Source organism: Lampris incognitus, chromosome 17, assembly GCF_029633865.1.
Source record: "Lampris incognitus isolate fLamInc1 chromosome 17, fLamInc1.hap2, whole genome shotgun sequence".
Lineage (NCBI taxonomy): Eukaryota > Metazoa > Chordata > Actinopteri > Lampriformes > Lampridae > Lampris > Lampris incognitus.
Window position 1 is genome coordinate 37,254,275 of NC_079227.1, and position 226,946 is coordinate 37,481,220.

The 226,946-nt window shown below is 45.8% G+C and overlaps 1 protein-coding gene across 2 annotated transcripts; it reads right to left on the bottom strand.

The window, feature by feature from the left end:
* Positions 1–18,634: 18,634 nt before the first annotated feature.
* On the bottom strand, positions 18,635–188,443 carry atrnl1b (attractin-like 1b). 2 transcript variants are annotated; one of them, XM_056296653.1, is made up of 29 exons: positions 188,166–188,443; positions 181,750–181,833; positions 181,505–181,618; positions 179,253–179,381; positions 173,057–173,265; positions 171,569–171,743; positions 163,219–163,306; positions 160,635–160,896; positions 158,130–158,313; positions 157,868–158,022; positions 157,307–157,391; positions 155,724–155,926; positions 152,643–152,761; positions 150,761–150,893; positions 150,139–150,326; positions 145,986–146,199; positions 144,425–144,616; positions 135,132–135,365; positions 131,830–131,967; positions 125,843–125,936; positions 119,608–119,660; positions 117,114–117,208; positions 116,842–116,920; positions 111,750–111,907; positions 92,236–92,297; positions 77,820–77,898; positions 49,856–49,963; positions 35,081–35,195; positions 18,635–20,916 (listed from the first exon to the last, which is right to left on the bottom strand). In XM_056296653.1, the coding sequence occupies exons 1-29, from the start codon at positions 188,399–188,401 to the stop codon at positions 20,792–20,794; spliced, it is 4,110 nt and encodes a 1,369-aa protein (XP_056152628.1). In that variant the 5' UTR covers positions 188,402–188,443; the 3' UTR covers positions 18,635–20,791. The 2 variants fall into 2 exon arrangements, with proteins under 2 accessions (XP_056152628.1, XP_056152629.1); XM_056296654.1 differs by lacking the exons at positions 18,635–20,916; positions 35,081–35,195; positions 49,856–49,963; ... (7 more) ...; positions 131,830–131,967; positions 145,986–146,199 and having other exon boundaries at positions 135,138–135,365.
* Between the last annotated feature and the right edge of the window lie 38,503 nt (positions 188,444–226,946).

A 226,946-nucleotide genomic window follows, 5' to 3' on the forward strand; every position in this document is an offset into this window, starting at 1 on the left:
TTCCATTTACGAATGATGGAGACCACTGTGCTCTTCGGGACCTTTAAAGCTGTAGAAATGTTTTTGTACCCTTCCCCAGATCTGTGCCTCGATACAATCCTGTCTCGGAGGTCCACCGACAATTCCTTTGACTTCATGGTTTGGTTTCTGCTCTGACATGCACTGTCAACAGTGGGACCTTATATAGACAGGTGTGTGCCTTTCCAAATCATGTCCGATCAAGTGAATTTACTACAGGTGGACTCCAATCAAGATGTAGAAACATCTCAAGGATGATCAGTGGAAACAGGATGAACCTGAGCTCAATTTTGAGTGTCATAGCAAAGGGTGTGAATACTTATGTACATGCAATATTTCAGTTTTTTATTTTTAATAAATTTGCAAAAACTTCTACAAAACCTTTTTCACTTTGTCGTTATGGGTATTGTGTGTAGATTGATGAGAAAAAAAGTAATTTAATCCATTTTGGAATAAGGCTGTAAGATAACAACATGTGGGGAAAGTGAAGGGGTGTGAATACTTTCCGGATGCACTGTAGATAGAGAGATAAACAGACAGATAGATAGATAGATAGATAGATAGATAGATAGATAGATAGATAGATAGATAGATAGATAGATAGATAGATAGATAGATAGATAGATAGATAGATAGATAGATAGATAGATAGATAGATAGATAGATAGACAGTGTAATGTCCACAAATATACGGGGCGACTGTGTGAAGGAATAACTGGGGCTTTACTTGACCACTCTCGTTCTGTCCTTCATACATCCATGCTGTGTCCCGTATACCTGCTCGTTCTCCCTCCTACTTCCGGACTCGCCCCATAACCCCTTGCTTCTCTTAAAGGGATATCCTCTATTAAAGTCTGAACATCACATCCCTCCAACATTCCCAAACAGAACGACAAAGCGTACTTGGCCAAATGGGAAGATATCAAAATAAACAAACATTTTTCTTTGACTACAAACAGCGTTTCTTTCTTTTTTTTCTGTTAGTATGCAACAGCAGAAACAAACGTTTTTCTGTGACTACAAACTGGGTTTTTTTTTAACTTAGTATAAAGTCTTTAAGGTACTCTGGCCTCTTCTGAACTACCCTCCGTGGGTAGCGAGGGATGCCAGGGGTCTCCGGGCCCGATGGTGCCATCGGGGGCGCCCTGTCCGTGTCGGTGTGGGCAGACCCGCTAGGACCACCTATGGGTTCAGTCTGTTGAGGCGTGATGCTGTCGTGTTCTAGCAGCAGGCGTAGGTCGAGCTAGTGAGGGGGGGGGGGGGGCACTTGCTTGATGTGTGATGCGTTCCTTGTCACCACTCGCTGCTCACGTTGTGCGGTGACCATTGGTCCTTTCACTCCAATGACGTGGAACGGATCAGGATGGAAAGGGGATTGGAACTTGCTGTCTGGTCGCAGTCTTTTGACCAACACATGGTCTCCCACTTTCAGAGCAGAGGAGGGACGACAGAAGCGTTTGTCGTGGTGCCCTTTCATCTTCTTTCGCTTGTGTGTCTTTGGCCATCATGAGCTCGTCCGGGACTGTGGACTGGACACTGGGCAGTGTTGTGTACACTTGCCTACCGAGCATTGCTGTGGCAGGGGCCGTCCCAGTGGAGCAGTGCGGTGTTGTTCTGTATGCTCGCAGGAAGCGATTCAGTTCTTGTTGAGAGCTTTGTGCCTCCAGTGTTGCAATCCTGGGTGGGGGTTTTTTCAGGGTCTTCATGAATCTTTCCACTTCGCCATTTGCTTGGGGCCAGTATGGAGTTATCTTTCTGTGGTGGAATCCCGGGTACGTAGCAAACCTGGAGAACTCTTCAGAGTTGAACGGTGGACCATTGTCGCTCTTGACGACCCCTGGAATGCCATATGCTGAGAAGATTTTGTCTAGCTTTGGGATTACAGCTTTGATGGATGTGGTGGATACTGTCTCCACCTCAGGGAACCTTGAGTAATCATCCATCACTATAAGTAGGTACTCTCCATTTGGCAAGGAGCAAAACGTCAATACTCACTTCAGTCCAAGGTGCAGCTGGCAGAGGAGTCACCTGAAGTGGTGCGTGAGACCATGTACTGTTTGTTACTGCCTGGCAGGCAAGGCAGGTTTGATGCAGTCCTCTGCCTTTCGGTCGATTCCAGGGAACCACGCTTTCTCCCTGAGTAGTTTCTTTGTTTTCACCACCCCCTGGTGGCTTTCATGGGCAATGTCTATCACCCGGTTGTGCAGTGAGGAAGGTATTACAAGTTTATTCCCCCTCAGCAGGACGTCGTATGCAGACACCATTAGCTCTGATTTCTTTGCGTGAAAACACCGGAGAACTGATTGCTTGGCTGGAGACATGTCCGCTGTCCGTTCCAGAAGAGTGTGCCACTGTCCAGACCTGAAAGCAGTCATAACCCTTTGGAGGCATGGCTCAGATTGTGTGGCAGGACGAATCTCCTGTAGTGTCATGGCACGAGGCACATTGTGGTAGACGATGAAGTGCACATGGGCTTCAGCCAGCTCAGTCGCATGTGTGTCCTTGGACTCAGGTGTGGAAACAGGGTGCCTGGAGAAATAGTCCGCTGGGTTATTGGCACCTGCCCTGTAGACCACAGAGAAGCTGAAGTTTTGCAGTTTCAGCAACCAGCGTTCGATTCTGGGAGGAGGGGAGGGCGGTGGCTTGTTGAACATGGGCACGAGCGGCTTGTGGTCTGTAACAACTGTGAAAGTGCATCCATGTAGATAGAGTTGGAAGTGAAGGCAACCCCAAATCATAGCTAGGGCCTCCCTCTCATTCTGTGAGTATCTCTGTTCCACAGGTGACAACGTTTTGCTGGCGTAGGCGAGTGTGTGTGGTCTACCATCAGAGTCAGTTTGGATTAGAACAGCCCCAAGGCCTATAAGGCTTGCGTCCACGACAACCTCTGTGTGTTTTGATTGGTCACTGGCTGCTCAGGGTACTTTTGAGTGTGTCGAATGCGGCCTGGTGTGCGGGGGACCAGTCCCACCGTTGGTCCTTCTTTGTGAGCTCTCTGAGGGGCTGTGTCAGGGTAGCTAGATCTGGAATGAAGCGACCACAGTATGTGACAAGGCCCAGGAAACTGCGGACCTCTCCAGGATTCTGTGGGGCTGTGGTCTCCTTGACTGCTGCAGCTTTCTTGGGGTCCACTGAAATGCCTTGGTCTGAGAACACATAGCCAAAGAACTCCAGCTTGGTTTTGTTGAATTCACACTTGTCAGCATTTAGTGCCAGGTTGCAGTCTCTGAGGCATTTGAGGACCTTCTCCAGGTTCTCATCGTGCTCCTGTTGGCTGGCACTGTACACCAGCATGTTGTCACTGACATTCAAAACACCTGGGATGCCAGATAGTGCCTCTCTGATGGTGTTTTGGAAAATCTCTGCAGTTGAGGATATCCTGAAGTTGAGATGCTTGTAGCATTGCAGGCCCACGTGTGTAGTGAAGGTCGTTATGTAGCAGGAGTCAGGGTGGAGTTCAAGTTGGTGGTAGCCAGCCATTAGATCGGGTTTGCAGAACACTTTTAGGTCTGCTAGGATATCATCCACAGTGGGAGTGAGGTGTCTTTCATGCTTGATGGCCTCACTTGGGCGTCTCATGTCGCCACACAGTCTGATTTTTCCTGGTTGTTTAGGCTTAGGGGCCACTACCACACGTGAGACCCAGGGTGTCGGGCCCTCAACACGTTCAATGATGTCCATCGCCTCTAGTTTCTCCAACTCTTGTTCGACTAGCTTCCTCATGTGGAACGGGATGAGTCTGTGTGGCTGAGCTACTGGTTGTACAGTCGTGTCGATGTGGATCTTGACCTGGTGGTTCTTTAGTTCCCCAATGCCTTGGAAAACTTCAGCGTACCTCTCCTGAGGCTTTAGTGGCATGTCTACACCGTTGACCAGGCGGACTAGGTCGAGGGCAATCGCAGTCTGACAACTCAAAACAGGAATCGCTGACTTGTCAACCACATAGAATGTCTCTGAGATCACCCCGTCTCGGAAGCTGAGCTGTGGGCGGAACTGCCCCCCGCACTGGCAAAGGCGTGTGTGAGCCATATGCAAAAATCCTGACTGACGTGCTCTGCAATACGGGAGGGTTTGGTAGTGACTGGGAAGTGCTAAATCCTATTACATTGACAGAGGCTCCAGTATCCACTAGCACCTCAAGTGCGGACCCATTTACCTGAATGGTCCGTTTTGGCGCTGTTTGGTGCCCCAGTGTGAAGAGGTAAGCGGAGGAGGAGCCTGCCCCGTCTTCACTGGGATGAGGTGAGTAGGCAGAGTTTGAGGGGCCATCCGACAAGAGAGAGTTCACATTTTGTCTCGGTTGTGACCGGCACCCGTTGAAAAGGTGATTTCTTTTACCACAGTTGCGACACGCATGTCCATATGCTGGGCACTCTTCCTGGTGAGGGATTGGTCCACCGCAACTGAAACCCTCGCGTGCATTCCGGGCTGTTGATGCCGGTTGCCGGGCTCGCTGCTGGCTCTTCCGCTCTTGGTGGCGCAATGCTAAAGCACCATCTAAACCAGTGTCGATTTGTTTTTCCATTTCAAGTGCTTGTTGTTCAGATGCTTCCTTCAGCCTGGCTGTTTCAAGGAGTCCCGTCAGTGTCACTGTGGGGTGGGTGAGAGCTTGCCTTCCCAGCTGGTGTGATCTGCAGCTTTGCACGCTGTGACGTCGGATCTCTGCATCAGCAGCAGGGAGCTCACAGGGATGCAGCCAGTGTGCTTAGGCGAACGTAGTATTCCCCAACTGTTGCATTTCCGGATTGAGCAGACTGTCTGAATTTGTAAACTTCGAAGTCCACATTTTCTTCAGTGAGAAATAAGCAGCAAGAGCCTCTATCAGGAAGTGTGACAGAAATGTCGTGTACCTGTTCACCAGCATAGTGACGTAATACGGCACGTTTACGAGCGTCCCCCTTGAGGTCCATGGCGCGCAGGACATTTTCAAACCGAGCCCTCCATCTCTCCCATCTTGATCCTGATGATCCCGGTGCTCCACCGTGGACCTCAAAAACGGAGAGTGAATCAGCTGTAGCAGAGAGCATGCTGGCGATGGTTAGATGCGGTGTAGTCCACGTCCTGGTCTGGGCTGTGAGCTAATCCGTTTCCGCGCCGGGATAGTAAACATTAGTTAGCAGCTATCACTGATCACTATTAGGCTACTCAACAACCCTTTCGATCCGGGGCAAGGTGGCTCCTTCTAATCCACAAAACCCTCGTCGCCATTGTAACGTCCACAAATACACTGTGTGAAGGAACAACTGGGGCTTTATTTGATCCCTCTCGTTCCGTCCTTCATACATCCATGCGGTGTCCCGCATACCTGCTCGTTCCCCTTCCTACTTCCGCACTCGCCCCATAACCCCTTGCTCCTCTTAAAGAGGTATCCTCTATTAAAGTCTGAACATCAAAGATAGATAGATAGATAGATAGATAGATAGATAGATAGATAGATAGATAGATAGATAGATAGATAGATAGATAGATAGATAGATAGATAGATAGATAGATAGATAGATAGATAGATAGATAGATAGATAGATAGATAGATAGATAGATAGACAGTCATGTCCACATCTTCCTGAACGTGCCATGCCGTCATGCTCCATGTGATGTGCACATGGCGGCGGTGAGTTGTCCGCTACATCGTGTCTAGCGTGCAGCTCACATAGGGGATGACTGATCCATAAGGCAGGAAGAGATGATATCTGTATGACAGATCCTGCTGCTCCTCCGACATTGGCACGATTCCTCATTGTTTTGTCCTCGCGCCCTGGGGGCTGTTGGGAATCTCCAGACCCCTGGAGATTCCCCACAGGAGCACCACAGGTTTCTGTTTTTTTTTTTGTTTTTTTTTTAATCCAGCTGTTCTCTCGAGGCATAGATGCAAGCACACCGATGAGAATGTCCCATCATAGTAGCCGGGCCGTGTAGGGGTCACATCTAACTCCTGCAGCTTTGGCTCCTCCCTCGGCGTCACCAGTGCGCCTTGACAGCACTCAGGAGTTCAGCCTTTCCCATGAGCTGCGATGCGGCAGCCATTTCAGGGTTATACCCCCCCCCCCTCTTTTGTGTTACTGTGGCCGCCAAGTGTTCAGGTCGGCCCTTCCTCCTCGCACTAAACACTCCGCAGCGTTCCCTCTTCTGAGATGCCTCCGCTTATCTCCTCCTCCTCCGGAGGAGTGCAGGGACTCCGATAAGAGATAACGATGCTGTTTCCAGATTGAGTAGGCGAAGGCAAAGCCCCGAGTTGCAGCCTAGCTGAGAACATGAAAGACTATAAACTTTAATTTCTGGACCCTAACAGAAAGCCAAACAGCTGTGTGAAGCAGTGAGGTGAATATCAACGGGTGGTGAGGTGGAGATCCATAACCCGGTAGGGAATCTAGACTAGATTATATGACTGAAAGGCAGGATAGGCCGGTCCTAATCCTTAATGACATGCAAATCCATATACTGCAAGTCCACACCTGCACTGCTCGCCGTCACCCTCGTGGTATTGTTGCCAACGCAAGCCCCTACACAAGGCACGTGAGCTGAAAGCAGAAGAGGGTCCCAAGCGGGAGGGAACATCCACTTCCGGTTCCCGACTCATCGGGTTCTCAGTTCTCGTCAGGTCAGTTTTATTTGTACGTCCCAGCATCACACGTGACACAGGTTCCTGTCCCGAGACCCTCGCATCGGATGAGGAACAACTCCCTAAAGACCCTTTAACCGGGAGAACCAACAGGGAGAACCAACAGGGAGAAGCCTCAGGGAGAACCAACAGGGGGAGCAGCAGAGGAGGAGCCTCAGGGAGAACCAACAGGGAGAAGCCTCAGGGAGAACCAACAGGGAGAACCAACAGGGAGAAGCCTCAGGGGGAGCAGTGGAGGAGGAGCCTCAGGGAGAACCAACAGGGAGAACCAACAGGGAGAACCAACAGGGAGAAGCCTCAGGGGGAGCAGCAGAGGAGGAGCCTCAGGGAGAACCAACAGGGAGAAGCCCCAGGGGGAACCAACAGGGAGAACCAACAGGGAGAACCAACAGGGAGAAGCCTCAGGGGGAGCAGCAGAGGAGGAGCCTCAGGGAGAACCAACAGGGAGAAGCCCCAGGGGGAACCAACAGGGAGAACCAACAGGGAGAACCAACAGGGAGAAGCCTCAGGGGGAGCAGCAGAGGAGGAGCCTCAGGGGGAGCAGCAGAGGAGGAGCCTCAGGGGGAGCAGCAGAGGAGGAGCCTCAGGGGGAGCAGCAGAGGAGGAGCCTCAGGGGGAGCAGCAGAGGAGGAGCTCTCCCCCGACACGCACAACGCGCAGTGATGTTGTGCTTACACCATTTACACAACACAACACTGAAAGAGGACAACACAATTATAATGGACTTATACAACATGAAGACTGTGATGGGGAGGATGCCAAGCAGTGTCCACACGCCAGGACCCGAGCCACGTGTCCACCAGCACCAATCACCATGTAAGACACAACACAACACAACACAACACAACACAACACAACACAACACATTAGTCACACACCTGAGCGAGGGAAGGATACAACATTGAAACAGGATACAATTATATGGATTCATAAGATATAGTATAAAAACAATATGATGAGGGGGATGCCAAGCAGTGTCCAGCGGGCGACCACCGTCACCATGGAGACCTGGGAGGAGGACAGACTGCACGTGCACACAGGGAGACGCATCACACCATTCACGCACACAGAAGAAGAGGAAGGAGAAGACATCATTCAGAGAGAAGAAGAGAGGAGAGAACAGTGTGTGTGTGTGCGTGTGTGTGTGTGTGTGTGTGTGGTGTGTGTGTGTGTGTGTCATCATTTGATTCTCATGCTGTCACACACAAACCAGCACCAAGTACTGACCCATGACTACTCTGCCCTGTGACACAAACCGCAAGTGTCAGTTAACCAGTAATTAAGTATTTAATTAGTAATTAACCAGTAATTCGTGCATTCGTAATTAATTTGCAATTAGTTAATTAGTAATTAGATAATCTGTCATTAGTCATTAGTAGTAGTTAATAACTGTTAGTGTTTGCTAGTGTTAGTTAATTAGTGTTAATTAAACCCAAACTTAAAACTCATCTTATTGCCTCAACCTACAATTGGTTGTCTTTAAGTAGAGCACTTCACAACCTGGACTGCATGGCGGGTCGGTTTCTGTCTCACTGAATTTGCCAACCACTGTTCTGCCCACCAGATTATAGATTATAGATTATTGTGTGCAGTCTGTCCTCCTCCCAGGTCTCCATGGTGACGGTGGTCGCCACCTGGACACTGCTGGGCATCCTCCTCATCATATTCTTCATGTATTTTATGTCCATTATAATTGTGTTATCCTCTTTCAATGCTGTGTTGTGTACATGGTGTAAACACAACATCATTGCACGTTGTGCGTCTTGGGAGAGAGATCCTCCTCTGGTTTTTCTCCCTGGGGTTTCCTCCTCTGGTTTTTCTCCCCGAGGTTTCCTCCTGGTTTTTCTCCCCGAGGTTTCCTCCTGGTTTTTCTCCCCGAGGTTTCCTCCTGGTTTTTCTCCCTGGTAAAGCTTTTCTAGGGAGTTGTTCCTTATCTGGTGTGAGGGTCTCAGGACCGGATGTTGTGTTGCTGTAAAGCCCCCTGAGGCTAATTGGGCATTTGTGATAATTGGCTATACGAATAAAATGGACTTGGCGTGATTCGTGTGTGTGATGGAGCAGTAAGTGTGTTGCATGGGGGGGGGGTCTGAAAGGCTTCCTCACAGGGTCACATTATTTATAGCAACAAGTGAAGTGTCAGCAGGGCGGCCATGGAGGGGAAAGCTGCAGCTGTGCAGGAGTGATGTAGGTAACAGAACGGAAACCGGAGAGGCGGAGGTGAAGCGGATGTGGAGCTGGTGCTGCTTCTGACCTCTCGGGGTTGCGCTCGTATGTAGACGACATGACGGCATTTCTCTGAAGTCAGGTGTGATAGTGAGGACATGAGTGAAGGATATAGGATGGGATGTGCGGCTGCACTGCTAGAGTCTCCCACTTGCCCTCCAAGGGTCAAAATAAATAACACAGCTGAAGTAAAATGGCTTGCCTTGAAATATGCTCTTGCTAGTCTAATGCAACACGCCTCCACCTCTGCTGCCTGACACCAACAGCAGCAGCTGCTGCGGCTCTCGCTGAGTGATGTAGTCCTCGTCTGTTTGTCAGTCCTCTCCTTACACCCCCCACATTACCTGCAAAACGCTCCCGCTAATATGCCCCTGATGCTGGTCTGGGAGGCTGGTGTAGGGCAGCTCTGCCAGCCCAGGGGTGCCAGGGACCGTGGAAAGCAGCCCTCGCATTCCTGGCGGCGGAGGGAGATTCAAGCTGGAATTGCATTCAAAGGTTTGGCAGACCTGTCTGCTGCCTCCACCCCCGTCAGCACCACTGACGCTGGGGGTGTATATGTCATGAGCTCTGCGAGAACATGTAAGACCAATACACGGATCATCCTCAATCCTGAGAAAATGAGGGCATTCAGGAGGATTTCAGTCTGCCCTACATGATTTCACACCTCACCACTGTCACGCTGCCCTCATACATGTCCTGCACCACCCCTACATACTTCTCTGCACCTCCCGACTTCCTCATACAATACCACACCTCCTCTCTCGGCACCCTGTCGTATGCTTTCTCTAAATCCACAAAGACACAAGGTAACTCCTTCTGGCCTCCTCTATACTTCTCCATCAACATTCTCAAAGCAAACATCACATCTGTGGTGCTCTTTCCTGGCATGAAACCATACTGCTGCTCGCTGATCATCACCTCTCCTCCTCTTAACCTAGCTTCTATTACTCTTTCCTATACCTCACCACCTCTCCTCTTAACCTAGCTTCTATTGCTCTTTCCCAGAACTCACCACCTCTCCTCTTAACCTAGCTTCTATTACTCTTTCCCAGAACTCACCACCTCTCCTCTTAACCTAGCTTCTATTGCTCTTTCCCAGAACTCACCACCTCTCCTCTTAACCTAGCTTCTATTACTCTTTCCCATACCTCACCACCTCTCCTCTTAACCTAGCTTCTATTGCTCTTTCCCATACCTCACCACCTCTCCTCTTAACCTAGCTTCTATTACTCTTTCCCAGAACTCACCACCTCTCCTCTTAACCTAGCTTCTATTACTCTTTCCCATAACTCGTCACCTCTCCTCTTAACCTAGCTTCTATTACTCTTTCCCATAACTCGTCACCTCTCCTCTTAACCTAGCTTCTATTACTCTTTCCCATTACTCACCACCTCTCCTCTTAACCTAGCTTCTATTGCTCTTTCCCAGAACTCACCACCTCTCCTCTTAACCTAGCTTCTATTGCTCTTTCCCAGAACTCACCACCTCTCCTCTTAACCTAGCTTCTATTACTCTTTCCCAGAACTCACCACCTCTCCTCTTAACCTAGCTTCTATTGCTCTTTCCCAGAACACACCACCTCTCCTCTTAACCTAGCTTCCATTACTCTTTCCCATAACTCGTCACCTCTCCTCTTAACCTAGCTTCTATTACTCTTTCCCATAACTCGTCACCTCTCCTCTTAACCTAGCTTCTATTACTCTTTCCCATAACTCACCACTTCTCCTCTTAACCTAGCTTCCATTACTCTTTCCCATAACTCGTCACCTCTCCTCTTAACCTGGCTTCTATTGCTCTTTCCCATAACTCACCACCTCTCCTCTTAACCTAGCTTCTATTGCTCTTTCCCATAACTCACCACTTCTCCTCTTAACCTAGCTTCTATTGCTCTTTCCCAGAACTCACCACCTCTCCTCTTAACCTAGCTTCTATTACTCTTTCCTATAACTCACCACCTCTCCTCTTAACCTGGCTTCTATTGCTCTTTCCCATAACTCACCACTTCTCCTCTTAACCTAGCTTCTATTTCTCTTTCCCATACCTCACCACCTCTCCTCTTAACCTAGCTTCTATTGCTCTTTCCCAGAACTCACCACCTCTCCTCTTAACCTAGCTTCTATTACTCTTTCCCATAACTCACCACCTCTCCTCTTAACCTAGCTTCTATTGCTCTTTCCCAGAACTCACCACCTCTCCTCTTAACCTAGCTTCTATTGCTCTTTCCCATAACTCACCACCTCTCCTCTTAACCTAGCTTCTATTACTCTTTCCCAGAACTCACCACCTCTCCTCTTAACCTAGCTTCTATTGCTCTTTCCCAGAACACACCACCTCTCCTCTTAACCTAGCTTCTATTACTCTTTCCCATAACTCGTCACCTCTCCTCTTAACCTAGCTTCTATTACTCTTTCCCATAACACACCACTTCTCCTCTTAACCTAGCTTCCATTACTCTTTCCCATAACTCGTCACCTCTCCTCTTAACCTGGCTTCTATTGCTCTTTCCCATAACTCACCACCTCTCCTCTTAACCTAGCTTCTATTGCTCTTTCCCATAACTCACCACTTCTCCTCTTAACCTAGCTTCTATTGCTCTTTCCCAGAACTCACCACCTCTCCTCTTAACCTAGCTTCTATTACTCTTTCCTATAACTCACCACCTCTCCTCTTAACCTGGCTTCTATTGCTCTTTCCCATAACTCACCACTTCTCCTCTTAACCTAGCTTCTATTTCTCTTTCCCATACCTCACCACCTCTCCTCTTAACGCAGCTTCTATTACTCTTTCCCAGAACTCACCACCTCTCCTCTTAACCTGGCTTCTATTGCTCTTTCCCATAACTCACCACTTCTCCTCTTAACCTAGCTTCTATTGCTCTTTCCCAGAACTCACCACCTCTCCTCTTAACCTAGCTTCTATTACTCTTTCCTATAACTCACCACCTCTCCTCTTAACCTGGCTTCTATTGCTCTTTCCCATAACTCACCACTTCTCCTCTTAACCTAGCTTCCATTACTCTTTCCCATAACTCACCACTTCTCCTCTTAACCTGGCTTCTATTGCTCTTTCCATTAACTCACCACCTCTCCTCTTAACCTGGCTTCTATTGCTCTTTCCCATAACTCACCACTTCTCCTCTTAACCTAGCTTCTATTGCTCTTTCCCATAACTCACCACTTCTCCTCTTAACCTAGCTTCTATTACTCTTTCCCATAACTCACCACTTCTCCTCTTAACCTGGCTTCTATTGCTATTTCCCATAACTCACCACCTCTCCTCTTAACCTGGCTTCTATTGCTCTTTCCTATAACTCACCACTTCTCCTCTTAACCTAGCTTCTATTGCTCTTTCCCAGAACTCACCACCTCTCCTCTTAACCTAGCTTCTATTACTCTTTCCTATAACTCACCACCTCTCCTCTTAACCTGGCTTCTATTGCTCTTTCCCATAACTCACCACTTCTCCTCTTAACCTAGCTTCTATTGCTCTTTCCCATAACTCACCACTTCTCCTCTTAACCTAGCTTCTATTACTCTTTCCTATAATTCACCACCTCTCCTCCTAACCTAGCTTCTATTACTCTTTCCCATACCTCACCACCTCTCCTCTTAACCTAGCTTCTATTGCTCTTTCCCAGAACTCACCACCTCTCCTCTTAACCTAGCTTCTATTACTCTTTCCCATAACTCGTCACCTCTCCTCTTAACCTAGCTTCTATTACTCTTTCCCATAACTCACCACCTCTCCTCTTAACCTAGCTTCTATTGCTCTTTCCCATAACTCACCACCTCTCCTCTTAACCTAGCTTCTATTGCTCTTTCCCAGAACTCACCACCTCTCTTCTTAACCTAGCTTCTATTGCTCTTTCCCATAACTCACCACCTCTCCTCTTAACCTAGCTTCTATTACACTTTCCCATAACTCACCACCTCTCCTCTTAACCTAGCTTCTATTGCTCTTTCCCATAACTCACCACCTCTCCTCTTAACCTAGCTTCTATTGCTCTTTCCCATAACTCACCACATCTCCTCTTAACCTAGCTTCTATTGCTCTTTCCCATAACTCACCACCTCTCCTCTTAACCTAGCTTCTATTGCTCTTTCCCATAACTCACCACCTCTCCTCTTAACCTAGCTTCTATTGCTCTTTCCCATAACTCATCTCCTCTTAACCTAGCTTCTATTGCTCTTTCCCATAACTCACCATCTCTCCTCTTAACCTAGCCTCCACCACTCTTTCCCAGATCTTCATGCTGCGGCTGATAAACTTTATACCTCTGTAGTTGCTACAGTTCTGCACACCACCCTTATTCTTGGAAATCGGTACCAGTATGCTTCTTCTCCACTCCTCAGGCATCCTCTCACTATCCAAGATTGTGTTAAACAATCTAGTTGAAAACTCCACTGCCATCTCTCCTAAACAACCCCATGCCTCCACATGTATGTCATCAGGACCAGCTGCCTTTCCCCTCTTCATTCTCTTCATAGCTGCCCTCACTTCCTCCTTGCTAATCCACTGAACTTCCTGATTCACTATCCCCACAGCATCCAACCTTCTCTCTCTCATTTTCTTCCTTCATCAGCCCCTCAAAGTACTCCTTCCACCTTCTCAACACACTTTCCTCGCTTGTCAGCACATTTCCATCTCTATCCTTGATCACCCTGACCTGCTGTACATCCTTACCAGCTCGGTCCCTCTGTTTAGCCAATCGGTACAAGTCCTTTTCTCCTTCCTTAGTGTCTAACCTGTCATACGACTCACCATATGCCTTTTCCTTTGTCTTTGCCACCTCTCTCTTCACTTTACGCTGCATCTCCTTGTACTCCTGTCTACTTTCTTCATCTCTCTTACTATCCCACTTCTTCTTTGCCAACCTCGTCCTCTGCATATTTTATTGTACTTCCTCATTCCACCACCAAGTCTCCTTGTCTTCCTTCCTCTGTCCTGATGACACACCAAGTACCTTCCTAGCTGTCTCCCTCACTATTTCTGCAGTGGTTTTCCAGCCATCTGGCAACTCTTCACTACCAGCCAGCGCCTGTCTTAACTCCTCCCTGAACACCACACAACAGTCTTCCTTCTTCAACTTCCACCATTTGATCCTTGGCTCTGCCTTCACTCTCTTCCTCCTCTTGGTCTCTAAAGTCATCCTACAGACCACCATCCGATACTGCCTAGCTACGTTCTCCCCTGTCACCACCTTGCAGCATCCAATCCCTTTCAGATCACCCCTCCTACATATAGTCCCCCTGTGTGCACTTTCCTCCACTCTTGTACATCACCCCGTGTTCCTCCCTCTTCTTGAAATATGTATTCACCACAGCCATTTCCATCCTTTTCACAAAATCCACCACCATCTGTCCTTCCACATTCCTCTCCTTGACACCATACCTGCCCATCACCTCTGTTCCCTTCACCAACATGTCCATTGAAGTCTGCTCCAATCACCACTCTCTCCTCCTTGGGTACCCTCTCCACCACGTCGTCCAACTCACTCCAGAATTCTTCTTTCTCTTCCATCTCACACCCAACTTGTGGGGCATATGCGCTGATAACATTCAGCACTACACCTTCGATATACAGCTTCATACTCATCACTCTGTCCGACACTCTCTTCACCTCCAACACACTCTTGACATACTCTTCCTTCAGAATTACCCCTACCCTATTGGCATGGATACAACTGGGGAGAAAAAAATGAGAGGGGGGGGGTTATTTCGTTTCTTTACTAAGAAATCAGAGATCATTCAGACACATCCCTCTTTTCTTAAATTCTTCAAACGGAACCTCTTGCCACCAGCTGGCTTGTTAGAGCCAGTTGCATGTTGCAGACAGAACAGATTGGGTTTCATGCACAAGGCGTGTAAACACCAGACTGTATCTGGCCTGTGTGTGTTACAGTGCAGCTCACATTAAAAATAAGGAGGGCAAAGTGAAGGTAAGATGAATGGCTAAAGAACTGTGGCACACAGCAAGAGTTTGGTGCCACAAATAACATGAACATTGTGTAGAATGTGAGAAGCATGGACATGTCTGCTGTCTCTTCGTGGTGCAAGACAACAGAATTATTAATCTCCCCGGTGTCTTGTGTCACGTGCTAGACTCGGGTGAATTTCCGGCTTCCTTTAAGATACAGTACAATAGGCCGCTCTGGTGGCCGAGCGGACTAAACCTCCGTTCTTGCAACCCGCTCGTCACGTGGCTGGGAGGTTCGTATCCCAGACTCGGCGTAACCGGTCACGGCCAGAGCGTCCACGGGGTAAGGCCTTCATTAGGCCACCCTTATCCGAGGGATAGTGGGTGTAGATTGGTGTAGTGTTCGGGGACTCGTCGTTCTCCAGCGACCCCTCTGGCCCATCCGGGCGCCTGCAGCCAAGCAACCGAAAGCATTCTCCCTACGTCTCCTTCGAGGCCTGAAGGTGACGCAATCCATGCGAGGAGGCTTCAGCGTGTAAACTAGCGAGAGCAGCCGACACGAGTTTGAAGGAAGCTGGTGTTACGCCAATCTCCTTCCTGTGGAAACGTGAGCCAGGGGAGTTGTTCCACAAGAGTTCCGGCCATATGCCATTGGGTTAATCGGGTGGGATAAGGGGGGAAACTAGAAATGCATTTATAAAATAAAAAAGATACAATACAGTAAATGAGAAATGAAAGCATTGTTTCATGAAGCTTCCCCTTCGTGTTACAGAGGACCAGGTGATGAGGTTGAAACGTCACTGATGAAGACTTTGCCTCTTCCCATCGACGGCACGCGTCTTCAAACAATCATTACAAAACAACATGCAGTTATAATCAGCTTCACCTGAGCTGGACAAAGGAAGGGGGGGGGCATCTCTGACAATGAAAACCCCCAAATCTGAACTCTTTTAACCTTTAAAAAAGTTGTTTCCAAAAATCACATGAAAAATCTTTGGATGTTTTACCCTCTAACCATTTAAACCTCACAATAAATAAATAAATCAGTGTCAAAGGAAGGGTTTTTTTGTGCTGTTTGAACTCCATTTTTTTCTCTCCCTTTTTCTCCCCAATTGTATCCGGCCAATTACCCCACTCTTCCGAGCCGTCCCGGTCTCTGCTCCACCCCCTCTGCTGATCCGGGGAGGGCTGCAGACTACCGCATGCCTCCTCCCATACATGTGGAGTCACCAGCCGCTTCCTTTCACCTGACAGTGAGGAGTTTCACCAGGGGGACGTAGCGGGTGGGAGGATCACGCTATTCCCCCCAGTTCCTCTGAACAGGCGCCCCGACCGACCAGAGGAGGCGCTAGTGCAGCGACCATGACACATACCCACATCTGGCTTCCCACCCGCAGACACGGCCAATGGTGTCTGCAGGGACGCCCCACCAAGCCGGAGGTAACACTGGGATCCGAACCAGCGATCCCCGTGTTGGTAGGCAACGGAATAGACTGTTACGCTACCCAGACGCCCCCCTTTGGAACCCATTTCTACTGAATATTTTGCATTCTACTATTGAATTCTTAGTTTTTATTTTGAAATGGCAGCTTAAATCAGTGTCTGTCAGCTTTATGTTGCTGTGAACACAGTGAGAAGACAGTGAGAACACGTGAACACAGTGAGAAAACAATGAGAACACGTGAACACAGTGAGAACAGTGTGAACACAGTGTGAACACACTGAGAATACAGTGAGAATACAGTGTGAATAGTGTGAACACAGTGTGAACACAGTGTGAACACAGTGAGAATACAGTGTGAACAGTGAGAACACAGTGTGAATAGTGTGAACACTGTGAACACAGTGTGAATAGTGTGAACACAGTGAGAATACAGTGTGAACAGTGAGAACACAGTGTGAATAGTGTGAACACTGTGAATAGTGTGAACACAGTGAGAATACAGTGTGAACAGTGAGAACAGTGTGAATAGTGTGAACACAGTGAGAATACAGTGTGAACAGTGAGAACAGTGTGAATAGTGTGAACACAGTGAGAATGCAGTGTGAACAGTGAGAACACAGTGTGAATAGTGTGAACACAGTGAGAATGCAGTGTGAACAGTGAGAACACAGTGTGAATAGTGTGAACACAGTGAGAATACAGTGTGAACAGTGAGAACACAGTGTGAATAGTGTGAACACAGTGAGAATGCAGTGTGAACAGTGAGAACACAGTGTGAATAGTGTGAACACAGTGAGAATGCAGTGTGAACAGTGAGAACACAGTGTGAACAGTGAGAACGCAGTGAGAACACAGTGTGAATAGTGTGAATACAGTGAGAACACAGTGAGAAGACAGTGAGAATACAGTGTGAATACAGTGTGAATACAGTGAGAACACAGTGAGAAGACAGTGAGAATACAGTGTGAACACAGTGTGAACACAGTGTGAATAGTGTGAACACAGTGAGAATGCAGTGTGAACAGTGAGAACACAGTGTGAATAGTGTGAACACAGTGAGAATGCAGTGTGAACAGTGAGAACACAGTGTGAACAGTGAGAACGCAGTGAGAACACAGTGTGAATAGTGTGAATACAGTGAGAACACAGTGAGAAGACAGTGAGAATACAGTGAGAATACAGTGTGAATACAGTGTGAATACAGTGAGAACACAGTGAGAAGACAGTGAGAATACAGTGTGAACACAGTGAGAAGACAGTGAGAATACAGTGTGAATACAGTGTGAACACAGTGAGAAGACAGTGTGACTACAGTGTGAACCCAGTGAGAAGACAGTGAGAATACAGTGTGAACACAGTGAGAACACAGTGTGAATACAGTGTGAATACAGTGTGAACACAGTGTGAATACAGTGAGAACACAGTGAGAAGACAGTGAGAATACAGTGTGAACACAGTGAGAAGACAGTGAGAATACAGTGTGAACACAGTGAGAACACAGTGAGAACACAGTGTGAAGACAGTGTGAATAGTGTGAAGTGAGAACACAGTGAGAAAATAGTGTGAACACATTGAGAACACAGTGTGAACACAGTGAGAAGACAGTGTGAACACAGTGAGAACACAGTGAGAACACAGTGAGAACATAGTGTGAATATAGTGTGAACACAGTGAGAATACATGTGAACACAGTGCCTCATCATCACTCTGGCCACAACAGGGTTGACTTTTCCATCTGGCGCTCCATAATGTGACAATGTGAGGTTGGAAATGAATCACTGATGTCTTTCATTAAACCCACTGGCCAAAGGATATAAAGGACACAAAAACGTAGCAAGTTTTTTTTTTTTAGAAAGAAGCACAACAAACACAACTACTGACAACTGCTTGGAGCCTTATGGTGGATTGAGAGGTTGCATCAGGTGTGCGACACATCATGAACTAAATGGAATATAGCTGTCCCACACCTCATCCGGATGTGGGCCACTTCAGGCCATGATGCGGCACTCATGGCCTTCTTCTGGCCCTGACAAAATGGATGTGAGCCTAAAGTGGCCCACATGTATAATAGCAAATATGGCCCAAATATGCCAAATCAAATGTGGGCCTGTTTTGGCAAAGACGGGTGCTCTGGGCAACATGTGGTCTGGATGTGACCCTGAAGTGGCCCGTGTGGTAAATGGTGAATATGGCCCAAATATCACAAAACAAACCTTTGGCAAAAAATGTGGCACATGCGGCATTGCTATGGCTTGGTTCTGGCCCAGATCTGGCAAACAGGAGCGGACCGCCCAAGTGCCCTCATTCCATGCGGTACGTGGGCCGGATGAAGTGCCGGGTGTGGGACGGGTCCGGGCCTCAGCAGCTTGGCTCTCTGGGGTGTGAAATAAGTCAGGCGAGCACAGTATACTGAAGTGTTTTTCTCTTTATTATGCTTTCCTGGCATGTTCTCCATCTTTAAAGTACACCGAGGATTACCGAGATGCAGTTTGTATTCTCTTCTTTTTCCACGTTACAGTGAGACTGTGATTCCTGTGTAACGTCACCGTTACTGACACACAAAATAAAACCACACCTGCTGGCAAACTGTCCTTGCAGAACACACCGTAACGACTACTTTGCCCAAATTAAAAACAAGACAATGCCCATAAAGTCCTTAAAGACTCACAACAATGCAAAAAAAAATAAAAATAAAAATAAAAAAATAAAATAGTTGACGTTGGAACATTTCATTCATTAGTTAACAGTAATATCCAGTTTAGTGTGTCATTGCACAGGAATCTATTCAACAACAAAACAAAATAAGAGAGATGCTCTTTTTACAAGTGTAGTAAAAGACTTGCACTTTATCGTCATAGATATGTGGCGGAGGTGACGAAGCAGAATCATGATCAGCTCTTCTGCCATTTTATAATAAAAAAAAAAAACAGCTGAAATCATAAACTCAGCAGAGATAAGAGTGACGAAGAGGCTCACGTTTGTTCCAGCAGCACGTGGTACCCCGTTCCCTGCAGAGTGGGGGGGCAGATTCTACGGACCACCATGGCCCCTGCACCGGACTCCTATTAATGGGACGCGGAGGCACTAAAAAAGATGTGATGATCCTTTGTGCTCAAAAGCGGAAACCAAACAGTGACTCTTAAGTAGCAGAAGTGGGAGGAGAGAGTCCCGTGTGACCACATGTGCAGGGCCGGTAAACGCACAGCAGGCCAGATGTGGAGGATGTTGTTGTGACCATCCCTATGTAGAAGTCTCTGTGGAGGATTTCATCCACCCCCGCCCCCCAAATCAAGACTGAATTCGACACTTGTGTTTATATTAGATTGTTATGTAAAAAAAGAAAAGAAAAAGAAGACAAACCCAACGGCTGCTCCTCTACCGTCTCGTCCTTCTGGGTTTGGTAACTTGGTTTTTAGTCGGAGAGATACTGCAAAGTCTGGACCATCAAACAATCAAAATAACCAGTTTTGTAAAAAAAATAATAATAATAATAATATTCAAGTGCGGAAAACGTCCATGCTTTAGGTTAAATGACTTTATTTATTTACTTATTTTCATTTTTAACCGTCCCCACTATGCGGTCCTCACCCATGCAGCATCCCACCGCTAGCTGGGTGCAGCGTCTTGTCCCAGCAGCCTTCACGTGGGCGTTCCACAGGAGATACAGACTTTAGCCTCAGCTGGGTGGGTCATACAGATGTGCAGCAGATGCTTGGAGAGATCACTAGCGGGATGCCGTAGGATGAGGAAAACTACTTAAAACACTTTCAGATGTTGCTGGGTGTAAAGAGACGTGTCCTACTGAACACGAAGCTCTCCCTGCGAAAAGGCCGAATGAACCGGGCGTACAAACACAGCTGACTGAAGACTCAGGCTTGTCACAGAAGCTGAAGCCTTTTAGCACCAAAGAACACCAAAGGTTGTCGAGCAAATACAAGTTGGAACTCCCACAGGCGGTACGTCCTTCATGTCTACCAGCCGTCTTCACCGTTTTGTTGGATTTTCAACACAAAGATCCGTGTGATGGAAATTGCTTGCGTGCCATTTCACTTTGTTCAGAACTTTCATGTAGGGGCATCGGGTGCCTTTGCTTTTCCCTTACGCTGGACGAATAAATAGCCAGCGCGGCTGTCACCAGATATGTACGAATGAAGGTTCACCAGGTGCAAACAAATCTTTCTAAATCATCTGTCTCTGATGTCACTAGCTATGAATGTTCATCCCAAGTATGGAGGGTTGGCCTGGTCATGAAGACTGGCCAAGCTAAAGGGAAGAGCTTCTGGACCAATAGGTGGAGGACAAAATGGCACTGGCTGAATAAATATTAATGACAAGACAACAGCCAACTGGTCGAATGGCGGGATGGTCGAGAAGGTCAGGGGACAATAACTTGTGCTCTTGGGATGAGGAAAGTTTCAGTGAGCGTTGAAAACATGGATGGTAGTGGCCAAAGCGGTTTTTTTCTTTCCCGAGTTTGCTCTTCTGACTGGGACCAAATACAAATTGCAAAAAAAAAAGAAACACCCCCAAAAAGTACAAAAAGGGATCCAAAAGACAAAGAGGTTGAGGACTCAGATGCAGGTGCCTTGGTGGGCTGGAGGTGGAGCCTTCCGATTCTTAAAACCCTGAGACTTCTCCTTGAAGTCCGCTGCTTTCTGCTGTGAAATGTCTATCAGCGCACTGGCCACCGTGAGTCCTGAGGAAAAACAAATAAAAATAAAAGGGTTAAAATAGAGAGCAAGACAGTTATAAGAAAATGTTAGGTTGCATTAAATAGACATTAAGATAAATGGACATTAAGATATGGGTGCTTATCTAAACCACAAACATACTTAAATCAAAGCAGCAGCACACAGAAACGAGCCACCATACTTAACCCATTCTGTACACATACAGCATTCATTTAGGCTACATTGGAGGGTCTCACATAGAACATCCAAGTCTTATAAAGGATTGGGGAGAAGACACAGCTAGCCAGTTCTTTGTGAATGGGGAGAAGACATAGCCCAGTCCTCTGTGAATGGGGAGAAGACACATCCCAGTCCTCTGTGAATGGGGAGAAGACATAGCCCAGTCCTCTGTGAATAGGGGGGAAGACATAGCCCAGTCCTCTGTGAATGGGGAGAAGACACATCCCAGTCCTCTGTGAATGGGGAGAAGACACATCCCAGTCCTCTGTGAATGGGGAGAAGACATAGCCCAGTCATCTGTGAATGGGGAGAAGACACATCCCAGTCCTCTGTGAATGGGGAGAAGACACATCCCAGTCCTCTGTGAATGGGGAGAAGACATAGCCCAGTCCTCTGTGAATGGGGGGGACATAGCCCAGTCCTCTGTGAATGGGGAGAAGACATAGCCCAGTCTTCTGTGAATGGGGGGAAGACATAGCCCAGTCCTCTGTGAATGGGGAGAAGACATAGCCCAGTCCTCTGTGAATGGGGAGAAGACATAGCCCAGTCCTCTGTGAATGGGGGGAAGACATAGCCCAGTCCTCTGTGAATGGGGGGGAAGACATAGCCCAGTCCTCTGTGAATGGGGGGAAGACATAGCCCAGTCCTCTGTGAATGGGGGGGAAGACATAGCCCAGTCCTCTGTGAATGGGGAGAAGACACATCCCAGTCCTCTGTGAATGAGGAGAAGACACATCCCAGTCCTCTGTGAATGGGGAGAAGACATAGCCCAGTCCTCTGTAAATGGGGGGAAGACATAGCCCAGTCCTCTGTGAATGGGGAGAAGACACATCCCAGTCCTGTGTGAATGGGGAGACGACATAGCCCAGTCCTGTGTGAATGGTACACGTGGCCAGTGTCATGTGAAACCGATTGCCGGTTTTGGTCGTTCTGTAGCTGTAGAGTTCACAAGGTTATGGACAAGTGCAGTCAGCTGAGACTTACGAAGTCCCTCAGATGAGTAATGAAACATTTCCGCCACCGTGCCCAGATGAACGGATTCAACTTTCTGGGATTTCTTTCCCTGGATTACTGACTATTGCAAACTGTTCTCTTCTCTCACATATCTTTTCTCTCGCTCGGATGTGTGACTAATGTTTTTCTTGTCTCTTCTCCCGTGTATGTGAATGGTGTGATGTGAGTCACCCCTGTGTCCATGTGCAGTCTGTCCTCCTGTGGCTGAGCTCGTCTCCAAAATCCAACACAATGAGGCAGGTATCTAAAATACTGTAACGATCATGAATGACTAGACTCGCTAGCGGCTTGCCGGTTGGCTAACAGGTCGGACCCTTTAGTTGATTGGTTAGCACAGTCGCCCGTGGTGTGGGAGACCCGGGTTCGCTTTCTGGCTGCCGTCAGAAGCAAGTGTGCCCAGAGGTGTGAGGGAGCTGGTATGCTGAAGTGCGGGGACGCACTTCCCGAATGAGGGGGTGTAGTGTAACGATCATGAACAGGTATTGGGCTATACAAATAAAACTGGGTTCGCATCCCAGCCGCAGTGGATTCCCAGCTGCCCCCTGAATTCGCCACAATACTATAACAATATGAATGGAATGATAGGGTAGGCATTTTCCTTTAAATGAGGCAAAGGCATACAATTGTGTATTAAAACTCTATCATTCTATTCTACTTTCCGGCCTAGTGCATACAAGGATTTGTTGGCTGCAGCAAACAATCCACCTTTCTGTAGAAATGTGACCTCTCTACTAGCTAGCATTAACAGACAAGGTTAGGAGCCCCGAGCATAAGTCAACTCTCATCGCTCCCTCTGTGTGCCCTGACTGAAAACGAAGTCAATGGATGGGAAACCCCAGTGCTCACCGAGCACTGTCTGGGGCATAAGCCATAGCTAGGAAAAAACATGTATTTCTTACAAAGATGCCAATCACAAATTGTAGGTTAAAAAGATGAGCTGGGTGGTGGTGGCAGGACTGTGATGAAAAAAATCTGGCACCACCCCTCCCATTTCTATACAAACACACAACGAGCTGAGGGTTCGATTCTTAATTGGGGACAGAGTGTGTGGTGTTTGGATGCTGGGGACAGAGTACGAACAACACAGAAACAAGCGGAGGTGGGGAGAGGGTTCGGAGAACAGAGAGCAGCATGTCAGGCTGTGTCTGCCAGAGATAAAACCATCAGGGCAAACAATGAGACGGAGAAGGAAAGAAGGAGGAGGAGGACGGAGAAGGAAGAGAAGGAAAGACAGAAGGAAAAATGGAGAAGGAAAAGAAAGAGAAGAAAAACAGAGAAGGAAAGAGAAGGAGGAGGAGGACAGAGAAGGAAAGACAGACGGAAAGAGAAGGAAAGACAGAGAAGAAAAGGGAAGGAAAGACACAAAAGGAAAGAGAAGGAAAGACAGAGAAGGAAAGACAGAGAGAAGGAAAGATAAGGAAAGACAGAGAAGAAAAGGGAAGGAAAGACACAAAAGGAAAGAGAAGGAAAGACAGAGAGAAGGAAAGATAAGGATAGAGAGAAGGAATGACACAAAGAGAAAGACAGAAGGAAAGGCAGAGAAGGAACGATAGAAGGAAAGAGAAGGAAAGACACAAGAGAAGGAAAGATAAGGAAAGAGAGAAGGAATGACACAAAGAGAAAGACAGAAGGAAAGGCAGAGAAGGAACGATAGAAGGAAAGAGAAGGAAAGACACAAGAGAAGGAAAAACAGAGAAGGAAAGACAAGGAAAAACAGAAGGAAAGACAGAAAAAGAAGAGAAGAAATACAGAGAAGGAAAGAGAAGGAGGAGGAGGACAGAGAAGTAGAGAAGGAAAGACAGAAGGAAAGAGAAGGAAAGACAGAGAAGAAAAGACAGAAGGAAAGAAGTAAAGACAGAGAAGCAAAGACTGAGAAGGAAAGACAGAAACTAATTTGACCCGGAAAAGGGTACAAGGATAAGATGGCTGTGCCATTCCTAAATGGAAACACACACACACACACACACACACACACACACACACACACACACACACACACACACACACACACACACAGGCTACAATTGAGAGAGGGACCAGTCCAGTAGTGTGACAGTTGAGAGAGACCAGTCCAGTAGTGTGACAGCTGACAGAGACCAGTACAGTAGACTGACAGCTGACAGAGACCAGTACAGTAGACTGACAGCTGACAGAGACCAGTACAGTAAAGTGACAGTTGACAGAGACCAGTACAGTAGTGTGACAGTTGACAGAGACCAGTCCCATAGAGTGACAGCTGACAGAGACCAGTCCAGTAGTGTGACAGTTGACAGAGGCCAGTCAAGTACAGTGACAGCTGACAGAGACCAGTACAGTAGACTGACAGCTGACAGAGACCAGTACAGTAAAGTGACAGTTGACAGAGACCAGTACAGTAGACTGACAGCTGACAGAGACCAGTACAGTAGACTGACAGCTGACAGAGACCAGTACAGTAAAGTGACAGTTGACAGAGACCAGTACAGTAGTGTGACAGTTGACAGAGACCAGTCCCATAGAGTGACAGCTGACAGAGACCAGTCCAGTAGTGTGACAGTTGACAGAGACCAGTCCCATAGAGTGACAGCTGACAGAGACCAGTACAGTAGTGTGACAGCTGACAGAGACCAGTCCAGTAGAGTGACAGCTGACAGAGACCAATACAGTAGAGTGACAGCTGACAGAGACCAGTCCAGTAGTGTGACAGTTGACAGAGACCAGTCCCATAGAGTGACAGCTGACAGAGACCAATACAGTAGAGTGACAGCTGACAGAGACCAATACAGTAGAGTGACAGCTGACAGAGACCAGTCCAGTAGTGTGACACCTGACAGAGACCAGTCCAGTAGTGCGACAGTTGACAGAGACCAGTCCGGTAGCGTGACAGCTGACAGAGACCAGTAGAGTAAAGTGACAGTTGACAGAGACCAGTCCAGTAGTGTGACAGCTGACAGAGACCAGTACAGTAAAGTGACAGTTGACAGAGACCAGTCCAGTAGTGTGACAGCTGACAGAGACCAGTACATTAGTGTGACAGCTGACAGAGACCAGTCCGGTAGCGTGACAGCTGACAGAGACCAGTACAGTAAAAGTGACAGCTGACAGAGGCCAGTCAAGTAGAGTGACAGCTGACAGAGACCGGTTCAGTAAAGTGACAGTTGACAGAGACCAGTCCAGTAGTGTGACAGCTGACAGAGACCAGTACAGTAAAGTGACAGTTGACAGAGACCAGTCCAGTAGTGTGACAGCTGACAGAGACCAGTACAGTAGTGTGACAGCTGACAGAAGCCAGTCAAGTAGAGTGACAGCTGACAGAGACCAGTACAGTAAAAGTGACAGCTGACAGAGGCCAGTCAAGTAGAGTGACAGCTGACAGAGACCAGTTCAGTAAAGTGACAGTTGACAGAGACCAGTCCAGTAGAGTGACAGCTGACAGAGACCAGTACAGTAAAGTGACAGTTGACAGAGACCAGTCCAGTAGTGTGACAGCTGACAGAGGCCAGTCAAGTAGAGTGACAGCTGACAGAGACCAGTTCAGTAAAGTGACAGTTGACAGAGACCAGTCCAGTAGTGTGACAGCTGACAGAGACCAGTACAGTAAAGTGACAGTTGACAGAGACCAGTCCAGTAGTGTGACAGCTGACAGAGACCAGTACAGTAGTGTGACAGCTGACAGAGGCCAGTCAAGTAGAGTGACAGCTGACAGAGACCAGTACAGTAAAAGTGACAGCTGACAGAGGCCAGTCAAGTAGAGTGACAGCTGACAGAGACCAGTTCAGTAAAGTGACAGTTGACAGAGACCAGTCCAGTAGAGTGACAGCTGACAGAGACCAGTACAGTAAAGTGACAGTTGACAGAGACCAGTCCAGTAGTGTGACAGCTGACAGAGACCAGTACAGTAGTGTGACAGTTGACAGAGACCAGTCCCATAGAGTGACAGCTGACAGAGACCAATACAGTAGAGTGACAGCTGACAGAGACCAGTCCAGTAGTGTGACACCTGACAGAGACCAGTCCAGTAGTGTGACAGCTGACAGAGACCAGTTCAGTAAAGTGACAGTTGACAGAGACCGGTCCCATAGAGTGACAGCTGACAGAGACCAGTCCAGTAGAGTGACAGCTGACAGAGACCAGTCCAGTAGTGTGACAGCTGACAGAGACCAGTACAGTAGTGTGACAGTTGACAGAGACCAGTCCCATGGAGTGACAGCTGACAGAGACCAGTACAGTAGTGTGACAGCTGACAGAGACCAGTCCAGTAGTGTGACAGCTGACAGAGACCAGTACAGTAAAGTGACAGTTGACAGAGACCAGTCCAGTAGTGTGACAGCTGACAGAGACCAGTCCCATAGAGTGACAGCTGACAGAGACCAGTACAGTAGTGTGACAGCTGACAGAGACCAGTCCAGTAGTGTGACACCTGACAGAGACCAGTCCAGTAGTGTGACAGCTGACAGAGACCAGTCCGGTAGCGTGACAGCTGACAGAGACCAGTCCAGCAGTGTGACACCTGACAGAGACCAGTCCGGTAGAGTGACAGCTGACAGAGACCAGTACAGTAGTGTGACAGCTGACAGAGACCAGTCCGGTAGAGTGACAGCTGACAGAGACCAGTACAGTAAAAGTGACAGCTGACAGAGACCAGTCCAGTAAAGTGACAGTTGACATAGACGAGTCCAGTAGAGTGACAGCTGACAGAGACCGATACAGTAGAGTGACAGTTGATAGAGGCAAGTAGAGTAGAGTGACAGCTGACAGAGACCAGTCCAGTAGTGTGACAGCTGACAGAGACCGATACAGTAGAGTGACAGTTGATAGAGGCAAGTACAGTAGAGTGACAGCTGACAGAGACCCGTCCAGTAGTGTGACAGCTGACAGAGACCAGTCCAGTAGTGTGACAGCTGACAGAGACCAGTCCAGTAGTGTGACAGCTGACAGAGACCAGTACAGTAGAGTGACAGCTGACAGAGTCCAGTCCAGTAGTGTGACAGCTGACAGAGACCAGTACAGTAGAGTGACAGCTGACAGAGTCCAGTCCAGTAGTGTGACAGCTGACAGAGACCAGTCCAATAGTGTGACAGCTGACAGAGACCAGTACAGTAGAGTGACAGCTGACAGAGACCAGTCCAGTAGTGTGACAGCTGACAGAGATCAGTCCAATAGTGTGACAGCTGACAGAGACCAGTACAGTAGAGTGACAGCTGACAGAGTCCAGTCCAGTAGTGCGACAGCTGACAGAGACCAGTCCAGTAGTGTGACAGCTGACAGAGACCAGTCCAGTAGTGCGACAGCTGACAGAGACCAGTCCAGTAGTGTGACAGCTGACAGAGACCAGTTCAGTAAAGTGACAGTTGACAGAGACCAGTCCAGTAGTGTGACAGCTGACAGAGACCAGTACAGTAGAGTGACAGCTGAGAGAGTCCAGTCCAGTAGTGTGACAGCTGACAGAGACCAGTCCAATAGTGTGACAGCTGACAGAGACCAGTACAGTAGAGTGACAGCTGACAGAGACCAGTCCAGTAGTGTGACAGCTGACAGAGATCAGTCCAATAGTGTGACAGCTGACAGAGACCAGTACAGTAGAGTGACAGCTGACAGAGTCCAGTCCAGTAGTGCGACAGCTGACAGAGACCAGTCCAGTAGTGTGACAGCTGACAGAGACCAGTCCAGTAGTGCGACAGCTGACAGAGACCAGTCCAGTAGTGTGACAGCTGACAGAGACCAGTTCAGTAAAGTGACAGTTGACAGAGACCAGTCCAGTAGTGTGACAGCTGACAGAGACCAGTACAGTAAAGTGACAGTTGACAGAGACCAGTCCAGTAGTGTGACAGCTGACAGAGACCAGTACAGTAGTGTGACAGTTGACAGAGACCAGTCCCATGGAGTGACAGCTGACAGAGACCAGTACAGTAGTGTGACAGCTGACAGAGACCAGTCCAGTAGTGTGACAGCTGACAGAGACCAGTACAGTAAAGTGACAGTTGACAGAGACCAGTCCAGTAGTGTGACAGCTGACAGAGACCAGTCCCATAGAGTGACAGCTGACAGAGACCAGTACAGTAGTGTGACAGCTGACAGAGACCAGTCCAGTAGTGTGACACCTGACAGAGACCAGTCCAGTAGTGTGACAGCTGACAGAGACCAGTCCGGTAGCGTGACAGCTGACAGAGACCAGTCCAGTAGTGTGACACCTGACAGAGACCAGTCCGGTAGAGTGACAGCTGACAGAGACCAGTACAGTAGTGTGACAGCTGACAGAGACCAGTCCGGTAGAGTGACAGCTGACAGAGACCAGTACAGTAAAAGTGACAGCTGACAGAGACCAGTCCAGTAAAGTGACAGTTGACATAGACCAGTCCAGTAGAGTGACAGCTGACAGAGACCGATACAGTAGAGTGACAGTTGATAGAGGCAAGTAGAGTAGAGTGACAGCTGACAGAGACCAGTCCAGTAGTGTGACAGCTGACAGAGACCGATACAGTAGAGTGACAGTTGATAGAGGCAAGTACAGTAGAGTGACAGCTGACAGAGACCCGTCCAGTAGTGTGACAGCTGACAGAGACCAGTCCAGTAGTGTGACAGCTGACAGAGACCAGTCCAATAGTGTGACAGCTGACAGAGACCAGTACAGTAGAGTGACAGCTGACAGAGTCCAGTCCAGTAGTGTGACAGCTGACAGAGACCAGTACAGTAGAGTGACAGCTGACAGAGTCCAGTCCGGTAGTGTGACAGCTGACAGAGACCAGTCCAATAGTGTGACAGCTGACAGAGACCAGTACAGTAGAGTGACAGCTGACAGAGACCAGTCCAGTAGTGTGACAGCTGACAGAGATCAGTCCAATAGTGTGACAGCTGACAGAGACCAGTACAGTAGAGTGACAGCTGACAGAGTCCAGTCCAGTAGTGCGACAGCTGACAGAGACCAGTCCAGTAGTGTGACAGCTGACAGAGACCAGTCCAGTAGTGCGACAGCTGACAGAGTCCAGTCCAGTAGTGTGACAGCTGACAGAGATCAGTCCAGTAGTGTGACAGCTGATAGAGACCAGTCCAGTAGTGTGACAGCTGACAGAGATCAGTCCAGTAGTGTGACAGCTGATAGAGATCAGTACAGTAGTGTGACAGCTGATAGAGACCAGTACAGTAGTGTGACAGCTGACAGAGACCAGTCCAGTAGTGTGATAGCTGACAAGAGACCAGTCCAGTAGTGCGACAGCTGACAGAGACCAGTCCAGTAGTGCGACAGCTGACAAGAGACCAGTCCAGTAGTGCGACAGCTGACAGAGACCAGTCCAGTAGTGCGACAGCTGACAGAGACCAGTCCAGTAGTGCGACAGCTGACAGAGACCAGTCCAGTAGTGTGACAGCTGACAGAGACCAGTCCAGTAGTGCGACAGCTGACAGAGACCAGTCCAGTAGTGTGACAGCTGACAGAGACCAGTTCAGTAAAGTGACAGTTGACAGAGACCAGTCCAGTAGTGTGACAGCTGACAGAGACCAGTACAGTAAAGTGACAGTTGACAGAGACCAGTCCAGTAGTGTGACAGCTGACAGAGACCAGTACAGTAGTGTGACAGTTGACAGAGACCAGTCCCATGGAGTGACAGCTGACAGAGACCAGTACAGTAGTGTGACAGCTGACAGAGACCAGTCCAGTAGTGTGACAGCTGACAGAGACCAGTACAGTAAAGTGACAGAGACCAGTCCAGTAGTGTGACAGCTGACAGAGACCAGTCCCATAGAGTGACAGCTGACAGAGACCAGTACAGTAGTGTGACAGCTGACAGAGTACAGTCCAGTAGTGTGACACCTGACAGAGACCAGTCCAGTAGTGTGACAGCTGACAGAGACCAGTCCGGTAGCGTGACAGCTGACAGAGACCAGTCCAGTAGTGTGACACCTGACAGAGACCAGTCCGGTAGAGTGACAGCTGACAGAGACCAGTACAGTAGTGTGACAGCTGACAGAGACCAGTCCGGTAGAGTGACAGCTGACAGAGACCAGTACAGTAAAAGTGACAGCTGACAGAGACCAGTCCAGTAAAGTGACAGTTGACATAGACCAGTCCAGTAGAGTGACAGCTGACAGAGACCGATACAGTAGAGTGACAGTTGATAGAGGCAAGTAGAGTAGAGTGACAGCTGACAGAGACCAGTCCAGTAGTGTGACAGCTGACAGAGACCGATACAGTAGAGTGACAGTTGATAGAGGCAAGTACAGTAGAGTGACAGCTGACAGAGACCCGTCCAGTAGTGTGACAGCTGACAGAGACCAGTCCAGTAGTGTGACAGCTGACAGAGACCAGTCCAATAGTGTGACAGCTGACAGAGACCAGTACAGTAGAGTGACAGCTGACAGAGTCCAGTCCAGTAGTGTGACAGCTGACAGAGACCAGTACAGTAGAGTGACAGCTGACAGAGTCCAGTCCGGTAGTGTGACAGCTGACAGAGACCAGTCCAATAGTGTGACAGCTGACAGAGACCAGTACAGTAGAGTGACAGCTGACAGAGACCAGTCCAGTAGTGTGACAGCTGACAGAGATCAGTCCAATAGTGTGACAGCTGACAGAGACCAGTACAGTAGAGTGACAGCTGACAGAGTCCAGTCCAGTAGTGCGACAGCTGACAGAGACCAGTCCAGTAGTGTGACAGCTGACAGAGACCAGTCCAGTAGTGCGACAGCTGACAGAGTCCAGTCCAGTAGTGTGACAGCTGACAGAGATCAGTCCAGTAGTGTGACAGCTGATAGAGACCAGTCCAGTAGTGTGACAGCTGACAGAGATCAGTCCAGTAGTGTGACAGCTGATAGAGACCAGTCCAGTAGTGTGATAGCTGACAAGAGACCAGTCCAGTAGTGCGACAGCTGACAGAGACCAGTCCAGTAGTGCGACAGCTGACAAGAGACCAGTCCAGTAGTGCGACAGCTGACAGAGACCAGTCCAGTAGTGCGACAGCTGACAGAGACCAGTCCAGTAGTGCGACAGCTGACAGAGACCAGTCCAGTAGTGTGACAGCTGACAGAGACCAGTACAGTAGAGTGACAGTTGACAGAGACCAGTCCAGTAGTGTGACAGCTGACAGAGACCAGTCCAGTAGTGCGACAGCTGACAGAGACCAGTCCAGTAGAGTAACAGCTGACAGTTCAGTAGAGTGACAGCTGGCATCTTGCTATCAAGAGTCTATTTAAACTCAGTGACTCGTGCTGTGAAGGCGGCACCACAAATTATTTCAACTTTCATTTCCCGCTTAGATCAACAGAGCAGAATGAGGTGAGCTTGTTCTTGCGTGGGCAGTGCATCTTCTCACACACACACACACACACACACACACACACACACACACACACACACACACACACACACACACACACACACAAAATCAGTGTGTATTCTCTTGCTTCTGAGGACACCAGGGTAGCAAACCACGGTTTGGTAGCATCTTGTTTCCAATTTTCAAGCTACACTTCACAACCAGTAAGATGAAATGCTGAAAACCAGTTTCCATTTACATACATTCACTTGTTGTCATGGTGACTGAAGGCATTCTGTTTAAAGTGCCGGTGATCATTAGCTACAGCATATGGCCTACATGTCTTATTAGCTACAGCATATGTCCTATATGTCTTGTTAGCTACAGCATATGTCCTATATGTCTTATTAGCTACAGCATATGTCCTACATGTCTTATTAGAGGATTAGATTTTACAGCCTGATAAGTGTGCAGGTCAGTTTTTACCGTACTACACCTCATGTGACACAGTCAGACAGACAGTCAGTCAGATAGTCAGACAGACAGACAAAGATAGAGAGACAGACACACAGTCAGACAGACAGATAGGCACAGTCAGAAATACAGACAGACAGTCAGACAGACAGATTGACAGACAGACAGCAAGTCAGAAAGACACACAGACAGACAGTCAGACATACAGACAGTAAGACACAGAGATAGACACACAGTTAAACAGACAGATTGACAGACACAGGCAGACAGAGAGACAGAGAGTCAGACAGACAGACAGTGAGTCAGAAAGACACACAGAAAGACAAAGAGACAGACACACAGTCAGACAGACAGGTTGACAGACAGACAGACAGAGCCAGCACTAAAATGTTCAACAGTACTGTCAGTGCTGGTTCTTTGGTAGAGCTAGATCCAACAGATCCATTATGAATGTTAATGTGCAGCTGTGTTTATCCTGCTATGCTAATATCAAAAATTACCAGGACCAGCCTGCCACACATAGTTTACATAGTTTCACCTGGTTTTATCTGGAGGTATCAGAAAACTCAATAAAATGGTCTAGGGTTTAGTAAATGTCTAATATTTGGGGGGGGGGGCCTATATAATATATATATATATATATATTTAAAATTTGTTTGGAGTTCTCCCCGGGGAATGAGAGGGTCACCTCTAAATCAAATCAAATCAAATCAATTTTATTTGTATAGCCCAATATCACAAATTACAAATTTGCCTCAGTGGGCTTAACAGCAACACAACATCCTGTCCTTAGACCCTCTCATCGGATAAGGAACAACTCCCTAAAAAACCCCTTTAACAGGGAGAAAAAATAGGAAGAAACCTCAGGGAGAGCAACAGAGGAGGGATCTCTCTCCCAAGACGGACAGCGTGCAATGGATTTTGAGACTGCGAGTCGCTGGGGGGAAGGCTCTGACTGTTGTGTGTTTATGCACCAAATAGTAGTTTGGAGTATCTGGCCTTCTTGGAATCTCTGGGTGGTGTTCTGGAAGCCCTGCTTGCCTTTCCTGAGTTGCCGGATGGTTTCCCAGAACTTCCTTGAGGCCAACTGAAAGTCCTCCTCCATAGCCTCGCCGAACTCCTCCCACACCCGAGTTTTTGCTTCCGTGACCGCCAAAGCCACAGCCCGGCGTCCCGGTACCTGTCTGCTGCTTCAGGAGGCCCCTGGGCCAACCAAGCCTGAATGCCTCCTTCTTCAGCCTGATGGCTTCCCTCACTGCTGGTGTCCACCAGCGGATTCTTAGGTTGCCGCCTCCACAGGCACCAATGACCTTATGACCACAGGTCCTGCTTACCGCATCTGCAATAGAGGCTTTGAATATGGCCAACTCAGACTCCATGTCCCCAGCCTCCCTCAGGATACACGAGAACTTCTTCCAGAGGTGTGAGTTTAAAACCTCATGGACAGAAGCCGCCGCCATACGTTTCCAGTTCACCCTCATTACACATTTGGGTTTGCCAGGTCTGTCTGGCAGCCTTCCCTGCCATCTGATCCAACTCACCACCAGGTGGTGATCAGTTGACAGCTCTGCTCCTCTCTTCACCCGAGTGTCCAAAACATACAGCCGCAGATCTGATGATATGACCACAAAGTCTATCATCAATCTTTGGCCTAAGGTGTTCTGGTACCAAGTACACTTATGAACTACCTTATGTTCGAACATGGTGTTTGTTATGGTCAATCCATGACTCGCACTGAAGTCCAATAACAAGGCACCACTCGGGTTCAGATCGGGGAGTGTGTTCCTCCTAATCACGCCCCTCCAGTTTTCTCCATCGTTGCCCACGTGAGCATTGAAGTCCCCCAGGAGAACTATAGAGTGCCGAGGCGGCGCCCTATCCAGGACACCACCCAGAGACTCCAAGAAGGCTGGATACTCCAAACTGTTATTCGGGGGAATGTTGAACTCCAACACGGCGGCACTCAACTGGGGACTTGTAAGTATCCCCACACCTGCCCAGCACCTGTCACCTTGGTCATTTCTGGAAAAGTAATGAGTCCAGCCCCTCTAGGAATTAGGTACCAGAGTCCATGCTATGTGTGGAGGTGAGCCCAACTTTATCTAGTTGGTACCGCTCCACCTCCTGCACCAGCTCAGGCTCCTTCCCTGCCAGAGAGGTGACATTCCACATCCCGAGAACCTATCTGCGATGCCAGAAGTGGGCACGCCCCGGTCCCCTATTTTGCCTGCTGCCCGGCCTGCATTGCACCCTACCCAAATGCTCATCCCCATGTGTGGTGGGTCCACAGGGTGCTGGACTATTTTAATTTTTTATGGATTACCCCCACCCCCTTTTTCTCCCCAATTGTACTTGGCCAATTACCCAACTCTCTGAGCCATCCAAGTCGCTGCGCCACCACCTCTGCCGATCCGAGGAGGGCTGCAGACTACCCCATGTCTCCTCTGATACATGTAGAGTCGCCAGCCGCTTCTTTTCACCTGACAGTGAAGAGTTTCACCAGGGGGACGTAGTGCGTGGTAGGATCATGCTATTTCCCCCAGTTCCCCCTCCCCCCCGAACAGGTGCCCCGACCAACCAGAGGAGGCGCTAGTGCAGCGACCAGGACACATACCCACATCCGGCTTCCCACCTGCAGACACAGCCAATCGTGTCTGTAGGGACGCTCGACCAAGCCGGAGGCAACACAGGGATTCAAACGGGCAATCCCCGTGTTGGTAGGCAACAGAATAGACCGCTACGCCACCTGGATGCCCTTCAAATACACAAATTGAATAAAAAGATTCTCCACGCGATTTCTTTGTAGTTTTAACTTGCATCTCGTATCTGCGTACTTTGACGAAGAACTGCATAGTTGGTATACAATATGCGTGCAGGTTGGAAGGTACGCAGGTCCATCATCATCCCACAGCAAAAGCACATTTATGTTAGGCAAAATAGAGACTCCTAAAGGCCTATCGGTATAAATGGTGTGTGAGTGATTGTATGAATTAGCTCCTCTGACTGACTGGCAACCTGTTCAGTGTGTAACTCTTCAATGCGCCACAAGCCAGCTAAGATCCCCATTTGATCACATAACCAAACTTTTTTCTTTCCACAAAACCTGCAACATTTTCTTTATGTAGCTGTAGATTTTCAGAGAGCATCCATTGCAAACTGGGTTAATGACCTCAAGGTCAAGTGCTGTGATACTGTAGAATTTATTCCTAACGAATACATGTTTGTGTATGTTCCTTACCGGACTGGCCTGGGGGTGGTAAGCCTGAAGGCCCCGAGGGTAGGCACATGAGGACAGTCAACACGGCAGCTTTCCCCCCTGAACACGGTTCCATTGCAATTGGTTTTGGTGGACCCTAAAAAGATAACAAAAAACTTTTTACAAACCCCATTTCTACCAAGATATATGATAAAAGGATACAAGAACAAAAGCAACAAAATTACCACAGAACTTTGAACACAAAAAGACAGGAGGTGGAGCTGGAGGTGGCAGAGTTGAAGATCATACGATTTTCACTGGGAGTAATGAAGAAGGACAGGATTAAGAATGAGTATATTAGAGGGACAGCTCAGGTTGGACGGTTTGGAGACAAAGCAAGAGAGGCAAGATTGAGATGGTTTGGACATGTGTGGAGGAGAGATGCTGGGTATATTGGGAGAATGATGCTGAAGTTGGAGCACCCAGGAAAGTAGTGAAGAGGAAGGCCAAATGACAGGGGTCATTATGGACACGCTGACCGGTCTGTTGCTATGCAGCAAGCTGCGATGCACTCTGTTCTGACACCTGTCTATCATAGCCAGAATTAACTTCTTCAGCAATCTGAGCTACAGTAGCTCTTCTGTGGGATCGGACCAGATGGGCTAGCCTTCGCTCCCCATTCGCATCAATGACCCTTGGTTGCCCATGAGCCTGTCGATGGTTCACCAGTTGTCCTTCCTTGGACCACTTTTGGTAGGTACTGATCACTGCATACCTGGAACACCCCGACAAGACCTGCCGTTTTAGGAATGCTCTGACCTTGTCTTCTAGCCATCACAATTAGGCCCTTGTCAAAGTTGCTCAGATCCTTATGCTTGCCCATTTTTTCCTGCTTCCAACACATCAATATATCCCACCCCTTATTAGGTGCCATTTTAATAGATAGTCAATGTTATTCGCTTCCCCTGTCAGTGGTTTTCATGTTTTCGCTGATCGGTGTGTGTATATATCATACACATACATACATACATTCACACACAATTTGTAAACTAAACACATGGTATCCATGAGCAGAGAAAAACAGCAGGGACCGAGGAGCACAGCAATATGAGGCAACAAATCCTGAACAGCGAAAAGTAAAGGTCTCCCTCCTCCTGAGATCATCAGTTAGATTGGGCACATCTCTGCTGGTGTGGGTCCTTGTCAGACGGTCTGCGTGTTGAGGTGGTGACCTATCCTCAGAGTTAATGGCTATGAATGCTTGTCTTAGGTGTGAAATACGTCATCCCGATAATGAAAGCCAAGGGTTTGAAAACATGTTTTGGGGTAAGACATAGAAATTGGGGGAATAATCTGAATTTAACTGACCGTTTCTGTGTCTCCCAGTGAATTTCAAACAGAGGTGGTTTGAGAAAGACAGGAGGAATGTCGGAGGACAATGGAGACTTGCAAGGCATAAACAAGTGAGAGAGAAGAAAGACGAGAAACATACGACTTTGTCCTAATAAGTGACTTGGAAGGGGAAACACTGCGGAGCTTGAGCCATATTTTACCATCTGATTTGAGCTTGTTATGGTCCAATATGTAATTATATTAAATGCAATAGGTCTTACCTGCAAATACACAAACAATAATTAAGTCAAGTCAGTTCAAGTCAATTTTATTTGTATAGCCCATTACCACAAATTACAAATTTGCCTCAGTGGGCTTTACAGCAACACAACATCCTGTCCTTAGACCCTCGCATCAGATAAGGAACAACTCCCTAAAACAAAAACAAAAAACCCTTTATCAGGGAGAAAAAAATAGGAAGAAACCTCAGGGAGAGCAACAGAGGAGGGATCACTCTCCCAATATGGACAACGTGCAATGAATGTTGTGTGTAGAGAATAAAACACATTTTACACAATACAAAATTGAAAGAGAATAACAGAATTATAATGGAATTATAGAATATATGAAGAATATGATGAGGAGGATGCCAAGCAGTGTCCAGATGCCACTGGAAGAGCCCAGGACCTGAGCCACGTGACCACCATCACTATGTAAATATGGCAGGAGAGACTAAACATGCACAGAGGGGAGACTCACATCACACCATTCACATAAACAGGAGAAGAGACAAGAGAAGACATCATTCGGAGAGAGAGAACAGACATGTGAGAGAAGAGAACAGTTTGCAAGTGTCAATAATCTATACTCTATAATCTACTCTATAGTCTACACTATATAATCTTTTCTGCAGAACAGTGGTTGATAAATTAATTGAGACAGAAACTGACCTGCCATGCAGTACAGGTTAGGAAGTACTTCATTTAAAGGCAACTACTTGTAGGTTAAGGCAAAAAAGATTAGTTTCAAGTTTGGATTTAAAGACTCAACAGACTCTGATGGTCTGACGGCAGCAGGCAGGTTATTCCACAAGAACGGAGGCCGATAGGAAAAGGCCCTGCCACCAGCTGACTTCTTTTTAACTTTGGGTACACACAGGAGCCCTGTATTTTGAGAGCGAAGAGCTCGAGATGGAATGTACGGTTTAAGGAGATCAGACAGGTGTGATGGGGCAAGCCCATTTAGGATTTTATAAGTCAGTAGAAGCACCTTGAAGTCTGATCTAACATGGATAGGAAGCCAATGAAGGGAGACAAGAATTGGTGTAATATGGTCAAATTTCCTAGTTGTAGTTAGGATTCTAGCAGCAGCATTCTGAGCCATCTGAAGACTTTAAGTGCTAGCATGTGGCAGACCTGAAAACACAACATTCCAATAATCAAGTCTGGATGAAAAAAATGCATGTATTAGAGTCTCTGCATCAGCCATGGAGAGAAAAGACCGACTTTTAGTTATGTTATGTAAGTGAAAAAAGGCAGTCTTGGTGATTTCTTTAATGTGCTTATCAAAGGAAAGGCTGGGATCAAACGTAACACCAAGATTTTTGGCTGCCACACTGTGAAATCACAAAGTTGTCGATTGTTATTTTTACTTGATCAAATTGATGTCTGTGTCTAGCAGGGCCAATGACCAGCATCTCGGTTTTATCTGAATTTAAAAGCTGGAAATTTAGTGACATCCAATTTTTCACACCAGCCAAGCAGGCCTCGGAATTCGTAATTTGAGTATGACCATCAGCCCTTATAGGCCCATACAGCTGAGTATCATCAGCATAGCAATGGAAACTTATTCCATGACTGTGTTTAAATTGTCCAAGAGGTGAAATATAAAGAGGGAAATGTAGAGGGCCAAGAACCGAGCCCTGAGGTATGCCATATTTAATATCAGGGAATTTTGATGTAATTTTGTTATAACAGACACACTTCATTCTTCCAGATACGTAGGACTTAGGCCAAGAGAGAGCTAAGCTAGAGACACCAAAATTACAACTTATTCAGTCTAAGCAACCCCCGGGGAAACAGGGAAAAAGCCAAAACAAGACGAAGAAGTATACAGTGATCAAGGTGCCAAAGGCTACACTGAGGTCCAGTAGTAGAAGCACAGAGGTTGAATCAGAGTCCATAATGACATATTGATATACACTGTGCTATGTTTATCTGCACTAAAATATATCGATTCATCATACAGGTCAACTATATTATTAGTCTGAGAATTGTATTTATCTCATCAGAAATCACCATTAACACTACAGCTTCCATAGACATCTACACATGGCATACTTGAACAATTGACCTGGAGTGTTTTGGATGTCAATAACACTGGAAAGAAGGCAATCAATTCCATGCAAAACACCTACTATCAGAGTAACACATCAAAGAAAAAACAAAACAGATAAAAAAAAGAAAAAAAAGAATAAGCATTCAGCACGTCTCTCAGAGATAATGGCTTTTGCAAGACCCTCGGATAAAAGACACGTCAATGTCACTAGATTTTGCTGTTTGTGTTAGATTCTTGAGAAGAAGGTGGAACAGTGATGGGGTAGGTTGGTGGATGGAGGTACGCAGAGTGCAAACCTGAGTTACCTTGGACAGGGACTTCGAGCTGCCTTGCTTTTATACCAGTAATGTCTCTCTCGGGGGTGTCCGAGTAGATAAACGGTCCATTCTGTTGTCTACCAACATGGGGATCGCCGATTCAAATCCCTGTGTTACATTCGGCTTGGTCGGGCATCCCTAAAGACACAATTGGCCGTGTCTGTGGGTGGGAAGCAAGATGTGGGTGTGTGTCCTGGTCGCTGCACTAGCGCCTCCTCTGGTCAGTCAGAGCCCCTGTTCGGGGGGAGGGGGAACTGGGGGGAATAGTGTGATCCTCCCACGCGCTACATCCCCCTGGTGAAACTTCTCACTGTCAGGTCAGGTGAAAAGAAGCGGTTGGTGACTCCACATGTATCGGAGGAGGCATGTGGTAGTCTGCAGCCCTCCCCGGATTGGCAGAGGGGGTGGAGCAGCGATCAGGACAGTTTGGAAAATAGGGTTATTGGCCAAGTACAACTGGGGAGGAAAAAAAGGGGGGGGGCAAGTAATGTCTCTCTTTCTGAGAAGGCATGTGCAGCAGCTTATTTTTTTTTAATTTCCCCCCAATTGTACTTGGCCAATTACCCCACTCTTCTGAGCTGTCCTGGTCGCTGCTCCACCCCGCTGCCGATCCAGGGAGGGCTGCAGACTACCAAATGCCTCCTCCGATACATGTGGAGTTGCCAGCCGCCTCTTTTCACCTGACAGTGAGGAGTTTCACCAAGAGGACGTGGCGCGTGGGAGGCTAACGCTATTCCCCCAGTCCCCTCCCCCCGTACAGGTGCCTCAACTGACCAGAGGAGGCGCTAGTGCAGAGACCAGACACATACCCACATCCGGGTTCCCACCCGCAGACATGGCCAATTGTTGTCTGTAGGGACGCCCGACCAAGCTGGAGGTAACACGGGGATTCGAACCGGAGATCCCCATGTTGGTAGGCAACCCAGACGCTATCTGCAGCAGCTTTTAAAATGTTTGCAGCCATTGGTGTGTGTTTGTGTCGGGGGTGGGGGGTGGGGTGACAAAGCAAGACAAGTGAAGGCTGGAGTAGAAGGGCTTTTCAAGGGTGTCCTTGCATGTTTGTCCTCTCTGCAACACTCCCCTAGTGCGGGGAGTGTAACGTGTATGCAGCGATTCAGGATGTGTACATACTGAAACATAGTATGTGGTTCAAAAAACAATGCTATTCGGAAGGACCGTGTGGCACCATATTAACCGTGAGAAAGCAGACAAAAACAAGTGTGGGCTCAGAACAGCAAGGGAACTGACTGCCACATCTGTGAATTTGTGCAGAGTTCTGCACATCTTGAACACTTAATAAACATCTTTGCCCCCTACCCTACATTATGCGGAGCCCTTCAATCAAAAGTGTGTGCAATCTGATTTGCTTAAAAGGCACGGCATGTCATTTTCCACGTGCTCGCCAGTTAAGTTGACCATCTGAAATGCCATAGCTCACAACTATGTTTCCTACTCTCGCAGTGACATTGAAAGGGTTGCTGCGTGCGTCATGTTCCGCTGTGTAATTGGGGGTGGGCGTGCTGAGAGAGCACTGAGAATGTCACTCACAGCAGGCGTCATCCTCACCATCATCTTCACCACGCACAGCGATTAGCAAGAGATGCATTAAGTGAAAAAAGAAAAATATCAGATAAGTTGAGATCCTGTGGGGCGTCTGGGTAGTGTAGCGGTCTATTCCATTGCCTACCAACACGGGGATCGCCGGTTCAGATCCCTGTGTTGCCTCCAGCTTGGCCGGTGATCCCTATAGACACAATTGGCTGTGGGTGGGAACCCAGATGTGTGTGTGTGTGTCCTGGTCGCTGCACTAGTGCCTCCTCTGGTCGGCCGGGGCACCTGTTCTGGGGGGGGGGGGACTAGGGGGAATAGCGTGATCCTCCCACATGCTACGTCCCCCTGGTGAAACTCCTCACTGTCAGGTAAAAATAAGTGGCTGGTGACTCCACATGTATGGGAGGAGGCATGTGATAGTCTGCAGCCCTCCCCGGATCAGCAGAGGTGGTGGAGCAGCGACCGGGATGGCTCGTAAGAGTGGGGTAATTGGCCAAGTTACAATTGACAATTGGGGAGAAAAAGGGGGTAAAATCCCAAAAAAGAAAAAGAAGAAGCTGTATGTGTCAACAAGGAAAACAACTACCAGTGGTGGACAAATCATTCTGACACTCTTAAAGAATGTGTGTTTGACAGTGGTTTTATACTGCTGCTGGTCCGAGGTTTTCCAAAGAAAAAGTAGCCAGATCAGTCGGTTGGCTTCATCAGGGATCAATTTACAATGCTGCTTGCTGACTAGCTAGCTTCAGGAACAAAACAAAAAAGGTGAGTGCACAGTTATGAGAGACGACGTCATTTTCATGATGCTTTTTTTGCTCCCCTCATTTCTCCTCACATGTTTCTCCTCACCCTGCCACGCTCTTCTGAGGTCATTTAAAGTGTGAGGATGACCGGCCTGTCACATAACGCCGACTGTTAAAATCTAGAGCTGGCAGGGTTTGTTCTCCTTCCAGGGTCCTCTTCAAGAAACACAACGAACATCATCAGGGATGCCGCGAGCACCGGCCCTGCTAGCTTCTCATTGACTATTACTGCTGCTCAGCTGGAACTAATGACACAAGAGAGAGAGAGGTTTTCAGAAGAGTGCAAAAAAAAATAAAATAGGGAAAGGTAGGGAAGGGAACAAACAGGAGAGTCAGGGAATATGAAAACAGACGCATCTGCTGTGATTGGTAATCAACGTTGTTAAAGAGTTCACTTGCAGGGTCGCCCATTATTTTTCTAATTTCCACAAGAGCTCCAGAAATTAATGAGTGCACACATCACTGGCTCTGCCTCAAAACCCTGCCCGCTCCTTCGCCATGCACGTTCCCCATTAAAACAGTTCCCCTGGATCCGTGCTCTTCGTGTAACTAGTATTTGACTCATCTTTCCGATGCATGCAACCACTAATTTACCACAAGAGCAACATGGTACATGCTCATGTGCCCTGAAGCACAGGGGGACAAGCACACAACATATCAGGAGTCAGGATCAGGAGCACTTTGTCATTTCACCTCCTGCACTTGCGTACATGAAATGAAACAAAATGCCGTTTCCCCCAGTGCACAGCAGTACAACACAAAGACCGAAACACATTCGAAAACTACAAGAACACACATATCCAAACTAAAGAAAGAATCCCTGTCCAAGGGAACGAATGCCAGCCAGGATGACTGAGTACTGCTGGTCTGCATGGGCTAACAGTTAGCCTAGCCTGCCCCGCTTCCGCGTCCTGTCAGACCACCTTCGGAGTTTCCTCCTCGGGCGCAGCTCCAAGCAGTGGCTGTGGTCCGTGGGCCCACCAGATGAAGCAGACCAAACTCTCTCAGCAAGAGACCCTCGACACACCTCCCCGCACTCCACACGATGCCATCAAAAACACTACGGTTAACCCCAGGTGAGGCCACTGCAGACCACCCTTAGTGTTGTCAGAACTGCCGGTCTGCATGGGCTAGCAGTTAGCTTAGCCTGCCCCACTTCCGCGTCCTGTCAGACCGCCTGCCGTGCTGCCTCCTTGGGCGCAACTCCAGGCAGGGCCGTGGTCCCTGGGCCCACAGGAGGCAGCAGACCAAGCTCTCCCAGCTGATCCAGCGCCAGCTCTTGCGGCTATCAAACAAAGACAAAACTTAAACGCAGACATGGACAAAGACACTGCATGGACGGAACTGGGCAAGGCTACCGCAAACTTGAATTCGCGCTGCCATCTTCCCACCCATATCACATCTCCTTCCCACCAATGGCTACCATTAATCAATGGTAGCCATTCTGTTAAGTGGTACTTACTGACATTATGACACATGACTAGAATCCAAACAACATAAAAATTAATCTGCTCTTTTCCTGATACAAGTCATAGTTGGTCTCTCGGTTGAGACGGGTGGACAACAAAAAATGGTGCTAATACACTGCATGAATGAAACTCAGACTCATGTATAGAACAGGATCGATTTCTGACTCTGTTTGTTAACAAACTAGTAGGAATGTTTTTATTTTTGACAAGTTTGAGGGGAAAAAAACAATAGCATGACTTTTTCATGCTACTGTCACCTATGTCACCTTCTCTCTGTCACCCTCACCTCCCCTCTTGCTCTCGCTCTCTCCCCCTCATGGTGCTTATGTCCGTCTGATGGGACAATTCTATTCCATTTCCGAGAAAAGCAAACGGGGAAAAGGAGCCTTTATAAATCATTTCATTCAATTTCAATCAAAATGTAATCTTTTTATCAAGGCACTTGAGTGCTGGAAATTGGTGTGTCCATTTACATATTTCAAGAAGACTGATGCCCTGCATCCCTACTGTGCATCCATCAGCTGTGGGCACTATTTCATATAAAACCATCCAACATCCCAAGTGTGCTCACTCTCTATCTTCGTCATCTAACACACACACACACACACACACACACACACACACACACACACACACATGCACACACACACACACACACACACACACACACAGGGAGAGCTAGACCGCACAAGAGAAAGAGAGAGCATGAGAGAAGGTGTGTGTGTGTGTGGGGGAGACATAGAGAGAGAGAAAGAGAGAGCGAGCAAGACAGAGAGACAGAGAGAGAGAGTGACATAGCGAGACAAAGCGAGAGTGAGACAGAGGTAGAGACAGAGAGACAGAGAGAGCGAGAGAAAGACAGCAAGAGTGAGAGAGAGAGAGAGAGAGAGAGAGAGAGAGAGAGAGAGAGAGAGAGAGAGAGAGGTAGAGACAGAGAGACAGAGAGAGCGAGAGAAAGACAGCAAGAGTGAGAGAGAGAGAGAGAGAGAGAGACAGAGAGAGAGAGTGACAGAGCGAGACAAAGCGAGAGTGAGACAGAGGTAGAGACAGAGAGACAGAGACAGCGAGAGAAAGACAGCAAGAGTGAGACAGAGCGAGAGTGAGTGACAGCGAGACAGAGAGAGAGAGAGAGAGAGAGAGAGAGAGAGAGAGAGAGAGAGAGAGAGAGAGAGAGAGAGAGAGAGAGAGAGAGAGAGAGAGAGAGAGAGAGGGAGTACAGCTTCTTTCCCTTCTACTAGTGACAGGTGTTATCCATCATACTAGCTGTGTGTTAGTGGCTCCATATGTCTGGTGACAGACATCTGTGTCGGTGCAGCCCGGCACAGCGGTCCTGATCCAACAGCTGGCGTCCTCCTGGTCAAAAACAGTAATGCCCGAGGGGCTTTAAATCACCAAGAATCAAGCAAAACGGCCATTACGACTCTACTGATGTGTTTTTTTTAAATGCTTAAACAGCTGAAGGTGTTTTTCCTGTGATGTGGCAGTGAGCAGGTACCTCCTGATGCATTCTGGGTCAGATGAGGCCAGATGGCACAGTGAACAGATAATACGCTGCACTCTTTTACAGTGTCTCTCAATGTTCTTTATCTTTATCTACAAATGTGTTATGGTTAATGCTAGGGGCTGTTTTGTAGGATTATCTCCATCACTTTGTATTTTATCATTAAATATGCAGATGACACCACACTGATTGGACTAATAAGCCGCAGTGATGAGAGGGCCTATAGAAGGGAAGTGGAAAGTGTAACCATTATGGTGCCATGATAACAACCTGTATCTACATGTCAATAAGACAAAATAAATCACTGTTGACTTTAGAGAGATCAGAGAACATCACATTCCTATGTCCATCAGTGGGTCATCATCTGCTGGACTTGTGGACAGTTTTAGATTTCTAGGTTCACACATCACAGACACCCTCACATGGTGTCTCAACACCAACTGCATCCTGAAGAAGACAAATCAGTCTGTATTTTCTGAGGCATCTCAGTTTTGGTATGAGCACTACAACTCTTATGAACTGTTATGGCAGCAGCATGTGCCATAAAAGTTCATAGTGTGTTGACAGGCTGTATCACAGTGTACTGTTCTCCCTCTTTCCATCTAAAACCACTGCTGGAGCATCAAACACACACCACCCGTCTCAGTAGTTGTTTCCTTAACAAGTGGTCAGGCTGCAGAACAGCTGATGCACCCATATGCACCTTACATGGTTGTTATTGTGTACTTTTCTATACTGTGTATGTAATGTATGAATTCTGTGTCCATAGTCTATGTAGGTCTGTAGTGTATGCCCCCCCCCCCCCCGAGATGGCGTGTCCTGTGTCCTTGTGTGCTATGTACTAAGGCAGGGCGAGCCAGAGCATTTCATTGTATTCAAAGGTTTCATTGTATTCAAATTGTATTAATTGTTATTTTCATTACTTTATTTTTTATTTGTTTAGTATTTATTTGTATTATCTATTATATTATTTTGCTTTTATATTCATATATTGTGAACAAATTGTGTTCAGAGCATGTCATTGTATTCAAATAAACATGACAATAAAGTTGAACTGGAATTTCTGGTGTGATCTGCAGAGTCCGAACACATGTTGTATGAACATGTGTTGTATGAACGAACATATGTTGTATGAACATGTGTTGTAGGTCTGTATGGTTGGAAATGGAACACAACTGTGATATGGTTGTTTTTGTGACCGGGCCTGATACAATTCAGTGACCGCCAGTGACTGCCCCTCCCTCCAAACTCTAAGAAGTGGAAATGGACATCCATCACAAACTATAATCCATTCTCAAACTTGAAATATCGGCGGTTACCTGATGAGTAATAACTGCTGAGTGACAGAGATGTGATGCTCGCCCAGCCTCAGCATCCTCTCTGCTCTCTGTTATGACAAATATTCTGAAATGCTCAGTGATGCCAGACGCTGACCAATTAACCTTTATAAATGGGAATTAGGTTTATTTCATATGATTCACCTTCAGCTGGTGACAGGGTACCAACACAGCTGTACACGCTGCAACATGTGCATCTGGAGTTAAGGGTGTCCATTTCCTTTTTTTCTCTTAGTTTTACAGAGTCTGCAAAATTGGATTTATTTGCAAACCCCAGAACATTGCTCAATATTACGATGCACTGCATCACACCACATTAGTGAATCATATCTACATTTGTAGACTTTGCTGTGATAAAACATTGTATTACTGGGATTACAACTTGTGAGCCAGTTACTTTACTATATGTTGACACATTAAAAGCTGTCAATCAAAAACCTGATCACAACAACCATGGTCAGAGGATCACTGCCCTCTAACACTCATCCAACCATCACCCCCCCACATACAAACATAAAATCATCAGCGTTATAATGTTCGATCATCAGCTTATTATTATGACAGCGACTTTAAGCAGCACATGAGGATTTTCCAACTAATTCTACATTCTGAGTGATGCTTTTAGTGTTCAGCGGCAGCACAGACGACAGCTAATTTTAATCAACAGGGTCACGTTAACAGTGGACTGAAGAGACTGCAGATTGCTGGTTTACAAGTATAATGCTCAAGGGCTTGCAGGTGGGTAAGGGGCATGGTTTTTCTGCTCCTCTATGCTGAACGTTGCCCTTCAGAATGCCATAATGCATGTCGAGTACCACTCCGCACCCCACTAATAGCTGATGTAGTGCCTTTTCCCTGCTTACCACGGTGACTTCATTTCACCACGCTGCGGGTGAGATAAAGCCTCGAGAGGGAATGCTGTTGGCTCCCGATGTCAGTTTGAGGCAAACTTACCTTATGTAGCGTATTAGTATTTACAGCGCGAGTATGTTTCCTTACAACACGGCAGAGCCTCGACTTAAACCTTTTCTCGGTTGTAAACTTTACCACTCGCTATCTGGATTGAAAAGAGTTATTTACATAATAGAAAAAAAGGGTGACGGGGCATCCGGGTAGTGTAGCAGGTAGTGTAGCAGTCTATTCCGTTGCCTACCAACACAAGGATCGCTGGTTCAAATCCCTGTTTTACCGGGGACTAGCATGATCCTATCACATGCTATGTTCCCCTGGTGAGACTCCTCACTGTCAGGTGAAAAGAAGTGGCTGGTGACTCCACATGTATGGGAGGAGGCATGTGGTAGTCTGCAGCCCTCCCCGGATCGGCAGAGGGGGTGGCGCAGTGACCGGGATGGCTCAGAAGAGTGGGGTAATTGGCCAAGTACAATTGGGGAGAAAAACCAAAAACCAAAAAAAAAGAAAAAAAAAAGAAAAAAGGGTGAGAGCTGAGAACAGTGAAGGAGGTACATACCACAGATGTTCATCCTTGGAATGAGGACCAGAAACTAAACCAAATCCCCACAGCATGGCTTGAGAGGGACATTCTCACAACACGCTGTTCCAAACTGCATCATGAAAACAAATATGGTTGGGGCAGTTGGCAGTTGAGCTGAAACTGTGTAGCTTGCTGCTGACGTTCAGAAAGTCTTTAAAGTGTGAAATAATTAAAGATTACAACTTAGTATAAATTATTTTCTTCCTTCTGTAACTCTGATATTCTAGGGTGACTTCAGGACTGTATATGATAAGCAACAATAAGCCTTGGGCTTCAGCCTATTCCTTTTTCGGTCATTGATTGATTGACTTTTGTTGTATGAAATGGAGTGATGTAAATATGTACCATGATGTTTTTCTGTCTGTCGCATATGAACACAAATGTATGACCAAAATGGATCACTCATTCACTCACTCATTCATGCATTCATTCATTCATTCATGCCAACATGTCGGTCAGCAGGGCTGGAAGCTGCTCACATGTTGTGTACACAAAGGCAGCTTGTCACGTCAAGTCATTTGTCCTTACTGGGCATAGGCTGCAATGGGACAAACAACATCCCTACACCACCCAGTGTGGTAAGTGATGGGCATTGACCCATGCTGTCTGGAAATGCAGTGTGGGGAATGAAGTGGACATTAGCCATGCAGCCAAATCCCACTGCTTAGCTAATAATGTCGGTCTGAGAAGGTCAGGAGCTACACACTATGAATTCTATCAAAGGTTATTTGTTGGGAACAACAAAGAGGATGAGACCAAATGAACCAACAAACAGACAAAAAGTAGGCGACAAACCCCCAACCTGAGCGTGGTCTCATTTATAAAGGCATGCTGGATATGGAAGCTACAGAATATTTTACTGTTTTGTTACAATTGCAGTTTCCCCATTTTAATTTCGGAGATTTAAATTTACTTTGTTTTTAATACCATGTAGTTGATCTGAGCAGATTCTGCTTTGAGCTATTCAAAGCTTGCCAGCATGGACACAAGCATTTCTTTCAGACAACCAGCACAGTGCAGCAGAAATGCCGCAATCAGCCTGCTATTCAAACCAGGGCTGCACCATGAAGACAAAACAATTCATTCAATTATTGGCTTAGACGACTTTAGACAAACAAGACCAGGCAGGAGTCTCCATGGACTATGATCTTTGCGGATCACACTGTGATCTATAGTGAGAGTAGGGTGCAGGTTGAGGAGAGCCTGGAGAGGTGGAGGTATGCACTGGAGAGAAGAGGAATGAAAGTCAGTAGGAGCAAGATGGAATACATATGCGTGAATGAGAGGGAGGACAGCGGAATGGTGAGGATGCAAGGAGTAGAGGTGAGGAAGGTGGATGAGTTTAAATAGTTGGGTTCAACTGTTCAAAGTGACGGGGAGTGCAGAAGAGAGGTGAAGAAGAGAGTGCAGGCAGGGTGGAGTGGGTGGAGAAGAGTGTCAAGAGTGATTTGTGACAGAAGGGTACCAGCAAGAGTTAAAGGGAAGGTTTACAAGATGGTAGTGAGACCAGCTATGTCGTATGGTGTGGAGACAGTGGCACTGACGAAAGGACAGGAGGTGCAGCTGGAGGTGGCAGAGTTGAAGATCCTAAGATTTTCATTGGGAGTGACGAAGAAAGACAGGATGTTGTGTTGCTGTTAAGCCCACTGAGGCAAATTTGTAATTTGTGATATTGGGCTATACAAATAAAATTGATTTGATTTGATTTGATTAGGAACGAGTATATTAGAGGGACAGCTCAGGTTTGACGGTTTGGAGACAAAGCAAGAGAGGCAAGATTGAAATGGTTTGGACATGTGTGGAGGAGAGATGCTGGGTATATTGGGAGAAGGATGCTGAATATGGAGCTGCCAGGGAAGAGGAAAAGAGGAAGGCCAAAGAGGGGGTTCATGGATGTTGTGAGGGAGGACATGCAGGTGGCTGGTGTGACAGAGGAAGATGCAGAGGACAGCAAGAGATGGAGAGCTCCTCACCCTATCTCTAAGGCTGAGCCCAGACATCCTACGGAGGTAACTCATTTCAGCCACTTCTATCGACGATCTCACCCTTTCGGTCACTACGCAAAGCTCATGACCATAGGTGAGGGTTGGAACGAAGATTGACTGGTAAATTAAGACCTTTGCCTTCCGGCTCAGCTCCCTCTTCACCACAACGGCCCAGTACAACGTCCGCATTACTGCTGATGCTGCACCGATCCACCTGTCAATCTTCCGCTCCATCCTACCCTCACTTGGGAACACGACCCCGAGATACTTGAACTCCTTCACTTGAGGCAACAACTCATCCCCAACCCGGAGGGACCAATCCACCATTTTCCAGTACAGAACGACGGCCTCAGACTTGGAGGTACTGACTCTCATCCTGGCCATTTCACAAACCGCCCCAGTGCACACTGGATGTCGCATTCTGACGAAGCTAACAAAACCACATCATCTGCAAAGAGCAGAAATGCAATTCAGAGGTTTCCAAAATGGACACACTCCTCATCTTGGCTGTGCCTTGAGATCCTGTCCATGAATATCACCAACAGAACTGGAGACAAGGGACAACCTTGGCGGAGTCCGACACCCACCGAAAACGTGTTTGACTTGTTGAAATGTTTATGAAAACACAAGGAAGCGGCATAAAAATACAAGTATTTGGACGAGTACAATTATACAAGCAAACATGGAACTCACATCGACTGTAGGCTGCAGCAGCTCTGTCTGCTTCTCCTTCACATCAAGGCTCACAGCAATGGAGGCAAAAGGACGGCTGGCCATCTGCTGACGCTCTCTCATCAGCTGCTGTAATGTCAAACACAGATTAGGTAAGAGACAACAAGTGTGCAAAAATATATGGAGAGCAAACAAGCGAAAATATTGAGAAAAAAAGTTTACCAAGCCACACTCAAACACTCAAAGTCACAAAGTGAATATTACTGGGTTTTTCTCCCTGTTTAAGGATTTTTTTAGGGAGTTGTTCCTTATCCGATGCGAGGGTCTAAAGACAGGATGTTGTGTTGCTGTAAAGCTCACTGAGGCAAATTTGTAATTTGTGTTAATGGGCCATACAAATATAATTGACCTGACTTCACTTGACTGGCAAATTCTCAGCAAAACTAGAACTAGATTAATGGACTCCCATCACAATTTTGGGACAAACATTCTGGATGCACATTCTTTCATTCCTGTTGCTAAAATTAAAGTGTTGCTTCGATTTCGCACGGCGAATATTACATATGGAAAGCGGGATATGCTCTAATGACAGGTAAAATGTTAGGATTCATTTGAAGCGCTCTAGTAGTTTCTTTGCTTTTATCTTGTCCATTTTTTCAAAGCTTCAAAAAGACGGCTTCAATTTTTCTAAAGAAATGGATAAGAGTTGAAATCAAGTCCGAGATCAGCAAAAACATCTTTGTAGTACCTCTGTAGTATCAAGTACCTGGGTATTCCACAGGCAAATGGAAACCACGAGGAGGCAGCAAGGAAGTCAGCTACAGCCAAATACCTCCAGAGAGTGAGGCAGATCCCAAGGAGCCAGCTCAATGGGAAGAATAAGATCCAAGCCATCAACACATATGCCCTACCAGTCATCAGATATGCTGGGTATCTGACAACAACAAAAAAGAGCGTGGCACAGTGGCCCAGTGGTTAGTGCTGTTGCCTCACAGCAAGAAGGTCCTGGGTTCGAACCCCGGGGTTGTCCAACCTTGGGGCTCATCCCAGGTCGTCCTCTGTGGGGAGTTTGCATGCTCTCCCCGTGTCTGCGGTGGGTTTTCTCCGGGTGCTTCAGTTTCCCCCACCGTCAAAAAGACATGCATGTTAGGGTTAATACTCCAGTCTGTGCCCCTGACTGAGGCATGGCAAGATGAACTGGAGTTGGTCCCCGGGCGATGCACGGCGGCTGCCCACTGCTACTAGCTATACAGGTAGGATGGGTTAAATGCAGAGAAAGAATTTCCCCACAAGGATTAATAAAGTAGTAAAAAAAAAAAGAAAAGCTGGCCAAAGAAGGAGATAAAGGCCACAGATATCAGGATACGGAGACGCCTCACAATGAATTCCACCCAAAGTCCAGCAGCCTGAGCCTGTATGATAAGTGAGAAGATAGGGGCCAAGGGTTAGTGAGTGTCAGGGCCACTATCCAGGATGAAACAAGGAACATTCATTAGGACATCAGAAAGAGGATCCCCCAGGATGAACTGCTGAGCGAGTCCCTCAGGCAGCAGAAGACGGTACATCGCTCCATGGGATGTACTGGAGGGATGTACCATCGACAGATAGAAGACATAGCTGATATGGAGAAATCTTACCAGTGGCTACAAAAGGCTGGACTGAAGGACAGCACAAAGGCTCTGATCATAGCAGCACAAGAACAGGCATTCAGGACCAGTTTGATTGAAGCAGGGGTCTACCACACCAGACAAGACCCAAGATGCAGGCTGTGCAAAGATGCCCCTGAGACAGTTCAGCACTTAGTAGCAGGGTGTAAAAAGCTAGCTGGGAAAGTGTACACTGAAATGCATAACCAAGTGGCTGGGATAGTGTACGGGAATATATGTACTGAACACAGACTAGAAGTCCCCAAGTGCAAATAAGAGACACCATTAAAGGTGGTTGAGAATGGCAGAGCTAAGATCCTGTGGGCTGTCAAGTTCCAAACTGACAAGTAGGTGCTGGCTAATTGACCAGACATTGTGGTGGTCAACAAGGAACAGAAGACAGCAGTAGTGTTCAATATAGCAATCCTAAGCGACGGCAACATCAGAAAGAAAGAGCACGAGAAACTAGAGAAATACCAAGGGCTGAGGGAAGAACTAGATCGGATGTGGAAGGTGAAATCCACAGTAGTCCCAGTGGTAATAGGAGCACTAGGGGCTGTGATCCCCAAACTGGGAACTTGGCTCCAGCAGATTCCAGGAACAACATCTGAGGTCTCTGTCCAGAAGAGTGCAGTCCTAGGAGATATATATAATTTTGAATGGAATATGGATTAATGTTAGTGGATTTAATTCCAATATAGCTACAGTGAAAAAGACCTGCAAATTAGTATTTGTCTCATTCTTGGTCTTGTCTTAGACTTAATTGAGAGGCCATCAAAATCTCAGGGATCCACTGGAAATCAAAGTCACCAGTGCTCATCCGTAAACACCTTCTGCAAAACGATTAAAAGGTTTACCCAGTGTTCAGAGGTTGAATTATCTGTTGGTAAAGGTCTTTTATGAGTCTGTGCCGTAGTATTTGCTTTTTGCCAGATATCGTTGCTTCTTCCTCAAGTTTGCTGCTCCCTGTTTTCTTCTTCCACATTTGGCTGCTACAGTGAAGCTATGCACCATCTAACTTTTATTCCAGAAAAGTCCTAACCTACAATGACCATAAAATGCCCAAATACAAAAATCTTCATAATTTAGACTTTATGGATTAGTTATTGCTCTAAAGATGCATATATTTTTTCCCCCCATATAAATCTTCAGGGTTACAACATTAAGTATCCCTTCAGAATGTTAAAATCAATAAAGGCATGGTTTCCGATTGACTCTGCAACCCATTTTTAACAACACTTTAATGAAAATAAAGTTGGAGATCAATGGTTTTCTTGTGATAATCCACACAAATCAGAAAGCCTACTGAGATTGCTGTGCACTGTTTAATCTACAGTGACCACAAGTTCATCAGATTAAATTAATTAAATGTCTGCATGAACAGAAAGAAGAAACTGCTCCTGCTATTGTGTGTATGGCATGCAATTATTCAGTCACTGATCCCATTTTCATCAGTATTCTGATGATGGTATTTCAGGTAATGATGCATCTGGCTTAAGACAGACCAACTGTTTTATTTTTTGGACCCCCCCCTTTTTTTCGCCTCAATTGTACTTGGCCAATTACCCCACTCTTCTGAGCTGTCTCGGTCGCTGCTCCACCCCCTCTGTCGATCCGGGGAGGGCTGCAGACTACCACATGTTTCCTTCGATACATGTAGAGTCACCAGCCACTTCTTTTCACCTGACAGTGAGGAGTTTTGTCAGGGAGTGCGTGGAAGGATGGTGCTATTCCCTCCAGTTCCCCCTCTCCTCGAACAGTCGCCCCGACCGACCAGAGGAGGCGCTAGTGCAGCGACCAGGACACACACCCACATCCGGCTTCCCACCCGCAGACATGGCCAATTGTGTGTGTAGGGACGCCCGACCAAGCTGGAGGCAACACTGGGATTCGAACCGGGATCCTCGTGTTGGAAGGCAACGGAATAAACCGCTACGCTACCTGGACGCCCACATTGATCCCATTTCCATCAGTATTTTGATGATGGTATTTCAGGTAATGATGCATCTGGCTTAAGACAGACCCAAGTGTTTTAAGCCATGGTTGAACCAGTTGAGATATAAGGTCTTACAGGGGCTTTGTCCAGGAGCATTTTAAACGAGGTACTCTCTTCAGAGTATAGCAGTTCAAGACAACAGCAACAGCAGAGGTCGAAATAAAGACTGAAAACAATTGCATGTGTATTTACAACATTTCATATTGTCTGGCTGTGTCAATATGAAAGAAAAAGATCAACAGCTGTCAATAATGCATCACTGAAAAAATATCCAATCAATCATGCCTAAATGATCTAGGTATGATGGTCTAGGTATGCCCTACATTACTCACTGAGTGTTCGATTGACTTGACTAGTTTCACTTGTGTGATATGTGCATTAGCAATTTGAGCGTTTTCTGAGGAATGTGTGGGTTTTTTCTGTGACTCACCAGCACAATTTTAAACTACAAAATGATAAAATCATGCTGCTGATTTTTAACTGTCTCATCAGCGTATGGCTCTATTCTTATGCTACCTTCCTCAGTCAAACATTATAATGACTTTCAGACTCAAGCAAGGCAATTTAACATTAGCCTTCATATCACTATTAGCATACATATAATATTGTAAGAATCCATGTCTAATGAATAGCCTAATTTAGAGTCCAGACTGGAATATTTGTAAAAAATATTTCATTCAGCATTCTTATTGTTTGAAAATGATCAACTTCATTTCCACTGCTCCTTGGCCTATCATCAGTTATTTGGAACATATTTTTAAACAACAAGCCTCTACCACCATAAAACAGGACATCATAAAAGAAATATGATGCTGTAAATGGGGTATACTCTTCAGCACAGATGAGTCTAAAGATTAAGTTGAAAAAAAATGCGGAGGCTGGGTAATTGCGTACAGTAGTGACACTATTATTATTTCTTAGATTGAGCTGAAAATGGTTGGTCTTGTTCCCAGCTTATCAATACAGTAAAATACCAAGTGCCGCACTTTCATCAGTGGCGAAGTGCATGATCAATATCTAAACATGCAGCCATTTTAGTGCCAAGGACACTGCTGATCGCTATTGGACTTGTGATGTGCAAGATTAAGCTCTAATTGTGTTTCAGATTAGCCGGACAGGTGAGCCACTGTGATGATCTGCCTCATACATCGTCCTTCTGGTGTGCTCTGCCATATTGAATAAATACTGATTGCTGTGAGTAGACACATACGCACATAATTCATATGACAGCCAACAATAATGCACTGGATGAACACCTACAGATAACACATTGTGTAAGAAGTGAAGAAGGTGACATCTTGTTCAGTCTCTAAACCGGTGGTCATGAAGAACTGAGCATGGACGAGGTCTTTAAGACACATTCTTGTTCTGTCTGTACCTCTGTCAGCACTTAATGCCTACTGTTTGAAATGAGTACTACTGAGGATTACAGTCGCTTTTAAACTATGGCGACCTTTTGTTCTTAGTCAATTACCTGGCAATAGCAGCAGTGTAATGGTTCAGACACCACGTAGGCTGAAATGCCCTGCCCTCTAACTGCAATGGAGAGGCGGCCGTAAAAGAACAAGCAGGGAACACGGCATAGCTACTTTTCCATACACACATGCTGGTTTGGCTTTACTCGGTGCATCGACCCAGCACGGCTGGCATGTGCATTTCCATTACAACAGGGCTACCCGGCTGAAGGTTTAGATTCAGATTCAGATTCAGATTCAGACAACTTTATTTATCCCAGAAAGGCAATTCAGTTTTACAATCTACCCAGACATACACAAACTCACAGACAAGCGGCAACCGTCCGTATGTCAGAGGCAACAGACAGATCAGTACATGGGCAAGAGATGGACAATGCCAGCCTCGTCTGGCCTTGCATGTAGACTTACATGAGGACCAGGCAACGGATAAAAATTCACTAAAGTTACAATAATACAATAAATAAATAAATGAAGCATCCTAAGATGCATTACACGTTACAGTCCAATACAAGACTCAGTGAACGACAGGCCCACAAGCCATGTGAGAAACAAACAAGGTATAAACCCTCTATTGTGGTTTAAAACAAAATAAAGCAGGCATCCGGGTAGCGTGGCAGTCTATTTCGTTGCCTACCAACACGGGGATCTTGGGCTCAAATCCCCGTGTTACCTTCGACTTGGTTGGGCATCCCCACAGACACAATTGGCCGTGTCTGTGGGAGGGAAGCCGGATGTGGTCCTGGTCGTTGCACTAGCAACTCCTCTGGTCGGTCGGGGTGCCTGTTCAAGGGGGAGGGGGAACTGGGGGGAATAGCGTGATCCTCCCACGCGCTACATCCCCCTGGTGAAACTCCTCACTGTCAGGTGAAAAGAAGCAGCTGGTGACTCCACATGTAGAGGGGGTGGAGCAGCGACCGGGATGGCTCGGAAGAGTGGGGTAATTGGCCGGGTAAAGTTAAAAAAGGGGAAAAAAACCCAAAATAAAGCATTCATTTAAAATTACTATTCTTGACATTTAACAGCCTGATAGCAGAAATAATGAAGGACTTAGAATAGCGATTCGTTTTCCTAGGGGGCGCTTAATAGCGCCGGCCTGAGGGCACTACAGTGAATTCACTGGACAGGATGTGGTCAGATTGGCTAATAATTCCATTTGCTTTCTGGGCCACACGTTTCTCCCAGAGGTAGCACAAGTCTCTGCTGGACTTCGATTATCTTGGAGCAGACCTTGGAGCAACACGGGGATTCGAACTGCCGATCCCAGTGTTGGTAGGCAACAGAATAGACCGCTACGCTACCCGGACCTGCTGAGATGCCGTACAACTCCCCACCTCCACTCCTAACACGGCACACAAGACCTGCTCAGATACCATACATCGCTACACCCCCATTCCTAACCCAGCACACAAGACCTGCTGAGATGTCGTACAACTCCCCACCCCCATTCCTAACCCAGCACACAAGACCTGCTGAGATGCCGTTACAACTCTGAACCCCCATTCCTAACCCAGCACACAAGACCTGCTGAGATGCCGTACAACTCTGAACCCCCATTCCTAACCCAGCACACAAGACCTGCTGAGATGCCATACAACTCTGAACCCCCATTCCTAACTCAGCACACAAGACCTGCTGAGATGCCGTACAACTCTACACCCCCATTCCTAACCCAGCACACAGGACCTGCTGAGATGTCGTACAACTCCCCACCCCCATTCCTAACCCAGCACACAGGACCTGCTGAGATGTTGTACAACTCCCCACCCCCATTCCTAACGGAACAACAAAGAAGGCAAAACAGTTGATCCACCTTGCTTGTTTTGAAAGTGTTGTACTGGTATGAATGTCGTTACTCGTCACCCAGCCTCTAAATCAATCCAGCGCCTACATAGTTTACTTGACTGTTTCAATCTTGTTTCTCCCACTCCTCACGTGGGACTTGGACAAAGAAGCACTGAGCAGGCCTATTTGGGAGGACTGCAGGTGTGTTTTAAGGGACAAGATGATCAAGATCACCTTTAACAAAAATGATCCTTTAAATTAGTATTATTACAGAGAAAGACAAGGGGCCTCATGTATCAATCGTTACTATGGGCAAATGTGTGCATACACACCCATGGAATTTTTTAGCCCTGAAGTTTGTCACAGACCCCAGTGTAGAACCTGGGTAACCCCTGAATTTAGACACCGGTTGGCTAACACTGATGTCTTTGCAGGCCTGGGTGATTGCTCATTGCAAGAGGTGGACAATAGATGTTAGGAAGAAGGAATTACAAATAACCATCATGCTTTGCTGCTGACTGTCAGATAATCTTGAGGGCTAAAAAATTCCATGGGTGTGTACGCACAAATTTGCCCATAGTAACGATTGATACATGAGGCCCCTGGTCTCTAGAAGATCTGAAAAATTCAAACTTCCTATAACATCAGAGCATCCAAGAGTCAATCTGTGATGGTCTCCATGGCAGAGGATATGTCCAGAGGAATTCACATTGCTTTGGCAATCGGCGTTTCAAAATATATTTGTCCAAAGAGTCATTAAATACTGTTTGACCCTTTTGGGAGGAAAAAAATACATCAAGAAAAATGTTGTGATCTAGATTTTTCTTTTCTAAATGCATCATTTCAAAAGACCTGGATAAAGTTTTTTTTTTTCTTTGCAGAACCCAGCTCAGTTTGGAGTTTTGTAGCTTTGTTATTATCGCCTGGGAAGGGGCGGGGGTTAACTCTCCTGCTGAGATGTAAATACAGTTTCTCAAAGACATGTTGTTTCAAAACCAGCAGCTGTTTTCTCCTGGAATAATACTCACGGCAGATATAACTTGGACAAGTAAATCTTTCCTCATGTAAAATAATACTGAGGTTTCCTTAAAAATCCTGTGCAAATGCTACCTTTTAAAAAACACACTGTGTAGAATTTAGGATTAACACTAAACCCAACATTCCTTTTGTTACAACAAGTCCTGTCACCCTTTTTCCCCTTCTTTCTCTCCAGTTGTACTTGGCCAATCACCCCACTCTTCCGAGCTGTCCCGGTCGCTGCTCCGCCCCCTCTGCCAATCCGGGGAGGGCTGCAGACTACCACATGCCTCCTCCGATACATGTGGAGTCACCAGCCGCTTCTTTTCATCTGACAGTGAGGAGTTTCACCAGGGGGATGTAGCGCGTGGGAGGATCACGCTATTCCCCCCAGTTCCCCCTCCCCCCTGAACAGGAGCTCCGACCAACTAGAGGAGGCGCTAGTGCTGCAACCAGGACACATACCCACATCTGGCTTCCCACCCACAGACACGACCAATTATGTCTGTAGGGATGCCCGGCCAAGCTGGAGGCAACACCGGGATTCAAACCTACAATCCCTGTGTTGGTAGGCAACGGAATAGACCGCTACACTCCCCGGACACCCTGTGGTACTGCTCTTTGTCCAGCAATGTAGATAACGGTCTACATTTAGTTTGACACTAGGGACTTCTGATTTGGCAGGTTGTAGGTGATTAGAGAGCCTGCTAGGTTTAAACCTAGTGCAGATGTGGAGTCAACTAGTTTAATTAGTGCGTCGAGTCAGAGGATTTCTCATAGTATAGATTATGACAGCTTGGTCTTTAACATTGAGACTATCTCTCTACCCTTCTGTATTGTTCCAAGCTCTCCTTTCCTAAATGTGTGAATCACAATAATCTGATAATCACCTACCACTGGTGGTGGTCAAATGCGCATCGGATTGTCCAAAGCGTAGGTCTTTAAAATGGTCAACTAATAACACAAGGTGTCTAATTCCAATTAATATTTCATCTAGTGATTACTGTACAGTTCTTCCTACTACTTACTCATCACTTCAACAAGATGCTTCAATTTGGTTTCATAAATATCAGATCACTGTCCACCAGAGCCTTGCTAATACATGATCTGGTTCTTGAACATAGTTTTTGATATGATTGGGTTATGTGAAACATGGCTGAAACCAAATGTTTTTCTTCCCTTACATGAAGCTTCTCCACCTGACTATACCTATGCCCATGTAGCTTGGGCAAATAACAAGGTGTGGGTGTTGCCTTAATATTTCAGTCTATTTCATGTTTAACTTCTACACTTGAAAATAAATTCAAATCATTTGAGGCTCTTATTTCAAATCCATCTCCCTCAGCCACAAACAGACTCAGCTCAATCCCCATTGTGATACTCTATCAACCTCCCGGCCCTTACTCACTATTTCTTGAAGATTTTGGAAAATGTATCTCAGGTCTTGTTAGGGAAGGTTTACAAGATGATAGTAAGACCAGTTATGTTGTATGGTTTGAAGACAGTGGCACTGATGAAAAGACAAGAGGTGGAGCTGGAGGTGGCAGAGCTGAAGATGCTAAGATTTTCACTGGGAGTGACGAAGGAGGACAGGATTAGGAACGAGTATATTAGAGGGACAGCAAGGTTGGACGGTTTGGAGACAAAGCAAGAGAGGCAAGATGGCTTGGACATGTGTGGAGAAGAGATGCTGGGTATACTGGGAGAAGGATGCTGAAAATGGAGCTCCCAGGCAACAGGAAAAGAGGAAGGCCAAAGAAGAGGTTTATGGATGTGGTGAGAGAGCACATGCAGGTGGCTGGTGTGACACAGGAAGATGCAGAGGACAAGAAGAGATGAAAACAGATGATCCGCTGTGGCGACCCCTAACGGGAGAGCCCAAAAGTAGTAGTAGTAGTAGTAGTAGTAGTAGCAGTAGTAGTACCTCAAGTCTTGTTATTCATTCTCCTCTTCTTCTGGCTAGAGGCTCCCAGGCAATTCTACCCTGCTCTTGTCGCCAGACACCTCAATGCCACCAGGCTTCAACTGGATGTAAGGCCAGATATTGTACACCATCGTCAGAGGTGGACACCTATTCAAGGAGGTTTTTAGCGTGCCACAGGGGGTGCGCAGTCCTCAGTAGCACTATCTTTGCCATGACGGGTTGGTCCTGGTGGCAAGAGTTAACACCCAGGATGACCAGTCACCCATCATGACTGCTGGAGGCTGCCGGAAACTCCAGACTGTTGAAGAACCGCCCAATGTGTGCCGTCAAACACGTTGCTTTTCTCTCAGGGTGTGCTCCCCTAGCCTTCTTCTCAACAGACTACCCACAAGGCAGCGGGGCAGTGGTTGGCCATGAACAGCCTCTGGGAACAACTGCAGCTCTGAGATCTCCTACCAAGTTTGCCTGAGGCCGTGAGGTGCCCAGTTACCGTGTGTGGCCATGAGGAGGCCTGGAAGAGGTCTTGGCAAAGGAGAGGCTATGTACTGGTGGGGGGCGGCTTACGCACTGGGCTGCTTCCTTGTTCACCACAAGGGCTTGCCAGCAGCAGCAGGCTGTAAGCAAGAGTTTAGAAAAGCAGGCGGTAAGCAAGCATGCATCTTCCCTCTAACTACTGCACTGGAGGAATCACATCACCCAGTGCTATGGCTACATCTCTACAACACAATACACCCTATAGATGTTTTCGCTTAACCACCATAAGTCGAAAAGATGTTTTGCCCATTTCAAAAAGATAAATGCCAACTGAAGGGCCAAGCAGGGGTGGTTGAAAAATCAAGGAAATAGCTCACGGCTTATCGTGATTTTCAACACAAAGGCTTCAAAATCCAACAACATCCATCCTAAATGTCAGAGAGCAGCAACGTTATTTTATCAAGTTGCTGAATTCATTTAAAGCAGCAAAACACTGGAATGAGCGTGACAAAAATGAGGGAGCAGTAGTTCTTCGCTTCATGTCCTGCACATGAAAGAAAATGTGCGGGAATACAATCGTCAAAGGAACCGAATACAAAAGAGCTTCTAGAAATGAATACTAAGTTAATGACAATAGGCAAGAGTCAACTCTGCAAAACCAATTAGTATCTGTCCAATGGCAAACTGATTTCCTCAAGTATACATGCCAATCTGGAGCCATTCACCGTTTTGATAAAGCAGGGTGTGCAGCGCATGTCTCCACAACTCGACTCATGTGGTGAGGGCATGAATATGCCGTCTTATAAATACAGCCTTTCTGTGCCCTTCAATGGATTCTTTTAGAGGAGCTGGTAGCTTTCTGCCTCCAATATTATCTGACCTAAGGAGGTTGATTTGATGTTTTGTTTGGGGGGGGGGTTGCCCTTACCCATGGGCATCAGTTTTCAGAGCCAAGATATGAGCCTTGAATATTCTACTTATGTCTTTATCAACCTCATTTATATCATGTTTGTGATCTGAGATATTTAAAATAAAATGGTTAGCAAAAACAAAACAACTGTCAGAAGGTGTGTTTGTCTTCCTCGTCATTATCAGGTTTAGGCAATTTCCTCCTCAGCTTTACTATTAGCTTGTTGATTGTTTGGTGATGCTTCTACCTTCCAGCAACCAACAGCAACTGATGAATTGCAGTCATCTAAGCAATGGTAGCAATAGAATCTAGGTGTGACTGCTACTGGATGAAACACTAATTTAACGATATTATGCCAAGTATTTCCACCAAGGGCTTGTTTGCTGTCTGCTATAATTTCTATGCAATTATGTCAAATGCTAATGAATGCTAGAGTCTAGTTTCAGCTTCAGTACTGGGCTGAAGCCTCACAGCGACTATACCTCTAGAAAGACACATTTCGGACGTCCGGGTAGCGTAGCAGTCTGTTCCATTGCCTACCAAAACAGGGATCACCGGTTCGAATCCCCGTGTTACCTCCCGTTTGGTTGGGCGTCCCTACAGACACAATTGGCCATGTCTGCGGATGGGAAGCCGGATGTATTGAATTCAGGGGCAGCCCGGAACTGCTGCAGCCTGGACGCAAACCCGGGTCTCCTGCATCATGGGCGACTACATTAACCAGTCAACTAAAGGGTCCAACCTGATAGCCAAGGGCTAGTGGGTCTATTCATTCACGGTCGTTTAACTACCATCCTCCTTCGGCAAGCTAGTCCCCGCACTTCAGCATATCAGCTCCCTCACGCCTCTGGGCGCACACGCTTCTGATGGCCTCACAGTCTCACCATCCCACTTCTGACACCAATGTAGCAATGGGTATGTGTCCTGGTTGCTGCACTAGTGCCTCCTCTGGTCGGTCGGGGTGCCTGTTCAGGGGGAGGGGGAACTGGGGGGAATAGGGTGATCCTCCCACGTGCTATGTCCCCCTGGTGAAACTCCTCACTGTCAGGTGAAAAGAAGCGGTTGGCAAACCCACATGTATTGGAGGAGGCACGTGGTAGTCTGCAGCCCTCCCTGGATCAGCAGAGGGGGTGGAGCAGCGACCAGGATGGCTCAGAAGACTGGGGTAATTGGCCAAGTATAATTGGGGAGAAAAAGAGAGAAACCGCCAAAAAAAAAAAAAAAAAAAAAAAAAAAGAAAGAAAGAAAGAAAGAAACACACATTTCTCTAAATTCAGATTTCTGTCAAATGATGGCACTCCACTGACACTGGCAGAAAATGTAGATGCTAATCTACACAAAACTCTCCTGGACAGCTTGTCATTGAGACTCACTTTCCTGCCTACATATTCCCAAATCTTACTTCCCAAAACACGAGTTTATGTCTAATTTTTATTTCTAAATGTCAATATGTTGGGTGGCATGGAGGCGCAGTCGTTAGCGCAGTCGCCTCACAGCAAGAAGGTCCTGGGTTTGAGCCCCGGGGTAGTCCAACCTTGGGGTCATCCTGGGTCGTCCTCTGTGTGGAGTTTGCATGTTCTCCCCGGGTCTGCTTGGGTTTCCCCCGGTGCTCCGGTTTCCTCCCACAGTCCAAAGACATGTAGGTCAGGTGAATCGGCCGTACTAAACTGTCCCTAGGTAGGAATGTGTGTGTGTGTGTGTGATGGCCTGGCGGCCTGTCCAGGGTGTCTCCCCGCCTGCTGCCCAATGACAGCTGGGATAGGCTCCAGCATCCCCACGACCCTGAGAGCAGGATAAGCGGTTTGATGGATGGATGGATGGATGGATGGATGGATGGATGTTAGCAGTGTCATTGACTTTGAACAAATGTTGAAAAAACTGCCAAAGTGAGCTCATTCCACAGCGTCGGCTACAGAATAATTAGAAAGGAGTGTCTATCAAATTGTAAATAGCAGCATGGAGGAAGAGCAGGACATTTTAAAAACTAGTTACTCATAAAGATACTCATCGAGGATAGTTTCTGTTTATAACAGGCTGGAGAAATATTTTTTATGCGTTACTTTCGGTTTGTTGCTAAGACAGAATCGCACAGGCCACAAAGTTGAAGAAAGTCATTTGCTATATTAATTTCATGCTGCGGTGGAGGTAGAGAGCAATTCTGGTGAGGTGAACACTGTTAATGTAGGAAGAAATGCTGGTTGGAGCCATGTTTGTGGATCTCAGAGGCATCAGATACTCTGGGTGATAAATTATAGATTTCAGGGGTCAAATGTGAAACAGAACACGGGACAATCAAGGTGACAAGGGGTTTAAGATTAGGATAATCTTATTACAGCGGTCCGTGATTGCTGATTAAGCTCGCCAAGGTTAAACCGCTGGATGAGATCTGTGATGGCTCCATACAGGGCTGAGCAGCTTTGTCCACATCGACATGATGGAAAACATCGCCCGGAAAAACACAGTTTAGATGTAAAGGTTACCCTGTCAATGGAAACTGTTTGAAAATAAAGCCTCTGCTGGGAAAAAAATGCCCCACTGTTGCCCTACTGTTGCCCTGTGTTGTCTTATGAAGGCAGCAGAATGTAAAGCAGTAAACTACAATATGTTTATTTGTTATATTGCACAAGATTTTGATTTTTTTTGGGAGATATTTTATTAAAACATGTGGGGAAGTTCTTCCTCTGCATTTAACCCATCCTAGCTGTGTAGCGAGGAGCAGTGGGCAGCCGCCGTGCAGCACCTGGGGACCAACTCCAGTTCGTCTTGCCATGCCTCGGTCAGGGACACAGACAGGAGTATTAACCCTAACATGCATGTCTTTTTGATGGTGGGGGAAACCGGATCACCCGGAGAAAACCCACCCCAGACATGGGGAGAACATGCAAACTCCACACAGAAGACGACCTGGGATTTGCATCAAGATAAAGATACCTCTGATCACATCACTCAAAACAAGGTGCAAAAAAATAAATAAATAAAAAATGATGAAAATTATGTCAGTAACTCACAAATACACTACACAGACAAATCCTACAGACAAGCACAGACTAAGACAAGGAGCCGTTGCTCTGCTGTATGTAGTAGTATGTGGTACATGTGTGGTAGTTTCAGAAGCAGTGCTTCACTGTGTTTAGGACAGCACTGTTTGCTGTCCAAGTCTATGTGTGGTATATTGCTTAATAGAAATACTACACAACATAAACAATATGTTTCTGTAAACATCACTCACATGCCAGAGACATCTTGTAAAACACTGAGGTTCAGGAAGCTACAGGAGACTTTAAGAGGTGACTACAGAGATCCATCACATCCATGTGATGGATCTCTGTAGTCACATGAAATACCACTGGCCTACATGGTCGGCACAAGTACCTCCTGTAGTATACCATGTTGGAGTCAGTGTTTGTGTGTGTTTGTTGTCTGTTTATGGTAGCATCCAGGTGTACACTGCATTTAGTAGATTCACATGTCACCATGGCTGCTGTACGGCCAACAACCTGGGCCCCCATCTCCCCCCGCCAGCTTCTCTAAGACCTGAGCCCCCAACTCCCACAGCCAGCTTCTCAAAGACCTGAGCCCCCAACTCCCACAGCCAGCTTCTCAACGACCTGAGCCCCCAACTCCCACAGCCAGCTTCTCAAAGACCTGAGCCCCCAACTCCCACAGCCAGCTTCTCAAAGACCTGGGCCCTCCATCTCCCACAGCCAGCTTGTCTAAGACCTGAGCCCCCAACTCCCACAGCCAGCTTCTCAAAGACCTGGGCCCTCCATCTCCCACAGCCAGCTTGTCTAAGACCTGAGCCTTACTTCCTCTTCAGGGGCATTTAAAGCATTTCCCTTCGTGTCTTGTTACACGTTTGAGCTGTGATGAGTCATATCTGATCTTTTACATCAGGTTACCAGATCAGAATGTACTTAACAGTTTTTTTTAAGTTTTAACCTCTTCAGAATATGAGATAAAAACCTCAGCACTTTGTTTAAGTCTAACTTTGGTGCCAATGTATACACAGCACTATGAAAGTTAAGTGATAATAAAAAAACAGTCATGATCCCTTTTATTCTATTCCCCATTCATCGTTGGTGTCTGATGTTTAAAAAGGTGTGGTGGAAAGTTGTTATTGCAGTACATTCAAATCAAACACGTCAATGGTGTTTAGAGGGTAAAATGATAAAAGTTCCTATTTGAAAACCGGCACGCATGCAAGGGGTTTGCAGCTGTCAAAAGTACATGTTCCACTTCAGTAGATCGGTAGGTCAATGTCTCATTATTCCTTCTGCCATCCCTAGAAGCCTCATTAAGACTCATTAATTCTGCGTACCTGTATCAGAGAGGGGTCCGGCCCAGTCACTCGCTACCCTCGTTTGAAAAATTCCCTGAGGTCATGGACTCGTCACAAGGCTTTTCAAATTAGCAGGACACAATATGCAATGAAGACCCAATCAGTTCACCGACGGCTAAGCAGGGCTGTACCAGGTTTATTCAATATTATGCTAATCTAAATACTTCAACATTAATGAGCAATCAAAATTCCCACCGTGATTTTTTTTTTGTTGCTTCATTATCAAAGATAATGGCCATTTGTTGAAAATAGCTGATAATAATATTAAAAAAAATATACTCTGCTCTTCTGGCCACAAACAGGACTAGCCTGACATAAACCACTGCTTGTGAGGACAGGATGCTAATTAAAATGCAACAAACGAAAACACTGTGGAGAACGATTCCTCTAGCCTCGCAGCATCCTAACCTGTTTCTGAACATTCTAGCCACAACAACAAACACACAATGTGCCAACCAACACACACATGATTAAAGCCAGTACAAGCTCAACCTCACATTAGAAACAGAACAAATTAATAGTTTTTTTATTTTAATTTTGATATCAAAATCAAAAAATACTTTAATGACCCCCATGGGGAAATTCTTCTCTGCATTTAACACATCCTAGTGTCCGGGTGCTGCAGGGCAGGGACCAACTCCAGTTCATCTTGCCATGACTTGGTCAGGGGCACAGACAGGAGTATTAACCCTAACATGCATGTCCTTAAGATGGTGGGGGAAACCGGAGCACCCGGAGAAAACCCACCACAGACACGAGGACAACATGAGAACTCCACACAGAGGATGACCTGGGATGACCCCCATGGTTGGAAAACCCTGGGGTTTGAACCCAGGACCTTCTTGGTGTGAGGCAACAGTGCTAACCACTGGGTCACCGTGCCGGTCAATCTGTGTTAAATTAGTTTAACTAGGGGTGTCCGGGTAGTGTAGCAGTCTATTCCATTGACTACCAACATGGGGATTGATGGTTAAAGTCCCCGTAGTACCTTCAGCTCGGCCGTGCATCCCTACAGACACAATTGGCCGTGCCTGTGGGAGGGAAGCCGGATGTGGGTGTGTGTCCTGGTTGCTGCACTGGTGCCTCCTCTGGTCGGTTGGCTGCCTGTTCGGGGGGGAGGGGGAACTGGGGGGAATAGTGTGATCCTCCCACGCACTACGTCTTCCTGGTGAAACTCCTCACTGTCAGGTGAAAAGAAGCCGCTGGTGACTTCACATGTATCGGAGGAGAGATGTGGTAGTCTGCAGCCCCCCCCGGATCGGCAGAGGGGGTGGAGCAGAGACCGGCAAGGCTCGGAAGAGTGGGGTAATTGGCCGGATACAATTGGGGAGAAAAAGAGGGGGAACCCCCCCCCCCCAAAAAAAAGAATTGGATCAACTAAAGTACAAAGAATGATAAAATACCTGTCAGTATGGCTCCTGACATGATGTGTCTCCTTCCATATACCTGCCCTCACATGGATGCCAAGTCTGTCACTGTCTGTTAGTGGCTTCTTTAACATGCTGCTTTGAGTTAAGCAATGAAATAAAGCTGAGCCCAACCAAACATCATCGTCAGGGAAACCTAGATATTTTTGTGTGGTCATTGGCAAAGCCAATGATAGTCAAACTGTGGTTTTCTCAGATATTTCAAGGTAGCTTTTCAAAGGCAAACTAACTACGTCAGTACCTGGCAGAGGCTGATAGCTGAGCTTATTAACAGCTAGCAAGGACATGAGGGGGTGGGAGGTTACCCTCGAGTCATGTTGGACATAAAAAAAGATGACAAATAAAACCCCCAGCATTTGCATTTAAAAGCTAGTGAGAGAAATACACTGAATGGTGGACTTTGGAGTAACACTGTATGAGTCGAAGGAATAATACATTATCAGTCATACTCATGTACTATCAATCATTGATAGAGGATTGATTGATTGATTGACTGACTGACTGGACTTAACTGATTTTCTAGGATCAGTAATCATAGATTTTTTAACCCCCTTTTTCACCCTCCAGTTGTATCCAGCCAATTACCCCACTCTTCTGAGCCGTCCCGGTTGCTGTTCCACCCCCTCTGCCGATCCGGGGGGGCTGCAGACTACCACATCTCTCCTCTGATACATGTGGAGTCGCCAGCCGCTTCTCTTCACCTGACAGTGACATCCGGCTTCCCACCCGCAGACACGGACAGTTGTGTCTGTAGGGACGCCCGTCCAAGCTGGAGGTAACACAGGGATTCGAACCAGCGATCCCCGTGATGGTAGGCAACGGAATAGACTGCTATGCTACCTGGATGCCCACAAACATGCCGTCAGTCTTAATTTTAAATTGATGCTACAGTGGCAGTTTGGCAAAGTTTTTTTTTATTTTTTTACTAAAAACTGCAAATCTCCACCATCCATAACTGCATGCCACTACTTGCTAACGATGACATCAATACAAAAAACATCCTTGTTTTTTCATTTCAATGACGTTAATAACATGCTATGATTAGACTGGTGTGAGGCCAAAGGCAGCTGGCTTCTCTTGGCATAATCCTGACTAATCGCAATTTGGCAGTGGCATGACGGTCGACTCATCCGATTGGTTAATCCCTCAAAAAATTTTTTTTCACCAAGGGAAGCCAACTCCGGCCAGGCCTCCCCGCAGCCTTGACACGACTGCGTCTACAGTAGGAGTGCAATACAGTGTTTCACCACACACATTAAATAACATTCATCACATGTTAACATTCAGAGGACCTGTTTCCCTCATTGCAAAGTACTCAATGAGATTTGGGGAAGAGATGGCAGCACTGGGGATAGAATGGCCGACAGTATGTATTGTTGGTGTCTGGTATACTACCAGACATGAAATGAAATGAAACATCGTTTCCCCCAGCCCACAGCAGTGCAACACAAAGACAAAAACACATATCCAAGAACTATAAGAACACATACTATATCCAAACTAACTCATATTTAAACTTAAAGAAAAAACAAATCACCATCCAGGAGAATGAACGCCAGCCAGGATGACTGTTGGAACTGCCAGTGTGCATGGGCTAGCAGTTAGCTTAGCCTGCCCCATTTCCGCATCCTGTCAGACCACCCTCAGTGTTTCATCTTCGGGCACAGCTCCAGACAGGGCTGTGGTCTCTGGGCCCACAGGACGCAGCAGACCAGGCTCTCCCAGCCAATCCAGCGCCAGCTCTCCCAGCCATCAAACGAAGACAAACTTAGATGCAGATGTGGGCAAAGACACTAAATGGACGGTACTCGGTGAGGCCGCCTCAAACGTGATTTCGCGCCGCCATCTTCCCACACTGGTATTGAGTGAAGCCGCTGCAAACGTGATTTCGCGCCACCATCTTCCTACATCGGAAACGGATGCTTTGTAATTATTTATGTTAAATATTTGGACAGTCTGGACAATTTTGGAGCCATTTGTTTCAGGATTCCATTGGACAATCCCATGAGTTCTTTGCAGGATTCAGATTTTCCTCTTTGGTTCCCTACTTACTTTCAACCTTGCTAGAACTCTTATGCCAATGTTGGACCATGTTACATTGGGTTGTCAGTGAATTTAATCATTAATGGGGATGTGGTTTTTGGTCATCTACAAGGGAATGTGTAGACAACAAATAACAAGGATCAGTTGTCATATCAAAGTGTTTATTGAGCCAGTTGGAGCCTTTGTGTCTAGTTGAACAGCATCCTTCACAGACCTGAATACTCCAATATAGTCGGCACTTAAAATGTCCAAATTCCCACTCTGCCAAATCCTATACAAAATACTCTGAGCAGTCTGTTTGACTTACTTACAAGGAGTCTGTAATACCGTGGACCTCAGAAATTTAAATTTGTCCCAACACCACTTGTCCTTTTAATGTGTCCTTGCTGATTTAAAAAGAATCTTTCAAGGATTCCAGTGTACAATAAAGATAATAAAACTGGGAGTGGAGGCCTAGATACTGTGAGGATTAGCATCACTTATTCTTCCTGATACAGCTAAGCCCTTGAGGAGCATCGCTCGGTAGCGCCCAGAGGTAACCAACACATCAATAGCCGCCAAGGTTAATGTCACATGTGAATAAAGACAGCATCACAGCAGAACATGCACCGGACATTCCAAAAAGAAGTTACCCAACCTACAGGACGCAGCAGACCAGGCTCCCTCAGCCGATCCAACGCCAGCTCTCCCTGTCAGACACCTTCAACACACCTCCCCGCACTCCACACTAAAAACACAGCCAAGGCTAGGCGAGACCACTGCCACACCGCCCTCGTGTTATCAGAACTGCTGGTCTGCATGGGCTAGCAATTAGCTTAGCCTGCCCCGCTTCCGCGTCCTGTCAGACCACCCTCGGTGTTACCTCTTCAGGTACAGCTCCAGGCAGGGCCATGGTCCCCAGGCCCACAGGACACAGCAGACCAAGCTCTCCCAGTCATCAAACGAAGACACAAACTTAGACACAGACGTGGACAAAGACACTGCATGGACGGTACTGGGTGAGGCCGCTGCAAACGTGAATTTGAGCCATCATCTTCCCACACCAGAAGCGGAATTATGTAGATGGAAGCCACATGCAAGTTATTTGCATACTGAGCAGGGACCCAAGAGCCAATCAGAACTGGCCATTCAGGACGCATTTGGGACACATTTGAATGCCAGGGGTGAACAGCAATCTGCCTCACCGAGCTCTAGACACAATTTGGATATATCTGGATACAAATTACCAGGTCTAAACAGGCCCTTTTAAGCCAGAATATTTTCTCTGACCTTCTGGACACAGTCTGGAGCTGTGTCCAGAAGGTTAATACAATGAGAGGAGAGGTTCTCTTTCACAGTTGTACTGTATGAAAGAAGAATTCTTACAGTTTCATAGAAACTTAGGATCATTTGATTTTGTAACCAGAACAATTACAAACAAATACATTTCCATGACTGGTACAGCAAATGTGCTTTAACCAACAACTTCTTTATTTTTAGTTCTTCTTCATGAACATGACCATCAACAGAGTGAAAACTGAAACAAAAGAACAAACCCGCATCAGTCATGCACAAAAAATATCCCCAGAAGCTAACGCTAGCTAGTGAGCTAAAATACCAATGTTAACGAGCTAACGTGTTAACGCCAGTGGGCTAACATGGTAACACTAGTGCCATTATGCCAACAGCAGCCAAAATAGACTTAAGCGGAAAGAGAGAAGAGGATCTAGCTTGTTAGTGTGGATGTTGAAGTCACCGAGAAGGATAAGTGCAGAGTCATCAACAGGGAAGTGCGAGACAAGTGTGTCAAACTCCTCCAGAAACTCAGCAAGGGGGGGGGGGGGGCTGGTGGGCGGTACACAACCACGATGGTGAGTTTGACTGGATAAGAGACAGTAACAGCATGAAATTCAAAAGAGGGAGGAGAAAATTGTGGAATGGAAACAAGAGAGTATTTCCATTTCAGGGAGATTAGCAGGCCAGTACCACTTCCCCGCCTCCCAGCTCTGGGAGTGTGAGAAAGAGTACACATCAGACAGAGCTGCAGGTGTGGTAGTGTTTTCTGGCATGATCCAGGTCTCAGTTAGAGCAAGAAAGTTGAGGGAGAGCAAGGATACGTAGCCTGAGATAAACTAAGCTTTCGGCACCGCAGACTGGCAATTCCAATGCCCTCCCGTCGCCACTTGCTCAACAGGAGTGGAGAGAGTGGGATAGATGAGATTGGTAGGGTCACAGTACCTAGGAGTGACCCAATGTCTATACCAGCCCCGGGAAGAGGAAAGGACAGGAATGCAAAGGAAACACATAGTCTATACTAGGTACACAAAATACAGATGACTGACCGGATCTAAAAAGAGCAGTCCGTGCTTGATCAAGTCTTGGCTTGAAAAAGTCGTGCTTGCCTTTGTTCACTCTAGCCTTCGTTCAACCTAGGCTTGTTTGCGTACCAGCAGTGATTTAAAGAACACTGATTGCTAATTGTCTGCCATGAGTGCAGGCCACACCCTGGCCTGCACTCAACACCCAATTGGCCAACACCCAATTGGCCAAAGAGGTACACTGAAAACAGGCCTATTGCCCAGAAACTGGTCACTTATGTAAAACTCTATCATACCTCACACAATACTATTAAAACTGCAAACAGCAAGTTACCAAGGAATATATTCATAAGCTAAAAGGATAACTAAGTCAAAACAGCTAGGCAACAAGAAATATTTAAGGACACACTAGGTGAAAAACAGCTACAGCTAGAATAAGTATATAAGACAAGTAAGTAAATAGAATAAGACAGCTACAGCTAGAGTAAGATCCCACTAGGAACCAGCAGCAGATGTATAGACAAAAGGACTAATACTCCAGCAGCTGGAATAAGACTAATAGCAACTTGTTAAGCAAGAAAGATTATACTTGAACCAGTGATCCCTGCGTTTGCAGGGATCACTGGTTCAAGTCCCCGTGTGACCTCCGGCTTGGTCGGGTTTGTCTACAGGTGGGAAGCCGGATGTGGGTGTGTGTAATGGTCGCTGCCCTAACGCCTCCTCTGGTCAGTCGGGGCACCTGTTAAGGAGGGAGGGGGAACTGGGGGGAATAGCGTGATCCTTCCACGTGCTACGTCCCCCTGGCGAAACTCCTCACTGTCAGGTGAAAAGAAGCGGCTGGTGACTCCACATGTATCGGAGGAGGCATGTGGTAGTCTGCAGCCCTCCCCGGATCGGCAGAGGGGGTGGAGCAGCGACCAGGACGGCTCGGAAGAGCCGGATACAATTGGGGAGAAAAAGGAGGAAACACCCCCCCCCCCAAAAAAAAAATAGCAAAATTGGGGAAATATTTAACATCTTTGTTCACATCAGCTCATGAGACTGGTGTGTAGTTCCATATTTACCTGTGTAAATTGATTTTGATTGGTTGGCTGCAGTGGCTGCCTAGTAACCAATTCACACATTACCAAGTCTTTTGTAACCATGACATTACGTGTGTTTGAACAGTGCAACCTAAACTAGTAAATCAATAATTTAAAACTTACTAGTTACTACTAAGAACTTGATAAGGACTTTACACACAACTTAGTAACACATTTACCAGTGGCTGGTGCAACCCTGCACAGCTGCCTTCATTTATTCTGAAATACATTCCTGAGTGCCAGATGTATATCCTGGTGTATTTACACTGTATTTACATTTGGATTGTCACTTTGCTCCCTCTGGAATTAAGGGATATGAAATCTGAATCTAACGGCGCAAATTGACATTCTTTCAAATGAATCTTGTTTAGTTAAATTGTATTACTGTTAGCTTGCGGTACTTGGAATACTTGAGGTATTATTTAATAATATTTAAATATTATTTACTTATTATTTAATACTTGAGGTATTATTATTATTGTAACAATAAGCTGTTCAGATAATGGATGGATGATAATAATAATCATCATCATCACTATTATTATTATTATTATTATTATTATTAATAACAATAACAATAAGCTGTTTGGATAATGGATGGATGGATGGATGGATAATAATAATAATCACCATCATCATCATCATCCTTATTATTATTAAGATCACAACGGTTTATGGCTGCATTTTTAACTCCCGTATAATTGGCTGGATTATTATTAATTAATAATAATACCACAACTGATAATAATAATAATAATGATGATTATTATTATTATTATTATTATTATTATTATTGTTGTTGTTGTTGTTGTTGTTATAATGTTTATGGCTGCAGTTTTAGCTCCTGTATAATTGGCTGGAATTGACCTTCAATTACTGACAGCATTGAATACTGAACACAGCAATGCGTATGCTGAAGAGTTAACTTCAGTTCTTGTTGTGTATAACTGAGTGAATAATTAAAGATAGGTGAGCAGTCAGTCATAGACATTATGTAATACTGGCTATATTTCCACTCTCAGGGTTACCCCTACTTCAAATGTGAACAAAAAAAGCCGTCGACATGAGTCCTCCTGGTACGTTTCAAATTAATCAACCAAAATGAAGGAGACATAACTTATTCAAGTCTCTCCCAATCAGAAGAAGGCATGTGAAAGATGGATGACAACCCATCCTTCAAAGTAATTTCCCGAAATACCACAAGTTTTCAGTCATTTGAAATTAAAAGATAAAAGTTTTTTTTCCTCCCCCACCTCACAGCTGGAGGGCAGCCACACACAGATAGGAGTGCCAGGAGCGCAGGGTAAAAGTGAGCAGAATCTTAATGACGTGAGTCCATCTGCCCACATTAATCTTTATTAACTTTAATTCTTCAGATGGGCATGACTCTATGGCATGGTCGCCATCGCTCATGTTTGCTTCCATACATCAATTAGAGGCTATACAAATCAGATCCTATGATAATCAATGCCATCCCCAGAGGGGGAAAGCATTGCGTGTGCTTTAATCCACTTATCAGTAGATTGAAGGTCATAAGGTTGGATGTGCACCAAATTATACTTAAAGCTGAAGCCTCCAGCTATTGAGGGACCCGTGGCTTCTGTGGAAGCATAAACTCACATCCGAGGAGATGGAAATGATGGCTGCTTTCACATAAACTTGCATTATTCGTGAACAACACTGCAGTGAATTTGCATTCATTTTGTGCTCTTTCTACCTCCCCTGACCACCATCCCGTCACTGTTTTTGTATTTCTACTGCCAATCATCTCATCCTTCAATCCTTTTCATCTCAATCTTTTCACTCATCTTTTATGCCAAGACTGAATTTCATTTTTTAATCAATTCCCCTTAAATGAAAACCATCTCTACCAGCCTCTTTCTTGATCTACTTTTAAGATTGAAATCCAGAGTTAATATGAATCATTAACTCCGTTTTCGTACGGTGATATCATGCTGGCGTTTTGGGGCCCCCTGCTGGATGATTTGAATGAAATATTTCACACCTCATCCTTCCCTAAAAATAACAATCACGCTTAGGCATAAATGGCGCAAAGGTCTACAATTTCAGGCCAATTATGGGTCATGTCATACCCAGTTTACTGATTTCATTGGTTAACTGAGCAACATTCATTTGTGTTTCAAGGGCGACAAATGTGATGATGCAATTTGGTGCAATTTGTTTTCCCAATTTCAAAATATTCATCCATTCATCCATCATCCCAAGCTGCTCATCCTGCTCTCAAGGCTGCGGGGATGCTGGAGCCTATCCCAGCAGTCATTGGGCGGCAGGTGAGGAGACACCCTGGACAGGCCACCCATCCATCACAGGGCTCACACACACACACACACACATTCACACCTAGGGACAGTTTAGTACGGCTGATTCACCTGACCTACATGTCTTTGGACTGTGGGAGGAAACCGGCGCCCCCGGAGGAAACCCACACAGACACGGGAAGAACATGCAAACCCCATACAGAGGACGACCCGGAACGACCCCCAAGGTTGGTCTACCCTGGAGATCAAACCCCGGACCTTCTTACAGTGAGGTAACCATGCTAACTAACCACTGCACCATCGTGCCAAGTTTGACCTTTAACACAGTAATATTTATGGCTGGATTGGCCAGCAGGTCAGCTCTACAAACACAAATGTCCCTGACTGACTTGACTTACTGAATGACCGACAGACTGACCGACTCCCTGCGGAATCATGTTAGAGCAACTGACTGAGTGATCATGTTTGACACGATTGGGCTGCTGGATCAGGTGACCAACGTCACTGAAGTTACACGATTGCTTGGCCAAGTGTCGAGAGGCATGAGAGAGACTACAGAGTTAAAGCAGTCCAAATAACAATCACCCTGACAAAACACTCACTGGCAAAAAAAGGATCGTAAGGTTTTGGCTGCCTCTAAACCTGCACAAATAAGACAAAAAGAAACAGTGTAATTCTCAAACAACCCGCAAAGGGTGAAATGCCCCCCTAACTGCATTGCCAAACAAATAGTGTCTCGGTGCTCCGATGCCATTTGCACATATTTAAATTAGGGAATATGAATACATTTGACACAACATTGGCCCCTTTCTATGCAAATGAGCCTCACTGCAAAAAAATCCAATTCACAAATACCAGTGCTAAGAGCCACATGCAGTTTGAGTGAAAATTATTAAGGAATGAAATGTCATAATGAGGAATGAAAGTCAGTACGAGAAAGAAGGAATACATATGTGTGAATGAGAGGGAGGACAGTGGAATGGTGAGGATGCAAGGAGTGGAGGTGACGAAGGCATATGAGTTTAAATACTTGGTGTCAACTGTCCACAGTAATGGGGAGTGCAAAAGAAGGGTGAAGAAAAGAGTGCAGGCAGGGTGGAGTGGGTGGAGAAGAGTGCCAGGAGTGATTTGTGACAGAAGGGTACCAGCAAGAGTTAAAGGGAAGGTTTACAAGATGGTTGTAAGACCGGCTATGTTGTATGGTTTGGAGACAGTGGCACTGATGAAAAGACAGGAGGAGGAGCTGGAGGTGGCAGAGTTGAAGATGATAAGATTTTCATTGGGAGTGATGAAGAAGGACAGGATTAGGAACGAGTATATTAGAGGGACAGCTCAGGTTGGACGGTTTGGAGACAAAGCAAGAGAGGCAAGATGGAGATGGTTTGGACCTGTGTGGAGGAGAGATGCTGGGTATACTGGGAGAAGGATGCTAAATATGGAGCTGCCAGGGAAGAGGAGAAGAGGAAGGCCAAAGAGGAGGTTTATGGATGTGGTGAGGGAGGACATGCAGGTGGCTGGTGTGACAGAGGAAGATGCAGAGGACGGGAAGAGATGGAAACGGATGATCCGCTGTGGCGCCCCCTAACGGGAGCAGCTGAAAGTAGTAGTAGTAGTAGAGAACGCGCAGAAAGTAAGAAATTACAGCCTGTTTTGTGTATGTTATGTGTATTTTGTGAAAACTTAACAAATGACTACTGTCCTAAACCTTTTTAATCACAAAATATCTGCATGTGTATCAGTCCTACAACATAAAACAATCAATGTGCATCATTACACATGGAAAACAACATGGTGACAGGGATTTCAACATTACAATTAACCTCATTCAGCCTGAAAGAACACACTGATTGCCTAGGCTAATTGATCCGTGATCACAACTAATTAATGAAGCAATTAAGGTCTCCTGCTGTCTTCATAGAATGAGCAGCAAAGAGAGAAAGACGCTGGTGAGAACGAAGACATGTTAAACGGTAGCCTGTCAAACAATCATGTTTGCGTGTTGTATCATATCACATTGGAAGGGGTATTAATGTCTGTTGTATGCACACTTGGCGACTCTGCACCTCCTGAACAAGGACATCAGTTTCAGAAGCTCATCAGAAGCTCTTCTGCTTTAACCAGTCTGGACTTCCCGCTGTGCATTACAAAACTAGAAGTTTGCCATGACAGAGAGCGTAATGCTTTGAAAGGGAACGAGAGGAGCTGATCTGATTGGCTGTAATTGAAGACAGCCCCCACCACTCCTGCTGATCATTTATTCCTTCTAATCCAACCCTTTTTACAACTGTGACTCTGTCGCATCCAATTATCGTCAGCGCAGCATGTCCCGAAATTAGCAAAGAAGTATTGGCCACACCTTAGATCGACTTGCGCTGTGAACTTGCCCCAGCACCTTTGACTGTGCTGTGATCCTGAAACTAGAGCCCTAGGTCTTTAGGCATTAGAACACTGGTCTTTTTTTTACTTCCTGAGCAATCTCAACAGTGCATGATTGGGTACATTAATGACTTCAAGTAAAATAAATTCTGCCACATCCAAATATAATGAAACCTTTTGAATAATATGGTTATCTGATTCATTCGTTCGTTATGCAAACCACTTATCCTTACATAGCATTGTGGAGATGCTGGAGCCTATCCCAGCAGTCACTGGGCGGCAGGCGTGGAGACACCCTGGACAGGCCGCCAGGCCATCACAGGGTCGACACAGACACATTCACACCTAGCGACAATTTAGCACGGCCAATTCACCTGACCTACATGTCTTTGTATTGCGGGAGGAAACCGGAGCACCCGGAGGAAACCCACACAGACACTGGGAGAACATGCAAACTCCACACAGAGGACGACCCGGGACGACCCCCAAGGTTGGACTACCCTGGGGCTCGAACCCAGGACCTTCCTGCTGTGAGGCGACTGCGCCAACCACTGTGCCACTGTGCTGCCCAATATAATCTAAAAATAATAATGATAATAATAAGTAATATAATGTGATAAGACAAGGACAACCAATTTGCCTGTTTTTATTCCTTCTTGTCACACAAATGATGGCCGTACATATTAAAAAAGATCAGCTCCAAGGTATTATGACCTTAAATAGAGAATTTAAATGATCCCAACTGGCTGATGATACGACAATATTTATATGTAATAGAAATGAGGTGACCAAAGCAGTTAGATGTAAATGATAAATAAAACTATTCAGAACTAAGGAACATCAGCTTGATACAAAATAAAACCTGCTATGGTTAGTAGGTACATGCTGGACATCATATTACGCATTTTGTGTACTTGCCTCTCTCCGCCGTGAAGCCCAGCATGTCTGCTTTATCTTCCACACCACCGCAGCCACCAGGAGTAGTGACAGGAAACAACTGTGGAGAGAGGGTGAAAAATGAAAAGAAATAAAACTTCAACTAATTACTTTCAACTGTCCTAAGAAAAACGACCAATTAAACCAGCATCCTATCCTGAGGAAGTGTATTTATCTGCAGGCTGCCCTAAACATGTTACCAAAGCGAATGCAACAACCACAGCCCCCACTAAAAGCTGTTGTTGTTGATTAGGGCTGTACAAATTACCTCGACCTCGACAAAAGGAACAGAGATAATGTGCTGGCGGTTGGCCCCGCTAGACACACACACCAATTTGATCAAATAACAATAGTAATGGACAACTCTGTGATTTCACAAGGTGTGGCTGCCAAAAATCTTGGTGTTACGTTTGATCCCAGCCTTTCCTTCGATAAGCACTTTAAAGAAATCACCAAGACTGCCTTTTTTCACTTACGTAACACAACTAAGATTCAGTCTTCCCTGTCCACAGCTGACACAGAGATTCTAATACATGCATTTGTTTCATCCACACTTGATGACTGTAATGTTTCCTGTTGAGTCCTTTAAATCCAAACTTAAAACGCATCTTTTTTTGCCTTTAAATGGAGTACTTCACAACCTGTACTCGGTGGTGGGTCGGTTTTTGTCTCTGAATTTGCCAAGCACCTTTCTACTGACGAGATTATAGATTATACATTACTGCAAACTGTTCTCTTCTCTCACGTCTTTTCTCTCTCTCTGAATGATGTCTTCTCCTTTCTCTTCTCCTGTGTGTGAATGGTGTGATGCGAGTCTCCCCTGTGTGCAACTGTAGTCTGTCCTTCTCCCAGATCTCAATGGTGATGATGGTCGCCACCTGCACACTGCTTGGCATCCTCTTCATCACTTTATTTAATATATATCTTATAAATCCATATCCCGTTTCAATGTTATATCCTTCTCTCACTCCGATGTGTGACTAATGTGTTTTCTTGTCTCTTCTCTCGTGGGTGTGAATGGTGTGATGCGAGTCTCCCTGTGTGCATGTGTAGTCTGTCCTCCTGTCAGGTCTACATGGTGATGGTGGTCACGTGGCTCGGGTCCTGGGCTGTTCCAGAGGCATCTGGACACTGCTTGGTATCTTCCTCATCATATTCTTCATAAATCCATTATAATTCTGTTATCCTCTTTCAGTGTTGTATTGTGTAAATTGTGTAAACACAGCATCCATTGCACGTTGTCCGTCTTGGGGAGAGATCCTCCTCTGTTGCACAGGGGAGGAAGAGGGCAAAATACCAGGAGCTGGCAGAGGACTGTCACAGGCAGGGGTGGAAGGCCAGGTACAGGCCAATTGTGAAGTGGGCTGCAAGGAGCTTGCAAGGCAATCCCTGAGCAAGGCCCATGGCCTACACTCAAGCTCAAGCCACAGGCTGGGGCATGATCAACATCAATCGGGTCACCCGAAACATCCAGTGAATCCAGGTTACACCGCTGATTAAGTGTCCAAACATGTGCATCCGTAGACCTATTTAAGAATGGCAAAATAACTGATCAGCTGCCCTTGCCAGACGCAAACATCAACGGAGTGTATGGTAGGGTCATCAAAACTCGGAAACGACAAGAACAATAAATTGAGTGTACCATTACTGACACACCCCCTCTGCGTTTCTGAGTAAGGACATACACAGTCTCAATAACCCCATGGATGGCACATTGTTTGTAAGGCCTATTATCCATGTTGGTGGAATAAAATTGTATACTTTTTGTTAAAACTTAATGGTTACTTCACTTAGTGGGCCATAGATTTCAAGTTTCAAGCCGGACTGAACCCGACATTACAATTTTAGTTAGGCAGCAGCATAGCCTGCAGTTTTTCCAAGCTTGTGTTCTATGAAACATTTATAAGTAGCCTGTTTGTTGATTGTGGTGGCTTAGTAAATGTATTTTCCCACGAAGAATTGTGTTCATACATTTGTATGCACGTTAAGCAAGGAATCGGGAACATTTATTTTCCCCCAGCCCATAGCAGTGCAACACAAAGACAAAACCACATATCCAAAAACTACAAGAACACATATATCCAAACTACAAAAAAAAATAAACGACTACATAAACACAACCTATCCACAAAAAAAAAAAAAAAATCACTGTCCAAGAGAGCGAACACCAGCCAGGATGACTGTTGGAACTGCCGGTCTGCATGGGCTAGCAGTTAGCTTAGCCTGCCCCACTTCCGCATCCTGTCAGACCGCCCTCGGTGTTTCGTCTTCGGGCACAGCTCCAGACAGGGCCGTGGTCTCTGGGCCCACAGGACGCAGCAGACCAGGCTCTCCCAGCCAATCCAGTGCCAGCTCTCCCAGCCATCAAACGAAGACAAACTTAGACGCAGACACGGACAAAGACACTAAATGGACGGTACTCGGTGAGGCCGCCTCAAACGTGAATCTCTTAGTGGTATGGAACGCTGGACCATACCAGCTTACTTTCACCTGTGATTACTATCCCATCTTATTTTCATTGTACCACGTTTTACTGTGTTTGGAAATTAAGACAGTAGAGTCGTCCACCCCATTCAAACATAATGTGGTGATCAATCATTCAAATGTGTTCTGTGTGGCCATAGCAGCTCCAGACCAGCCTGTTTTGAAGCTTAAATTATTAATTGAAAAGTTAAAATCAAATTTCAAGCATGAAAAATTAAAACATCAATAACATTTCAGTTATACTGACCCATAACCCTTCTTTCGCTATTTAATGACCCAAAGCATCGTCAGTTGAAATACCTCCACCAGAATAGAAGGTTTTAGATCGGTAATGGAAAATGATTTTGCTGTAATTTCCCTTGTAACTTTAGCTTAAAATGGACAGAACATGACAAATATTATCAAGAAATAAAACATACATTTTTCAATAGACTGAATGTTCTGACTGATTACTTCAATTAATAATCCTAGTCGGTAAATCATTACTGAGGGACATTCTTCATGATGCGAGTGCTCTTGGGATGAAAAATATGATTGATTGAGAGTTCCTACTTCATTATCCAAGTGACAGATGGAAATGCAGTTATATTACACACCGAATGGATATTCTAGTGAAAGTAAGGGCTTGCGTAGTTGGCACAAGATACACATCACTACGCAAACAGGTTCTCTGGTCAACTTGTGGTGTGAAAACTAGAAATATATGCAGCATTTTTAGTGTCACGTTTGTGTGCAAGATGTATACGCAAATGGTTTTGAGATGATGTTGACCTCTCTTAACAGGCACTAAACATGTGCAGCCTGCTCAGAGTGGCTTCAAAAAATATTCACCCCTGCTGATGTAAAGTGTCCCAGTTTTACTCTACAGTAAAATTAAATTGAAACATATTCAATAGGATTTATGTTCTATTCTATTGCCTTTATTTGATAAAATTAGATCATTTAGATGTCTGATGATAAGTTATTATCTGGTATGATCTTGTCAAGCGGGCGGCACGGTGGCGCAGTGGTTAGCGTGGTCGCCTCACAGCAAGTAGGTCCTGGGTTCGAGGTCCATGATAGTCCAACCTTGGTGGGTCATCGCGGGTTGTCCTCTGTGCGGAGTTTGCTTGTTCTCCCCGTGTCTGCGTGGGTTTTGCTCTGGGGGCTCCGGTTTCCTTCCACAGTCCAAAGACATGTAAGTCAGGAGAATCGGCCGTACTACATTGTCCCTAGGTGTGAATGTGTGTGTGTGAGCCCTGTGATGGCCTGGTGGCCCTTCCAGGGTGTCTCCCCGCCTGCCGCCCAATGACTGCTGGCATAGGCTCCAGCATCCCTGAGAGCAGGATAAGCGGTTAAGATAAGATGGATGGATGGATCTTGTCAATTTGGCAATATTTTACGTCGGATGCCCTTCCTGACACAACCACTAACCCTATGTACAGGGGCACAGGTAAAGCGCCGGATGCCATCCCAGTATTCATGGACTTGGGTCCATGCCTGTCACCAGTCAAAAGCTGGATCAGAGACATCCGGGTAGCATAGCGGTCTATTCCATTGCTTACCGACATGGGGATTGTCAGTTTGAGTCCCCGTGTTACCTCCGGCTTGGTCGGGCGTCCCTACAGACACAACTGGCCGTGTCTTTGGGTGAGAAGCCGAATGTGGGTATGCGTCCTGGTTGCTGCACTAGCACCTCCTCTGATCGGCCGGGGTGTCTGTTAAGGGGGTAGGGGGAACTGGGGGGAATAGCGTGATCCTCCCATGTGCTACATCCCCCTGGTGAGACTCCTCACTGTCAGGTGAAAAGCAGCGGCTGGTGACTCCACATGTATGGGAGGAGGCATGTGGTAGTCTGCAGCCCTCCCCGGATCGGCAGAGGGGGTGGAGCAGCAACCAGGATGGCTCGGAAGAGTGGGGTAATTGGCCGGATACAATTGGGGAGAAAAGGGGGGGGGGGACCAAAGAATATATAAAGTTGGTGACAAATCCAAACATATAACAGTGCATTATAATAGCAAAGAACAAGCCCAAATATATTTTTCTTCAGATGCTGTTAATGTGCAGAGCTGCAAAAAAAAAAGAAAGAAAAAAGATTTGTGAACTTCCCTCATGTCAGTCTTGGGAAAAGTCTCAACTTTCTGCGTTTGGTCTCAACCACTTTCGGCTTTTATTTCAACTTTGGTTGGTCATGTGTTGAACTCATTCTTGCTGTCCATGGACCTTCTGAGTAATGTTCCCTTCTCTGATCTCAGGCCTACAGTTATTGCAGGTAAAATAGAAAATAAAAATCAATAGTGTGACATGGTCCTCTAAACTCGTTAAAATTGGCACACCATTTTAGAAAAGGCCTACATGTTGATCTATATAGTTCTGCAAACCGGTCTTTAAAAAAAAAAAACACCTACATAAAGAAATGTCAACAGCCATTTGCCTTTTTAAGGTACATTAACCTGAGGAAGTACTGTTTGTGATGGCATTAATGTGTGATTAAAGTGCTTTAATGTGTGATTAAAGTGCTTTAACGATATGGCATTAAAATGTCAGAGGTGCTATGATGTTGCTAGAGACAATCTGAGGGGTATCTGGAATTAGGCCTGCAAGCATATTTTTCAAAAACAATGACTCATGCGTAAGGATCCCACATAACCTACATCAGTGCACATATTGCAGAAATGTGTTCATGAAAACACACACACACACACACACACACACACAAAACCTGAATGAACTTGGGCAAGACTTGGTACTGACTAATCTAGATTCATTAGGTAGATAAACCTCAGTTGCCAAGACAAGCAATTAAGTCAAGTCACTTAAAAAACCCTCTTCGTCACCTTAAGGCAACCCAGCCACTGAGGATGCACAAGCCAGTGCATTCTTAGTGCCGATCCCAAGCCCAGATAAATGGGGAGGGTTGCGTCAGGAAGGGCATCTGGCGTAAAATCTTTGCCAAATCAAATATGCGCATCATAAATCAGATTTCCATACCGGATCGGTCGAGGCCTGGGTTACCAACAACCGCCACCAGTACTGTTGGCCAGCAGGGTGCCAGTGGAATCTATGCTACTGTTGGGTGAAGGAGAAGGAGAGGGGGAAGGCATGTCCAGAGGCAGCAGGAGAGGAGGAAGGGTAGGAGTGTGGAGGTGAGAGTTGGAATACTGAATGTCGGCGCTATGACTGGTAAAGGGAGAGAACTGGCTGATATGATGGAGAGAAGGGAGATAGATCTACTGTGTGTACAAGAGACCAGGTGGAAGGGGAGTAAGGCCATGAGTATTGCAGGAGCGTAAAAACTCTTCTACCATGGTGCGGATGGGAGGAGAAATGGGGTAGGGGTAATCCTGAAGGATGATTATGTCACACGTGTGCTGGAGGTGAAGAGCGTGTCAGACAGAGTGATGAGTATGAAGGTGAAAATCGAAGGTGTGATGATGAATGTTATCAGCACATATGCCCCGCAAATTGGGTGTGAGATGGAAGAGAAAGAAGAATTCTGGAGTGAGTTGGATGACGTGGTGGGGAGGGTACCCAAGGAGGAGAGAGTGGTGATTGGAGTGGACTTCAATGGACATGTTGGTGAAGGGAACAGAGGTGATGAGGAGGTGATGGGTAGGTATGGTGTCAAGGAGAGATATGTGGAAGGACCACCACCATCTGATGGTGGATTTTGCAAAAAGGGTGGAAATGGCTGTGGTGAATACATATTTCAAGAGGAAGGAGGAACACAGAGAGTGGAGGAAGGTTCACACAGGTGAACTACATCTTATGTAGGAGGTGCGATCTGAAAGGGGTTGGAGACCGCAAGGTGGTGACAGGGGAGAATGTAGCTAGGCAGCATCGGATGGTGGTTTGTAGGATGACTTTGGAGATCAAGAAGAAGAAGAGACTGAAGGCAGAGCCAAGGATCAAATGGTGGAAGTTAAAGAAGGAAGACTGTTGTGTGGAGTTCAGGGAGGAGTTAAGACAGGCAGGTGGTAGTGAGGAGTTGCCGGATGGCTGGACAACCACTGCAGAAATAGTGAGGGAGACAGCTAGGAAGGTACTTGGTGTGTCATCAGGACAGAGGAAGGAAGACAAGGAGACTTGGTGGTGGAATGAGGAAGTACAGCAAAGTATACAGAGGAAGAGGTTGGCAAAGAAGAAGTGGGATAGAGAGATGAAGAAAGTAGACAGGAGTACAAGGAGATGTAGCGTTAAGTGAAGAGAGGTGGTGAAGGCAAAGGAAAAGGCGTATGGCGAGTTGTATGAGAGTGTGATTGAACATTGTTAAAAACACTATTAGTATTCATAAAAGATATCAGCTGAGCTGAAATTACCTTCTAAAGAGCCTTAGATAAAAAATACATTTTGAGATTGGTCTGTAGTTACTTAAGGACAGGGGATCCAAATTAGGTTTCTTTAGCAATGTGTGAACAATGGCATGTTTAAAACCTGTCTGTGTCTTTTTTTCTGAAAAGACAACCCTGAAAAAGCCGATGCCAGCAAATCTGCACCCCTCATTTGATGTCGCCATTTCACTAACACTGAAATATACTCAGCTGCTAGCTTAATATTCAGTTCCTACTCTTTGCTTCCTCACCTAAATTCCATTAACAGGGTATCTGCACACTTTTAAAGTACACATTTAATGACTTTTAAATTAGTGTAAATAGAATATTCAGACAGTTCTTCAGTAAATGTTCTGAATATTCAAAGCTTGAAAAAGTTATTTAGGACAGCCTTAGCAACAACTACATTGTGTGTTAACATTTTTGTGATAAAAGATGATAATGAAGACTTTTTGTTTAATTTTCTCTACAAAGAAATCGGGCATAATTTTGGTCGCATTTTATGAATGAAAGTAAATCCTGGGTAAATATTCTGGAATCAAATTTTAATACACCTCACCTTTGGCAAGGATATCCATTATCCAGGCCAAGCCTTGAATATCAAAAAAGTATAAAACAGTTGCTTTTCCCCTGCTTGTGCTCTCTAAGGCCCAAATTACATTACATTTAAGCCTTGGGGTTTTTTCTTCAGAATCTAAGGGGTTTAATGAGGCTCTGCTGAGTGGATTGAACACTTGTCCTATTGAGGCCATAAGGTTATTTCATCACTGCCCATCTTTCTTTCTTTGGCAGATGAAGATGTCACACAAAAGATTTCTTTTTTCATTTCTCGCCGAAGCTATATTTGGATATCAGGGTTGGGAAATCAAGACCGATGCTGAAAGACCCTTTTGTTATATGTCAAAATCAGATTTCAGACTAATTTTCCACTGCCTTTGGTTATTATCCGCTCCCTGCTCTCCACAATAGACTACTTGGTTCCACTCTTTGCACTCTTCGACTAATTACATGACACACTTTAAATCGGACTTAAAATAGACCACCTTTCTTCACCTCACTGCTTGGGATCATCCAAAACAGTAAAGGCTCTACATGTTTATGCTTCCAAAATATACACGGAATTGTTGATCAGAAAACAACCCTGAAATTAAAAACTACGCATTGCTGTCAATTCCTAATTTCTTGGTGCTAAACTTGGTGCTGCAACTAACAATTAATTTTCAATCGTTAATTAATCTACCTATTTAATAAAACAAATACACTCACCATTGTATTCAAATGTTCTATATTTTATAATGAGGTGGATTAATTTAGATAAACAGATGTAGTGATTGATTGACCCTTTCTATAGCTGGTGTGATTGAGAAGATAGGTTATTCCAAACTATCCGAATCATCAATGCTTTTGTACTTGCTCTGTTCAGGAATTACTGTTATGTAGGGCTTTCCTGTGAAAAACACAACTTCAGTGGGCTTTGGTGGGCAGGGGCTCAAGCATAAAAAATGGCTCCCTCTAATACCCCCACCCCACACACACACTATATCCAAAACATCAACACCGATGTTTGCCACATTGCCATTTATCATCCCAAGACATAGGATGATAATTCTAGGGGAACACATTATTCCATGAAGAAAGCAAAATATAGAGATGATGCAATGGAACCGCATTCAAACAGATATCTCATACCTTTTAACTACGCACGTTTCAAAGCAGCTTGAATCAGTTCATCTGGATACAACGTTTATTGACGGATACGTTTCATCACTCAACCAAGTGACCAATTCAGTCTGAAGATGTCACTTATACCTGATGGCTACTGATACCAACACCTGATGGCTACTGATACCAATACCTGATGGTTACTGATACGATGGCTATTGATACCACCACCTGATGGCTATTGATACCAACACCTGATGTCTGGTGATACCAATACCTGATGGCTATTGATACCAACACCTGATGGCTATTGATTGAAATAGATTAAGTTAAGGTTAATTAAAGTACAGATATTTTGTTGTGATAAACTAGCTTTACTTTAGTTACTTGCCTCAATTGTTTTGTTTCATTGTGTTACAAGTCACAAGAAGAGATGTTTTGGAAGTGTAAGTATTTCCCCCAACTGTGAAAAGAGAGCACAGCTATTTATAGGCGAAAACATGGAAGTTAGGCTAGAACGGAACCATTTCCTTGTTTATATCAGGAATGCCTATGTACATTTAAATCCCTCAATGCACTAAAAGTACACTTATCTGCCTTCACACCAAAAGTCTGCATCACTAAGCAAGTGTAGATTTACTGTTAAGGTTTGCTGTCTGACGTGGGTTTGCGGAGTCTGGTTTTGAGACCGACTACTCACCTGCATACGGCACACTTAAAAGTAAACCATAAAGCCAGGTGCCTGTAAAGTCAAGACTGCAACTTTGAAAGCAGTGTCTGCTCCATTTTCAAAGTGCATGAGAGTAAAGTACACAAGGAACAGAACTGGAAGAGGTTCAAGTCAGAAGTGATTGGTGGTGATCATGTAAACCATGACAGTGATGCTGCACAGGAGCAAGTGTCAAGTGTTGATGATACGGAAGAGTTGGAAGAGGTGAGTATAGAAGCCAGTGAGAATCAGAACAAGCATGGTGCACATAACACCCTATTTATACTGTACTATCGCAGCACAAAACAACAGCGCAAACAAAACCTGACAGGGTAGAACAAGTGGAGGGGCCAGTCCAATGACCATTACCTCCGAGTGTCTGACCCTCCGAGGGAGGAGCTGTAAAGTTTGATGGCCACAGGCACGAATGACCTCCTGTGACGCTCTGTAGTGCATTTCAGCAGAATGAGTCTATCACTAAAAGTACTCCTGTGCCCGCCCAGCACGTCATGGAGTGGGTGGGAAGACATTGTCCATGATGGCACATAACTTCACCAGCGTTCTCCTCTCAGAAACCGCCGCCAGAGAATCCAGCTCCACCCCAACAACATCATCGGCCTTGTGGATCAGTTTATTGAGCCTGTTTGCATCTGCTACCCTCAACTTGCTGCCCCAACACACAACAGCAAACAGGAGAGCACTGGCCACCAAAGACTCATACCACATCCTCAGCACTGTCTGGCAGATGTTGAAGGACCTCAGCCTCCTCAAAACGTAATGAGCCTTGTGATTTAGAAAAACAGATTGAGCACAACTTAGCATCTCTTCTGTTAAAGATGCAAACTGTTCTGCACACACCAGAGTGCTGTTCAAGTAGCTGATCCTCTAGGAACATCAAAGCTGATACATAAAATGTGTGCAGTACACTAGGTCATTGCCAACATACCTGCAAAATATAGGACAACTCTTACCTCAATCCTGCTTGCTCTGCTATGGAATACCTCCACAGTCAGAGTGTGGTTATGCAAAAGTTCTGCAACCTCTTATCTAAGCTCTTAAGTCATTGGAGCAAGATGGTATTTACCTGGAGCAACTAGGTGCAAGTGTGAAAGGCATAGTCTTATATATTGCCACTAATAATCTTGATGCCCATTCCCTTGCAGGATTGCTGGAGAGCTTCACTGTTAAAAAGTTCTGCAGATTCTGTTCGGCAAACAAGTGACGCTCAACAACAAGATGTATGTTCTTGTTTCTTTCAACTCAGAGACAAAGACTCCCATGATAGGCAGGTGCCGGAGGTGAGGGAAGACCCAGGGTTGAGTCTGACTTATGGTGTGTAAAGTGCATGTCCTTTTTTCAGAGAAAATAAGTTGCCAAAGACAAGCCTGTCATCAGCCAGATGGTACATAGACTGCCAGCTCTTTTCACACAAAGCCACATTTGTATGACTTTTGAGTATTTACAAAAAAAAAGGACTTTATGGACTTGTGTGTTCTAAATGTAATGTTGCGTAACATTTTCAGTAAAGGATTTTTGTTTTTATTTTTTTAGGGCAACTTTTTTGCCATTAGCCCTTGCACTACCATTTCTATTGTTCTATTGCATTGAATCAGAGCCCTAGAATGAGAGCACCCGCCACCACTGGATAAACGTTCCCACTACACGTTCTGCTCATTTTGTCGCCTATTTCAAGATTTTGTTTTCGCTTAGTTTTTTGGGGGGATTTTTTTTTCCTTTTCTCCCCAATTGTACTTGTCCAATTACCCCACTCTGCTGAGCCTTCCCGGTCGCTGCTCCACCCCCTCTGCCGATCCGGGGAGGGTTGCAGACTACCACGTGCCTCCTCTGATAGATGTGGAGTCGCCAGCCACTTCTTTTCACCTGACAGTGAGGAGTTTCACCAGGGGGATGTAGCACGTGGGAGGATCACGCTATTCTCCCCAATCCCCCCCCGAACAGGCGTCCCAACCAACCAGAGGAGGTGCTAGTGCAGCAACCAGGACACACACCCACATCCAGCTTCCCACCCGCAGACATGGCCAATTGTGCCTGTAGGAACGCCCGACCAAGCTGGAGGTAACACCAGGATTCAAACCAAAGAGCTCCGTGTTGGTAGGCAACAGAATAGACCGCTGCACTACCTGGACTATTTGAGGATTTTCAGCATTCTCATGTTTGACAATGACATTCCAGGGTGTTTTCGGCTTCTATTCATTGGTTCCAATGAATGGCCGCTCTGATGGGTCTCTGATTCGTTGCAGAGTAACCATCTTTACTCTAGTTTTTGTCTGTGAAGTGCCGACAAGCACTAAATACTCTTTTTTTTGCCCCATTATTCATAATTCCTAGAGAACACCACACTATGTGATTGTTGGACGTGAGGATGTTAATATCTTCAAATCGATGGAGGGCGGAGCGGAACAGGTAGCAGGAACGTATATGCAGTGCTGGTCAGTGCTCTCTCTAGGCTTGTGATTCAGTGCAGTTGAATAACAGTGCTGGTACTGCAACATTATCCAATCTGTGACCCTCAGCACTACATGATTCGGGCAAAACAGCATTACCATCCCCAGATGGGGAGGTTCAATTCAAATGGTCATGTAACCTTTTTTTCCAGTGGCACTTTGCATCATCCAGTACAAGTTAATTGCCTTGCATGAATGTCTTTTGCAATTTCGGGAGGTTGATATAATTTCCAGGGCGAAGCAAATGTGTAAATTCATCCTTAGACAGCTTGTGCCTGCTTTATCATCTCATTTTAAACGATGGCTTTGTATTATTCTTCGCTGCAACTTGATACACACATTGCTCCCAATAGGCTTTGCATGTGTACCAATGTGCAGCAAAAAGAGCAGGGAAGCGTCTCTTTAAAATCACATAGTAGAGCAGACATAAGCCATCTAAATAAAGAATTTGCTCATTTGCCCCCGGGTAATTATGTTAAGCCCCCGGAACTGCATAAGACACCCATGTAATCCATAAACATACACATAGGCAAATGCAACATGTAGCTGGGAAATGAGTATGACCATCTGGGGGTGGTTAACACTGTGTGATCCAAGTCATGTAGTGTTGAGGGTCACAGATGGGGCCAAATGACCATGGTCTTACACACTGTTGACTATGTTTTGTTTCAGGTTTGTTATGACTTCAACAGAATAGTGGGGGAAAACTCAGAGAGAACATCTTTTTTTTGGGGGGGGGATTTTTCCCCCCTTTCTCTCTCAATTGTATCAGGCCAATTACCCCACTCTTCCAAGTCGTCCTGGTCGCTGCTCCACCCTCTCTGCCAATCCAGGGAGGGCTGCAGACTACCACATGCCTCCTCCAATACATGTGGAGTCGCCAGCCGCGTCTTTTCACCTGACAGTGAGGAGTTTCACCAAGGGGACGTAGCACATGGGAGGATCACGCTATTCCCCCCAGTTCCCTCTCCCCCCTGAACAGGCACCCCAACCGACCAGAGGAAGTGATAGTGCAGTGACCAGGACACATACCCATATCCGGCTTCCTACCCACAGACATGGCCAATTGTGCCTGTAGGGACGCCCAACCAAGCTGGAGGTAACACGGGGATTCGAACCGGTGATCCCTGTGTTGGTAGACAGTGGAACAGACACCACCACACCATCCGACCGCCCTGCTATAGATACTGTTAACTAAATCATTATTGTTATTATCATTAATGGCTTGTTGATATTAAAGTTTTACTATTACATTTTGTAGTAATTGTAGTTACTGTTAACTAGATAAAATATATGAATGGTCAAACTCAAATCATAATTCTTTAATGGATTTAGTTCACTTTCATATGTTGTTTCAGGGTAGTTAATTGGTCATCTTGTGTGGTGGGCAACTGGCTGAAATTCACCATGATCATCCATCCTCTCCAGGCAAGGCTGGTCCCTGAATAAATACAGTATACAATTTCCAAAAACCACCACTATAGGCTGGTCACCAGCATGACCAACACAAATATCAGCTTAAACCAACAGGTCACCAGCAAAAACCATCAACATAGGCTGGCCACCAGCATGGCCAACACAAATACCAGCTTAAACCAGAAGGACACCAGCAAAAACCACCACCATAGGCTGGTCACCAACATGACCAAGACAAATACCAGGTTAAACCAGAAGGATACCAGCAAAAACCACCACCACAGGCTGGTCACCAGCATGACCAAGGAAAATACTAGCTTAAACCAGAAGGACACCAGCAAAAACCTACACCATAGGCTGGTCACCAGCATAACCAGCAAAAAATTACCCACAACACACTCCAAGATGGTCAGCAGCTACACCAGCACAAATACCAGGTTAAACCAGCAGGTCACCAACAAGTAAGCCACTTTATTTTGTCATTGTACAGTTGTTCAGTTACAATGAAATGTGTCTTCTGAATTTAAGCCATCCTATTGTACAGGAGCAGTGAGTGGGCAGCTGCAGCACCCGGACACCAACTCCAGTTCTTCTTTCCATTGCCTTACTCAGGAACACAGACAGGAGTATTAACCCTAACATGCATGTCGGTCTGATGGTGGGTGGAAACCGGAGCACCTGGAGGAAACCCACGCAGACACGGGGAGAACATACAAACTCCACACAGAAAGATCCTGGGACGTCCTCGGGTTTGAACCCAGGACCGTCTTGCAGTGAGGCAACAGCGCTAACCACTGTGCCATCTGCCAACTTCAGCACCAATGGCTTGATGCATCAGTAGGGAATGCTGGCTAGCATGTTATTAGTTAGCCATCTAAAGCACTGTATTAGATTATACTCCAACACTGAGTTAGTTTACAACCATACAACTGAGAAAAACTGTCAATTCAAAACATAAATGTGAAATGTAAAATGACAGCATTTACTTGGAATGCTGTCATCATGTTAGCATGCGCAGTACTTACAGGCAACTTAGAATTGTATTTTTGGTGACTAACAGGTAAGATGTTAAGACACGCGTTTAAAGGGGAGCAATGCCTTGAAGTCATAAGGCAATTAAATATGCTCTGCTAATGAGAGTGGGGTCCACCCTAATGAAGTGACACATGAAGCTACAGAGGAAATGCATGGATGGCATCTGACAAATGATGACGCGGTAGGGCATTGATGGATCAAATCCATTATAAGTATCAGCCCTGGGACTGCAGACACAATAGCAAAAACTGAGTGACTTCAGCTGTAAATCCACAAAGACCAGAGTTGACATGTACAATTTAGACAAAGATGCTTACCTGAAAAATGTCACAAAGAACTGGACAAGGTCCATTATACTGTTCTGTTGGGAAAAGGCGATCTGTAAAAAATAAAAATAAAATACTGATCACAAAAAAGTGAAAATGAAATGAAAATCAGGACATCAATATTATCACCTAACATGACATGCATTATTGGACATTTTCCCCTCTTTTCCTCCCCAATTGTACCCATCCAATTACCCCACCCTTCCGAGTTGCCCTACCCGCTGCTTCACCCCCTCTGCTGATCCGGGGAGGGCTGCAGACTACCACGTCTCCTCCGATACATGTGGAGTCGCCAGCCACGTCTTTTCACCTGACAGTGAGGAGTTTCACCAGGGGGACGTAGAGCGTGGGAGGATCACGCTATTCCCTCCAGTTCCCCCACCCTCCCCCCGAACAGGCACCCCAACCGACAAAAGGAGGCATTAGTGCAGCAACCAGGACACATACCCACATCCGGCTTCCCACCCGCAGACACGGCCAATTGTGTCTGTAGGGATGCCCGACCGAGCACGTAGTGTAGTGGTAACATGGGGATTCGAACCAGGATCCCCGTGTTGGGAGGCAATGGAATAGAATGCTACGCTACGTGGAATGACATGCTAACCTCATGTGACCTCATATCCAGCACTACTTCTGAAAAATGACATGTTTCAGATGTACATTATGTCATCCCAAGTTTTCAAACGCCTCAACTTTGTATTGTATACCATAATAAAGAAAAATAAGGAATATAATCAGAAATAATATGCCTCAAATAACCATTTTATGTTTTCAAGTTTCAAGGAAAATGTGAACATTTAATTCGAGTTTCGCTTGACATACTTTAAAATCTTACAAGAGCATATGGTTAATGTAATGGGAATGCAACCACACAGCTGAACTTTTCTCACAATCAAATCAGTGATAAAATCTCATTTATTCACTGATCTCATTGTTTATTTCATTTCCGCGTCTTGCTCTGAGGGTGAAATGACCATACTATCCACTAGGAAACAGTGCAGGATGAGGTTCCATTCATCTGAAGAAGAAACTAGAAGATGACAGTTGCAGAGTGCACCATTCAAAAATTTACCTCAGCGAGCTTACCACATGCGAAGGCAAAAATAACCTACACTGGATTTCAGATTCATTGTACTGTAAACACGCAGTGGAAATACAGCCCATGAAAACATAGCAAAGCTTATCTGTATGAAGTCTGCTCAAACAGCTGTGACCACTCAGCCAGGTCGCCCTGTTAAGAGTAATGTTAACTATTCTGTTATAGTGGGCGTCTGGGTAGTGTAGTGGTCTATTCCGTTGCCCACCAACACGAGGATTGCCGGTTCGAATCCCCGTGTTACGTCCGGCTTGGTCGGGTGTCCTTACAGACACAATTGGCCGTGTCTGTGGTTGGGAAGCCGGATGTGGGTATGTGTCCTCGTTGCTGCACTAGCACCTCCTCTGGTCGGTCGGGGCGCCTGTTCAGGGGGGAATAGCATGAGCCTCCCACGCACTACCTCCCTCTGGTGAAACTCCTCACTGTCAGGTGAAAAGAAGCGGCTGGTGACTCCACGTGTATCGGAGAAGGCATGTGGTAGTCTGCAGCCCTCCCCGGATCAGCAGAGGGGGTGGAGCAGCGACCGGGACGGCTTGGAAGAGTGGGTCAATTGGCTGGATACAAGTGAGGAGAAATATAGGCAAAACCCCCCACCCCGCCAAAAAAAAAAAACACAAAACTGCGTTATAGTAACTTTACTGAAATAATTGCTCAGAGCAGCAGGTTAACAGGACTAAATCAACAGCATGTGTTCAGTCATCGGCGCCACCAGGACATTTAAGCGCCAGAAGTTGTGAGTGTAGCTCTGAATATAATTTTAAATGTAAGCTTATATGAACCCGACAAAACAACAAAAAACCGCAATGTGTGTGAATGTGTGAATTAGTCTTCATAACTGCCTGTCAAACTGCATGCAGGTCTCTGAACTGTGTGCGTGTGTGTGTGTGTGTGTGATGATGATCAGCGCGGAGTGACATGACATGTCATTGGTCAGTGACTCAAGTTACAGCAGGAAGACCAGAAGAGGAGAAAGGGCAGAGCGTGCAGGAAGAACATCAACTCAGTCCTTCTGGGGTTTTCCAAAAGAGAAGGAAGAGAGTGAAACTAGCCTATGTTGTAACTTTTCAGTAATGGTTGAAATATGCCTGTTGATTTACGGTAGTCATTGGATTCGGCACCTACAATCATGATGAAGACAAATCCTCTTCATCATGATTGTAAGTGTTGTTGTTTGCGGGCCTAGTCTGCCCTCACTGCTTCCCCGATGCAGTGATGCAGATAGCTAACTGTTTTTATGACATGTGTAAGGAACATGCATTTGTGGGATGAGCAGCAGAGCTGAGTATGTGGGTTGCGCCCATGAAAATTTTGCCAAATCTTCTCTGCCAATACCAAACAGCTTATTTTGCTGCTGCTATTGACTCTTGTTTTGAGCTTCTGGTACCCCAGGTGCTGACAATCAGCTGCCTGATATAAGATTTACTGCCAAGAAGCATTGTTACAACAAAGACATAATCTACCAAACACACATTTCCTTACTTTTTGTGCTAAGTTTATTTACACAGGTATATGCTGAATCATTAGAACAAGAAGAAATCGCAAGATACAAGACATTCAGCTAATGCTTAAAACACAGATAGGCAAGACAAAATAGTGAGGGAACCTGTAGGCTTTGGCATGGCTCCCGGCCTACAGACCCCCCCCCCCCGCCCCACCAAGTCAAGGAAATCAAACAAAAACATACATAGTGTAACGTGCATGGATAAGAAGACACGCTGGCCGCTGGCCGGTGGGCCTGACCCTTTAGTCTAGCGGTTAGCGATGCCTCCTGCGGTGCGGCCGATACGGGTTCGCGTCCCGGCCGCGGCAGTTCCTGTGGTTGCGTTGTCCCCTGAATTCCCTACATTGGTGTCAGAAGTGCGATGGAGCGACCGTAAGGCCATCGGAAGCGCATGCGCCCTGAGGCGTGAAGGAGCTGATATGCTTAAGCGCGGGGACACGCTTCCCGAAGGAGGAGGCTAGTGTAACGTGCATGGATAAGCAGACACGCTGGCCGCTGGCTGGCGGGTCTGACCCTTTAGTCGAGCGGTTAGCGATGCCTCCTGCGGTGCGGGCGATACGGGTTCGCGTCCCGGCCGCGGCAGTTCCTGTGGTTGCTCTGTCCCCCGAATTCGCTACAATATACCATCCCCAACAGTCCTGCTTCATGAACTTTATTGAACGCGGCCATCAAAAGACAGAAAACTGAAACACAAGAACAAACCCGCATCAGTCACGCACAGAAATATCCCCAGAAGCTACCGCTAGCTAGCGAGCTAAAATACCAACGCTAGCGGGCTAACATGCTAGCGAACTATCATGCTAACGCCAGCACCATTGTGCCAAGAGCAACCAAAAATAGACTTCAGCGTTCTATAAAACAATGTTGTTAAAACAAATCACAAAAATGGCATAGGCACAGAAAAGCCTAACTTATTCTAATAACTAACTTACAGGCTGTGCTCAGTATTGGCAAACAGAGCTCCGGGCTTCTGCGTGACAGAGAGAAGACGACAGCGAGACAAACTCGCAGGTCACAGTTCAACGTAGCAAAATAAACGTAAATGTAAAGTGATGTAACCGGTTATTTTCTTGCCCGGTGCGGGATTCAATACGGGGTGTACTGCACCACAAGGCGACATCACTAACCGCTCGGCTAAAGGGTCAGACCCGTTAGCTAGGGGCTAACGTGTCTTATTAGTAGTTTATAGTGACAAGCCTGAATTTTCTTTTTCTTTTCTTTTTTTTTTTTGGGACAAGCCTGAACCTCCTTGAATAAACATAAGGCTCCGGAAACCTGCAGGAGCCAGAGCACTCCCCGCCTGACATCAGTGAATGTCAACTACATTCCTAAACTAACCCCATATTACTTAGCATCAGACAAATGATGAATCCTATCTGTTATGGGCCTTAGGTATGTTCTACAAATACCGTCCTTGAGCATTTCACATCAGCCTTTCGGGCCCATCCATCGCTGATGGGGTAAGCCTTTACGACGACTTCCACTGGCCAGTGGTTTCTTTCTGCTTGGCAATCTTTCAAAAGAACTACATCACCATCTTGAAGATCTGGTTTCACTTCACACCACTTCTGATGGCTCTGCAGTGTTGAGGTATTCCTTCCTTCAGCGAAGCCAGAAGGAATTACCAAAACTCTGGACCTGTCTCCACTGCTGTTTGTAGAGGTCCTTTTCCCCAAAATCCTCTTGAGGACTAGGAGGTGCCCCAACCTTTTGGGTGAGAAATGAAGCTGGTGTGAGGATGAGTGGAGAGTCCGGGTCACTTGATACTGGAACCAGTGGGCGCGTGCTCATGATTACGGCTACCTCTGCCTGTCCAGAACTGTGCATGTTCCATAGTTGACCATGAGGCTGGAAACGTTCCTTCACTTGGAAGCTGTTCTGAAAAGGTGAGAAAAGGCTAGGATGGCCATTCTCTAGGATGTTTGTTCTAAAGGCACCTAACGATGTAGGCTTGTGGGTTAGATCATGTAATGTAATTGGGTGTTTTAAATTGACAACAATTAAAAGTATTAACATTAAAAAAGGGGGGCCGGAGGGTGTGCTCTAATTATCGGGGCATCACATTGCTCAGCCTCCCTGGTAAAGTCTACTGTAGGGTGCTCGAAAAGAGGCTCAGACCGATTGTCGAACCTCGGATCCAGGAGGAACAATGCGGATTCTGCCTGGCCGTGGAACAACGGAACAACTCTTTACCCTTGCGGAAGTGCTGAGGGGGCCATGGGAGTTTGGACTTGGAGAAGGCTTATGACTGTGTACCCCCGAGGCACTCTGTGGGGGGGGGGTACTGCGGGAGTATGGGGTACCGGGGCAGTTGCTACAAGCCATCCGGTCCTTGTATAACTAAAGTGAGAGCTGTGTCCGCATTCTCAGCACAAAGTCAAACACATTTCCGGTGGGTGTCGGACTCCGCCAAGGTTGTCCCTTGTCTCCGATTTTGTTTGTGATATTCATGGACAGGATCTCAAGGCACAGCCAAGGTGAGGAGTGTGTCCATTTTAAGAACGTCAGAATCGCATCTCTGCTCTTCACAGATGATGTGGTTTGTTGGCTTCAACAGAACACGACCTCCAGTGTGCACTGGGGCGGTTTGCAGCCGAGTATGAAATGGCCGGGATGAGAGTCAGCCCCTCCAAGTCTGAGGCCATGGTTCTCTACCAGAAAATGGTGGATTGCTTCCTCCGGGTTGAGGATGAGTTGTTGCCTCAGGTGAAGGAGTTCAAGTATCTCAGGGTCTTGTTTACGAGTGAGGGTTGGATGGAGCGGGAGATTGACAGGTGGACTGGTGCAACATCAGCAGTAATGCAGACATTGTACCGGACCATTGAGGTGAAGAGGGAGCTGAGTCGGAAGGCAAAGCTCTCAATTTACCAGTCGATCTTCGTTCCAACCCTCACATATGGTCATGAGCTTTGGGTAGTAACCGAAAGGGTGAGATCGTCGATACAAGCAGCTGAAATGAGTTTCCTTCGTAGGTCGTCAGGGCTCAGCCTTAGAGATAGGTTGAGGAGCTCGGATATCCGGAGGGAACTCGGAGTAAAGCCGCTGCTTCTTCGCGTCGAAAGGAGCCAGTTGAGGTGGTTCGGGCATCTGATTAGGATGCCTCCTGGGGGCCTTCCTTTGGAGGTTTACCGGGCATGGCCAACTGGGAGGAGACCCCGGAATAGACCCAGAACTCGCTGGAGGGACTACATGTCCAATCTGGCCTAGGAATGCCTTGGGATCCCCCAGGAGGAGCTGGAGGGCGTTGCTGGGGAGATAGATGTCTGGAGTGCCCTACTGAGCCTGCTGCCACCGTGACCCAACAGCTGATGAATGAATGAATGAAGGAATGAATGAATGAATGAATGAATGAATGAATGAGCAATTAAAAGTATGTTGCTCTTTTAACTACTACTAGTACTACTACTTGCGGCTGCTCCCGTTAGGGGTTGCCACAGCGGATCATCCGTTTCCATTTCTTCCTGTCTTCTGCGTCTTCTTTTGTCACACCAGCCACCTGCATGTCTTCCCTCACCACATCCATAAACCTCCTCTTTGGCCTTCCTCTTCTCCTCTTCCCTGGCAGCTCCATATTCAGCATCCTTCTCCCAATATACTCAGCATCTCTCCTCCACACATGTCCAAGCCATCTCAATCTTGCCTCTCTTGCTTTGTCTCCAAACCGTCCAACCTGAGCGGTCCCTCTAATATAATCGTTCCTAATCCTGTCCTTCTTCGTTACTCCCAGTGAAAATCTTAGCATCTTCAACTCTGCCACCTCCAGCTCCGCCTCCTGTCTTTTCGTCACTGCCACTGTCTCCAAACCATATAACATAGCTGGTCTCACAACCATCTTGTAAACTTCCCCTTTAACTCTTGCTGATACCCTTCTGTCGCAAATCACTCCTGACACACTTCTCCACCCACTCCAACCTGCCTGCACTCTCTTTTTCATCTCTCTCCTGCACTCCCCGTTACTTTGGACAGTTGACCCCAAGTATTTGGGGTCAACTGTCCAACTGTTGCTCTTTTAACAATAAATTTAAAAAAAAAGTTTAATAATGGGGTTGGCTGTATTGTAGTCAAATGAACCCCATAACATTTCAATAAATTACAGTACTTGGTACTATTATAAAGGGAATTATTGTGTTCAAAACATAGGGTAGGCCTACATGTTACATCAGGTAGGATATCTTATTATGAGTTTCATTTAAGTTGATTTCATGGTTTTACAGAGAGTAGCTAAGAGAGACCGACAGCAGCAGATGATAGAGAGGTGAACAGTGCAGCACTATCCTGCATGAACTGTATCTGAAAATTGTGTGTGTGTGTGTGTGTGTGTGTGTGTGTGTGTGTGTGTGTGTGTGTGTGTGTGTGTGTGTGTGTGTGTATGTGTGTCTCACCAAAGTCCCCATGGAGGATAAACTAATCCTGTTTGGATATTCCAATGCCAGAGTGGGATGAAATTACAACATGTGGAAAGGCATAATTGGTAAGGAAGGAGTTGGAAACACAAACCCCAATGGCATCCTGCTGTTAACAACATGCTCAGAACACAGCCCAACCATCACCAACACACTCTTCTGCCAGAAGAGAGAAGCCACTTTATTTGGTCATTGTACGGTTACAATGAAATTTGTTTTCTGCATTTAACCCATCCTATTGCATAGGAGCAGTGAGGAGCTGCAGTGTCTGGGGAACAACGCCAGTTCTTTTTTCTACTGCCTTGCTCAGAGGCACAGACAAGAGTATTAACCCTAAACCGGAGCACCCAGAGGAAACCCACACAGACACAGGAAGAACATGCAAACTCCACACAGAAAGGACCAGGGATGACCTGGGGTTCGAACCCAGGACCTTCTTGCTGTGAGGCAACAGTGATAACCACTAGGACACTGTGCCCCCACAAATTTAAAACAACCTGGGGCCACCCTCATTCTAACCTTTGGCACCTCATTGAATACATTATCGTCCATCAAAGAGACAAACACAAGGTACTTAACACCAAAGTGATGATCAGTGCAAATGGCTGCTGGACTGACCACCACCTTATCCACTCCACCTTATCCATCCATCCTCACCAGAAAAGAAGGGTGCAAAAAAAGCAGAGCTGCCCACAGCTCAACCACTAAAGATTTACTGATACCTCCTCTCATCAACAGTTCCAGGCCATGCTCAGTACATCAAGGCCCAAGCAGTATCCAGATAATATTGAAAGCCACTGGGATATCCTCGGAACTGTAATCACTGCCACCTGTAAAACCACTCTTGGACATAAGATGAAGAACCACCAAGACTGGTTTGATTAGAATGACCTGGAAATCCAACGGTTAATCAACATCAGGAGGCAAGCCTTTACCATCTCGCAGAATGACATCAACTGTCAAAATAAACAAGCTGCCCATGCAAGAGCAGGGTCAGCCATCCAAAGCTGGGTCAGGGAACTGAAAAACCAGTGGTGGACAAACAAGACCCTTAAGATCCAATAGCTGCTGATGATACCAGAGGCTTCTTCGATAGTACTAAAGCAATATATGGTCCCAGCCCCAACCGTCTAACCCCCCTTCGCTCCAAAGACGGGCACACACTGCTAACAGACAACTCAATCAAAGAGCGGTGGAAAGAGCATTACCAGGACTCTAGCTGTGAGATGGATGCCTCCGAAAACTCCTTCAACAACCCAAAGAGAGAAGGACATGGCAGCACCACCTAGTCTAAGAGCAGTCCAGGATTCCATCAGGAAGATGAAAATCCACAAGGCTGCTGGTCCTGATGGAATACCAGCAGAAGTACTGAGGGTAGGTGGACCAACCTACACTCCTCAGACATATCCATGCCCTGCTACTTAAAATACAGGAAAAAGAGGAAATCTCTGAGCAACTTAGGGACACACTAACTGTCTCTATCTTTAAGAAAGGGGAAAAAGCTGAGTGCAGAAACTACCATGGCATTTCCCTGCTTTCCACCAAAGGGAAAGCCCTGGCTAGGGATTTGGCCAACAGACTCCTCCCAATTTAATAATAATAATAATAATAATAATGGATTTCAGTTATACAGCACTTTATCTAGACACCCAAAAAACTTTAAATTGAAGGGGGAAAACTCACCTCAACCACCACCAATGTGTAGCACCCACCTGGGTGATGCACAACAGTCATTTTGTGCCAGAACGCTCACCACACATCAGCTTGAGGTGGAGAGGGAGGAATCATTCAGCGATTTACATGGGGAATGACTAGGTGGCCAGATGGAGAGAGCCAAGTTGGTTATCTTTGCCAGGACACCGGGGGACCCCCCCTACTCTTTGCGGTAAGTGCCATGGGATCTGTAATTACCACAGTGAGTTAGGACCTAGGTTTCAAGTCTCATCTGAAGGACGGCGTCTCCTACAACACAGTATCCCCATCACTGCACTGGGGCATTGGGATTTGTCTTAAATTAGGACCAGAGGAAAGACTGCCCCCTACTGGCCCATCAACACCCCTTCCAGCAGCAACTCAGTTTTCTCGGGAGGTCTCCCTCTCCCATCCAAGTACTAGCAAAGCCCATACCTGCTTAGCTTCTGTCATTTGGCAGAGCCAGGGTACATGTTGGTATGGCTGCCGGCGATGAATATCAGAGGAGATTCCGCCAGAATCCCACAGCGGTTTTCATCCTAACTGAGGCACCATAGACACAATTTTTACTACTTGCCAAATCCAAGAAAAAGCCCAGGGACAGAATCAACCATTGTACATGGCCTTCATAGCTTCTGATTTCGTAAACTGCCAAGCCCTCTGGCAAATTCTGTCAAAAATAAGCTGCCCTGACAAATATATCAGAGTACTGTGACTACTACATGACAATATGTCAGCTAGAGTACTGAGCAATTATGGAGAAGAGACAGAGACCTTCAAGGTCACACAGGCATTAAACAAGGCTGAGTCATTGCCCCATCCCTGTTCTCTGTCATTGCCACCATCCTCCACCTCACGGGTCCCAATCTGCCTCAGTGAATCAAAATCATATACAGAACTGATGGGAATCTTCTGAATTTTAACAGATTCAGGGCTAAAGGTAAAACCACCACCATATCCATCATTGAGCTGCAATACACCAATGACAATGCCTTAGTGTCCCTCATAGAAGAGGAACTACAGAGCATACTGGACGCCTTTGCAAAGGCATACATATGGCTTGGTGTGGCTATTAACATTAAAAGACCCATATCCTAACGTGGAACAGTTCCCATATCTTGGCAGAATTCTCTCCTCCAAAGCCAACACTGACATTGAAATACACCATCGTCAGCCGGGCCTTCTCAAGGGTTTTTGAAAACTGCGACCATCAGGCCATAACAAAAATTCTGATGTACAAAGCGGCATTGCTGCCAACCCGACTGTATGGGTCAAAAACCTGGACCACATATAGCAGTCACCTGCAGGCACTTGAGGCATACCAACAGTGATGCCTCAGGAAGATCCTTCAGATCAGCTGGTAGGATAAGTGCACCAACTACAGCATCCTCAAGGAGGTCAACATGCCGACTATAACTAGCACCCTAGCACAACATCAGCTGGGATGGACTGGCCATGTCCTCCGCATGTCTGACTGTTGCCTTCCGAATCAAGTCCTTTAGTCTCATTTCGTGGCGGGACGGCATGCCCCAGGAGGACAAAAGAAGCAATATAATGATAATATCAAGGCCAACATCAAATGGTCTGGCATTAACCTTAATACCTGCGAACAAGCCGCAAAAAACAGGGAGGCCTGGAAACTGGCTGTCTGTGACCTCCACAGTGCTGCTGAAAACAAGCACAGACTCAGAAAGGAGCCATCATAACGTGACCTCCAGTGCGCACTGGGGCGGTTTGAAGCTAAGTGTGAAATTACACAGATAAGAGTCAGCACCTCCAAGTCTGAGGCCATGGTTCTCTACCAGAAAATGCTGGATTGCTCCTTCTGGGTTGGGGATGAGTTGTTGCCTTAAGTGAAGGAGTTCAAGTATCTAGGGGTCTTGTTCACGAGTGAGGGTAGGTTGAGCGGGAGATTGACAGGTGGATTGGTGCAGCATCAGCAGTAATGTGGACATTGTACTGGACCATTGTGATGAAGAGGGACCTGAACCGGAAGGCAAAGCTCTCAATTTACCAGTCAATCTTTGTTCCAACCCTCACCTATGGTCATGAGTTTTGGGTAGTGATCGAAAGAGTGAGATTGCTGTTACAAGCGGCTGAAATTAGTTTCCTCCATAGGATGTCTAGGCTCAGCCTAGGGTGAGGACCTCGGAGTACAGCCGCTGCTCCTTTGCGTCGAAAGGAGCCAGTTGAGGTGGTCGGGGCATCTGATTAGGACGCCACATGGGTGCCTTCCTTTGGAGGTTTTCCGGGCACGTCTAACTGAGAGAAGACCCCGGGGTAGACCCAGAACTCACTGGAGGGACTACATGTCCAATGTGGCCTGGGAACGCCTTGGGATCCCCCAGGAGGAGCTGGAGAGTGTTGCTGTTGTCTGGAGTGTCCTACTTAGCTTGCTGCCACCACGACCTGATCCTAGAGAAGCGGTTGATGATGACATGAGATGAGATGTATCTAATGGTAATTTTGTTGGTAACTTGTGATTTCACTCAAAAATACACCATTCTCAACCAAATAACCAGCCGGAACATTTGCAGCCAGAGATCAAGGATTATCACATTAATAATTAATTCAAATTAAAAACTCAATCAAGTGAGGAAAACATATAATTCAGATTATTTCCTAATATCTAGCCAATCCAATATATTTTTGGAAATGCATATGGCACCATTATGTTCTTTAAAAATATTTCAGACATCATCATCTGTATAGATAAAACCTGCTAATTAATTATACAAGAGCTAATTAGCTTTTCAGTGTCTAACAGGCAAGTGACAAGTCTCATCTTCATTAAAAGGGGAGTAATGTAAAATCCCGAGCTATAATGTTATTTCATTGATCACATCATAGTGTGACACCATTATTTAAATGCAGAAGGCCTTGTGCCCTCAAATTGATTAACACTGGCAAAAATGCACAACTGCAATATCCCTGCAAATGAGAGCTGGGTCTACAGACTCTGGCTGTCAAAGGTGTCACAACATTCAAGGACATCCAGAGGCAGGGTAGTAGGGCTATTTCCCCCAAAGGGACGTCATTACAAGAAATGAGACATCATGATAAATACTTTTCTCAGACTCTATCTGTTAGGGAAAGGCAGATTTAAAAAGCCAAATTTTTAGCTCATTGGACATTTAGCTTCAACAGTAACTAGATCACTATTAACCCTTGTGGCAACTTAAATGCCCTCACAAACTTTTTAATTCCATTTGACAAATTGAGCCCATCACTAGCTTTACACCTTTTGACCTTCTAAACCTTATTAAAACCTAAATGAGAAGCACCGATCTGAGATGAGATGCTCAATGACACTGTTAACGTGATTCCAAAGCACTCATTACACAAATGCTCTGCTGCCTTTTCAATAACAGGGCTGCTTGTTTTTATTGTCAGTACTGCTGGTTTTCACATGATCGTGGTGGTGGTGGTGGTGGCACTTCATGGGGGGTAGCAACATCAAGGCAATGGGTTTAAGGTTAATTCAATTCTAACTCATCTGCTTCTGCTAATCAACAGATTCAGTTCATAGAGTTCTTAGTCTGAGTAAGGCTGTTCCAACTCGCAAATGCAATTTCTTTGCGTCCAACAGTCTAAGGCATAATTTCCTACTAATATAAATTAGTCATATTTTTATTTTTATTTTATTATTTTATTGATCCCTGTTGGGAAATTCTTCCTCTGCATTTAACCCATCCTAGCTGTGTAGCTACGAGCAGTGGGCAGCCACCGTGCAGCGCCCAGGGACCAACTCCAGTTCGTCTTGCCATGCATGGGTCAGGGGCACAAACAGGAGTATTAACCCTAACATGTATATATCTTCTTGATGGTGGGGGAAACCGGAGCACCCACAGAAAACCCACCGCAGACACGGGGAGAACATGCAAACTCCACACAGAAAGGACCTGGGATGACCCCCAAGGTTGGACAACCCCAGGGTTCAAACCCAGGACCTTCTTGCTGTGAGGCGACAGCGCTAACCACTGCACCACTGTACCACCTCAATATGAGGCACAAAGATGTTACAGAAAGACCTCAGATCAACATTGGGTGTTTCAATAGAGGGCTTTAGTATACAGCTATTGAGCAATGTTTGCAAATGCAACTTATAAATATTCACCTTAATTCTGTCTCCATTTGCTCTGATGATATGCATTATACCACTCCCATCAAATTTCAGTTATTTTCATTATGAACCTAGCCTTTACACAAGACTAATTCAACCTATCTATGTTCTCACAACTCAAATCATTAACATATACATCGTGTGTGGGACAGACACAATTGGCCGTGTCTACAGATGGGAAGCCGGATGTGGCTATTTGTCCTGGTCACTGCACTAGCACCTCCGCCTGTTTGGGGGGGGGGACTGGGGGGAATAACGTCATCCTCCCATGCGCTATGTCCCCCTAGTGAAACTCCTCACTGTTAGGTGGGGAGAAGTGGCTGGTGATTCCACATGTATTGGAGGAAGCATGTGGTAGTCTGCAGCCCTCTCCGGATCGACAGAGGGGGTGGAGCAGCGACTGTGACAGCTTGGAAGAGTTGGGTAATTTGCCGGGTACAATTGGGGAGGAAAAAAAGGTTGAAAAAATTCCAAAAAAAAAAAAGAAGCAAAATGTCCTTAAGATATCTTCTTGCACTGGAGCGAATCATTAAACAAAATGGCAACTGCACCTCCTTTCTTATGCTTTCTGGTTTCATTCACAAAACTGAAGTTGGTAGGGGTTGACTCAGTAAGAATATTTGTGCTGTTGTCTTGGGCTAACCAAGTTTCAGTTAACAACATAAAATTGTGGATGACTTCTGGTGGCGTGACGAGTGGGTAGGCGGCAGATTTTAGAGTTCCTGCCAGTTGTTCAATAACTGGATAAAACAACTGTGCTTTTGTTTCTACATCGCCCCTTTTGTCCAGCTGGGAACAAATATCGTTCTGGCAGTACATTTTTTACCACTACGTCTTTTTGAGTACTACATTATAACTACACAATATGCCTACTACACGTGTTAAGGATGCTAATGCGATGGCTAACACCAACCAAGTTTACTCCACTGCCTGGGACAATGCTGTTCTAACCTGTCTCATTTGTAGAGGAGTTAGATGCTCGGTTGGTGGTTGGGGTTGATGGGCTTTCAATCTAGTTCTCAACCCATTGTCTTATTCTCCTCTTCCCTTTTACTTATTTATTTACTTTTTTTTTTTAGTTAATTTTCCCCTTTTGTTCATTTAATTTATTCTTGCTACTTGTTTACTTTGTTAGTTTTTGTCATGGTTTAATTTAATTCATGTTATTTCAGGTGGTATGCCAGGCGGGGTAGGGGTGTGGTGGGGGATGTTGTATGGGCCTGTGAGGAGGGTGGGTGGGCAGTGGGTTGTGGTTGTAGTTGAAGTTTTAATTGAAAATAAACCTTGATTGAAAAAAGAAAAGATAAAATTGAGATTGTGCTTGATGATACAATTATTGATTATAAACGTTTTTCCTGTCAAAGACATGATGTTTAGTAACGCTACATTCAGTGTGTTAAGAGTATTATCTGCAGAATTTTTTTTTGCAACAGGCTGTGAATGCTGGTGAACAACTGGAGTCAGATTAGATAAAGTAGCTGTGCATTTTGAGTACACTTTGTTCTTCCTGAAGCTGGTCAAAATAAGGATCGCAGACCTTGGAGTTGCTCCTCACTGTCTGGGGTGGGCTGGATCAGCAGCAGTGGGTCCAAACCAAGTAAGCAGAGGGAGACATGAGCTGAAGGGGGGAGGTAAGGACCCAGTCGGTCTTAGTAGTCAGCGTGCCCTGTAATGCTGACTGCAGGGAGATTGCACTTGGTTTGTGTGGATAAGCGGAAACTTTCGGTGCCACATAGTAATATGTTGTCAATCCCTTTTATCTACATCCTTAGCTTGTGTGAGATATCACTGAGGGGTGGGGTTGGGGGGTGGGTGGGGGGCTGGGAATGATCCATGGTGTTGTCCTTGTTTTCCTCGATAGGAAAGACTGCTCTATTTTTCCCGGATTTTCCTGATCCTTTCCAAATACCAGCAATGGGGTGCTTGAGGTCATAGGTTAAGTTAGCAGTAAGCATGGGGACCCCCACTCTCCCCTTCATTCTGAAACGGTCTCATTGCTCCTAGAGCAGGTTGAGGATGTCAATGAAGTTCAGTTTTTCAGCAGTGCAGGCAGAGGAAAGCAAGGTATTTAATTCCAGCAAGCAGCTGAAACGTTCAATTCTATTCCCTAAAGTGGGGATTGGATGTGACACAAATATCTGAGCTGGGACTTATTATAAAATGTCCATCAGGTGTATGAAGTCCCTTTCTAACAGCTCTGAGAGATGTGTCATTCCAGGATGAGTGTCATTTGTTCCAACATGCACAATAACTGTGTCTGTGCCCAGATGGTAAAATAACACTTGTGTCAATGACTATGTTTACATGATGTTAGAAAAAGTCGATTTATTGTGTTAGTCCGACTAAAATTGGACTTTGAAAATACATGTAAACACGTCAGTCCGACTGAAATCATACTAAGTGGAATTTCTCGAAGTCGGACTAACACATCTTGATAATGCAGTTAGGGATTGATTTACTCTGGCATGTATATGCTTCAATCGGTCCCGAACTGGCCTAGGCGTTCTTTGCATGATCCATAGTTCCTACGGTGGTCTTTCATCCAATACCACCCAGCTGAAAGGGGGCATATCGCCATCTACTGTCCCGGGGTCGGACATACTTCTGTCAATAAATCGATTCTTCCCCGCTTCTTGCATACTGGGACAAAGACAGCAGTCAAATTACACGGCCTTATCGAGCTGTAACCGTAGCTCCACTTAACTGTGCATGTAAACTCACTGAGTGTTTGGACCATGTCACTAACCGTAGCGTTGTGTCGACAAACAGTTTTCGAAACTTTGCTTTTGACACCTCTTATTATAAGGTCACCTAACAGCAGAGTCTTTGGTTGGATGTCTTGTCTAGCTTGGTTAACTTCTTTTTGGAATGTCCGGTGCATGTTCTGCTGTGATGCTGTCTTTATTGATCATGTGACATGTGACATGTGACATTAACTTTTGATTAACTAACTCCTATTGATATGTTGTTTACCTCCGGGTGCTGCTGAGAGATGCTCCTCAAGGGCTTAACTGTATCAGGAAGAATAACTGATGCTAATCCTCACAGTATCTAGGCCACCACTCCCAGTTTTATTATATTTATTGTACAAAGGAATCCTTGAAAGACGATTTTTAAATCAGCAAGGACACATTAAAAGGACAAGTGGTTTGGGGACAAATTTCAATTTCTGAGGTCCTCAGTATTGCAGACTCCTTGTTGATAATGAATGTCAAACACAGACTGCTCAGAGCATTTTCTATATGATTTGGCAGGTCTGAGAAAAGATGCTGTTAAACTTCTAGACACAAAGGCTCTAACTGGCTCAGTAAACACTTTGAAATGACAACTGATCCCTGTTATTTGTTATCTACACATTTCCTTCTAGATGAACAAAAACCACATCCCCATTAATGATTAAATTCACTAACAACCCAATGTAATACAAAACCTTTACTATTTCTTATGATGGTCCAACACTGGCATGAGAGTTCTAACAAGACTGAAAGGAAGTTGAGAACCAAAGAGGAAAATCTGAATCATGCAAAGAAGTCATGGGATTGTCTAATGGAATCTGAAACAAATGGCTCCAAAATTGTCCAGACTGTCCAAATATTCAAATATTTAACGTAAATAATGATAAAACATCCGCTTCTGGTGTGGGAAGATGGTGGCGCGAAATCACATTTGCAGCAGCTTCACCCAGTGCCGTCCACTCCTTGTCTTTGTACACATCTGCATCTACGTTTGTCTGCGCTTGATTGCTGGGAGAGCTGGCGTTGGATCGGCTGGGAGAGCTTGGTGTGTCGCATCCTGTGGGCCCAGGCACCACGGCCCTGCCTGGAGCTGTGCCCAAAGAGGTAACACCGAGGACAGTCTGACAGGATGCGGAAGCAGAGCAGGATAAGCTAACTGCTAGCTCATGCAGACCGACAGTTCCAATAACACCGAGGGCAGTCTGGCGGTGGCCTTGCCTGGCCTTGACTGTTTTTTTAGCGTCATCGTGTGGAGTGCGGGGAGGAGTGTCGAAAGTGTCTGGCTGGGAAAGCTGGCACTGGATCGACTGAGGTCTGCTATGTCCCGTGGGCCCAAGGACCACAGCCCTGACCAGAGCTGCGCCCGAAGAGGAAACATCGAGGGCAGTCTGACAGGACATGGAAGCAGGGCAGGCTAAGCTAACTGCTAGCCCATGCATACCGGAATTTCTGACCGTCATCCTGGCTGGTGTTCATTCTCCTGGACAGGGTTTTTTTTTCTTTCTGATATATGTGTTAGTTTGGATATATGTGTTCTTGTAGTTTGGATATGCGTTTTTGTCTTTGTGCTGCACTGCTGTGGGCTGGGGGAAATTATGTTTCATTTAATTTCATGTGCGCAAGTGCAAGAAATGAAATGACAAATAACGTGTTTCTGATTCTGATTTCCAATACTGATTTGATAAAGCCATTGCTCTCTTTTCAAGGTTGGGGAATGGAAAGGACTCCATATAGAACTACATACCAAAACATGCTCTGAACACCTTATGAATATAAATCTTTTAGGCCATTTTAGGTCAGATTTATAGCCACCACAAGTTGCGTGACATTTGATCAGTTTCACATTTTGGCAGTAAGTGACCGTTCACGAATTTAATCAGCTTCTATCCTAATTCTAAAACTTATGACGGGGTTTTTCAATAGCAATTCTCAGGTGCAAAGACTTGAAATATTTTTCTCCTGCCACCTGCAGGAGGAGTATACCCCCGTAACAGTCTTACTATCAGTCAACTTGTCTAGATGTCTGAGGGTAGGACGAGATGAGAATAACGCATCGATGTCCTAGCTGAACAGTGCGTCCCCTCTGAAGCGCTTTACATCCGTCTCCAAGACAGAGTGATGCCCTGTGCTTTCCCTGTGCCCCAAAACTTCAATCTTTTCCCTGCTATCACATAAGTCATTGCACATCACTCAGAAACTGGTCTTTTTATGGCAGTCACCATTAACTATGTTGCAGAGGCGTGTTTCAATTTTCTGGCTGGTAAGACCAAGCCATGAATATTTTGTCAAAATGTTTCAACATTATTTAAGAAAAAAAAAATCCTAATACCTGATAGTGCCTGCTACTTCAGAGGCTCATTATGCATTTTTCAAGGTGATGTACTGTATGCCCCATTCACCCCAACAATCTCAATCAGCTCTTGCAAGCTAAAAACACGTGTAATTATAATAAAATGAACTGTGTGCTCTAATAACTCTTAACTCTCTTAAAACTTTGCACATTCAAACACCTACAAAGTTTCTTTTGGCTCTCAACTCTTATCATCAACCAATGTAGCGAATTCAGGGGGCAGCCGAGACGCAAATACAGGTCTCCTGCACCACAGGCGACTGTGCTAACCAATAGACTAAAGGGTCCGACCCGTTACCAAAGGGCTAGCAACTCTAGTCATCCGTGGTCGTTACACTTCCCCCCGCACTTCAGCATATCAGCTCCCTCACGCCTCTGGGCTCATGCACTTCCGATGGCCTCACGATCTCACCATCCCACTTCTGACTCCAATGTAGTGAATTTTGGGGGCAGCCGGGAACCACCGCAGCTGGGATGTAAACCCGGGTCTCCCGCACCACAGGCGACTACGTTAACCAGTCAACTAAAGGACCGACCTTTCAACTTCCGGTGTGGGAAGATGGTGGCGCAAATTCACGTTCACAGTGGCCTCGCCCAGTACCGGTGTGGGAAGATGGCAGCGCGAATTCACATTTGTGGCGACCTCACCCAGTACTGTCAATGCGGTGTCTTTATCCACGTCTGCATCTAAGTTTTGTCTACATTTGATGGCTGGGAGAGCTGGCGCTGGATCAACTGGGAGAGCTTGTTCTGCTGCACTGTGGGCCCAGGGACCATGGCCTTGCCCGGAGCTGCGCCCAAGGAGGTAACACTGAGGGCTGTCTGACAGAACATGGAAGCGGAACAGGCTAAGCTAACTGCTAGTCCATGCAGACCGGCAGTTCCGATAACCCCGAGGGCAGTCTGGGGGCAGCCTCACCTGATGTTGACTGTGGTGTTTTTGATGTTGTCATGTGGAGTGCGGGGAGGTGTGTCGAGGCTGTCTGGGTGGGACAGCTGGTGCTGGATCGGCCGGGAGAGCTTTGTCTGCTTTGACCAGTTGCCACAGGGACCACGGCCCTGCCTGGAGCTGCGCCCGAGGAGGAAACACCAAGGGCGGTCTGACAGGACGTAGAAGTGGGGTGGGCTAGGCTTACTGCTAGCCCATGCAGACTGGCAGTTCTGACAGTCATCCTGGCTGGTGTTTGTTTCCCTTGGATGATGATTTTTTTGTTTAGTTTGGATATATGTGTTAGTTTAAATGTGTGTGTTCTTGTAGTTCTTGTCGTTTTTGGATATGTTTTTGTCTTTGTGTTGCACTGCTGTGGGCTGGGGGAAATGGCATTTCATTTAATTTCATGTGCGCAAATACATGAGGTGAATGACAAATTTAAGTGTTCCTGACTTCCGAACTCTTATTAGATTCTAGTCTACATAGCGGAGGGACCTCAGGCTCCCATTCATGTTCCCATTCCATCAGAATGGGAACATGTTGATTTTACAAACATTTAGTCAATTTACAATTTCAAAAAGCAGGCACAACACAGAATAGAGAGCACAAGCTGAGAAAATGCATGTTCTAAACTCTGCCGGATATGGTTTGGTTCCAGATCCTAGCTTCCTTACCTGGATCTTGATAGGCCATGAGAAGTTGCTGACGTAGACATAAAAGGTGATGTTGGGGTTGCTTCTGAAGGTGAACTTCTCACAAGAGAAGGTCTCTCTGTACTCCTTGATATTGGTTTTGGACACAATTGGCACTTCCTCTCCAGAAATGGTTCCAGCTGTGGAGGTAATAAATTCACATTCAGCCCCTTGCCGTTCAGCTGTAAGAGAATTTGTCTAGATACTGCAGGTGCATAAATGTGAGACTAGAGTGAGACACAATTATGAATCTAGTCCAAGTCCAAGTCAATTAAGTCAAGTTGACTTAATCCAAGAATTGAGTCATTTGAGACATGGAGTCGCCATGCACTTCTTAAAATGTTCCAGTTTCCTTGTGTGAATCACACTTTCCAGATGAAAAAAATATTTTTCTTTTCTCTTTTTTATGCAATCACATCAATCATTTCAACTGTCATCACCAATTTGATCACCACTACCAGCTGATATTGTCATAACATGTACCTCACTCACTAGAGACCTGCAGCTAGGTAAGACTGTGTCTTTGGTTGTGCAACACTGCATAAAAAGAGCAAAGCCTGAATTGATGAACTTTATCAAAGTCTTTGTTTATTGATACTACTAGATGCTTCCTATACTTGGAAAAATAATATGTAATGTTAAAATGTTTAATTTACTGAATTCTGACCTCTACTGTTCAGAGGAGCGAATAAAACAAATCATCTACACATGCGGCTTGGTCCTTCCCTCAGGCATGCAAGACAAGAAAATTTAAATAGAGGGCGGCATGCTGGCTAAACCTTCTGCAGTGTAGCGTTTGCATGTTCTCCCCATGTTAACATCGGGACATGCATTTCAGGGACATACTCCCGCCTTAACGCCCTGAACCACCACACTGGCCCCAGATCTGGAGCTGGTCCCCGAGCACCGGAGAACTGGCTGCTCACTTACATATCCATCCATCCATCCATCCATCATCCAAGCAGTCGCTTACCCCAACTGGGGTCACGGGGATGCTGAAGTCTATCCCAGCAGTCACTGGGCGGCAGGCGGGGAGACACCCTGGACAGTCCACCAGTTCATCACAGGGCCGACACACACACACACACACATTCACACCTAGGCACAATTTAGTACGGCCGATTCACCTGACCTACATGTCTTTGGACTGTGGGATGAAACCGGAGCACCCGGAGGAAACCCATGCAGACTCCACACAGAGGATGACCCAGGACGACTCCCAAGTTCGGACAAACCGGGGTTCGAACCCAGGACCTTCTTGTTGTGAGGCGAGCGCACTAACCACTGCGCCACCGTGCCATCCTGCACTGCTTTCATTGACTCAGAAAGTATGAAAAAAATCAATGCTCTTTTTTCCTTTCTTTAAATTCACTCCCCCATACAAAATGTGTTTGTTGTGGACATCCTGTGAACCCCCCCCCCCAACATGTACTTCGCTAATAAAGTGATTCAACTTCAGACAACAGAGTGCCAAAATCCTCTGTCCCGCAACGCCTTCAGTAGGTATCAATTTGTCACAATCTGTGCATGAGGACTACATGCAAGTAAAGTCTTCAGTGAGGGCAGCACAGACCTTCAAACACAGACATAAACACTGGACCTGCCTGGCCCCTGGGTGTGAAATACTGCAAATCTTGGGTGTCTGCAGGATGTGAGTTGCTTACTTTGTTAAATAACCACCATTCAGCAACTCCTGCTGATATTATTCGGGTCACATCATGCTTCAGCATAAAATTTGTGCATTGCACCTTTAGTGGGTTTTTTTTTAAATTCTGGCTCAAGTTCACACCCCAGTTAGAAGCTTAGGTTACATCAGTCAGACGACATTATAATCAGTAAAGATGGACGCGCATAAACAGTTGCTGAGAAGAATCAAGAAGAAATAACATGACGTCTGGGTAGCAAAGTGGTCTATTCCATTGCCTACCAACACGGGGATTGCCGGTTCGAATCCCCGTGCTACCTCCGGCTTGGTCAGGCACCCCTACAGACACAATTGGCTGTGTCTGTGTGTGGGAAGCCAGATGTGGGATCTGGGTATGTGTCCTGGTCGCTGCACTAACCCCCCCCTGGTGAAACGCCTCACTGTCAGGTGAAAAGAAGCAGCTGGTGACTCCACATGTACGGGAGGAGGCATATGGTAGTCTGCAGCCCTCCCCGGATCGGCAGAGGGGGTGGAGCAGCGACTGGGACGGCTCGGAAGAGTGGGGTAATTGGCCAGGTACAGTTGGGGAGAAAAAGGGGGTACATTTTTTTTTTTTTAAAAAGAAGAAGAAATGATATTGTTGTGCTGTGTTTTTATGCATCTATAACCAACAGTGAAGTATCCGCTGTGCAGATGGAGATGTTTCCAGACACGGTTCTCAGTAACGTCCTGTGAGGACAGGAAAAAAAACGAGGCCCTTTCACAACTACAAAGAAAAGACTTGTGCCCTTGTAATTGTGGAAATGCAATTCCTTCTTCTTCTCTCAGCGAGCGGCCCTAACATCAACATTCCTCGCCACGTCTCTGAAACAAAAGAGCTGAAATGACAGCTTTAGTGTGGCTACGTGAGAGTGTTTATCTTAATTGAAATCGCACCCACCCACCCAAAGACACTCGTGCTCTCGGCGACTGTGAAGGGGTCCGTTTCTTCTGAGATACAATATCTCCCCGCGGGAGAAGGGCCCCGACTTCAAATATTAATGACGGTGCTGGGAGAGGCTGAGGCGGTGTGGAGGCGTGCAGGGGGTAAACCTGTTTCATTTGTGGGGAAATGTCAACGTTTTGGGGACGGAGGAGCGTCTCGGCATGACCTTTGAGAGGATGGGAAGAACGGCGGCGTCGGAAAACTGCAATGTCCTTGAGCGCCTTTCCTCCGGAGACTACCAATATCGACCGCAACGCAGCACATACGGACTAACAGAGGACTGTTATCTGCTGTGTCTGACAGCCGGCATTATGATGACGACCAGAACCCAGAGGACCAGAACCCAGAGGACCGAAACCCAGAGGGCCGAAACCCAGAGGACCAGAACCCAGAGGACCGAAACCCAGAGGACCGAAACCCAGAGGACCAGAACCCAGAGGACCGAAACCCAGAGGACCAGAACCCAGAGGACCAGAAACCAGAGGACCGAAACCCAGAGGACCAGAACCCAGAGGACCAGACCCAAATGCAGTGAAACTCTCCCTTTTGATCAAAATGTCATTTCGCTCCACTGCAAACATCCAGAATCTCAGCCGAGTGATCCCACGAGGAAATAAAACTGCCAACTGAAGACTTATGTCAACTCAAAACACATCCTCATTTTCACATTACATTAAGAACTGAACTGCAGGGGTGTCTGGGTAGCGTAGCGGTCTATTCCGTTGCCTACCAACACGGCAATCACCGGTTCGAATCCCCGCGTTACCTCCGGCTTGGTCGGGCGTCCCTACAGACACAATTGGCCATGTCTGCAGGTGAGAAGCTGGATGTGGGTATGTGTCCTGGTCGCTGCACTAGCGCCTCCTCTGGTCGGTCGGGGCACCTGGTCAGGGGGAGGGGGAACTAGGGGGAATAGTGTGATCCTCCCACACGCTCCATCCCCCTGGTGAAACTCCTCACTGTCAGGTGAAACGAAGCGGCTGGTGACTCCACATGTACGGGAGGAGGCATGTGGTAGTCTGCAGCCCTCCCCGGATCAGCGGAGGGGGTGGAGTTAGAGACCGGGATGGCTCAGAAGAGTGGGGTAATTGGCCAAATGCAACTGGGGAGAAAAAGGGGGGGGAGAAAAAGGGGGGATCCTAAAATAAAAAAAAATAAAATAAAAAAAGAGTAAACTGCAGACAACTCTTGGGAGTATTTAGGAGTGTCCCTAATATGTGTATGTGTGTCTGTTCACCAAATGAGAAAATGTGAAAGTAAAAGGAGATGTACACAACAGTCAATGTGTGTACTACACAGAAATAACCAACAGAAGTACTCAGTCCTTTACAACAGTGTTCCAGTCCTAGTGTTGCGGTGTGGAGGCAGTGGTAAATAACTCATTCCCGCTCGACGCCCACTCAGTTCTCCTCGGCCAAGGCACTTATGTCCCCCTGCTCCAGTGCAGCGGTTACCATCTACTGCTGCTCCTTACTGGCCGGCACCAAGGGGCCGCTACCGCACACGTAGCTCCGCGGGTCGGTGGGTGTAACCGGACGAATTAAAAGTAGAGGACTGACAAAGATCATGTGTACTTTCTGTTGCAAAGGTAGCGGGACATCCAAGAGTCTGATGTTCTAGATTTTTCCAAAATGACTTCTGACTTTTCACTCATCAAAAACTGTTAAAGACATTATTTGGGTAGAAGCTGAGCACATCCAACACCAGCCCAGTTCTGAGTGGGTAACTTTCTATTTTTCCAATACAAACCTATCCACGAGAAATCGTGTCCATCCATCCATTATCTGAACCGCTTATCCTTATCCTCAGGGTCGCAGGGATGCTGCAGCCTATCCCAGCAGTCATTGGACGGCAGGTGGGGAGACACCTTGGACAGGCCACTAGGCCATCACACAGGGCACACACACACACACACACACACACACACACACCCCCACACACACACCTAGGGACGACCCGGGACGACCCCCAAGGTTTGCCTACCCCGGGACTCGAACCCAGGACCTTCTTGCTGTGAGGCAACCGTGCCAACCACTGCGCCACCGTGCCGCCCATCGTGTGTTCGGTGTAAATGGACAATGTGTAATATGTAATATAAAGCCCTCTGGGTTGTGCTTTCTGAGACCACTCACTCAACAAGCTTGGGCTGAGCAGTAAAGGTATCTTCACAAACCTTCCTGAGTCCTGAACACAGTACATGACTAGACGACAAGCTGACGAGCCATTAACATAGGGTGAGACAAGTCCCTCATTTACAAAGACCCCCTCACTTGGCCAGGCAGTAAACATGTTCAGATGTACCGTTAACCAAGTCATACACACTGGGCAGAGGGGAAAGCATGATGACAGGACCTGAGCTGAGTGTCTGCCCCAAGCTCTGCCTCGCTGGTGTGCACAGACCAACACCCTGAGGACAAATAAACTGTCACGTCAGATGTCAGTACCTGTTGATCCCACGGACCAGGTGACGTTCAGGTTAAAGTTGTTGGACGCATTGATGGACATGTCCAGGTTCTTATTGGCCTACGGAGAAGAAGAAAAGAAAAACCACCATGACATGACCTGCATGGTGAGTCAACACAACAGCCTCACCACTATGCAGCACCACATGTACTGACCACATCTGATAGAGAGCTAAAAAGATCTGTTTTATCCAAATATATGTATATCTGACAGTATCTCTGCCCTGGCTGAATGAGTAGAAATGGTCCTGTACCTGTTCAGGTGAGGCCATGAAGTTGATGGCGGTATAGTGGTGGTCATCTTCCTGGATGAGACTGAAGGTGAACTGATAATCGATCAGCAGGTTGTCTGTTCAGGAGGAACAGGAAACATTAGACATCCCACTGAAAGCCAGGAAATGAAGTCATGGATGATCACATTTTCTTTTTTTCTTGGATTTTTTTCCCCCCATTTGTACTTGGCCAATTACCCCACTCTTCCAAGTCATCCCGGTCGCTGCTCCACCCCCTCTGCTGATCCGGGGAGGGCTGCAGACTACCACATGTCTCCTCCCATACATGTGGAGTCGCCAGCTGCTTCTTTTCACCTGACAGTGAGAAGTTTCACCAGCAGGGGGACGTAGCGCGTGGGAGGATCACGCTATTCCCCCCACTCCCCCCTTCCCGCCATGAACAGGTGCCCCGACCAACCAGAGGAGGCGCTAGTGTAGCGACCAGGACACATACCCACATCCGGCTTCCCACCCACAGACACGGCCAATTGTGTTTGTAGGGACGCCCGACCAAGCTGGAGGTAACACGGGGATTCGAACTGGCGATCCCCGTGTTGGTAGGTAACGGAATGGACCACTACGCTACCTGGACGCCAACATTTTCATTGTTTTAATGAATCAATGTGTGTGTGTGTGTGTGTGTACAGTATGTGTCTTCTCCAGATATTAGTACTTACTACTATTACTTAGAGGACATGGAAGCCGATGTCCAATACCACACTGATTTCAATGACAATGCAGGTGTCATTTCAAGAGCAGACCCACAACTCATAATATATATAATTAAAAATGAGAAAACCAAGAGAAACTGTCTTAACTGGGAGCCAGGCTAAATATTTGAAAAGAACAAACCGTAGCAAAAAAACAAAAACAAAAAAAAGTGGTCCTTAACATGTCTTTAACTACAGGGCTCACAGCACTTCAGCAGCTGCTGGAAGCAGAGAAGTGGACGCTGTCACCCAAATGTCACAAATGCATGAGGCCATAAAATGTGCTGAAACACAGCAGTGGACGACTGAAACCCCTTTAACATCTGGATACCATCCATCCATCCATCCATCCATCTATTCATTCATCCATCCATCCATCCATCCATCCATTATCCAAACCACTTATCCTGCTCTCAGGGTCGTGGGGATGCTGGAGCCTATCCCAGCAGTCATTGGGCAGCAGGCGGGGAGAGACCCTGGACAGACCACCAGGCCATCACAGGGCCCATACACACACACACACACACACACACACACACAGGGACAATGTAGTACGGCTGATTCACCTGACCTACATGTCTTTGGACTGTGGGAGGAAACTGGAGTGCCCGGAGCAAACCCACGCAGACACGGGGAGAACATGCAAACTCCACACAGAGGACAACCCCAGATGACCCCCAAGGTTGGACTACCCCAGGGCTCGAACCCAGGACCTTCTTGCTGTGAGGCGACCATGCTAACCACTGCACCACCACATCTGGATACCTACATCTGAAAATGTGGCGTCCATTTTCTTCTCGTAAATGGAGTTGCTCAGTTGCCTGAACACTTCCTGTGCTGGCCAAACCAACAGGCAGGTCAGCTTCTCAGAGAAATCAGTGAGTAACGGGGTGAGCACACAAGTGCAGGCTTTTAACACCTGTCTCCTTGATTAGCCCCATAACTCACTCCCTCTGATGCACTTGACATTTCCACAACAAGTCATTCTGTCACCACACAAATGTCCCTGGTGTAGAAGTGCTAATATGCTCCATCTGTACCGATGGGAAGTGTGGAGGAGGAGGAGGAGAAGCTTATGGAGGGTGAGACAACTGGGGAGGATGTATATTACTACTTCTCCAATCAGTCTAATTGAGTCGTTTGCCCAGGAGGGTGTGCAGAAGGCGGTGGGGGGGGGGTGTTTGAATTGATGGAGTGTGGTTCTCTGACAAAGACTGTACTGGAAAATAAAGATTCCTTCTAGCTGATGTAGAAGTTACCTTTCCTCTACTGCATACAGCCAAGGTGCCACATTACCTGACCCACAACCAGTGAGAGATGGGGGGGGGGGGTTGAGAGAGAGACAGACAGAGAGACACACACACAGAGAGAGCGTGGACAGGAGAGAGAGAGACAGAGAAAGAATGAGGAAGCGAGAGTGACAGAGAGACAATGAGAGAAAGAGAGAGCGAGACAGCCAGAGAGACAGACAAAGACAGAAGATGAGAAAGACAGAGAGAGACAGACAGACAGAGAAAAAGAGGAGACAAGAGAGAGAGAGAGAGAGAGAGAGAGAGAGAGTGAGACACAGAGAGAGACAGACAGACAGACAGACAGACAGAGAGCGCGAGAGACAGGGAGAGAGACAGAGAGAGAGAAAGAGGTGAGAGAGAGAGACAGACAGACAGAGATAGAGATACACAGAGAGAGAAAGAGAGAGAGAGAGAGAGAGAGAGAGACAGAGAGAGCAGTGTCTCCAGTAAGTAGTTATTAGTAGAGTTACTCACAGTAACAGGTTCCTCTGAGCGGGTTGCCAAGGTAACGGTTTTCTGAGTCACATCTGCAACAAGGAGAAAGGGAGACGGGGAGAAGATGAGGAGCGCTGACAGACTGATAGATTGAACGTTTCTTATCACAACTTGTTTGTGCCAACTACCAACACATTAGCTTCTGCTGCTGGCACCTCGTGGAGTTCTAAGCTGGTGAGGAAGAGGAGAGGACTGTTACTGCAGGAAGTTTCATGAGTTTTAGTGACGTTCAGTTCTGCTCATCATTCTGACACACTGACACACAGCTACCTGGACTAAACCACTAAGAGCTCAGTGTGGTTACCCTGTCTGTGTGCAACCCCTCACGTGCTATATCTGAAGTTCTGAACCAAGCTCAACAGGGCAAGCAAAAGTTCCTGCCCTGCTGAGTTCTTAAGTTGTGTGACATCATAATCCTAAAGTGAAATCCTAAACTGATAAGTTCTGATGGCAGCGCTGGTTAAGATGATCCATATACACATGTCATAGCTGTACACTGAATATTAGGTAAGTGCCCGTGTGTCTGGGAGTGGTCACTATCCAGTGGGTCCATCAGTCAGCTTCATTAAAAAGTCAACATCTATGCTGATGACTGTACTTTTACTTCTCAAGCTCCCACATTTTTATCTCAAACAGCTCCCACAGACAGTCTGTCTAAAATAAAGGAGATGGCCAGTCCTTGGCAGCAGAAAGCGCACACCTATGCTACCATGCCTGCACCTACTGGCTGTACAGCTGAAGGCCTTTCTGATGGTGTTTCTGACTCTCCTACAGAAAGACGCCTATCAGAGTTTGAACATTTAAATGGCGAGGTCTTTGTGTTTGCCGGTTACAAGAGACTCAGCCTTCAGCAATATTTCACCACCTGCTGGGCCACAAGATGTTCCCTGACCCAGCAGCTGATCAGATGTATCTGATACTCTTGTCTTTTTTTTTTTATTATAACGCAATTTCATTTTTTTTACACAACAGCCATTTTTTCATATGACTGGTGTTAAGGTGAGATGTTAAAAAAAACAAAAACAAAAAAAAACAACCATAATTTCACTTTTAGTGTTTGTGGCATAAGTGTTGAAACATTTAACAAATGCTGCAGTGGGTCCACACATTAGACAATTCTGCTCACATCACAAAATCCCATATTTATCAGAATCAGAAACTTTGTTGGTTCATTTCATGCACTAGTGCAAATGAAATGAAATGAAACATCGTTTCCTCCAGCCCACAGCAGTGCAACACAAAGACAACAACAACAACACATCCAAAAACTACAAGAACCCATAGATCCAAACTAACACATATATCTAAACTAAGAAAAAAAAATCACTGTCCAGGCAAACGAACGCCAGCCAGGATGACTGTCAAAACTGCCGGTCTGCATGAGCTAGCAATTAGCTTAGGCTGCCCCGCTTCCGCGTCCTGTCAGACCGCCCTCGGTGCTACCTCCCCGGTCGCAGCTCCAGGCAGGGCCGTGGTCCCTGGGCCCAAAGGACACAGCAGACCAAGCTCTCCCAGCCGATCCAGCGCCAGCTCTCTCAGCCATCAAATGAAGACAAACTTAGACGCAGACGTGGACAAAGACACCGCATGTACGATACTGGGTGAGGCCGCTGCAGATGTGAATTTGCACCACCATCTTCCCACACCGGAAGCGGCATATCATAACATCAATAATTACAACAATAGCAGATTATGGTGCAATTCAGGAACGAGGTTGTGCGTTCTACTCTAGCGGGTGGACTGACTGTCTGTTCATCACATTGGACAGGCTAATTATGTTACTGACAGAAATAAAAACTTAAAGTATGAACTTAACTTGCTTTTGGTTTCATGAGAGAGACAGTGTGTGTGTGTGTGTGTGTGTGTGTGTTGTGTGTTTGTTATGCTCCCAGATTTCGAAAACCCAGTGGAAACTAAAGACCATGGCTGTGATAGCAGAACGCTGTGTCCTTGTTCTCCTTCCCCCCATTGCCTCCTACACAACACACACACACACACACACACACACAACTCCTACACAACAGACACACACACAACTCCTACACAACACACTAACACACGACTCAAAGGCAATCTCTCGAGCACTTAACTGTGCTGCAGTTGACTGTGAGCTAATTTGCCACCACACGGCTGCACTTTAGCTGACAAAAGGGATGAATAACCACACTTGTGTACACCAGGGCTGCACAATTAATCACACTGAAACTGCCATTTGTAATAACTTAACCACAGGGAGGCTGTACTGGAAGTGTCGTGGATTCAAAAGAGCCTCTGATGTTAGCTGTAATGCAAAAGCTAAAAAAGCCAACTAGCAACAACTAGCAAGGCAGCAAAACAAATTGCTCTGAAACCTCAAACAATATTGTCAGACATTACATTATAATACATATTTTATATTGTATTATATGCAGAACACAGCGACCAAACACCCAGAATAATGAAACCTAAGATAAGATTGATCACCCTAAGATATCTGGTAAAATGACACTTAGCTTTAAAAACTAAACCTGCAGTTAGCATGATGCTACACGTGCTGCCGCCAAAAAACATTTTAAACTATTAAAGGTTTGTGCACATTTATTCATTTATTTTTTAAAGTGCAATTTTATCTCTTAATTTTCACTCATGCTGTGTGAGGTTTTTCTGGTGCCGCCTGTCAGTTAAAGTAAAACTACCAAAAAATGGCCTAAAATGTGGTCAAATCAAACACCATACTGATACATTCTTTCAACTTTCAACTACTGTGCTCCTAATACATAATTTAATCTGGGGAATTAACCCTATCACAAGGATCTTACATCTAGATGGCATATCAATACCGATTTTGCTCTCTGTATTGTGTGCTTCTATTGCAAACACACACAAACAAATGAACATTGAGTTTTTGCATGTTAAACCGGCAATATCACAGATTTCCACTGTCAGACTTCTATCTTTTGCTGTTAGATTACTACCTTTCATTGTTAGATTACTATCTTTCACTGTTAGTTTACTTCTTCTACTGTTAGATTACTATCTTTCACTGTCAGGTTGCTATCTTTCACTGTTAGATTACTATCTCTCACTGTTAATATTAATATCTTTCACTGTTAGATTACTATCTTTCATTGTTAGATTACTACCTTTCACTGTCAGATTACTATCTTTCATTGTTAGATTACTATATTTCACTGTCAGATTAATATCATTCACTGTTAGATTACTATCTTTCATTGTTAGATTACTATCTTTCACTGTCAGATTACTATCTTCCATTGTTAGATTACTCTCTTTCACTGTTAGATTACTATCTTCCACTGTTAGATTACTATCTTTCACTGTTACATTACTATCTTTCACTGTTACATTACTATCTTTCACGACGATCTCTGCTACTTCTCTCTGGCTGGTCCAACAGAGAGGAAGTCCAGCCTTATCCTATATATATATAGAAAAGCGCTATATATATAGAAAAGAGCTATATAAGATTGATTTATTATTATTATTATTATTATCCTCTCTGGTGGGCCAATCAATTCTGGCTAGCTAAATAAATGTCTGTTACTGTTATGTTTGTTGGACTAAGCAGAGCCTCTCTCTGGTTGGTCCACTGGAGAGGACTCTGCACATCCCCTCTGGTGGACCAACCACTGCTGCCTGAAGTAAAATGTGTCAGTTCCTGTCAAGGTTCACGGCCTGAGTTTTTTCACAGGAAGAGTCGGACCAACACCATTCTTTAAAATGCAAAAAGTTAAGTGGGCGTCCGGGTAGTGTAGCAGTCTATTCTGTTGCTCACCAACACAGGGATCGCCAGTTCGAATCCCTGTGTTCCCTCTGGCTTGGTCAGGGGTCCCTACAGACACAATTGGCCGTGTCTGCGGGTGGGAAGCTGGATGTGGGTATGTGTCCTGATCGCTGCACTAGCGCCTGGTCACAGTCATTTCACAGTCATTTCCTGTTACTACCAATGTTCCCCAGGGCTCTGTATTGGGACCCCTCCTATTTATTATTTATCTATTACCTGTTGGCCACATTTTCAGGAAATTTGGCAATCAATTTCACTGCTAAACGGATGAAACCCAGCTCTATCTATCCACCAAGCCTACCTCTACTTTTCCACCCACTTCCCTTTTGACTGCTTACTAGAAATTAAATCCTGGTTTTCATATCACTTCCTCAAACTTAATAGTGATAAAACAGAGGTCCTCCTAGTAGGTACTAAATCTATTTTGGTTAAAGTTGTTTTTCAATGACTATTGACACTTCTATAGTTCCTCTATCATGTCAGGTTAAGAGTTTGGGTGTCATCTTGGACAGCACATTATCTTTTGAAGCTCACATCAACAATATTACTTGGTCTGCATACTTCCAGCTACGCAATATTGATTGTCTTCGCCCGTCACTTACACCTAACAGCAACGCCATACTCATTCACACCCTGGTTACATCTTGTATTGACTACTTCAAGTCTGTCGTCTTTGGCCCTCCCCTCAAGTCTTCATAAACTTCAATTGGTCGAGAATTCAGCTGCCAGTATCATTACCAGAACTCCTTCGACAGATCATATCACTCCTGTTCTTAAGCAACTCCATTGGCTCCCTGTTAAATGCCGTATTGGCTTCAAGATCTTGCTTCTCACATTTAGGGCCCTTAATAACCTAGCTTCTTCATATCTTTCTGAACTCCTTCATAACCACACGCGCTCCCGCACTCTCAGATCCTCTTGTGCACTCCAAATCACTACACCATTGGCCCACTTGACTACCATGGGGTCTAGAGCTTTCAGTCATTCTGCCCCCCCCCCCCCCATGGAGCTCTCTCCCACAAGATATTCACAATATTGAATCTCTTTCAACCTTCAAATCCCATCTCAACACACACCTTTTCAAACTGGCATATTCAGTCTGATCCACGCTTCATTGAGTTTTGTGCAGATGATGATTTTACATCTACCTGTTGTGTTAACTTTTTATTGTCTTTGCTGCTTTGTTTCGATGTTAAGCTATCTGATACAGTGCTGCTTGTTTTTTAACTGTGTTCTGTAAGGTGTCCTTGAGTGCTCTGAAAGGTGCCCACAAATAAAATGTATTATATATGTGTGTGTGTGTTTGTATATATGTCACACCTATTTTACACAGTATTTTTTTGCACTCTTAATTGTACCAACAACACTAAACTACATTCCTAATGCATGTAATGCATGCACATGGCAATAAAAGAATTTCTCATTCTGATAGCACAAGCGCTTACACAATAACACAATTATTATTTCAAACCCTTTAAAAGAGACCATTCATGTGTTTAACAGATGAGACCAAGGTAATAACTACCTTCCCTTAAGTATGTCTCCTCTTTCACAATGTGCCTCAGAGCCCGCGGTATTGCCACAGAGCTCTATACCAAGTGATTTACGAGGTGGCGTGCAGCCCCTGACCCTCGCGTTTGTTTGAAATAACTTCCAATAAGTAGTTCCAGTCGCCAGGTTGGTGGTGTGGCGCTCGAACATTCAGGTTCTATTTTGCTCACGAAAACTTTGCTAGATGTAGAAGAAATGTTCTCTGGTCAGAGAGATGGTCTGTAGCCTAATGCTCAGCTGATTCCAAAAACAAAAAACATCCAGCTTTCACATCTCAATTTCAAGTTGTTTCTTCTTTTTTTTTTTTGTGGATCCCCCCCCCCCCTTTTTTTCTCCCCAATTGTATCCGGCCAATTACCCCACTCTTCCGACCCATTCCGGTCACTGCTCCACCCCCTCTGCTGCTCCGGGGAGGGCTGCAGACTACCACATGCCTCCTCCCATGCATGTGGAGTCACCAGCCGCTTCTTTTCACCTGACAGTGAGGAGTTTCACCAGGGGGACGTACTGCGTGGGAGGATCACGCTATTCCCCCCTGTTCCCCCTCCCCCTGAACAGGCACCCTGACCGACCAGAGAAGGCGCTAGCGCAGCAACCGGGACACATACCCACATCCGGCTTCCCACCCGCAGACAGTCAATTGTGTCTGTAGTGACGCCTGCCAAGACGGAGGTAATACTAGGATTCGATTTGGCGAGCCCCGTGTTGGTAGGCAACAGAATAGACCGCCACGCCACCTGGATGATCTCAATTTTAAGTTGAAAGAAGCGGAACTATAGTCAGATGTTTGGGACGTACTGACATTTCAAAAACACTGAACGATACTGCCAGTGTTTGTGTGTGTGTGTGAGTGTGTGTGTGTGTTTTAAGAGCACTTACAGCTGACACTGATCACCTTTGATCCCCTTGGTGGTACAGAAGCACTTGCCGGTCAGCACATGGCACACGTTGGCATGACCATTACACTTGCAGGCTGTAGGAGTAGAGGAGCAGAGAGAGGGGGAACAGAAATGATCAAAAGAAAGGTTTTTGCTTAGCATTATGCATTAACACAGTGTGTGCGTCTGTGTGTGTCATTTGCTTGCGAAACTCCACTGGTAGTAGAACGCTCTGAGTACACACTAAAGCCATTTTGATTTAAACTGGATGATTTCTAACGCACCTATGGCCGAAAAACTCTATTGTTCATTCTTTAACCTTGATCCGATTACTTCTTCCATGTAACGGGAGCCACCAGGGGAACACTGCGCACCTTCCCTGAAAAATCTAACGTCACTTTTCTGCAGGCACCTTCTCCTGAAGTTATTGAGACAGTCAGACCAAACAGCGACAGACACAACAGCCCTCAGGGTGGGGGGACAAAGTAATGCTGGAGCTAGCTGATCCTGGGTTATTGAGTCCTAAGCTCCTGAAAGCTAAGAAAACCATTATGTTCCTCCCTGTACAGGTGCTGGCTTCAACCGTGTAGGTGCGGTTTCACGTTACATGTAATGGCAGGAGCATCAACACTCCATATCTGTGACCACAAAGAACCAACGTTTGTTATTAACATCTTGCTAATGGTTATCCCCGCCTGAGTCAATTACCCTAATACCATACACACTAACACCCTACACACTAACACTATACACACTACCACAGTACACACTACCACCATACACACTAACAACTTACACACTAGCACCATGCACACCACCACCATAGACACTAACACCATACACACTACCACAGTACACACTAACACCATACACACCACCACCATACACACTAACACCCTACACACTAACACTGTACACACTAACACCTTACACACTAACACCTTACATACTAGCACCATAGACACTAACACCATACACACTACCACCATACACACTAACACCATACACACTAACACCATACACACTACCACCATACACACTAACACCATACACACTACCACCATACACACTAACACCATACACACTAACACCATACACACTACCACCATGCACACTAACACCATGCACACTACCACCATACACACTAACACCATACACACTACCACCATACACACTACCACCATACACACTACCACCGTACACACTACCACCATACACACTAACACCATACACACTAACACCATACACACTACCACCATACACACTACCACCGTACACACTAACACCATACACACTACCACCATGCACACTAACACCATACACACTAACACCATACACACTACCACAGTACACACTAACACCATACACACTACCACCATACACACTAACACCATACACACTACCACCATACACACTAACACCATACACACTACCACAGTACACACTAACACCATACACACTACCACCATGCACACTAACACCATACACACTAACACCATACACACTACCACAGTACACACTAACACCATACACACTACCACCATACACACTACCACCATACACACTACCACCATACACATTAACACTGTACACACTAACACCATACACACCACCACCATACACACTAACACCATACACACCACCACCATACACACTAACACCATACACACCACCACCATACACACTACCACCATACACACTAACACCATACACACTACCACCATACACACTAACACCATACACACTAACACCATACACACTACCACAGTACACACTAACACCATACACACTACCACCATACACACTACCACCATACACACTACCACCATACACATTAACACTGTACACACTAACACCATACACACCACCACCATACACACTAACACCATACACACTAACACCATACACACCACCACCATACACACTAACACCATACACACCACCACCATACACACTACCACCATACACACTAACACCATACACACTACCACCATACACACTAACACCATACACACTACCACCATACACACTAACACCATACACACTAACACCGTGCACACTAACACCATACACACTAACACCATACACACTAACACCATACACACTACCACCATACACACTAACACCATACACACTAACACCATACACACTAACACCGTGCACACTAACACCATACACACTACCACCATACACACTAACACCATACATACTACCACCATACACACTACCACCATACACACTAACACCATACACACTAACACCATACACACTACCACCATACACACTAACACCATACACACTAACACCGTGCACACTAACACCATACACACTAACACCGTGCACACTAACACCATACACACCATCATGTCTCAGGAATGCTATTCAAGTCTGAGATGACAGGAAGGGTTAATCCCCTCTTGTCAAGGAAGCTCCACTGCGAGCTCTGTTTGTCATTCTCCAATTCACTTGATAACAAAGGACCTGAGATAGTCCTCAAACACTCCCCATACCCACGGTCGCCTTGCTAGGGGAGGAAAAATACATTTAACATTTATCAATTTTCTGATAAATAAGGATGAGAAAGACACTTCGTCCTCGCTTTGGCGAAAATTTAGCTTTTGTTTCTCAGTGTTTTTTTTTAATCTAAAAGCTACTGTTTTTTTTTTGGTTTTTTTTTTTTAAATATTATGTATGTAGGGTGCAGTCCTTATTATCTTTGCTTCCTGTTCAATGCATTCAGGGTGATTTGGTTCAACTGGCTGTAACCAAGGCGGATTTATTTTGAAAGCACAGCACAGAAGACTTGCCAGATTCAGTGTATAAAATGGGTGTAAGAAACAAGTTATTGCCCTACTTAAATACACATTTCTTGGCTTTTAACTAACACTTTGGGGTTATCTTCCCTCCCCCCCTTTTTTCCTCCTCAATTGTACTTGGCCAATTACCTCACTCTCCCGAGCCGTCCTGGTCGCTGCTCCACCCCCTCTGCTGACCCGGGTAGGGCTCCAGACTACCACATGCCTCCTCCCATACATGTGAAGTCGCCAGCCGCTTCTTTTCACCTGACAGTGAGGGGTTTCACCAGGGGGACGTAGCACGTGGAAGGATCACACTATTTCCCCCAGTCCCCCCCCCCCCCGAACAGGTGCACCGACCGACCAGAGGAGGCACTAGTGCAGAAACCAGGACACATACCCACATCCAGCTTCCCACCCGCAGACACGGACAACTGCGTCCGTAGGGATGCGCGATCAAGCCGGAGGTAACACGGGGATTCAACCCCAAGATCCCTGTGCTGTTAGGCAATGGAATAAGCCGACACGCCACCCAGACGTCCCCAGCCATGTGTGTTAATTTGTAAAAAGTACCGCCGCTTGGCGGTTATAACACTGAATTACTGGGTATTTGTCAGACATCACAGTACTACTGATGATATACAGTAGTAATTACATGTAGCATGAACACCACATATGAACCCTTCTCATCTGGCAGGTACATACACATACTTATCAGTGACCCATACGAGGTCTACTCCAAACGTAAAGTTCTGCCCCTGTGAAGGGCTTGAAGGAGTCAGGACTGGACAGGGCTTTGTTTCCTCTGAATGAAATCATTAAGAGACAAATTGTTCTCACCGCTCACAAATCTATTCTGTATTACTACTTTTGTCCTTTGATGACGTGTAAAAGATGAGAGTGCCCTTCACAGAAGGACAGAAGAACTAACTCAATTTTTGAAGAATATGATGATGATATTGGACATATGCCAGAGGCTGCTGAAGAGCCAGAAAAGATCCTTTTTCAGCACTGATGAACAAATGTGGAATAGCATCGAAGTTGTGTTTTGGTTTCCGTCTGCCATGACAGGCATTTCTATGGATGCCCAGAGTGCCAACAAAGCGTCTCTTCCACAGACCACTGGCTCGACTTTTCACTGCTGCTGCTTTCACTCATGTTTTCTCAAAATGGTGGCGAATTCATTTTACTGCGAAACTAAACATCAATAGACATGCGCCAAGGGTTAAGGGGCAGCAAATGTCTTGCGGTAGCTCCTCCCATAACCACTGACATCAGCAGTTCCAACTTCTGGTCCAGCAGTTTTGCGGTGCTGAAAAAAACAAACATTGCAGTGCTGTGCCGGAGCCAGTATTCTGGCACCAGCACCAGTCTTTTGTCAATCAAAAAGCGTGGTACCGGTTCTAGATTAGGCACCTGCACCAGCACCAGGGTGGTGGAAAAGGGCCTAATATCAACACACCCAGGTTGCCATCCGCAGCCCCATCTTGGTGTCATATTTTGCAGAAAACCAGAATTTTAAATATGGTGTCTGGGCAGCATTTCCCCACTGCATTCCCAAACTGACGCATCGGAGTTTGTAGTGGTGCATTTCGTTTCAACCAGCAATGACTGCTTTGCCAGAGCTGAACTTCTGGGTGACGAAAGCACTCGCATGCCTCTAATTGGCTTGCCTTCAGGGTTTTCTGCCAGAAAGCTTCCGGGCTTGGAAGCTATGGAAGCAAAAACTAAGAAACATCCAAGGAAAGTTTCCAATGTACTAAGGGGAAGGTGCCCCTCAAGGCTGTGTTCTGAGCTCCCTCCTTTCCCCCCTCTTTACCCACAACTGCCTGCCAACTCACCATTAAAATGTAATAGGTAAGTCTGCAGATGACACCAGTCATTGGCCATACACCAACAATGACGAGACGGCCTACAGGGATGAGATTCAGCCCCTCACATCATGGTGCACTACCAACAATCTTGTTCTCAATGTGCAAAAGACAAAGGAGCTGATTGTGGACTTCAGGAGGACTAGAAACTGCAGCCACTCCCCCATACACATCAATGGGGTGGAAGTGGAGTGGGTCTCCAGCTTTAAATTCCTTGGAGTCCACATCAGCGAGGAACTGTCCTGGACATTAAACACCCAGGCCCTTGTGATAAAGGCCCAACAGCGCCTGCATTTCCTGAGAAGGCTGAGGAGCGCCCGTCTATCCCCCAAAATTCTCACCAACTTCTACCACTGCACCATAGAGAGCATCCTGACCAGCTGCATCTCAGTGTGGCACGGCAGCTGCACCTCAGTAGACTAGAAAGCTCTGCAGCGGGTCGTCAAGGTGGCCCAGCAGCTCCCAGCCATAAAAGACATTTATCACAAACGCTGCCTTCAAAGGGGTCTCAGCATCAGCAGAGATCCCACCCACTCCAACCATTGACTGTTCTCCCCCTGTGCTCTGGGAGGCGCTACAGGAGCCTCAGAGCCTGCACTACCAGGCTCAAAAACAGCTTCTTTCCGCAAGCTGTTACCTGCTTGAACCTGGCTACCCACTGAATGTCTGTAAATATGTTTATACTCGTGCTCTTTTTTTACTTTATCTTTAGCGTATGGTCTTCATCTGTATATATCTTATACTGTGTGTGCTATGTTTGTCTGTGTCTGTCTCGCAATGTTTGATGAAGCCGCAGCCCTCATTTCATTTTTAACATGTGCCTGCACATCGTTTTTAATGACAATACATTGAATTGAAATTGAAATTGAAATGACACAAGGTATGTACTGACAGAAACAGTTGATAAAATGTTCTTTGGATTTATTAAATTACTCTTTTACAGTTCTCCTTTGAGAATGGTAGACGACAGCTGATTTGTTTAATTACTCCAGTGAGTTCGGTTTCAGATTGTTCTTGTTAGCCATGTAGGCTATAGCAGAAAAATGTATGCACCGTTGAGGGTTAACTTCTGCTTGGCCTTGGATTGCATCGCCATCCACCATTTTTCTTTTTTGAAAATTTCCCAGCTCCTTCATTTCAAAAACATGTTGCATTATGGAACAATAGTGTCCACCAAAAGCAGACTCAAAAATCGAGCAAATGATAGTATGCATCTTGGTATTTAGAAGTATATATTTTTTTGTCAGTTTCCCGGTGCGAACACACACCGTTAGCAGTAGTATCAATTATGGCGTTTGGGACACAGGGATTATGTCTCTTACCTTGGCATTCTCCTCCATTGGTGGGGTCTCCATGGAAACCAGGCATGCAGGTCTGACAGTGTGGACCGGTGGTGAGGTTGCGGCACTGTTCACAAACACTGCCATTCACACAGGTGCTGTGGCCGTTACACTGGCACGCTGGAGACAAAGCACACATGTGTATCTGTGTGAAAGCACGCTTCGAGGTTGCATATATCTTGTGCTCACTTTGCCTCAACATTTTGCAGTCCATTAGTTAAAGAAAGGTAAAGCAAAACTTCAAAAATATTGAAAATGAATGTGAAAAATCTGGCCTTAAGCTCTTTTATCTGTATTGTGACACCATGAGTAACACTTAAAGGTATGCCAGAGCATTTCAGAGAAATATCCTACACCAATCAGCCAAAACGTTAAAACCACTGACAGGTCAGTGAATAACATTGATCATCTCGTTACAATGGCACCTGTCAAGGGGTGGGATATATTAGACAGCAAGTGAACAGTCAGTCTTTTGAAGTTGATGTGTTGGAAGCAAGAAAAATGGGCAAGCATAACGATCTGAGCGACTTTGACAAGGGCCAAATTGTGATGGCTAGATGACGGCTAGATGACTGGTCAGATCATCTCCAAAATGGCAGGTCTTGTGGGGTGTTGCAGTGGTCAGTACCTTCCAAAAGTGGTCCAAGGAAAGACCACTGGTGCGCTGGTGACAGGGGACTGATGCGCCTGAGGAGCAAAGGCTAGCTTGTCTGGGCCGATCTGACAGTAAAGCTACTGTAACTCATCCATTATCCAAACCGCTTATCCTGTTCTCAGGGTCGTGGGGATGCTGGAGCCTATCCCAGCAGTCATTGGACGGCAGGCGGGGAGACACCCTGGATAAGCTGCCAGGCCATCACAGGCCTGACACACACATTCACACCCACGGACAATTTAGTATAGCCGATTCACTTGACCTACGTCTTTGGACTATGGGAGGAAACCTGAGCACCCGGAGGAAACCCATGCAGACGCGGGGAGAATATGCAAACTCCACACAGAGGACGACCTGGGACGCCCCCCAAGGTTCGACTATCCCGGGGCTCAAACCCAGGACCTTCTTGCTGTGAGGCGACCACGCTAACCACTGCACCATCATGCCACCCTACTGTAGCTCAAATTGCTGAAAAAGTTCATGCTGGCTATGGTAGACAGGTGTCACTAAACACAGTGCATCACAGCTTACTGTGTATGGGTCTGTGTAGCTGCAGAGTGCCCATGATCACCCCTGCCCACCACCGAAAGCACCTACAATGGGCACGTGAGCATCAGAACTGGACCACGGAGCAATGGAAGAAGATGGCCTGGTCTGATGAATCATGTTTTCTATTACATCATGTGGAAAGCCGAGCGTGTGTGCATCATTTACCTGGGGAAGAGATGGCACCAGGATGCACTATGGGAAGAAGGCAAACCGGTGGAGGCAGTGTGATGCCCTGGGCAGTGTTCTGCTGGGAAACCTTGGGTCCTGGCATTCATGTGGATGTTACTTTGACATGCACCACCTACCTAAACACTGTTGTAGACCAAGTACACCCCTTCATGGTAACGGTATTCCCTGATGGCAGTTTTGGCTAATTGGTGTATATACTTTTTTTTCTTTTTTTTGTGTGACATAGACTTGTCCAATTTTATTATAGAAGTGTGCAACACCATCCAATCATTTAAACCTCCTTCCAAGGGGTGAAAGAACAGCACAGTTCCAGAGACCAATTCAAAGGAGTTGTCACATGGACTTGGCATCATTGCATCCACGAGTACTGACACTTTCCTGCTCACTTTTTATTTACAGGGAGAGCTAATGAAAGATGCCAAGAGACAGGGAGGTCTCCAGGATTTTTCTTCTTACTGCTGAAGGAAGAGGGAGATAGAGACAGAACTATTTGGGTGGTGCCAGGAGCTAACGCCTGCCGTAACATAATTGTTGTGATTTAAACAGGTCGTATCTTTAAAATACTCTCTTCATAGCTGGCATCTTCACATGTGTGTTATTATTAACCAGGAAATGTGATCCAAGTACACTTAAGCCCCCTATTGGCAATAGGAATATGCCCCCAACTGGCAAAACCAATCCAAAGATAATTTTGTAATTAGAAAGAGAATCATCTCGTTTATTGTAACTGATTTGTTTTATGATAATGTAGTTTATGTGTATTTATACACATTTTTAGCTGTGTAAGTAATGGGCTTGTTACAATAAATCTTACTTTTGGAGTTATTTGTAAATTTTCACTTTTATTAACTTCAGTTTCGGCTCTTTACTGAAACAGTGTCTTGAAAATCTGCCCTTACTTCTACACACTCACTCTGACAACTGTCCAATGTACAATTTACTCTTCACAGGGCTGCAATTCTACAGTAACAGTACTAAGCATTTCTGCAGTGACAGTACTTAGCATTTCTGCAGTAACAGTACTTACCATTTCTAAAGTAACAGTATTTATGAGCGAGAAATCGTTTGTTTTCTAACACTGAAATACAGTGGTGAATGTCCACTTGGTATAAAACAGCTTTAACCTTGATTAAAGGAAAAGCCTGTTATACAAAAAAAAAATGTGTGGCTTTATTCATTAATAAAATAATAATAATTTAATTTATGTATTTTTTACATTTAATTTAATAGATGTGACGTTTAATTTAATAGATGATTCCTTTAAAAACACATTGTAATTAATGATTAATTAAGTAATTTTAACATCAATTAAAATTAATTAATTGTTAATTATAATAACTAACTATTTTTTTCAGGGCACTACAATGGAGAAATATGTGATTTATTTTCATTATTAATGCAAAAAAATAAATTCTACTCTGGTCTCTCCTGGACAGCAAAACCTGCTGCATGTGGCTCCCATGCTCGCCAAGAGTCATGGAGAGACGTTTACATCTTTAAACCTCGCTGAAATGACAACTACTGAGCACTGGTCACAATAAGAGCTCCTCAGCTTATAGGCTGCAGCAACCATGCTATCGGTTTACACGGTGCGGCTGCATGGCTTGTGGCTTTGAGAGAGCATTATATCACTTAGTGGCATTTTTCTTACATTCATGAAAGCCATAGGGAGGTATGAGTTGCATAGGGAGTCTGTAACAGGCACCTCCTAAAAATGTCCCGTTGAACTAAAGACATTACAGTCAGTAGGTAATCAAAACCTCTCTTTTTCTATCTCCTTCTTTGCACATGTCTCTCTTTCAGTTTATTTGTGTGCTTTTTTGATTGTATACCTAAATAAGTATACATTTATATAACATATGGATCATGATTTCGGCGTGTAATTTCTTACCGGGGCAGTGGATGAAGGCCCACTCGTAGCCCTTGTCCCTGGGGCAGATTGCAAGGTCCAAGCTCATGTCCTGGAAGTGGTTCTGCGAGCCCAGTTTCGCTGGTCTCTTCATGGGCCCTCGGTAGGAGCCCTCTGTGCAAAGCCCCTTTCCCGTGCTGCTAGGATCGCCACACCAGCCACACTCTGGCTGCTCCAAGCACTGGCCACATGTCCGCAGGCCTGAACAATTCTGGGCTAAAGGGAGAGGTAGAGGGTGAGACTTACTTACAGTTGTGCATGAAATGCTCTGACATAAGTCTTACTGTGTCGCTATGGCTTGATTGAGACCATAAATGTTGAACATTAAATTTGTGTTCTGCATTCACAATCCTAAATTCTGTTTTCCCCTTTACTAGTTCAGCACAAGTATCATTCAGATATATCTGCAGCTGGGTTTATCCTGCTATGCTTACATCACTTGGTCCCAACATCAGTCAAGCGCTTATAGATGGTTTTTCACCTTTAGGCCAGGCATACACTGCTGTATAATTGGCCATATTTTATGCCCAATTCACTTGCTCATATCTTCCCAAATCATCCTAGTGTGACATATTTGCAGATTCAATCTTTAGCCTTCCGCTCTACTCACAAGACATGTGTTGCATCTCCAGTAATATCTAACATACTTCATATTTAGGACTGGAAATGCTGTACTGCGAGAGGAACAGAAACCCACAACAGCCAATGAGAGTGAAGCTAACTGGGAAGAAGCAGAAGTTTTGCAACTCCAAACAACAAAACAATAAAGTTTTTTCTTGCCATTGTTTAATTTCTTTGAATTGTTTTTTTGAAAAATAATGCAAACGAAAGCATGACAAGCTGTGTCTGACAGTCATCCTCCATGTTTGTTTTGCTCTAAAGTCAAGTTGGCTCACAAGAGTTTCTAAGTCTTTTTCTTCTTCGATTTTTAATAGCAGTTGTTCTCTAAAGAGTTGCATTACCACAAACAGCTGGTCTAATATAACACAGTTCGAAGAGTCTGGCCTGTGACTGATGGTTAGTATTGTAGCGAATTCAGGGGGCAGCCGGGAACTGCCGCAACCAGGACACGAACTCGGGTCTCCTGCACCATGGACGACTACGTTAACCAGTCGACTAAAGGGTCCGACCCGTTAGCCAACCGGCTAGCGAGTCTAGTCATTCATGATCATTACACTACCCGACCCCCTTCGGGAAGCTCCCTCACGCCTCTGGGTGCATGCGCTTCCGATGGCCTCACGGTCTAACCATCCCACTTCTGACAACAAATTCGGGGGGCAGCCAGGAACCACCGCAGCTGGGACGTGAACCCAGATCTCCTGCACCACGACATTAACCAGTCGACTAAAGGGTCTGGTTAGCATAGTCGCCCATGGTGCGGGTGACCCGGTTTCGCATCCCAGCTGCCCCCGAATTCACTACACTGGTGTCAGAAGTGGGATGTAATGTAGCGAATTCAGGGGGCAGCCGGGAACTGCCACAGCCGGGATGCCAACCTGGGTCTCCCGCACCACGGGCGACTATGTTAACCAGTCGACTAAAGAGTCCGACCCATTAGCCAACCGGCCAGTGAGTCTAGTCATATGTGGTCGTTACAGTATAATCATTAAGCGTGTGATGTGCCATCTTTGTCTACTCGTCTAGTGTGTGCATTCTGACAACAGGAAAAAAAAAACTAGCGTTTTTTTTTCGACACCGCCAATGGTGTTGTGAGTGCGCAACTAATGATATACTGCTATGCATTAAAATATTTTTCCCTGTATCCGTGTTGATATTCCGCTCCTCATTAGTCGAGCACTCAACACCATTGACGGTTTCAGAAAAAAACGCTATATAAACTTAGCACAAAAAGTAAGGGAATGTGTGTTTGGTAGATTATGTCTTTGTTGTAACAATGCTTCTTGGCAATAAATCTTATATCAGGCACCTGATTGTCAGCACCTGGGGTACCAGAAGCTCAAAACAAGAGTCAATAGCAACAGCAAAATAAGCTGTGTGGCATTGGCAGAGAAGATTTGGCAAATTTTTCATGGATGCAACCCACATACTCAGCTCTGCTGCTCATTCCACAAATGCATGTTCCTTACAAATGTGGCACCATTTAAAGGGAAATAAACAGGCTTACCAACGGTATAAGATTTATTGCCAAGAAGCATTGTTACAACAAAGAAATAATCTACCAAACACAAATTTCCTTACTTTTTGTGCTAAGTATATATACTATATCAAATCTGTCCTTATGTGTGTGGTTCCCCCTGTTTTCTATATATCATGTAGGATATGAAAAGTCCTCTAGTGTGTAGCTGGCCTTAGATGGCAGCAAACTCACAAATGTAGTTTAGGGTTTAGTTGATCTTCAAATAAAATGTATTCTTGAATGATTAAGGAGGAGCCTCATTCAAGATGGAAAACCAGCACCTTTGTTCAGCTATTTTTCTTTGGGAACATTTATTCACTTTCTTTTTATTCTTCTATTTACTAAGGTGGTCACCTTGACACAAACATGGCAGCATCCAAACTGTTCTACAAGCATAAGGAACAACATAAGGACAACATAAGGATCAACATAAGGGACAACATGAGGATGAACAAAAGGAACAACATAGGACCAACATAGGGAACAACAAAAGAATACATAAGGACCAACATAAGGAACAGCATGAGGAACAACATAAGGACCAACATAAGGACCAACATAAGACAACATAAGGACCAACATAAGGACCAATGTAAGGAACAACATAAGGGATAACATGAGGATCAGCAAAAGGAACAACATGAGGAACACCATAAGGACCAACATAAGGAACATAAGGACCAACATAAGACAACATAAGGACCAATGTAAGGAACAACATAAGGGAAACATGAGCATCAGCAAAAAGAACAACATAAGGACCAACATAAGGAACAACAAAAGACAACATAAGGATCAACAAAAGGAACAACATGAGGAACACCATAAGGACCAACATAAGGAACATAAGGACCAACATAAGACAACATAAGGACCAATGTAAGGAACAACATAAGGGGCAACATGAGGCTCAACAAAAGGAACAACATAAGGACCAACAAAAGGAACAACATAAGGGAAAACATGAGGAACAACATGAGGAACAACATAAGGACCAACATAAGGAACATAAGGACCAACATAAGACAACATAAGGACCAATGTAAGGAACAACATAAGGGGCAACATGAGGCTCAACAAAAGGAACAACATAAGGACCAACAAAAGGAACAACATAAGGGAAAACATGAGGAACAACATGAGGAACAACATAAGGACCAACATGAGGAACAACATAAGGAAAACATAAGGACCAACATAAGACAATATAATGACCAACATAAGGAACAACATGAGGAGCAACATGAGAAGCAACACGAGGAGCAACATGAGAAGCAACATGAGAAGCAACATGAGGAACAACATAAGGAACAAGAACGTAGAACCCCTTTCAAACAGAGAAGCATATAAAATGCCTAGTGACGATATTTTTTAATTGTGTGTGTTTCAATTAAATTCACAGGGAAGTTTATTGATTTTGTCTTTTTCTTCTTTCCAAATCTAGCACAGAAAAAGAAGCACAGTTGTGTGCTTTACGATGAAACACACAGTATCTGTTGAGCTGTCAGGAAAACAAAGATTTGAGAGCAGATAAGTCACACGGGGGATCAACAGTGGATGGAGAAATAAACGATAGAAAGAAAGTCATCAATCCACAGTCACCCTCCAGCCCTCCAAAATTAGGCTGCGTTCAATAAAGGTCTTTAAAAGGTTCCACAACTGCTTTGTGCTCTGCACCCTAACTCGGCAACCCAGAGCAACACTGTTGTTGGAGTGATTGTGCAGCCGAACTTTGATGCCACTAAATTGCTTGACAAGTTTTAGCGGTGCCACTTGCCTCCCAGACAGACACACGGGGAGAGAAAATGCCACCGCTACTTTAAGGAGACAAACACTCTGTGCTTTTGCCCGCAGTTTGTGTCAAACAAATCTCAAGCTATTCTACTAATGGATGTGAAACCATGACAACCAAACAGCAATCACTGCAGAGTGAGGCTGCCTAAATTTGTTTTGAAGACAGGATAAAAAAAGCACATTCCTCTGGAACACGCTGTTCCGTAAACACAAGTGAAGCTTTTTTTGGTTTCTTTTGGGGTTTTTTTTCATGTCACATCCGATTTTGATCAAAATCTGAGAACAACTCCTAAATGTGGTGATAATGTCTGCAGGTCTTCCATTATCGATGACCCGCCGCCCAGCTCGGCTGTCCCTGCCACAGCGTTTTTCTTCATTTCGTCAGACGTTCGTTGCCAAGCAAATAAAGCCAGCGTGAAGGAGGACGCTCGCGTATCAACACACATCCTGTCTTAACAACCTCACGTCACACTGCTTTGCAGGGAAATGACAGGAAGTTAAAAGTAACCTGCTAAATAGTCATTACTGACATTACCTCAAATCAATTGTCTCGGGAATCAGGAACAATTTATTGTCATTTCTTTCATGTATTTGCATACACAAAAGAAATGAAATTCTGTTTCCCCCTGCCCACAGCAGCGTGGCACAAAAGAAAAAAAACATATCCCAAATTTCCTAAAAACGACACCACCAAAAAAACAGAACAAAAAAACAAAAAAAACACACACACACAAAGTTAACAACACAGTCCACTCAGTGCAACACAGTCCAAAAAAATCAACTGTTCAGGGAACGGACGCCAGCCAGGATGACTGTCAGAACTGCCGGTCTGCATGGGCTAGCAGTTAGCTTAGCCTGCCCCGCTTCCGCGTCAAGTCAGACCACCCTCAGTGTTTTAACCTCGGGCACAGCTCCATGCAGGTGGTCCCTGGGCCCACCAGACATAGCAGACCAGGCTCCCCCAGCCAATCCAACGCCAGCTCTCCCAGCCAGACACCTTCGACACACCTCCTCGCACTCCACACGACACTAAAACAGTCAATGGTACGCAAGGCCGCCACCAGACCACCCTCGGTGTTATCAGAACTGCCGGTCTGCATGGGCTAGCAGTTAGCTTAGCCTGCCCTGCTTCCGCATCCTGTCAGACCATCCTCGGTGTTATCGAAACTGTCGGTCTGCATGGGCTAGCAGTTAGCTTAGCCTGCCCTGCTTCCGCATCCTGTCAGACCACCCTTGGTGTTACCTCTTCGGGTGCAGCTGTGATCAGGGCCGTGGTCCCTGGGCCCACAGGACACAGCAGACCAAGCTCTCCCAGCCATCAAACGAAAACAAAACGAACGCGAGGAGCTCCCGCACTTCCGAAATCTTGCCATTTCTCCGTGTTGCTTTAATCCACGTTCACCAACAATGTATTTGAAAAAACAATCCCGCCAGCGTCGCACCGTTTGTTTATGGACAACGGCAACCTATAATTGCGTCACTGCTGTGCGTCCCCATTCGTAACCAATAGATTCATTTGTCCCGCCCCGGTTGTTAGCGACCCGGGTGCTGCAACTTCACACCGAAGTCAACCCGTGTCCGACCCTGGTCCGACCCACCTCTCGACCCGGGTCACCAAGCGGGGTCGGAAAACCTGGGTTATCCCTTTCATACACAAAATCAACCCTGGTCCAACCCGGGTCGGCGCTTGGTCTGAAAGGGGTATAGACGCAGGCGTCGGCAAAGACACTGCATGGACAGTACTGGGTGAGGCCACTTTGTTCCGCCACCTCCCCACACCGGTACTGGGTGAGGCTACTGCAAACGTGAATTCGTGCTGCCATCTTCCCACACTGGAAGCGGACGTCTCAAGACTAAAAGAGATGATGGTTCGATTTTCAGACAGATCTCCTTTAAACAGAAGAAATAAAACTTCACTTAGGAACGCTAAAAAAATACCTTAAGCTTGCTGAAATACATTAGCACTGGGATGCTTCTCCCACTTTCCATCATCTGCTTTATCATTTGTATGCACACCATGGTTTGACTGGTACCTGTCTATGCCGTCTGTTGACTTAGCACAGTACCTTCTGATGTAGTCCACCTTACCAACATGTCTGCAGGCAGTGACACCAACACCTTCTGCTGCAGTCCACCTGACCAACATGTCTGCAGGCAGTGAGACCAGCACCTTCTACTGTAGTCCACCTGACCAACATGTCTGCAGGCAGTGAGACCGCGGATTAAGTCATCATGTCACCGCTATGTTACATGTGGAATGCATTTGAACGTGCCACTATCTGAAATACTTGAGTCTCCCAGCTTATAAAATCCATCGAAAAATGGGAAGATGAATTTTACTAATGCCTACTGACACTGAAAGTGTAATTTTCCATGTAGGGAAGAAAGGAGGGAATTAAGAGAGAAAATTCAAGAACGTGGGGAACACTAGAAGGAGGGAATGCTTTGCAAAGAAAAAGAAAGGGTATAGAAAGAGAGGGAGGGTTTAGAAGAATTAACAGGATATTTCTTTGCCTTTGTCCTTGCTGCCAGAAGGGACACATTTATCAAGACAAATATTCTGAGCATCAGGGCCAGCCTCCCTGGGATGCTGTGTGTCACCTACAACAAATGAATTGAGATGGCGCCTATCAGCTCCTCAACTTTTTTATACACTTAGGTAAATTAATCTGAGACATGTCAATTATCTGGCACCACTGTGGGCATATTCCATGCATTTCATAATATTAAAGAGCACAGAACCTGGAGCTGACCTTTAGGCAAACAGGCTCTTTAATCCACTTTAAAGATGAAAGATTGATGGCATTTCCCCTCTGCGTCAGCTGAACGCATAAAGTTCACTATGGAGTGTGGCTGTCTGGCAGTTCTGCACATTGCCAGCTATGGCATCATCTCATAAGTCTGAGCATGGGCACTACAGACTCAAAAATGATTGTTAGGGGTGTCCGGGTAACATGGCGGTCTATTCCGTTGTCTACCAACACAGGGCTCGCCGGTTGGAGCCAATTCACATGCTGAATCGGCCGACTAGCTGCTGACAGGGGTCCGACTAGTTCCGACAGGGCGGGACACACCACAAAAACTAGGTTCACATATGCTCACCGACGGCCCGACATGGGGCGATGGCCTGGTGTGTCAGAGCCCTTAGGTGGATCTTATCATAACTTTTTTTTTCTTTTTTGTGCAATTAATCTAAAACTACAAACCCCAATTCCACTGAAGTTGGGACGTTGTGTAAAACGTAAATAAAAACAGAATACAATGATTTGCAAATCCTTTTCGACCTATATTCAATTGAATACACTACAAAGACAAGATATTTAATGTTCAAACTGATAAACTTTATTGTTTTTTTGCAAATATTCCCTCATTTTGAATTTGATGCCTGCAACACGTTCCAGAGAAGCTGGGACAGGGGCATGTTCACCACTGTGTTACATCACCTTTCCTTTTAACAACACTCAATAAGCGTTTGGGAACTGAGGACACTACTTGTTGAAGCTTTGTAGGTGGAATTCTTTCCCATTCTTGCTTGACGTACAACTTCAGTTGCTCAACAGTCCCGGGTCTCCGTTGTCATATTTTGTGCTTCATAATGCCCCACACATTTTCAATGGGGGACAGGTCTGGACTGCAGGCAGGCCAGTCCAGTACCCGCACTCTTTTACTACGAAGCCCCGCTGTTGTAACACGTGCAGAATGTGGCTTGGCATTGTCTTGTTGAAATAAGCAGGGACGTCCCTGAAAAAGACATCGCTTGGATGGCAGCATATGTTGCTCCAAAACCTGTATGTACCTTTCAGCATGAATGGTGCCTTCACAGATGTGCAAGTTACCCATGATGCCATGGGCACTAACACCCCCCCCCCCCCATACCATCACAGATGCTGGCTTTTGGACTTTGTGCTGAGAACAATCTGGATGGTCCTTTTCCTCTTTAGCCCGGAGGACACGACGTCCATGATTTCCAAAAACAATGTGAAATGTGGACTCGTCAGACCACAGCACACTTGTCCACTTTGCATCAGTCCATCTCAGATGAGCTCGGGCCCAGAGAAGCCGGCGGCGTTTCTGGGTGTTGTTGATATCTGGCTTTCGTCAGATCCGACTGTGGCCGGACTCGACGAAGCAGCAATAATTGGCAACGCTGACTTCGGGAGGGGGGCGGAGTCGGCTTGAGTTCGTCACATGAGTGCGTCTCTGTGTGTGTCGGAAAAAGCAGTGGTTCGGCCTGGAGTTGTCTTGTCACGAAAGTGGGGAGGCATCTCCTTCAAGACTGCCGGCCGGTGAGATCCAGTTGGTGAACGCATGCAGTACGAGGGTGGGTGTTTGAACTAAAATAGGGAGCGATTGGCCTCTAAATTGGGAGAAAAAAGGGAAAAATCAGAAATAAATTTATATTAAAAAAAAGATATATGGCTTTGGCTTTGCATGGTAGAGTTTTAACTTGCACTTGTAGATGTAGCGACCAACTGTGTTAACTGACGATGGTTTTCCCAAGTGCTCCTGAGCCCACGTGGTAATATCCTTTACACAATGATGTCGGTTTTTAATGCAGTGCTGCCTGAGGGGTCGAAGGTCACAGGCATTCAATGTTGGTTTTCAGCCTTGCCGCTTACGTGCAGAGATTTCTCCGGATTCTCTGAATCTTGTGATGATATTATGGACTGTAGATGATGAAATCCCTAAATTCCTTGGAACTGTATGTTGAGAAACGTTCTTAAACTGTTGGACTATTTGCTCATGCAGTTGTTCACAAAGTGGTGAACCTCACCCCATCCTTGCTTGTGAACGACTGAGCCTTTCGGAGATGCTCCTTTTATACCCAATCATGACACTCCCCTGTTTCCAGTTAACCTGTTCACCTGTGGAATGTTCCCAACAGGTGTCCTCAACTTTCCCAGTCTTTTGTTGCCCCTGTCCCAGCTGCTTTGGAGCGTGTTGCAGGCATCAAATTCAAAATGAGTGAATATTTGCAAAAAACAATAAAGTTTATCAGTTTGAACATTAAATATCTTGTCTTTGTAGTGTATTCAATTGAATATAGGTCGAAAAGGATTTGCAAATCATTGTATTCTGTTTTTAATTACGTTTTACACAACGTCCCAACTTCATTGGAATTGGGGTTTGTAATTTTAATACAAATATATGCAATTTTAGGAGCATTCAGGGAGCGGCAGGTCTGTATCTTTCTTTTTCCACAGAGATATTAAACTTTGAAAATCCAAAACTGTAAAATGACCACCTTGGTCGTTCTAGTGTTTAAAAAAATGGACAGAAAGCTAGATAAGGAAGGATCAATCAGACAGACGGCATTAGATAACGAACAGACACACAGTCTTACCGAGACAGTCTCCGGTCTGCCATTCCAGACACTGGCCGTAGGGGAAGGAGATGATGTAGGCAGTGGAGTCGACGCAGCGCTGGGCACTGCCGCACCACATGCACTCCATGGCCTGGCTGGTGCAGTTGGCACAGTTGCTGTGCAGGGAACACGGCCTCTTACAAGAAGGACGGGCGCTCTGGTTAGGGTTCCCTGCAGACGACAGTTGCGACACTACTGAATTTTTCCACCATTTGGAAAACATGACACTAGAAATTACAAAACATCACTGTGGAATCCGACACTATAAGTCCTCTGGTTATAAAACAATGACAAGTTGGATTTGTAACCAACGATACTTCTGAAATATAGACAATCATTACCTGACCAACATTAAGCAATCTAATGACCCCACTGATACCTGTACTGATTTGGATGAATTTCTTCATTTATTATTACTAGCTGCTGATATAAAACCTTGTGAAATATGTTGTGTGTTGCTGTGCATCTGTTAGGGGTTTCATAGAACAGTTCACTAGTCGACTACCAGAACCACTAGTCCACACTGTACATAGCTATGGACTAGTTGTTCATCTGTGGTTTCAGCACTGTACAGTGATGAAACAGTGGCGATGCATCTTCAGCAGACATGCTGCTGGCGGCACTGTGGTTCCAACATAGATTTGTTGAAACAATCATTTTCTGTTATACCATGTGAAATAAAGAGCATTATTTTCGACATTGCGCTATGTTAAATAAACACAGTTTACGGGTTACATCATGTTAACTGGTGACTTCAGTGACTGTTGGACTAACACAGCATGTAGCGTCTTCCTAAAAACCTTTAATCTTAATTTTTTTTTTTTTTACATTTTCCCCTTTTTCTACTTGGCTGTACCCCACTCTTCCGAGCCATCTCGGTCGCTGCTCCACCCCCTCTGCTGATCCGGGGAGGGCTGCAGACTATCACATGCCTCCTCCCATACATGTGGAGTCACCAGCCGCTTCTTTTCACCTGACAGGGAGGAGTTTCACCAGGGGGACGTAGCGCGTGGGAGGATCACGCTATCCCCCCAGTTCCCCCTTCCCCCCCGACAGGTGTCCCCGACCGACCAGAGGAGGCGCTAGTGCAGCGACCAGGACACATACCCACATCTTGCTTCCCACCTGCAGACACGGCCAATTGTGTCTGTAGGGATGCCCGGCCAAGCCGGAGGCAACACAGGGATTTGAACCGCTGATTCCCGTGTTGGTAGGCAACGGAATAGACTGCCACACCACTCAGATGCCCACTTTTAATCTTAATTTAACCAATTCTACTCACTCATCTGTGTTTAATATCTATGCTGACATTCATATAAGTTAAATTGTGCTCAGCAAGACTCGTCCACCTTTCGTGGCGTTAATGTGGGAAACAAACCACCGCTGGCGTTGGAGCAGTATTTCATACCATTACCCTCAATGGGAAATTGACCCCTATTAAATTATTTAACCTGTAGCGTTACAACGTCAAATCCCTCATTAGACGCTAGCTGCTCTGCTCATCTGTTTCCCCCACATTAAAAGTAACTTTGGGTCTCACCAGCAGCTTTTTCACAGATAAGGCCATGGGCGGTGGCGGTGCAGGGGTTGGCCCTCAGGCCTGACACCTGTGGCTCCTCCAGGTAGGCACAGAAGCCGGAGTCGCTGGGCTCACCCGGTAGCCAGCGCAGACTGCTGTTGGTGAAGGGAGTCATGTCCTCCCAGCCCCAGTAGGACACGTTGATCTTCCTCAGGCCCACCCAGGGTGACAGCCGCTGATGGGGACAAAGAGACAGAACATCAACGGTCAGAACCGTGGCAGAACTTGTTGTGGTCAGATGTGACTGCCACTGGCTGTTCAGATTTCTAAAACAAATTCCTCCACTGCAAACAGAATGTACTCATTCTGTCACTACTTATACCTGATATTTTGGTGGGACGTATCCGTTTTTTAGAAGTTCTTAGAGAGCAATATAGTACTTTGATAGGTTTTTCCTCACTAATTATACTTGGCAGTGTAAACAGCATTTCATTGATTTAAATCATCCATCCATCCATCCATTATCCAAACCGCTTATTCTGCTCTCAGGGTCACGGGGATGCTGGAGCCTATTCCAGCAGTCATTGGGTGGCAGGCAGGGAGACCTTGGACAGGCCGCCAGTCCATCACAGCACTGACACACACACACACACACCCACCCACACACACTCACACCTAGGGACAATTTAGTACGGCCGAGTCACCTGACCTACATATCTTTGGACTGTGGGAGGAAACCGGAGTGCCTGAGGAAACCCACGCAGACACAGGGAGAACATGCAAACTCCACACAGAGGACGACCCGGGAGGTCCCCAAGGTTGGACTACCCCAGGGCTCGAACCCAGGACCTTCTTGCTGTGAGGCGACCGTGCCAACCACTGTGCCACCGTGCCACCCAAATCAAATCAATTTAGATATAACAGATGTTGCCAAGCTGGTTTTCTTCCTTCTTCAGAATGCTGTTGACTTTGCATCATATCATTAAGGCTATCAGAGACCCATGGATCCTGACATCCACACTGTTTTGCAAGTCAGATTTGATGCCTTGAGACATCACTTAGCCACAGCAAAGGGCTCAGCAGCTTTCACTTTCTATTGAGAACAAGGACATGAAGTCAAAAGACTGAGTATGGGGGACTAATAGGCTAGCGTCCCAGCACTGGTGTTGCCTCTGGCTAAGCCGGGCGTCGTAGGGAGCACATTTGGTAAGGCTTTTGGTTGGGGAAGAGAGAGGAGATGGGGAAAATATGTCCCACCACTGCAATTAGTGGTTAGTCGCCTGTATGGTTATGTCGGGGATCTCAGCGGAACAGTGTGAGCCTCTGCAATGTATTACATTCCCCCAGAGAAACATGTAGCTGGCAGGTGAAAAGATGCCTCTAGCTGGTTCCAGATGTATTGGTGGACACACATCACAGAAGTCTACACCCTCCCCAATAGCCCAAAGGGTTGTGCCATGGCAGGAATTTAAGAGAATAAAAAATGTGTCACAACAAATTGGGATGAAAAGGGGAAAATCCCATTTCTTGTGACAAATCAACTGAAAAAGAATTGATAACACAGTCTAATAATTATGATTAATAATCATGATCACAATATTTAGCAAAATGATAAGGATTATAATTTTTGCCACAATCATGCAGCATAAAACACCGTCTTTGGAAGCATAATGTGTTGACCTTATGACAGATGGGTTTAAATAGCAGAAAACAACACCAGGATTCACTCCTGACACCTAGAAATTTCTGTACAGGAAATCCCCAGATTATGATCCGAGTCTGTTTTTGAGTCTGTTCATAAGTCGAATTTGTATGTAAGTTGGAACAGTTATGTACGTACAATTCACATCTAGCATCAAACAGTCAAAGGTTTGTCTTAGTATATCGTATATATTTTACCTAAAACATCATAAATATAAGTTCTTGTAAGAAGACTGGAGGGCCTGCTTCCTCGGGTGGTGGGAGAGGACCAAAATTGATTTATTTAAGGTAGACAAGGTTTTCACAGTGTCAGATGAGGGTTCAATATTTTACACAGCCAGTGAGGGGCAAAAGACACAACCTTACTCTCACTTGGTGCAGAGAGGGCCTTTGACCATGTTGAATGGTCTTATCTGTTTGAGGTGCTTACCCGCTTTGGCTTTGCGGACACATTTTGTAAATGGGTTAGATTGCTTTGTACTGGGGTCACTGCAGAAGTTTTGACCAATAATGTGGTCTCTAAAATCTCTTTAAAATCTTTAAAATCTCTAGAGATCACCCGCAAGGAAGTCCTTTATCACCACTGCTATTTATTCTTGCAACAGAACCATTTGCTATAGTGGTGAGGCTGCATAGTGACATTTATGGAATTTAAGGTCATTTAGAACATAGAATAGCACTCTTTGCCGATGATGTAATCTTGCTCCTAAAAAATCTAAACAGTTCTATCTCTGCACAGATAGATCTTATTAAAACATTTGGAAAAATATCCAGATACAAAGTTAACCAATTCTAAATATCTACATATCTACATTGTTACTTAATGACTTAGAGAGGAAAAATAGCCATGTTTATGCTTCTATTTTCAACCCAATGGATAATTTCACACATATCTGGGTATAAAAATTGTCCCTGAGGTGAAAAAGATCGTTCAGATAAATTATGACCCAATTGTGGAAGCTACTACCTCATCAGTAGAACGTTGCACATCTTTACCCATCTCAATGATTGGTAGGATGAATGTTCTAAAAGCGAACATAATCTCTAAATTTCTCTATTTGTTCCAGAATATCCCCCTGCCCCTCCATCATCTTTGTTTACTAGAATTAAGAAACTGTTTACCAACTTTACTTGGCAAAATAAACACCCTAGACTATGTTTAGCTTGATCATATCTACCACATGACTGAGGAGGCCTTAAATGCCTAAACATCCAGTGGTATTACTTGGCCGCTCAACTGCGGTCCATCATGTTTTATTTTTCATCTGAGCACCCTCCTACCTGGATAGATTTAGAATATTGTTCTGTTACGCCAAGCTGACTGTTGCACTCGTATTCATTTGTATTCAGCAGATCACAAATACCAGCAAAAAAATACAGACAACCCTATTGTATTGAATATGATTAACCTTTAGTTTGACACTTGTAAATATTTGAATATAAATTCCTCCTGGTCACGCTTCAGTCATATTTGGAGTAATGTTAACCTTAAACCAGGGAAATGTGACTCAGAATTTCAGTTACGGGCTGAAAAAGGGTGAAGAAAAGTGTAGATGTGTACAGTGAAGATGAAGTACTTATGTCCTTCGCAGAAATATTGCTCTTAATTGGAAAAATGTTAATGGGCTGAGCATTGAAATGTGGATTAAAGAAATGGCTTCGAACATGTCAATGGAAAAGATAACGTCTATTGTTAGACGTAAACAAAATATTTTGATGATATCCGGAGACCTTTTATGTACTTCTTAAAGCATAATGTTAATGTTGGCAACATGCTTCTGCAGGAACAAGCTCTGAGGGGGTAGGGTACCATCAAGATCTTCTACATTGATCTAAGCAACACTTTATTTATCTATTTACTCTTCTTTTTTAGATTTTTTCCCCATTTCTCTACCCAGTTTTACTTGGCCAATTACCCCACTCTTCCGAGCTGTCCCGGTCGCTGCTCCCCCCCCTCTGCTGAACCGGGGAGGGCTGCAGACTACCATATGTCTCCTCTAATACATGTGGAGTCACCAGCAGCTTCTTTTCACCTGACAGTGAGGAGTTTCACCAGGGGGACGTAGCACGTGGGAGGATCATGCTATTCTCCCCCAGCCGGAGGTAACACGGGGATTCGAACCAGCAATCCCCGTGTTGGTAGGCAACGGAATAGACCGCCATGCCACCCGGACGCCCTGTCTATTTACTTTTCATTTAAAAAATGTTTTCATTTTTAAAAAAATGTATGTCCCTACTTGGTTAGTGGGGATGAGTTGTGGGGGGGAGAACAGGGGGGACAATGTTTATTGTGTTTTATATAATTGTTATTCATTGAATAATCTGATGTTATTTGCAAACTATAGAAGAAAAAAAAAACTGGGTACAACAAATTGTTGGAGAATGAAGCAAATATCATCAGTGTGGGTGTAAACTACTGTCTGACCCTACAAATGATTACTTGTGACACAGGTTCAAAACACTGTTTAAGTACCTTGTCGTGTTGATGGAGCTTCTTCAGCTCCTCCAACACATAGTTGACTTGCTTGGCGGTGGTGAGCGAGGCGATGTTGCCGTTGAGGTTCTTGCAGTAGTGCTGGGCGTTGTCGTAGCTTTCACGGCTGGAGTTGATCCTCAGACAGGCATCTCCCACCTGGCTCCAGCCCTCGTTGCACTGCTGAGCTGTTACACACACACACACAGCGACATGTCAGCACTGACGTCCACCACCACCACCACAACAAGCACAGATGCCCCGCAAATGCAGAAACACTTCCCAAGAATTTCGATCCAATGTTTAGACACAACAACACAAATATGACCTTTAACGCTCTACAAATACATGCAGCACTTATTCTGAGAAGCTCCAGCTCATGTTTGAGACACTCAGAGAATTAAAGTGTTGGTGTTTTTTTCTGCAAGACTTCAGGAGACAAAGAAGGCTTTGTTAAACAAAGGACAACGTTCCGGTTTAGAAGGGACCCTAATGTTATGCTGACTAGGAGTGAGGGACTACAGACGTGAACGCAAGGATGCAGGGGGCACTAGGGTGTGGGTGTGTGTATGTGTGTGTGTGTGGGGGGGATGTGCTTGCACATCCCTCTCCTCAGTCTCACCAGGCAAAGCATGGCACTCGGACTGATTCTGGTCCCACTGGCAGTTCAGGTTCAGCGAGCAGCTCTTGCAGTTGGCCAGCTTGCTGCACACCTGCTCGTTCCTCACGGGACACATGGTGAAGTTCTTCACACCCTGCAGCAGGAGAGGAGGACAAGGGAGTGTGGCAGAACGATTGGATAGGAGGGCAACGGAGGTGGTGAAGCAAGATCAGAAAAACAAGAGATGCTTTTCATGCACGGCATTCACGTGCATGCTGGGTATACAAACTGATGTCAAATAAAGAAAAATCACAAATCACAATCCAGGTGCTGAAGATCAGTATGTGGTGCAGCTGGACACACAAGTATTATTCACACTTACTGCAGAGAAATAGCTTGACCAGGCTTGCTGAACTACAGACTAGTTGCCCTCACATGCTCTTACCCCTACTAGTAGACTGAGGTATTGCCCTGTTAATAACGTGTGTACTGAAAAATGAAACTCCTCTTCTACGAAGACCCCATTTAGTCTCCTTAAAGCTGCAGGAGGTAACATTGAACATCCCAGTGCAAATCCCTCCGCCTCTCTCTCTGCTGCCTCGTATCACTCCGCTAAGCCCCTCCCACCAAATGACCTCCGCATTGCTCTTCAGGCCCCTACACTCGTGTACAACCAGGAGCTGTCAAAGGGAGACTGGTGAATCTAGTAACGTAGTTAATAATCTGTCCATGTATTGAATTATATTTTCCAGAAAATCTCTTGGTTACACTAATATTGTTCATGTGAAGCAGCGACTTCGAGTTGGTCTTGTTGATTTTTAGGGTTACAACCACAAGTGACCAGCGGGGCAGTGCTGACGCATCTGCATTCGTGGAACAGCCAACAGGAAGACCCTCTCTCTGAAATCACCCGCGATTGACTAAAATCTTCTGTCCCGGGTTAGAATCTCCCCCCCCTTTTTTTTCTCCCCAACTGTATCCAGCCAATTACCATATTTTCCGAGCCGTCCCGGTTGCTGCTTCACATCCGGCTTCCCACCCGCAGACACGGCCAATTGTGCCTGTAGGGACACCCAACCAACGCAGAGGTAACACGGGGATTCAAACCGGCGATCCCCATGTTGGAAGGCGATGGAATAGACCGCCACGCCACCCAGACACCCGTCAGTTTTTTTTATTGTTTTTCCAAAGAAAGAAAGCCACTTTATTTTTCTCATTGTGCAGTTGTTTAGTTAGTGAAATGTGTTCTCTGCATTTAAACCTCAAGGAGCAGTGGGCAGCTGGAGCACCTGGGGACCAACTCCAGTTCTTCTTTCCACCGCCTTGCTCAGGGGCACAGACAGGAGTATTAACCCTAACATGCATGTCTTTTTGATGGTGGAGAAAACCCGCGCAGACACGGGGAGAAGATGCAAACTCCACACAGAAAGGACCTGGGATGGCCTGGGGTTCGAACCCAGGACCTTTGAGCTGTGAGGCAACAACGCTAACCACTGGACCACGTGCCGTTAAAGCCACAAAACAGAGCCAAGAGGAGATGCAGAAGTCTAGTTTTCTGTCGGACCACCTGAATTAAAATAATCTGAAAGGATTATTGTGAAATTTTTGCCCAATGATGGCATGAAAAACTGCCCCCCCAGCTTTACTTGTTCAAGACTGTCAAACACAGAGCCAGATGTCATCATGGGAAGTATGCAGTCTTATTCCTTAAATCCATTTCCTAAACACCACACAATCTCAGGATTTTCACTTCCCAGCTATGTAAGAATTCAACAGAAATATCATTTTGATACCATTTACGATTCACTAGTTTCAGAAATCTTTATGAAAACTGTTTGTGCTGCGTTTGACGGAGCGGGTACGAGAACAGTAGTGCTCTACTGCCCTCTACTGGATGACTCACAGAGGTACAGTTGCTTGAGGCAGAGATGCACTTCTTGTCGTCACACCACTGGCAGCCGTTGGTGTTGGCCGTGCAACTGGCACAGTCTGAGAAATGGTAGCACTGCTCGTCCACTGTGGCTGAGAGAGAGAGAGAGAGAGAAACAAGAGACACAGAGATGGAAAGAGAGAGAGGATTACATGAATGCGTGGCCTGGGTAAGGACACAACTTTCCTTTAGAAAAGGGACTTCATTCATTCTCTTTAACACAAAAGCTCGGAAAACCTAACGCTGATTTTTTTTTGCATTTAAGGACACTTAGACACTAAGTGACACTCTGATTTTGTGGTGTAGACTTGGAGAAATAGTTGTGCTTTTTTTTTGTCCCCCCTTTTTCTCCCCAATTGCATCCGGCCAATTACCCCACTCTTCCAAGCCGTCCAGGTCGCCGCTCCACCCCCTCTGCTGATGCAGGGAGGGCTGCAGACTACCACATGCCTCCTCTGATACATGTGGAGTCACCAGCTGCTTGTTTTCACCTGACAGTGAGGAGTTTCACCAGGGGGACGTAGCGCGTGGAAGGATCACATTATTCCCCCCAGTCCCCCCCCCGAACAGGTGCCCCGACCGACCAGAGGAGGTACTAGTGCAACGACCAGGACATGTGCCCACATCTGGCTTCCCACCCGCAGACACAGCCAATTGTGTCTGTAAGGACGCCTGACCAAGCCGGAGGTAACACGGGGATTCAAACCGGCGAGTCCTGTGTTGGTAGGCAACGGAATAGACCGCCACGCCACCTAAACGCCCCAAAATAGTTGTTTTTGTAATGCTTAGTATATATTGAAACCAAATATGTGGAAGAAAGTCAAATCAGGCAGATGATGGGCTCCTGCTTCTCTATGCTGCATTCTTTCCTCCCTTCTTCTGGACTGGTGACAGGTTCAAACCAAAGTCAGCATAAACCTAAATTCTGTACTTTAGCTCAACCTTGCAATTTTGCTTTGCAAGAGAATATGTCTCTCTGTCTCTGAGGGCATACTGTGAGTTTAGCGTAGAGTTTTTCTGGATTTTTCTTCTTTTTTCCTGATGTGATTATTGTATCATTGTTTTGTAGTTGTGGTTGTTCTTATTGTAGTTTGGTGTGTGTTCGGCGGTTGTTTTTGGTGGACGGTGAGCCATGCTTCTTGGCGGGCATGGGACGCCATCCTGTCTTTGAGGCACGGAGAGAGGATAGCACTGCGGCCCAGTGCCACGGGGGAGCAGGTGCTGCTGGCGGTAGGAGAACAGGTGGGGCACGGAAACATATCGTACGCCTCATGAATGAATAAAGCGGTGGTTGTATTTTTGAAGGAACAGGGTTTGGTCAATCGGCTGATAGAAAATGGCTTGCTTGTAAACGATGAATTTACACTCATTTCTCCGTTGGCAGTGCCTTCCACCCGGATCACTGTGGCTGGAGTTAGTTCCTCCTTTTATTTCCAACGAGGCGCTGGCGCAAGAACTGAGGCGCTTCGGGAGGTCTGGGAGTGGATTCCAGACAGAGTGGAGAAGAAGCGTACTGGTGCTGATTTTCAAGAACAAGGGCGATGTGCAGAACTGTAGCAACTACAGAGGTATAAAGTTGATCAGCCACAGCATGAAGATATGGGAAAGAGTAATAGAAGCTAGGTTAAGAGAGCTGGTGATCAGCGAGCAGCAGTATGGTTTCATGCCATGAAAGAGCACAACAGATGTGATGTTTGCTTTGAGAATGTTGATGAGAAGTATAGAGAAGGCCAGAAGGAGTTACATTGTGTCTTTGTGGATTTAGAGAAAGCATAAGACAGGGTGCCGAAGGAGGAGGTGTGGTATTGTATGAGGAAACTGGGAGTGGCAGAGAAGTATGTAGGGGTGGTGCAGGATATGTAAGAGGGCAGGTTGCCAGTGGGGAGGTGTGGGGTTGGAATGACAGATGGGTTCAAGGTGGAGGTGGGATTACATCAAGGATCGGCTCTGAGCCCTTTTTTTTTGCAGTGGTGATGGACAGGTTGACGGACGAGATCAGGCAGGAGTCTCCGTGGACTATCATGTTCGCGGATGACATTGGGATCTGTAGTGAGAGTAGGGTGCAGGGTGAGGAGAGCCTGGAGAGGTGGATGTATGCACTGGAGAGAAGAGGAATGAAAGCCAGTAGGAGCAAGACAGAATACATATGCATGAATGAGTGGTAGGATACTGGGATGGTGAGGATGCAAAGAGTAGAGGTGACGAAGGCGTATGAGCTTAAATACTTAGGGTCAACTGTTCAAAGTAACGGGGAGTGCAGAAGAGAGGTGAAGAAGAGAGTGCAGGCAGGGTGGAGTGGGTGGAGAAGAGTGTCAGGAGTGATTTGTGACAGAAGGGTACCAGCAAGAGTTAAGGGGAAGGTTTATAAGATGGTTGTGAGACCAGCTATGTTATATGGTTTGGAGACAGTGGCACTGATGAAAAGACAGGAGGTGGAGCTGGAGGTGGCAGAGTTGAAGATGCTAAGATTTTCATTGGGAGTGATGAAGAAGGACAGGGTTAGGAATGAGTATATTAGAGGGACAGCTCAGGTTGGACGGTTTGGAGACAAAGCAAGAGAGGCAAGATTGAGATGGTTTGGACATGTGTGGAGGAGAGATGCTGGGTATATTGGGAGAAGGATGCTGAATATGGAGTTGCCAGGTAAGAGGAGAAGAGGAAGAGCAAAGAGAAGGTTTATGGATGTGGGGAGGGAGGACAAACAGGTGGCTGGTGTGACACAGGAAGATGCAGAGGACAGGAAGTGATGGAAACAGATGACCCCAACCCCTAATGGAAGCAGCCGAAAGTAGTAGTAGTAGTAGTAGTAGTAGTAGTAGTAGATGGTGGTGTGTGTGTGTGCGTGTGTGCGTGCGTGTGTGTGTGTGTGTGTGTGTGTGTGTTCACATGACAGGGAAGTTTTTTTGCGTAAATGATTTGATGTAGCACAGTAATGGTGCCTGAGATTTTGTTTTTTAGCTTACCAGTTAATGTTGACATGATGGGAATGGAGAATTTTTATAATGTGATGCAAATTAAAGTTATTACAAAAGTCAGTCTCGCTCTCTCTCTCACCAGCTTTAGAGGGACATAAAGGGCTTCCACTAGCCATGTTTGGTTCCCAGGGTACACAACGGTCTTTGGTCCAGATGCAGCGGACCCCCGGCCCAGCCTTCGCACACCCCTCCTCCGTCAGGAAGGCCCGGCAGCTCGGGGGTCGGTAGACAAGCACGTCGTTGAGCAGCACACTGGAGAAGCCTCCGAACACATACATGGAGCTGGAGCGAGAGAGCAGCAGACAACAGAGGGTATCATCATCTTCAAATATGTGCCATCTTCATCTTCAACAGGCAGTAACATGTTACATATATTTCTTTCTGATATCATAAGAATTCAAATAGTGCACAAAAGTATCCATCATACTAAATACTTGATGCTGACACAAGAGATTAGGAGCGATGACATTTTTACCAATAGGGTTAGTGATTTCACAGCCCAAACTACTGACATGTTGTCTGCACTGGCCTTAACTTCAACCTGGGACTACTGGAGCATCTATTAATATAACTGCCAACTTGCTCCACCAGACAAGTCCTTCAAGTTAGGGGTGAACAAGTGCTAAACACCATGTTAGATATTGGCCAACATAAAGCAAAAACAGAATTTAAGCATCGAAGAAAAATTCTAATATACAAAGCTATCAATAGAAATAAAAACTGACTTAATTTTCTGCCTTTTCACCTGCAGAAGAACAATAAATCTCTCCATTGGACCTCCCCCCCTGAATCTTTTATAATCTATCCAGATTCGCATTGTTTTCTCTTTTTTTTGGGGGGGGGGATCCCCCCGCTCCCTTTTTTTCTCCCCAGTTGCATTTGGCCAATCACCTCACTCTTCCGAGCCGTCCCCGTCGCTGCTCCACCCCCTCTGCTGATCCGGGGAGGGCTGCAGACTACCACATGCCTCCTCCCATACATGTGGAGTCACCAGCAGTTTCTTTTCACCTGACAGTGACGAGTTTCACCAGGGGGACGTAGCACGTGGGAGGATCAAACTATTCCCCCCCAGTTCACCCTCCCCCCCGAACAGGCGCCCTGACCAACCAGAGCAGGCACTAGTGCAGCGACCAGGACACATACCCACATCCGGCTTCACAACCGCAGACACGGCCAATTGTGTCTGTAGGGACGCCCGAATAAAACCAGAGGCAACACGGAGATTCGAACCGGCAATCCCCGTGTGGGTAGGCAGTGGAATAGACCACTACGCCAGTGTTTCCCAACCCAGTCCTCAAGGAACCCCTATCCTGCAGATTTTCTTTGCAACCCTGAATAGGTACCTGTTTGTAGTTGTTTAACCAATCAGCAATGAATTATGTCAGATGTTGCACACCTTGCATAATTAAGTGCTGTGAGATGACTGGTTGGCTAAGTATAAGCAGGGCTACCTATACAGGGTTACAATGAAAATCTGCAGGATAGGGGGTCCTTGAGGGCTGGGTTGGGAAACGCTGCACTACGCTACCCGAACACCTCAGATTGACATTGTTAGTACTAGACACCTGTTCAAATTGTGCACAACTCTTGCAGCAACACAAACGCCTTACACAGGAAGTGTGATTTGTGACGTTACTCAAGTACAGGTTCAGCAGGACTCACCTGTTGCTGACCACAGCCGAATGACCGAACCGGTTGACGTCCCTGTGCAGGTCTGGTTTGGGCAGAAGCTTCCACTCATCGCAGGCTGGGTGAAACAGAACAAGATATTTGCACATTTGCTACGTGTGCTGTGCCACAGGCACGTCCATGCAGATACTGTCTGCACACAAACCGCTGCCACGTAACCCGTTTTCAACCCATCACACTAGGTTAGCTGTTACTGTGCGGTGGAAATACAGTGAGGCCGTGGATTCAACTCCACAGAATGAGAGGACATACAACGAATCTCAGTGTAATCAGACACTGGACAATTTATCAACTAAAACTACGATGAAAGGTTAATTTAACCTTCGACATCATCTTCCTGTGGTTACTGGTTGAAGACCTGCTCCAATGATCTCAGAAACCACTTGGGATATTTGTTGGTTATGAGTTGCTGTCCTAATACAAATATCACATTTTAGATTCCTCACACAGGCAAGGGAAATAATTTAAATGAAAAGATGAACTCTCTACGATGGACTTTAACAAGCATCTCAACACAATGTGACGAAGCCCTACCGATGTCGTAGGCCAGGAAGTCAGCAGAGAAGCACTTGGCCCCGTTGCTGAGGGAAGTGTCGTTGTGGGTGTTGCCTCCGAAGACGAGCAGGGTGCCACTGAGGAGCACGGCTGAGTGCAGGTATCGGGGGTAGCGGCTCTCCCTCAGAATGAACCTTGGTCACGTGCACACAAAGCAGACAACCGCAAACAACGTCACACATGCACGCGTAGGATAAAAGTGACACTGTGTGGATATGTGTGTGTGTGTACGTAGGCTTACCACGTCCGCGTGCTGACGTCATAGCGGTAGAGATCATCCACCAGGCCAAATTTGTTGGCGGGCAGCGCTTTGTAGCCTCCGTGGATGTACACACTGCGACTGGCACTGTCAAGGGTGCTGCTGTGGCCGTACCCACCCTGGGCCACCGCTCCCTTGGTCTCAGGGACCAGCCAGGTGTTGGACCCTATGGACAAATGAGAGAATTCTTAAACAATATAGACAGTGTATTATATAGCTTCACCACCTTCTGTTCATTTGCACGAAAGCAAACCCATGTGTGCGTTTGTACTACCGTTTAAGGTCCTACCCAGTGATTTGTCTTAGTGAAGACCCTCCTGTGTATTCTAATCAGGAATCGGAAACAAGTTATTGTCATTTCTTACAGGTACTTGCATACAGAAAGAAACGAAATTGCATTTCTCCCAGCCCACAGCAGTGCATCACAAAGGACAAAAACACACCCAAAATTTCCCAAAAACAACACCACCAAAAAACATAGAAAAACAGAGAACACAAAGCAAAAAAAACACAAACAGTTAACAACACAGTCCACTCAGTGCAACACAGTCCAAAACATTCCACTGTCCAGAGAGCGAACGCCAGCCAGGATGACTGTCGGTACTGCCGGTCTGCATGGGCTAGCAGTTAGCTTAGCCTGCCCCGCTTCCACATCCTGTCAGACCGCCCTCAGTGCTTCCTCCTCGGGCGCAGCTCCGGCCAGGACCGTGGTCCTAGGGCCCACCGGACATGGCAGACCAGGCTCCCCCAGCTGATCAGTGATTTATTTTTTGTTCGTTTGTTTAGTTTGAATATATGTGTTAGTTAGTATATGTGTTCTTGAAGTTCTTGTAGTTTCTGGAAATGTGTTTTTGCCTTTGTGTTGCACTGTTGTGGGCTGGGGGACATGACATGACAAATAAAGTGTTCCTGATTCCTGGTGGTTGTTGGTAATATTTGGATTTAATTCTAGTTTTTAAAGGTTTTTATCTATAATTATAATCTTTGAAATTTCAGCACATGTACAGCACATGCACAAACCAACCTCCTGATTCGAGTTCCACCTCTGCTAACACACACGAACACATACACGTACCTTTGAAGTAAAAGTACACACCTCCAGGGCATCATTTCCCAAGTCTTACTTGATAAGAAGAAGTTGTACTTGTTTGTGCTCTATGACCAATATGTCAAAAACACAACTAGAACCACTACATAAAGTAACTGTACACCTAAGAAAACATGTGTTTAACTGCAGCAGTATTTGCCTAAAGTGGGACTTAAATAAGGGCGGTACGGTGGCGCAGTGGTTAGCGTGCTCGCCTCACAGCAAGAAGGTCCTGGGTTCGAGCCCCAGGGTAGTCCAACCTAAGGGGTCATCCCGGGTCATCCTCTGTGTGGAGTTTGCATGTTCTTCCCGTGTCTACGTGGGTTTCCTCCCACAGTCCAAAGACATGTAGGTCAGCCCAATCGGCCATGCTAAATTGTCCCTAGGTATGAATGTGTGTGTGCGTGTATGTCGGCCCTGTGTGATGGTCTGGCGGCCTGTCCAGAGTGTCTCCCCACCTGCCGTCCAATGACTGCTGGCATAGGCTCCAGCATCCCCGCGACACTGAGAGCAGGATAAGCGGTTCGTATAATGGATGACTGGATGGATGGATGGATGGAATGGGATGGGACTTTAACAATTCCCATAAACTAACTGTAAGTACAAACCAAAAGACACTAGATGGCAGCAGTGCATATCCAATATCTGTTCTGCTTTGTGACAGACTGAAATTCTACAACTGACTAGTTTGTGAGCCGTTTCTTTCAAGACTTGTTATTCATCCATCCATCCATTACCCGAACCGCTTATCCTGCTCTCAGGGTCGCGGGGATGCTGGAGCCTATCCCAGCAGTCATTGGGCAGCAGGCAGGGAGAACCCCTGGACAGGCTGCCAGGCCATCACACAGCCCCCCCCCCCCCACACACACCCACACACACCCACATTCACACCTAGGGACAATTTAGTATGGCCGATTCACCTGACCTACATGTCTTTGGACTGTGGAAGGAACCCGGAGCACTCGGAGGAAACCCATGCAGACATGGGGAGAACATGCAAACTCTACACAGAGGATGACGCAGGACAACCCCCAAGGTTGGACTACCCCGTGGCTTGAACCCAGGACCTTCTTGCTGTGAGGCGACCGCGCTAACCGCTGCACCACCATGCCGCCCAAGACTCATTATTTTCATCCAAAATGGTTCAATGGTTCACCAAACAATAAAAAATTTTAGTTTGCAGAAAGAATGGAAAAACGCTGTTTAGTGGTGTGTTGCACATGCAAAAAAACTGCACTGTGACATTACATGCACAGGTGGAGACAGCTAGAAAATGCAACTTGATTGACTGAGTGAATGAAGAGAGTGAGATAACAAAAGAGAAAGACGGAAGGCGGTCCAAAGTTTAAAAGCTCAGTTTAGGAGTTCTGAATGCTTTGTTAGGCTGGACTGACACTTACTCAGGTTGTACTCCTGCACGTTGCTGACATAGCTGTAGATCGGGGAGTAGCCAAAGATGACCACCATGATAGCCTCGCCACTGTCCAGCTGCACACAGTGGGCCGAGTGGCCCTCCACAGCGTAGATCTGGGTCTGGCTTGGCTGAGCCACAACGGGGCTCCTTCGCTGCCACGTCCCACTGGGCATGTTGAACACCCACAGCTCATCAGTCACGTTCCCCGAGCCTGTCTCCAGTTTCCCGCCAAACATGTAGATATCATCCTGCAGCAGAAAATCGCAATTTCAGTTTGTTTTGGCAACACAACCACTTAATGCCTGCATGCATGGCTGCAAGAGACCACAGAAACCTGCAACAGTGGCTTTGTCCAAGCAAAGTGGCACCAACAGCTCGTCCCAAACAAAACAGATTTGATTTTTTTTTTATTTTGAGATACTTTATTGATCCCCGTGGGGAAATTACGCTCTGCATTTAACCCATCCTAGCTGTGTAGCTAGGAGCAGTGAGCAGCTGCCATGCAGCACCCGGGGACCAACTCCAGTTCGTCTTGCCATGCCTTGCTCAGGGGCACAGACAGGAGCATTAACCCTAACATGTATGTCTTTTGATGATGGGGGAAACCCACCGCAGACACAAGGAGAACATGCAAACTCCCCACAGAGGATGACCTGGGATGACCCCCGAGGTTGCACAACCCCAGAGTTCGAACCCAGGACCTGCTGGCTGTGAGGTGACAGCGCGAACCACTGCGCCACCGTGCTGCCCAATGAAAATCATTGCAATGCCAGATGAAAATCATAGCAGTGAACTGAAGTGAAAGTATGGGACATGAGTGCTGGCTATTCATTAAAAGACATTTTAGTGCAACTCTTTCTTCCTCCCTCTTTCCTGCACACTGGTATCTGTTGAACTGCAAGGAACAGAAATGCACACCTTCAGTTGATGCAGAGCACAACTATTTTCAGCTTGCTATGCAAAGAGCTCAAAGAGGCAATATGAACTCAGATTAGCATAAAGCATCAAGCCCCTGCTGCCACTTACTGTACAGACCTGGAAGCTTTTCTGCTTTCTTTATTTTACTTAAAAAGGGGGCAAAAAACAAAACAACTTGACATGTTAAGGTCTTGTACTTTTAGGAAGTTGGAGTTAATCCACATCGTTGTTGCTTAGATTTGTCTCTTACAATATATCATTGCAATCAGATAGATAGGTGATGTTCCCCTTCAAAGTCACAGCTATGGTTTTCTCCAACCTAGATGCAATCTGCATGTCACCTGGCAGGTGATTTACCTGGTAGGTGGTTTATCTAGCAGGTGAGTTACCTGGCAGGTGTCTGTGAATGTTCTCATTCATCCGGGTCATGGTTATCCAAAGGAATTGAATCAAGTGCAACTGGACTTGGTATACATCCGTGAAGACGTTTCGCCTCTCATCCAAGAGGCTTCAATTGGGGTTTACAGGAAACCTACACACACAGACCAATATCTACTTTTCGACTCACACCACCCTCTGGAACACAAACTGGGCGTCATCAGAACTGTGCAGCACGGAGTTGACAATGTGCCCAGCAGCAGTCAGGCCCAACGAGAAGAACACAAACACCTGAGGAGAGCTTTAAAAACCTGCGGCTACCCCAGTTGGACCTTTGTGAAAACTGCAACACGTTCCAAAAAGACCAACCAGGTGAGCGACGAGGAGAAAAGGAACAGAAGGAATAACACAGTCATCCCATATGTTTCTGGGGTCTCCGAGAAACTCAGGAGAATTTTTAACAAACACCGCATCCCGGTATACTTCAAACCCAGCAACACACTCCAACAAAGACTGGTTCATCCCAAAGACCGTGTACCACACACCTGCAAAAGCAATCTGGTGTATGCCATACAATGCAATGAGGATTGCACTGACCTATACATAGGAGAAACCAAACAACCACTACACAAACGGATGGCCCAACACAGAAGGCCAAACTCCTCAGGACAAGACTCAGCAGTCTATCTACACCTAAAGGAGAAGACACACTCCTTCCAGGACAGCAACGTACACATTTTGGACAGGATGGTTTGAAAGAGGGGTGAAGGAAGCCATCTATGCGAAACTGGAAAAACCATCCCTCAACAGAGGAGGAGGTCTGCGTCACCACCTATCTCCCACTTACAATGCCGTCCTTTCATCTCTACCCAGGAGACTCAAGAAGCCTAGCCTCCAAGAACAACAGTCGGTCACTAAGGGCTACAACGACTCATGACCACTGAATAATGAAGTCCAAACTAACACCCCCAATGACCGTCACTGCTTAACATCGGAACACAAAGAGCCATGGACATCAATAGCTCTGATAACGACTCCAAAGAGGATAAATAGCTGAGTTTCATCAGCAGCCAGTGAGACTAGCTTGGTCTAGTCAGAAAGGCACGAACTGATGAAGCCTCTTGGATGAGAGGCGAAACATCTTCACGGATATATACCAAGTCCAGTTGCACTTGATTCAATTCATTTGGATGCCTGGCAGGTGGTTTACCTGGTAGGTGGTTTATCTGGCAGGTGGGTTACCTGGCAGGTGGGTTACCTGGTAGGTGGTTTACCTGGTAGGTGGCCAGGGAGTGGCCATATCTTGGCAGAGGTCCACTGTTAATGGGAACGGTGTTCCAAATGCCACTCTCCAGATTGTAGCTGTAGAGCAAAGCAATACAACATTACTTTTTATCCACACATACACACACACAGTCTAAAATCAAATAGAACATAACAACAGTTTCTATTACCCGAAAAGTTAATTCCTGTTCGTGTATAACAATTTCCCCGGCAGAACACTTGACATGATCCAAAGTGCATAAAGCGAGTGGCCTCTAAAATCATGCTCTTTCCACTACAGGTGCAACTTTAGTTTGTCAGCTGGGAAAAATTATTTTTCCTAAAATAGAGATGTCAACCCAGGAATGATCAGTGTTGGTAGGCTAAAGTTCAGGAATTAGGAATCAGGAACACTTTATCGTTTCCCCCAGCCCACAGCAGTGCAACACATAGACAAAGACCCATATCAAAAAACTACAAGAACTAAAAGAACACACATACTAACTAACACATATATCCAAACTAACACATATATCTAAACTAAACACAAAAAAAATCACTGTCCAGGAGAACGAACGCCAGCCAGGATGACTGTCAGAACTGCCGGTCTGCATGGGCTAGCAGTTAGCTTGCCCCGCTTCCACGTCCTGTCAGACCGCCCTTGGCGTTTCCTCTCCGGTCGCAGCTCCAGGCAGGGCCGTGGTCCCTGGGCCCACAAGACGCAGCAGACCAAGCTCTCCCAGCCCATCCAGTGCCAGCTCTCCCAGCCATCAAACGAAGGCAAACTTAGACACAAACGTGGACAAAAACACTGCATGGACGGTGCTGGGTGAGGCCGCCGCAAATGTGAATTTGCGCCGCCATCTTCCCACACCGGAAGCGAAAAGTGAGAACGTGAGGAAAAAAATCAAAGTGAAATGAAAGTGAGAGCTAAACTTCTGCTTCCGGTGTGGGAAGACGGCTGCGTGAATTCGAGTTTGCAGCAGCCTCACCCAGTGCCGGTGTCGGATAATGGCAGCGCGAATTCATATTTGCGGTGGCCTCACCCAGTACTGTTCATGCAGTGTTTTTGTCCACTGCGTCTAAGTTTGTCTTCACTTGATGGCTGGAGAGCTGGCGCTGATAGGCTGGGAGAGTGGGGCAGGCTAACCTAACTGCTAGCCCATGCAGACCAGCAGTTCCAATAACACGAGGGTGGTCTGGCGGCGGCCTCACCTGGCGTTGACTAGTGTTTTTGATGTCGTCGTGCGGACTGCAGGGAGGTGTGTCGAGGGTGTCTGGCTGGGAGAGCTGGCACTGGATTGGCTTGGAGAGCTTGGTCTGCTTTGTCTGGTGAGCCCGGGGGCTACGGCCCCTGCCTGGAGCTGCGCCCAAGGAGGAAACACCGTGGGCGGTCTGACAGGACGCGGAATGGGGTCGGGCTAAGCTAACTGCTAACCCTTGCAGACCGGTGTTTCTGACAGTCATCCTGGCTGGCATTTGTTCCCTTGGACAGCGAGTTCTTTTTATTTATTTTTTTGTATGTTAGTTTGGGTATGTGTGTTCTTATGGTTTTTGTATGCGCTTTTGTCTTTGTGTTGTATTGCTGTGGGCTGGGGGAAACGACATTTCGTTTTACTTCATGTGCGCAAGTGCATGAAGTGAAATGACAAATAAAATGTTCCCGATTCCTGAAATGCAGGGCAGCAGATACGATGTTTGACCCAGATGAAGCAGCAGGCTGCCTGCAGAAGCAGACAGGAGAAGCAGACAGCAGGAGGTCCCATTGACGAGGGAGGATCATCATGGATACAGGGCCTGGACAGGACTCAGTAGAAGTTATCTAAATCGGATGCTATTGTGTACTTCAACTGCTTTATCTGATCATAAAAAAAGCAAAAACAATACAAATGTATCCCAATGAATGTCCTGATTATAGTCCTACAAAGCAAACCATTCAAGCACCAAGTTTCATTCTTGACAGAATGGGGGATCTGGCACAAACACTGGGTGGAAATAAGCCCTAAGGGTTGCGTGAGCTGATAGTAACCAAAGAAGCCGCCAGATTTCCTGCACGCCCTCTTTTAGTATGTCTCAATCTGGTGTCTGCTGCTTTTAAACATTTGGAGAAAGCATCAGGCATTATTCACAAGCCTACACTGTCCAGCAGAAATACCCACACAAACCGCCTGCATGTGTCCACCGAAGCAAGATACATGTGCCGCTTCTTTTCACCTGACAGTGAGCAGTTTCACCGGGGGGACGTAGCACGTGGGAGGATCACACTATTCGCCCCAGTTCCCCCTCCCCCCCAAACATGCGCCCCGACTGACCATGGGCGGCGTTAGTGCAGCGACCAGGACACATACCCACATCCAGCTTCCCAGACACGGCCAATTTGTAGGGACCTCCAACCAAGCCGGAGGTAACATGGGGATTTGAACCACCCTACCCATGTTGGTATGCAATGGAATAGACCGCTACACTACCCGGTTGCCCCTCGGCACATTACTTTGACTTTAATTAACAATGTTGGATACTTTAACAGCTTATTCGTACTAATTCCTGTTAATTTTGCACTTTCCTTTAGTTCCCCTCCTCTGATACTTAGTTGAACATATTATCTTTACTAGTGATTTTTGCCAGTTGTTTGATGGCCTGGTGGCCTGTCCAGGGTGTCTCCCCGCCTGCCGCCCAATGACCACTGGGATAGGCTCCAAAATCCCGTGACCCCGATTGGGATAAGCTGCTTGGATAACGGATGGATAGGATGTTCTATCAGGAATGGAAAGGGGATAAATTCATGCTGGATACAGTTGTCACTGTTCTACTCTATCCTGTTTTTGTTCTTTTTCAAATCTCATTTTCATACTCGTATGTCATTCAAATGTTCTCTTCCTAATTGTTCTGTACTTTTTCCCCTGATTGTTGTGAATGCTGATTCCACACCACTGGGAAGGCAACTTGTCTAACAACCACGGATGACTAGACTCGCTAGCCCTTGGCTAAAGGCTCCAACCCGTTAGCCAAGCAGCTAGCGAGTCTAGTCATTCATGATCGTTACACTACCCCCCTCCTTCAGGAAGCGCGTTCCCACACTTCAGCAGACCAGCTCCCTCACGCCTCTGGGCGCCCGAGCTTCCGATGGCCTCACGGTCTCACCATCCACTTCTGACACCAATGTAGCCAATTCGGGGGGAAGCCAGGAACTGCTGCAGCCGGGACGTGAACCCATGTCTCCCGCACCATGAGGGACTATGTTAACCAGTCAACTTAAGGGTCCGACCCGTTAGCCAAGGGCTAGTGAATCTAGCCATCTGTGGTCGTTGCACTTGTAGAGCACATTTCAGCAACAAGGCAATTCAAAGTGTGTTAAAACAGAAAAGACCAAATGGAAACGCAACATAAGGCAGTAAAAAGACATTTGAAAACAAATAAAGAGAGTAAAAGTTACAGTGCAGTGTACGATGATAATCAAAAGCTTCAAATTGTATTTCATCGTAGGCAACGGCAGACAGGAAAGTCTTCAGCCTTGGTTTAAGAGGGAGTAAACTGAGAGCTGCAGCAGACCTGCAGGTTTCAGGGAGTTTGTTCCAGTTATGTGGTGCATAGAAACTGAAAGCTACCTCTCCATGTTTAGTCTTGACTTTGGGGACATAAAGCAGACCTCATGGGAAAGTTATTTCATTTATAATTTTAGTGCAGGGACTGTGCCAACTTGTCACGGTGGTGTGACATTCATTACTAAGACAGGGAAGACATTATTTTTGAACAAAATATAACATGCATAGGTTGTTAAGCTGGATCATTACACGGTTTCGTTCCCTCTTTTGAGTCCGTTTGCTGGTGGGGAATTTAATTTCCCCATTAGGATTAATTAAGTTTATCTTATCTGATGATCTTAAGTGAGTTTGGGTGGACATGTCCATGATTTAACAGTGTTGACTTGCTGGCGCTTGGCAGATGAGCAGAGGTGAAGGCTGTCATGTTTCTCATGTAGGCTTGCATCAAATTACAGAGGTCTTTTGTCTTGGACAAAAGGTGTGGAATTAACCACAGAATGTGCAAAACTGCACAGACTCTTCCTCGCACAGCTAATCCAGTTTAAACAGAGCTTTAAAGGACTGACTTCTTTGGAGCCAGTTTAAATGGAAACTTACATAATCCGCATTACAGGAATCAGGAATCGGGAACATTTTATTGCCATTTCTTTCATGAACTTGCGTACACAAAAGAAAAGAAACTCTGTTTCCCCCAGCCAACAGCAGTGTGACACAAAAGACAAAAACACATATCCAAAATTCCCAAAAACAACACCTCCAAAAACATAAAAAAGAGAGAACAAAGCAAAAACAAAATAAAATAAAAAAAAAACACAAACAGTTAACAACACAGTCCACTCAGTGCAACACAGTCCAAAAATTCCACTGTCTGGGAGAACGAACACCAGCCAGGATGACTGTCGGAACCGCCGGTCTGCATGGGCTAGCAGTTAGCTTAGCCTGCCCTGCTTCCTCGTCCTGTCAGACCGCCCTCGGTGTTTCCTCCTTGGGCGCAGCTCCAGCAGGGCTGGGGCCCCTGGGCCCATCAGACACAGCAGACCAGGCTCCGCCAGCCAATCCAACGCCAGCTCTCCCAGCCAGACACCCTCGACACACCTCTCTGCATTCCACACGACGACACCAAAAACACAGTCAACGCTAGGCGAGGCCGCCGCCAGACCGCCCTTGGTGTGATCGGAACTGCCGGTCTGCATGGGCTAGCAGTTAGCTTAGCCTGCCTCGCTTCCGCGTCCTGTCAGACCGCCCTCGGTTTTACCTCCTCGGGTGCAGCTCCTGTCAGGGCCGCGGTCCCTGGGCCCACAGGACGCAGCAGACCAAGCTCTCCCAGCCATCAAATGAAAACACAAACTTAGACGCAGGCGTGGACAAAGACACCGCATGGATGGCACTAGTCGAGGCCGCCGCAAATGCAAGTCCGCGTCGCCATCTTCCCACACTGATGCTGGGTGAGGCCGCTGCAAACATGAATTAGCACCACCATCTTCCCACACCGGAAGCGATTACTGATACTGTATAATTAATAATTATTTTTCCTTGATTTTTCCTTTGAGATACATGCAGTTATAGTTCATTTCGTCAACCGTTACCAAGACACTGCTGTACCTTTTGCTGAACCGACTACCCTTGATGTCTTCCTGTACATTTACCATTTCACTTAATCAGTACAGGTCTATGAGGAAAGTGATCAGTAAACTCGATGGCAACATACATTTAAAGGAAAAGTAAACCCATGGTAAAAACACCAGCTTAAACCGGGAGCACACTAGATCATTTAAAGGCCGATTACAACCCCAACTTGACCATGTTGTCAGATTTTCAAGATTGTGGAGGGTCTGTACCACTCTGTGCAAAATATGATGTATGTGGGGGTTTGAGATTCAAATCGCTGACCTCCCGATCGAGCCTTCAACTTGTCGGAGCCATCATGATGGTATCATACATGTTTGATTTTTATCTTCACCAAGCAGTAGTCCGGAGGGGATTATGCGTTTGGTCATGTGCATGCATGTCTGTCCACGGCTAATCTCGCAAACTACTGGTCCTATCAGCCTGAAATCTTTTATTATAAGTGTATGATGAAGAACCTCTCGTGGTTGCAGTGATTCAAAACCTTCGAAAAACTTGGTCTCGCTATTGCTGCGCCCTCTCTTCATTCACTCTCTAGCTGCCCGATCTGAGTCAACCGTGCCCGATCTGAGTCAACCGTGCACATGCACGACTCACATCTACGGTTGAGTCCGATTGGGCAGCAATAGTGACAAAACCAAAACATTACGTATTTGGGTATGAGTCTTGAAAGTAAACGAGTTGATCGTATCTTTTTTTACACAGTGTCAGACGGTACCCCCCCTTCATTTCACTGCATATTTTACTCTCTATTTCTGTGCATGTGACAAGTAAAGTACTTGAACTTGAACTTGAACTTGAATTTCACAAGCCAGTAAATCATTCACTGCTGATCTCAGCACAGGAGAACTGCCGGAACACTGGAGGAACCAAAAATAATTCACTTTATTCACCTCGCTGCCACGTGGAAGTGCCATAGTCGCCAATGTGAAAACTCCACTATAAAAACACAATTTCAAGAGCAGAACTAATCGGTCACAGCTAGAAATCATCTCAGTAGCTACAATAAAACATTTCCCATGGCTGAACTATGTTTTCTTACCATTTTATGAATTAAAGCCAATCAGCCGAGCAGCCATTCACCTTGATTCACTTTGTATCATGTAAACCATGATGGTTAATCACATTTGAAGTATTTCTTCTAAATTTACTATCCTTTTAAGAATTTCAAAATAACCTATAAACTATGCTTTACAATAAATACAACCTTGTGGTCAAACTTGTGAATCTCCTCCCCTTGTATAGGTGCAAATGATGCACCACTGACCTTCATTAAGTCTCAGCTCAAACACCATTTCAATGCATTTGCAGAAACAGTGCCAGTTATGCCAAGTGTGTTTCCCCTTTAAGCCTTATCCTTCTGGCTGGACCCGCTGCTGGGCCAGCCCTACAAATACGAATTTCCCTTACTGACTTACTGACTGACTGAGGGATCATGTTTAGCATTACTGAGGAATCAAGCTACATGACTGGGCAGCTGGATAACGTGACTAACAACATCATTGTAGTAACCCGATTGCTTGGCCAAGTGCTGAGAGGCATGAGGGAGAGCGCCCAGTTAAAACACCCCAAATAACAATCACTCTGACAAACTACTCATCTGCAAATTCACAAATTGCTCAGCTTTTGCGGCCGCTAAACTGCCACAAATAAGACAAAAAGAAACTGTGTAATTTTCAAAAAACCAACCGAGGGTGAAATGCACCCCTAACTGCACTGCCAAGCAAATAGCATCTCGGCGCTCCAGTGCTATTGCACATATTGAAATTAGGTAATATGCATACATTAGTCACAAAATTTGCCCCTTTCTCTGCAAATGAGCCTCACTGCAAAAAAGACTAATTCATAAACGCCAACGCTAATAGCCACACGCAGTTACAGTGAAAATGATTAGCATCTTGAGAGAGTTGGTGGTAAATGACGCCCAGATTTTCCAGTGATCATGGCATCAGTGATCATAAGCAGGCGAAAGCATCGCCATGCCAGGCATGCTCATGATGGTATATTTCACAGGACAATATCACTTTTTGGTTTAACTGAAGCCAAAATCATTCACACATATGGTTGCCAGGTCAAACAATTCTTGCTTTACTTGGTGACATCAATTCTGCCTACTGTGTTCTTGGTGCAAAGCCGTCATTTATACTTTGCCACATGGATAATTGCACTCAGCTGCAAAACTTTATGGGTGTTTGCACTGTAATTTCAGTCGCGCAATATCTTTTATGAATCGACCTTGACACGAGGCTGATAGCGGCTGCAAGTGAAGCGCAATTCATGGTGCTATCAGCTGCCACAACCCATTCTCTGTGAATTCCCCTGTCAGTACAGAGTGGGTCTTAGAAAAACAAGAGACATCTGCATCTAGAAACAGATGGAAGAGGAGGGGGAGTAATTAGAATAGTTATAATTACAATTAAATTTGTTTGGGCTTTTTTTCTCCCTTTTTCTCCCCAATTGTGCTTGGCCAATTACCCCACTCTTCCAAGCCGTCCCGGTCGCTGTTCCACCCCCTCTGCTGATCCGGGGAGGGCTGCAGACTACCACATGCCTCCTCTGATACATGTGGAGTCGCCAGCCACTTCTTTTCACCTGACAGTGAGGAGTTTCACCAGGGGGACGTAGCGCGTGGTTGGATCACGCTATTCCCCCCCCAGTTCCCCCCCGAACAGGTGCCCCGACCGACCAGAGGAGGCGCTAGTGCAGCGACCAGGACACATACCCACATCTGGCTCCCCACCCGCAGACACAGCCAATTGTGTCTGTAGGGGACACCTGACCAAGCCGAAGGTAACACGGGGATTCGAACCGCTGATCCCCATGTTGGTAGGCAACAGAACAGACCGCCACGCCACCTGGATACCCTAAATTACAAGTTCTCTTTCAAATCAAACATCACAAGGTATGAGTGGAAAGTACTGTTCTTGCAACTGCATTCATAAACTCTTTTTTTTTTAACTCAAACATTAGCTTAACCATGTCATGTGATATGCTACTACAGAACACTTTAACAACACATGTTACTGGGCCCACAGAAAATTGCAGAGTACCATGTAATATCCAGGAATGCTCATTATAGACACTATCACCGTCTATCCCTGTAACAAATTCACTGACCACACACAGTCCAGCCTTATACCAGGTTTTGATCTAGACCTTAGATAAACCTGGGGTACACCACACAGTGACTTACTTAAGAATCATCTGAAAAGAGCTGTAGTTGAAGGTGTATCCACCCACCACCCACATGACCTTCTCCTGCACCACAGCTTTGTGGGAAGCTCGAGCAAGCGATGTTCCAAAGGGCTTGACACTCGGGAGGACCCAGAAGGACTCGGTGGAAGGTACTGTGAGAGAGCAGTCTGGGCCTGCAACATACCAAGGGACAGGATGCAGGATCGATTACAACTGAAAAGGCAAATATATTCAAAGGCTATGTATATCCATTTTCACCAAAACACTTAAATTCACTGCTTAACACTTTGAAGACCGACATGATTACACCTGCTGAAATATGAATAGCTTGCAAGCTGACGAATGGAAATCACTTTAGTACTTACTAAAACCACCACGCAAGTGCTACCTTTTCGTAGAAGTACGACTTCCATTTGTCAATGGCAGATTTAAAATGAAAATCGCAAACTATAGTTGTGAAGTCATTTTATCCTTTTGAGCATGTAAAGCTGGAAGAGCAAAGATGCAGCTACAGACAAAACCATAAAATCGGGACCACTACACAAATGGAGATGGGTCGAAGGTTTCTTTTTTTTTAATTTTCCCCCCTCTTTTTCTCCCCAGTTGTACTTGGCCAATTACCCCACTCTTCCGAGCCATCCCGGTCTCTGCTCCACCCCCCTCTGCTGATCCGGGGAGGGCTGCAGACTACCACATACCTCCTCCCATACATGTGGAGTCACCAGCCACTTCTTTTCACCTGACATTGAGGAGTTTCACCAGAGGGACGTAGCACGTGGGATGATCATGCTATTCCTCCCAGTCACCCCCCCCCCCCGGAACAGGCGCTCCGACAGACTAGAGGAGGTGCTAGTGCAGCGACCAGGTCAAATACCCAAATCTGGCTTCCCACCTGCAGACACGGCCAATTGTGTCTGTAGGGATACCCGACCAAGCCAGAGGTAACGCGGGGATTCGAACCGGTGAGCCCCCTTGTTGTTAGGCAATGGAACCGACCGCTATGCTACCCGGACGCCCCCCCAAATCTATTTTGCATGAAGAAACAACCCGTTATTCATCACAAACTTTGTGACTATCTGGGTTTCCCCCCTTCACAGCGCAGAAAGACTGCATTTAATCAGTGGACACCCCTCGTTTTTATAAGGTCACACATGACCCACACATGTTTTAGGGGCATGTATGACCCTGAGACAATCTTAGTACCCTAGTGGTGTACAGCTTTCATGGAAATATGAACAAAATCCATGTTTAACTGTTTCTAAAGTTGGGGTCACTCTAGGAAAAGTCATCACATGTCAGGTTGAAAAAAGATCATGTAGAGTCTTTCCTCTGCTGTTAAACACTGTTATGAGTCATTTTAACCTGTAAGACAACAGAACGGTTAAACTGATACAGACAATGAATGGATGGATGAAGTTTTAAAAGACATATTCAGAAATTCAGAGCTGATAGACCAATACTGGGCAAAGATAGACCTACTCCCTACCTTGCCAACTGTCATTGCAGACACACAGCTTCTCCCCGGTGAGGTCGCAGTAGCCATGATCTGGACTGCCACAGTTTTTCCTGCAGTAGGGTATGTCACACGCCTCACCCTTCCAGTACTTGTCACACTCGCAGTAGACATGGCTAGAAATTGAGTTTCCAGTGGTACACTTCCCATGGCCCGAGCAGTTATTAGGACATGAGTTGATCCTGGGAAGACAGAGGTGTGCGTTAAGTCATCACCATCATCACTGTCTGTGGCTAAAGTCTTATCATCTGTTTTCTAAGCTCACCGATTAGCGTTATATCTGTTACCTATTCTTCATTTCTATTCAACATTCTTTAAAGGAGTGGCATATCAAAAGTTACTATTGCTCATTGCACCAAATGCTACTGCGCCTTCTAAACATATTATTGCCCGTTATATATAGATACTAGCAGAGGTACCCGGCGTTGCCCGGGGAAAATGTTCCCACCAAAACAACCAACATGATCTGATCTTTAAAATATAATGATATGATACATGTGATAAACGAATGTCAAATAAACAAATCTTAATAACGAAAATTATCAAATGTCATAATTTTCAATCCACTCATCAAGCTTCTTTGCCAATGTGTGTATTAATCACTCAATGCTCAAGCGCCTCAGGGTAAACCACGCTGCATGCCTTCAGGCTTGCATTGACAATGTTAGATGTAGTGCCTCCCTTGACCACTGGAAGGATTTGCCGGAAGTCTCCACAAAGCATCACTGGAATGCGTCTTTCACAAATAAGTAAATTTTTTACTTGGTTTCTGAAATATTTTTCAAACTGTGTAATCCTTGGAAAGTGCTGATTCTAAAGTCACCTTTCTTTTTGTTCTACAATGAGTATTTCTGGAGTTTCAAGCAAACATACAAACATACACTCTCGCTTTATATATATACTAGAAGAACCCCGCTACAATGTAGCGGTTTGGTTATCCACCCGTCTAAATCTCCCTCCTCTTCATCCTGCCAGCTAACCGCCTTCCCCCTGCCCCTAAACCCCCCCACTCCAACTCCCTCCCCCAAATGCTCAGAATCATCTGAAATGCCGAGAAAAGTGGTTTTTAGCCATTTTTAGAAAATGCATATTTTGCATAATTATGCATAATTATTATAATTATATCTTAATGTTCTGCTATCTTTCTGGTCCTCTCTGGAACAATACCTACCACCTCCAAAAAAATTAGGATCATAAGTGCATTTTTGCAAAAATGCATATATTTTGCATAATGCCAAAACATTTCTAAGTCCCAGAAATTTTTTTTATATATAGGTGAAAAAATCAAAGATGCTCAGAATCATCTGAAATGCCGAGAAAAGTGGTTTTTAGCCATTTTTAGAAAAATGCATATTTTGCATATTTATGCATATTTATGCATAATTATGCATAATTTTAATTTTCTGGGATTTTCCCCCTTACTCTCTGAGACAATACCTACCACCTCCAAAAAGAATTAGGATCATAAGTGCTTTAGTTTTCGGCCCCGCTATCTACACTAACTAACACACACACACACACACACACTAACACCACACACACACACATTCCGAAAATATATGAGTAGATGTTATGGCACATTCCAACATGATATGGAAATACTATTCCAGTTGGAGTGGACAGTATTTTGTGGAGTTCAGTTCAGTGATGGCTCTGGGGTAAAAGGTGTTTTTGAGCCTGGAGGTGTGGATCCATAAGGCCCTGTAGCAGCTTCCTTCTGGCAGCAGGAAGAACAGAGGATGACAGGGAGAGGACAACGGGGGTGAGTTGCATCCTACAGAATGCCACTGGCTCTGCGGAGGCAGTATGATCTGGAGGTGTCAGCCACTGAGGGCAGGCAGGGGCAGTCCAACTATCTTCTTGGCTATGTTCATGACTCTGGAGAGCTCTCCAGTCGGCTGCAGAACAGTTGGCATACCATGCTGTTATAAAGCGTGTCAGTACACAATACACAGTACGAAGCAGTATGGAGCAGTGGTAGACGGAAACGAGCAGCTCCATGAACAGGTTGGTTTTCTTTAGTGTCTTTAAAAAGTACAGCCGCTCCCGGTTCGAATCCCCATGTTACCTCCGGCTTGGTCGGGGCGCCCCTACAGACACAATTGGCCTTGTCTGCAGGTGGGAAGCCAGATGTGGGAATGTGTCCTGGTCACTGCACAAGTGCTCCTCTGGTCGGACGGGGCGAGGGGGAACTGGGGTGAAAAGCGTGATCCTCCCACGCACTATGTCCCCCTGGTGAAACTCCTCACTGTCAGGTGAAAAGAAGCAGCTGGCAACTCCACATGTATGGGAGGAGGCATGTGGTAGTCTGCCGCCCTCCCCAGATCAGCAGAGGGGGTGGTGCAGCAACCAGGGAGGCTCGGAAGAGTGGGGTCAGATACAATTGGGGAGAAAAGGGGGGGGGGGGGTTGAGCCACTGTTGAGCCTTTTTGACCAGTGCAGTGGAGTTGATCGTCCGTGTGAGGTGAGGTCCTCTGTGATATGGGTCCCTAGAAACTTGAAGCTGGAGATCCTCTCCACTTCTTCTTCTTTGATGGTTAGAGGAGAGAGGTCCTTGTGGCGTCTCCTGAAGTCTACGATGAGTTCTTTCGATGCTCAGTGATAGATTGTTCTCTGTACACAATCCTTTCAGTTTGCAGACTTCCTCTCTGTAGGCTGTCTCGTCCCCATTTGAGATCATTCCCACTACAGTTGTGTCATCCGCAAATTTAATGAGTGTGTTTGAAGGGTGTGTAAGGATGCCGGCAGCAAAGACGTCACCAACCATATCAGAAGTCTATAAAGCAGACACAAAACATGTGAGAAAATGGAAAAGGCTGGCTGATCAACTCCCCAAAACAGAGTGTCAGCTGTCAGGCTGAAGCAAGTTTTCCGTGTCGGTGTTTGCCATTGCGATTAACAGATGGGCAGAGCTGAACAGAAGACACCAGTCATACAATGATTTTCTGAAAAGCTTTGGTTTTTTTTTTTTTAAACAAATTTCAGGCAATTTCCCCACAGGACATCCGCTCATCGGCGTTGAGCCTCCAACAAAAATATCACATTGGCTTGGAGGAGGACTTTGTGGCAGAAGTGATTCATTTTCGGGAGTTTGTGCGCAATGAGGTCAACACATCAGCAGTTGAACTGCTAATACTCTTGAGGTGAAGAAGTTTGCAGATCGTGTTGCCTAATATGGACATAGCTCTACAACCTTTTCCTTACATCTGAAGTCACCAATTCAAGCAAAGAGTTCTCTCAACTTCCTTTTGTTAAAAACAGACTGCAGTCAATTATGCAACAAGAAAGACTGAGCCACCTCACCCTAGTTCCATTGAACATGTCATTCTTCTGGCCTTGGATTTTAAAGACGGAGTCAAGAAGTTTGCGAAAAAGAAGACCAGAAGAAAGCACTTCTGAAGATAAGACCTTCTATGGTCTTAACTTCAGCAGATACGATTCTTAGGATGGATTCTGGAAGTAATCCATCCATTATCCAAACCGCTTATCCTGCTCCCAGGGTTGCAGGGATGCTGGAGCCTATTCCAGGAGACATTGGGCGGCAGGCAGGGAGACACCCTGGACAGGCCCTAGGGACAATTTAGTACGGTGAGCCACCTGACCTACATGTCTTTGGACTGTGGGAGGAAACCGGAGCCCCCGGAGGAAACCCACGCAGGCACGGGAGGAACATGCAAACTCCACACAGAGGACGACTCGGGAGGATCCCCAAGGTTGGACTACCCCGGGGCTCGAACCCAGGACCTTCTTGCTGTGAGGTGACCGCGCTAACCACTGTGCCACCGTGCTGCCTGAAGACAATATAGTCTTTTTATACCGGTTCTTTGCCTGTGATGTTTGCGGGTTTTGAACTGAAAAGGCTGAGCTCCCCGTGTTGCAGCTGTGCAGACAACCAGACGGCCTGTGTGTGTGTGTGTGTGTGTGTGTGTGTGTGTGTGTAGGCCCAATACAGGCCTACTTGACTGATGTCACCTAGCTTTGTCTTGACTTATTGTTGACGTATTGTCATATATTGATGATTTCCATATTCTGTTGTGATAACATGATGCTAATGTTTTCATATTCTGATTAGGGGGGGCACGTTTGTTGCTGTCCATTGACACGGGGTGCTGAATTAACGTTGTCATGGCATATTAGGACATGCACTTGGAAATTGTGGCAAGCTAGTCAATCAAACGCACTTGACAAACTAGTTATACAAGTGACAGAGGTTTTTGTTTTTGTTTCTAGAAACAACTTCCTGGGAAAATGGAAAAGGCCTTTCTCCGTATCATATGGAATGACTTCTTCTGCAGTTTCCTAGAGTGATTTGGGCACGTGCACAACTGCCGTCGTGGGCTATACGTTGCAGACTGTGGTCACTCACTCACTCATGGACGTTTAGTGGAGAAGTTATAGGAGCGTTTAGTAGGACATGCTCGTAACTGATGTATGGCGACATGGCGGTGCCGTGGATCTGGACCGTTCCGTGCTTGTTTTATGTGAACTGTCATGCACCTTGTTAATTATCTAGTCCTTCTAGATAATTAACAAGATAGATCCTTCTATCTTCTATCTAGCCTTAATTTTTATTACCCAATTATTTGTGCTATTGCTGCTGTAGTTATGGGGGGGGGGGGCTCCAATGCATCCATAGCCGCCGGGCTTAAAGTAATGTTAAGGTGCCTATGCATATTCCATGGGGTGTAACTTCAGACTAAACAGAAACAGAATTTAGGATGGAGCAGTATTTAACAACTGATGAAGGTGAGACTCAAGCTGAATACCAATAAGACTGAGCTCATGCTTATGGCTTCCAAGGCACTGCTCCGGAAGGTTGGAGATCTTCTCCTCGACATGGATGACTGCTCCATCTGCCCATCCCCAGAAGTCCCTCTCATTCCAGTCACACATCAGATCTGTCCCCAAACCTGCTTTCTTTCACCTCAAAAACATCTCCAGACTCCAGCCACTACTCTAGACTCCGTGGCAGAGACCTCATCCATGTCTTCATCACCTCCCGTCTGGATTATTGCAATGGAGTCCTGTCTGGGGTACCTAGCAAAGCCCTAGACAGGCTCCGTATGTGCAGAATTCAGCTGCCAGGGTGCTCACCCACACCAAACCCTGGCAACACATCACTCCCACCCTTGTCCACCTTCACTGGCTCCCGGTCAAATCCCACATTTCTTATAAAATCCTCCTCCTCACCTATAAATCCCTCCATGCCCTTACCCCCCAGTACCCATCAGACCTCCTCAACCCCCTATATTCCATCCCGGAATCTTCGGTTCACAGACACGGGCCTGCTTTCCATCCCCCACACCAGCCTGCAGACCTGTGGGTATACAGCCTTTAGTGTGGCAGACCCACCCTCTGGAACTCTATTCTAGCAGAGATCCACAACGCTGCTTCTCTGGACAATTCTACAAGACTACTGAGAACCTGCCTTTTTACTAAGGCCTATGGTCTGTAGTCTTATCTATTTTTTTTCCAATCTAGTGTAAAGCGTCCTTTGGTTCCTTGAAAGGCGCTATACAAAACTAAGTTGTTGTTGTTGTTGTTGTTGTTGAACAATTATTGCACAAAATACCCAACAGCTAACAATGTTGTCAACACTGGCCATAAAGAGAATGTCTGTTTGGTAACACTTCACTTGACCAAATGACACTTAATGACAACAGTCATAAACAGTCATAAAGACTCCTTCATGTTCATGACAGGTGTCATGTCAGTGTTACGCACACCCTTTAAATCAAGTGTTACCCTCTGTTTTTACATACAAATGGGAATCTTTTTTTTTTTCATCCTTTTTCTCCCCTACTGTATCTGGCCAATCACCCCACTCTTCCGAGTCGTCCCAGTCTCTGCTCCACCCCTTCTGCCGATCCGGGGGGGGCTGCAGACTACCACATGCCTCCTCCCATACATGTGGAGTCACCAGCCGCTTGTTTTCACCTGACAGTGAGGAGTTTCACCAGGGGGACGTAGCGTGTGGGAGGATCACACTATTTCCCCCCGGTTGCAGAAAGAGAGTAGCTTTCCACCACTGTGATGTTTAATAGTAGTTAGTAGTTTAGTAGTTTAAGTAGTTCTGTCTGATTTCTGCTGAGGTAACCATAGGAAAAGTCATTATCATCTTGTCGCTCGTGATGTAAATTTAGGTAAACGTAAAAAGCTGGGTACTCACGAATAAAATATCTCAAATCCCGTGAGATTATAAGCAGCATCGCTGAAAAAGTGGAGTAACGCGTAGCCAGAGTTCGTCTCAACCTCAGGAATCGTCTCATTTCCTCTCACCTCCGGCACGATGAGTCCGCTGCAGAGAGAGATAACAGGGATGACCCCGACCATGTCACTTTTTCATAACCCAATCCAGTTCTGAATAAAACAATATTAACACTGTGATCCTAACCCAGATACCCATCACATCAATAACCTTCACGAAGCAGTATGTATGGACAGTGAAGAAAACTTCCCGTTAACAACCTCTCCTGTCTACTGTACATTCACACTCTCAAAACCAGTGGAAAAATATTTGGGCCTTCAATTCTTACACGGATATAGAAAAAAAGATTCTGTCCGATCTAACTGGTTTGTCTATGTGTTCTTAATCGGTTGTGTCACATGTTAGATTTTGTGTTTTTTTGGGATGCTGTGTGTGCAGTCATCTTATTAAGGGTTGTGTGTGGCAAAGGAAAAGTTTGGGAATCAGAACATTTTCCTCCAGTGTCTCTGGACGGACTATCTAGATCGTATTCTCTCTTCCAGGTCTGTCACCTCGTCCATGAAATCAATGAAACCATCAGTTTTGATTTGATCATTTAATAAACCAATAAAATTGTTGAGTCACAGTCCGTATCAAGAGAGAAATTAAACCAATCAGAATATTTTTCTCCAGGCGTCCGGGTGGCGGAGTGGTCTATTCCGTTGCCTACCGACACGGGGATCGCCGGTTCAAATTCCCGCGTTACCTCCGGCTCGGTCGGGCGTCCCTACAGACACAATTGGCCGTGTCTGCAGGTGGGAAGCCGGATGTGGGTATGTATCCTGGTCGCTGCACCTAGCGCCTCCTCTGGTCGGTTGGGGCGCCTGTTCGGGGGGGGGGACAGCATGATCCTCCCATGCGTTACGTCCCCCTGGTGAAACTCCTCACTGTCAGGTGAAAAGAAGTGACTGGCGACTCCACATGTATGGGAGCAGGCATGTGGTAGTCTACAGCCCTCCCCGGATCAGCAGAAGGGGGTGGAGCAGAGACCAGGACGGCTCGGAAGAGTGGGGTGATTGGCCAAGTACAATGGGGAGAAAAAAGGGGGGAAAAAAGTCCAAGAAAAAAAAAACAATATTTTTCTTCATCGTCTCTGGGGAAATATCTAGATCTATCGCTCCCTTCCGAGTCTTCAGTGTCTCGGTACAACACCCTGGATATTACATTTATGTGGGCAAGGACCTGTTTTGAATTGACAGTTTGATTAGTCAGTCAAATTGTGATCTCAATGCCCATCGAAGTGTTTCTTCAGACGTTCTTATGGTCCAAGTGAATTCTGGTCCTGCTACATATGCTGTGTACACAGTGAGTGGTGTGATGAGTTGTAATGAGACCATTATCACATGCACCTATCTGAGTAACATCATAGTGAAGATGAAGGAGGGAAAAGTGCAACAGATGAAGAAGAAACTTTTTTCTAGGACAAACATTTAATGAGAAGCAAGACACAGTTAAGGAAGGATGAGTGTGTGGAGCATACATCCAATGCTTCAAGCACTACAACTTTTTTTCCCCCCTTTTTTCTTCCAAATTGTACTTGGCCAATCACCCCACTCTTCCGAGCCGTCCTGGTCGCTGCTCCACCCCCTCTGCTGATCCAGGGAGGGCTGCAGACTACCACATGCCTCCTCAAGTACATGTGTAGTCGCCAGCCGCTTCTTTTCACCTGACAGTGAGGAGTTTCACCAGGGGGACATAGCACGTGGGAGGATCATGCTATTCCCCCCAGTTCCCCCCCCCCTGAACAGACACCCCAACCAACCAGAGGAGGAGCTAGTGCGGTGACCAGGACACATACCCGCATCCGGCTTCCCACCTGCAGACACGGCCAACTGTGTCTGTAGGGACGCCCGACCAAGCCGGAGGTAACATGGGGATTCGAACCGGCGATCCCCGTGTTGGTAGGCAACGGAATAGACCGCTACGTACAATTTGGAGAAAAGGGCGGGAATCAAAAAAAATTACAAATGGTCTCTATTCAAGTGATTCAGCACTTACTTACTTACTTACTTACTTACTCACTTATTTATTTATTATTTTACTTTTTTCGATCAGTAATGTAATTTTATGATACCAAAGTAAAATCAGGGCACTGATGTTGTGTCTTCCCACAGTCTATAATACAATAAAAACCAATGCTTACAAAAGTCACCATCCCTTCTGTATTCACTCACCTGAAAACTGCCACCAGTGGGGCATATACGGAGTCTCCGTCGTAAACGTACATGTGGTCCCAACTACATTCTGTGGCAAAGTGGTTAAACCTTAGTCTGAGAACTGCATTTGGACTGCAAGAGAAACAAAAACATGAAGAATCAATTGTGAATCTCATTCTATGTTACTTTTGTGTAAATTAGGGAATAATTGCAACATACTATGGCCATGCCCTTTTTGAGGGGCTGAGGATTGGGGTACTTACTAGCCCTCAATAAGCCAGGTGCACTTAGTTTTGTACTTGTAGTTGACTGGACCATCGGTGAGGTATCCTGAGGGCTCTGTCAGCCTGAAAGATCACAACAGTCAGCACAGAGAGAACAGCAACAGACCAACAGAGCTACAACTCAGGCCTGTACAGACAGCTGATTAAAGTCAACTTGTTGATCTTGTTTGTGCATCACACTATCAAATGACGCTGTGTTCAAACAAACAGACAATGGGCCATATTCATCAATCGTTCGTTTGTACAAATTTGTTCTTACACACCCATGGAATGTTTTAGTTGTGAAGTTTGTCTGAGAGACCAGTGTAGGACCTGGCTAACCCCTGAATTTAGACACCAGTTGACCAACACTGATGTCTTTGCAAGCCTGGGTGATTGCTCGTTGCAAGAGGTAGACAACAGATGTTAGGGGGAGGGAGTTATAAATAATCTGGGATTATTTGTAATTAAAAATGTGTAATTGAAAATAAATGGCTGGGAGAGCTGGCGCTGGATCGGCTAGGAGAGCTTGGTCTGCTGCATCCTATGGGCCCGGGGACCACGGCCCTGCCTGGAGCTGTGCCCGAAAACGAACCCCGAGGGCAGTCTGACAGGACGCGGACATGGGGCAGGCTAAGCTAACTGCTAGCCCATGCAGACCGGTAGTTTCAATAACACCGAGGGCGGTCTGACAGGACGTGAAAGTGGGACAGGCTAAGTTAACTGCTAGCCCATGCAGACCGGTAGTTCTGATAACACCGAGGGTGGTCTGACAGGACGCGGAAGCAGGGCAGGCTAACTGCTAGCCCATGCAGACCGGCAGTTTCGATAACACCGAGGGTGGTCTGACAGGACGCAGAAGCATGGCAGGCTAAGCTAACTGCTAGCCCATGCAGACCGGCAGTTTCGATAACACCGAGGGTGGTCTGACAGGACGCGGAAGCAGGGCAGGCTAAGCTAACTGCTAGCCCATGCAGTCCGGCAGTTTCGATAACACCAAGGGTGGTCTGATAGGACGCAGAAGCAGGGCAGGCTAAGCTAACTGCTAGCCCATGCAGACCGACAGTTTCGATAACACCGAGGGTGGTCTGACAGGATGCGGAAGCAGGGCAGGCTAAGCTAACTGCTAGCCCATGCAGACTGGCAATTCCGTTAACACCGAGAGCAGTCTCATGGCAGCCTCACCTAGCCTTGACTGTGTTTTTAGCGTCATCGTGTGGAGTGTGGGGAGGTGTGTCAAAGGGAGAGCTAGCATTGGATTGGCTGAGGGAGCTTGCATCCTGTGGACCCAAGGACAACGGCCCTGACCGGAGCTGTGCCCAAAGAGGAAACACCGAGGCCGGTCTGACAGGTCGCAGAAGCGGGACAGGCTAAGCTAACAGCTAGCCCATAGAGACCGGCAGTTCCGACAGTTATCCTGGCTAGCGTTCATTCTCCTGGACAGTGATTTTCTTTGTTTTGTTTAGTTTAGATATATGTGTTAGTTTGGATATGTGTGTTCTTATAGTTTTAGGATATTTGTTTTTGTCTTTGTGTTGCACTGCTGTAGGCTGGGGGAAATTATGTTTCATTTCATGTGCGCAAGTGCATGAAATGAAACGACAAATAACATGTTTCTGGTTGTTTCTGATTCTCATCATCAGGCTTTGCTCATGACTGTCAGACAATGTTGAGCGCTAAAAAAAATTCCATGGGTGTGTAAGAACAAATTTGTACGAGAGAACGATTTATGAACGAGGCCCAATGTTTGTTCCAAATGAAAACTAAGGGTTTAGAAACGCAGCCAATTTATTTCTCATGCGAGATTGCAGCTTTCCTGCAACATTCCTGCTTTTTTCCAAGTTCCAACAAAATGTCTGATTGTTATTTGACAAAACCGTTTAAATTAAGTAAAATCTAACCAGCTACTGTGAAGCAAATTTGAACCTAATCTGCCAGTGGAAACAGCAACTCATGCATTGCAAAACATTCAGAGAGAACAGAACAGGCATGGCCTAAATTGTCTTACTGTTGGTTTTAGTCCAACCTCCCTGGCCTCAGCTCACCCCCTCAATCTCACTATTCTTATTGTACTCCTTCAACAGTCATGTCTCATAATGAGGAAATAAGAGTAAAGCCTAAAACCACGAATCTTGGATATCACTTTGCTGTATAGGTCAACAGGTAATTTAACCATAAAAATGGGTACGGTCTCTGTGACGGTATCTAATATCATTTTCTAAACAAGGGATGTGGCTGAGGTCTGACAGCGCTAGTATGAAGCGAAGCATATCAAGACCTCAAAGCTCTTCAAACAAACGTTCTGCCTTTCCGCGGGCAGTTGGTGTGATGATGTGACTCGATGGCTTTCAAGATAACTCGCCGTGCACTCTTATTTGCAGCCTTTGAAATTAATCTACCCGACTGTAAATCTTGATTATCCTTTCAATTTCAATTTGGTAAAAGCACAGACAGCTCTGCTTGTGGGTAGCAAAAAAAATATTGCAGTCAGCCCCGGGTCAATCCCCGCTCAAAAAAAGATTATATCAGCTGACTTGTAGCAATGCTCCTCTGCTGCAGGAATTTCTGAGCAAGTATTCATCACATCAACTCCCCCGCAGCAATTCCACAATTGTAAACTTTTTTACTGGACATTAACCACTTTCTCACTTAGGCAGAAATATCACCCGTTTTAGACATCTTGAATGAAACCGAGTCAAAGGGTGCACTCGCAAGTTTGTGACGAGTTCAGCACATTGTATGAATCCACGATATTAGTCTCTTTTAGTTAACTTGGTCCAAAATTTACTTCTCTATCACTGTGCTGACTACAGTCTTGGCTCATTTATATTCAAAGCCTACATATAGCTCTTGTACAGCACACAAATATCGTTAAGTTGAGCGATATCCTCCTTTCAAAAGTCATGAGCATATTCTAAATACAATTTTGAAGCATTAAGAGCCACAAGATAAACTGAGTTGAATAAAAAGTTTCTCACAAGTTCACAGAAAAATCTAATTGCAGGGGGATGATGCAACTCCAAGCTGTCGGGAGATGAGGAAAAACTCAATAATACTTCAACAGATACAGAAGCAGGTCTATACAACACATATGCCAACCTGCCAGCCAACAAGATCTTCAGTATCCACATTCATTCAGTCGCTGCCCACAAGATCTTCAGTATCCACATTCATTCAGTCACTGATCAGTAGCCACATTCATCAGTGACTGAATGAATGTGGCTACTGAAGATCTTTTTGACAGTGACTGAATGAATGTGGCTATTGAAGATCTTGTGGGCAGTGACTGAATAAATGTGGCTACTGAAGATCTTTTTGACAGTGACTGAATGAATGTGGCTACTGAAGATCTTTTTGACAGTGACTGAATGAATGTGGCTATTGAAGATCTTGTGGGCAGTGACTGAATGAATGTGGCTACTGAAGCTTCATTAGCTTGAACATCACTGGCTGAGGTCCTGCTGAGATTAGGGCTGGCCAATATATTGATATTATATTGATACTTTTATATAAGACTAGTTGTCATCTGGGAGTGTGGATTAAGTAATCTCATGATGTGACATAAGTTCTGTCTTTTCCTAGTTTTAAAGTCTGCATTACAGCAATTTTCTGAACTTATGTTCTAGCTGTTATATTATTTGCCCTTTTTTTTCTCCCCTTTTCTCCCATTCTGAACTGTACACGTCCAATTGCCCCACTTTTCCAAGTTGTCCTGAACGCCAATCCGGGAAGGGCTGCAGACTACCACGTGCCTCCTCCGATACATGTGGAGTCGCCAGCCACTTCTTTTCACCTCACAGCGAAGGTTTCACCAGGAGAACGGAGTGCGTGGGAGGATCTCGCTATTCCCCCCAGTTCCCCCCCCTCCCTCACGAACAGGCACCCTGACCGACCAGAAGAGGTGCTAGTGCAGTGACCAGGACACATACCCACATCTGGCTTCCCACCCACAGACACGGCCAACTGTGTCTGTAGGGACGCCCGACCAAGCCAGAGGTAACACGAGGATTCGAACCGGCAATCCCCGTGTTGGTTGACAATGGAATAGACCACTACACTACCCGGACATATTATTTGTGTCTACCTGTTCAGACATCATATCCACATTACCATTGAGTTTTTATCAAAAATGTTAGTGTGTAAATATTTTGTGAGACAACCAACTGTCATCTCTACAATATCAATACCGAGGTATCGAGTCAAAAATATCGTGATATGTGATTTTGTCCACCCAGCCCTACTTGAGATATAACAAAAATGTATGCTGACAGCACCTCTTTTGTTTTCTCTCTCTCTGAGGAGTCTGACTTTTTGTATTTTATGTGAAAGAAATTCACACTGAACTCCTTTTGAAGTATGCCAGTTAACAACAAACTAAAACAGAATGACAGCAGCACATATCGGTAAATCCAACTCTGTAGCTGAATACACACATTCCAGTCTGCCGCTGAGAGACTGAAGCGTATTGTGTATGGCGAGTGACACATTTTCATAGAGCTATAACCAATTAATCTATTATTTTTTCGATTTATTGATTAATCATTTAGTCTGTTATAAGTCAGAAATACTGAAGAATGCCCATCTTAAGTTTCCAGAGCCCAAAGTGATTTCTTAAACTGTTTACTTAGTCTGACCAACACACAAAACAGCTGAAGTATTCATTTCATAATGGTATACTGAATCAGAGGACGATAAGCAAATCTCAACACTTACGACACTGCAGCCAACTAATGTTTGGCATTCTGACTTGATGGATGACTCAAACTGAAAATGAACGAAATGAATGAAAGCCACTTTATTTGTCATTGTACTCTTACAATGACTTTGTTCTCTGCATTTAATCCATCCTGTTGTACAGGAGCAGTGGGCAGCTGCAGCACCCGGGGACCAACTCCAGTTCTTCTTTCCATTGCCTTGCTCAGGGGCACAGACAGGAGTATTAACCCTAACATGCATGTCTTTTTGATGGTGGGAGGAAACCAGAGCACCTTTAGGAAACCCGCGCAGACACAGGGAGAACATGCAAACTCCACACAGAAAGGACCTGGGACAGCCTGGGGTTTGAACCCAGGACCTTCTTGCTGTGAGGTAACAGTGGTAACCACTGGGCCACTGTGCCACCCAAAATTCCATCCATCCATTATCCAAACTACTTATCCTGCTCTCAGGGTCACAGGGATGCTGGAGCCTATCCCAGCAGTCATTGGGCGGCGGGTGGGGAGACACCCTGGGCAGGCCGCCAGGCCATCACAGGGCCTATACAGACTATGCAGGGACTACTTATTCCAATTCCACATGATAACTATGTTTTTGAAGACAATATAACAGCCACCCAAAACTGACTAACACAATTGACTACCAAGATTGTAATCGATTCAGTTTCTGTGGATCAACTATTAGATTAATGCATGCATCCTGTGCATCATGTTCTTCATACATTTTATGTCCATTATAATTCTGTTATCCTCTTTCAATGTTGTATTATGTAAATTGTGTGAACACAACATCCATTGCACGCTGTCCGTCTTGGGAGAGAGATCCCTCCTCTGTTGCTCTCCCTGAGGTTTCTTCCTATTTTTTTCTCCCTGTTAAAGGGGTTTTTTAGGGAGTTTTTCCTTATCCGATGAGAGGGTCTAAGGACAGGATGTTGTGTTGCTGTTAAGCCCACTGAGGCAAATTTGTAATTTGTGATATCGGGCTATACACATAAAATTGATTTGATTTGATTTGATTAATCAACCTATTGTTTTTACCAAGGTACTGGCATCAGAAACAGGCTAAAAATTGCAAGGTTGGCACTCAAAACAGTAAAATGATCCCAATTCAAGGTGCTTTCCCCTGTGTTCGTTTCAACGTAACCATCTTCATGAAGTTATTTAAGGAGTATTATACAAATCCTCAACAAGCTCAAGTTGAACAGATAGGAACAGGCCCCGGAGGCCTGTTACTTTGAACAACACTTGGTGTTTACTTAAGATAAGCCGCATCCAAGCTTTAAGTGCCAGGTTTACACGTCTTGGCCAACTACATGTTTTATGATGTTTGAAACCGATCTAATGAAAAGATAGGCCTGTCACACACACACACACACACACACACACACACACACACAGACAGACAGACAGACAGACAGACAGACACACACACACACACACACACACACTGGCCAACAGCACCGTGTACCAAAATGTCAACAGTCTATTCCTCGAAATTGAGCATGAAGAAAGAAGCATTAGCTCTGTGATGCTGAATCCCCAGTGACCCCATGACCCAGAGGGCACAGTCTGGACCACTTCCCAAGCCATTTCATGATCGTCCAAATGCAAACAATCCCACTTTGTGCCAGTGTTTTTTTTGGCCCTCATAACAAAACATACACGTAGCCAAACTACAGAAGAAGTGTTTGTGCCACTTACTTGAATCTGCCTTGGCAGTGTTGGCACTGGTCCCCTACCCATCCGCGGTCGCACACACACGACCCGTTGACACACTGTCCGGAGAGGCAGCCCTTCTCGCACTGCTTGGCCAGGGAGGCGTGAGCCACGGCCGCGTACAGCAGAAGGCACACGGCCACCGCGTACCGGCGCATACGCTGCGCACCGCAAGGCGTCCGAAAAACGCGTCCTCTCCTCCATTTCACTTCAGGATCCATCCCCCCCCCCCCCCCGCACACACACACACACACACACACACACACGCACACACACTCCCGATTTTTTTTGTTTTTCGAGTAAAGCTAAAGAAAAAACAAGGCCTTAAAGTCCGCTTTGGAGTACCCAACTAGCCTGGCGGTGGGGTTTCAGCAGGAGCGCAGACCGGCTGCGCAGAAAGTCCTGCGTGTTCTCTGACTGCTGGGCATAGCTTAGCCGGGGGGATGCCTCGCTGGAGCCTGCGCTACCGCTTCATAGCTTAGCCGGAGGGGATGCCTCGGTGGAGGCTGCGCTACCAACTTTCTGACAAAAGGCGACCCCCCAAAAAAACGCTGTTAAACTGTGGAAAAAGCCGCTCGGGTGGCCGCATGCACTGGACTGGAAGTGGGAGTGATCCCCCGCCGCCGCCGCCGCCGCCTTTAACCCCTACCCCTACCTCTCACAGGAAGAACCGGACCATCTATTAAAGGAATAAAAAAAACAAAAATCACGTTGGATTTACGGCAGTTGTTACCTTAGCGACCAAATTCAACGTAGTAAAAAAAAGAAAAAAGAAGAAAACTGTCGCGCTTACACCAGCCTACCGGTTTAGCCCGGCAACGGGTGGTAACGTACCCTCCTAACGCCACTGCATCGATTCAAGACCGCGCTCGTCCCAACGGCATCCCAGCAGCCATTTTACCGCGTAAACAATCGCCGAGACGGAGGACATAAAAGACGTGGTGCGGCGTAACGGTCCTCGCACACGCCGCCGCTCCTCTCCGGGGGGGTGGGGGAACAAAAGGGATGCGGTGTCCGAAGCCCTGGAAGCGGTGCGAAGGCTGCCGCAGTCGACATGGATGTGGCGAGATGGGAGGACGGGCTGGCTGGGCTGGCTGGCTGGCTGGCTGGGCTGGCTGGCTGGCTGCTCCTGCCGACTGGGGGGATATTGGGCACCCCCCAAAAAAAATACTCGGAGCTCTTGTTTAACCGTACGAGCCGACCCCCCCCATCACCACCGGTCGAGATCGTTTAAAACGTAGCTTTGACCGATCGCGTCGTTACGAGGCTTTTAACACCGCTCGGAGGAAGGAGAAGAAACCCCCCCTCCCACTTCGTGTATCGACTCGTCCGGCTTTACGGTGGTCGCGGAGGCGACCGGGACTGCGAGAGCGCAGCGACACCACGCAATTCTTCAGGTTGGAGAAAACCCAAACACGGTTTGCGCATGCGCGGTAGCGCCGTTTCTATTTAAAGCGACAGCGCCGAAATGCGTGAGACGATCTGCCCCGCACTCCCCCCCGCTCACCTCCATAGCGAGACTGGACGCTGTAATGTTTATGCCTAAAGGACATTATTACTATGTCGGAATGTGAAATAGATTTTCCGAGTTACAGGACGAATCTTATGCTTCATTTGGTAAATTCCACATACATAATGTAGCAAATCCGGGGGGTAGTGTAACGTGCATGGATAAGAAGACACGCCGGCCGCTGACTGGCGGGTCTGACCCTTTAGTCCAGTAGTTCTCAACCTTTTTGGGGTCCTGGACCCCCTGCGTATTTTTGATCTACCCTGAGGACCCCTCCACCTGATCTTCGGGGAGGGGGGTTGCAATTTGTAGAAACAGTAGAAACTGCATTTTAAATTGCATTATAGCATTTATTCACTCTTTGGGGCAAAAATAAGAGCTTTCAGTTGTAACTTAGATATATTTAACAAAACAGAATTCTTATGCAGTAACTTTCAGATATATGTAACAAAGTAGAATATGTATTCAGTAACTTTCAGATATATGTAACAACACAGGATATGTATTCAGTAACTTTCAGATATATGTAACAAAACAGAATATGTATTCAGTAACTTTCAGATATATGTAACAACAGAATTTTTATGCAGTAACTTTCAGATATATGTAACAAAACAGAATATGTATTCAGTAACTTTCAGATATATGTAACAACACAGAATATGTATTCAGTAACTTTCAGATATATGTAACAACAGAATTCTTATGCAGTAACTTTCAGATATATGTAACAAAACAGAATATGTATTCAGTAACTTTCAGATATATGTAACAAAACAGAATATGTATTCAGTAACTTTCAGATATATGTAACAACACAGAATATGTATTCAGTAACTTTCAGATATATGTAACAACACAGAATATGTATTCAGTAACTTTCAGATATATGTAACAACAGAATTTTTATGCAGTAACTTTTAACAATGCAAACGGGAGCGAGATCTCTTATTAAAATACAATAAATTACACTTGTGAAACAGATGTAATTAGAGAAAAAAGTCCTGTTACCCTTTATAGTTTAGGTAGATAAAGGTCTCAGTCACATTTGAGTAAAATAATCCTATTTCTATAAATGTCATAGGATCTTTTTTTAAAGATATTTTATTTTCACGGACCCCTTGCAATTACACCACGGACCACTAGGGGTCCGCGGACCCCCGGTTGAGAAACGCTGCTTTAGTCTAGCGGTTAGCGATGTCTCCTGCGGTGCGGGCGATACGGGTTCGCTTCCCGGCCGCGGCAGTTCCTGTGGTTGCGCTGTCCCCCGAATTCGCTACAGTAAAGCAAGGTTGTCTAGGTCTCTCCCAAACCTTGGCGCTTCTCCGCTTGAGTTCAATGTTTATTCTCTTTTTTTCCCTTTATTGACTAACTGACAACAGGTTGTACACGTCACATTTTCACAACACGGATGACTACAGTGCAAACAAACGTGCCGGGGGGGGGGGGTAGGCCAAATAAAAGGTACAAATAGTAAAGGGAAAGAAAAACATTGAACAGCTGAGATCACAATACGTTTACATACATATTTTACAGCGACCACGTGCCATTACGTTTTTTTAGCCTTTTATTGGCAATAGAATTAATACTTCTTATGTACTGTTCAAAAACTTTATGAAAAATAATATAAAAGGGGTCTTTGGTTTGTGAACTTGCACTTATGTGTATATAGAATTCAGCTAGAATAATCAATAGATTTATGATATATGCTCTTTCCTCAAATTTAATGTCATAGGCAAAGAATCCGAAAAATAATATACTCACAAAACGATGCAAAATCCATGGATAAGGAGTCACCAATGAATTCTGAAACGTCTTTCATAGAGTTCTAGAATAATGGCAATGCCGAATGAGATGGGGCACAGCTTCTGGATGAGCTGAGCAAAAAGAGCAATTTACATTTATAGCAGGCTTACGTTTCTTGAGAAAACGCTTTGCAGGATAAAATGTGTGTAAAATTTTAGAGGAAACCTCTCTTATCTTATTAGTAATATAGTATTTGTGAAGGTTGAGTTCAATATGCACATAGATAGACACAATCGCCCTTATGACGAACAAAGAAAGTGAACACACACGGTCATACTATAAGATAGTGTTTTCTGTAGCCCCTGGTTAAGTTTCACTGACTTTATTAAGGTTATTATGTTTAGATGCTTTATATTTGTTAATTGTTTACTTTGCATATTTCTTTGGTGATCTGCCTTTTATATGTCCTGATTTGACAGGATAGTTATTACACATGTAAGTCATGTGAAGGTTTATATGTCCTGATCTGACAGGATGGTTATTACACATGTAAGTAATGTGAAGGTTTATATGTCCTGATCTGACAGGATGGTTATTACACATGTAAGTCATGTGAAGGTTTTATATGTCCTGATCTGACAGGATGGTTATTACACATGTAAGTCATGTAAAGGTTTATATGTCCTGATTTGACAGGATGGTTATTACACATGTAAGTCATGTAAAGGTTTATATGTCCTGATTTGACAGGATGGTTATTACACATGTAGTAATGTTAAGGTTTATATGTCCTGATCTGACAGGATGGTTATTACACATGTAGTAATGTGAAGGTCTATATGTCCTGATCTGACAGGATGGTTATTGCACATGTAGTAATGTGAAGGTTTATATGTCCTGATCTGACAGGATGGTTATTACACATGTAGTAATGTGAAGGTTTATATGTCCTGATCTGACAGGATGGTTATTACACATGTAAGTAATGTGAAGGTTTATATGTCCTGATCTGACAGGATGGTTATTACACATGTATGTAATGTGAAGGTTTATATGTCCTGATTTGACAGGATAGTTATTACACATGTAGTAATGTGAAGGTTTATATGTCCTGATCTGACAGGATGGTTATTACACATGTAAGTCATGTGAAGGTTTATATGTCCTGATTTGACAGGATGGTTATTACACATGTAGTAATGTGAAGATTTATATGTCCTGATCTGACAGGATGGTTATTACACATATAGTAATGTGAAGGTTTATATGTCCTGATCTGACAGGATGGTTATTACACATATAGTAATGTGAAGGTTTATATGTCCTGATTTGACAGGATGGTTATTACACATGTAAGTCATGTGAAGGTTTATATGTCCTGATCTTACAGGATGGTTATTACACATGTAGTAATGTGAAGGTTTATATGTCCTGATCTGACAGGATGGTTATTACACATGTAGTAATGTGAAGGTTTATATGTCCTGACCTGACATGACCTGACCTGAGTAGCAATGAGGCCGCGTATCACACGCCGAACTATGGGCACGATGCAGCAGGTGCTTAGTAGCAGGACACCCAGGAAAAGTGATGCTGCTGTGACTCGGCGAGTAAAAGACATCAGGACCCATTATCTGCATCAGCATCTCCGACATGAACTGCACCGGATCTCTACCGGCCGCTCCACCTTCAGGAATGTTCAGTACATGGAGATTGACCCTCCGAGATCGGTTCTCGAGGTCGTCGATTCGGTCCTGCAGAGACAGGTTTTGGGTTCGGACCATTTTGATGGTGGACTCAGATGCAGTTAAACGTTCAAAGTTGTCACTGGTTACAGACTCCACAGAGGCAAGGCGATTTCGGACTCTCAAAGCCAAACCCAAACTTATGGTCTCCAGAGCTAGGAAGCTGGTGCTAGTCTCATCTAGACAACCAGAGGGTCTTCATGTTGGAGGATTGGCCGGGCCAGGAGCAGACCACCCTCACCTCCTCTCTCACCCGGGAGCTGACCGGGGCACCATGGAGACCACCCTCACACTGACACAGCTCCTACAGCCGCGTTATGTGGCGGGTTGCTCTTTGTTCTGTCCAGCCGGGAGGTTGTCTTCCCGTGGAGCATACCCCGGGGCCCTGGACCCGGTACCACGGGAGTGGGGGTGTTAACCAGCCCGCCTGGAGGAGGGGGAGGAGCAGGTGGTGACAATATCTGGAGGGGAAAACTTTCAGAGAGAAACTGCACAACACTGAAAACACTGTCAGTCTAGGATTCTGAAGATTCGTAGTCAACTTGATTCAGTGTTCTTCAGATACTTCCGCTATGATCCAAGTTGGTATCCGTTTGTTTCTTATGAAGTAAAAAATCAAAGAAAACTGTACAGAAGAAGGCTCACAACCATTCTAGATTTCAATTCCTCAAAATCAAAGAAAACTGTACAGAAGAAGGCTCACAACCATCCTAAATTTCAATTCCTCAAAATCAAAGAAAACTGTACAGAAGAAGGCTCACAACCGTTCTAGATTTCAATTCCTCAAAATCAAAGACAACTGTACAGAAGAAGGCTCACAACCATTCTAGATTTCAATTCCTCATTCCCGCTACCCCTCTTTTTACACAAGAACAGAACACATTGTCTCAACCCATGTAACCATGAAGAACAAAAATGAAAGTATGATATGATCAGTTTGTATGTTAGTTGTTAGTAAACCAAAAACAATTTCATGCAGTCAAATGAATCGGACTTTCATTTCATCCAAGCTGTTTACAAATGTTCTGAAGTCTGTAATGTTGTACTTATCTGAAATAAATTCTCTTTAAAACTAAAACAGACGAGGGATGATAAAGATAGTTGTCCCAGATCCTGAACGTCCAAATAAACCTAAATTAATAAAACCATAAGGTATCTTGTAAATCATTGAAACAATGAGCTGTTTGAAGACAAGAAACAAATGCCCCCCACCTTAACCAAATGAAACAACAAGAAGCCCCTTTTCAAGGCCCCAAAAAGAGGGGGGGGGGGTTTCAAAGGAAAGAAATGCTCAATTAACAATACAAAGAAATTGATGTGCCCAGCCAAAACCAAATAAATCAAACCAAAAATGAGTCCTATGAGGAGGCTCAAACTCATGGTAAAAAATAACAATAGATATTTAAAACGCAGGACTCGGTAGGTTTCATTCATATTCAAATAAAATGTAATCGTCCTCCACACAAGAAATTGTCAAAGAAATGAATACCCTCTTTAAAAAAAAAACCAACATCCTAAAATTCACACCTTAGTGTTGAAAAACAAAAACAAGTTCAATTTAACACAGAGGAAAGTCAACATAAAGACAAATGAACCAATGGGTGTCTTCAAATGGAAAGAAAAACAACAACAGCTTAAAACAACATAACTGTGGTTTACACTGTCCCTGTTACTCTCAAGGCAACCCCCCCCCCCCCATCCATCCATCCCCCCAAGGTGTGAAGTGGGTAGGCAGTTGGTTCCCACCAGTTATTCTTTAAAGAAAATCCCAGTAACAGAAAGAAAAACAGAATAGGTAAAATTACAAATATTGTAACTGTGGTGTTGGAAATAACAGAGTTCTGCTTAACAGTTCAGGAAATGAGACAGGGACAGGGAATCCTTCGGTTTAGGGGAATCCTAAAGGAAGTGAGGACAGGATCAAGTTAATGTGAAAAATACACCACAAAAACTTTTCAATGCAACAAAAACAAAAACCAAAAACCAAATGGATATATCACATTTTATATGAGGTACCTCAGAAAGAAAAGAAATAGATTCCTTGAAAGGATTTAAATAATCAATGCTTCAGGTTGGTGACTTTCTAAAGCCAGTTGCCAATCAAACAGTTGGGTCTGATAAGGATGCTAAATGAGGTGGTCTCTGAAAACCCCCTCTCACACCCCAGTTCTCAGGAAAACAAAGGTTTGGAAAAGCCAAAACAAAACCTCCCCCAGCTTTTATATCCCCATTTAAGCCACTCTCAAGGACTTGCAACTTCTAAACAACACAAAATGGCCAGACGGACACACACCACGGAACAAACTATGAACACACACACAGACAAGTCATGTCAAACACAAAAGCCAGTCAGGGTCCGTCAAGGTGCGGTTTGGTACCAATGGTTTCGTGTCATAGTCCTCTGTAGCTTTTCTCTTTCCCTCCTTTCACACTCTTTCTCCCACATTCCCAAAATTCTTTCTTGCTCTGCCATATACTCTAACCATGTTGTAGGAATCTGTTTCCTTTCCAAGACCTTCGCTTTTCCCTTTTCCATGGACTGTCGGACTTTCATTAGTTTATTCTTGCTCAAAGTTCCTTCAACAGGAAACCCATGACCCTGTATCCAGTCTAAAACATGTTTTACCGAGTCTTCACCATATTTCCTTCTCATTATCTGATAGATAGGACCCTCCATATCTATCGGGGGCAGTTTACTGCCCTTGTTTCCTTTTTTTTCTTTTTTTTCCCTCCTAGTTTTTTTTTCTTCACTTAATCCTACCAGGTAACCACTTCAATAAGTGCGACACCGAGGGTAAACAGCCGCATAATTATCGCGCTGGTTCACTGATCCTACCAGGTGACCACTTCAATAAGTGCGAAACCGAGGGTAAACAGCCGCTTATAGTTGCGCTGGTTCACTGATCCTACCAGGTGACCACTTCAATAAGTGCGAAACCGAGGGTAAACAGCCGCTTATAGTTGCGCTGGTTCACTGATCCTACCAGGTAACCACTTCAATAAGTGCGACACCGAGGGTGAACAGCCGCTTATAGTTGCGCTGGTTCACTGATCCTACCAGGTAACCACTTCAATAAGTGCGAGACCGAGGGTGAACAGCCGCTTATAGTTGCGCTGGTTCACTGATCCTACCAGGTAACCACTTCAATAAGTGCGAGACCGAGGGTAAACAGCCGCATTATTATCGCGCTGGTTCACTGATCCTACCAGGTAACATCTTCAGTAAGTGCGAGACCGAGGGTAAACTTTGGGTTCGCGAAGCGAACCCTAGTTATATGAACAACGACAAAATGGCTGAGGGGGTTATTGCATTGTGACATCATCCACAATAGCTCGCTGGAAAAAAGAAAAACGATGGAGGTGCATTCCCCGTGCCAATCCCGGACAATATGACCCCCTGTGGTCATATGTCCTCCCACCGATCCCGTATTGGCACGCCCACCGGAAGCGCTATTCCTCTTTGTAAGTCGAACCATCTCCAACTAAATGAGCACCACACCTGTGGCCCGGGTAGGAGAACGGCTCTATTCTCAGCCATTTTGTCGTTGTTCATATAACTAGGGTTCACTTCGCGAACCCAAGGTTACATTTCACGTACTCCAAAATGGCTGAGAGGGTTATTGCATTGAACAACGACAGGATTCGTGCCGCCGTTCCCTAGCCGTCCAATGAACCCTTCAAACCCCTGGTGGGAAGGGGTACGCGTTCTGATGAGAGCATCCTAAGAGGCCTGCTCCAGAACAGCGTCGGCAACCGACCGCACCTTAACGTGCCGGTAATAATGCCGTAAGAAAGTGGTCTCACCACTCCAAACCGCCGCCTGGCGGATGACCTCCCAGTCGATACCTGACAACACAGCTATCGACGTAGCAGTCCCTCGGGTAGAATGCGCCTTCAGCTTAGGAGCTGTTTTACCCGCTTTGGTATACGCCTCCGTAATACCATCCACCAGCCAGTGTGCTTGCCTCTGGGTGGAAAGGGCATAACCTGGTTTGCTCACTCTGTAGGTCAACAGCAGCCTGTCAGACCTACGAATATCTGCTGTGCGCCGCATGTAAATGCGTAAAGCCCGTACAGGACACGAGAGGTGCAAGCGTTTCTCATCCCTAGTCACCGGTGACGGATGAAACGCGTGTATCACCGCCGGGGCCCTACTCGTAAGGACAGACACAGTTTTGGGCACGAAGCTGGGGTCTGTAAAGAGCGTGACCATCAGATCACCAGAAAACACCATCCCCTTGATGGTGACTGCAGTGAGCTCACAACCCCTCGCTGCGGTGGTAAGTGCCAAGAGCACAGCCAGCTTAGCCGAGACATAACGCATGTCTGCCGTAGACATGGGTTCAAAGGGATCTTTCTCTAGTGCGCGCAGAACAAGGGAAGCATCCCAAGTTTCAGCTCTCGTAAGCTCCTCAGCTGAGAGCTTCTTAGCACCCAACAGGTACTGCGTCATGAGCGGGTGCGTGAAAACCGTGCTACCCTCGATCTCCCCCCCGGAAGAACGTGAGAGCCCATACACAGACTTTGACCGAGGAGAAAGACCATAGTCTATCACTCCTACAGACCTCCACAAAAGTCAGTATAGGGCCAATCCCTACTGACAAAGGGTCCATGTCGCGTTCAGCGCAAAATTGGTCAAATCGATTCCAGTACCCCTGGTACCTGGAATACGTGGAGTCTTTACGCCCCGCTAAGATGACACGAATCACTTGCGCACTAAGTCCCATAGCTAAGAGCCTGGCTTTGTAAGCATCCACGCCGCTAATCGGGAGCCTCCTATCCAGGGGCCCTCCCGTAGCAGCCCTCCTGCTTGCGTGAGCGCGTCCGCCCACTCCGGGACGTCGAACCGCTCGCCTACTATCCAGGGCACTATTCGCGGAAACCACGGGGTGCTCGGTTCGTACGGGGCCACGAGAACTAACCGACCCCTTGTGCGCTCGAACTTGACCACCAGGTCTAGGAGGCACCTGCGCGGGGGGAATGCGTAAAGCATCTCCTCGGGCCATGGATCTAGTCCAAGCGCGTTGACCCCCAACGGCGCTAGGTCGGACGGGAGCATCGAGTACCAACGAGGGCACTTGTAATTGAGTTTCGATGCGAACAGATCCACTTGAGCTACCCCGAACCTCTCCCAGATCATAGCCACTATGGCTGGGTTGAGGCTCCAATTGTCCGCATGCGGGCCGCCTCTCGAGAGGATGTCCGCTGCTTCGTTGTCCTTCCCAGGAACATGAAGCGCCCTGATTGATAGCGCGTTGCTGTTGACCCAAATCCAAATTTGCATGGCCAACTCTCTGCAACGCTTGGACTTCATACCGCCTTGGCGGTTGATGTAGGCCTTGGCCGTCATGCTGTCTGCCATTATCAGTATGTGACGGCCTACGAGATCCTGAGCGAAATGCTGGATAGCCAGCCAAATCGTCTCTGTCTCGCGCGCGTTGATGTGGACCTTCTCCCCAGACGGCCACACTCCTCGCGCTGTTTTGTAACCAAGGATGGCCCCCCAACCCGAGAGGGACGCATCCGTATAAATCGTTACCTCGGGTCCCCTGGGGCCCATAGGGACCCCAGACATGTCCACGCAGGCTCTGTTCCAGTGGTCTAGGTCCTGCGCTACCACGCGCGGGACCAGGATAAGATGGTTGTTGTACCGGCGTTCGTTGCCGTATTTCAAGAAGTGAACTGCGAACCACAATTGCAGTCTCCTCATGAACAACAGACCTAAAGGAACAACTTGGTGAGCCGATGCCAGAAGGCCCAGCAGCCTCCTGATCATCCGATAAGTGACATATGTCCCCGGGACGAAATGTGCTAACGTGGTCCTGGTGGAATGCCATCTCTCTTGCGTAAGGGTTGCGCGCATGGATACCGTATCCAAACTCAGACCCAGATACGTTGCCTGGCACGAAGGCCATGGCGCGCTCTTCTTTATGTTGATAGTGAAACCCATGTACTCCATGAATTCCATCAACTCCTGAGTATGGAGTATTGCTTGTTCCGGCGACCGGGCCAACACCAACAGGTCGTCTAGGAACCATGCCAAGCGCATACCTTTGCGCATCAACACTCCGAGCGCTGCTTTCACACACCTTGTGAATGTCAGAGGAGAGAGGCGATATCCGAACGGGAGGCATGTGTACTGGTAACACTGACCCCGGTAACAGAACCGAAGATACTTTCTGTGTCTTTACGCAATCGGACAATGATAGAAAGCATCTTTTAGGTCGACCGAAGTTAGCCAATCGGACTGTGTCACCATTGACAGCAGAACCGGTGTGCGTAGCATTTTGAAACTGACCTTCTCTACATACTTGTTGAAGGGTTTCAAATCTAGGATTGGGCGCATGCCCCCATCCTTCTTCGGGACCAGAAAGTAACGGCTGTAAAACCCGTCTTCTCTTTCTAGGGGAGGAACCACCGTGATTGCCCCTTTCGAGAGTAACTCTGTGAGTTCGTTGTCTAGGATTTGTGCTTCGGCCACCGACCCCGGTTCCGTATGCACTATTCCCAAGTACGGGGGTACAATACCGTTCTCGAAAAGGATTTGGTGTCCGTGGGCTATCTGATCCAAAACAGAAGCCGACGGGACCAATTCCTTCCACCTGTGTAACATGCGTGACAGAGGTCTCGTTGCCTCCTGTACCTTGCTGTTCAGGTAGCGCGCGTAAGCTGCGCGTAAAGGGTCTGGGGAAATCCCGCCCGCCATGCCCTGCATCCATGGGGGGGGGGGGCTTCGTCCTTGTAAAGGAGACCCAGATGGGGGAATTGGCGTTTTGAACCTTTCCAAATTACCATTTGACCCATCAGAGAGACTAAACATTGTCGCATCATAGTCCCCTCCCAGGGGCTCATTTGCGCTCATGTCATTATTATCCAATATTTCCAGCAGGGATGTTATTACATTGTTATCATCATCTTTACCTAAAGATTCAGACAGACAATCAGACTTGCGTTTCAAACCTTTGAAAACGCAATCACCATCATCACCAACATAAAAACTTTTATTCACATTCACAACCTTTGGAATAGAACAAGTAGACTGTGCATCAGAAACCAAAATAAAAGGCGCAGTGTTTAGCCCTGCGCACGCTGTGTCCCCTGAACAAGCGTCTATATCGCCGGAGACGGCTCTGGAATCAGTCTGTTGGTGTGGGTCGTAACATCCTGCCGAAACACGTCACTTGGCAGCTCCCTTCTTGGAAGTGTCTGTGCTGTCCGGCTTGGCCGCTGGATCTGTGGAAGACTGGGAGTTTGGACGTGAGCCCTGTCCACGCCCGCGCCCCACTTTACCACCTCTTTTTGGATAAGTCTCTCTCCATTTCTGCTTGCGCGCAGGCTTGTCCCCCTGCCCTGTGCCCACCGCGGGCTTAGGGGTAGGCGGGTTCTTCATCATCGGGGGAAGCTCCTTGTGCAAGGTTTCGCGCTCGGCCTGGGCGGCCTTGTATTTGTATTTGCCGTCGATACCTGCTGTAGCGATGGCGGCTTTGCTTTGCTCGACGTTTGATAGGCTGCAGAGCTTGCGCATGTACGCCGTTATCATCCCAGCCGTTGAGACGAGTCCAGCTGCGCGTGTACTGGCGTGCCATGCATCACACGCGTAACGATCCACCTGTTGGCCCCACTGCGAAGGGTGTTTGGGAGTATCGCGAGACCCCACCTTGGTGTTAGGGTTGAACGATAAAACGTCCCTCTCTGGTTGCGGAATTTTCCAGTCTTTGTAGTTGAGTTTCCTAACCTCGACTGCTAAGACGTCAACCCCCTTCTGACTGAACTTTGAGGACGATTTAAGTAGCGGATCCGTCTCCGCCCGCTTAAACGCTCGTTCGATGTGAGGATAAGGTGGTAGAGTGGAGTCCCTGACCCTCTCTGCCATTCGTGGAAAATCGGCTACCACCGGATCTTGAGGATTGCCCGGCTCGGTAACGATGTCGGCAGACTTGACCGCTCGCGCGAACAGATCGCGGAAACTGGCGAGGAATGTTTCGGACCCACGTCGCATGGCGTCGCCATCTTTGTTTGGTTGAGACGAACTTGGCTGGTCGTCTTCCACGCCCTGATCGTCTACTTCCTCAGGCAGTGAATCCTCGGGTTCCGCACCCGCCGAATAACATGCCACGGATTCACCAGGGAGAGATAGGATCTCATTGATCCAGTCCTCTCTAACTATCCCGGATGGTGGGATAGCCTCTGGCTCCGGAGGGATGCTAATGCTAGCCGCCGTCCCGTGACTGTAGCTAGGAAGCATCGGAGGGATGTTGCTAGCCTCCGCCCCATGGCTATAGCTAGGTAGCACCATGCTAGCCGCCTCGTTAGCAGGTGCGAAGGGATCTGCAAGTCCCCATCTTTGACGGTACAGGGCAGCCCACCTTTGGCGCCCCGATCCTCTGATGGTTTTACAGAAATTGCAGTCGATCCCATTACGGTCTACATCCCTCAAGTAGCCCGTGTAGTGAACATGCGGGATATGGGAGACACAGTCCGGATGGGGGTCCCATCGGAGCGTCGCCGGTTTAACACACCCGCACCAAGCGTAGAATCCGGCCACATCGACCGGATTAACGAACATCTTGGCGATAAAAGGTAAGTTAACTATAAGTTTGTATCTAATATACCAGTATATCACTAGATTACTTGCGTATTTGCAGTTTTCCTCTCAGTCCCAGCGAGAGAGAAACAGCCATCGACCGATCTCATTTAGTTGGAGATGGAGAGAGGAATAGCGCTTCCGGTGGGCGTGCCAATACGAGGTCGGTGGGAGGACATATGACCACAGGGGGTCATATTGTCCGGGTTTGGCACGGGAATGCACCTCCATCGTTTTTCTTTTTTCCAGCGAGCTATTGTGGATGATGTCACAATGCAATAACCCTCTCAGCCATTTTGGAGTACGTGAAATGTAACAGCCACATTATTATCGCGCTGGTTCACTGATCCTACCAGGTAACCACTTCAATAAGTGTGAGACCGAGGGTAAACAGCCGCTTATAGTTGCGCTGGTTCACTGATCCTACCAGGTGACCACTTCAATAAGTGCGAGACCGAGGGTAAACAGCCGTTTATAGTTGCGCTGGTTCACTGAACCTACCAGGTGACCACTTCGATAAGTGCGAAACCGAGGGTAAACAGACGGCTATAGTTGCGGTGGTTCACTGATCCTACCAGGTAACCACTTCAATAAGTGCGAGACCGAGGGTAAACAGCCGCTTATAGTTGCGCTGGTTCACTGATTCTACCAGGTGACCACCTCAATAAGTGCGAGACCGAGGGTAAACAGCCGCTTATAGTTGCGCTGGTTCACTGATCCTACCAGGTAACCACTTCAATAAGTGCGAAACCGAGGGTAAACAGCCGCTTATAGTTGCGCTGGTTCACTGATCCTACCAGGTGACAACTTCAATAAGTGCGAGACCGAGGGTAAACAGCCACTTGTAGTCGCGCTGGTTCACTGATCCTACCAGGTAACCACTTCAATAAGTGCGAAACCGAGGGTAAACAGCCGCTTATAGTCGGGGTGGTTCACTGATCCTACCAGGTAACCACTTCAATAAGTGCGAGACCGAGGGTAAACAGCCGCTTATAGTTGCGCTGGTTCACTGATCCTACCAGGTGACCACTTCAATAAGTGCGAAACCGAGGGTAAACAGCCGCTTATAGTTGCGCTGGTTCACTGATCCTACCAGGTGACCACTTCAATAAGTGCGAGACCGAGGGTAAACAGACGCTTATAGTTGGGTGGCTCACTGATCCTACCAGGTAACCACTTCAATAAGTGCGAGAACGAGGGTAAACAGCCACTTGTAGTCGCGCTGGTTCACTGATCCTACCAGGTAACCACTTCAATAAGTGGGAGACCGAGGGTAAACAGCCACTTATAGTTGCGCTGGTTCACTTATCCTACCAGGTAACCACTTCAATAAGTGCGAGACCGAGGGTAAACAGCCGCTTATAGTTTTGCTGGTTCACTGATCCTACCAGGTAACCACTTCAATAAGTGCGAGACCGAGGGTAAACAGCCACTTATAGTCGCGCTGGTTCACTGATCCTACCAGGTAACCACTTCAATAAGTGCGAGACCGAGGGTAAACAGCCGCTTATAGTCTCGCTGGTTCATTGATCCTACCAGGTAACCACTTCAATAAGTGCGAAACCGAGGGTAAACAGCCGCTTATAGTCGCGCTGGTTCACTGATCCTACCAGGTAACCACTTCAATAAGTGCGAGACCGAGAGTAAACAGCCACTTATAGTCGCGCTGGTTCACTGATCCCACCAGGTAACCACTTCAATAAGTGGGAAATCGAGGGTAAACAGCCGCTTATAGTCGCGCTGGTTCATTGATCCTACCAGGTAACCACTTCAATAAGTGCGAAACCGAGGGTAAACAGCCGCTTATAGTTGGGTGGTTCACTGATCCTACCAGGTAACCACTTCAATAAGTGCGAGACCGAGGGTAAACAGCCACTTATAGTCGCGCTGGTTCACTGATCCCACCAGGTAACCACTTCAATAAGTGGGAAATCGAGGGTAAACAGCCGCTTATAGTCGCGCTGGTTCATTGATCCTACCAGGTAACCACTTCAATAAGTGCGAAACCGAGGGTAAACAGCCGCTTATAGTTGGGTGGTTCACTGATCCTACCAGGTAACCACTTCAATAAGTGCGAGACCGAGGGTAAACAGCCGCTTATAGTTGCGCTGGTTCACTGATCCTACCAGGTGACCACTTCAATAAGTGCGAGACCGAGGGTAAACAGCCGCTTATAGTTGCGCTGGTTCACTGATCCTACCAGGTGACCACTTCAATAAGTGCGAGACCGAGGGTAAACAGCCGCTTATAGTTGCGCTGGTTCACTGATCCTACCAGGTAACCACTTCAATAAGTGGGAGACCGAGGGTAAACAGCCACTTATAGTCGCGCTGGTTCACTGATCCTACCAGGTAACCACTTCAATAAGTGCGAGACCGAGGGTAAACAGCAGCTTATAGTCGCGCTGGTTCATTGATCCTACCAGGTAACCACTTCAATAAGTGCGAAACCGAGGGTAAACAGCCGCTTATAGTTGGGTGGTTCACTGATCCTACCAGGTAACCACTTCAATAAGTGCGAGACCGAGGGTAAACAGCCGCTTATAGTTGCGCTGGTTCACTGATCCTACCAGGTGACCACTTCAATAAGTGCGAAACCGAGGGTAAACAGCCGCTTATAGTTGCGCTGGTTCACTGATCCTACCAGGTGACCACTTCAATAAGTGCGAGACCGAGGGTAAACAGCCGCTTATAGTTGCGCTGGTTCACTGATCCTACCAGGTGACCACTTCAATAAGTGCGAGACCGAGGGTAAACAGCCGCTTATAGTTGCGCTGGTTCACTGATCCTACCAGGTAACCACTTCAATAAGTGCGAGACTGAGGGTAAACAGCCGCTTATAGTTGCGCTGGTTCACTGATCCTACCAGGTAACCACTTCAATAAGTGCGAGACCGAGGGTAAACAGCCACTTATAGTCGCGCTGGTTCACTGATCCTACCAGGTAACCACTTCAATAAGTGGGAAACCGAGGGTAAACAGCCGCTTATAGTTGCGCTGGTTCACTGATCCTACCAGGTAACCACTTCAATAAGTGCGAAACCGAGGGTAAACAGCCGCTTATAGTTGGGTGGTTCACTGATCCTACCAGGTAACCACTTCAATAAGGGCGAGACCGAGGGTAAACAGCCGCTTATAGTTGCGCTGGTTCACTGATCCTACCAGGTAACCACTTTAATAAGTGCGAAACCGAGGGTAAACAGCCGCATTATTGTCAGTGCACGACCTCAAACGCTTTTTAAATGATCATTTCCTCCTTTAAAGAATTCTGCTTAACTGTGCGATGAATTTCCCAGGGTTTTGCTGAGGAATCTCAGCGACACCGACCAAACGGACCGCCCGCCTCTCCCTTTCTTCTTCTCAAACCTGCTGAGGTTATTGGGAGATGGGTGACTATGTCCTCGTCCCGAGATGATCAGTCAGCCGGTTGTCCGTTTGGCGAGCGACGTGAGATCCCACTTCTGACACCAAATTGTTGTGGATTTTTCTTATCCTTTTAATGGGCCCTTGCCCCAGCAACCTCTGGGAAGAATAATCATCGGACAAATAATGGAGCAAACAGAGAATCTTTAATGCATCTGCAGATCGAGAGTCATATAGTCATATAGTAATGTGAAGGTTTATATGTCCTGATCTGACAGGATGGTTATTACAAATGTAAGTCATGTGAAGGTGTATATGTCCTTATCTGGCAGGATGGTTATTACAAATGTAAGTCATGTGAAGGTTTATATGTTCTGATCTGACAGGATGGTTATTACACTTGTAAGTCATGTGAAGGTTTATACGTCCTGATCTGACAGGATGGTTATTACAAATGTAAGTCATGTGAAGGTTTATATGTCCTGATCTGACAGGATGGTTATTACAAATGTAAGTCATGTGAAGGTTTATATGTCCTGACCTGACAGGATGGTTATTACACATGTAGTAATGTGAAGGTTTATATGTCCTGATCTGACAGGATGGTTATTATAAATGTAAGTCATGTGAAGATTTATATATCATGATCCGACAGGATGGTTATTACACATGTATGCCATGTGAAGGTGTATATGTCCTTATCTGGCAGGATGGTTATTACAAATGTAAGTCATGTGAAGGTTTATATGTCCTGATCTGGCAGGAGGTTATTACACTTGTAAGTCATGTGAAGGTTTATATGTCCTGATCTGGCAGGATGGTTATTACAAATATAAGTCATGTGAAGGTTTATATGTCATGACCTGACAGGATGGTTATTACACATGTAAGTCATGTGAAGGTTTATATGTCCTGATCTGGCAGGATGGTTATTACACATGTATGTCATGTGAAGGTGTATATGTCCTGATCTGACAGGATGGTTATTACACATGTATGTCATGTGAAGGTTTATATGTCATGACCTGACAGGATGGTTATTAGACATGTAAGTCATGTGAAGGTTTATATGTCCTGATCTGACAGGATGGTTATTACACATGTAAGTCATGTGAAGGTTTATATGTCCTGACCTGACAGGATGGTTATTACACATGTAAGTCATGTGAATGTTTATATGTCCTGATCTGACAGGATGGTTATTACACATGTAAGTCATGTGAAGGTTTATATGTCCTGACCTGACAGGATGGTTATTACAAGTCATCAACAAACACGTTACTAGTTACGTGTATTTTAGTTCAGAAATAAGAAACTTCACTTCATTCACATATATTCATTGTACATCATATGCTAGCTAACAGGTTAGCTTAGCAAGTCTAAGACTTAGCCAACTTTTTCTCCATAAAGTGAAAATGGTTCATCACCATCACGTGTCAGTAGCATCACGTGACATTACCATCACATCTTGTCGTTACAACCTACATTACAACTATACGTGCACAATGTTGCATGAATTAATATCTTAACCAGGGAGTATTTTACTTCCTCTTTTCAAAATGTTGGGTAGTCGTAGTAGCTTAAGAATGCTGGATAAATGTGACAAAGGGTGGCGTTGTATGCAGTACCTTTTCTTGTTGAAATATTTATTGAATTTTGAAATGTTTTTAGGAACTGTGAGGGCAGTTCATATTTGACGTCTGCTTACTTTTAATCTTTCACATGACCTTGCATTGCTTAGATGGATGCTGGGAGTCCTTGTGTAGTAGGACAAAGGTAGTGTTGAAGTGTCTTCTCCATGTGCACAAATAAGGGCCTATTGTTAACTGTTGGCTGTATGGGAGACTCACTGAGTGTAGCAAGTGTGTACACACTAAACGGAGAAGTGGCCTTGGTGGATGAGAGGTGGCAGACATGAGATAAGGAGGGGAAGAACACACAACTGTCATATAAGAGAGGCTGTACTGTATTGATCTAGCAATGGAAAGCCTGTAACACTGGTAATTCTCTAGTGAACCATCTTATGAATGCGGATTATCTGGTGGTCTTTAGTGCCCATAGCACTAGTGCCCCCATCCATAAGGTTAGTGGTTGTGTAAAGAAGGGCGCCCGGCGTAAGATTTTGCCAAATAGTATGCAGATTGACAAGACCATACTGGATCGGTCAAGGCTCCATACCGGATCGGTTAACAATGGCCACAATTGGTTCTGTGCCTACCAATGGAAACGGTAAAATCCGCTGTGGTGACCCCTGAGAAACAGGGAATAAGCCAAAGAAGAAGACAGTTTTTAAGGCCAGACGTGTGGCCGGGAGGCTGATGACAGGTGAACCTCACAGGCCAATTTCAATTGGTTTGGTCGAAGGCAACAGGAATCCAAGTAGCGTGTTTGACAGTCATGGAAATAGTGGTAACTAATGACTATGTAGGGTTGTTAGGCAGAGCAGATTACGAAATCCTTCTATTGGCGGTGGAAGTAAAGTGTGTCTGCTATTTGGTCCTCTCAGCTGTGAAGGCAGTGACATCCTCAAGCTTAAAGACCAACTAAACCCTTGGCCATTCTAGTGAGTTTGCTAACATCTAATGGTTGTGTTTGATTTAGATGCACTAGCACATCTCTCAGCACTGACAGACCGAGAGACAGACACAGCACTAGCAGCTGTCAGTAGTGCTGTCAGTGCTGCTTCTTTGACACACCTACATCCGACATACCGTTATTAGGACTCAGGAACACTTTGTCATTTCACCTCATGTACTTGCGCATATGAAATGAAATGAAATGCCGTCTCCCCCGGCCCGCAGCAGTGCAACACAGAGACAAAAACACACCCAAAACTACAAGAACACACATGTTCAAACTAACACATACATCCAAATTAAACGAAAAGAAAAAAAAAACACTGTCCAAGGGAACAAATGCCAGTCAGGATGACTGTCGGAACTGTCGGTCTGCATGGGCTAGCAGCTAGCTTAGCCTGCCCCGCTTCCACGTCCTGTCAGACGGCCCTCGGTGTTTCCTCCTCGGGGCGCAGCTCCAGGCAGGGCCGTGGTCCCTGTGGCAACCGGACGAAGCAGACCAAGCTCTCCCAGGCGATCCAGCGCCAGCTCTCCCAGCCAGACACCCTCGACGCACCTCCCCGCACTCCACATGACAACATCAAAAACACCACAGTCAGTGCCTGGTGAGGCCGCCGCCAGACCGCCCTTGGTGTTACCTCTTCGGGCACAGCTCAAGGCAAGGCCGTGGTCCCTGGGCCCACAGTGCAGCAGACCAAGCTCTCCCAGCCATCAAACGAAGACCAAACTTAGATGCGGACGTGGACGAAGACACTGCATGGATGGTACTGGGTGAGGCCACGGCAAATGTGGATTGGCGCCGCCATCTTCCCACACCGGTACTGGGTGAGGTCGCTGCGAATGTGAATTCGCACCACCGTCTTCTCACACCAGAAGCAGAAGTGGATATTAGTGTTATCATCTGCAGCTGTGTTTATCCTGCTATGTTTACATCACACAGTACCAAGACCAGCCTGCCATGCTTTTAATCTTTACCTGGTTTTTAACCTGAAGATGACAACAAACTGACTAAAAATGTCTAGGGTTTAGTTACTCTTTAAGTCCAGGGATATGCCAGCTCTCAGTAAAGGGGATAGTTGGTCCATCGATTTTAAAGTCCAAAAAACTCACACCTAAGTGTAATGGGATTGCAGTCTCAGGCAAGGTGATACCAGATTTATTACCCCTTTAACGAAATGCACTACAGGAGGAGGTCATTCCTGCCTGCGGACATCAAACTTTACAATTCCTCCCTCAGAGGGTCAGACACTCTGTGTTAATGGTCACTGGACTGGCCCTTCCACTTGCAAAGATTATTCACTTTATAACAGAGGCACATCAACACCCTTCACATGGGCTATTGTGTGTCCCTGTCCCTACTCCCTTTATGTAAAGGGAGTAGGGACATAAAGTTGCACTTCCCTATGGAGTAAGACATTTTGATTTTTTTTTAAATTTTATTTTGATATACTATATTGATCCCTGTGGGGAAATTCCTCTCTGCATTTAACCCATCCTAGCTGTGTAGCTAGCAGCAGTGGGCAGCCGCCGTGCAGCACCCAGGGACCAACTCCAGATCGTCTTGCCATGCCTTGCTCAGGGGCACAGACAGGAGTATTAACCCTAACGTGCATGTCTTTTTGATGGTGGGGGAAACGGGAGCACCCGGAGAAAACCCACCGCAGACACGGGGAGAACATGCAAACTCCACACAGAGGACGACCCGAGATGACCCCCAAGGTTGGACAACCCCGGAGCTCGAACCCAAGACCTTCTTGCTGTGAGGCGACAGCGCTAACCACTGTGCCACAGTGCCACCCCATTTTCCTTTTTTCATTTGACTTCGTTTATGGTGTGGATTCTGAGATTTCTGTGTTAAATTCCAGAGCTGGAATGCCAAGATAAAACCACTGTGTGCTGCGTGGGAGTTCAGAGAGAGTCTGCTGAGACCCCTTCACTCTGCTCCTGTCAAACGGGACAAGGCGTGGTATTGCTGTTGGTTTTGTGCTTGGCCTGGATTAGATTATATTTCATGATATTTGACAGATGATCTGTGTAATACAATTTAATTGGTAGACGGGAAATACAAAAAAAAAAACAAACATGGAATAAGTGAAAAATGGTCAAAATAAGGTACCAAAAGGATTAGACGAACATATCAAATCTGCGCGGGAAAACGTGAGAACTGCAGACCTGGTGGTATGTGTTGATCTGACATGTAAACTTTAACAGGATCTGAAAAGGATACAGCACGTATAGCAGAGTCTCCTGTCTCTTCCAGTAGAGGGCAGTGTTGTACAATGATTCACTTCACCAGAGACTGACGCCATGCTCTCGGGGCTCTGAAGGCGCCATAGCTCGCAGTCCCCCCGTGCTCCTGTTACCCCTGGGACTGCTGTGGATTCCACATCTGCATTTTTTTCTTCCCTTTTTCTCCCCACTTGTATCCCGCCAATCACCCCACTCTTCCGAGCCGTCCCGGTCTCTGCTCCACCCCCTCTGCCGATCCGGGGAGGGCTGCAGACTACCACATGCCTCCTGCCATACATGTGGAGTCGCCAGCCGCTTCTTTTCACCTGACAGTGAAGTGTTTCACCAGGGGGACGTAGCGCGTGGGAGTATCACGCTACCCCCCCCCCCGAACAGTCTGACCAGAGGAGGCGCAAGTGCAGCGACCAGGACACATACCCACATCCGGCTTCCCACCCGCAGACACGGCCAATTGTGTCTGTAGGGACTCCCAACCAAGCCGGAGGTAACACGGGGACTCGAACCGGCGATCCCCGTGTTGGTAGGCAACAGAATAGACCGCCATGCTACCCCGACGTCCCTGAAATGGTGTGCTCTGCATTTAATCCACCCTGTTGTACAGGAGCAGTGGGCAGCTGCAGCACCCGGGGACCAACTCCAGTTCTTCTTTCCATTGCCTTGCTCAGGGGCACAGGCAGGAGGCCTAACCCTAATATGTATTTTTGATGGAAACCGAAGCACCCGTGGGGGGAACCACACAGACACGAGCAGAACATTCAAACTCCACACAAGAAGGACCTGGGACCGCCTGGGGTTCGAACCCAGGGCCTCCTTGCTGTGAGGCAACAGTGCTGGCCACCCTGTCCTGTTACTGTAGTATCAGCTCCGTGATACTGTTAAACTTCATTTTTGGTTATTCATCCTGTGCTAAACTCCCCCCCCCCACACTCTTGTTTAAGACGTGTGTGGAATTACCGTTGTGTAGCAACGTAAATCCCAATTTCTTACCACCCTCTTTCACGTCAAAGGTGAGGACAATTCCTGTGACCCAACACCCACTGTAAATGTCATGGACAAAGTCTTTTTCTCTGCTATGTGGGATTCTCAACACTCAAGCTTCATTTGATATTGCCCCTCATTGTATTGACAACATGTAGTGGATGTTACATATATAAACTACTAACAAGACACGTTAGCCCCTGGCTAACGGGTCTGACCCTTTAGCCGAGCGGTTAGTGACGTCGCCTTGTGGTGCAGTACACCCCGTATCGAATCCCGCACCGGGCAAGAAAATAACCGGTTACATTGATGGCAGCGGTGGGATCCGGAAGTGTGCAGATCCTCAGAAGTCTCTTCGGAGCGCGGGAATAACAAAGCGCGAGGGCGCGCTTCCGGGGAGGGTGACGACTGTAAACTAGTAATAAGACACGTTAGTCCCTAGCTAACGGGTCTGACCCTTTAGCCGAGCGGTTAGTGACGTCGCCTTGTGTTGCGGTACACCCGTATCGAACCCCCTACCGGGCAAGAAAATAACCGGTTACACATACAATCAAAATGGCTGAACATTTTTAAAAAGATCGCAATAAACAGCTTACAGCAAGTTTAACGTTGATTGTGTAGACAGTGGGGGGAAAAATAGCTATCACATGCTGGAAGGGGAAAGCATTGATTGCAAGGTTGTGAATATGAAAATGTTTTTTTTCCTATTCACATATTCCTATTCCAGCGCGAGACCAGTCTGAAAACTGGACTTAAACTGGTCTTGCTTTCACTGCAGCCCGTGTCCATTGTGGGAGTAAACTCACCCGAAGTAGCTGTTACTGATCAGAGCTACACGTAATGAGCAATTACTGTACATCTCAGCAAGGGTTAGGTGACGAAGGTCAAAGGTCATATGATGACGAGGCACCCGAGACACCAGATAGTTATTGTTTTCATGACTGCTAGAGGTCGCTTAACTTAAAACGTAGCTATGGGTCATAATAAGCTGCTTGCACAAATGACCTATGGGGTCGTTTTTTGGTGGAGGGCAGTCTCACATGAGCCGTCAGTACTGGTTCGCAGTACTGACATGCTTCTTTTGGCAGACAATCGGTATTCTGCAAATAATCACACTTCAAACCTTAATGCTTTTATAACATACAGCTTTACTTGCAATACATATTTCGACATTTTCGTTTTGATAATATTTTTCTGTTAAGATTTTGCGTTTTACCACATTATTTTTAAAGGTAGAAGCTTGTATTTTCAAAAGGGCTAGGTTTTTCCCCAAGCAAAAATGGCCTCACAGCAAATTCAGACAGAAAAAAACATTGCCTCGACATCTTTCATTCCCACACTTTGAAATCTGAGAATTGTTTTGCTTATTTTTCTGCAAGGGTGTGTTGAACTGGATCACATGAGCCAAAACACCAGTGTTGTCATTTATGGAGGGACTGAACTCTCCCATACGGTTTGGTCAGGTGTACGGACAGTCTTGGGTGGAGAAACTGACACCATCTTTACAAGGTGTCATGTATCTCAAGACAGTGGCCTTTCCATTCTCGCTGTAACTGTTCTGAAAGCAACAGGGTGGCACCTTACATGTGTTCAGCAACATCACGTTTCATTTTGAGGAATTTCACAAATACCATCCTTGTTAGACGTGTTAATCTACCATCCTTGTTACATGTGGTCCACTACCATCCTTGTTACATGTGGTCCACTACCATCCTTGTTACATGTGGTCCACTACCATCCTTGTTACATGTGTTCCACTACCATCCTTGTTACATGTGTTCCACTACCATCCTTGTTACATGTGTTCCGCTACCATCCTTGTTACATGTGTTCCACTACCATCCTTGTTACATGTGTTCCACTACCATCCATGTTACATGTCTCCCACTACCATCCTTGTTACATGTCTCCCACTACCATCCTTGTTACATGTGTTCAAATACCATCCTTGTTACATGTCTCCCACTACCATCCTTGTTACATGTGTTCAAATACCATCCTTGTTACATGTGTTCCACTACCATCCATGTTACATGTGTTCCACTACCATCCTTGTTACCTGTGTTCCACTACCATCCATGTTACATGTGTTCCACTACCATCCTTGTTACATGTGTTCCACTACCATCCTTGTTACATGTGTTCCACTACCATCCTTGTTACATGTGTTCCACTACCATCCATGTTACATGTGTTCAGCTACCATCCTTGTTACATGTGTTCAAGTGCCATCCTTGTTACATGTGTTCCACTACCATCCTTGTTACATGTGTTCCACTACCATCCTTGTTACATGTCTCCCACTACCATCCTTGTTACATGTCTCCCACTACCATCCTTGTTACATGTGTTCAAATACCATCCTTGTTACATGTGTTCCACTACCATCCATGTTACATGTGTTCCACTACCATCCTTGTTACCTGTGTTCCACTACCATCCATGTTACATGTGTTCCACTACCATCCTTGTTACATGTGTTCCACTACCATCCTTGTTACATGTGTTCCACTACCATCCTTGTTACATGTGTTCCACTACCATCCATGTTACATGTGTTCAGCTACCATCCTTGTTACATGTGTTCCACTACCATCCTTGTTACATGTGTTCCACTACCATCCATGTTAAATGTGTTCAAGTGCCATCCATGTTACATGTGTTCCACTACCATCCATGTTACATGTGTTCCACTACCATCCTTGTTACATGTGTTCCACTACCATCCTTATTACATATGTTCCACTACCATCCTTGTTACATGTGTTCCACTACCATCCTTGTTACATGTGTTCCACTACCATCCTTGTTACATGTGTTCCACTACCATCCTTGTTACATGTGTTCCACTACCATCCTTGTTACATGTGTTCAAGTATCATCCTTGTTACTTTTGTTCAAGTACCATCCTTGTTACTTTTGTTCAAGTACCATACTTGTTACATGTGTTCCACTACCATCCTTGTTGCATGTGTTCCACTACCATCCTTGTTAAATGTGTTCCACTACCATCCTTGTTACATGTGTTCCACTACCATCCTTGTTACATGTGTTCCACTACCATCCTTGTTACATGTGTTCCACTACCATCCTTGTTACATGTGTTCAAATACCATCCTTGTTACATGTGGTCCACTACCATCCTTGTTACATGTGGTCCACTACCATCCTTGTTACATGTGGTCCACTACCATCCTTGTTACATGTGTTCCGCTACCATCCATGTTACATGTGTTCAGCTACCATCCTTGTTACATGTGTTCAAGTGCCATCCTTGTTACATGTGTTCCACTACCATCCTTGTTACATGTGTTCCACTACCATCCATGTTACATGTGTTCAGCTACCATCCATGTTAAATGTGTTCAAGTGCCATCCATGTTACATGTGTTCCACTACCATCCATGTTACATGTGTTCCACTACCATCCTTGTTACATGTGTTCCACTACCATCCTTATTACATATGTTCCACTACCATCCTTGTTACATGTGTTCCACTACCATCCTTGTTACATGTGTTCCACTACCATCCTTATTACATATGTTCCACTACCATCCTTGTTACATGTGTTCCACTACCATCCATGTTACATGTGTTCAGCTACCATCCTTGTTACATGTGTTCAAGTGCCATCCTTGTTACATGTGTTCCACTACCATCCATGTTACATGTGTTCCACTACCATCCATGTTACATGTGTTCCACTACCATCCTTGTTACATGTGTTCCACTACCATCCTTATTACATATGTTCCACTACCATCCTTGTTACATGTGTTCCACTACCATCCTTGTTACATGTGTTCCACTACCATCCTTGTTACATGTGTTCCACTACCATCCTTGTTACATGTGTTCCACTACCATCCTTGTTACATGTGTTCAAGTATCATCCTTGTTACTTTTGTTCAAGTACCATCCTTGTTACTTTTGTTCAAGTACCATCCTTGTTACATGTGTTCCACTACCATCCTTGTTGCATGTGTTCCACTACCATCCTTGTTAAATGTGTTCCACTACCATCCTTGTTACATGTGTTCCACTACCATCCTTGTTACATGTGTTCCACTACCATCCTTGTTACATGTGTTCAAGTACCATCCTTGTTACTTTTGTTCAAGTACCATCCTTGTTACATGTGTTCCACTACCATCCTTGTTACATGTGTTCCACTACCATCCTTGTTACATGTGTTCCACTACCATCCATGTTACATGTGTTCAAGTATCATCCTTGTTACTTTTGTTCAAGTACCATCCTTGTTACATGTGTTCCACTACCATCCTTGTTGCATGTGTTCAACTACCATCCTTGTTACATGTGTCCCACTACCATCGTTGTTACATGTGTTCCACTACCATCCTTATTACATGTGTTCCACTACCATCCTTGTTACATGTGTTCCACTACCATCCTTATTACATGTGTTCAACTACCATCCTTGTTACATGTGTTTCACTACCATCCTTGTTACATGTGTTCCACTACCATCCTTGTTACATGTGTTCAACTACCATCCTTCTTACATGTGTTCCACTACCATCCTTGTTACATGTGTTCCACTACCATCCTTGTTACATGTGTTACCATCCTTGTTACATGTGTTCCACTACCATCCTTGTTACATGTGTTCCACTACCATCCTTGTTAAATGTGTTACCATCCTTGTTACATGTGTCCCACTACCATCCTTGTTACATGTGTTCCACTACCATCCTTGTTACATGTGTTCCACTACCATCCTTGTTAAATGTGTTACCATCCTTGTTACATGTGTCCCACTACCATCCTTGTTACATGTGTTCCACTACCATCCTTGTTACATGTGTCCCACTACCATCCTTGTTAAATATGTTACCATCCTTGTTACATGTGTTCCACTACCATCCTTGTTAAATGTGTTACCATCCTTGTTACATGTGTTCCACTACCATCCTTGTTAAATGTGTTACCATCCTTGTTACATGTGTTCCACTACCATCCTTGTTACATGTGTTCCACTACCATCCATGTTACATGTGGTCCACTACCATCCTTATTACATGTGTCCCACTACCATCCTTGTTAAATGTGTTACCATCCTTGATACATGTGTTCCACTACCATCCTTGTTAAATGTGTTACCATCCTTGTTACATGTGTTCCACTACCATCCTTGTTACATGTGTTCCACTACCATCCATGTTACATGTGGTCCACTACCATCCTTATTACATGTGTTCCACTACCATCCTTGTTAAATGTGTTACCATCCTTATTACATGTGTTCCACTACCATCCTTATTACATGTGGTCCACTACCATCCTTATTACATGTGTTCTACTACCATCCTTGTTAAATGTGTTACCATCCTTGTTACATGTGTTCCACTACCATCCTTGTTAAATGTGTTACCATCCTTGTTACATGTGTTCAACTACCATCCTTGTTACATGTGTTCCACTACCATTCATGTTACATGTGGTCCACTACCATCCTTATTACATGTGTTCCACTACCATCCTTGTTACATGTGTTCCACTACCATCCTTGTTACATGTGTTCCACTACCATCCATGTTACATGTGGTCCACTACCATCCTTATTACATGTGTTCCACTACCATCCATGTTACATGTGTTCCACTACCATCCTTGTTACATGTGTTCCACTACCATCCTTGTTACCTGTGTTCCACTACCATCCTTGTTACCTGTGTTCCACTACCATCCTTGTTACATGTGTCCCACTACCATCCTTGTTAAATGTGTTCAGCTACCATCCTTGTTACATGTGTTCCACTACCATCCTTGTTACATGTGTTCCACTACCATCCTTGTTACATGTGTTCCACTACCATCCTTGTTACATGTGTTCCACTACCATCCTTGTTACATGTGTTCCACTACCATCCTTGTTACATGTGTTCAACTACCATCCTTGTTACATGTGTCCCACTACCATCCTTGTTACATGTGTTCCACTACCATCCTTGTTACATGTGTTCCACTACCATCCTTGTTACATGTGTTCCACTACCATCCTTGTTAAATGTGTTCAGCTACCATCCTTGTTACATGTGTTCCACTACCATCCATGTTACATGTGTTCCACTACCATCCTTGTTACCTGTGTTCCACTACCATCCTTGTTACCTGTGTTCCACTACCATCCTTGTTAAATGTGTTCAGCTACCATCCTTGTTACATGTGTTCCACTACCATCCTTGTTACATGTGTTCCACTACCATCCTTGTTAAATGTGTTACCATCCTTGTTACATGTGTTCCACTACCATCCTTGTTACGTGTTCCACTACCATTCATGTTACATGTGGTCCACTACCATCCTTATTACATGTGTTCCACTACCATCCTTGTTAAATGTGTTACCATCCATGTTACATGTGTTCCACTACCATCCTTGTTACATGTGTTCCACTATCATCCATGTTACATGTGGTCCACTACCATCCTTATTACATGTGTTCCACTACCATCCATGTTACATGTGTTCCACTACCATCCTTGTTACATGTGTTCCACTACCATCCTTGTTACATGTGTTCCACTACCATCCTTGTTACATGTGTTCCACTACCATCCTTGTTACATGTGTTCCACTACCATCCTTGTTACATGTGTTCCACTACCATCCTTATTACATGTGTTCCACTACCATCCTTGTTACATGTGTTCCACTACCATCCTTGTTAAATGTGTTACCATCCTTGTTACATGTGTTCCACTACCATCCTTGTTACGTGTTCCACTACCATTCATGTTACATGTGGTCCACTACCATCCTTATTACATGTGTTCCACTACCATCCTTGTTAAATGTGTTACCATCCATGTTACATGTGTTCCACTACCATCCTTGTTACATGTGTTCCACTATCATCCATGTTACATGTGGTCCACTACCATCCTTATTACATGTGTTCCACTACCATCCATGTTACATGTGTTCCACTACCATCCTTGTTACCTGTGTTCCACTACCATCCTTGTTACATGTGTTCCACTACCATCCTTGTTACATGTGTTCCACTACCATCCTTGTTACATGTGTTCCACTACCATCCTTGTTACATGTGTTCCACTACCATCCTTATTACATGTGTTCCATTACCATCCTTGTTACACGTGTTCCACTACCATCCTTATTACATGTGTTCCACTACCATCCTTGTTAAATGTGTTACCATCCATGTTACATGTGTTCCACTACCATCCTTGTTACATGTGTTCCACTATCATCCATGTTACATGTGGTCCACTACCATCCTTATTACATGTGTTCCACTACCATCCATGTTACATGTGTTCCACTACCATCCTTGTTACCTGTGTTCCACTACCATCCTTGTTACATGTGTTCCACTACCATCCTTGTTACATGTGTTCCACTACCATCCTTGTTACATGTGTTCCACTACCATCCTTGTTACATGTGTTCCACTACCATCCTTGTTACATGTGTTCCACTACCATCCTTGTTACATGTGTTCCACTACCATCCTTGTTACATGTGTTACCATCCTTGTTACATGTGTTCCACTACCATCCTTGTTACATGTGTTCCACTACCATCCTTGTTAAATGTGTTACCATCCTTGTTACATGTGTCCCACTACCATCCTTGTTACATGTGTTCCACTACCATCCTTGTTACATGTGTTCCACTACCATCCTTGTTAAATGTGTTACCATCCTTGTTACATGTGTCCCACTACCATCCTTGTTACATGTGTTCCACTACCATCCTTGTTACATGTGTCCCACTACCATCCTTGTTAAATATGTTACCATCCTTGTTACATGTGTTCCACTACCATCCATGTTACATGTGGTCCACTACCATCCTTGTTACATGTGTCCCACTACCATCCTTGTTAAATGTGTTACCATCCTTGATACATGTGTTCCACTACCATCCTTGTTAAATGTGTTACCATCCTTGTTACATGTGTTCCACTACCATCCTTGTTACATGTGTTCCACTACCATCCATGTTACATGTGGTCCACTACCATCCTTATTACATGTGTTCCACTACCATCCTTGTTAAATGTGTTACCATCCTTATTACATGTGTTCCACTACCATCCTTATTACATGTGGTCCACTACCATCCTTATTACATGTGTTCTACTACCATCCTTGTTAAATGTGTTACCATCCTTGTTACATGTGTTCCACTACCATCCTTGTTAAATGTGTTACCATCCTTGTTACATGTGTTCAACTACCATCCTTGTTACATGTGTTCCACTACCATTCATGTTACATGTGGTCCACTACCATCCTTATTACATGTGTTCCACTACCATCCTTGTTACATGTGTTCCACTACCATCCTTGTTACATGTGTTCCACTACCATCCATGTTACATGTGGTCCACTACCATCCTTATTACATGTGTTCCACTACCATCCATGTTACATGTGTTCCACTACCATCCTTGTTACATGTGTTCCACTACCATCCTTGTTACCTGTGTTCCACTACCATCCTTGTTACCTGTGTTCCACTACCATCCTTGTTACATGTGTCCCACTACCATCCTTGTTAAATGTGTTCAGCTACCATCCTTGTTACATGTGTTCCACTACCATCCTTGTTACATGTGTTCCACTACCATCCTTGTTACATGTGTTCCACTACCATCCTTGTTACATGTGTTCCACTACCATCCTTGTTACATGTGTTCCACTACCATCCTTGTTACATGTGTTCAACTACCATCCTTGTTACATGTGTCCCACTACCATCCTTGTTACATGTGTTCCACTACCATCCTTGTTACATGTGTTCCACTACCATCCTTGTTACATGTGTTCCACTACCATCCTTGTTAAATGTGTTCAGCTACCATCCTTGTTACATGTGTTCCACTACCATCCATGTTACATGTGTTCCACTACCATCCTTGTTACCTGTGTTCCACTACCATCCTTGTTACCTGTGTTCCACTACCATCCTTGTTAAATGTGTTCAGCTACCATCCTTGTTACATGTGTTCCACTACCATCCTTGTTACATGTGTTCCACTACCATCCTTGTTAAATGTGTTACCATCCTTGTTACATGTGTTCCACTACCATCCTTGTTACGTGTTCCACTACCATTCATGTTACATGTGGTCCACTACCATCCTTATTACATGTGTTCCACTACCATCCTTGTTAAATGTGTTACCATCCATGTTACATGTGTTCCACTACCATCCTTGTTACATGTGTTCCACTATCATCCATGTTACATGTGGTCCACTACCATCCATGTTACATGTGTTCCACTACCATCCTTGTTACATGTGTTCCACTACCATCCTTGTTACATGTGTTCCACTACCATCCTTGTTACATGTGTTCCACTACCATCCTTGTTACATGTGTTCCACTACCATCCTTGTTACATGTGTTCCACTACCATCCTTATTACATGTGTTCCACTACCATCCTTGTTACATGTGTTCCACTACCATCCTTGTTAAATGTGTTACCATCCTTGTTACATGTGTTCCACTACCATCCTTGTTACGTGTTCCACTACCATTCATGTTACATGTGTTCCACTACCATCCTTATTACATGTGTTCCACTACCATCCTTGTTACATGTGTTCCACTACCATCCTTGTTAAATGTGTTACCATCCATGTTACATGTGTTCCACTACCATCCTTGTTACATGTGTTCCACTATCATCCATGTTACATGTGGTCCACTACCATCCTTATTACATGTGTTCCACTACCATCCATGTTACATGTGTTCCACTACCATCCTTGTTACCTGTGTTCCACTACCATCCTTGTTACATGTGTTCCACTACCATCCTTGTTACATGTGTTCCACTACCATCCTTGTTACATGTGTTCCACTACCATCCTTGTTACATGTGTTCCACTACCATCCTTATTACATGTGTTCCATTACCATCCTTGTTACACGTGTTCCACTACCATCCTTATTACATGTGTTCCACTACCATCCTTGTTAAATGTGTTACCATCCATGTTACATGTGTTCCACTACCATCCTTGTTACATGTGTTCCACTATCATCCATGTTACATGTGGTCCACTACCATCCTTATTACATGTGTTCCACTACCATCCATGTTACATGTGTTCCACTACCATCCTTGTTACCTGTGTTCCACTACCATCCTTGTTACATGTGTTCCACTACCATCCTTGTTACATGTGTTCCACTACCATCCTTGTTACATGTGTTCCACTACCATCCTTGTTACCTGTGTTCCACTACCATCCTTGTTAAATGTGTTCAGCTACCATCCTTGTTACATGTGTTCCACTACCATCCTTGTTACCTGTGTTCCACTACCATCCTTGTTAAATGTGTTCAGCTACCATCCTTGTTACATGTGTTCCACTACCATCCTTGTTAAATGTGTTACCATCCTTTTTACATCTGTTCCACTACCATCCTTGTTAAATGTGTTACCATCCTTGTTACATGTGTTCCACTACCATCCTTGTTACGTGTTCCACTACCATTCATGTTACATGTGGTCCACTACCATCCTTATTACATGTGTTCCACTACCATCCTTGTTAAATGTGTTACCATCCTTATTAAATGTGTTCCGCTACCATCCTTGTTAAATGTGTTACCATCCATGTTACATGTGTTCCACCACCATCCTTGTTACATCTGTTCCACTACCATCCATGTTACATGTGGTCCACTACCATCCTTATTACATGTGTTCCACTACCATCCTTGTTACATGTGTTCCACTACCATCCTTGTTACATGTGTTCAAATACCATCCTTGTTACATGTGTTCCACTACCATCCTTGTTACATGTGTTCCACTACCATCCTTGTTACATGTGTTCCACTACCATCCTTGTTACCTGTGTTCCACTACCATCCATGTTACATGTGTTCCACTACCATCCTTGTTACATGTGTTCCACTACCATCCTTGTTACCTGTGTTCCACTACCATCCTTGTTACATGTGTTCCACTACCATCCTTGTTACCTGTGTTCCACTACCATCCTTGTTACCTGTGTTCCACTACCATCCTTGTTACCTGTGTTCCACTACCATCCTTGTTACCTGTGTTCCACTACCATCCTTGTTACATGTGTTCCACTACCATCCTTGTTACGTGTTCCACTACCATTCATGTTACATGTGGTCCACTACCATCCTTATTACATGTGTTCCACTACCATCCTTGTTAAATGTGTTACCATCCTTATTAAATGTGTTCCGCTACCATCCTTGTTAAATGTGTTACCATCCATGTTACATGTGTTCCACCACCATCCTTGTTACATCTGTTCCACTACCATCCATGTTACATGTGGTCCACTACCATCCTTATTACATGTGTTACCATCCATGTTACATGTGTTCCACTACCATCCTTGTTACATCTGTTCCACTACCATCCATGTTACATGTGGTCCACTACCATCCTTATTACATGTGTTCCACTACCATCCTTGTTACATGTGTTCCACTACCATCCTTGTTACATGTGTTCAAATACCATCCTTGTTACATGTGTTCCACTACCATCCATGTTACATGTGTTCCACTACCATCCTTGTTACATGTGTTCCACTACCATCCTTGTTACCTGTGTTCCACTACCATCCATGTTACATGTGTTCCACTACCATCCTTGTTACATGTGTTCCACTACCATCCTTGTTACCTGTGTTCCACTACCATCCTTGTTACCTGTGTTCCACTACCATCCATGTTACATGTGTTCCACTACCATCCTTGTTACATGTGTTCCACTACCATCCTTGTTACCTGTGTTCCACTACCATCCATGTTACATGTGTTCCACTACCATCCTTGTTACATGTGTTCCACTACCATCCTTGTTACCTGTGTTCCACTACCATCCTTGTTACATGTGTTCCACTACCATCCTTGTTACCTGTGTTCCACTACCATCCTTGTTACCTGTGTTCCACTACCATCCTTGTTACCTGTGTTCCACTACCATCCTTGTTAAATGTGTTCAGCTACCATCCTTGTTACATGTGTTCCACTACCATCCTTGTTACATGTGTCCCACTACCATCCTTGTTAAATGTGTTACCATCCTTGTTACCTGTGTTCCACTACCATCCTTGTTACATGTGTTCAACTACTAGCTTTGTTACATTGGCGGCACCATGAATTTTTTTACTGCTTAGCAGTTGTTATATCATTGTCTGGGGTTGCCTCGGGTGTTAGAGTTGGGGGAGCCTCACTATTTTCATATCATCCATCGAGATCGGTGATCCGATTGCCAGGGGCGGGGGAGTAGAGACAGCATACTGGTTTGTAGTAGTAGTATATTTATTCACTTTTATTAAATAATTTTACCGCCTGCTTAGCATTTTCTTTTTTAATTATTAATGACATAAGAATTTAATTTGGTTGGATCAGGATCAGGAATCAGGTATCAGGAACCCTATATCGTTTCCCGCCACAGCAGTGCAACACAAAGACAAAAACACATATTCAAAAACTAAAAGAACTTCAAGAACACATATATCCAAACTAACATATATATCTAAACTAAACAACAACAAAAAAACAAAAAACAAAAAAATTCACTGTTCAAGGGAATGAACACCAGCCAGGATGACTGTGGGAACTGGCCGGTCTGCTTGGGCTAGCAGTTAGCTTAGCCTGTCCCGTCCTGTCAGGTCGCCCTTGGTGTTACCTCCCCTGTCGCAGCTCCAGGCCCGTGGTCCCTGGGCCCACAGGACGCAGAAGGCCAAGCTCTCCCAGCCTTTCCAGAACCAGGTTTCAAACCATCAAACGAAGACAAAACTTAAACCCAGACGTGGACAAAGACCCTGCATGGACGGTGCTGGGTGAGGCTGCTGCAAACATGCATCCCACACCGGAAGCGGGGGGGGGATGATGTTTGGAATAATCATCTTAAGAGTGGCACAGCATCTGATGGAGCTTTGAAATATTCTAAACTTTAAGCTTTCTTTCTGCAAGCAATACGGATAACGTGAATAAACAGCTATAAAAGAGTGGGAACATTTTATTTAAAATATTTAGGTGGATATAGGAATGGACAGCGTTGAATGAGAGGAGAGTGCATTCTTTTTCCAGAATGAAGGAGGGAAAAAGATGGGAAAAGAGGAAGGATCATTTGAAAGACAAACACATTCAAACCTCCTGGACCAATCAGAGCGCCTCAGTAGTTTTCAGGAAGTGACATCACACCTTTCATATCATGTTCCCTGATGAGCCACTTCTTAATCAGTTAAGAACCAACATTTTTTTTTTAAAGGAGGTCACTAACTGGTGACCTTTGAACTCAAGAGATTGAAACCCTGGGCTCTGATTGGCTCACTCAGACCTCCTGATAGTCCTGCTATGTCCATAGAGACAGAACATATTTAATACATTAGAGTTGTCTTTTTTGTCAAGTAGGGAGCTTTTGCCTGCTTTCCCAACATCTATTCATGTTTATGTGAGTAATCTTACATATGAGTGAGACGTTCCGAGACGTGAGCAGATGTCTCTCCAGCAGTCTCTCTGAAGTCCGTGATATCTGAACCTCACACTGTGCTTGTTTCTGAAACGTGGAAACAACATCTGCAGTCACATTACATTGACCAACTCACTTCAATTCATTGTTTATTCTGACTAATGCTAGTAGAGGTCCATGTCAAACAGTCTCATCTTAGTAGAGGTCCATGTCAAAAAGACTCATCTTAGTAGAGGTCTATGTCAAACAGTCTCATGCTGGTAGAGGTCCATGTCAAAAAGACTCATGCTAGTAGAGGTCCATGTCAAACAGTCTCATCTTAGTAGAGGTCCATGTCAAAAAGACTCATCTTAGTAGAGGTCTATGTCAAATAGTCTCATGCTGGTAGAGGTCCATGTCAGAAAGACTCATGCTGGTAGAGGTCCATGTCAAAAAGACTAATGCTAGTAGAGGTCCATGTCAAACAGTCTCATCTTAGTAGAGGTCCATGTCAAACAGTCTCATCTTAGTAGAGGTCCATGTCAAAAAGACTCATCTTAGTAGAGGTCCATGTCAAACAGTCTCATCTTAGTAGAGGTCCATGTCAAAAAGACTCATCTTAGTAGAGGTCCATGTCAAAAAGACTCATCTTAGTAGGGGTCCATGTCAAAGAGACTCATGTTAGTAGAGGTCAATGTCAGAAAGACTCATGTTAGTAGAGGTCCATGTCAAAGAGACTCATGTTAGTAGAGGTCAATGTCAGAAAGACTCATGTTAGTAGAGGTCCATGTCAAAGAGACTCATCTTAACAGAGGTCCATGTCAAAAAGACTCATCTTAGTAGAGGTCCATGTCAAAAAGACTCATCTTAACAGAGGTCCCATGTCAAAAAGAAACAGTACAAGATGAGGAGACATAGTACATAGACATTATAATACTACAGGAGCAAAACCGTTTGTCCATCTAATAGTTTACGTAGAGGCTTTTGCACCAGTGTCTCCACATATCTGATGAGAAGCCAGTGTAACTCTACAGGGTTAAAACCACTGTAACATCATTCTCTGACTTATCACAAATTCATACATGACGTGTCGTAACGGTGCTTGACAAGCAGGTGTACAAACATCTGGTGAGCACTGTGATACCTTGGTACACGAAGCAATATCTTTATAGTGTCACTACGTGCCACTGTGAGTCTCTGAACACTACCTCTTGTGTAACTACCCAATCAGAGAGCAGTATACAGAACTGCACAAAAGGCTCTGACCAGTAACAAATGGTGTAAAAATCTCCTATTCTTTTGTTCCTCTTTTAAAACAATCATATCACAATTCTAGGTGTGTGTGTGTGTTGTGTGGAACCTGTGTGATAGCTTGGCGGCCTGTCCAGGGTGTCTCCCCACCTGCCACCCAGTGACTGCTGGGATAGGCTCCAGCATCCCCGCGACCCTGAGAGCAGGATAAGCGGTTCAGATAATGGATGGATGTCTCCTCTATTCAAACAATGGCCCCTTGTTAAAAGTCCGTGTGTCTGTCCTTGGTGCAACAATATCACAGCATCATGTTCCACCCCTCCATCCATTATCTACACCGCTTATCCTGCTCTCAGGGTCGCGGGGTTGCTGGAGCCTATCCCAGCAGTCACTGGGCGGCAGGCGGGGAGACACCCTGGACAGGCCACCAGGCCCTCACGCAAGGCCGAGACATTCACACCTAGGGACAATTTAGTTGTCCCTAGGTGTGAATGTGTCGGCCCTGTCATTCGTGCATTATAGTCACTCTCTAACTGACTTAGAGACCACTTGGTCTGGGTGGTTAGCGCGGTCGCCTCACAGCAGGAAGGTCCCGGGTTCGAGCCCCGGGGTAGTCCAACCTTGGTGGGTCGTCCCGGGTCGTCCTCCGTGTGGAGTTTGCATGTTCTCCCCGTGTCTGTGTGGGTTTCCTCCGGGGGCTCCGGTTTCCTCCCACAGTCCAAACACATGTAGGTCAGGTGGATCGGCCATACTAAATTGTCCCTAGGTGTGAATGTGTTTGTGTGGGTCGGGGGGGGGGCCCTGTGATGGCCTGGTGGCCAGTCCAGGGTGTCTCCCCACCTGCCACCCAGTGACTGCTGGGATAGGCTGCAGCATCCCCGCGACCCCGGTTGGGATGAGTGTCTTGGATGATGGATGAATAAGGATGGGAAAGGGGGGGAACAAAGGAGGTGGAGGACCCCATGCTTGTGTTTGCCTCGGGCCGTAAAATGACTAAATCCAGCCCTGCTACAGGATTCAATTCAAATCCGAGGGATCGGCGGTGGATGCAATGCCTCTCGAGTCATTGTGGTTGTCGAAATCAATAACAGATCATTTTTGTTTGAGTGTTGTACCACCATTGAGCACGTATATGCAGTGTGTGCAGAACTCGACAGGTTGCTCTCTGAAACTGTCTGTGTCGTAGCAAGTTCGGGGAGCAGCCGGGGATGCGAACCCGGGTCACCCGCCCCATGGGCAACTGTGCTAAGCAGTCGACTAAAGGGTCTGACCCGTTAGCCAAGGGCTAATGAGTCTAAG

Coding starts and splice junctions, on each gene's coding strand:
- atrnl1b (XM_056296653.1), bottom strand. CDS start 188,401: ATGGATCCTGAAGTGAAATGGAGGAGAGGACGCGTTTTTCGGACGCCT. Junction 77,899..92,235: donor TTCTTTGTGACATTTTTCAG/GTAAGCATCTTT, acceptor CTCTCTCCACAG/TTGTTTCCTGTCACTACTCC. Junction 35,196..49,855: donor TGCTGCAGCCTACAGTCGAT/GTGAGTTCCATG, acceptor TTATCTTTTTAG/GGTCCACCAAAACCAATTGC.